The sequence below is a fragment of the Ciconia boyciana genome, chromosome 21, assembly GCF_034638445.1.
Source record: "Ciconia boyciana chromosome 21, ASM3463844v1, whole genome shotgun sequence".
Taxonomy (NCBI): domain Eukaryota; kingdom Metazoa; phylum Chordata; class Aves; order Ciconiiformes; family Ciconiidae; genus Ciconia; species Ciconia boyciana.
Window position 1 is genome coordinate 7,468,298 of NC_132954.1, and position 285,656 is coordinate 7,753,953.

The 285,656-nt window shown below is 50.2% G+C and overlaps 1 protein-coding gene across 1 annotated transcript; it reads right to left on the reverse strand.

Annotated features, from left to right (window-relative positions):
- Positions 1–41,913: 41,913 nt before the first annotated feature.
- GRIK3 (glutamate ionotropic receptor kainate type subunit 3) lies at positions 41,914–165,493 on the reverse strand. The gene is made up of 16 exons (XM_072884958.1): positions 165,379–165,493; positions 96,816–96,992; positions 95,151–95,408; positions 93,609–93,790; positions 89,232–89,285; positions 84,701–84,874; positions 81,978–82,121; positions 78,483–78,590; positions 74,553–74,666; positions 69,721–69,924; positions 60,398–60,621; positions 54,279–54,397; positions 51,278–51,495; positions 43,659–43,881; positions 43,182–43,432; positions 41,914–42,108 (listed from the first exon to the last, which is right to left on the reverse strand). Exons 1-16 carry the CDS (start codon positions 165,491–165,493, stop codon positions 41,914–41,916), a joined length of 2,760 nt encoding a protein of 919 aa, XP_072741059.1.
- Between the last annotated feature and the right edge of the window lie 120,163 nt (positions 165,494–285,656).

A 285,656-nucleotide genomic window follows, 5' to 3' on the forward strand; every position in this document is an offset into this window, starting at 1 on the left:
GCAAGAGCTGAGTTCAATGTGAACCCAGGAGGAAGGTCTTGAAGATTGTGCTTGCAGCAAAAATCTGATCAATCGAGAACAGAAAGCGAAACAATGGTAAAGCCTACCAGCTAAGTAGGTCACCAGTTAACAAGACAGTCACTCACGCAGAGAGGGAGAATTTAATTTTTAAACACTAAATCCTGAGTTTGCTTGAAGTAAAACGTATAGATAAATTGAGCGGCTGGTCAAATAAGATAAAAATGTTATGTATATTACTTTGTTCTAATGTTTGCAATTTTTATTTTATTTACTTATGCAATGGTTTAACAACTTTCAATATTTAAGTCTTGATTAGATGTGACTTCTTTGTGTTGCTGTTGTTCCTACATAGCCAGCTCAGGGCTCACATGAACCAGCAGCTACTTGAGCAATGGTAGTTGCTCCAGGTGGTGCAGCGATACACAGTCTTCCAATTTAAATCGGTTAGTAGGCGAGCAGATGTTTGGCTCTGAGAAGAGATGCATTGTTCTTCTGCTGGCATTGGTCTGGATCATTCTTTGGATGCTGGACTAAAACTTCTGTGAGAATGGACGGGGCTGTGTGGTCTGCAGCCACCGCCCTTCCCAGGTGTCAGGCGAGGTGAAAAAGCCTGTCCTCTGTCATGCAGCTCGGCTTTGTTTCCACCGGCTGAATGAATGCCACAACGCTCATTTCTCTGCTACGTGTAGTTATGTGAAGTTGATAGATTCAAGTTCCTTGTGTCCTATCTATTCATAGATGTAACATAAAAATATATGTGTGTCAGAAAAGCATGATATATAAAGCCATTGATGTATTGCCCTATCAATTTAATTGGTGTATCCTTTACGTAGCTTAAAGGACGTACAAAGTGTAACTAAGGTGACATAATTCAGATCGGTGCTTTCCTAACGTATTTGTTATACATGAGCAGTCGATGTTTTAATGCATTGCTTTTTCTCCAAGAACAGCTCTGAGTTCACTCGAAGCCCAGTTAAAATCTTTCTGTGGTTATAATTAGTATTTTATCTTATTGATTAATGGAGAAAGATCTATAAGGCATATCTTAAAATCATTTAGCAATAAAACATTGTGTAATAATAGTGTCTTTGTAATATTTTTAATAATGACACAAAGAACTTATTCTTCCTTCTCAGATGCCAGCACTGGGTTTATGTTAATGAGAGGGAAATTCATTGCGGATCTGTCTAGCCCCAGTCTGCACTTCTGGTGGTCTCCAACCTGAACAGCTGAGCTGTTTGCAGCTAAGGGTGCAGTCATGGAAGGAGGTGCTTAATAATGATGTTAAATCACTAATATGATATCTAGCCCCACTCTTTTCCTTCACCTGCTACACAGTTTTGTGTTAGTGGAAAAATATAATCCAATTTTCATGCCTGTAACTTTTTTCACAGAGCTAATTTTTTTCTATAGTATTATTTCTAATTGTTATATCTGCTAATTGGCAGAGGGTCTGAAACAGGCCCTCAGTCTGAAGACACGGGCAACAAATGGGCTGGAAACAGGCGGGGAAGGGAAGCTGTTGTCCACACAAGCCCAGAGGAGAACACCCCAGTGCCCATTTCTCAGGGTGCGCTGTTTTAAAACGAAGTGCACTAAATGGAGGATGCTCTTCCTTTGGTCTACAGAATGATGTATCTTGTTGTTTTTTGGTCCCAAGCTGTGCTGAGTTAAGCCTACATCATCCCCTCTTAAACAGAATATAAAATGTCCATGTGAAGCTGTGCACAGATTTAATCGGAATAGCTCTTCCAAGCTGTTGGATTCTAAATTGCAGCCAGTGACTAAAGGTGAAATTCTTGCTATTGTACTTAGTCTTCTGCATTATCCAGATCAACTCATTCTCATGAGGTTTTTAAAAGCATCCTTGAGAGATGAGCACAAATTCTAGACAGTGAAAGGAATTCAACTAGCAGTAAAATGTTTTATGTCTGGAAAACGTTTAAATAGAGAGATTTGAACCCTCACCAAGCTTTGTTAGTGGTTGGCAATAGAGGTATCTGAAGAAATCCTTCAGCAGGGAAGGAATGGAACAGGAATCAGGAGAATATTTTAAACAAAAGCAGAGTAATTTTTTGTGAAAAATTTCAAACAATTTTGCATGCAAGCCGCTTCTCATTTGCACCTTTCCAAGCAAAACCATCTGTCTTGTATTAGCCAGTCTGTGGACTGGCTCCATTTGTCTCCCGAGCACATGGCAATGCCAGACTTTCTCAAATCGCAGGTTTCTTTCAGCAGTGATCTCTTGATTGCTTTTTTTCCATTGCACCTACGCTACCTGATAGCGGCTAGTGCCTGATGCCACCATAGTGCTTTTTCAGCTTAGTCTGTCAGTTTTGCAGGGAGGGCAAGGCCCTGCCTCTCCTGTATGCATGGCATGGAGCTGGGGAGCGCTGCCTCCTGATCCGAGAGTCGTTCCCCCATGGAGCCGCACCTGCCTGGGTCTCCACTGTGAGGGGCGATGCTCCTTTGGACCATTGCAAAGGTTAAGAGAGGGACTAGGAAGAAGGAGGGGGGCTGTGTTTGCATTCCTTTCTGGTAGATGTTTTTGCAACTATATGCTTCTAGGCATTGGTCTAAAATAATGAAATGCATATGTATTTTTAGAGATGATGTGAATTTTGGATTAATTAAGAATGTAAGTTCCAGGCTCCTTCTTTAGATGTGAGCTCTTATTAATATTTATAAAAAACTATTACATATTAATACATTCATAATACATAAGATATGTGACACTATCAGTTTTAATAGATTTTTTTAGAACATCATTGTAACTGTGAGGATGTTCTCTGTCCTTCTTAGAGTTGAAAGAGTAATCATATGGATTTATTCTCCCAATGTTTACACAAGGTTTTTTTGAAAAGCCTCCTTTTTAATTACCTTGCCAGCCTATCAATAAAAGGCTGTAGGCAGTGTAATTTCAGCTGCAAGTAGTTGTATAAAATGCAATCAGAACACTCAAGGAGCAAAATGGCTGTAGGTATGAATCTGATTGAATCCAATATACGGTACTGCTGCTGAAGAATGTGAATGAATGTGGGGCTTGGGGGGCTCTGGAGATGACTGGTGGAGGTTTGGAAGCCTCCTTATAAGCATGGCACCATTCTGAGAACACTGTGGGTGCCCGTGCCGCACGGCACACCGTGCCAGGAGGGCTTGGCTGTGGCCTCGCCACCTCCACATCCTTGCCTGTTGACAGATCCGCGAAGGGTCTGCTCTGGTTCAGCTGTAAAAGTGGGCAGGCAGGGGCTAGTGCCAGGCTAGGGGATGTCTAGCGCACATCGCATGTCTTGCCACTGATTTCTAGCCATCGGTTGTAAATGGAGAGGGGGAAGGGATGAGAAATGCTCCCTGGTTAGAAATATCTGCAGTGAGGTTGTGTTAATCATTCTCCAGCCGGTGTATCACCCAGGCCCTTCAAAAGGGCTGCCTGGGCTTTAAAGGCAGAGCAGAGACCGTGGTACAGGAGGGGTGTCCAGCTTATAACTTAACTTTCCTGCATACCAGAAAAGAGTTTAGACTTGTTAGCTGGAAGTGAGTCGCTTTTTCATGGAAGAAAAAGAAGCTTCTATTTTTTTAGTCCTTCAGAAGGTGTCTGTTTTAAAAAATAAAGCAACTAAGGTCTTGGGCCTCTTGTGTCATGGTTTCCGTGCACGTTTGTACCGGTGTTTGGCTAAACTTTGCCAAACTCCTTCCTCTGCAGTAATTAGGATTCCATATTTTTTTGAAATCTTTTTAGCATTCCTCATTTCAAAGTTAATTTGCTTTCAGAACAACCCAATTAGAGGTGAATCACTCTATATATGTGCAATTCTGCACTAATTGCTTTATTTGATCATTTTATATTTATAAGGTAAATGCCTTATTTTCTTTAGAAGGGAGCTATCATTGCCTCCCACCCACTGCATCTCAAGGTCTTTTCCATTTTGCGGTTGGCTATTAGCAATAAAGAATAATGTTATTACACGCTTGTTCAGAGAATTATGTAATTTGCAAAAGAATCACACTAAGAAGCCATCATGTACTGTTTGAAGGGAGGCTGCATGAAGGGCTCGGGAGACCAGTGCGGGGGAGCTATGCTTGTCCTGTTCGACATCTCAGCTGCGGCTGTGGTACCTGCTGGGTCAAAACCCTGGTCCAGGAGATGAAAAAAATAATTCAGTAGTATGAGACCGATTGCCTGTGGCACTGCGGACAGATGAGATACCTCTTCCTGAGTGGATGAGGGAAAGGCTGTGGATGTTGTCTACCTAGACTTCAGTAAAGCCTTTGACACCATTTCCCACAGCATTCTCCTGGAGAAACTGGCTGCTTATGGCTTGGACGGGTGTGCTCTTGGCTGGGTAAAGAACTGGCTGGATGGCCGGGCCCAAAGAGTGGTGGTGAATGGAGTTTACTCCAGTTGGTGTCCGGTCACAAGTGGTGTTCCCCAGGGCTCTGTGCTGGGGCCAGTTCTGTTTACTATCTTTATCAATGGTCTGGACGAGGGGATCGAGTGCACCCTCAGTCAGTTTGCAGATGACACCAAGTTGTGCGGGAGTGTTGATCTGCTTGAGGGTAGGAAGGCTCTGCAGAGGGACTTGGACAGGCTGGATCGATGGGCCGAGGTCAATTGTATGGGGTTCAACAAGGCTCAGTGCAAGGTCCTGCACTTGGGCCACAGCAGCCCCATGCAACGCTACAGGCTTGGGGAAGAGCGGCTGGAAAGCTGCCCGGCAGAGAAGGACCTGGGGGTGTTGGTCGACAGCCGCCTGAATATGAGCCAGCAGTGTGCCCAGGTGGCCAAGAAGGCCAATGGCATCCTGGCTTGTATCAAAAATAGTGTGGCCAGCAGCGCTAGGGCAGTGATCGTGCCCCTGTACTGGGCACTGGTGAGGCCGCACCTCGAATGCTGTGTTCGGTTTTGGGCCCCTCCCTACAAGAGAGACATGGAGGGGCTGGAGCGTGTCCAGAGAAGGGCAACGGAGCTGGGGAAGGGTCTGGAGCACAAGGCTGATGGGGAGCGGCTGAGGGACCTGGGGTTGTTCAGCCTGGAGAAAAGGAGGCTGAGGGGAGACCTCATCGCTCTCTACAACTGCCTGAAAGGAGGGTGTAGAGAGGTGGGGTCGGTCTCTTCTCCCAGGTAACAAGTGATAGGATGAGAGGAAATGGCCTCAAGTTGCGCCAGGGGAGGTTTAGACTGGATATTAGGAAATTTTACTTCACTGAAAGGGTTGTCAAGCACTGGCACAGGCTGCCCAGGGAAGTGGTGGAGTCGCCATCCCTGGAGGTATTTAAAAGCCGTTTGGATGAGGTGCTCAGGGACATGGTATAGTGGGGGGCTTGGCAGTGTTAGGTTTATGGTTGGACTCAATGATCTTAAAGGTCTTTTCCAACCTATACGATTCTGTCATTCCTGGCCCCAGCTGATCATAGTGTTCATGCTAAACTTTGACTGCACACACGATCCCATGTCCTGGACTGAATTATTTTTCCAGATTGAAATATGTTGTATCTCCTAGTTTCACAGTAAAGATACATAAATAGTGAAGGGCAAGCCCCTTTTTTCTGTGTTTTGTTCCATGAGTTTAGGATTAATTCTGAATTGGTCCACAGTGGTCTTAAAAGAAAAATAACTTTAAAATATTTTGCTATTAGCATATGTTGGCAAGAATAAGCGTGAAACCAGGCCTGGTTTTCAGTCAGCCTCACAGTGTGAGAGCTCCAGCTCTAAATGTTCACAGCATGTTCTTTAGGCTGTGTTAACACACATCAATTCTCACAGACAAATTAACATTGAACACTTGCAGCCAGAATGTTTATTGTCTGGGTCAGCTGCAGTAATCTTATTGTAAGTGTGATTTTACCCAATCCTTTCCTCTGACTCCTGGTTTTCTCTTTGGTCTGGGTCACTGTGACCATGCACCCACACCTTTCTTCCACATCTGTCAAACCAGAGAAAGAGCGAGGACGCTTTAAGTCCAGACTTAGGAAGAGAGAAAATCTAAATCTAAAATTTTCAGCAGTGGGGGTAAAAGTGAAGCAGAGAGCGGGTAAACTGCCAGATTGACTAGCGGAAGCAGCTAATGAGCCAGCCCTGGCAGGAGTCAGAGGAATATGCTAAGCTGCATTCATGTGGCATTAAAAATACCTATTTCCTTAACACAATAAAAGATGATACCATGCTTTGAAGCCTGCAGCAAATTTTCATGGGAGAGAAAGTAAGTTTTATTTTTTAAAATTAAATGAATAAATCAATGTTAGGTGAGTTTTGGGGTGGTATTTACAACATTGACACTTGAACTTTTGGTTTACTTATAATTTCAAGGATACTGTAGCCAAACTTGTAATATAAAAATTGTTGTCTGTAACGTTTCAAAGTTGCAGGCAGCAGTGTCCCTCTCTAGCAGGATCCCATCTAACAAGCCAGCAACAAGAAAAGAAATTGGCACAAATTCAATTCATTCAGGCTGGAAATAAGATTCAGGAATACCATCACCTTAATTCATTATTATTTTCACTATGTGAATTGTAATCTTGTCATTATCCTTTATGCCATCCTTAAGATAATTCTGTTCTCCAGGGATTTTCAAATATTTCTTGCCAGGTAGCAATGCCAGAAATATATGTTACATATCAGCACACGGAGCACTGTATGATAATTACAGGGGACATACAATCTCATTTAAAAACCCGGGGAGCAGCTGTATAACCAGGGAAGGTGCTGTGCTTGTTATGCTGCATGGCAACTACTAATGTTGTTGTTATACAGGTGTGTATTAGATTAAACTGTTTGCTCATTCCATTATGCATTTCCCTGGTAATCATAACTACAGGCACAGAAAGCTCCTGGGATACTAGCAGGCCATAAGAAAGTATGGAAATGCACTTCCTTACCACCAGCTGTGTTTGAAATAAGAAGCTTTTGTGAGTAATTTCCAAACCCGCTGGACCAAACAGCTGAACAGTGAGACCCCTGAGCCTGCAGAACGGGGAAAGCTCGAGAAACGCATTGGAAACTTTTGTTCTTTTAGCCTTGATCCAGCAAAGCAGCGTGTATTTAACTGGAGAGGCTGGTTCAGAGTCCCTGCTGCAGGGGCTAAAAGCCAGGCCCGTTCCCTTCAGCGTTCAGAGACTGGGGATTGCGGGCCCTGTGCAAGGAGCGGTTTTTATGAAGCAGAGTGGGTTGTTGTGTTAAGAGATGACTGGAAAAAGAGATGCTTTGTAAAATGACCTTCTCTGCGCTGGAAACTCCTTGCAGGCAGGAGCACGGGTGTGGGGACCAGGTGGGCAGGGGAGGCAGGCCGGGAGGAGCTGACAAAGCCCTGTCCTAGGGCCCAGCCCGCAGATGCAAATAAAATCTTCCTTCTTTGGGGCCAAAACTATGTCAGAGGCCGAGTGCTTCTGCAGCCTGGGGCAGATGTTTCAGCAGGGTTGTGGAAGGGCAGCTGCTGCCCAGCACAGGGCCTGTGCTCTGGCTCTGCCGTGGCCCGTTGTCCAGCTCTGGTCCCCTTCCTACCCTCCCTCGTGACCACCAAAAAGCAAAGTCAGGGGAGCAGGAGCGTGGCTGGGCAGAGCTGTTTGCTCCTCTGGCGTGGTGGAAGCCACCTGCCCGGCAGGAGCCGGGGCAGCACTGGAGGCAGGTACCTGTCTGTCCGCCCCTGCCTTCATCATACCTGGCACTTTTGTCCCAGCTTAGTAATCGGAGGCGCTGGGCTGAGGCAAGGCTTGACAGCGTGATGAAGAACACATGCTGATGTGTAGGACAAATTGCTGTAGCAAAGCTGTGGTAATAGCTCGTAATGCAGAGGGAAAATAAAACAAACACCACCTGGAAGGTGCGGGGAGGGCGGGTGCCCCTGCAGCCCCGGGCTGAGACCCTGCGGGTGCCGCTCCTGTGGCTGCCCCGGGTCCCCACCAACTGCCAGATGCCTGGCGAGCAAGAAACTCCTGCATCTAGATGGCTATAAAAATACATGATGGGGAATATCTGTAAAAGCATCAATCTTCATGAGTGAGGAGAGGATGGAGTAGGGGAGTCACAAGTGAGTTATCCTGTCACTCCTGACAAATGAAGATAAATTGTGTGACGCTGGCTATTTATTTATACACTTTGCTGGGTATGCATATGGGTATGAGCGGGAGAAACAGCATTATGTCACATGTGTAACTGAGTGCTACAAAGGGCTTTTGTAAGGATGACTTTTGGGTGGTTATTGCTGCGCATGGTCAAAACGGTCAATGACTTGTCTCCACAGAAATCTTCAGATCGTGAATTTCTCATTAGTGGGTGAGGGAGGGCAGTGGCTGGAAACAAGGCCCGGAGCTGCAGTGATGGTTCTGGTCCCTCGGGGGAACCTCGTGCTGGGCACCAGGGCAGCACGGCAGCTCCGTGCCCTCCTGTGAGGATGGGCACAACAGTTAGGGCAAGTTACTAACTTCTTTTCTACAAGAAAACGTAAAAACAGGGGATGGATCAGTCCCCCCATCTTTGAAAAATGTGCAGTGGGTGAAAAAGGGGTGGCATATTGTAGAAATACTGCTTTTCCTTTGTCAGCCAGCTTGCATGCACATTTCTTTCTCTTGGTTTACAATTAACTGGCCGCTGGGCAGGGGAAAGGTAATATTTGCAAGCACTGCACTGACATACAGAATCTGACACCTTTGGCTCACAGCTACTCTGCCTGGTGGCCTAATACATCACTTGTACGTGGAAATGAGTGAGTGGGAGAAGCTCTTTTTGAATAGATACTGTACTTGCATGTGTCAGGAGGGCATATCTGAACACAGAACAAGCATGGGTTTCCGCTGGGGACAGACTCCAGGGAAGGGCAGTGTGTGTCTGATAGAGGAGCTGAGCATCCCCAGAAAGGCGGTGGAGGGCTGATGGCTGAGCTGTTTGGCTGTGCTCTGCCCGGGATTACACGTTCAGTCTCGTGCTGCACTGTGGTACGTGACACATAGAGGGGCTCTCTGCTGAGACCGGCTGGGATGCTTTATAAAAATATTTCTAAGCAGAGGGAGTTGATTAGGGAAAAAATCCTCATAGTTATGCTGGATCTGTGCTCTCATCAGAAATACACTGATAGAGTTAAACACCTGTTGTCTCGCATCTGAGCAAAAAGAGGCTCCTTTTCTGCAGATTGCTATCTCAGAAAGAATTGTAGATGCAAATAACAACACTTGTGTCTCATATCCTGATTGTTTTCAGCAGCTGACTAGCTAGAGTATAAGCACCCATTAAAAATGAATGTCTGCATTAGCTGGTGACAAGTTTTGAAACTGGGCCCACAGCATTATGAAACGTTTTATCTGCTACAATGGCTGTGCTAGAGCTTTGTCAGTCCTGTGGCAGTGTCCACTCTGCAGCCTCAGCTCTGCTAGGCTGGGGTTAGCCGTGCTCCTCAGCTGTGGCGTGTCCTTGTAGCCCACAAGCATGGCCGGACTCGGCGCTCCTCCCATGCTGGAATGGTGCAGGCGGCTTCGGAGAGCAGCACCCATAACAAATGTACTGTGGCCAGGCCATGTCAGAGGGGATGGGCCACGTCAGAAGGGACGTGCCCTGCAGAGCTGATGCTCACGTGTTCCTCGCCTTGTCTGGAGCATCTGGCACTTAAACTGCATCCTCCCCTAATCAGCACTTTCAAAGGCCAACTGGCCCCATGCACGCTGATCTGTCTGCTGGGCCCAGGTTCTGGTCTCTGTCATGCCAGGTGATTCCTGGAGCTGCCCTGTGGATGTCACGATGGACTCCTGCCCTTGCAGATGGAAGCAGCCATCAGTCACCCTGGGGCGCTCGACCCTTCCAGGGTTCTGATCAGAGTCTATCGATCGTGTCGACCTTGCGCATGGCCGCCTCATGAGCACTGAGGTGCTCCCGCACTTGCTTGGCTCGGCCAGCGCCCGAAGAGCCGGCAGCACGTGCTGCCTGTAGTGCTTGAAGCATTTTAACTGTTGGTGGCACTCTGTTTTCACTTGTAAGTCGTTGCTCTGTTAGTGGCAGTTGCTGTTGATAACCTGCTTCTCTGGCTGCCACGGGACCATGCACGACCCGCTGCCCACTGAGCACGCCGAGTCTGAGCAGTGGTATGGTGGCATCGCAGCTCTGGTGTCACTGCCAGTGCATCCAGAGGGACGCAATGCTCCCGGCTGAGCTCCCTTCAGCAAGCGCTGATTTGGGGGTTGGTTTTTGCTCCTGTTTGGTGAGGGAGTCCTGGACAAGTCCCACAGGCTGAGACCAGGTCTGTGCATGGCATTTCGGGATGGGCAGCCTGAATGCATCGGCACAGACCGGCAGCAGGAGAGAGCTCTGCGACTCTGGGGAGGGACTTAAAAACTGATGTAAAGTGCCAGTGCTGCCGCAGCCTGCCTGCGGGATGCTGGGCAGATCTTTAATTATTCCGACAAAAAATCACCTATCCATCAAACGAAATGAGACCAAGCAATAATAATCCTTATTTTGTTGAATTTGCTATTTTAAATAATTTTTCTTAAGTCACATTTGTTTGGATGGAAAACATCGTATTAGATGGTTTCGCATGAAAATTTGTATCTTATCTAAAATGTAATGAAAATACCCCCCCCCCCTTTGTCACTCAGTTAAATGTGTATGTATGGTCCCATGTGGTGTCTGAGAATTCTCAACTTCCTTGGTCAAGCAAAATACAAAACTTAGGGCTGATATCATCGCTGTCAATGAAGAAATTGAAATAAAATGGAAATAAAGCTATTTAAACTCCCAGATAATATTAATGCAGAACAAATGGGTGTAAACAGGCCAAGAATAAGTTTAGATGAAAAATGAGAAAGAAAAATCAGTCTGTCAGAGGAGACAGAACCTGAAACAGCCTTCCAAAAGAAACACAGGGGAGTAAAAAAAAGCGTCAGCAATTATCAAGTGTATCTTCACTTTATACGTTACATGTCAAGATTACATGGCAGGTCTGAAAGAGATCATAGGAGACTTTTTCTAGCTGATGCTTTCTGGGATGGACCTCTTTGTTTTCCTGAAGCCCACAGCACTGTGAAGATTGAAATCTGTAATTCTGAGAAATCTGTATTGTTGGAACAGAGCCCTGGTAGAGTGTAATCCCCGATGTTTTGCAGTGTTTGCAGCACATGTCTAATCGAGGGAGTCATGAAGATGCAGGATGTGTGGGCCTGGGCGAGCATCATGCACTTTGCATTATGCATCTTTATAGATGCAAATTTATTTTCAAATTAACCCTCAGCTCAGTGCAGTCCCGCTAATCCTTTTACAAAGGCATGATCTGCTAATCCAAGTCCTGCACTGGGCTTGCTGCTGTTTGAGCAGCTACCGAGATTAGTTTTCCTGTTTAAAATGAAATCTGTATGACTTGTATCAAGAGCGCAGTTTAAATTGGGGGTGACTTTTTGCTACTCTGGGGAGGTTTCCTGGGAGAGAGCTAGTATGAAATCTTAACTTCCAAGCTGCTTCCTAAAATAGAAAGCTGTAGCAGCTGAGGTAATGTGTCCTTCAGTTTCCTGGGATGTGGATTACAGATGGCTTCTGCTTACGGAACAGTAAAAAGGTGTTATGCTAATACAGTATCATGACTTTTGCCTGCGGCAGATAGTGCAAATGGGGATCAAAATATGGGAGAGACTGGCATGGTATGGGCCTGGAATAGCTAACAAGTGACACGCTGGAGGAGGCATGCACGTAGCCTGGGCTGTGTCTGATGGTTACCCATTATCTTCCATCAATATGTTGATAAACTGTTATCACTAAATTATCCTCAGTCTAATACAAGCTTCACATCAGTTGGGTATGAAATCCATTACTGTCTGTCATACTGCTTGGCTAATGGACAGAAACTCTGTTTTCTCCATTAGATTTTGGTTGGATCCCTTTATCTGCCCATCACTTCTCCTGTAACTCCTTCTAATGGAATCAGACTAATACAAAATGACAAAGAATCAGAAAAAATGACACCAAAATTGGGGGAGCTGTAAAAGCCTGTATTGCCCCTACTTGGCCTTGTTAAGGAACGTGAAGTCTGAATTAGTTTAAAGATTTGTTCGTTCAGTGACTGATCCCATGAGCTGGTTTCTTTTGCTTAAAAAAATAAAAAGTAATTTTTGTTTTGCAATAAATTCAGTATAGAACTGTCATGACACAGAAGAATGTTTACTGTGATTAGTGCAATAGCTTCCTTGACCCTTTTGTCTTTACAAAAAGTGCACGGCATGGCTGCCTTATAATTTACTATTGTTTTATTAATTTAATCTCACTGTTTTTCCAGCAATCGTTCCTATCAAAAGAAGGGATTTGTGATCCAAACCAGCTAGCCAAAACCAGTTTGCAAACAACCTAATAGAAACATTAATAAGCAAAAAATGTAATGCACGTATGCACAGTCTCAGCGTGTCTGCTCTCTTACCAGCCCTGCCAAACGGGGCGAGGTACCCAGGCGTGCTGCTAGGCGTCCTGCGGTGGCCGCACACCTGCCGAGTCACCCCACGGCGGGCGGCACTGCACGAATGTGATCCATCAGCCGAAGCCAGAGCTGTAATCTGTGCAGGGAGCTGAGCTCAGAAGCGCAGAGGCGAAGCGAGCCGGACCTCAGGGCTGTTTCGGCAGCAGGACAGCTCAGCTGCGCCTTGACCTTTCGCAGCCCAGCCGCCTGCCCGAGCAGGCAGCGTGGAGCGAAGCGGCTGCAAGCTGCTGCCAATAGCTAACAGAGGTTTGAAATCCTGTCTTGCTGCAGGAGTTTCATGCGGGATGCCATACCAGGCAGCGCTGATTACAGATGTTCACAGGCACTTAACATTAGCTGCAGGAGCTGGAGCTGCTGCCCGAAGGAGGCACTGATCTCTGAGCATTAAGGAAGGAGGCTCATCCTAGAGGGCTTGCTGCATGGCCCAGCCTTTGCTGACTGCTAGCTAATAGCACGGAGGAAGAAATGCACTGCAGGCAGCGTATGCCCTGCCGGCTTCTATCTCAGCAGCAGCAGAGCCTCTGATTTACTGTGAGTAATACATAAAGGGTCTCATGAAGAATGGTTAGGGAGTACTGCCTTGGGGGGAAGAGCAGGGGAAGGAGCCCTGCTGGCTGCTTAACAAAAGTACTTGCCTCTCCTGGCAATCCTTGCCTCTCTGAGTTGAGTATTTTTCTAACACTTCTGGCTGGGGATTGTAAAGATTTAGCACATTTATTTTTTTTTAATATTCCACGGACACATGAGATGAGACCAGGCTGTATAATTTTCTTCCCACTCCCTGTGTGCAGTCACTGAATTCATCTTAATTTCCTGCGCCAGTGCCCGTGGACTGGGAGTGGTTTCTACCACCCGTGAAGTCAATGGCACTGTTCACAAGCTCAGGTGATTAAAATGGTCAGACTCCAGCTAGGCACAGAAAAGTGCATTTTCTCATGTATGTTCTCAGTGTAATGCAGCAAAAAGATGTGGGATTGTGGATTGATGCAGAGGGCTGGAGAATGCCTTCAGATGCCATCACCATTTTGGTCTGTGACCGTGTGAAGACATGGTGAAGCAGAGCCCTGGAGAGCAGGTGTCAGAAGACAGAATGGCCAGTTAATGCCTGTCCGTGCCAGAGCTGCGGAGTGCTGCTGTGTGCCAGCGATGTGGTCTCCAAACTGCCTTGGGGTCTGCTCTGCTCAAATGTGTAAATGAAGCCTTTGAGTCCCAGTTTACTGCCGTGTTCATCGCTTCATTGCAGCGGATGAAAGCTGTGAAGCCTAAGGGTACTTGAATCCTCCCAAACCCCAGGCCATGAGTCGAGGCTTCCTTGTCCCCATCCTTCCCTGCTCCAGCTCCAGCACTGCTTTCTCTTCTCCAAGTGCCTGACTGCTGTCCTTGGACGTTCTTTGACCTCCAGCAATTCCTGCAGACTGCAGGTTTCTTGAAGATGGTAGTTTCGTTCTGTCTCTGGTTTTCACTCCTGGTCTGTTTAGTGTTTGCAGAAAAAACAGAGACAAAAGGACTTGGCCAAATCCCAAACAAATTCAGATGTGAGAAGAGCGTTTTGTTTCCAAGCTGCAGTGCTGACCCTAGGAGTTTTTCTTGTGCTCTCACTGATACTCACTTCTGACTTCAGTCTCTAAAGTTTGTCTACATGTGTGAGAGACTGAAAGAGTTAATGTCTCAAAAGATTGAGGCGAGGCAAGGCGCAATTTGCATGGCGACGGCAGGCGAGCACAGGACGCGGGAGAGCAAGACGTGGAGAGCGCGTTGGAGGATGCACAGTTCCGTCTTCCAATGGACCTTACCACCTATGGCCAGAGGTCACACAGGGTTTATCTGAGGAAGGGGCTTGCAACCACCTCCCTCCCCCAGCGCCTGTGCAGAAGGTTGAGAACTTTCTAGAACAAGAACCGTGTAAGTCCTCAAGGGGCGTAACTGGGGGTGGGGACTAGGGTATAAAAGACACGGCCCCAGGGAACCACGTGCGCACCCACCACCGGAGGATTGCCATACCTGTCATGGTCATTGTGGGATCCAAGGGTGGTGATGCTTTTCCTTTCTCTATCCTCCTCTCTTCTCCTTACCTTTTCTCACTTCTCTCTTTCTCTACTCTTCCACGATAGATAAGTTTTGGATAAATTGTGACGGGTTGCCTGGAAAATAGCTCTGTTGCCAAATCGCCTCTGTTGGTTCGTTGGACTTGCCAGTTTGTTAAGTTTGTCTGTTTGTTGAATTCGCCAGTTAATAAAATTGCTAGTCAGACTGTTCCTCTGAGTCACTGTCGTGACTCTACTGGCCCCGCGGCTCTGCCGAGCAGAGATCGGCCTTTGTCGGTGCACAAACCCTTGGGGAATCAAAAAGATTCACCCATCTCACAACCCACTGAGTGGGATGAGACAACATGCTGGCTCTGAACTGATTGCTTTTTCTGATGTGAATCCTGAACAAGCTCTTGTGTCCTTAGCAAAAACCTAATCCTGATCAAAGTTCCCTTCTTTCTTACTTGATTAGAGTAAAAAAAAAGCCCACCTGGACAAACCACAGTAGCCCGCTCTTCCTCCCTTTGTATGTACCTGAATTCTTCATTTTACAAACCCTTTTCTCATGCTCCGGTTGCATATTTGTGGGGACCTCCAGGGTGCTTTGCGTAGGAAGTCAGAACAAGGTTCATGCAACGCTTGCGTGCTGTTTAAATAGGTGTTGGCATATCACGGCTAACCGCAGTGACAGCAGGCTAGGGCCGGAGGGAGGAGGGACATTTCCCCTTCCCACTGAAGGAGGCTCTCGGCTTCCCTCTTCATCCTTGGGCTCCTCCTGTGCCCAGCAGAGTCCCTTGGTGTGCCTGGGCCCTTGGAGACTGAGGCACTGTCTCCTGAGGAGTGGTAGAATTTAATAGAAATAAATAAAGTAAATTAAGAATGTTTCATGGGCAATTGAAAGGTCAGCACAGATCATGCCATATCATTTGCTCTTCTTCAAACATCCTTTTCTGGCTTCTGGTTAATCCCCAGACAGACAAGCCACAAGTGCCTTAGTTCTCTCTCTCCCTCTTTTTCCCCCCTCTGGCCAGCATCTGCGAGGCCCTGGATTGTCGCTGCTGTAACCAGTTGTACACTCTCTCCTGCTGCAGATATTAATTTTTTGTTTATAGAAAAATCCATAAGGTTTGAGTTATCAAAAGCTGTATGCACTAGTGGGAAAGACACAAAATCAATGCTGAAATATTGCCTTATTTAATGGCTGCTGTAAATAGCTCTGTTATGACTCTTTAGTAGAGGTAAATTATGAAAGCGTAAGAGAGGTTAGTTGAACGTACTTGTTTGCAGCCTACACCCCTGCAAGCCCATCAAGTTTACCTTGCCCTGCTAGGTGTTAGCTGACAGAAGTTTGAGATATCTTAGTTCCTGGGTTTGCCATCGCTCACATGAGAAAACAAAGAGGAGTGTGGCCTGATTCTGATGGCTCTCGCAGTGCTTTGTGTTTATGAGTCCTTCCTTGCTGCTGGAAGAGCTAAGCCAGGTTCCCTCCTGCGGGGATGCTGCCGGTGCCACCCCTCTCATCACTGTGCTCTTCTCTCCGGACCCTGTGGGAGCAGAGGCACGGCCGGCACAGCCCGCTCCTGCCGTGCAGGGACCTGCTCCCCGCAGCTGCTTCGCAGGGTTTTCACTTTCCTAGGGGACAGCACAGCCCTGGGAAGGAATTTCATCTCGCATTTCTTCTCACTTTCTCCTTTTTTAAGGCATGTTTTTAGAAACATCATTGAGGCTTATAAATGAGGCTTTTAAAAGGTTTTAAATACCTATCATTTTTAATGGTTTATTTCTATGTCATTGAATGTAATTATCTCCAGTAGAAGGTCTTTCTAGAATATATTTAGGTACTTTGGAAAACACTGGCATTTTCCCCACGTTCCTAGACAGCCAAGTCCTGGGTTGGGGTGGTAAGCCAGCTGTGTTTTCACCAGCAACCATAACCACTACGGATGAGAAAAAAATAGCATTCTAGGATGCCTTGCTTGAAAGTCACAAGGAATTAGGAAATCCTGCTTTGCACAGCTCCTTGAAGGTCAGACAGGCTCACTCTGCGAGCGGCATTAGTCAGTCCAATCACACGTGCAAACTCCGGTGTCTGAAGGGCTCACAAAAGCTGATAAGAGTTTTCCCTGAAGTACTGCTGCAGCCAGTCGGGTAGCGCCTGCATCGCCTCCGTCAATATTTAACTCTGGGTCAATACAGCTTGATGTTTGGCTTAACAGAACTTAATATCTGCCTAATGTCAGCAAAGTTTTAGCAACTGTACCAGTACACTGCCTGAGTTCTGTGGGAAGGGGTTTCTCGGCTGAGGAGCCACAGACTGGGGGCCCTCCCTGCTTCTTAGATGGTGGGAAGGAGCTACAGCTCTTGTTGCTCGCAGGCGAGGGCTGTGTGAGTGATTCCATCTCCGATTCACCCTAACTGACTGGGATGCAAACCCAGATTGCCTTACTGGGGCTGTGCTGGTAAGAGCGAACTGAGTGTCGGGGCATGTGCCTGTCGCTGGCACACGGGACTGATTCACTAGGTAGGGCTGTGCCGTGCGTTAGCAGCAGCTTCTCGAGTCGGCCTCATCTGTCGCCTGTCTGTACAAGCTGCCGGGACTTGTGCAGCTCCAACGGGCACTAAAGAAGTACAGAATAGAGGTCCTCTGGTTCCCGTCAGCATCTACAGAGGGGTGGTGCTGCTGTTTCTGCTGTTTTGTTTTGTTCTCGTGAGGATTCCCCTTATCTCCAACCTGCAGTAATGCACTGAGGCTGATGCTAGCTGCTGGCAGCTGCAGGAAAGGCATGCATCTCTGCTGCTGGCTCCATCCTCCCCTCGAGCTCGATGTCTTTCCTTCCTCCCTGCAGGCTGTTTCTTTGGGCAGCAGTTAGCCAGTGAAAGTGTTTTCTTCTTATTATGGTTTTAATATTCATGACACATGCAAATTAGAAAAAAGGTAATTGTCCAATTAACACTAAATAGGTTTTTCTCACACATCTTGAATAATTTGATGCTTCTGCTTATCTCATAAAAAGTTTCCTAGTGGAACTGCCTTTGACTCAGTGTTCATACAAGAGCCTGCTGAGCTTCTGTAATTAAGCTGTGATTAGCCAGCTATAAATACATGGTTTTGAATACATCATTGCACTCTTAGGGCAACTGGAGATAATAAAGCGATCAGATCGGTGAACACCTAAGGTACATCAGTAGTGGTGAGATAAAGCTTTTGCTGCTAATGGCAGGTCAGTTGCAGTGGTTCAGTTCCCACCGGCTCTCCTGAGCCGTGGTCGAGTGCTGGCCCGAGGCCATTACCGCTAGAAACGACTGGTGTGCCTGCAGTCCTGATGCTCATGGCTCTCCGGGCAGGTGTCGAGGGAACCTGCCTGTGTGGTGCCGTATGGAATCTCCTCTCTGCTCAGCTCTCCTGACAGAGTGGTTAACTCAACCTAAAAATGGCCTTCCGTTCGGATGACTGGTTCCTTTAACAGCTGGGTGTCCCTGGCTGGGAGCTTCGGTGAGCTGTCAGGGGCAGCAGGGCTCAGATGGAGCTCTTGTAGAGGGGCAGCAGCAGGCAATGCAGAAACTCCCCATCCCTGGGAGCTCTGGGGGTATGTACCTGTGCCGGCAACATGAGTGCTCAGTCTAGATGCCTGCAGCTGGCTTCCATCACCAGATGTCTGGGAAGATCGTTTCCACCAAGCACTTGGCAGCCTGTCCCACCAGCATCCCTTTGTATTTGAGAGCAATGGGAGAGTGGTGGTAAATTTGCATTGTGAGGGGGGTGGGCCCCTCTGCTCCCCCTGCCCCCCGTGGCTGGGGCTCTGGAGGTGTGTGATGGCGGGGTCCAACAAGCCAGATCCTCCTTTCCACCCAGAACAGAGCATGTCTCCGAGGCTTGAAACCAAGGGCCATAAGGTTGTGTTCATTCAGCCAGAGACATGATGTATCTTGTGGCCTCTGGGCCCAACTGCAGCTGTTTGTAATGTCAGGGAACTGCTCTCAAATGAATTACAGCTGATATTTCATCACACACATTATTCGGCTAAAGAATAAACTGGAGGAAGCCAGGACAATTCAGTGAAGAAAGCAAGCTGACAGTTCTTGAATAAATGATTCATTATTCACTCAGCTCTGGCTGTTTAGTGCACTTGCCCTGACTCCCGAACAAAAGTTAGCTCATTTCAAACCCTGCTGCGTTTCCATTTCTCTGCTGTGACCCGACGTGACAGATGAAATGTTCATGAACACACTTATCTTTCGAATTAGAAGTTCTGTCAAATCTGATTCTGTGAACTGCTCGCAGAAAATTCGCATCAGCTGCTAATTTTCATCCCCTTACATCTCAAATACTGTTTGTGAGCTTTCTAATTCAATGTTATTTCAGTTTTAAAAGCACTTCAGGAAAAACAATGTTGGATTATTTGGCAAAAGAGGCAGTTGTCTGAAGTACTGTCAGAACAAGCACTTTCTTTTTAGCAGCCGCTTTCCGCCCTATTACCGCTCCTCCCCGGGGTTGTTACTGACTTGGCCCCTTTGGGCCAGGCACTGGAGAACAACGTGCACAAAATCCTGATGTCCCTGAGCTAAATGGGAGCTTGGTGGTTGCCTTTGGGTGCAGGTAGGTGACTCTGCTCAGGCCAGTTGTGAAAGCAGATGCCCCTTCAGTGTGCCAGAGGTTGAAATCCATGGGTGGAGGCAGGCGCTGACTTCCCGTGTGCAAGCCCCAGAGGGGAGCTGCAGCTCAGAGTCAGGCTGCCATGCTGGAAAATGTTTGCTTCCTACTGGAAGAAATGTCTACCTGCCTTTCTGTGACACATATGTACCAAGCCAAGTCCCTGCTGTTGAGCTGGAGGCAGTTTTTAAGGGATTTGGGATAGTGTCATGGATTTTGTAGAGCCAGACATCCTGTCGTGGAAATGTTACAGTGGATGTGAATGAGGAAGCAAATGGGGAAATTTGAAACTTCAGAAGCTTGTGCAAGAGCAAAGAGTTGCATGAAAAGAGGTGCAGCACCCGAGAGGGAATGGCAGAGCCCATGCCTAGGTGGAAGGGGAGAAATAGGTGGAAGAGAAAACAAGGTAAAGCTTTATGCAAGATCAGAACTGAACAAAATATCCCAGCAAAGAAGAAGATCCCAAACAAAATTCAGAGAAAAGAAAAGAAAGATTCAGAAGGGCGTCTGCACTCTGGACTCTGTGACGTGCCAGCAAACGTGGCATGTTCCACACCAGCCGCTGGATCTAATTGTTCACAGGTATCAGTGAAAATACCTGTGAACAATTTGATCCAAGCTGCCAGGAAGCAACTTCACCCAGAGGGTTGTGAACGCATCCCACGTCATTGTGACAACACTCCCTTGCTGTTCTAGCCTCAGGCAGTGTTAGAATAACCACAGAGAGCACTAGCAAGTGTTAGCTTCAGTTTGGGTTGTTTCGCACAAAGAAATGTGTCCATGTACGTGCTTATTCAGGCTGGGAGGAAACATACAGCATAGATGGAAAACTTTCCTTTCATTGCTAATTTCTCCGTCTGTTCTCTGTCTTTGCTTTATTCGCTTGCATTGCTGCGTGGGTGCTTGTTGGAAGAAGGGTGTTCCAGAGCCGCTGCACAGCTTTCCTTGGTAAACATGATTTGATAGTCACTTCAAGTGGCGCTTTTGCAGTAATTCTCGCATTTTATTCCTTTAAGCTCTGCCAATCCAGCTGAGTCCTGCTGCTGCTCTTTGTGCCTCTGCTTTTCCAGTCCAGTCCTGCCCCCCCATGTGAATGCACAGTGAAGTATTTTTTCTCATTTAAAGCTGAGCAATTTTTATTTGTAGCTGCAAGTGGGTCCATTAGTGCTGGTCAGAGGAAAGCTGAAGAACATTTGGCAGATAATTGGGCCTGCGTCCATCAGAAGGTCTTGATGCGGAGCCTGCTGCACTATGTGCTGGTAAAACATCTGCGTAAATAGCTCTGCAGCTGAGGTTTCATTAGAACTGCCCATCACGACACTCCTCTTAAAGCTCTAAATACACCAGGGACTTCTCTGTGTCTACCCAAAATAGCAAGCGCTCCACTTAGTGAGCCCTGTACTAAAACTGGGGTCGTCTCATTTAAATGTTCCCGGCTGTCGGCACGACCTGAGATTTTTTGTTGTAATGTGCTGAGCTATCAAAGCGTTCACTCTTCATAGTGTCTCGTTAGTCTTGGAAGAGGTGAGGCTGGGGATGGCATCCAGCTGTGTCCCTGAGCTGAGTATGTAATTTTCCAGCCACACCTGGAAAGGGGGAGATATGTAATTGGGTGCAAATGGTCATCTGTCACAGTGAAAAATGTCTTTTCCAGTAGGATTTTCTTTGAAAAAAAGAGTATACCTTTGGACGAGGGGAGATAATTCTGGTGTTTGTGGAACTGAGTGAGAAAGTCAGATATAATCTCAGACTCTTTTCCAACTCTGTTCAAATTCTGCTCATTTTTAGCCTAGCATACCCACACAGTTTTTCTGGGGCACCTCACTACTGCCTCATGTCTGACCCTGGCTTCCCCAAACGTTTGCCAGCTGCGTCTGTGCCCAGCTCTGCTGCTCACCCTGCTACTCTGAGCTCGTGCCTGCTGCTGGCTTGGGCTGCTTCTGCATCTTGACATTTGTTCATGGCCTAATGCTCACTTCAGCTTCCAGAAACTACATACTGTTTGGGTGACTGTCAGAGGATCACAACCTTCTTTGAACCAAGAAAATGAACCTTCCTGTGTAGTCTCTTAAAAACATTTAACGCTGAGAGAAGATGCAAACCAGAACGGAGCTGATTGAAACCCTTCTACATGATGCCTCTCTGCATCTCTTGCGTAGGGCAGAGTAAGTTCCCCCTGGGTCTCTGCCTGTTACAGCCTGGGCATACCATACGCAGACTGTCCTTTGATCTTCCAAAGGCATCAGCTCTTTGACAGTCACCCATGAGGCTGGGTTGCTGTGCTGGTATGGTCTGTACTCCTGTGCTCTCCATAAAGCACAGGAGAGCGCGCTGTGCAGACAGGATCCCACTTCATTGTCCATCACCAAATACTGCACGTAGCTGTGGTGTAAGCCTAGGCTGTGGAGAAGAGGTGTGGGGTTCCATCCCTGCTGGTTAATCTGTAGGGGACGTTATTTAAGATTGTTGTCGTATCACTAAGATCAAGTCAGAGGACTTGCTGTTTGCTCGCTGAGATGTGGGTTGATGCTGTACGGGATGACTACCAACCGAGTACTGAGTTTTCAGACATGCAGGTTTGTTTTGCAGATCATCGTGTTCCTTCTGTGTGCCACTTAAACTGCCTGTTGTTATGCAAATCCGGTAATGTATTTATGAGTGCTCTCCAGAGATTCCAAATGGCATCTAATCTGGTTAGTAGATCCATTCTGCAAGAGACCTGTGTAACGTATTCAGCTAAAGATGAGATACTGGTATTTTATGCATTTGACTAAAGACAGAAGCTGTTTTATGCCATTCACCAAGCATTACAATGCTCTTACTGACCTGAAACCCATGTAACTGCCAGGAAGAAGAATAAACACACAAATAAATATGAACAAGCATGTACGACATATTTACAGCTCCTGACAGTGTCTGCATCAGAGTCACTGCACACTGTGTACTCACCTGTTCTCGTGAATTAGGCAAGGCTGGGTTGAGTGTGTACCTGGGTGAGAAACTCATAGGAACAATCACTGGTGACTCTGGAGATGGCAGCGCTCCTCCCTTCCGAGCAAATCCATCCTGATGTCCAGAAGCCTCTGGAGCCCAGCCAACGGCACAACCCACTCGCTTCTGACCCTGATACTAGTTTCCAAAGTTTAGACTTGGGTTTCTCACCAGGGAGTCTGTGCGGAAGTGCTGTACACTACTGCTTGGCATCTTTAAGCTATTTCTCTCCATCTGCATAGCTGAATTTGTTCAGGTTTTCATTGCCTTGTGCCCAGATCCCTGAAGCTGCTTATCCACAGTTACTGGTCAAGGCAGTCTTGCCCTGCTATAGCCGCTGTTTTTTGGCTCATTGCACCCTTCCTCTGCTCCCCCATTGCCCCTTCCACTGAGTTCAATGTACTGGCTTTGGGTGCCTGCTCTTGTCCCCGCTCCACCTGCAGCTCTTCGTTCAGGGTTAGGCCAGCCCCTGCTTCCGTTTGGCTCAAGATGCTGGATTTTGTTGGTTACTTGTTTGATTTGCAAACAAACAGAGAGTTTTCCCTTGTTCTGTGCCGCAGGATTGACAAGAGCTCTGTGTAAACAGCTGTCAAGTCATTTCATTGTTTTCCTCTGAATTCTCTGTTCGAGCCTGCCCTGGGCAGGGCGATGCCCGTGATGCCTGCAGGAGTGCTGGGGCTGCTGGTGTCGTCCCCGCGTGCCGGGGCTGGTTCCTTTCTGGCATCCTGCTGTCTGTCTGCTGCCTTGTCCCTAGGTTGCGGGAAGTGATGCATTTTTGTTCTGTGTTTGACAATATAATTCTTTTCTTGCAAATAAGTGTTCCTGCTTTACTGGCTGAACTTAAAAACTACACTTATCTCCTTGGAATGTTCTGCTGCAAAAGCTTATTTCTAGCCAAAATGAAAAATTACAACACAGACTTTTTGATCAAATGGCACATTTAGTTTCTGGTAGTCGATACAAATGTTTCTGATTTTTTTTTAATGCTGCATTAGAATTAGATTGAGGGAAATTAACTCAGAACAATCTTATTGAAATAAAAAATGTTAATTTAAAAGTCTCTGTGTTTTGACTCTAAAAATAAATTTAAAAGGCAAATGTCTTGAACAGAGCAGCAACAGTGTTTGAATAATTTTGATGAAACACTTTATCAAATTAATCTTTAATTTGAAGACCATAAATATCGTAAAATTCATAATCGTATTTTCCCCCACTCATCGTGTATCCTCCAAAGGCAGAGTCTGGCGTAGTTCTGGTCTCCTGCTTCCACGTGGCTCCGCGCCGGCTCCCCTGCCTGCCGCGGCCACGGGAGCGCGTCGAGGCACGGCGTGGCTGGAAGAAAGCACGGAAGGGGCAGAAAGCCCCCTGCTTCCCGCAGCGTCCTTGTGCCCTTCCCTGTCGTCTGATCTGTGTCCCTCCTACCCCAGCATTGGCCCCCACGCCACTTCAGTGTTCCTTGTCAGATGACAGATTTCAGGAGAGCATTAGTAATTAGGAACTCCACTCTCATCAAGGAAAATAATTAGTGAGAATGCATGCAGTTTACAAAAGCAGTTCAATTAAAGAGAATAACAAGCTTTTTACAGCAACAAAGGAAGGACTAAGTAGACCTCAGTGAGTAAATAAAGCTGTAATCAGTGTGATTAATTTAAAATCTCGGGAAGGCATGAATTGGATTGATATTCCAAAAGTCTAATGTGTCTCATGGGATCTCAAAAAAAGTCATTCAACGTTTTAGGGAGAATATGAGGCCTCATTAATTGTGAACAACAAGAAAAAGTAAAAAACTGACAAATGTTATTTTGCTATAAATTTCTTTGGAGAAACAGATTTTGACTAGTGTTTTCTTCATGAGGCTCATAGAAAAATCTGTGTATGTTGCCTGGCTAAAATGAAATTAAAGAAAGGTTTAGAAATGGATTGTCTGGCAATTTAACCAAGATCGTTAAAACCTTCTTCATCTGAGGGCAGCTGGGAAGCAACTTTGATGAGGAGGGATTTTTATTGCAGGTAAGGCTGAGCAATGGTATTTTATGGCAGAAAATGGGCTCTACAAAATGGTCAGGTGTTATATTGCCACATGTGAGAACAGGCAGAAATTCATGGGCAGAAAGGAGCGTGCAGCCTGCGGAAAGGCATCCCTGGGAACCGAAGGAGCCGGGGCTCCCCGGCTGCATGGGTCCTGGAGCAGGGGCTCCTCCCGGCTTCGCCTCCAGCCCACCGTCGGAGGTGTTAGGAGAAGGAAGGGGAAGGTGCTGGTGACCCTCCTGCAGGAGACAGGGCTGACACCAACCTCGGGGACACCCCCCGCCACGACAGGAATTCAGTCACCTTCTCATGCTCTGCCCAGCTCACAGACTGAGACAAAAATGGAATAAAACTGGCACTTGCTTCACTGCTGCCTTTTTTTTTTTTTTTTTTTTTGTGTCCTGTCAGTATTGTGGGAACTCACTGGTGCTGTTTCTGTTGCTCAAGAAATCGGTGCTACTGGTGCTGCTGCCAGCAGTGTCGCTTCTCCGACATCTGAAATCTGGCTTTCCTCCATAGTTAATTTTGGGTTGCAACAAACTCTAAACAACTGGACAAGAGCTTGGACTGTAAATTGTAACTGACTTTAATTTAGTTCATTTCCCACAGGTGACTGATGGCTTTATGGTGCTTTACTACACTTCATAATACTTTAAAGCAGATATTTAGTACATCTATAAAACCTCTTTCACAATGTACTGGGGAGGAAAAGCAGTATAAATATTATTCTGGCGTTTGGTTGGGTTGCAAAATGTTGACCGGTCAACCTACAAAATAAGTCATTTCTGGGGGCAGAGGACAGGGCGCTGGGCTCCTGCAGGCACGGTCGTGTGCTGCTTCTGGGCAACGCAGAGCAGCAGAGGGGACGCAGCCCTTCGCGTACGTGGGGTCAGGGTGTATTTTCCCTAGTCCTGATAGACGTCTGTGCAGGGCATGTCCTGGTCTGTGTCCTGCAGACGCAGATTTCGATTTAACTGTGTGCTATGTACTAAGATGGCACCCTGAGCTGTGCATCGGAGGTATTTGCTGTGGGATTTCACTTCCGTCCTTGTTAAAATTGCCAAGTGTGCATTCAGTGCTGACAAGTATAAAGTCTCGCAGGGGAAGACCAGGCTGTTACACAACGGTCCCTCTGCCCCATTTCCCACTGCCAGGCAGGCACAAGTCTTCCTCTCAAACACCTTCTACAGAACGGGGCATTTCTGTAACCGTGGCTTTACGTGACAGAGTCCCAACTGCCTGTAGAGATAAGGCCATAAGAAATTACTGTGCTCAAAACAGCCATTCAGTTCTCGGGGATGCTGTTCTCTCTAAATTAATCCCAACCCCCGCCTCAGCCTTTATCACGTCATCCTTAAATTCCCTGTCTCTTCCTCTCCCTCTATTTCTTGCCATAAAAATGCCCCATTTCCTTCTAAACCCAGGTGTATTTGCTGCTTTGGGACCTTAAGAGGGGCCTTGCCCTGCAGGCTTGCTTTGTTTTAGTGCAAAGAAAAAGAATGACCAAATCTGAACGGCCTCTGTACCGGAGCGTTTCAAGGTCTCCACCTTCAGAGGGGCTTCACTGTGCTCCTCGTTACTGAACCCCTTTGCTTACAGGGCACCTTTGTTTATAGGGATTTCTAAATTGTGTCTGATTAAGGCCAGACCGGCTTAATGCTGAAATCTGTCTTTGAAGCCAGGAAACATCTTGATGATGTTTCAGTCTAGAAATGTCATATTCATTGTAAGACAGACAATTCTCAGGTCTGCTTTTGCTGCAGAACACAAGGATTTAATTTAATTTGATTAATATTTTTTTTTCTTTCTCATTTTAGTAGTGTTTCCAGTATGCTCAACTTTTCTACTCAGTATTTTTCAGTGGAAAAGGAAAAATCATTTGAGTGTCTTAAAACTGATTACTTACATGACAATTACCACTGTATAAGCACCTCTGATTACTGGATTTTTCACTTCAGACAAGGCAGCGCGTCGCAGAGAGGTTCTGAGCAGTTAAGTGTACAAATACAACAGCCCACTCCGTTCCCCTCATCTCGCAGAGCAGCGAAACCTTGGCGTGCATCCAGCGAGTTAGCTAGGCGAAACCTCCTTCTTGGAAATACAAGTTGGTTTCTTCTAATTCAGTTATGTTTCTCGAGGTCTCCTCTTGCTAAATGTGGTAAAATTGTGTCTCAGCTGAAGAAAACAAATACTCCAGCGCTGTATGCTGTGTATCAGTCTCCTGTGGCACCCCAGAGAGAGACGTGGTATTCAGAACAGACATCTGAACAGGTAGAAGCAAAACATACCCTAATTAAAAATACAACTGGATAAAGAGAGTTCTGATGTGGTCCTGGCAGCCACCGGAGACACGGCAAACTGCAATCTGGTGGGTAGGCGGCTGCACAAGTAGAGGGTAGACAGATGCAGGAGTGGTGGTACGTGACAGGGCTTGTGTCAGTGCCCGCTGGAGAGACTCCAGTCTTCCTCTGGTCAGACAAAAGTCAGCCTCCAGTTGGGAAACCTGATAAAAACTTGCAGGAGAAGCATAATTCTAAATTCTAATTTTAAAATTTATGAAGTTGTTACCTTGTTAGTGTTGCCTGGACTGGACGTGGCTCTTGAAAGCAGCCTGCCTATGCAATCCCAGATCATCCTCCGTTGGATACGAGTACATGGCAGCTACCAAAAAAATGTGTTAGGCATCCAGCAAGACTTGTTATGAGGACACCTCCAACGGCCCCGGGCCCTGCTGCGGGCAGCGTCTCCCCAGCTGGGCTCCTCAGTGAGCCGGTGTTAACGCGCGCTCACCCACGCTGCCCTGCGCGCACTCATCCGGTGCTCCTGAACACACGCCAAACCTCACACCTCGCCACGGCTAGCAAAGAGCTTCTGCTGCTCTTCCGCTCCTGGGATGGCCGGAGATGAAACGGGTTGTAACTGACTCCCATCAAATACTGAAGCAGCTTGAGAGGGAATTTCAGTTTGTACTTCTTCAGATTTTGGATTATTTTCCCCCCAACCCCCCATAGTATTATGAATGATTTTTTAAATTTAAGCTTACTGTTTATGTGAACCTTGTCTGTGAACTCTGCAGTAGCTTGTATCATAATGTGAAGGGTAGCATGAAATAACCTTTCCATAAATAAATGCTGAACACTGGGGAGCACCTGCAGCATGAATGAAAAATCAGAGGCGATAGGGCTATTTCAGCAAGTTCAAATTCCAGCCAACCTCTTTGCAGCAGAGGAAAATGCTATATCAATACCTCCCCATAGTGTTCATTTGCACTGGAGAAGGATCAGCGTTTGCGTTAAGTTCTCCAAAGTTTTGATAACCTTATTTCCCCCGAGGGAGTTTTCAGGCAGGATAATGTATAGCCCATTGTTGTATGTTCCGAATTCCATTTGCAAGAGATCAGTATTTTATTGCCAGACCAGCATTTAAAAATTGCTCTCTATTTTCTTAGCTTTGTGGGAATTTACAGCCCCCACAGTGGAAGGAAAAGGACTTTTTGATAAGATGTAGGCTTGATTTTTATTTATTAGTTTTGATGGGAATCTTTACCCCACAGATTAATCTTGCTAGTTACAAAAAGTACTTACGGAAAACGCCTGGCTCTTTCCTGCAGAGGTGACATAGCTGAAGCTCGTGGCGTGTGGCCTGGTTCCCCAGGCACAGAAAGGCTTTTCTCAAGTTGCAGGCACACGTCTTCAGAAACGCCTGGTGATTTGAGTGCCCAGCCACCGGCATCGCGAGGCAGGCGGTTCCAAAAGGCGAGTGCTCAGCTTTGCCTAAAAATAGGACTTCTTTGAGGCGTTTCAAGTTCCTTCCTTTATTCCTCTCTTTGTGCCATCCGTTAGCAGTCGCTGGGGCCAGCCAGGTATTATACTCTAATATCTCCCTACAGGTGGCCTTTTGATTGACGATACAGTGCCTTCAGATCCCTGCTGCACCTTTCTGCTCATTCATGCCATCCAGTCCGTCCCTGCAGAGCTGGCTGTTCGTAGAGAAGCAGCCGGATGATGCGCCCCAGAAGGTGGAATTACCTCCTCCTCCTCCTCACGTCCCTGACTGCCGCCTTTGCGCTGGCCGTGCTCCTTGCCCCGACGTGCTCTTGCGACTTAACTGCGAGCTGCTTTCTCTAACGCATGATTTCAAAGGGCCAGCAGTCTCTAGGAGTTTGCATCCGTGCCTCGGCGAGGGTGGGGGGCCCAAATGTGTGAGCAGATGCGGTCCTGCTGGGCTGGTCCAGCATGTGCTGGGGTCCTGGGTGCCTGCTCCGGGTCAGGGCTGTGCTGAGGAGCCGTCCGTGTGCTCCCTGCGGCCGCGGGCCGGCTCCCTGCTGGGCTCTGCCTTCCAGCTTGAGAAGGTGCGTCAACTTGCCCACTGAGTTTTCTGCTTGTTCTTTATTTACTGAAGCATCTATCAAAATGTCTTCTGTTCACTGGTCTCCTGAAGGATTGAGGCTTTGATGCAGATCATAGAAATTATTCTTGGGATAGTGGTTGGGGCTGTGTGCCACTCCAACACAGCTGTGGTCTGAGATCCTTTAAATGCATGGGTTCCTTTCCTGAAGCATTAACAGAGAAACTCACTAATTGTGAATTCCTGCTAATTAATCCTGTGTATGGTTTATCATGTTTATAAGCTGATGAAGTATAACTTTCTTCCCCTCCTCGACAACTTGAGAACATTTAAGCCTTTTGTGTGGCTTGTTATGTCATCACATTTCAAACCCCACAGTTACTGAAATACTTCGTAATTAGCTTATATCCCTGTGATACTTGATAAGTATATGGGTTTTTTCTAGTTCTGTATTACTCCATGTATTTGCATGCCATATGGCAAATTAATTCCATTTTAGTGTATAGATTTTTCTCTGAACACTTTCAGAGCCATGGTCCGTATAAGGCTGGTCTCTGTGGTCTCGCTACCCACCTGGGGTGATGTTGCCTTGCCTGCGCACACGTGCACGCTCGTGCGTGTTCCCGAGTGCCTTTCTGGTGAGCATGAAGCTGCCGCCACGACCTGCTCCACCGTACAGCGTGCAAGGAGGACTGGCGGGTGGTGGCCACTATGCCACACTGCACTGGAGGAGTTCCCGGGCTTTTAAGGTCCCTGAGACCACCCTGGCTTTTTCCGTGCTGAGAACCGGGTCTGTGCCCTTGCAGACTACAGCCATATCACGCCAGCCGGCAGTTGTAGGCTATGCTGTTTGCTACTGTTAATTGTACGTCTTTGCCTGGAGGTGTCTCTGCTCATCTTTGTAGCTAATTTCAAGCACATCTCTTTTACACTCTGAAAAGTCTGGATAAAACAAAGCTAACCAGAGTTTTGTGCCTGCTTGTGCACATTTCCAGCTGGTCCTGGAAATCTGGTGACTAAAAGCCTCCTCCGAGTCCAGAGGTCAGCATTGGTGGTACAGTTAGATTTTTGGAGCTCCTGAAACAAAGCTGAGTTCTGAGGTTTTCTTGTTGTTAGTAAATAGAGAGTTTGTACATTATTTTCTTCAGCATTTTATGACCTTAGCTTGCTGTCTGCTTGCAAGGAAAAAAAACTTTAAAGTGTTTTAGTCCAGCCCTTCTTCCCCAAAAGCTCTGTTCTTCTAAACCAGACATGGAATAGCAGCACTGGCTCTGCAAATGTCATCGTACTTGTTGCTTCTTGATAGCAACACTAGATAAATGGATCTTCTCTTCCCTCCAGGGGTGATGACAGTTTAAAAATGCCCTGTCCTGCCTCCGCTTCCTTCATTTGGCAGATTTTTGGTAGTTTATATAATTTGGCAGTGATCCTCTGTCTAAACCATGTCCAACATTTCATGCAATAAACTTAATGGACTTTTCCATCTTTGAACAGCTGAATTCTTTCTGAGCAGCTGCTCTGGGTTATTGATGGCCTAATTAGAGTGCTGCCTTAGGCCTGCCACCGGCCTAGGAAAGACTTTTTTACATATTCCAGTGTAAAACACAGAAGCAAAGTGTTTCCAAATGATCTTGCTTCAAGGAAGGGAGCACCTACGGTTTGGATTGCAACAGCGCAAACGTAGAGTCTGGGGAGAACGAAATGGCCATTGCCGGGAGAGCCATTGCAACAGCCGACAGGCAAGGTCTGGACTTTCGCAAGGGGCACGTGCCGAGACGTAGCTCGGCAGAAATACTTCTGAATGGCTGCAGCGGCTTCATGCAAAGTTTTTGTCTTTTTTTTGGGGTGGGGTGGTGTCTGCCCAGCGTGCCCACCGCCAGCCCGGGGACTGCGTGGAGAGGCTGAGCTGTCAGTCCGTGGGTCCCTGCAGCCCTGGCAGGGACAGTGGCATTTCTCTCACCTCTACATTTTGAGACAATCTAAACCAATCAACTTTAGATTTTTTTTCAATTTTTGTTGGAGGCTTCGTAATGAAAATTATTCCCCCCCCCCCCCCCGTGAAAAACAATAACATTGCCCTTTCCACCCAGCTTTGTTGTTTACTTCATCAATCATCCTTGCTTGGTAGCTCATTTCAAAGGAGTGCCATGACAGCTTTCTTGGGTGTGAAAATTGAAATTTCACTTCTTGTGCTAGCGTACAGAAGTCACCTGGCATGTGTCCATCGGTGAGTTAGTCCAGACTGTCTCATCAGATCTCGATTCTGAGGGGAATAAAAATTCCAGCTTTACTTTCTGGGACCATTCTGCAGCATCCACTGAAATTGCACTGTGCTAGAAAACATTTGGGATTGTAAATTTGTTTACCAGACCTTTCTAGCTATCTGCATCCACTGGAAAAAAAGCATAAAGGGAGTAAGAACAAATTCAAAAGGTTTCCAAATCTCATATTTAACATTCATGGATATGTAAATAGTTCTTTAGGTCCAAGTTGGAGCGCTCAGACGTCACCGGACAGGCCTGCCTTTTGCAGACGAGGCTAGAAGAGATGAGAGGGAGAGAAGAAGCCTCACTCAGTTAGTCTGGAAGGGCCAGGTCCTCCGAGAAGCCGTTCGGAGTGTAGTCTTTAAGATAATTACGGGTTTGTGTTTGTGTAAGCAGATGGCAGAGGGCTGCTATTTCCAAACTGCTTTTAAACCCAACGCGCCCATGGTGTGCACTGTAAATCCTGTTAGAAATAAATAAATAAAACCACCAACAAGCGATTCAGCCGTCAGAATCTCAGACGGTTTTGTTTGTGTTATTTTCATTTGCCTGGGTAATCGAATTTGTTGGAATTAGGAGTTTGTCTGGATAATAACATTTTCAAACCCTCTGGAACAGAAGAGGGCTGTGGTGAATACCGATGTACAGAGTGCTGTATTGATTGGAATAAACTGGCCCTCGATAGCATCAATTACCCACTTCTGATGGATGTTTGCTTGCTGGCTGCCAGGTTTGGATTGCACAGTATTAGCCGCCATTTCTGTCTGCTAGAAATGCTCTAAAGAAAAATGTACCTCTGCCTTTGCTGGGGATCTCGGGCACGTGGAGGAGACCCGCAGCGCTAGCGGGTGCTGGGGAACAGGGCACCCTGGCATCCGTTAAAGCAAGCGGTAAGCCTGTGCGTTGGCAGCCTGTCAAATCGCATATTGATTACAGCGTTCAGCCCGAATGTCTGTGGCCAGTCTACTTAGCTAATTGCCTCTTTTCTAATGTTCTTTGGTGATTACTCAAGTCAGATGCTGCTGGACGTTTGGTGACAGAAACAAGGGCACCAGTAATGGCTTGCAAAGCGCCTTAAAGGCTGTTCCCCCGCCTGGTTCTTCAGGGTGAGGCTGGGGAGACAGATGACAGGTAGTGGCCATAGTTTGTAAGTATGAGTGTAGGTGACAGCTAAGCCGTATCGTATCTGAGCCAAATCCTGTCCTGTTAATGGTTAAGGATCTATAATGTAGATCATTTGTGTTCTTGTATAGCTCTATGTGGAGGAAAAAATGCAGCAGCTACATTTAATTTTTCCAGTTTCCCTAGGGTTGTTCAGCCCCGAGACAATCTGGGTGATGATCCCTCGTGCTCAGGTGTCTGACGTATCCAGGCCAGAGCTGTTCGGCCCTGCCAGCCCCACACACGCAGGTGACCCTGCTCGTGTTCACGCTGAATTTCCAGCCAGGAGGGGAGCAGGGCCTCTCTGGTGGCCGCGGCCCCTCGCCCCAGCGGTCCAGCCATGGGGGCTCCCCACGGCCTCGCTCCATGTGCTGGGGAGTCTCTCCCCATCCAGGAGCAGCCAGGGACAGCTGATCTGGCAGGCTCAGCGCCTTCAGGGAGGTTTGGGATTAGAGACAAAGTGTGTTTTGTGCCATGGAAACACCAGGGCAGCAAGGCAAACTGGAAATCTAGACGTGTGTGTATGAACAAGCTATAAAGCTAGAAATGTGAGCCAGGGCTGTGGGGTGTGATTACGTCGCAGTGCATCAAGAGGACCAGAATTCATGCTAGAAGACAAACTATTCCAGTTGTATTACCTTTTGTAGCTGCATGATCATCTGCAAAATAGATTGGGGTTAGCACTGTAGTAACAACCTGCTGCTTAACACCCAGCTACTCAAGCCCCTCTAATGCTTCTGTGAACTAAAGGAGTCCTCCTGCACCATGCGCTGTTCCCGTCTGAGCAGACAAGAGTCGCAAAGCCATTAGCTTGGACCATCTTCGTTAATGTAGCATAAGCAGCTAAAGAAGATGTATTTATGCTCCTTCATTTGCAATTGATAATCTTAAGAGTGAGAGGCTGGTAATAAATTTTCTCACTGGGGCTTCTATCCCTCTGCAGCCCACGCTGCAGAAGGGAATAGACAGCTCATTTACATAAGATAATGAAACTGCAGCAAAATAGTAAAATTGCAAATCAACTTTGTTTTAATAATGACAGATGCTTCTTAAACACTTTAATTATGTCTCTCAGAGCAGTTTTAGCTAGGCCACAAAAAGGGAGAGCAATATTGCTGAAATACTTGGAATAAAACCCATTCCCTTTCCACAACTTGAAGTCTCCTCAAACCAAAACTTTCGTCCTTTGCTCAAATGCTTTTCTGGCTGAGGGGGTGCCTGTTTCGGGTCTTGAGAGAGGACAGATGAGTCCTCACAGGCAGATAAACCCCACAGAGGTGGGATGGCATGGTCTGCAGGCGGTGAGATCCCAGACACTGACCTGGCCATCGCTGGCTGGGGGGACGGCATTTCTTCCAGCTCTGAGCAGGAGCAGGAGGGAGAACGGCCCGGGCGGGTCTGCGTGCTGCAGACACAGGAGCGCTGGGGGACTGCGATTTCTTGTGCTGTCCCACTTGAATTTTTGGAGGCAGCTGGGAGCAGCAGGGCTCTCCCATGGGTTTGCTGCTTGCTGCAGTCCCAGAGGGGCGAGTATCCCGATCCTGCTCCCCAGCCCTGCAGGCTGTCACTGCAGGAGAGCGAACCGTGGCAATACCCCTGGGGGCTGGTTCCCCTCGGCACCCGCAGCCCCTCTGCTTCCCGGCGCTGAGGAGCGCAGGGGGCTGCCACCAACTAGGTAAAAATGGAAAATGGTGCAGATCTCCACGGTTAGTGATAGCCGCAATAACAACAGCGTAGGCAGCAGCCTAAACTTCCCTGAGCAAAATTCACAGTCAAAGTGTAGCAGACACTTTGCTATAAAGAAGCAGTGAATGGTGCATTCAACAAAGCATAGGGAGAAGGGGGAGAAGGATAAACACATTAATGGAGAAAAAGCCATAATGTGAGTAAACAGCATGCACGTAGAAAATGGAAAGAAATTCTGGGCAGCAGGGGAGGATGAAAATAAGCTAACTGGTGCTGAAGGGTAAAAAGCCCTAAAAGGATGGGATGGTCTGCGCCTGAAATCTTTCTGCAGCATGCTTTCAGTCTTTTCTGCAGTGATTCATCTAAGCCGGTGCTCTGCATGTGCCCTCATTCTTCCTGTAAAGATGCCCCTTTCCCTTCTGCTGGAAATGGTGTTCTGGTTCCGCCTGCTTCCCTTTAACGCCCACAAAAAGAAGCCACTCTAGACCTGGTCCTCCTTTCAGCCAATGCAGAGTATCTTTGGGGTTGTGAAGTATTAGCTCTATCACAGTCGCTTTGCTAATCTACAAAAACCATTTCAAGGCACGTTATATACAGAGCCCATATGTTACTTCAGTGCTGCCAAAAGAGTTCTTGTTTACTAAGGTCATGCTTTCAGTCGGTGTTCAGAGTGTACTAAATAGCACCATTGATACTACTTAAAATAAAAGGTGTCAGCACCCTGCCTGCCCCAGCAAATTGCTCAGCACTTTCAGCTCTGAAGATGTCCCTGTGCACTGATGCCTCCATCTGAGCTGCTCCTGCTCGCTCGGTCTGGCAGCCGGGCCCGATTCTGCTCCAGTCCTGACCCATCCTTGGTGCTCTGTTGCCGCATAAAGACCATCCTTGTGTGCTCCCCCATCTCCCTGTGTACCTGAGTTCTCAGGCACCACAGGGGATGCGCCAGGCAAGCGCAGCATTAGGAAAATTGTTCTTAGGTTGGGGTGGGGGGTTGTGCTTTTTTATTTCTTTAATGCTTTTAATGTCTGGAAATGCAGAGGAAAGCCAAAGCCAAAGTCCATGGGCGCTGATGCTATAAACGTCTGGCAGAAAAGCAGCTTGTGCTGGGGTGTGAAGAGCAGGCACAGAGCCTGTCCCTGTCAGCAGGCCCAGCGGGGCGTGCAGCCGCATCCCCGGGGCATCCCCAGTGCAGTCCTGTGCGGTCCTGGTCTGCTGTCCTGGGGCTGACGTGACCCTCAGCCCACCCTTCTGCTGACAGAGCCGGACTCCTGCTCTCCTCCCCTTCCTTGCCTCTCTGGGTAGGACATGTCTTTCAGTTCTCTGGCCTCTTCTGCTTTGTTTCTTTTCCTCTGTTTACCTGAGCTCCTGCGAGATGCACAGCTTTCTGAGCCAAATCCTCAGATTTTTCTAGTTGAAAGCAGAATGTTAATGTACAACACTGGCCCCATGGCTGGTTTGATATTTCAGTTCCTGGCTGGAAATATCAGAGATGGAAGTTGCACAGAAATTCTTGAAGGAGAACATCACCAAATTCTTCCAAATGTCACAAGCAAGTTTGGATTCAGGCTGGGTGTCCAGCAAAGGCTCTGGGTAGGTTTCATTTTGTGCCGGCTGCTTTGCCGTGAGCCGGCGAGCTCACTTTTCTGCTGGGTTTCACCTCTCGTTGACATTACACTCTGGTTGTGCAGGGCCCAGCCTGTCCCATTTCCAATTCATTCCTCCTGGAAGGGAGGATAACGGAGGGGGTCTCTGGAGGGGGCTCTGTAGCTGAGCCGACCACTACCCTGTGGTGCAAGTCACTCCAGTTTCTCATCTGTGGAGCAAGATATGGAGGTGGTGCGAGTCGTGCTCACCCCTGGCACGCTCAGCAAGCTCGCTCGGGATGACGATAATGCCACTTCTGAAAATCGCGTTGAGATCCTGAAAGGCAACGGCTTTTTCAAGTGGAAAGCTATCTTGTTATGTGTAGTTACAGCTCCCTGTTTCCATGGTTGTTATGGGCCTGTATGTTAAGGATGCATTCCCAATTCTTCTGGCACGTAATGACCGTCTCTCGGTCTGTTAAACCCACCATGTAGTGCATTAGAGGAGAAGCTGGATTTCCTGCTGCCCTCATTCTCTCTGTTCCATCCCCAAATTTTCATTAAGGAAATCAGGTGTATTTTGCTTATCAAAACATTTAGGTCCAAACTTGCCTGAGTCCTTCCTGAGTGACAAGGTTTTGGTTTGGTTTGGTTTGAGGGAGGAGGAGAGAGTTGGTGTAGCTGCCGGGTGGAGAGCAAGAGTGCAAGGGAGGAGTCGTGGTGGTTCATGTCGGCCGTCCTTCCCTGCGAGCAGGCACAGGGATGCGTCAGAGCTCTGACATCCAAGGTCAGGAAAACACCTGCTTGCAGATGTACAACTACGGCTTTAAAATGAGATTTTGCTGAAAGAAATACAGGTTAAAAATTGTTCTCTCTGTTGAGCCAAAAACCTAAAATGTCTAAAGGTGCCTGGATGGAACAGGGCGGTGGGAGATTGGGCAGAGACGCCTCTCTCGCCATTTCCTGATTTTCTCCCTCTTTTGCCCAGAGGGACTAATTGGTGCTCAAAGGGAACCGATCTCCTTTCTTGGGAGTGAAATCTGATGTCTGATTAATTATTCATGTGTAGCATGATTGGCAGCTTTGAGGTGGTGGGTTCACAGTCAGTAAAGGGTGATCCGTTGACTGACAAGGTTAATTGCTGCCTCGCGTTATTGGTGATAACGATTTATGTTGACAATTCCTCATATTTCTCGTGCAGACAGAGGTTTGCTGCGCAGGGTCAGCCAGCGCTGCCCTGTCCTGCCCCGTGCTTTCCTCGGCAGACGGGAGCAGCTGTTCCCTTGCTGCAACCCTTGCGCGTGGGAAGGGATTTCGTTCCCAGAAGCCGGTCTCACATGCTAAGCAATGTAGAAGAAGCTTTGCAAAGGCATCAGTTGCTTTTACCTTTTCCCCCGTTCTTCTTTTTGACGTGTTCTCTGCATATTGATCGGGGTTCAGAATATAAAAGTGAGACTCGGCTCTACTCTGAAAGTCCCTCTTTGGCAGGATTGTCAAAGCTGCAGTTTTCCAGGGGGCTCGAGTGAATAGAGATGAGAAAGATTTATGAGGGTGACCCTTAAAAATAATTTAAAAGGGAAGGAATTGTCTTTTAAATCTCAGTGTGCAGGAAATGGCAACTTCTGGGGATTATTTAAGACATGCACAACCACAGTGCCTAAAATGCCACCTTTGCACGCCAAACACATTTCCAGGGCGATGCCCATCTCTTGCAGAGAAGGAGAGCAGCGCTTTGGGGAGCGAGACTTGCTGCGCTGCAGGAGCCCAGAGCTGCGCTGGCTGTCCCCAGGGCTGTGCCTCGGCTTTACAGGTTGTTTTACTGTAGCCTCGAATGGCGCAGCTCCCATCGCTCTCATCGTTCCCATCCCAGAAACCGCAGACATTTTCTCCCTGCCTCAATATAATAAAGCAGAGTCATAAAGATTTCAGGCTAATAAACATTGGCCTTTAGGGTGCTTTCAGCTTTTATCAGGCTAATAAGATTTTTGACTTACATTGAGAGGGAAAGCAGGTAAACAGAGCTTTTATGAACCTTGAAGCCCGCTGGGGACCTGCGGTCTTGTCGGAGGGTCTCGGGCTCAGGCACCTTGCTGTAATGAAAAGCGCACGCAGCCTCCGGGCGAACCACGCTGGGAGAGCGTTTCTGCAGATGGCTTTTCATGGAGTACCTGGACTTAATTACTTCTCTGACACCAAACGTTCTGTCGCTATACGAGGACAGGGAGAGTTACGCCGTCTGAGCCTCGTCATCTGTCTTACCCCCCTCTGGCCGAAGGCGAAGCAAACGGGGATCTTCCCTTCCCCTCCGTGGGTTGCGGTCAAGCCCGTTACCACCGCTCCCAAAGGCACAGGGATCCCCTCTGGCGAGCAGCTCTAGCAGCTCTGCTCCTCAGGTGTTTGGGTTCAGTTGTGAATTGGTTTTGTTATCACTGACTTGTTATAGCTGATTATCGGGAGAGACAGGGGATGTCATTAAACAGCTTGGTTTTAGGTATAAAATTTCAACAAGGAAGAAGGAAGTTGTTCAGTATAAACAGGCATAAACTTCATTATTTTCTAGAAATTATTTTTTATTTAAAATTTAAAACCATATTACTTCATACAGCAAACTGTGCACTTTGATATATCACAGTGTCTTAAAAAGGAAAATAATCAGAATTTTTTCTTTTTTTTTTTTTTTGGAAATTTTATTTACATCAGCCTAGAATGATCAGCAAGTAACACAGTTACTATGAAACCAAAATTGTTACAAAATGTTTACAAAAAACTATATTCATAGAAATTCTGCATGTCCACAAAGGAAAATCCCCTGAATGTCACGGAGACCATTTTTTTCCTTTTTTTCCACTCTTTTCTGTTTTTTTTCTTTGTCTTTTTTTGTGTCTTTTTTTGAGAAACATGTCAAAGTAAGGTACAGACAGCAGAGGCCTTGCGACGCCGATGCCCAGGAACGGTCCTGCCCGGCCAGCCCGGAGCACCCCCGGTGACACCGGTGCGGGGACGTGCCATCGCACCCCACAGTCTCTGGGCGTCGGGGCTCGGGGTCTGCGCACAGTTTGGCCACGTGTGGCTCAGGTTAGTGAGCGCCGGGTGACAGCTGCCAGGATCTGCGGGGTCCCTTTGCGGTGACCTTCCCAGAGACCACCCATGCTTGCGCCCGGCCGAAGCTCACTCCGCAGAAGCACCCGCCGAGGGGGGAGCCGTGGTCGCCCGGAGCTGGAGCTGGTTCCCCTTCGCATATTCCGTCTCTTTGTGGATCTGTCCTCTCGACATCGTACCCAACACGCACTGTTGGTTAACTCCAAACAGAAAAGCAACCCCAAACAAAGCTACCTGCTGTGCCCCTGCTCTGCCTCACAGCAGAGCTGGAAGGAAAAAGCAAGTGATAAAGGGACAGCAAACTGAGGTGACAACAGTTTAGATACAGTTTAATAGCCCAAACCTGTTTTTTCTTTATTTCCTCCTCACTTTTGCAGTCCCTCTGCCCACCAAGCGAAGAAAGGAACTGATTTAAACAAAGTTGGAAGTCAGATGATTTCTAAGTCGTGAGTCGCCAGTAGTCACAAACAGGTCCCAAAATAGCTTGCAGAAGGCTTTGAGGCTTTGTCATCAGGTCTGCCCCTTCTGAAGTCTCCCAACACATCGCTGCTAAGCGTCAGGCTCGTTGCTCCTCTGCAGTTAAACACTGCATGGCTTACAGGCTCCCGCGCTCCCCAGGATGAAGGCAAGGAGTACACGGGGTAAATGGGAATATAACAGGAGAGGCTCCCGTCTCTGCTAAGCAGTGTAGCAATAGGCTGAGTTAACACTCGTTCGGGTGGAGCTGCCCCTGGTTCACAGAGGAAGGCGGAGGTCTGAAACCAGCTCCCCTCCCCTCAGTTCACAGTGAGCAGGAGCTAGCGGGGCAGGGGGGAGCGGGGGGTCCCACCGGGCTGGGGTCCCAGGCAGCTCCCCCAGCTCCTGCATTGTTTTGAGTGGTGCAGAACATTTCCTTGTTAAATGTGTCAAACGCTTTAATGATCAGGATTTAAAGATAAAACCGTAGTGTAGATGCATGAAGTTAGCTGCTATTTCATGGCTGATTTATGGTCAGTGCAGAGAGGGAAGGGAAAAGGTTAATCTGCAGGGTTTGGTCTCGCTGGCAGATAGCACCAGTAATTCCAGATTCTCACCTGTCACTCTGGGATGTTTGTGAGTAAAATCAAATCAAACTGGTGTCAAAGATGAATAAATGGGGTTTACGGAATTAGTAATATTTATTTATTTTAAAAAAATCTGCCAAGAAGCAAAATGAATGCTATTTTCTGTGGTATTTTACTCTCTCTGGACAATTAAAGCCAGTTTCAGGCTTTGTTTTTATCTCTGCCTTAATTGTAAAAATCTCTTAGTTTCTAAGAGTTTAGAAATCTGCAAAGGAAACATAAAATCTACTACTCTGACAAGCCTAAGGATTTGCAAAGAAATACAGAAAGAATGCCATTAGCTTTGGGAAACAGACCCATACTTCCAGTCTGTCCTCTGCTTGTATTTGGTCATTTGGTCAGCAAACTATTAAGAATATGATGCCCATTAAGTTGGCAGCTTTCACCCCTAATTTTTAATGGTGTCTATGAAAAGGTGAAAATTTAACGTAAATTCTTTGCATATCTTTACTTGAGTCAAAATATGACAAATTACCTTTTTTGTTTTGGGTCACTGTGTTGCTTTTTTACATCACGGAAAAACAAAATAAGGACAAATTATGTTCTGTGATGGGGAGGGGAAACAGCTATCTTCCCTTGAGCTAATTTGCTAATTCTGATCAGTTCCAAAGACAACCTTCCTAACGGAGCCTCAGAAAGAAACAGGTGGGGAAAAAACCTGAAATCAGCTACAAACAGGTTTGTTCCTTTGGGCGAGGATAAACTTTCCAGAAAGGCCTTGCAGCTAGGGGAGGGCAAACTGGGTCAGTTCAGCTGCTGGTTCCTGTGGTGGCCGTGGCACCTCGCTACGCTCACGACACAGAGGGCGAGGTTTCGGGATGCAGAGCTTGGGCACCATCGGCTGCTCCATCGCCGCACTGCCCTGCCTGCCCTCCAAACCAGGATTTAGGTGGTGGGTACAGGAGGGGTTTCCAGCAGCAGCGCGATCTGCGGCAGGTCACCGTCACCCTTACATGTGCAAGGGCAGGAGGTTGCTCTTTTCTTCAACACCAGTGTTTAAATCAGAGCTTTTAAGCACCTTTGCAGTAATCTCCGTGTGATGTTCTGGGTTACAATGGGCAGAGCCATTTCTGTTTGTTTCATTTTGCAAATTAATCCGCAGAGCGTCCCACTGGCCACCCGTGTGGTTCCCTGTGGGAGGGATGGAGCTGAGTGGTGTTACTCGACCATTGCTTTAGGTCAGCAGAGGGGTCTTTGGTAATTCTGACTAAATTCATCTGCAGGACCAGCCTTCTGGCTTAAACAACTTGAAAATAAGAACACAGTTCATGGAAGATTTCTTAAAAACATTTTAGCGTGTGTTTGCTTAAATCACGTGGAGATGCTGCCTGAGGGGCTGTGTTTCACCGGGCAGAGCAAGAGGGGTGTCAGGCTTGGCTCACACAGTGCTGCTTGTCCCAGGCTGAGACTTCATCTTTCAGGTCTCTGATGCCATGGAGAGCATTTAGTCCTAAACCAGACATACAGTCCTCTCCTGGTCTGAGTGCAAACGCAGCAGAGCTGCAGTTCAGCACTGCTGAATTTCATGGAAATTGATACCGTTCGGCTCTTGGAAACAGCTCTGCTCCTGCCGCTGCTGAAGCCTGTGGACTCGGCCGCTTTCTGCGCTTCTTTGCAGGAGAGACTGAGCTTTGCAGAAAGAGTGAAGGAGCTGAGGACCTGGAGATCACGGTGTCACCCTGGGCGCGGGCTGGAGTTTGGCACAGGGTGTGTGGGTGGTGTCACTTGGAGAGGCCAGTAGCTCCCGTGCACGCCGTGCTGTCCCATCCCTGGCCAGGAGTTCGGTTCCATTCAGGCTTAGTCGCCCCTTCGTAGTCAGCTGCCTTGGATCTACTGATGAACGTGTGTGTTGCCTTCTCCCACCACACCCCCATGTGGACTTCCAGCTGCGGATGGTCATGGCCAGCAGAGCCGTGAGGTGAAGGGCCACCGTGAGCTGCTTCGAGAGAAGGCACAGCCTTGACCATCACAGTACTTCACAGATACCTTTCCCTTTCCCAGACAACGTATCCTAAATGTGCTGTGTATGTCAGTGTGGAATAGATGCTCACACAGACGGCTGCTCACGCTGCACCTGACAGTGTTTCTTTTTATTGCCATGCTAAAGAAGCCTTGCTCGGGGGCTCCTCCTTACCCGCCGAGGGTCAGTTTGGCTCAATTCTGTTTCTCCTCCATGTGTTTTTAGTATGTAAACATCAGACTCCTGGATGGTAGTATGTTTGGACTTCATGAGGCCTGTAGGATCTAAGCATTAAAAAAAAAGGAATGAAAAATAACAAAAACAAAACAGAAAAGCCCCAAGACCCATGTTACAGTCCGTGCTTTGAAGTTCTTGCTTCTGTGCCGGTGATCGATGCAGCTGTGTTGTAAAGGCCTTGTTCTTGAAATGAACCAAACCAGGCTTTTTTTTTTCTGTTTTTTTCTTGTTTTTTAATCCTTTCTTCCCTAGTTAAGAGTGCATCCAGCCTAGTCTGCCGCCATTCCTTCCCTCCCGCCCCCCCATTCCCATTCCCTAAGGAAACACAGGTGTCAATCCAGTGTTGCAGGTCATGTTGTCCTTCCCTGGCAGCCGTCGGTCGTTGAACGTGTGCATGTTGATCACGGCGTCCGTCTTCACCATGACGGGTGGCTGGGGCTTGTGTTTGACCCGTCTCTGGCAGGTGAGCGACAGCCGGATCTCATCGGCCATGGCGCTGCAGAAGGAGCGCTGGGGAGAGCAGGGACAAAAAGCACCGTTACTCCTGGCAAAATGTTCTGCTAACCTCTCCAGGAGGATGAGCAGGAGGATGCTGAAACTAGGCTCTGCAGAGGGCAAGCACGAGGTTTAGGCTGCATTTAAGGCATCAGCTGCATTTAGTGGGGCTTGTGATGCACGGGCGTCTGGTTGACCCCTCTCTCCTTTGCCAAGAATTGTACCTTTGACACACTAAATCCTGCAAAAAGGCAGAGCTACAGGCGGCTGTAGGAGTGCTGGTGCTTTGTGTGATCCCTGCTGGGGGTCTGGTAGATTTATGTGCTGGGAAACAGAGGGCTATCGAATTCTGCTGGGCTTGCTAGTGGGCAGTTTTCCTTCATCTATCTAGTCCATCCCATGGGCAGCTTGCTTTGATTTCTGGTCATGCACGCAAATGCGCTTTCCACGTACTGTACCATGACACGCAATGAAGAGGGAAAAACATAAAAGCAGTCCTCTTGCTTCATGAGCACTAATCAGCCACTGTGGGTGGGACGGGCCATTTGTGTAAGTGTGCTGAAAAGTTGATAGAATAGTATGAGGCTTCCTGGTGGACCCTGACCAGTTCCTTGAGGCTCTTTGAACAGGACTGGGGAGAAGAGATGGAGACTTCATGCGTGTATACGTTACACCTGGAACAGGCAACACGATTGCATGTGATAGTGGTGAGTGGATAGAACAGCTCAGAAAGGTCCCTCCCAGGGGCCTCTCTCCGTGTTTTCATGACTTATGTGTTGGCTTGCTCAAAATTACCCTACAAATGTTTACTAGTGTAGTTACTGCAGCAGCAGATGACCCTGATCAGAGTAGACATGATTTGTCCCCTGACCTGAGGCTGTTGGAGCGGGACAGAAGCAATGAGCCGTAGGGAATGGCATTTCAGGGGTGCTGCATTTCAGCCCTTGGGCTGCGGGCACTTGGACCTCCAGGCAGCAGGGACAGGGCTGAATCCCTCTGCCCATCTCCCTGCCTGTCTCTGGGGTCAGTGTGCAAAATCTTTAACGGCTGGGCTAGTGGTGGTGCAGGGAGACTGAGGAAACCAGTACCTGCTCACGCTCCGCCGTTTTACGCAGCTTGTAGATGAACTCCACCATCGCCACGAAGACGGACAGCACCAAGCCTGCTGCCAAAACAATGAAAATCCCACCGATGTTTTGGATGCCCAGAGCACTAGCCTCCTTGTTCTCATCCTCAGGGCAGCCATTCCCTCGCCACCACTTCTCCTTCATTACGTGGAGCTTGTCCTCCTCCTGGAGCTGGAGGATGGCGATGGTGATCTTGTCCCTGTACGGTGACCCTGGGGAGGGAGAACACCATTAAACACAGAGGGAAAGTAGGACCAAAATCACACAAAGTAGGGAATGTGTCTGCACTAAGCAGGGCTCTTCAACAGGCAGACAGTGTAAGCTTTGGTATTTGGAAATTCGCTGTTGGGGGTGGACTATCTTAATCCTATCTGTTGTATTTGTGATAACTAGCACCCCTCCAGGGCTACCTACAGAAACCCCACCGCTGTCACTTACCCATGGGAGTCCCAATCCCGTAGCCTTTGGAATCGATGAGCCCCCCGATCTGAGTCAGGTTGCAGTTCCTCTGGGTGATGTATTCGATGGTGGTTGACTCCATCAGCAGCGCGTAATCGGCTGTGAGGGTTCGCTGGATTCCTTCCTCGTTGTTTTTAACAAGTGCTGTGGGTTTGCTGCTCATGAAAGCCCACATTTTTTCAAACGTGGAAATTTTGGATTTCTGGAAAAACGATACCCCCCCACCCCCAAAATAAGAATTAGTCTTCTATTTGCTGAAACCTTGTGTCTTTACAGTGAGTGATAATACCAGTTTGAGAACAGATCACATAATGGAACTATTACCAATTTGACCTTGTCTTAAATATCTCTCTGCTTTCACTGCCAACATTGTTTGGCTTCACCTTGCCATAACAAGAGACAAAGGTTCCAGCACACATTGTGCGGACACTCAGCAGAAAGAGCCACTGCTCCAGAGACCTTATCCTGTAGGTGGAACTGAACTCTTCGTTGGCTGCAGTAAGGTACAGCGAGACGCGGCCTTGATGCCCTGCAGAACTTGCTAGTGTGACAGGCTATCAGTATATCTGTTTAAATGTATTAGTTTCCTAACCAGAATTTGGTTTATCCTGTAATGTTTCTGCACAATGAGAGAAGACAGAGAACATTTCAGAGGGCATGTTTTTCTCTTTTGCACACACTCTATTATATTTTTGTCTTTCCTCAAGCATCACAAGGAAACATGTCTCCTCTGAGATATGTGCAACTGCCAAACAAATTTAATGTACCCACATAAACAGAGGCATAGAAATATTCAAGAAGATTGTCTTACAGCTAAAAATAAACATGGATATTTCACTATCAGCAGGCATTCTGTTAAAAAAGGAGGAATATGTTTTCTAGCTTACTATTAATGTTTTTTTCTTCTTCTAGAAAATGTGTTGGGTGAGAAGAAGTATGGTTGAGAAGAAGTATGGTTATTTTATGTCTTTCTATAACATTTGAAATATGCCATTTATCTACGACCACCTTCTGAGTCATCTCTATGTAGGTTGTTACAAAAGACATAACTGGCTTTAGTCTAGAAAGACTCCCCAGGAAAGGCACATCGGCTTTCTCTTGGAGTACCCCCTTCGCTGGTCACTGCATTCCCGTGGGTGAATGTAGCTCTCATCAAACCCGCTCTATACATCCAGTTGAGCTCTGGAAAAGCACTTGGATATTGAGGCTTGTGTTCATGCTGCTGCCTGCTCCTTTATGTGCCAGTCTTCTTTTCTGCCTAATTTCTTGTTTTTCCTAGGTCTCTTATTTTGTAAGAGGCAGCTTAGTCAGCCAAAACCTCCTCCTCCACAACACTACTTAGCAAGAGCCTGAAGCTGGCTGATAAGTTGGAGGGGCTGATAGGTCTTTGTGCTTTGCCTTGAATAAGGGTAACTGCTCACCTGCAGCTGCACGAGGAGTCGCTGCGGCAGAAGCTGCACTTTCTGATTTAACTGTCATTTATCTCCCTTTCAGGTCGCTCTCTTTCCGTAAGAAAGCAGGAGATGGAGCCCCAGTCCATCCCAACTGCTGCTATCACATCCCCCCCTCATTTTTCCATATCACCCACAACATGCCAGCATAGGTTCTTCTCATAAAACCACTATAAATAAGGGTAAATTAGCTGAGAAAAAGGTCCCTCATAATGCTTTATATTTCAAATGCTTTGCCTGTCCACCTCCTTTTTTTCAGCATATTTAACAAAAGTTGGCACGTGGCTTAACACCCCAAAGTATAGCACAGTGACAAAGGCTGTTCCTCTGTCTTTAACCCTGTGGGCTCATTCTCCTGACTGAAATAACTGCGGACTCATTTCTTCTCAGTTAAAGCTCACGCTTGTTATAATCCACTTGATGAACATGCAGTAGTGGATGTGCTGGAGTAAACTTCATTCAAGAGGCAGGATAATCTCCCTCACTTGAAAATCTGGGCCAGTGCCTGTAAGGTAGATTTGTGGCATCTATCAAACCTCAAAGAGCAGCAAGAAATGTAGCCTCCAAAAGGATTATTAAATATCTGTGCATTACAATGGGTAATTGAAATGAATAGCATACTCGGCTTGCTGATAACGACTTGTTTAACATTTATATAGTTCACATCAGAGGTCTCTGGGTTCCCTGGCCCTCCCTTTCTCTCCTTCTCTTCCTGCATTTAATGCTCCTTGGGTGTTGACACAGAGCTCTTAAACAACATCAGTGTTCTCCCAGTTTAAAGCATAGAGCAAAATAAACTGGCAAAAAATCAATAGGCTGCATTTAGTGAAGCTAATAGGACTTGCATGAGGCATTGTAGCTCTTCAGGCAACTTAAATTACATGAGACAGGGCTTGCTGGAAGAGAAAAAACACTTTTCTCTTCTCTTCTTAAATCACCGCTTCTGACCCGCTGAAAGGACTTAATTGTATTTTGAAATGCCAGGAGCAGCCCAGCTTTCTCAGCTCTGGCTGCGCCGCTTTGAGCCCCCTCCGGGCGTCCTGGGTGGGGGGCACCGGGCTGGGGGCACCCATGGCGGGGCGAGCACCCTCTCTGGCTGGAGCACGCTTAGGTGAGGGCTTGCCACGAGGCCAGAGCTACCTGTCGCTGCTTGCTCATGCCTAATGAAACAGCCGCAACAGAGACCCAGCCATGGAGGGCTGAGCCCCGCAGCAGAGAAGGGCTGTCTCCCCGCAGAAAAATGCTGCTGGTTGCAATGGCCTCGTCTTCCCCAAAGGTAAGGCTGTGCTCGCTCCTTCAGGGAGGGCAGGTCAAGCCCTCGGTGCAGGCAGGGCGGCTCGACACACGGCTCTGGTCAAGGCAATCTCAGGCTCTCCCCATAGTCTAAAACCTGCTGCCTCCTCACTGGGAATTTATTTCCTATTAGTTTCTATAACTTAGCGAACATGAGATAAGAACGCTCCTTTTCCAAGTGAAAATTCACCAACTGTAATTCTCAGCACAGCACTAGCAGTTTGATAGACCTGGCTATTTGTTAAAAGTCCAATTTAGAAGCAATTGTCAGTCATTGTGAGAGCAGTCATCAATCAAAAATTGCAGGAGCAGCCATGGTGAGGAGCGTACAGTGCTCCAGCTCACACCTAATTCTGGAGAGCTTCGACCACTATACATTTTTTCCTATTAGGGGAAAAGCTGTTCCTTCCTCCCTTTCCTTCTGTCAGAATACTTCAGCCATACTGCAAAGGTGGTTGCTTATTTATGGGGATTTGGGTGATGTCACCTGAGAACATACCATTCAATAAGCCAGAACATCTTAGTAGTAATTTAATAGTCAGTAAAGAATGCACATAAATTGTGTTTATTTTGCTGGACTGTTTTTTTGTGTGTGTACATTTTGTTTTGCTGGACCTCTGATTTTACAGCTTAAGTAATTTACCTTAAAAAATCCTTACTGGGGTTAATTACTGGTTTGAACTGATATTTGCTGTGCTGTGGCTAGGTGCAAATTTCTTCTCTATGCAATCACCATTTACTTTTATGGGCTGCATAAAAGAAATTCGAGTTGGTGGCCTGCAGAGACACCCTCCTACGCCCCTGCATCCTCTGTAGGGTCCCCAGGTCCCCTTCAATGACAGCTCTGCTTTGCTGTCAAAGGTAGATGAAGAGGAACTGCTTGGTTGCTCTGAACCATTAAGATAAATGGCCTAACACTGACTTCTTCCTGGCAGAGAAATTCCGGAGTCGGGAACTCCGGAACGTTAGGAATGATGAAGATTATTGCTACTGAACAAAGGTGGTAGTTCAACGCTGCTGATCAGTGCAGCCATGGTTCACGCCAGGGGGTCGTGTCTCTCTCCCGCTTCCACCTCTCCCACCGATTCATGTGAGTGGAGCTTCTCCTCGTTTTAGTCGGGATAAACGACATCAGAATCTGGTCTGCTGTCCTCTGCATCTTAATAAAACCCTGCGTTAGTGCTAAATGAGATGCACGTATGAAAAGCTGAGTACCAGCCCCTCTGAATGCCGCAATTGCAACGACACTGAGAACGCCTCCAAATTCATTCTTTCGAGTCACAGCTCAGAAGCTACCTTTAATAACCAATGCTTCAAGACCAGTCACTCAAATAAATTAATGGAATAGTTTAGAGGAGCCACTACAAAGGCATCTTGCCAAGACATATATGCTTTTTTATCAGTGAAATTGGCAAGAAAGTAACTTTCAGGCTTAAGATTTTCAATTCCAGCCTGTATGAAAAAATAAATTGATTTTCACCAACTGAAGATACTTACTCTGGAGGATTTAACATTTCTGTACAAGTGAATGTATATGTACACACATACACACGCTCTCACACTCGTACTCCAAACCGCACATTAAACCCGGCATTTGTTCAGAGAGAGGCAGCATCCTTTGCGAGAGATGAAGGATTTCTGGCATGATTTATAATGAACGCTAGATGCTGTTCCTAAATTAATTGATCTGTGTTTATTCCTGTAACTCAGTCTGCATTGCCAGGGACTAAATAGCTTCTCAAAAGTTCTTTTAAGTCGAACTCTGCCAGTATGGTTGGTAAAACTCTCTTTTCTGCTCCCCATTTGCTGTAGCTGGTTAGCTCAGCTGCACAGGCAGAAACCTGTGTGGGAGCAAGATCGCTTGCTGTGGGTCTGCCCCAGAGGTGTGTTGGCTTGGTTCAAGAGGGAATTTCTGGTGTGTTGGCTTGGTTCAAGAGGGAGTTTCTGCAATGACTTCAGTGAGCTCTGCATGAACCCTCGGTCAGCCTGACCACGGGCAGAAAACTGGTTAGCGCTTTGGGATCCATCTCAGGGAGCAGTGTGCGTGGCGTTTGCCTTCCTCTTCCTCCCATTTCCCATTGCCCCCTAAGCTCAGCTCTGGGATCATGCTCTCCTCCTGCAGCCCTAGGTCCTGCTTTGTCAGACCTCCCAGGTGCCAGGGGCCGCAGACCCAGACAAGGTTCAGCGAAGGACGACGACGGCCGCAGCCGCCAGTCACAGACGAAGGGGCCGCAGGGCCCAGGCTGCAGCTTGGAGGGGGCGGGGGGGTGTCAATGTATGTGGTTTGCAGCTTCTTTAGCGTGGAGAAGCGGAGGAATGAGTTCCTAATGTGAGGGGGATGACTTTGGGGAACAGTCCTACAAGGAGCAAGGTAGCAATTTGGGCCAGGTCCTAGTGGATAATCCAGACAATAGGTACAATGGGGGATCCCAGTCAGGATGCTGCCATCAGCGTTTTGTCCCAGCAGTGACCGCCTGTTCAGCAAACTGCAGGAGTGCTTGATCGCCAGATCTCCAGGAGCTTTTCAAGAGCAGCAGTCGCACAGCAGCCGTCTCTCTCCTGGTAACCCCCCTTTTAGCAGAGCTTTTAGCAGAAGGTGACATGAAGCCTCGTGCGGTTCACTGTTCCTTCAGTCCCACCCATCCGGAGGGAGCGCAGCTCCTCAGCAGACCCCGGCGGTGCCCGTTGCTCTGTCCTCCAGACCTTTGTGCTGTTTGGCAGATGTCCCCGTGAAGGCGGCGCTGGCAGAGCAGCCGTACTGAAACCACTGCAGGATTTGCCCAGTCATTTGACAAAGACCTCGGTGAGGGGTGGGAGAAGTTCTGGCTCTCCTGTATTTCTCTGTACTCGATGGACAAGTGAACATAGCATCCCGCACGAGCGCTCTCACTGCTCCAGTAATCGAAATGCTTGTCAGAAGGGACATGCCTGAGAATTCATCTCCAAACAATAATAATAAAAAAGATAAAGGAAAATACACTGCATCAATAAACCCTGCCCAATGCCCGTTAGAAGCCTGAAGAATGATTCTGATGGGTAATGATATGAAACAATAAATATACTGTGTCCTTGATGATTTTTAAAAAAGACAGTTTCCTTTTATTCCCTTATAAAACTCTTATTGGAAAGAGTAGTTAAAACACAACAGTAAAAGTCTGTCTTTTCCTAATAGCTGTTGAAGGTTTATATTGCTTTTGGAAGGTAACGCAACACGTCTGACCACGCCAAAGACAAACCTGCATGCACCAGCTCCACTGCAGAAAGCAAGCTCACCAGCAGCAACCTGCTATTCTATGCAACATTTTCATTTCCCAGAATTAATTAAAGATCAGACCAAACAAAATCTTCCATGTTTCTTTACCAATCTGTGTTCCTGCCTGGCAAAGTAAGCATAGAGATTCAGAAAGTACAGTGGCTCCTTAACCAAGTCCTAGCCAAGAAAAGTTGCAGAAGAATGCTGCTGTTTCTTGTTATTAAAATTCAGCACATTGGCTTCCTTTAATGGGTCTTGGCAATTAAACTGCTGACGGCCTAGTCTAGCTGCCTTTACACTGTGCCTATTCAAATCATTGCAGTATTCCAGGCACAGCCTGCTTTTTAAAGCATGGACTATGTCTGTCATGCTTTGGCCCACATATTTCCTTCTGAATTAGGGTGGCCAGAGGGGAAAGGAATATTCCCCAGCGCTGCTCGCAGCAGGGGTGCGGGAGGAGGCAGCCCCGTCCCTGCAGCCAAAGGTCTGACCGGCCGGTGCTCCTGTCGCCTTGCTGACCAAGTGCCCAGGGAGGCACCGGCATCAGCGCCGGTCGAGTGCTGCGGCGCTGGGCCCTGCGCACGCTGCAGCCAGGCCTGAGCTCTGACCGGTGCTCCCAGGGGAGCGTGGCCGGGGCTCTGCACTGCCTGCGTAGGTAACGCCAAACCTTTCCTTGAAAGATGGTTTTTTGAGTTCATCGTTGAAGTTAAATTCTTCTCTGAGCCAGGGTGATCATTCCTTAGATTAATCACCCCTCATTTCTATTCCTTTATTGCCTCGCTCTTTTTTTAAAAGTGTGTTTTTACAGGCCAGCTGTGGTTTTAAAGGTCTTTTGAAGTCTCTCAGTTTCTTTCCATTTTTGAGGCAATAGTGAAATATGAATGTTCTTAGCACCCTCCTCTGCAGTGTTGGCTAACTTCTGAAATTAATTATCCTTTAAAGAGAAGAAATTAATGTAATTTGATTCTGATGCATTGGTGGTGTTACCTTGCACAGGGTTTCGGAGGTTAATAAAACCTGACTACATTAATGTGAATACCGGAAGGACAAGAAAGATCTTTCTGCTGTAAAAAATACCGGTCAGGGAGGGCACTTTGCAACATCTGTCCAGCTTTAGGATTCATTTGTTCTCTCCTCTGTCCCTGAAGGCTGGCCGGGTCAGCCTCGAGGGCTCTGTGGAGCTGTTAGTGCAGAGACGAGGAAGGCGCCAGAAATAGGGAAGACGCTTTAGGGAATGTAGGATTTTTCTGTAGGGCTTTAATATAAGATACACCTGTCCTGTTGTGCCTAACGTGCTTCGTTTTTGGGTGTCTGAGCCAATGTTGGGTACAGTCTCTGAAGCTGTAAAATCAATATAATTTTGTAATTGTGACTTCAGTTAGCGATGGGGAGAGGGGAAAGTAGCCATGATGTGAATCTAGGTAAGCTAAACTGGCAGGGGTCAAAGTCTTGACAAGGATGCAAGACTGAAACAACCTGCTTGTAAGGAGAACCGGGGTGGCTTAGGAGGCTGTTTGTCTTTGGTTCTTTGTTCTCACTCCTGTTGGCCTGAGGGTGTTGCGTCTCTGCCTGGATGGTAGAAGGCCTTTGTCTGGTCTCACCTTGAAGAAGGTCATAGTAGCTCCATCCTTCACTGCTCCGTACTCTATTTTTGTCTGCTTCGCCAAGTCATCTGCCGAGTCGATGGGGGATTCCATCCTCTCCACCGTCAGGAAGGCGGCAAGGTTGGCCGTGTAGGACGAGATGATAATTAGGGTGAAGAACCACCATATGCCACCAATGATCCGTGTAGACAGTGCTTTGGGCATCAGCTCAGAGCCTGGAGTGGGAGACGGGGAAGGAGGAGGAGGGAAGAAGAAACAGAGAGAGGAAGGACCCGTTTTATACATACATATGTACATCATATACGTACGCGTGTGTGTATATATATATAAAGGGTTAGGTTTCACTGTCAAAACTGTAATAGCTACGCAATTAAAGCCAACTGTTTCTGAGGCAAATTATCCAGACATCTTGCATGCAAGGAAATCAGTGGGGTTTTTGTAGAATGTGCAGAAAACCCTTCTCCCTTTATTGCTGACCTTGGGTACAGCGCACAACTTACAGGAAGCATTCAAACTGAAGTAATTAACTAGGCTGCTTTTATGAGATTTAAATAGCAAGCCATTTATGAACTTTTATGAGTGTTTTGTTCTGCCATTTAAAAAGTGCTTTGTTTTGGTATGGAGTACTTTTCAAAGGACTCACTCTAGGGAGTGTGTTCAAATACACAAGGTTTAAAAAAAAAAATCAAGCAGCGAGAGAAAGGAACTATCAGGGTCCAGTACTTTGAATAATGGTTAGAAGTAGGGAAGCAGGAGATGTTACAGCATAAAAGGTGTAACAGGTCTGGAATGACTTTTATTGAGCAGACATGAAGGACTAAATGGGTTGTGCTATTTTTGTAATCGCCCAAGACACCTTTTAAAGCCAGGAGAGAGCTTTGGGTTTGAAACAACTGCGTTCAGAGGATATATCCAACCTGGAATTTGCAACAAAGATTGGGCTTTGCAAAGCAGTTTTAAGCAGTGTGGCATCAAAGCATAGCATGGAGTGTAGCTTTTCTCCTGTCTGAGTGCAGCAAGGAGGCACTAGGAAGCAGAGGAGCCTTGGATTTCGAGGGCTGCTTCGGTTCTTCTCAAGATCTTGCTTCTTTCCCATTCCATCTCTTGCCCTTTGATGCATCGGATGGTGTGACATCAGTCTAGCTTTGAAATATTTTTCTTCTCAGATGCAGAACAGAGTTAAAAAGAATACGGCTCTTTTCATTTACCAGCATCTGATAAGAGGATGATTCATCCTGCTAAGCCCTCTTGCTGGGAACTGTCACTGTCCATCAGGGCAGCCGACATCTGGGAAGAATCTCTATTACCCGCTGCAGCAGTGGCAGCAGGAGCACGGAGCAGTAGCACCGTGCATGCCACCAAGCTGATGCTGTGGTTCTTTTGTTCTCTGGGTATAACTACTGATACACTGTAAATTAAAGCGTGACAAATGTTTGACGTTTTCCACTTATTTCTATTCCTGGATTTTCTGCAATTAGATCACAGCTGAATTTTGTTCCTTATTCAGAGCTGCTCACAAGCTCCCCCTCTGCTGTCTTCCTAACAGATTTACTCTGTTCATTCCATCTCTATATATTCCATTTGCTCTATTCCATCCACATACGTGAATGTAATCCCATCCATATCCTGTTCCCAAGGTCCCTGTCATTGTGGTATCTTACACCAGTAACACTGAAAATGTTCAGTCTCGCGTGCAGTGGCTGCCAGGCAGAGCTGCCTGGAGGAGCTCCTCGCCATCCTCTTTGACCCAGCAGCCTTTGCCCTGGGCTAGAGGGAGTTTCAGGCCATTTCGCAATGTGCAGAATGACCAGATGAGGATAAAAATGGAGACAGACCAGAGGGTGGGATGTCCTGTCTTCTGTAAAAGTTGGTTTAAAACAGTGCGACCCAGGACAGAGATCCTGAAATTAAACATATTGCTTGAATTAACAGAAGTAGGAATTTACAGAATCTGTGGGATGCTGCTGAGTTTGGTAAATTAAACAGCTGAGGGAGATGAAGGCAGCGTTCCTCCTTGGGGCACGGTGGGTGGGTGCTCCTCTGTGCACACCAGCAGCAGGACACGTGCGAACACACCGCCACTCCATCATCTAGCTGTGTGCTTCCAGATGGCAGACTGGGGAGCTGCTCCTTCTGACACCTGCCAGAGCGTGCACGCTTCATTAATAGTAATTATTGTTATGCAGTGGCACGTGTGTGCCGGCAGCCAGCTGCAGCTCGCAGGGCTCTGCCTCGCGGGGTGAGCGATGAGTCTGTCCCCGGAGCTGTGGGGTGAGCTGTTGGGATGGAGGCTTTGACCCGCAGAAGGCGGAAAGTACAAATAGAAGCAGGTATCAAAAAAACCCCAAAAAAACAGACTGAAAAAGCTCCGGCCTGCTCTGGCACAGAAGAAATTGGATGGATTTCATGGCATAAAAACCCTGGACCTTTTCCTGGTGTCCCAGGCACGGCTTGGCCCTGGTACATGTGCCCCTCTGTTTCTCCATCCCTGCTGCGCAGGCGAACCGGCGCGGCTCAGGGCGCGTCTGCGTGGAGATGAAGTTCAAAGTGAGTGAGTAACAACAAACGCAGTCGCCAAGAGCTCCTGAACTGCAGATCACAGCCGGTTCCCCCCGATGAGATTATTGTCTCATTAGCCCTTTGCTGGCCTCAGCCCCAGCCAGAGGCCGCCTGCCGTGCACGCAGCTCCCCGGGGAGCGGCTCCCTTAGGCGCGGCGGTGCCGTACGCACATCTCCATCAGGAGCAGCAGGCACCGAGCGCTCCCAGCACAGCGGGTCCCAGGAGGTGCCGGAGGAGAGCTGCCTCCCCTCTCCCACACCTCACCGCCTTTCAGCGGGGAGCCGGGAGCTGGTGCTGACGAGCGCTTCTGTGCCTGTTCAGATGTTTTATCTTGTTCCTGTCGCAAACAAAATAAATCCTAAATTTAAAAAGCCACGACAAAAGGCCTGCGCTGGAGAACTGGTGGGAGGGTGTGTGGGTGGGGAGGCACCACTGTACCTTGCTGCATCAGTGCTCCCATCCCAAACCAGAAGCTGTTCAATAGGGTGAAGTTATTTTCCACGATGTCTGATCCTGGGTTGCAGGGGTGAGCATCGTACCACTCGTATGGGCTGAACCTACGGCGGCACATGGAAAGCGAGAGCTTGTTAGTCAGGATGTGGCATGACAAGACCCTAAAGGAACAGGAAAAAAAGAACCTTAATACATTTTGTGCTGCTGTGCAGGGCCTGCTGACTCCTTTGGTTGTGCGGCTTATTAAAGAAAAAGACACATTCAGCCAAGATTTTCAGAAGTGACCAGCATGGCTGTAAGCCCTGTGTCCTGCATTGCAGACCGCAAGGAAACCTGGGAAGCCAGGTCCTTCTGAGGTATCTCAGGTTGCTTCCCCAAAGCCTTTGGTCACTTCAGATCATCTCTGCAACACTACATCACACGACAGCAACTGGAGCTCATGACTATGGGATGGGATGCGGTGCAGACACACGACCTCTAGCCTGAATATGGAACAGTTGCAAAACGTGGGGAAAAATGGCATTTCTAGATTGACCAAAGAGAGATGCTGCAGGGGTTCTGCAGCAGTAGCTGGGACAAACTGCAGTATTTCAAGGGACTCTCCTGCTAGTGCATATGGGGACTGGGGGGGGATTTAGCTAGGTGAGAAGCAGAGCTTTGCACCATCCTGACAAGCAGGAATCCTGCATGGCCAGGCACCAGCACAACAGTGGAAATTGGTGTAGGTTCGCTATGGGCTGCTGCGATGCTTGGCCCCGTTGCAGGTGGTGGGAGAACACTTATTCCCTGTGGGTGCATATTTCCGTGGACAGCCCTGTAGTTCTCAGGCGAACCCGAGGGGATTTTTCTATGATCATCCCTCTGCAAATCCTGCCTAGGATTGGTAGGCAAGCACTGCTGTGAATGTGGCTCTTTTAGCCAGGATCTGGGGAGGGTGCTCAACAGGAGAGACATTAATATTTTTAGAGCTGTTTATTTACATTTTCTAAGAGTCCCAAATTTTGCAGAGATTAAATTAAAAACATAATTGGTATAATTGCTTTTGAACCAGGCATTAATTATCATCTCCGCTTCCTTCTGAAATCCCTGTAGCTTCACAACAGCCCTTCCTCAAAGCCCAGCCCACAGTTTGTATTAGGAGATACTTCTCTCTGTAATTCTCTGCCAGACGCGCTGCTACCCAAGGAGATGTCTTGTTGCTTAATTTCATGGGCGCCCTCAGTCAGACAGTTGGATGTATTTGGGAAAAAGAACTGCAGCTCTCTCCCAGGTGCCCCTCAGCACAAAACGCTCCCCCAGGCAAACACCTACCCCAGCCTCAGCTCTGCGCAGTCGTGCCACGGGACTCCCCTCGGAGCCCGGCATGTGGGGACGTTCCATGAACACGGAACCGCGGTCCCCGGGCACACGAACCGAGCAGGGCGAAGCAGAGGAGGGTGTCCGCAGGGAAGACCCCGTCACGGGGGATGGACTAGGTGCAACAGACAGGACTTGTGGTTTTAGAAAAGTTCATCCTGGGTACATCTGTCCCACTTTTTGCTTCTATTTTCCATTCACAAGATATAGGATAACAACCTCTCCTTTTCCCCCCTTTTATCTTGCCTTTCTGCAGCGGGGACCATTGCCCGCTCTGGGTTTGCAGAGTGCAGAAGCAGAGGCCTCGCCCAGGCTGCGCCCTGACAATCCTGCTTGTTCGTCTGGGTAATGGCTGGGCCGTTCTTACTGCCCACCTCCCTCTGCTTTTTTAAATAAGAGAAAGTCAGAAAGGAAAACAAGAATCAGGCTGAATTCAGACCTGGCTTTCCATGCTGCCTATTCCTTTAAACTTGCTGTAAATTTATGCCAGAGGTGTATAAAGGATGGTGCATAAGCCCTGTCAGCCGAATAAAGCCAGAGTTCAAGAATTAGATGAAAACTTTCTTGGGCTGCCAATGAAAGAATATGAAACAGAAAGGGAATTGGTAAGATCAAATGAGCCTGACAAGATGACACACTGAAGAACTTCAAGGTCTCTGAGTGAAAACCTACTGGTACTGCTCAAATTACAGAGAAATATTCAGAAAACTGCAAAGCAGTGACAGAGTCTTCAGTGCTTGAAAAGCGAGTGGGACCATTAGCGGAAACAGAGGGGTAATGAAGGAAGAAGTGAGCGGGGCTCGTTGACCCCATACAGCTGGAGCCATAATAAACGGGGGCTGCTCAGGATTCACCGTCCTCAGGTGCAGAACGGGGTCTGAGAAATATTTCATCAAAAACTATGATTATTTTCTTGTCTCATCTTGGCCTTTTTGGCAGAGAAACAGGGAAGCATTTCAAAGAAGGTTTAAAGATCTAACACAAAATACTTCAGAGTCTAAATTGCATCTCCGGAGAAATTCCTTATGGATGACCCAGTCCTCGTTGCAATTAAGATGAATATTAAACCCACCCGCCCCGTTGTGCACCCAAAGGTGATTAGCTGTAATTTGAAGGCTGTATGAGTCTGAGGGGGGGTGACAATTCAAATCAGCCAGCTGCACAGCCCACTTGCAACCGTGCACCAGAGTCACCAGACAAATTACCCCCACGAAGCCTTATAAATTGCTAGTGTTTATGGCTCTTTGGGGGCCGGGGTCGTTAGGAGCAGAGGCTCCATCAATAACTAAGAAAGACTGATTAAAAGGGGAGGTGGATCAAATACATCCTTTGCCTGCCTCTAAATAGTCCCTAAGTTGGTTTTAAGTGGCATTGACCTATGATTATAGCGTCAGCAGAGGACTCTGGTGCCTAGTTCAGGAGACTCATGTCTTTGAATTAAGGCTTTGCTATTTTGACTGTGGTTTTCTCCCGAGAATTGAATTTTAGAGGCCTTGCTGGGGTCAAAAGCAGATACTGTTTCCATTACTTCTGAATGCAGTAAATATTTTCCCCATGAAATCTCTTGCTCTTCATCTCTATATGTTAAAAGATCATTCCTGCAGAACCTTAATTACGCTGAATACTTGGTGTTCTTTAAAAGAACAGGAAGACAGAAGAAATGTCAGGAGCAAAACATGTGAAAAAGAAACTGTAATTGCAATATTTTATAGCTTAAATTTCAGCCAAAAAATAGCCTGATAGGGAAAAACTGTTGTATTACATCATAACTGCTACGATGTAGATGAGGCTCATTTCAGGTCATTTCAGAAGACAAACAGAGACTAAACCACAGTTCTTCAGGTTTTCATCCCTCAACGCCAGCCACAAAGCCTAGCACCGCAAGTGGTTCAGACCCCAGTGTTCACGGCGCCAGGGCAGTCACCAGAGGGGTGTCAAAACAGACACTCGGTTCCCGAGTGCGACTGCCGCCTGTTTGGGCACCCGCGGGGTCTGGGCAGCGAGTGCCCTCCAGCGCCGGGCACGGCAGGGGGAGATTATCGGGCCGGTACCCTGGTTGGGGTGCCTGGGCACCCGACTCGGTGGATCGGGGCAGGCGCTGCGAGCACATCGCTGCCGGCAGCGGGACGGGCTGCCCGAGGCTGGGCAGCCCCGCAGCTCTCTGAACAGAGCATCTAGATTTTCCTGTCTGTAAAAAGTAGCTTCTAAGGTGTTTTCATTTCAGGGCCTGTCCTAGCATTTCCTTCAACCTTTCCACAGTATTTACTACGGTGAGTTTCACGTGCGGATACAATTTGCACATTTAGTGTGCTTTGAAAGTGTGATCTGGACAATTTGGGCTGGATTTTGCCATTATATGCGTCGGGAAAAATAAACTCATAAATGTAAAATTGTATTTGAATTGTCATTCCGAGCCACGCAAGCAGTCTAATACTTTATGGTATCAGAGCCAAAGACGTTATGGCAGCAGAGCCCATCTAGCTATGTTCTGCATGGCTAACAGAGACATAAAGTGAAGGAGCTCTATCAGTCATCGCAATATTTTTCCTTTTCGTAATTACCTCGGGTTCATTTTCCCAGATGAGTGTCTTTTCCTGCTGAGAGCATCTGGTTCCCCTCTGACACCAAGCAAAACCACTGAGGACCTCATCCTGCCCTGCTGGGGTCCCCGACAGTCTTCCCAGGGCTTTCAGGTGGGCCAGGACAAAGCCGGCAGCAATGTTCTGCCAAACCATCCTGCATTTTGTGTGCCCCCCGGCCACTTGCCCAGCAGTGCTGCTTGCCTCCAGCCGGGGGGGTCTGCAGGGCAGAGCTGGCGGGAAGGTGGAGCCGTGCGTTAATGGCATCGCGACTCGCGGCCTCTTGTAGTACAGGAGTAACAAGCGCTACCCTTTCTGCGCGTTGCACCACCTGCTTGCTGAAATGAACTGTTCGCTTGTTTTTATGAGCTGCTGTTTGTACTGCAATGCCATGAGAGCCCAGGCCTGTGCTCTCAGCGGGCACTGTGCAAACAGCCTGCAAAGCCACCCGGGCTCAGACAGCTGCCGTGGGACCTCAGGAAAGCGCCTGGAAACCTGGTGTATCTCCATCTGATAGAGGTGCGTCGCAAAGGCTAGGGAGGAGAACGATTGCAGTTAAAATCTTGAACGTGGAAGGCCTTCTGTGTCCTCTAAGAGTGAAGTGCAACCTCTCTGGCTGTGCGCCTCTGCAGAGGAAGGATCAGGCGATGTAGCTGCTTCGCCATCCCAGGGGGTTTGGAGCACTAATACTGTCTGCTAAGCCGAGTTTACTTTGACAACTGCTGTTATGTGTAATTAGGATATTACATAGTAAACTCAGGAAATCATTTCTAAATGCCTCTGTGGACCTGAGGGATGTTGAAAATTGCAGATTTGTTGTAACATGAGGGTTAATGGATTCTGGTTGCTGCAGTTTAGTATTTAATCTTTACTTTGACTAACTGACTGATGTCAGTGGATTAGATAGAAGCTGGTTTCTGGAGGATGCTCGGAGGAAAACACAGCACAGCAGCCCTTGGAGGGAGAGGGTCTACGCACAGCCCCAGTCCAAGCTGTGGGGCCAGCAGGGAGGTTTCTGAAGGCAGCACTGGCATAACTTGCACTGGAAGAAATGAGAAATGAGTGTCTAACTGCAGATTGTGCTTAGGAAACTTCCCTGGACATGGTGTTTGCACAAAATATTTAAGCATCTAGCGAGGGCTGTGCATGGCCAGAGAGGGCGGCTGCCTGGCAGGAGGGAGGCAAGTGCTTTGTTTTGGTCTGAAAAGGTGGAATCACGTATTGAGAGCAGCCCTGGACTGTGCGTCTCATCAAAGACTCTGTGAAATGAATAACGCATGCAAATATATGCAAATTCTGCTACTTTTAAATATAGAGGTTTTAAACATGCTAATTAGATGCATATTAATTTTGTAAACAGACACATTGTCTGATCCGTAGCAATGGATTCTTCATTCTTTTGATATAGGGAAGGGTTTGTGGGAGCTTTGCTGGTGGAGGATTCAGAGACAGGAGCTGAAAATGGTGCCGGACACGGGAGCTTTGTGTCCAGGACACAGCAGAGAGGCTGGGCTTCTCCCTGGAGAAGGTGGGTGAGAAGCGACCTAACAAGAGCACGAATGATGAACGATACAGAGCAGGAAAATTACCCTTCATTATACCAGGGAGGTGTTAATGAGATGGAAAGGCAACAAAATTTCTAAAATCATAAAAGAAAGTGCAATTTAAAATTCTTTTGTACTGGAAGTCTACTAAATCTGTGGAACTGCCTGCCCTGATACAGCAAAAGAGGCTTACAGGTTTATGATAATAAAGCAAACAAACACAAGCATATTTAGCATGGTAAAGCAGTACAAAGGATATAACACAGGCTGGAGCTAGCGAAGAAGGAAACGAATTTCCCCTGTGGATAGCTCATCTTTAATTTTCACTGTGTGGTTTGTGTCACCTCTATAACCACACCGAGATACAGGTCCGAAAGGGAACAGAGCACGGGAGTCTGGCAGTTGTGAGCAACCCCACGCCAAGGGACCAGCCTGCCTTTGGGTAATGGACTAAAAGTCATTTCATTAATGACATGGGTTTAATGCTGCGGCTCCCGCTGGGTGGTTGGATCCCTGTGACACACCGGGCAGCAAAACGGATCTGAGCATGGGGAGGGCGTCTTGTCGCATGGCAGCAGATGCGGCGTGATGGCAGTCGGGTGGGGTGGCACTGGCATCCTCTTACCTGGCTATGACAAACAGCACGCAGCTGACCCCCAGGTAGGCGAGGAGGATGTACATCCAAATGTCAGGAGACAGGGGGTTGAGGAAGGAGAACACGCTGGGGTTGGTCCCGTTGGGCTTCCGGTACAAGATGCTGACCCCCAGGGTCATAAAGGGCTTGGAGAAGTCTATCGCTTTCTCCCGAACATGGGTGATGGTGAGAGGAGCAACGGCCAGATCAGCTTTCTGTGCACAACACAGAGGGAGAGAGAAAGAAGGCATTAGAAACCGAGGCGTTTCCATCCCCTTTGAAACACCCACAGCAGTCACACTGAAGTATTTGGTCAAAAAAACCCTGAAGCGCAGCCCTGGGCTTCCCACCTCCCTTTGCACATGGGGTGAGTCTGCCCTGTGCCTCTGCCAGAGCCAGGCTGGGCCTCCTGCCCCGCTTCCCGGCGCAGGCAGGGCCCTCTGTGCCTGGCACAGGATGGACTCCGTGTAACTGCTTCCCTTCAGACCTGCAACCTTGCTGTCCAGGCAAACACAAAGCTGTCATCAGAGCTGCACTGCGTTGCACACGAATGGTGTTTGGGCAGCTTTCTGTGAGCTCTGCTCCAAAGCCCTCCAGGTAAGGGAGCAAGGACTGGTCTATGTGCATTAGGCACGAGAACACCTGAGACAGGACAGGCGGAACGTGGAACTGCTGTAATATGGTCCAGTTATTACAAATACTTCTCATCACTTAAACAAAACCCCAACACAGATGCAGGGTCTCTAAAACACGCTGGGTGAGACTCTGGAGGTGGCAGTGTGGATGTGTTTACCATCTTCAAGAGATGTTCCTGATTTAAATCAGCGAGCTGGAGAGCGAAATGTGGTCTACTGTTTGCCAATTATACTCTATGACTTTTATCGTATAGATTTTCGGCTGTTGTTAGCTACCAAAATATAGCGCAGACAAGAGAGACATCTTCCAGTCTCCGCAGCTTTTGCCCAGGTGCAATGAGCTCATTTCGATAGGCTCTTCTGAGATGGTCAGAACAATTACATCTTAAAATGGTATAAAACGTCTGCGATCCTTGCTGTGCTTGCTTCTTGCTGCAGAAGTCTTTACGACAGTTCGCTGTGTGCAAATCTCACCATTTGCAGAGATGACCTGTTTTTGTTGGCCTTCCTTTCAACGTTGCTGTGAGAGGAGAAAGTTGCAGAGGGAGGCCATTCCAGAATGAAGTTGCAGGAAGTAGTATTGTAGCAGCATGAGGTAAAAGGTTCAATTTCTTTCCTCTCAGTTGACTTCATGATGCAACTTGAAAGGCTCATTCTAAGGAAGCCGTGGCGTAGGGTAGGAGCGCTGCTCTTCGGGAGTGCTCGCAAGCGTGCCTGGCTGGTGGGAGTGAGCAAAGCCTCAATCCGTTCCCGTTAGGTCTTTCTTCCGTGCGAAGGGCTGCAAGCCCCACCCAGGAAAGGCTTCTGCTAATTAATGGTGGACTTCACAGCCCATCATGCTGGAACTGTCTGAGCTGCACGAGGAATTTAAGCTGAGCGTATTATTCATCCTGACTTCTTGTATGAATTGTGTTTCTTTCTATTATTTCTGTTGTTTAATAATTTCTATGCTAGATTCAGTGAGCGACCACATACAATCTCTTTCTGTTGCCTAAGAGCCGAATTCATGTCCTCTCACTAAGTATTCATTCAGGTTCTTATAAAAACCTTCAGTAAATACATCCAAGGCTACCTCAATGTCGGCTGCCTTGCTTGGGGTTTGCAAAGCACTCTTGTGGTATCATTGACTTCAGAGGAAATGCAGGCATATAAATTAAGTATCTGAAGTTGAGCAGTACCTCCCCCCGTGCCAGATGCCTAGCATACCCGTGCAAGATTTATTTAACATCTGGTTCTGAAAATTAAAATTCTAAATTAACCATGAGTGATAATTACCTAGAGAGATAGTGGATTTGTCATTACTTGCAAACTTTAAATCAATATTAGCTGTCTTGCTAGAACATGCTTTATTCCAACAGAAACTATGGGTTCACTGTAGAAACTGGTGAAGATCTCTGGCCTGTGTTGTGGAGGAAGGTCAGACTAATGATCTTGTTTGACCTTGCAAATCTGTGATGAAAGTCAGTGGAATATTTTTAAATACAGGAATCTGGACCTTTTTCTATAAGAAGAGTTTCTACATGAGCTTTTATCCATCACATACATATATATGTGTGTGTATGAAAGGGTCTCCTCTCCAAAGAACGTACCTCTAGAGGTCCTGAACAGAAGAGTTTCAGGAATTCTCTAACAAGGGTAAAAATGTGTATTTTTTTCTAATGTGATTCTTTTGCCAAGCCCTGGTTGGTTCCCTTTCCTTGTTGCTTTCCAAATGGAAATATATTTTTAAATCAGCTTGGTACAGAAAGTGTCCGTTTCAGTCACTGGCATTTGTCAAAACTTAGAGAAAATGGAAACAATATGTTCCCAGTGACCCCTTTTGTGCCGGCTGTGGCTGTGGTGACACGGGTGAAAACTGAAGGACCGTGGTTTTCAGAAGCGGACAGGCAGTGCTGGCTGCCCAGCTGGAGATGGTGAAGTTCTGCATCTCGGGAGCAGTCTGCATCCGTGGTACCGTCCTGGCAGAGGATGCCCGGCAGGTTTGTAGCTCGGCAGCTCTCCCCACGTTACAGCACACTTGAGAATTTTGGCTTATCAGTCTCCAAAGCCACAAGGCAGAAGTGGCAAAAGAAATGCAGCATTTCAGCTCCTCCATCACTTCTGTGTGGGTGTCCTGACTCAACAGGGAAAACCGAAGGAGATATTGAAGGATTTGGCTACGGATTTTTCTGAAGGAGGAAACAAATGAGCAGTTCTGTGGTCAGTGCTCGCTAGCAACTGCCTTTCTGAAAGATCCTACGCCAAATTTGTCAAAATGATATAGCAAGCTAAATAACAGCTAGGAGTTTATGCTTTACCACAGAAAATGAAGAGAGAGAAATCTGCATGGATGCCCAAGAATCAAAATGCTTTTAGTGCAGAAATAAAATTTTACTGTGTCATTTCAGCAGCTCCCGTCATTTGATCACAGCCCTGTGTCCTTGGCAGTAAATGTCACACACAGGCAGAATGGAGCATGTATTAGGGAGCCCAGTCTGGTGTGGTGTCCTGAGCTATTAAAGGCAGTACGGGGCTGCACTTTGATGCCCTTTTTGTCAATGCAGATTTTTCTGAAGGTGGCCTCTAATTAAGGGTTTGCTGACTGAGAGGATCTAAATCAAAACCCACCAAGGGCGAAGCTTTCATTTGTCGTGCTCTGACATTACAAACCGGGAAGTCAATTATCAGGCCCTGACGCTTCCTTCCCTCAGCCCCAACTTTTATGCTGTTGCACAGTAAGATGGGTTTTATTAAAAATGAGGAGTTATAGCAAGTGCCAGTGGCTTAAAGGCCCTTATCCAGCAAAACCACTTAAGCACACACTTCTCTTTTACTGGAGCTTGCATGCCTTCCAAGTCTTATGTATGTTCTTAAGTGTTCTGCTGAATTGAGGCCAAAACGATGAATTTTGCCAAGGCAGCTACACACCAAATGCAGACACTTCTCTAACACACCTTGAAGGGTTTGGATCTCCTTATTCACCCAGTGTTACAGCATTTTCACTTGGGTGGAACTGATGCAAGTTCACTGGGCATTCAGTGGATGGAGGATTGTGTTCTCTGCAGAGATATTTGGCTTTTATCAGAAAATGCTAAGTCTTATCTTCAAGTTCTCAGTTATCACGGGAATGTGGCCTGTGGGTCAGAACAGCTCTTGCGCAGCCACGGTCACTGTGGAAATCCTGCACCATCCGACCTCCGCTGGAGGAAAGCTGCGTGTGACGGCCAGTCACAGCAGAGCCCACAAACAGCATAAGCACCAAGATAAATATTTATTCAAGAAAATAAGCTGCCTCTGTGCTTATTTTGCCAATCTGAGTTAGGTATTTACATAAACTAATTATGTGTGTGTTGCCTGAGAGACAGGTAAATAGTGCATATTTTACTTATTTAATTGTTATTCAGGTGTCTGTCTGGCAGCATCGACACTTTCATCCCTCAGTCTCTTTTGCCACCACCACTGCCAGTGCTGGGGCTGCAGCGCTTTTCTGCTCTTCTGCTCCCACCGCCCTGCTTCAGGTCCCATTTCTGCTCCCCTCCCTGCTTTGCTTGCTCGGCTGCTGTGCCGTGCTCCAGCACCCCGTCCCAGCACGGTCTGCTGCGTGCTGGCCTCACTCCTGCGTCTTTCTGCATCTTCCCCTGCAGCGGAGCCAGCACCCGGGCATCCTTGGGCACAGACATCCAGGAGCACTGGGGGACGACAAGGCCAGGCAGACCCGAGGCAGTGGGTCTGTCTTGCAGCCTGCGGCTTGGAGACAGAGGGGCTGCTGCTTTAGCAGGCGACTGAGCGCTCTGCCGAGAGCCCTGTGCCCGCAGCCCTCCCCTCTTGCTGGCCAGGGATAGGAAAACACTCAGCGTGAGAAGTGATGCTCGAGGGAGAGCGAGGTCGTACCCGGCAGCATCCCAGAGGTGCCTCGGCCTCCCACCACATGCACCGTGCGCAGGGGGTCAGCGTTAATTGTCTGACTGCAGCTCTTAATGGCTGCTCTTACAATTTCAGTCCTAATTTAGACATAATATTTGTCAATGAATTTACTTAATATCAGTGGTGAATTAAGAACAGATGTCGGCAGGGAAAACCTAGCTGTAAGCTGAAGAGGAGAAATGAGGACCATGAAGTCCTGTTGGGCCTCTTGTAATCTTTTCTTTAGGGAAGTTCCTCAGAGACAGAACTACCATTAATTGTACCGAAGAGATGTCAAAGGCTGTAGGATCCCAGTGAGAACGGCCGTATTTTGAGAGACAAGCCCTATCCTATGAAGCACTGGCAGGGGAGCAAGCCGGGGGAGGGAAAGGCAGGTCCAGAGAGACCTGCAGAAGCAAGCAGAGAACTCAGGGCTCCCAACATACCCTTCAGTATGCGTCCATCACCTGGATTGCTGAGTATGATAAATACGAATCCACCCAATTAACGATGCTGAGCACAAAAGGAGAAAGTGCAGCCAGCTGTTTTGGCTTATTTCTGTCTCCTCCCTAACGCTGAGTTCCTGCAGTGGATAAACCAGAGATGGAGGACACTTCATCCAACATAATTGGTTTTTTTCTGTTCCTGGCCCAGTGGCTTCCAAATGAATCCCCAGCTCACGGCACTTGAAATAAACATCCACCAGTGCAGGAACATTAATGGGAATGTGGCAATGTGGTGCAGTATGTATTCTGCCAGAATTTACTGTCAATAAATGCCCATTTATTGTGAAAGTGTTAAATCAACTGTCATAAATCGTCCCTAAGGATACATATTACATCTTCTCTATAGTTACCATTGGCAGGGATTTCCATTAGAAACCCTATTATTTTTCATACCTTTTTTATTCCCACATGAAGTTTCAGATTGAATGGAAATCTGATATGCACTGTCTCAGCAGAAGACAAGTTTTATTTGTGAACAAGTTTGTGCAAAATGTCCAGAACAACTCATTTTGCTGGTTTTATGTGATTCTGCCCACAAACAATAGGGAAGATTTGCAGGCATTATTTTGCCAGACAACTAGAATTTATAAATCAGAACGGATGGGCCACAATGCACAGTGTAGTTTTGCTTGTATCGATAGTAATTTCTATGAATAAACATCAATAACAGTTCACTACTGATGAAAGGGGGAGATCTGGCAGCTGCCAGGTTCCCCGTATATTATGGATGCAGGGCACAGGAGCTTCTCTGTGTCACCTGGGTGCCCCAGACCTCCCCAAATGCCAGTGTCGTGAGTTCAGCTTTCATGGCCCGTCTGATTGAGGCTCCTCCGCAGGAGTGGCCAGGGACAGTGACAATAAGCAAGCAGCTGCGGTGAGGAAAGAGTCTAGTTCTCCAGGGAATGGACTGGGCTCCCCCAAAACAGGGATTTTGTTTGTGATGAAGGACGAGCAGCAGATGAAAGGCAGCAGGGCAGGGCTTTTGTATCTAACCGCACGAGGCTGTCTTCTCCAGATCTGCTACCGGGGACCTGGAAGACGGGATCATGCTGTGAGCTGCTCTGACTGTTGTTGCTTTTCCTGTCTGTGCTTAAGGCCAAACTAGAAACAAAGCAATTTTACAGAGGATCATAGCCTAAGGCATTACTGCCTCTGGCCAGGCATGTCTGGATCAGAGAGGACGGGGGAAGCGGCTTGATGCGAAACTCCAAAACAAGCCATGAGAGCTCACTGTGTAAACAGCCCGTCCTCCGTCATGTGCTCTGTGATTTACACCTTTGTGTGGTAGGCACCATCATCCCTGAAACACTGTAATTATACGCCTACCTGGGCTGCCCTGCCTGCCACCTGCGCCCAGCTCCTCTCTGCTGTACTTCCCAGCCCAGCAGAAGGCCATCCTGAGTGATGGGCTGCCCCTCGTTTCGCCCATCTCCTTTTCGCTGAATTTCAGCCTCGGATTGGGCTATTCCTGGTACACAGCATGTGTCGCTCCCACGGCGCTCAGCCCTTCCGAGTGATAACAATCACCATTTTAGCCTCTTATTTCACCTCAGGAGCACCCTCCCCTACACAGGGCATTCAGCCAAGCCTGCACATCCGCTCAGCCCCCCGGCGCTGGTGCATCACAGCAGTCCTGGGCGGCTCAGTCTCAGATGCACATGAGTTAAGTGGGTCTTCAGCAATGCACAATTTCTGCATAGAGTTAATCCTGGCCCGGGGTGTTCGGACCTCACAAAATCCTACCTGCTTTACGCTCCCACCTGAACAATCCCAATTCTTTTATGAGAATGAGACACTGAACATGGAGGAAAGCCAGCCTAGATATCAAACTCACCGTGTGGGCAGCCCTGTTTTCATCACTACAACTTTGTTTGAATGCTGTCTCCAACACTTTTCCTACTAGGTGTGAAATAAGTTTGAACTTTCCCATTGCAAAGTGCCAATCAGTTGTTCCTTTCCCCACGCGATTTAAAGATGCTGTGCTGCTGAGGAAGGGCCCCATCTGGTTGCAGTTTCACTTTTTAATGCTTTACATAAACACTGCTATAAAAAGCAATGACATGCAGATAAAGAAAATAATGGCTTCATATGGGGTTTGCGCAACGGTTATAAATCACTCCAAGGCGTGCACCCAACCACACCTGTTAGAAAGCAGATTTCAAACTTGATGCTGCAGTAAAACATGCAAGAAGAGGGGATTTGGCCCTTTTCTGTTGCTGTATGTTAATTTGCTTTTTAAATAGTTAGCCAAGAAATACTTTAATGCAAGTTGACCATGAATTTTGTGTTACTTAATGAGGTGGTTCCCTGTACCTTCTTGTCGATCTGTCTCTTTTAGCTGACCACACACGGCTTTGGGAATGGCTGAAAGCCTCCCGAGAGCCCTGTAACATCTTGCAGGGCATTGGAAGTGCCATGGTTTGGATGAAATGACAGTCCGGTTTCTATTTCCTATACCTTATTTCCTGCTTTGGAGCGATTTACTTCTTCAGAGCCCTGCACTGCAGATGCTCTGCGGTGAGAGCCACAGGCTCTGCTCCCGGCAGCGGGTGCGGGACGCAGGAGGCTCTGTCCCGGAGCACGCTGCTGAGGTTCGCAGCCTGTGCTCCGCGTCTCTTCCTATCTATGTCACACACATCACTCAGAGCAGCAAAGCACCAGCCTCTTCCACTGGGACACTGACTGTCACTTGTCTAACTTAGCAAGGCTGTTGCGTAAGAGACTATGAAATCGGTATTTTGAGCTGTATGGAGTTTTCTGGAAGCAAAAATACAAAGGCAGGTTTGCACAGCCTGTGGCATGTTGCCCTGTGAGGCACAGCGTCCTGCTCCCCCAAGGGCTGTCCTTGCATGCCCTTGCCGCACTTCCCGCTTCTCCAAGGTGAGCCATCTAAGGACTAGAGTGCTCTTCGCAAACTGATTAAGCATCACTTTGTCCCTATAAGGGACATAATCATTATCATCTGCATTTTACAGATGGAGGAAGTATTGCACAGAAGCGACTTGTCCAATGTCATTTAGGGCAGACAAGCCAAATCTGGAAACACAACCTGGATCCCTGAGCCCCAGCTCCACAGTCTCACCGTCAGACAGTGCTCTGTTATCTGTTCACAAGGAAGCTCATTTACTGAAGTGACTCACCCAGCAAATACGTTCTTCTCACATGAACTGTAAGAGCATCACAGCTGCTACGTATGTGGGATTATTTTTGTCTCTTTTCTGCTTAGGCAATGTTTTCAAAATGTAGCCAGGAACATGAGAGGTGGCCCAAGGGCTGCGCCACTTGAGCAGGATATTCAGGAGGAGAGAGCTGTGTTATAGCTCTGGGACGGCTTATACTGCTGCCTGTGCTGTGGAGATCATAGATTAATTTTGTCCTGATCTTTTCTTGCAGAGACCTTTTCTGGGAATAAGAGATTCATAAAAACACCAGCTTTCCTCACCTCCCTAACTGGGCTTCTGGGATCACAGGATGTGCTGGAGGCAAAATATCTAATTAGGAAACTGAGCAACTTCTGGCTGTGAGTTGAGGTTTTGGACTAGGTGACTAGTCTGACGAGAGAAAAGCTGCCACGACAGTTTCACTAGTGTTTAATGGGCTTTTAGAAGTGGCCGCGGAAGGAAAAGCACAGCTGCGCTGCTGCAGGGGGAGCTCCACATCCCAGGAGATTTTAGAAAATAAGCTGCACTTATTAAAAAAAAAATATATTAAACTGTCCCCTGCACACCTGCTCTTGCAGTCTGGATACGTCATCTGGATTCAGCTGAGCTGTGTCTGGGACTTGTCTGGGGTCCCTGAGCCACCTCAGTGTTGTGCCCTGGCCCATGTTTGTCAGGGGCAGAGCAGCAGCGTCCTTGGGCGATAAGAGCAGGCGTGCACTGCTCCTGCCCGGGTGGCCGTGCTGCTGGCTCAGGAGAGCCAGCGTGCAGCCGGGCCGTGGAGAAGCCTCTTCCCTCCTCTCTGCGTGCCCAGCCTGCATCCCACTGCGGGGCAGCAGCCCAGCAGGGAGGGTCTGCGGCTGAAGCCACGGAGCCCTTTTCTGTACTGTGGGAATGTCCATTTTCAGAAACCCCAAGAGAATATTTGGAAGAGTCAGACAAAGAGATACTCTTCTGACAAACCGTGCAACGCAGGCAGAGCCCAGGCAGGGTTAGGATCTTGCTGCGGGTGTCCCGAGCCAGCGAGCAGCAGGCACCCGTCCCACCCCAGGCAGAAAGCCTCGGGGACAGCCCGGGCACAGCCGCCCCTCGGCAGCCGCCAGCTGCCCGCGCCACAGATGGGCCTCACTCACGTGGTCGATGAGCTCCTTGATCATGCCGTTCCACTGCCCCTTCTCATCCTGCGCCCCGTATTTCCCGTCCTCCACCAGGCGGATCTCATAGGTGAAGCCCAGGATGATGGCCAGCTCCTTCAGGAGGTCGATGCAGTAACCCTCAAAGCGGTCGTTCCCGAACAGGGCTGTGTCAGACTTACGGAACATGACAAAGGGCTCTTCCTGCACGGGAAGGCAAAAAGTCCCCGTTAAGGGTCAGCTGTGGTCCCAGCTCCCACCGGAGGCAGGGCTGCCACTGCGGGTCAGCCTGAGCCACGAGGCGCAGGCTCTTTGAGCAGGGCTGGCACCGTGACATGTTGGGAATAAATTAACTTTGCACAGCACATCAGCTAATTAGCAACCTTGTTTACCCCACAAAATTTAATTTTGTCTCTTCTGAGCAGCCAACTGTTTTCCATTTGGTAGGATTTCAGGGAGAAAAATAACTATTTCATGCTCTGAAAATGAAAAGTGTTGAGAAACAATAAAAAGGGAGAGGAAAAATTCAACCCCAAGTCCTGTACAACAGGACTTGGGGTTGAATGTGTCTGAACCGCACCGCAGTACCTGTCATTCGCTGCAGCTGCAGCAAGCAAGAGGCTGGTGGGTTAAATACAGGGTGAAGCCGTGTGTGGCTGGTGGCCAGCCCAAAACAGTTCCCAGTTTAGCTTGCTTTCCTCTTGACCGGCACTAGCTGATGGGATATGGGGCCCTACTGCTGCCCAGAGAGAGTTTTTGCCGTCTGCTCCAGTTATGCCTGCCGTGGGAAGGTTGGGGGTGTCTTCAATCATAGCAGTGCCAAGCACCAGCACAAGTGAAAAATACCTAATAAAGTGCTTTGCAGCAGGCTTTGCCCTGTGGATCCCTGCCTCTTTAGCAGAGGCTGGCAGGTGAAGTTAGCAAACTCACAGCAAACTGCACAGCCCTTTGGTGAATATCAGGCTTGGGCAGTCACTGAGGACGAGAGAGGGACACTGGGGAGCCCGAGGGAGAAAACGCGTAGAGGACAGATGGAAATGGCAAAAAATGGTGGGCAGCAGGCAAAGCTAGAAAGCAAGGGGAGGATGGGATATCAACAGCAGCTGATACATGGCTTGAAGCGAAGGTATCTGCAAGGCTACCGTCCTTGCCTGCAGGCTGGCCGGGGAGGGGAGGGCTCACGTTTTGCTCTGACGAGCGAGCCGTGTTGCTGGAGTCCCCGCGGTATTGCACCGGGACAGGGGGGCTTGAAGTCGCGGGAGGGAAGGTCTGGAGTCCCGGTTAGAGTATTACCGAGGTGCCCAGCCTCGGATGGGTACGCCGAGGAGGGGGTTTGGGACCCAGAGCTGGGCTGTGCCAGCCTGGAGGTTGGTGGCTCTTGTCTCCCAGGACGAGCTGTCAGCCCCCACCTCTGCCACGGGAGACCCCTGCCACCCCCGGGGGGTGGGCAGGCAGGCGGGCAGGAGCTGCCTGCTCGGCCTCAGAGCAGGGTAGGGAGGGGGCGAGAGAGCAAGTGAAGCTTGATTTGCAGAATTATAAGGCAAAACTGATAACGTCACGCATATAGAGTTTAGCTTGGCACGCGCAGCTCTGTAAAATCCTGCTCCCCCCGGCCTCCTCCTCAGCTTTCTTTTCTGGAATTAGTGCTTTGTTTGTGAATCAGCTGAATCTATGGATCTTGATATAAATATACCGGCTCCAGAGAAGCCATAAAGCACTATTAATTTTGGGAAGCGCTGTAGGGATTACATACATATTTAACAGCCGAAGCACTGAACATTAGGACGCCACTCGCTTCAGTAATGTATCTCCAGGTCTCAAACATTTCCTAGGGGGTAATTCTGAACTCTGTGAACCACTTATTCACGGACTATTTCACAATTTATTACTGAAAATGGCCAGACATCCAATTCGCAAGCTCTCTCGGTTTGCTAATCGATTTCTCAGTGAAGGTGCCCTCAATTTCATAACTTCACAGTTCCCATATTGCTTGGGGAGAGTGGCGCTGGCTGCTGGGGTAATATTTCTCTTCCAACAAGTCACTGCAATATGAGCAAAAGGGGAAAAAATAACCTTTCACGCTTTTCCTTTTAAAGGTTCCTCCTGTGGCTTTTCTACAATTGTATACACCAGTGCAAAAGTACAAAGGGGTGTTGCAAATGCAAATAAAATTTAGGGTTGTGATTTATATTTTAGAATCCAGTATATGAAAATGTAATTATTGCAGAACTTGGGTCTAAGCACATTTCCTCCTCCTGCATGCAAGGCAATTGCAGGAGAGTTGTGGTTTTGAGGTAGATACCCCGTGGCACGTGTGCAGGCCTACGGAATGGTGCAATTAATAGGAACTGATACCACCCTTGTACATTGCGTAATTTGTACATGCTCAAGGCGTACAAGATTAAAATGCTGCCCGAAAAAAGCACGTCAAAGGCAGATGGCTGACAGGTCTCCTCCTGGCTCCATCATTTTGTATTATGCCATGGCCTTTGAGGTACAGTGATTATTGCACCCTAGACCCAGACATTTCCACAACTCTGGCCATGCATCTTGCCCCTGACAAGATGCATCTCTTCTGGTTTCCCTCAGTCCTGTCCATACAACTTCCACTGATATTCCAGTCCTGAACTTATCTGCTGTCCCTTGGTTTCACCCTGCGGTCGGGTGCTCCTCCAGCTCTCGGTGCAGGCAGCTCTGCTGCCGTCCCTCCAGCCTTCTCCCCGGTGCTACCAGCCGTCCCACCCCGGGGATTTTCCCCAGTGTGCTGCACACAGTTCTGGTGAAAGAGAGTGGGGGGAAGAGGAGTCCTTACACAGCTTCTGGTGAGTTTTATCCAGCCACAGTAGGGGTTGAACAATTCCCCTAGAGCTGATCCTGAGCCTCCACCTGGGAGTGACGTGATGTGATGTGTTACTCATGTTGCCCTAAAAATTTGCATCTCCCATGTACGGGTACTGGCAGCACTTTAGGTTACCTTGCTAAAATGAACTAAACCTAGCGTGGCTGGTCTCTCCATTTGGTCTGTTAGAAAAACACTAACTTTCTGAAGACCTGCTTTCTGAAGATGCTGAGAATACTTAAATGCAAAGAAAAGAAAAAAAAAAAAGGCAAACTGTGTGTGTATCGTGCCTGAGTGCATGCACAGTGCTGCAAGGGTCTCAACAGAAGCAGTCTTACAATCTGATGCATGTTGAATTGTTAAAGTGCCTTTTGCTCTGTCATTTCTCTACTCTTTCCGCAGTAACTCCTGATGTGACGATTCATTTCAATAACCGTAGCCAGTGGGGAACCATTGCTGCCACCAATTCTGCTAATGTGGATGGCACAGGAACACCGCCCCGTGCAGACTCCCCCGAACACACAACCCATCACGGTCTCATGGGACTGGCACAGTAGAAAACTTTTGGACTGGGAAGGGAAGGAACTGTTCCAATCTCCCCTGCATGTTGAGACATGAAAGCAGTGTGTTACTGAGCGTAGTCGATGACCTAAGCCTGTACCTGACTCTTGGAGAGAGGGACTTTAACGAAAATGTTTCATTGGAACAAATATTGTGTGATGAATGGGAAGTTCGCTAGAAGGGGCAGCTAATTTGCAAGGAAAGCTGTAGCAGCGTCTGTATTTCGCTCACGTTCTGCCTGCTGCTGTTCTGCTAACCTCTTGCGGAGTGATACAAGACCTTTGGTTCCAGCCCTCCTTCTGCCCTGGACCTAGCGTTTGCTTTCTCCATTCTCCTCTGGGCACTTTCCTGGTCCCATTCTTTCTATAATACAAAACCCCACTCTGTCAGGTCACGTCCTTTTGGGAAGGCTAGGACATCCCGAGGGATCACACTGCTCTGGACTGGGGAATGCATCCCCAGCTGGCTCTTTACCATCTGTACCTTTATGCTCCCTGAAAATACGGAACACAAAAGGGCCAGAAATTTTCCCTAGGCAAAACTGTAATTCAGGCCCAGTTGTGGGTAGGCTGTCCAAGGGCTGATATTTTTTGTTGCTTCCTGGTGACATGCCATGAGCCTGCGCTGTGTAATACAGCCATATAGAAACCAATGCCACTAGTCATAATTCATTAGATAGTAAATAAAAATTCATTCTGATCTGATGCCTGCCGTCAAATCCAATAGTGAATGTGAGAACAAAATGCAGCGCGACAGTTGGAAGCGGAGGAGACCTGTTAAGCAACCGTGGTTTGCTGGATAACGGCATTACTCTTAGCTAGTTTGTCAAATATGTACTTAAGAGGGGGAAAGAAACACGATTGTCACAGCTAAGCCAGGGTCTCTGGTTGTTCTTAGTATTTTCTTCCGTACCAAGAACACTCCTAGCTGAGGGAGGCAGTGCCGGCCATCTGACAGCGCCCGCCACTGCCTGCCCGGGCGCTGGTGGTAAACGGGCGGCTTGGAGCTTTCCTGGAGCTCAGCAGGCACAAACCTCCCGTGCCCTCCAGCATGCAGGGAGCAAGGGGGGACAGGGGACCTGGCCGGGCAGCTGAAGCGGAGGAGCTCAGCCGGGACGAGCAGCAGCCTCGTGGGCACGGGGGACACGCGTGGTTCCAGCTGGCCCCTGCCAGCCTCACCATTCGCCACGTGTTGGCCGGCAGCTTGCTCGGGAGCGGTGGCATCGGAGGATGCCGCGGGTCACCTTGGTGCAGGCGCATGGGCATCGCGGTGCCCTGCTGAGCCCAGCCCGCATGCGAGGGCTCTCTGTGCCCTTGCTCGGCTTTCCAGAGGGACTAGCAGATCTGTACTGGGATGCTGTGAATTTTCAGAGATACCAGATATCCCTGAGATTTGTGGGTGGAGGAAAAAGACAGGCTTTGCAGTCTCCTACCAGGACAGTGGTGACAATGAGAGATCTGTTGCTCAGCGAGTCTGTGACATTAGGCCCTCGTCCTTTGGAAATTTCCGTGATGTTCAAACCGTCAGAAGGGCTCCACGCTCCAACCTGAAAGAAAGCAAACGAACGCATGAACAGCCAGCTTACGTTCCTCACTTGCTCTCAGCATTCTACTGGCCTGGAAAATGGAGCTTGCTTCTTTCATCCACAGTAAACAGAAGCAAAGCTGAAATTATCGTCCTGTATCACCTAAACAGAAGATTTGCATTAACCCTTCAGTTGCAGGTCACTCCAGCTGCACGTGTATAATAAGCAACCCTTACGCTGCCCTCTGATGCAGGTACATGAAAGAAGACCACGATGACTGGAATTTAGAGGCTGAATGAACAATTTGCAAAGGAACTGTGTAGAGCAAACAATCAGACCATGCTGAAGAGTCAACTCTGGGCAAGGATAAAGCAGAACAAAAGAAAACAAATCCAAGTATGAGGCCATTTTTTCTTTTTTATTTCCCCACCAATTTGCTTTGGTGGGGAAAATTAAAAACGACTTGTCCAGCTCTGCAAATCCCTGGTAGGGACCACTTCTCTCCTCTGCGCTGTGGCAAACTAGACGGACGTTTCTAACAGGTCCCCTTGGCAGGCCCTGGTCACCCCTTCAGGGAAGCCCACTGCAATGGGAGGTCTCGCTCCTGGCAGCAAACCTGGAGGAGGGAATGGCAGCAGACTTGCTCGGGTCTGGGCACAGGCACACACAGCTACATTCCTCATCAGTTTGAGGTGCTCTGTTTTTCTCAAGCTGTCAATTTTAATAAATTATTAGACTTTGAAGAAGTCTATTGACCCAGAAATAGCAAGACATGTCTCTATTTAAGAGAAGTCATCTAGGCAACTCTAAGCCTGTTAACCTGATCTCCGCGGTGCAGGGGAGGCTTTAGAACAAACTTTGAAGGCAGGGCTGGCTAAAGGACTGTGACGGTGAGATAAAATGTCAGGAAAGCTGGAGAAATATGGGATTGCTGCCAAGAAACGGAGCAGGGTGGCCATATAGTCAGCCTGATGGTGAGAAAAAACGAAACCCCACATGGAAATGGGAACAGAGCAATCCGTCTGTAGGGTCAAACTGTGAGATGGGACTCGGAGAGAAACTAAAGGCAGACAGCTCAAACCCACTGGGGAGCCAGGAACTTCCGATATTTTATTTATTGCTATTTTTAAGATTCTTCAACCTCTTCAGCAGTCCAAGGAGAGAACTTGGTTTTACTGCATCCCCAAAAAGAGACTTTGTAATGAGCAATGCTGCCTGGCAAAAAAATGTCATAAATTCTAGAAGAGTTTCCATGAACTTTGTGAAAGGCTCTAAATATTTCAGGTAAAACCTAAGCAATGCCCCGTATCTCCCTTTGATCACACAACAACTGCAATGTCAAAAGATTATTATTGTGCATGGGAAAAGAGAAGCAAGTCTGAGAGGCCCCTGCTAGCAGTGCTGCAGACTCGGTTAACCCTGCCTTGCTGAGTTTTCTTTAAGAAAATTAAATACGTGGTACTTAAGACTGAATTAATCAGTTTAAAATATTAAAAAAGGAAAGAAAAAGGAAAAAAGTGCATTAAGAGAATTGTGTAAGTCAGACAGTCAAACTACATGTGATTAGGTTTAGTTAATACTCTAATACTCCGTAGTCCCTGGAACATCCGGGAGGTATAAGGATCAGGAGTTCAATCCTAAAGCTCAACAAACATAAGCTATTATACATAATGCACAATCCGTATGGGATTTGTTTGTAGTTTGGCGTTTTGTTATTTCAGATTAACTATTGACAGAAACCTAGCTTCAACAGAGATTTGACATCGATACTTTAAAACCCCTCTAGAGCTGACAAGAAGCTTTCACAAAAATAATAGTGGGAACTGTGAAATCTGTGAATTGTTGGAGACGGAAGTTGAACGGCTGTACAGAATATGCATCAAGGCTTGGCGGCTTCCTATGGGCTTTATGTGACACACAACAGTAATAAATACAGCTGGTGCCAGCTATTCTCCAGTACACCTGAGGAGTATTAGTTTGACAGATAGATATTACGGTTGTACTTAAACATTTAGATTCACACGGTATCCGAATACTCGCACATTTTTCTATTATCCTGCCAACACAGCTCTCCAGCAGTCCATCGGTGCCACTGTACTCCAAAAAGACGTGTTGGTTTTTTTTGTTTAGACTCTATAAACAAAATATTTTGTAAAAAAAGAACTCAAGCTACAAAAGCTACATCTCCTGCTCAGTTCTTGTGAGAGGGTGGCATCTTCCCCTGCTCCTCTCCTGCCTCCTTCCTGCGCAGGCTCGGCTGATGGCAGCTGAGACTGAAGGTCATTGGGTTTATTTGAAATGTTTTCTTTATTCTGTATCTGACACCAAAAAATACCCACTAGGAGAGCGCTGTGGTGACCTTGAGAGTTTTTACATGAAGCAAGGAACTACTGCTGTGGTGTGAAAGCGTGGCAACAATTTATTTCAAAGCGAAGAAGAAACAAAGTGTAAGAAAGGGGGATGGGGAAGTCAAGCTGTTTGGTCCCAGGGAGCTTCACCGCGCAGGATCCGTCCCCTCCAAACGGGGGGGGGTTGATCAAACTGCTGCCTCCCGCCTCCGGGGGCTGCCTACCTGCACCGTTTGATTAATTCCCCAGCCTTAACTGGAAAAGTCATCTGTGCATGTTGGGCTGCTTGCTGCATGGTTAATTGAAAACTCTCTCTCTCTGCTCCCGGCTGGCATTTCCCGCGGTAGCAGAACCTGTCTGCATGCCCAAAGGTTACAGGACTCAGCGCTCATCCCTAGCTGCCAGTAGGCACCTTGTGTGTGTCGAAGAGCAGACTCTGCTCTAGAAAGGGCTTTGCTGCCCAGTAGCCAACTTTCTCCTGTAAATCTGCAAGACACCTTTAGCAGAGCGGGGACTCGGAATTACTCACAAAAGGGGTCAGGCTCTGGGAGCCCTGGGTGGCCTCGCATGCCATTATTTGGGGCCTGATTAGAGCACAGCCCCTGGGCATCGCTCCCTGTTGGGATCAGCTGTCCGCCCTTTCTTCACTTCAGGCCACTCGCTGCTCCCTTTTGCCTTAAACAACTGATCTCACCTTGAAACCCGTGTTCTGGGAGCTTTAGTGCGTTGCATATTGCCTTTTTTTTTTGTTAAGTAATTGAAGAAAAGGAAATGAAATCCCCATGAACACCTGAGAATCAGATTTGCACATCAGCATTTCTGTGCCCAGAGATTTGCACTAATGAGGAGGATCTGAGGCTGCAGCCTTTGTGCCGTGTCTCCTCTGGGTGGCCGGGCAAACACGGCCACCAAACGAGACCCCTCCACCCAGCCAGGCAAAAATGCCCTTCGCTTTTTTTCTTATTGTCCCTTAGATAACACAGAGAAGGAATAAACAAAAACACACACTGCATCCTCCTGCAAAATCCAGGCTGTAATAAGCTGGTGCCGTTTCCAAGCCTTAGGCAATTTTCATTGTGGGAAATCACACCGAGATGATGCTTTCTAGAGCTGTTGCCTCCTCAGGGAAAAATCAACGTTTGGTAAACAAGTCCAGCAAGGTGGGGGGTGGGACAGGCTTTACTCCTTCCACCTTTGGCCTGGGCAAGGAGAGGTTAATGGCTGCTCAGAAAGTTTCTTCTGCTTCCAGTATCCCAGGGAAGTGCCACAAGCACTTCTGCAGCTAGTAACTGTAATCCCACGCACGTTGCTTCGGGCTAGTGAGTCATGGACGAGGCATGGAAAAGGATCTGAGAAATCCCACAAAGTAAATCTCCTTTCATATAAAAACCAGAAAACATGGAAACAATGCAACCACCAACCATTTTCTCTGTTGCCTGAGTATCGGAGCTAGACTAAGCCATATGCAGATAAGACAAACTCTGCCTACCTTTTCGAGACCATCTTCTTTGAGGCTGATGATATCCAAATCAAAATCTGTCCGTAAACCACTAGTTTTATTAAAGACAATTCGTCCCGTTAATCCTTCCCATTGAGCCTGTGGAAGGAAGAAAAAGTAGCAGGGTTGTTACTTGGTATCATAAATAATCTTTTGCCCTCCACTGTGTGTTCGTTTAATTAGTCCTTATACTGGTTCTTTCTCCCCAAAGAGCATGATTAATTAATAATCACCTCCGTCACTGTTCAGACTGCAGACAGAGCTGTAGATTTTCTTAACTCTCTTGCAGTCTTTGCTACAAATTTTGTTCGCACCTTTTGTGTTCACCAGCTGTTGCAGGACATGATGACTCAGTAGAAAACTGCTTGCATTTATCATGGCATCCTTGTGTCCTGCATTTATCCTTGTGGGTACTGATAAATGCCGGGCTGCAGGGAGCCTGGGTTTGGGACAACTCCAGTCAAGCTCATAAATAATCCTGTTTTTGCACAAACCTGCTGATGCTTCCAAGGTGTGTGGAAGCTAAAATGTCCTGAACGCTTCCGTCCTTCCTTTCAGATGGAAAGTGGAGCAGAACAGGCTAAGGGCTTGTCCGTGCTAGCAGGCTCTGTCGTTTTGAAACAGGCATGGGAATGGGGTGAGCACGTGCTGCGTCGATACCTCTGGATCAGTTTTTAGCAGTATAAGCACGGGGCAGGTGCCCAAAGGGACCGGGAAAGCTCCGTTCCTGGAGATTTTCAGCCCTTGACTGGACGAGGTCCTGCACAGCCTGGTCTGACTGGGAGCGAGTCCTGCTCTGAGCAGGAGCTTGGGTTAAAGGTGTCCAGATCAGTTTCAACCAAAATTATGCTGTGATGCTGTTTCTTTTCCATTGTACACTTTGCAGCAGCACCACCAGAATTAATCTGTCTGATTTAGGAGATGAGAGAGCCCCGAATATCAGGCGCTAGCTGTGTTAGCAGAGCAGGTGCTAAGGGACAGCATGGTATATGATGCCTGCTCTGCCCGGGGACAGTGCTGGGGTGTGCTATAAGCATCCGTCCCGAGGAGGATGCTCCCGTAAGAGTGCTGGGCTGCTGACATGCTTTACTGCTTTGCAATTGCATCTCAGCAGTGGAGAGCTGGGGCTCGGGCTCTTTCCCCGAGCAGTTCAGTGTGCGCATCGTGCTGATGAATGTGTTTCCTTTATGGGCGGGGGAGCTTGAAATATCCCAGTGTGATGAAGGTGGCGTATTGTATTCTCAGGGGGGAAGGGCTGGCATATTTCTCAGTAAATATGCTCCTCTGGCTCTTCCTCATTAATTCCTGAGGAGTAATGGCAGCCTCCTCCCAGCCTCGCCACCCTTGAGTTTTGCGGAAGGCTGCGCTCAGTTTGCTCATTTTGGCGTGCAGGTGGTTTGCCTGTGGGACGCGCAGCCTGCGGAGCCCCCCGGGAGCCTGGGAAAACACGGCGTGTTTAACGTACCCAACTGGAGCAAACAGAGCTGTGTGCTGAGCCCTGCGCTTCCTGCGGGGCTGGAGCGAGAGCACCGATGGGCTGCACGGCTCCCGGGGCCGGGCTGGGGGTGCACGGCATTGCCACGGCCCCCGGCGGGCTCTGATCCCGCTGGTGTCGGCCCTGTCCCTGCAGGCAAACTCCAAGCGCTGCTGTCCGGGGCTCTAGGCAGGCGGCGGCTGCAGAGGAGCCTGTCCCCTCGCCTCCTGCCCCCGCGCTTGGCCCTGTCCCTCTGCTTCCTGGGGAGCCCTGATGGCACACAGGGTGAGGGTGGCCTCCCCGGGGCTGGCAGGGCCACCGTCCCAGCCCCTTTGCACCTCAGCAGGTATGAACAAACGGGGCTTCACCCCGGGAGTGACAGCTCTGCAGCGATCCGGTGCAGTCGGGGCCATGGCCTGTGGATGCACAAGGAGCGAGCGGTGCTGGTATCTGTGGGGAGCCCAGGGCCGAGGGAGCGGGTGTCTGCGGTGAGGCATCCCTCTGTGCACCGCTTTGTCTTTACAGGAGTTTAGAGAGAGCAATTACTGTGTGTTCTGATTGCAATGGGTAGGAAGCTTATCCCTGCAACGAGCTGACATGGTGCCAGAAAGGGAAACAACAGGCGGGCACTGGAGTGTGAGGCTCAGGGTAATTTGCAAAAGGAGCCAACCAAACAAATTATTTACACTCTCTTTTGGCAGCCAGCTGGAGTGGCTTTCTGCAGAAGGGAACAAAACACGAAAAAGGAGAGTGAGAGAGAGGCAGAGAGAGGAGAGATACCATCTTCAGTGCCTATTAAGAAAAAAGTTCATTCTCTCTTTGCAATGGGAATCATTCTTCTTTCCTCCTCCCCTATGTCTGTGCGCTCTGTGCAGCTCGCGGAGCAGCTGGGGTGGGCACGCTCTCACTGCACTTACGTGCCTGGGTTCAGGGTCCGCTGGGGTCTGTAGGTGATACTGCAGCACAAATCATAGTAACAATTAACAATGTACTTCTACTCTTTCCTGCCTAAAAACTTTAGGGGATTTTATACCCAGCCTTTTAAATGTGGCCTGGTCGTGTATCCTGTAGTCCAGCCAGTTTCATAACTTCCCACGTGAAGAGCCAAAGGCATAGAAGTTTAAGAAGGCCTTAGGGTAAATAAGGGGTTTTTATCACAAAGACATATCTGGTGGGGTTCGCAGTATCTCCCTGCAGCTCTGCCTTCATTTTTTTCTTATGTGAGGGCTCCTTTTTGCAGACAGAGCAAAACCCGGGCTGTGAGTGCAGGGGTGCGTGCTCAGAGGCTCTTTTGGGAGGGCTGGCCACCTCTCACTGCAGCTTCCCTGTGCTGCACTCCCTTGGTGAGCTTACTGCTCATAAACACTTGTGCTTTGTGTCTGCTTGCGTGCTTAAGCCAGATGCAAACAAACAATTACGTGGGCTGAACAGAAAGAAATCATAATGACTGAAAACAGAGAGGGAGCGAAGCTGCCTCCTCGCTCCCCTGGCTCCCTACTTGCTAAACCCACCACTCTGCCAAAGCTGTTCATCAGCACACAGGCAGAGAGGCACAGCGCTGCCAGCTTTGCCGCTGGGGTTTAGCTGCCCTGAATGCCCTTTGTGGACCCCAAGCAAATGTTCCTGTAAAAGGCAAATGGCTATTGCTCTGCTAAGAAACGGCCTCGGAGAGAGCGTGGTCCAGCTGCTCTTGACGCAAGAAGAGGCCAGGGCAAGTCTCAGTGACAGCACGGGAGATTTCAGCACATTTTGGATGTTTTGGCGTGGCTGCACGGATGTTATTTTGAAGGCAAAGACAGGTTTTTTCCTTTCTGGGTGCACTCAGCAGCCTGGTATATATCTGTGCTGCCATCCAGTTGTACCTGCCCAGGCGGGGTATTTTTTATAACCCTATACCTGCCAAGCCTCTCTGCCACGTGCCTCCGTACCTGCGCGCTGAGCAGCTGCGCTGCTCCTGCTGGGGAAGTTTTGTGTTAGCGGGAAGCAATTATGGTTGCAAATCATGCTTTTACCTCTTTTATAAAATTCATGAAGCGGCCACCGAACCTCCAGGCTTTGTGCCGATGGCACTGCAGGGAGTTCACGGTCATCTGAGGGGCGCGCTGGTAGCAGACGGAGACCACGTGCACCGCGTCGTACAAAAGGGCAGCGTCTGTCTAAAGTAAAGGGGAACAGCATTTGTGTTGATAGCGGTTCCAGAGCAAGGAAGCATTCGGACGGCAAAGCAGCAGGGGATCCGTAACGTGTCGCAGGAGAAGCTGCAAGAACCCCCTCTGAGTTACCTCCTGCCCAACACCCGGCGGACCCAAGGGTTTCTCTGTCCTGGTCCGCTGCCCACCATGCCAGCTCCTGGGTGTCTAACCCTGCAAACGGCGCTCCGAGGGCAGGGCTGGGCTCTCAAGAGACTCACTGGGATCTCAAGAGATTGCCATAAATGCGTGTGCTTTAACACAAGACTTGTATAAACCTCTAAGCTGACCTCTCATGCAAAACACGTCCTCAAAACGTGTAGCTCTGCACATGACAAAGCCTCACGGGTGTGTTTTCCTGTTACGTGGCTCTTTAGATTAAAAGATCACAGTTCTGTCTTAAAATCAGAGATTGTGAAAATGTTATTTGTCTGTGTGCATCTGTTCTGGTTATTTCTAGTGCATTTACTACTGTCTTGTCAAACAAGGAAGCTAGTTATTTCTAAATGTACAAGATAGTAACAGAATTTTCTTTAGACTGTTTCGTCTGAGTATAAAAAAACCCTATATGAGAACATATTATCCACACTATTTTATACATGGGGAAATAAGAAACAGAGAAGTTAAATGGCTTGTCCACGGGCACGGAATTTTCCAAAATGACCCAAATTGCCACTGAAATCAGGACCTCCCAGATTTGTAACATCTTCCTGCATTTCAGTGATTTGAACTAGGGAGAATTTTTTTTTTCTTCCATATAATGTGATGGTTTTAGATTCAATTTGAGATGCCCCATCTCACCTCCAAACACTGATCAAGAGAATTGGATTTATTTTTCTCTCCGATATGGTAAGACCTCCTAGTGAAAATACATTATTTGCTGGCTTCACAAAGCTACAAAACAGATGTGAGTGTAGCAGCAGCGTAATAAAACACAATAAAACGAAATAATACAGCAAACAGCTGGGCAAATATCTATCAGGACGTGGCCATGGAGAAAATCCTCCAACGTTAGCAGCCATCCCCATGACCTTCCCTCCCCGCAGCACCCGAGCATGAAGAGCAGGCACCCGACCTGCATCCCGTGGGCTTGTCTTTACAGCAGCAGGGACAGGCGGTGTAAGTTTGGGGCTGGGGATGAGGGGGTACAAGAATATGTCTAAGCAATTTCATGGTGAATTACATATTGTAATGCCCAGCTGAGATCAGGGCCCCACTGGGATCGACACCAGGCAAACAAAAACAAAAGGCAGGATCCCCTCTGAAGAAGCAAACAGCAGAGAACGGGAGAGGAGCCAGCGGCAGCGGGGGGAACCCAGCACCATTGCAGGCAATGCGATGCTGTGGTTGTGGGCAACGCTGCAGAAAAGTAGAAGGCTAAAGGAGAATGGTGGGGCTCTCCTCTAAGAAAAAAAAAAGAACAGGAGGGATACGAGGAGCCATTTCAAGGTGAAAGCCTGGGAGGCTTTGCCACTTCTGGGGGGGGTTCTGGCAGATCTAAAGGGAGAGGGAAGGAGGAAGCCAGTCAGCAATTACGGGGGTCAGAGACAGCCTCGCAGGGAAGACAGATGGGCGAGCAGGTGCTGTACCTTCCGAGCAGTAACTCAGCGGAGCAGAGCTGCCATCAGACCCTAAAAGGAGTCATCAAAGCTGCAGCAAAGCCCATCTCTGGGCATAGCTTTGGCTCTTTCTCCCTGCATCAGTCTCAGCGAATTGCCTGGCCCAGTCCAGCCGTGTGCTGTGCTCCCAGCCCTGGGGAGCGGGGCGTTCGGCTGCTCTCGGGGACTGCACGGGGAGGTGATGGCAGCTGGAGCCCTGCAAGCCCCTGTGGGACGGGCCCTGGCTACCTGGCTCGTCCGGTGAGACGAGAGCGTTTCTGCTCCCCAGCCCTGCTCCCAGGGCTGGGCAGAGGGACTTGCGAGGTGGTCATCCTGCCCTGAGCTGAAACAGGACTTGTGGAGGGCAACCAAAGAGAGAGGATGCCCTTTCCTGCGTGCTCCAGGGTTTGGGGCGCACGTAGCCCGTCCCTTTTCAGGTCAGCGAGCACTCGCTGCAGCTGCACATCAGGTGTGCACGGAGAAATCCTGCCGTGTCTGAACACGGGGTACAATACCCAGCCGATTGCAGCTCTCTGTCTTGTTGCTGGCATGAAGTCGCCAGGGCGCTTCCCCACTGTGCTCAGCCCTTTCTGGAACTGAAAGCTTTGAATTTTGCCAGTCCTGGGAACAGATTTTACTGGCAAGAAGGGAGCGGAGGGAAGGAGCACAGTCTTTCAAAACTGGCAAATCTGTGAGCAGCTGGGCCTGCAAAAGGACAGTGTTAACAGAGCAGTGGGCTGCAGGGGATTCACCAGCTGAACTCGCTGCATTCGAGGGACGGTTATTAAAGAATGCAAGTAGCTACCTTGGGGAAGATACCTGGGATGAGTTGTTGCTAGTACAAGAACCAATAATGATAACATTAGGCCTTAACGAATGTTCCTGCCTTCCCTACCGCTCTGCTCTGCTTCCCAGACTTCACCCGTGCTTTGTTTAAACTTCTCATACCATCATCACGCCATCGAGCAGTCCCAGCTCCGCCTTGGGCGCTGACTGCAGCCGCTCCATGGACCACTTCTCAATGATGGAGGACACGTGCGGGTTCTCCACGTTGAGGATCCGGAAGCCGGTCAGGTTCACTCCAGAGTAGCGGTATGGTTCTAGGTCTAATGCATAAAGATCCTTAAAAGAGAGAAACCGGTTTAAACATTTTGTTTAGCTTTGTTTTGTTTGTCTTTTCTGCATCGGTTCATGTCTGTGTTTGAAGTGAGAAGGCAGAGCCCACAGCAGGTGGGAGGTAGGATGATGCCCTCATGGATTTGGCGGATTGTACTGTCTGTTGCTATTAGTCACTGCTTGCAGAAAGACAGGACTCGTAGGTGTGAGTGGAATTAGGGCGTCGTATGTGCAGGTTCACCCACACAGAGCAGAGGGAAACTCCTGCCAAAGAGCTCACTCTCTGCATGAAAGAGGCAAGTGAATTGCGGGGAGAAAACCAGAATCGCTATCTGTAACCGTGAAAAGAGGCTTGCAACCAAGGGGGAGGGGACAAGGCAGAGTTCCTGTAGCTGAAGCTCCCTGGGGCCTTTCCATGGAGGATTTGCTGTGAGAGCTGAAGCCCACAGGGTGCTGCAGATGACAGAGTAACTCTGAATGCAGAACGCCAATTTGCAGACGGCTATCAAAGAGGAACTAAGACGCATTTCTTGACATTACGACCAGCCTACACAGTCTGCAAATGAATGAGAGTGCCCTTTATACGATCTAAAAAAGCCACAGCCAGGCAGTCCTCAGCTCTGCTGGCAGCCAGCCCACGAGCATCACTTGGCAGGCAGCGAGAGAGGGGCATTTGGAGGCCTCTGCAAGTGCACTGCTTCAATGCATCTCTTGGCTCTGCTGCACGTCTAAATATTAACTTCAGCTCGGGGATTAACTTCAGTGCTCAGTAACTGGTCTGGGTAGTTTGGGGTTAGACAACATGGCAAGAGTGTACCACAGCTGCTCTGCTCAGCAAAAGCTCAGGGCAGCTGACCTGTGGGAAGCGAGGGCTGCCTGGGTGATGGCACCGAGCGAGGGGGATCATGAATGAATGTCGTGGAGAATGGCAGTCTGGAGGGGGCTTCGTTAATGGGAATCATTTGTTGGATGGGACATACTTAATCAGAGTTTATCCTGAATAATTTCTGCAAGTGTTCAGTGGTAGTAAAAATGTGGGGAGGCGGAAAGGCAACACCACTGTCTTCTGTGATAGAGCGTGGGGGATGAATATGGGAACGATGTTCATTGCTCTCACAAGGGATTATAAAAAAGAGTTTAAATACAGCATGAGATTACGTGGCTGTTGCTGTTCTGCATAATGTGGCTATACCGGTAGGACATAGCCATGCTGTGGGTTCACCCAGACACGGCGTCCGTCAGCAGCGAGCTGTGTTCTGCCCATGGGGCAGCTGGAAAAGCACTGGTCCTAAACCGCACTGCCCTAAGCAAAGCATAACAAAATCAGCACTTGCCAGCAACCAAGATTTCATTCTCAGTGGGAGAGCAAGGAACTCTTTCAGCTGTTTTGCTTTAATAAGCTTTGGGGGTTTGATCTTTTCCTTAAGCACTGGCCTCTGACTTGGCACCCCCAAGGCATCCTGCTGATGGATGCCATGTTTTAATCTGCAGGTGCAGCCAGGGAGCGAGTCATTAATCACACCCACAACAGAGTTCAGGGTCTTTGTTATTTGGGGTTTTTTTTCCCCTGAAAAATTGCAAATACAAACCTCCACGTTTTATTAAAGGGCATCGTGAAAGCCAGGCCATAATGTTGACTTTTAAATGACTTACGGCAACTAAGGGCAAATACAGTTGTTTAACCTCAGACAGATGCTTATATCATCTGGATATGAGGCTGTGCAGCAGTCCTGTGCCTGACCCATTGGAACAGATTTATTTTTTCAGAATTCATAACTTTTTATCCAACACTTCAGTTTGTATTCTGGAAATTGCAGCAGGGAAATAATTTTTGGTTGCAAAAGCAGATCATTTCTCCCTCGGAATGTGACCGTATGTGACAAATCTGATCCACCGAGCTCCAGATCTCCTGGTCTCCATCGCACAGCTGTCAGACTGCCAGCCCTGGCCACCTTTCATCTACCAGGATTTTGGGTGCCCTCCCGTCCTGCTGCTCTCCACTGACCCTTCATTTCACCGAGTTCCTATAGAAGCCAACCTCCCATCAGGTCCCTTCCTGGTTCCAGTTTCAATCTCAGCTGCAACCTGATTTATCATCTCCTGGAATAAGAGGAAGATTAAGAATACAAGCTGAGTGTCAGAACATGGAGAGGTGTGGGGGGGGAATTGCCATATCAGTTTCTTCTGGATTTTCTGCTCCTGCACAGCCACAAATTGAAACATCTGGTTCTATTTTCCACCTCATCTACATTCCCTTTCACTCATTATTTTCTGTACTGCAGATTAATTCTCTCCTCCATCCTACTACCTTTAAGAAAGTTTTTTTCTCAGTGTTTCTGTGCGGCTCTTCCCATTTCTTACACACGCTCTCCCCCCTCCCCAGTTAAAATCCCCAGCTTTGGTTCGTCAGTCGTAGGCGGCAAAGCTGAGGTCTGATCCTCACCACATCTAGCATCCGCAGTAGGAAGCTGCAAAAGCAAGTGTCCAGGAAGAGCATCCTCCACCTGCTGTTGTGCAAAACAGCTCGTGGATAACGTGCCTGCCACAGATTGCCGAGGATCCCTGTCTGGGCACGGATTTGCTCGGGCAGCTGTCGCTGGGAGGAGCGGCCGTGGCCGTAATGGGAGGCATACGTGTACAGCGCCGTTTGAATAATAACCTCTGATGTACTCAGTCACGAGTACGCTCATCTTGTGTCATGAGCCTCAGGTACACTGAGTTTAACAAGAGTACCTGATTATCAACGCCAGTGGAAAACTGGACTGGTTTGGGTTAGTGCCTAACTGGGAGAAGGCAGGTTGGGGGTGTCATTTTTGTTTACGTCACCTCAAAGCATGGGAAGAGATTCCTGCTTCTGCCTGTCCGGGACTGCCGTAAGCAGCAGCAGTGACAGCAGGCAGTGGGGAGACTTCGGTATTTGCAAGGACTCATTTTTACAAGCTGCTGAGAAATTCCAAGAAGAGTTGAGTTTAAGGGCGTTGTCACTGCTTGGGACTTTGCAGGATGTAAAAGCTGTGCACACATTAGACAAAGGCTGGGAAGAGTTCCTCCTCCTCTGGTAGAAAAGGCTGATGGGGCTCTTCATGCTGAAGTCAGTGAACTGTGGTCTTGCTGCCTAGCAAAATGTTGAAGCATTTCACGCCAAGTGTTGATACGCTGTACTCAGTATTGACTAGGGACCTTTTAGAAACATTCAGTATAACATAATAGACTAATTCATTAGCACCCCATGGGTCTAGTACTGTAGAAGCTGAAGCACATGCATTGCAAGCTAGGAAAACATTGCCTTAAGGAATGACAGATTAAAATATCTTTCCCATGATATAACTGTTATTTCAGGAAAGTGGCATTAATTGTGATTGCTTATCTATTAATTTATTATAATTCTTCTTTTCCCACCTCCAGGCTGTACCTACACATGAAATGTACTCTAGGCTCAGCTGGGGCTGATTAATAGGAGGTTATCTGGGAAATGCTTAAAGCTGCCTGGAATAGATAATGGCAGCAGGGGTAATTAAAATGTCTTTTGCATTTGAAAAATAAATTTTGCAGTTTTTAAGGGTTAGTTTAGTCTGATTCTTTCCTAAAGGCAAAAGATAAATTGGATTTTCAAAATCACGCAGAATTCAACAGTATATTAGACAATAGCATCCTAAATGGAAACAAAAGTGGCACGCCAAAAAACCCAAACCAAAATGCCTCCTGGAGTCAGAGAAGAACTGGCCCGTGTTTAATGAGAGTGGAGTTAATTTCAAGCTGAGTTCTTCTCATGCAAAATAAACCTGCGGCACTGAACTATTGACCACAGCAGGGCTGCTCCTGGCTTTTAAGGGAGACCTAGGTGAACACACAGAAACACGTACCCAGCTCTTACTGACACTCAGTCCCTTCAAATCCTGTCTGTGGGACTACAACCTCGCAAATCCACACATATGCTCATCTTTCAGTGTGTGGGTAGCTGCACTGAAATCAAAATGACTGGGAGGGGAAATAAAACCAGAACCAACATCTGTGCAAAGCCAGAGCAGCTCGAAAGGAGTGAGCCAGTCCAAAAGCAACGAGAGAAAAGACTGACGCCTCTCAGAATGAGCACCCGGGCAATGCTGCAGTTGCAGAGATGTTACAACCAGATCATTGTGCTCTGATTCTAACCCAGTCTAGCCCTGCTCTCACCTTCTGTTAGGGTACCAGCCCTCCTTTCCCTTGCTTTTCCCACCCCACCGCTTTAGTGCCCTGCAGCTGTGCAATGCACGCCCAGGACAGGACACCCAGCCCACTCTCCTGCCACTTAGACCACCTCCTCACTTTCCATTCAGGCTCAGCAGTGAGTGTAAAAGGTGTTTGCACAGATTAGATACTTTACCAGAGTGGTGAAGATGAAGTGGTAGTATTCTGTCATCATTCCCATTGCCATGGCCTTGAGGAGAGTAGGGAAAGGAGGTTAGTAAGAGTGGATACAAGAATATAACAACAGTCATGCAACATAAACCTCTAAAGAGCTGATCTGGTAAATGCGGCAGGAGACAGACCCAGAAACACAGAAGCTGAATTCTGGATCAATCCCATGAAGCAGTTAAGCATGTACTTAGCCAGCAAGAGGCATGTGCTTAAGTGCTGAGCTGAACTGTGGTCCTCAAACCTTTCTGAAATGGCAGCAAAGCCTCAGTGTCCAGCTCCCGTGGAGGCCGGTGGCATGTCTGGGTGTTGCTGTGCCACAGAAAGCCAGGACACCGGCTGCGGTACACCGCAGTGCTCACGGGTCACACACGGTGCAAAATCTTCCAGGGATGGAGGCTTACTTGTGTCGGCACAACTGGGAGAAAGGGGGTTGCTTTTCCTTTTCAGATACCAACCAACCAGCAACCTTGCGTAAACCTGTGCAGAATGACCATAAAGCAGCCTATTCTTATGGTTACAAGTCTACATACTGGCTACAAAGCTAAGTAAAAGGCTTTTTATTTCTTACACGTGTATTTCTGGTGCTCTGCATCCCCTCCTCTTCAGTACCCGTTCATATAACATGTACCTATAGCTCTTGTCTGTGAGTCCCTCCTTCCTGCGTCCAACAGCCAGATTCTATCACGGTGCCTGGTTTAGAAATGGGTCGGTGAAAGTATAGGCACAGGGATGGGGAGCAGGAACATCTCCCATCCCTCGGCCCTTGGAGATCATGGCCCGGACCCAAGGGCTCTTGGCCAGCCCAGGCTCTAGGTGTGCCAGCCCTTGCGCGAAGGAAGGTTCGTGCAGATTGCTGGGATTTGCATAACTGAGCAGTGGAGAGAACATGCTGTTCTGTGAGGTTTGTCAGAGAACGGCTGCGGGCTGAAGGGACCTCGGCCGGATGACCTTGCCCGGGCCGTACACAACACAAGGGGAACGCGTTTCTGTCTATGAGAAGGGTCACCTTGAAGTTGGTGGCTGGCTAAAGGAAAGAGATACCCATGGTTTTGACTGCGATGCTGGCTCTGTGAGCACGTTTTCTGGAGACAACACATGCAAGAGCACTTTAAAATCTCCACCGATGGGAAAGCGACTTCAAGTCCCCCCAGGAAAAGTTTGCTTCTTTGGTTTTTGCTAAAATTACTAGGGCAGAATTTAGCTCCAAGGAAGGAAGTGACAGTCTGAAAAGAAGTGAGATGTCACAAAACAAGGGAAAAGGAAAGGATCTAGATTACAAGCCTAGATACTGTAACTCTAGGGTGTGACTTTATCCCACGTTTTCTGGCCTGGAAGTACCTTTCAGAAAGCCTGGCAGCTGTCTCTGGGCGGCAGCGTGCCGTCCCGTCCCCCTCCTCCCTGCCTGGCCTGCAGGGCTGCGTCCTGGCTCTCTCCTGACCTGCACACCGGGTGCAAAGAGCTGGAGCAGGGAACGATGCCTCAGTATGTGAAGCATCAGTTAGATGACGTGAAACCAATCGAGAGTAAATAATGAGATTCCAGTTCAGATTCTACAGCTGGATCAGTGGTAGATGGAGAGTCCAGACCTACTGCAAGAAGGAAGCCCCAGCTTCCCAGTACTTGCAGCCTGTCTGAAGGATGCATCTGGGTTTGTGGGGAAATGAATAAATGATAAACCTGGTGGATAAGCTACAGGCAATCACCAGGATGAGAATGGGAGCTCCATTAAAGTTAAGACAGGCACATCTGTGCGCTGCAGAGTGCAGCAACTGTTCAGAGACAGCTGCCAAGGAGAACAGAGAGCTGGGAAGCCAGAGAACAGATGTAAAGCATTAACAAGTGACCAAAAAGGAGCAAGGCCAGAGAAGCTGGGGTAGGATGGGAAGGCCTCACGAGCAGGCCTAGCTCTGTGGTAGGTTTCTACAATGATTTGTTTGTCCAAGAGGGTAAAATAATGAATGGTTTGATGTCTCGGTCGCTCCAAGGAACCCAGACTGGAGCAGTATGTGGCAATGGCATCTGTACATCTTTGTGCCAGCTCTTGTGTTGTTATTCATGGATTACTAATCCATGGGGGGTTTTTACTAATCCAGTTTAAAAATAATGCCCAGATTACCAGTGAAGTGCCTTGCTACTCGTGTGCTGTGGGAGCGCGTTACCTTAAATAACTGGGAGCAAGCTCTGGGCTGGCTTGATGCTGCATGCTTAGTCAGAGCTACTTCAGCGAATGTAGGCTATACTTGCTCAAACCATTCTATGTTACCTAAAGATGCACAGTTAAAATCAGTACCAAGTGGTGGAAATTTTAGCGCAAGTCTTGAGAGAACCTTTTCTGCATCCGTCAGTGCTGCGCTGGAGCGGGCAGTGCAGCCGAGAGGCTCCAGGGACCTTGCCTGGTCGGAGCAAACACCAGAGGCCCAACGTCTGCAAAGCTAACTGGTGTAGTTACCAAAATGTTACAGAAGGCAAACAGTAGCAATAATATATGCATGTTATTGTTTCCGGGACAAACAGAAAGCTGGGCCATTCTTCCCTGACTTTTTTTGCAGTCCATTTTTTTCCCTGCGTGGTGTTCTCCTCGCACTGCAAAGCGAAAGCAGACTCCCCTCTTCCAGGAGAAGGTTGTGGCTTTACCCAGCTCGTACTGTCAGTGAATGTGCAAAGCAGAGCGTGAGGAGGGCAGTGTGGGGCAGGGATTGGGAAGCCTGTTTTTCTATCCCATCCTATGGAAAAGAAAAATGCTGTTTCACAAGTGAAGGTGGCACCTCTAGACATGCATTTCTTGATACGGGTAGAAAAGTTAGGAGAAGATGAGGTTTCTGAGCTTCCTAATTCTTCAGCAAATGCGAGTGCCAACAGTGAGAGAGACACGAGGGTCGTGGTATGCACTGCTCAGAGCCTCCCCGGTGTCACACACTGGAGCGTACAAGTGTTCAGAGAGGTTTGGGTTTGTGTGCCTTCCCAAACTCTGAAAATATTTAACAGGTTTTTTCCTGAGTAAAAATATGCTATATAATATTGCTAAGTTGAAATCCACGGCTTTGGGGCCTGAAAAAAGCCAACACACACACAAAACCAGCCAGAAGGACTTAGAAAGACTTCTTTCCCCCTAGTCCCCCCTCTCCTCCATCTTCCTCACTCTGCACTCACAGTGATGAGCAGAGCAGATGGCACAATACGCTATAATAAACTGCATAATAAGTGAACAGCACCAAACACAGCCAGCATGTTAAAATAATAGGCAGGAGACAATAAGTCCCTTATATTGCTTTCTTTAATAATCCCTCCCAGGCTTTCTGATTTCTCTGAGCACTTCTCTTCATTTTGCATCAAGCAGGCTGCAAGAGAAGTCTCTTTCCATGTGCTTGCTTCCTCAGCCCTTCAGGGGATTTCTTTAATCTATGTGGTAGTGTCTTGCTGGGCTGATAGGAGCAACACTTCCCACCGGCTGGTTTTTAGCATTCTTTGTGAGAGCATTTTCCTCTGCCTCATACTGACCCTGAAACCTAAAGGCACTCGGAAATGAGGAGGAGCTGGGGTGAGCAGCAGACCTTGTGGTCTGCGAAGAATGCCAGTGGAGGAACTCGGGGAGAAAGGAGAGAGACCGAATGAATGGAAAATCACTGACATTGGGCTTAAAGTCCAAGAATTGCACATGGTGCTCATGAAAGGACAGAGGACGTCGTCCCTCCCCGGCTGGCGCAGCCCTGGCTGCTCGCAGTGAGACGCAGGACTGTGTGCACAACTTGGAAAATAGCTAACCAAAACCAAGCGTTTTATACCCTGCCCTGTATGGGCACGTATTCACAAACCTGGGGGCATGAAGCAGCACAGAAGGGAAAGAAGATATTTAAAATCGGCAAGCGTGAAAAGCTCCTACAGGGCTAAATGAACAGTGGCAGAAGTGGCCCAGCGCGCGGTCCTGCCTGACGCCCTGGCTGCGAGAGAGAAGCCGACGCTACCCCAGACGGCTGCGGGTGCAGGGCAGAGGGCTGGGGCTGCAGAGCCGCAGACAGAAGCGGGACCACAGCCTGGTCTCAGCGCTGCATTCGACACAGACGCTTGGCACTTGCTCCTCCTGTAACATTTGTTCGTTCTTACCGACAGTCGTTTTTTGATACTTCCAGTTTTTTCAGTGAAAACTACATTTTCTGTAGAAATCCAATAGTATCCTTGAGAAATGTACATGCTGTATCTTTTAGTGTAGCTGTGGATTGTGGACAGAAGGAAAGATGCAGGTCTGCACCCCTATCTGCGGGGCTCTCCCTGCAGTACGGCCACCCCGTACACGGGGGTCCCTCGGTGGCCACTTTTGCTTCGCCCCCCGTCACACCCCGCTCACCTGCTTGAGGATCTGAGCTGCCATCAGGTGGCTGCAGTCGAAGATGATGCGGAATTCCCTGCCCCGCTTCATCTCCTTCAGCAGCGGCCGGGCATCGTCGGTGTCCAGCGGGAGCTGGCGGATTTTCAGCCGGATATTGTACCTTGATGGGGCCATGATGAGCTCTTGCAGCCGTATAAGGCCTTCAGGCATTGCACAAAGACAAACCCACAGCGTTACAGGAAAGTCTGCCTTTGCCCTGCAGGCTGGGTATCACAGCAAATTATTTCTTCCTATATTTTATGGAATGCAATCAAGACTTTCCTCCCCCCCTGAAACGGCCATTGCTAAAGGCATATCAGAGCCAAGGCGTCATGTGTCCATCATTAAAACCCCAGATATTTCCAGAGCAGTTGTTCTAGGGCAGAATGGCTTTTCCTGGTGTTTTCCTGCTGCCCCTGCATCCAGCTATGGTAGAGCTGGGGTCCCTGCACTAGGTAGGAAGAGGAGAATAGCAGATTGGCCCTAAACTTTGACATCTCTGGGATCACGACATTTTTCCTTAAGCAAATATGCCCTTGAGAAAGGACAGAATGTGATAATCGGCTACGCAACAAATTAAAATCTGCACTATATACCATGCACAACAGCAAAAGAAAAAAAATGAATATGCCTTAGATTTATGAATAGCATAGTTCATACTGGTCACTTAATCACAACTCAAAACTTTCTTACTACTTTTAGTGTTAATTTCTTTTTTATGCAGAAGGTACAAAGCCATGCTGGATGCAGCTGAGCAGGAATTATTGGTGTCTAATGTTGCAAGAAGAAATTCAGCAGACGCCTACTGCAAGGAGGAAAAGAGAAGCGTGTCCCTCTGCATAGTGGAAGAAATACATTAGAATACGCCACGAAGGGAACATACTGTGACCCACATTTGCAAAACAGGAATGTCAAACTGTGTTCTCATCAGCCCTCCCCTAACGAAAGCATTCGGTTTAGTGGAATTAGGTTGGACAGGCTATCCAACGTGTCTTTTGTTTTGGGTTTTTTTTAATCTATAGTGCTGTGCAGTGCTTTGCTTTGTTTAACCATCAACAGCTTGCTTTATGTGAAAAACTTTGTCAGCTATGCTTTACAGAATTAGCCAGAAAACAAAAAACTTTCCAGAACTGCTTTTGCTTCTAGCTGGGAAACTGCACCCTCACTGGCAGCCACGGACCAAGGTCTTTGCTTGTGTAGATGGGCACCGCGGTGCCAAATACGGCTGAGCTGAGCCAGATCACACCAGCGGACAATTAATCCTCCCCTTGACCCTTTGTCAGCTGGGGTGGTGCTGAGGGTCACCCACTTTCTACGCGCTCTGTGAACGAAAGGCTTCAGAAAGGGTCCCAGGGCCTTCTACAGCGCTCGCCTGGATGCTTGGGAACCGGCGTGTCCCCGTGCAGTGATCCCTGCAGGGGATCATTTGCTCCTAAAAGGGTTCATTAGAAAAGTTCCTAAATGGGACCCACAACAAAAAAATCTCCTGGATTCCTCCTTTAAAGCCCCTCCTTTACCTACCTGTACTGTCATCGTAAACCACAGTGGCTGACCTCCATTTCAAATACTGCACAAGGTCCAGAATGGCATGGCTAAGGGAAGCATAGTCGGGATACAGGTTGACATAGAAAGTGTCCTTGTTATCCAAAGGGTGATGCTTCCATCGAAGCTGTATGTGGGGGACTTCCAGGGCATTGCAGATAGACTGGACGGCATTGGTACAGGAGCCTTGGGAAGGTCCAAATATTGCTACGACCCCCAGAGCGAGCTGGTCACAGGCTGGAAAAGGGAGGGAAGGGAAGGGAAGGGAAGGGAAGAACGCTGTCAGTGAAGTACGGGGCACCTCTGCGGGAGGGGTGAGCATCGGGGCAGGGCAGGGCAGCCGTGGGGCACAAACTTCTTCCTGACATGGACCGTGGGGCAGTGGACGGACAGACAAGCTTCTGGGCACGAACAGCAGCATAGGTACTAGGTAATTACAACAGTGAAGAGAGGCAGAGGAGGAATTATGGCAGGCAGGGGCCTGGACCAGTGGTTAGAGGGACAAGGATGTTTCAGGAGGAGCGGATAACGGCTGCGGTGTGTTAGAAATGGCTGAGCCTCCAGAGCTGTGAAAGAAATACCCGGAGATGATCAGAATTGCCCTGACAAATGTGTTTTTCCATTAATTTGAATAGAATTTTTTTTCTGCAAAATAATGCTTTTCATAGCTTTGTTCAAGCTTTCACTGAGAAATTAAAACAGACCAGCTGCATTTGGGGCTGCATTTTTAGGGGGGAAAAAAAGTATAAATGTTTCAGAGGAACAGGAACAGATTGTTTCTCAACTGCCTCTGCAGGTCCTTCCCAACTGAACGCTAACGCTTACCACTATCAGCGGGAGCTTTGTGACGGCTACATTTCATTAAAAGATTTTGGGAAAGCCGCTGCTCCCAGCCCGGGAGGGGCACGAACGCAGACAGCAGCCGAGGCACACGGGTCCCCCCAGACACGTACGTGTCCCTGGTGTGGGTCCTGCGCGTTCTGCTCCTCTCCCAACACTCGCTGCAGCCAACCTGGGTGCTCCCAGCAGCCCGGCACAGAGGAGAGCTGGGCAGAGGTCTGAGGAAACCTCCACAACAAAACAATCTTAAAAAGGCACAGGCAGGGTCAGTGAACGCGCCTGTGAGCAGATATCCCCTCTCTCCGGCGATGCCCCTCGTATAACTGCGAGCTCAGGCAGCAGCTTTCATTTCTCCCCAAACAGAAGCAAACTCAGTAAGCCCTCAGGTCATCAGCCCCACTGCCTTTGCTGTGTGCTCCCATTTCTTCCCTCCCCCTCAGTAATTCAAGTGGGCTGCTGTTACCCGATAATAAAAAATTACTGTCTGTTCGGAAGAGAAGAGAATTTCCACACTAGGGATGTTAAAACTGCCAGGGATACACTAAAATAAACAAAGGCATGGCCTACAGACCTTCGCTCAGGATTAGAAGCAAACACTGAAAGGAGTTTTGTGAGGTTTGCAGAGGAAAAAAATAATAGTTGTTCCCCTTATATTAAAATGCCTCCGAAGGTCAGCTCCTGGAGGACTTCTAATCTCAGTCACTGACTAGAGCAGGACAAAATGAGCTGCTGGGTCTCAAGCCAAACCATGCCTTTTTTAATGAATAAATGGCCACAAAGCTGCTAAGTGTGCTGTGCTCCTACCTTTCTTAGTTGCTTCAAAGCTGTCGTGGAAGTGTATCCTCTGAATGTCGTAGGTTAGTGTTGTGTTAGGCAACAAAGTTCTGTTTCTATTAATAATATTGGCAGAAAATCTGAAGGCTTGCTCCTCAGCACTCATAACCTGGGTATTGGGGCCATCTGCATACTCAAAGATTCCTCCTGCAAGACAAGACAAAACCAGCATTACGCCACATAAAGTTTGATTATTAATCTTATGTAGCAAGAGCGAGAAAACTCTTGGACAGAGCTGTGACATTTGCAGGCTGAACAAGGCTTGCTCCCGGGATGTTTCCTGGGCTGAAATAAAGACATGAAAACGTTTGGGTTTTTGTTACATCCTGGTCCATGGAAGTGGTCGGAGTGCCAGCTTTGCAGGGCAATAAGGGACAAATTTAAAGTCTTGGAATATTTTTATGAGGTAGGTGAGTGGCTTCCCGTAACACTTTAGGACCAGACCTTGGGAAGTGCGGACAGGCTTACTGCTCAGCTGCAGAGGTGCTCCAGGTTTGTGCTCTGAGGAGTTACTGCGGCACGAAGCTGGCACTGCCCTTCCCTCCGTGCCACGCTGGACCCCTCCCTGCCTTGTCCACCCATCTCCAAGTCCTCACACAGGAGGCAGGCAGTGCAGCACTGCTGCTTGCTATTTTTAGTGCCATTTTTAGTGCCCTTCTCATCTTTTGTTGTTCCTCATGTTTAGTTATCCAAGTTCTTAATTCAGACCAGCAGAGACTTCTGAATTTGCCTACCCTACAGCTTATCTGCTCAATAATGCACATCTTGAATGCATGCTTTCCCGTGTTCCAACGTTGTCAATGCCATTACACCTCCCCAAGGGCAGCAAGCTCATGTCACGGTATCGCTGGGTTTCTTGGCTCTGTATCTGAGAGTCCTGTCCTCAGTTCCCCACTGACAGCCGCTCCAAGTGAAGTGACTCAGTGCAGGCGTAAATTATGTAATTGCACGTCCTTGTCGCTGAGATGTAGGCACTGTCCTGTGCCCCTTACAGAACCACGGAAAGACACATAAACCTTGCTCTATGTTATTAAAAAGTATACCAAAATAATTAATGGATGAGTGAGATAAGCAAGTGCAATTGGTAACAGATGGTCTCTGGGTTCATTAGCAGAAGGAAAATCTTCCTCTTCAATTTAAGGTAGACCTAAAATGTTTTGTTATAGACAACAGATGTCTACTCAGCCCTCCTAGTTTTCAAGCAACTGCATGAATCCTCCTCCAGGAGCCAGAACACATTATCTATAGTTTTTGTGGCAATTTGGTGTAAGCCAAGAGTGCCACTTTGGCAAGAGCCAAGCTGACGTTTCTGTTGACAGCCGTGCTCTGTGCGTCTTCCCAGGAACGCGACAAAGCCATGGGCTGAGCAAACCGCAGCAGCAGTGCTTGGAGATTTTCACAGCAAGGGTGCAAAGGCAGTTGCAGAAGGCCTCTGACTTTTCTGCTCCCCGTGATCGTGGCAAGTCACTTCCCTCCTCCTGCAGACTTTGTGCATCTGTGTCCCCGGTTGTAAAGTGAGTGTGGTAATTAATTAATTTACATTCATAAACATCCAAAAACGTTTGAGCTGTTCACTGCATGTCTCTGGTAGAAAAAAGTATTACTGATTGCAGTACTAACTTGGGCAATAGGGGGAAGAATGAAGAAAAAGAGGCTGAATGCTCATTCTGGAGGCCCATTTCAGCCCCATGCGATCTTCAAGCAAGTCACTTATGACCAGGTTTTCAATCTAGAACGCCTAGCAGTGTAGGCAGGAGCCTAGCAAAATTGTCCAAGTGCCTCATTCTCACTGGATCATGCCAAAACATTTGGCTATTGACCGGCGCAAGGACAATTATTCATCCATATCAAAGTTTGCACATGCTGGTAGCTCAGTCTAAGTTTCTTAGGGCAGAGAAAGTTCATACACGATATTACAGCAGAAACAATAAACAAAACTAAAGTGAGCGTGAGATTAATCCCTGTTTTTCTGTTCAAAGCTTTACTGTCCAGAACATTTTAGCAAAGGATTTTTTGTTTTCTAGCATCATCCTGAAGTGATAACTGGGTTCATGTTACATTGATTATCAACTCGCTGACATTAGGCTTTCTCCTAGCCCAGAGCTTTCAGGGTTGCTTTGGAGCATGTCTTATTATGATAGAATATAGAAGGACTGGGTGTGTGGATTATTGGTGTTTGAACCCAAATAAATTCACATTCCAGACATCCAACTGGATATAATAGGCTTTTTGACACAAAAGAATTTTCTGTGCAGCCACCCAATACCTTGAATTTAGTGGCAGGCAGTGAGAAAGCAGACAGGCAGAAGTAATGCATTTCTGGTTATACTGCTGGGTGCTGAATATACTGGGACAGTGTGAAATCTACTGCAGTTGCTAAGGTGTTGAAGAGCGGCCACCACATGCAACAGCCTGCTCTTCCCTCGGAAGGCCGGGGGACGGAGAGCGTCTGACGGCAGCTCTGCGCTGCACCCGGGCGTGCTGAGCCCAGCCCCGTCCCTCCGGCAGCGCCTGTGCTCCTGGAGATCGCGCGCTGCCGTCCCTCTTGGCTTGCGCGCCTCTCCTTCAGAGATGTTCATTCCGATCATTATTTAAAGAGCCTAATAACTGGCTTGAAACAGCTGATTAATGCATAATCTTCATCATGATTACATAGCATAACTGGCATTAATTTGAAAAGCCAGCTAATTATGAAAATAATTGTTGCAGCTTTTTCATTTGAGCAAAATGGAGAATATCAGCTTGTGCTACTGAGAGAATGAGGGATGTGACATCAGCTGGCTGATCACTGGGCTGGGGGGGACCCACACGTCCCCCGCAACCCTCAGTGGGAAAGATGAAGCAACACAAAGCTGGGCAATCTGCTGCAAAGAGTTCGGACAAACAAACTTGGTCAGCTCTCCCTGTGCTCCCCAGAGAGAGGGAGCGCACGTGGGCCTTACGACAGTAACCTCACTGTGACTTCACTCTTACAGAAACACAGAAAGTCAATGGCTATGAAAAGTCAACAACAAAACAGTTTCCGCTTTTATGTACTACCTATAAACAAGTTTCATCTGAGATAGTAACACTAAAGGTCCTTTAGTGTTGCTGTCTGTCTCTAAACCATTTCTGCCTCTGCCTTGTTTTTTACGGTATTTCATGTCTTGAAGATTAATTGATGCTGCTCGCTTGACCTGGTGCTAATGACCTTTTCCCAGTATTGCCTCTGTCTGTTCAGGTCCCAGCTTCCCCTTCCTTCTTTCTTGACCTCCCGTAGCTTTGCAGACAGATCAAACGCGGCTGTGCTGAGGTCTGTCACGATTTGCAACGTCCTCCTGATGTTCATGAGAGTGTTCGCTGCCAAATGTATCCAGGAAGGGACCGTGCTGTTTCCTTGACCAGTCAGTACAGCCCACAGACTCCCTACTGCAAGGCCATGTGTTGCGCAACACGCACTGAGGTTTAACAACTTCAGGTTGCGTTTGTTTGCGTATATGTTTCTCCCTGAAAACCTTCTTTTTATGCCATGTTTGTACGGCCTTTAGTGCAATGGGATGCAGGTCTGGCAATCGGCCGTGTAGGAGATGCCTCAGCACCAACTGTCGATATCTTCTCAGGCGGGACAGGATCAAACGCTATCAACTGTTATCACTTACTTTTACGTATTTTTTGAGGGAGCCATCCATTTTACATCTGACTTCTTGGATTTTAAATATCAATCACCAGGCAGGTTAAATAATTATTCAGTTGTCTTTTACCTTTAAAGCAGGCTAATTGGTCTCCAGAGAACGTCAACCAGCAAATGAGAAAGTACACTAATTAGAATCAACTTCCCGTCTTATTATTTTATATTATTTTATGTCATGACCGCTGACGTTGCTGCTGAGGTGGGCAGGTTTAAAAACTCAAAATGAGAATCCAAAGCAAACGCCTGAAACTCTTATTTTAGATCTAGACCAGAACAGCAATAGTAGGGCCAGGCCACGGGAGGGAGGCTGGCACTGCACGTGAAGGGAGGTTTAGCTGCAAAACACAGAGGATCTCACTCTAACTGAGTAGCAGAAAATTAGCCTCTCTGTTCAGGGTAAAATCTGGATTCCACGAAACACCCGAAATCCCGCTGATGTCAATCAGAACAGGCCCGAGTCTGTCTGCATCAAGCAAAGACATGCTGCACTCCTCCCATCTCCAGGTGACGATGCTGGAAGACCTTTGGAATGGCGCCAGGAGGGAGCCAGAAAGAAGCCTGGTCAATGGGCTGGGGATCCTTTTCCAGTGCTTTAGCTTACCCTGAGCTCTGGGTGCGCCGGCTGAATGCAGTTGGAGTTATTTTTAGCTTTGTCAAAAGCTAAGTCAAGAAAGTCCAAGTATTTTAGGTTTTCACTTTCTCCCCTCTTCCCCTTTTTAAGAAAACAAACAGCTTCATTCTCAGAAAGAGAATTCCAACAGCCCTTAGTGTGTGGTGTGATCTCTTATCTTTTACTCCTTATAAAATCACTGAGTTACTTAGCTTTGAAGAACAACTATTTCTGATAACACTTTTCTCTCCCCCGCTGACAGTGTTGTTAACACATTTAGACAGCTTTCTGACAGTCTCTTTCCATGTGACATCCTGGAAGAAATACTTGTTTTGAAATAGCTCTTACTGAGGATGGAGCCAGCCTGAGCTCCTCCAGGGACGCAAGAGCTCCTGCCTCCATCTCACAGACCTCTCCTGCCCCAAGATCTCTATTTTATGTATTTTTTCTCTGATGTCACAAAATGTCTTTCTTGTCGAACAGCGGGGCTGGCTGTGGCAAGGCAATTTGTCCTCTTCTGATGGGCTCTGGTTTGGGGACAGTATTAGCAAACGGGCCGGTCAGGACCGGTGCGCATCATCTAGTGCCTCTTCCTCCAGGATGCCGCTCGGCGGGTCCCCGAGGCAGGAGGACGGGAGAGCCCTTCCTCACAAGACGTGATCTCCCCTGGGAAGGCTTTGAGAACTGACGCTTCTGCTTATCTGACCAGTCCAGTGGAGAGAATTTCACCATCGTGGCCAGGTCCCTCCAGGGCTGGCATTTATACTGATAAAGAGAAAGGAAATAACACTGGTGGGAAGTAAAAGAAATTTCTCAGGAGCACAAGGTTGTGCACTGGGAATGGAGCTAAAACTCCCAGAGGCTGCCATCAGCATGGGACTGTTCCAGCCTCAAATGCAGTAATACTGAATGCAGGGAAAGCAGCAAAATCCGGAAGGCAATAAATATCACCTAAAGAAAAGGAAAAGCAATGACAGATTTGTTCACAAGAAGTCTCTCCTTGCACTTTCCCCCAAGGAGCTGCTACTATAAAATGCTCCACAAGTAAATGCAGCTTCAGCTGGAGCTGGTCCCTCGTTCAGCCAGGCGTTGAGTGGAGCCCCTGCGTCTGCTGTCGATGCCAGCTGGTGTTCTCCAAACAGAAACAAAGTCATCCTGTAAACTGATGAGCGAGGAATGCCGTGCCGGGAAGATGTTGGGGGCTCCCACCCTTCAGCACCTATTTGGTCGAGAGCCCTTTTTCCCACCTGGGAGGTCCTCGCACCCCGGAGACGCGCAGTGGAGCCCTCTGCCCGATCCTCCCCGGGCTCCCATCGGACTGTACACGTCCGACTGCAGCAGCCCGGGATGTACTCCCTGCGACGGGACCGTGGACGGGCTCAATGCAAAGGCAGTAAACAGAACTTGCAAACTGATTGAAACAAACCTTCTGGGAAGGAGCTGAAAATAATTTCTTAGGTCCGTCAATGGGTTTCTGATTTTGACAGAACAACGGAGCAGCAGGATCTGGGCTCCTGTCCCCTTAAACTGCTGCTGATCATGCATCAGCCCTGTCACTTCAGTGTGGCACTGCTTAATGTGATGCAGCAGAGCCACGTATCCAAAGCAATTTCAGGCTTCATAAACATGCATCACGCAAGAGAGACCCTGTGCAGGAATCTGCTGCTGCTGCTGCTGCTCAGAGGCCCAAGCTGTCCCTGCCCAAGGAGGTTGCTCTCTCTCTGGATGCTAATTGCTAAAAACCTAGGAGGAGGATCTGACTCTGAATGCAGGAAGAGGATTAACCCCAGAGCCGGTGTGTCTGGATTGCTTACACTCACACGCTGCCTGTATTCATTACACATCTCTTGTAAGAATTAAAAAGGAATCGGGCCTGTCCCCGAGCAGACATACGTTACTCCCCTGGCAGTTTCTCTGGCTCTCAGGTCCAGGGTATTTCCAGCTGTATGTTCTGAGGGCCGCAGGGTTCACTCTGCCTCCACGGACCGGCGAAGGCCATGATGTACCTGCCCAGCTGGCAGCCTCCCCCGTGCCCACAGTACCCTGCAGCGAGATGGAGCCAAGCGGGTGCTCAGCGCAGCCGCTCCGCACTCTGTCTGCCCGCTCGAATAGCATGGCTGGGGGGGTTCATGAATGCCCCGGCTTATATTGCTGGATTTGCTCCCTAACAGCCTTCAGAAGAGGCCGGACGTGGGGCAGGAAAGACAGCTCTCGCTCTGCTTTGAACCCCCCAGTGAGCTCAGAGGAGGGACAGACACAGGAGAACCGCTGGTCCCCGAGGTGGCCGGGAGCTCCCCGTCCCCCCCACACAGTCAAAAGCAAACGTGAAAATTCAGATTTCTGACCGTAACGACAGCCCCAAGGCACCGGCAGCCTCCGCCGGCACTGCCGCCCAGCCGCCGCCGTGCCACTTCAGCACGGGGCCGACTGTCGGAGGGGGACGCTCCGCTCTCAGCTGCCGGCCCGCAGCCTGGCTCCCCAGCGCTGCTCGCCTTGCCGGGGCTGTCCGGGGACCCCACGGCGGCTGACGGGAGGAGCTGGCGAACCGAGTAACGCTCCCAGGACCTCAGATTCCACCACGTTTTGCAGCATAATGAACGGCCAGGTACTTGCTGAGTAATGCCAAGAAAATGAGTTCAAGCAGAAAATCAGATACGCAAAATGCGCGTGTCCCGTAAGGAGGGATTTTCCCGCCTGCTGGGACGGAAAGCCTGTCACAGCAGGTTGACCCATTCCCAGGAGACGGGGCCTCCCTCTTTCTTGTTTTGATATTGAATATGCAAAATCCTATTTCACTTGCACTGTATTAGGTACTTCATGTCACAGGGGGTGACATTCCTCTCCTATGTATAAGCCGTTTAACGGATGAGCAGTCAAGTGGCAAAGAAATACATTATTAATGTTTCTGGTTAAATTAACTGATTAAAAACACTGTAGCTAAAATGTATGTATCAGCACTTTACTCGCGCTAAATGAGAAATTAATGGAATATGGCGGCTTGTTTTTTGAATGAAAAGTAGATAGGCATGGTCTGGAAAGGTAAGCCACCTCTAATAGGAATTACCCGTTTGGTCCGTGGGCCACGCAGGTGTCGTTTGTTTAGCACACGCGTTTGCACCCTCGTCAGCGCGTGCGGGCGCAGGCACAGCTCATCCCCGCGGGGCTGGGGCAAGGCTGGGCGCGCGTGCACGGGCTGCAGCTTCTAGAAACAAACTTCTCGTTTGCAGCTCCTACTCGCTTGGCCTAATTGGCAATGTTTCCTCTGCCATTTCTTTGAACAAGCTGTTCTGGTGTTGCATGTTTTACATCTGAGAAAGAAAATTTACCACAGCAGCAGTGCGTAACCCCGACCAAGGGAGCGGATCAAAGCGCTAATCTGAGATCAAAGGCCTTCAGCAGTGCTCCAGCAGAAATAAATTAAGTTAGCAACAGATTTTTTAATGATATTTACATTTTTAATTTGCATAATACATGATTAAAATGAAATGGGCATTTTTATTTTTTAAGCAGGCTCAATTAATTAAAAAAAAAAAAGCAGCATCATAATCTCCTAGGAATAGATTCCCATCAAGATAAGGGCAATGAAAATGCCAAGAGACTTTTCATTTACCCAATATACAGCTCACGGCATAACGCAGATCTCCACAAGTGACGAGGGAGCTGCGGCCCGAGAAACGCCCGAGGGGCAGAGCTGCCAGAAGGAGCCCGGTGACACCGGTCACGCCAGCCTCCCTCGGGGTGGCTGGGAGCCGCTCCCGCCAGCTCTGCAGCTTTACTTTAGGCAGGCTTCTTTCTCTGGAAAAGGTAGACCTTGCAAGCTTTGGGCTACTCGCGTTCGAAGCGTTCTCACTATCAGATACCTCACCAAATACTTGGGCTCACTTTGATTAATTAGCAATTCAGATTTTTTGTGCGTGGGTTGCCACAAGTACGGAATTAAAGCACAGGATTTATCCTTGCCTCCGCTTTATGCCATCCCGCTGCTGGGGAGGAACAGCTGGGCTGGACCATGCCCACCCGCGCAGGTCGAGTCCGAGGCCCAGACCGGCCACGCAGGAGAAGCGCGCTGGAGGAGGCGATTCGGCCTGGGCTTCCACCTGCTCCGAGCGATGAGCAGCTCCCTCCCCAAAATCTCACTGAGACTGCGTAAACTCAGCAAACTTCTCCTGGAAATCACCAATGACCGAATAAATCAGGCGTGCTTGGATGTCATTTTTATGATTGTGCTTTGGGCTATAAGCACGTTTTAAACTGTAATATATGGGAGAAAAAAAAATGTTTGAAAGCTTAAAATTATTAAGGATCTATAATACAGGGTTTAGGCAACACAGCTGTTAAGTATGTTTTTCTATTGTGTTTTATTGGCCTGCAGTGTAATCTAGTGTTAGATGTGATGTCCATCTGGTGCACGGCTCAAGCGAAATATGAAGCAGAGAAGCAAGGCCACAACTGAAATAAATCCAGGCTCATGCCTGTGATTGACTGGGCTTGTAACAAAATCTGCAGGACGATAAAATACTTCAGATTTGTCTTTATTATGTGCCGCGGAGCTCAGCGCTGGCACCGGGTCTCCCTTCACACGCCCCCGGTTTCGGACTCCCCCTGCCACCGCCGTGCTCTGCACCCGCAGCGATTAATTACGGGTGCTACAGCAGAGCCTCCGCCCCAGCAGGCAAATGCTTTTCTCATCCCAGTGCAAACTGGGTCCAACTGGTTAATTTGTGAGTATTCACTGCAAACTGAATACGGGGTGTTGAAAATTGAAAACACTTTTTTTGGGAAAAAAAGTTGCCTTCTGAGTTAAACTGGAATGGGCAAATCTCTGGGAGCTGCTCCAAGGGAGCCCCGGCTCCGGGGCTCGTCGGACACGCACAAGACCACTGACCAAGGGGTGGGCTCTGCAGGTCCTGCAGGTACTGCCTTTGGGCCGCTCGCCGACTCCTGAACCGGTGGCCAGGCAGCAGACCGTGCCCCGTCTGCCGTGTCAGATGTGAGAATGAATCTAAGAATTCATTCGTAAGAATGAAAATTGTGCGTAGGAATGAACCTCGCAGAGGAGGAGCAGTAATACTGGCTGGGCAACAACTGCTCAACCTCGAGTGTAGCGCAGCTTGGCTGGCCGTGGGTTTTTATCGTTCTCTGTCCATTTTCCTTCCCTACTAGTTATTAGCTCCTGTTTTACCTGGAAATAGACATATACCTGGTATAAGTAGGAAATAGAAGGTGTCCTGCAGTGAAATGAAGTCTCACATAAAAATTCAGCCCAATTAAAATGACGAGTATTGCATGTTAATTAAATTCTTCTTAAATATTCATTGCTAAACAGCAGCTAATAAATGTTAATACCCACCTGGCACCTAGCATATAATATTAGACTTAAGAAATCTAAATTAAATCCTATACTTCATTTACAATGTAACCAAGTACCGGCAGTCAACTGATTGTTTCTCATTCTTGTGTTGATGCTTCCAAAAATCAGGGCTTTAAGTAAGATGATGCATTGAATAGCAAATGCAATTCTGCAAATATTATGACATATTGTTTGTCATCTGCCCTAAATATTTAACAGTTCAGTTTTACAAGATCTTTATGCCACATGCTGAGAATTTGCTCCTGATAGATGCTGAATTTGATTGACGAAATGGATTCCGTTCAGGAGCTGACAATCCCAAACCCTTGTCAGGGCCTTTGCTCTTAGCATCTTCTGGTTCTTTCCCCTCTTTTAAAAAGAAAGCAGAGAGAGGGGAAAAAATCCCACAGAGTTCTCTGGAAAAATTGTTTCTGCTTAATCCCATCTACTCTCTACAGGAAAACCTTTATGTAGGAAAAGATCAAAGGTCTGTAATAGATTTCAACAGGTCTCCAAGAGGTGCGCGGTGCAGAAGGGAGTGCAAGGCTCCGAGTGATTAAACTGCCCTGTGCTGCGGGTGCTCAGGGGCAGCCAAAGATGTAACTGGGAGATTTAGACATCTATTTTAGCCTTTTTATCTTCCTATTTTAATGTCGTTAAACAGAGAGAAAAAACAGACTTTGCCAGGATGTGGTGCTTGTGCGTGCTGGGAGCGGGAGGTGGTGGGGAGCTCGGGGGCTGCTCCCAGGCAGGGGCTTGGGGGACCCGTTGCTGCTCCAGGCCGTGCTCAGGAAAATAACTGCAGAGCCCATTTTTGGTGAGGCGGTGTTTTCCCTAACAATTCCTAGACGGTTACTCCTTACTGACCGAGCGGGGAGGGAGGAATGAGGAACGTTACTGGCGGGGCGGGCAGACCCTGCTCACAGCGCAGTGGGGGAGCCCCCAGCCCCGGAGCATCCCGGGGAGAGGGCGGCCGCTGCGTCTGCGTGATCCGGTATTTTGTGAGAAAAAAAAGCGCAGGATTTTTTAGATTTTTTCCCTACCTTGACTAACGTCTTTGACGGTGGGAAAGATCTGCCTAGGGTAGGCATTTTGCAAACGTATGTTGTTCAAAATTTTTTATGAATGGTTATTTTTCCTTCCTTTTTTTTTTTTTTTTTCCATTTCTTAATTGTCAGTTCTGAATGTCCAGGGTAATTACAGCTGAAAGACTTGCTGACTTAAAAGCAGCACTTTATTCCAGGGAATGAAAGAAAAAAAGGGAATGACAAAAGGGTCCGCTCTGAAAAATTCTTTCATTATTTTCCTGTCATCTGTACTCTCGATTTACAAACAGCTACGCACAGAGCAGGGGGTGCAAAGGGATGCGCTGGAACTGCCTGGCAGCACGACTGCAAAGGAATTTTAAATTCCCCTAAATGATCAAAATCAGCTATTAAAAGTCTTTTCCATCTCATAAAAGAAAATGATGCACATGAAAGGCAGCTTGCGTGGAGCTGTGATCGGTGCCTTTGGCTGAACGCATTGCTCGCTCTGGGTCTTGGTGAGCGTGGCCGTAGCGCAGGGTCCCCGTCAGGGTGGTGGGCACCCAGCCTGCGCCCCAGCCACGCTTCCAGGCTGCCCAGCACGTTCTTATATCGCTTCTGGCCCCTCTAGCCAAGGCCAGGGCTCGGCACGTGCTGCGTGCGGAGCTGGGTGTTCGCACCAGAGCAGGGTCCCGATCCCATCCACGCTGAACTCTGCTTCTGTGGGAAAAGGGGTTTGGATTGTGCCGCGAGAGGGGACCAGGCCCAAGCGCTGTCCTGGGCACCGGCTGCTCCGCGCCGAGCTCCGGGAAGGGCAGCACCCCACCGCAGGGCACCGAGCTCTGGGAACGGCAGCACCCCACCGCAGGGCACCGAGCTCCAGGAAGGGCAGCACCCCACCGCAGGGCACCGAGCTCCAGGAAGGGCAGCACCCCACCGCAGGGCACCGAGCTCTGGGAACGGCAGCACCCCACCGCAGGGCACCGAGCTCCGGGAACGGCAGCACCCCACCGCAGGGCACCGAGCTCTGGGAACGGCAGCACCCCACCGCAGGGCACCTGCGAGGCCGTTTTCACGCCTCCCCGCCAGCTCCCCTCCTGCTCCTGGAGAGGTGACAAGCAGCGAGTGCCACGTACGCCATGTCCCCACTCCGAGCTGGGAGCCGCTGCTCTGCAGAGTGATCCAACTGCCACACTCACAGAGCTGAATGCATTTCAGTATGAATTGAACCAAATATCTGCTAATGAAGCTGAATATTCATTATGATGACTAAACAAACTAAGTGAATCACAAATTAAAGTGGGTAAATTATTAGTTTGGTAGCTCAGAAAAGGGGAAATTTGAAGACCATTCCAATTATAGAGGAGGTGGAATAGGAAAGCTTCATTAATAGATTCAAATCTAATTAAAAATGCATGTTAGTCATCGTATAGTGCTTCACACCTTTGTCGTCAATGACAATGGATGTAAGTGTACCACTTCTCTGCTCAGCAGTGACCTAACCACTTAATTGTTCACACCAAACCCCAAAGCTTTGATGTTTTGCGATAATTCCAAGATTTATCATAGTGATCACTGTTTGTTTAATGCTAAGGACACTGTTTCCTCAACTACAGCATTATGAATTACCAAGGATTATGTGTTCAGTGGCTCCTATTGATTCATGCAGAGCTAATTAATGAGCTACACCCAATCATAAACATGAGCAATAACACATGCCTCGTTAGCACAAACGAGCAAACTGCTACAGGGAGCATGGAGGATGGGGGCAGGTCTCTGGAAGGGTTAATGGGATAATATCTACTGATTGAAGTAAAAATTCTTTTCTAAACCCTTAAGTAGACAGTGAAAAGCAGCACCTGCCTGCAGGCTACAGGCTGCAGCTGGGTTAGCGCTTCCTTCTCATTGCCCTGGCCTTGGGCTGGGTATTTCTGCTTCCCTGGGGCAGCCGGGGCTGCTTTCAGAGCAGTGGGAGAGGCTGAGGAGCTGGAGGAGTGATCGGAGCATAAAGCAGACCTGTAGATCCAAGGTATGTTTGTTGAACTTTATTTAGATAAAATTTTTTGTTACCTGGAGCTTCTCCTGTTGGCAATACAGGAATTAGCACCTTCTTCTGGTTCTGGAGCATGGCATAGCTAAAGAGGTCTTTGTAGGAATCAGGCTTTGGCCAGGCACTTGGTAACGAGTGGGAAGGCGACTCCACTCTGGGCGCTTCCTGTAGCGCCAGGAGCAGAGCCTTGCCGCTGTCGGAGCACAGCGGGGACTGCTCGGACCGAGCTCGCGTGCCTCCGTGCCGCTATCTCAGCCGTAGGTCTGGCGGGGTGGTACGCAGGGTAAGAAGTTGCAGATGAGGCTGTGAAAGGTAAACTGACTGTCTTCCTGTGAGATGTTAAATAACCCCTTACTTTCTTGCTTTCTTCTGGAATTGTTTTTTTCTGCCATTTTGTTCATTTTAGGTGTAATTGGTATCTCCTGTGTAATGACTGTATGGTGTAAAGTAAACTGGGAGCTATAAACTGAGAGTAGCATGAATTCAATGGAAAAAAATATTTGATATAAGTTAAGCAAGCTCAGGAGGAAGGGATACTTATGAGTGGGAGATGCAAAAGGAGCTTAAAATGCAGCTGAGCTGAATTTTGACTTCAATTAAAAAGTGTATTCAAGGAAGAGATTTCTGACAGGAAAGCTGAGGAGTGAAGGTTTCCTATTTCCCACCCTATTTATAAACCAGTGAACATGAGCTGGCGTCCCTCCTCTCCACGGTGGGTCTACAGTAAGCAGATTGTCTGTGGGGAAACCCTGTGAAGTCGGGCAAAACAATCCTCCCCCTCTTCCTCTTGCGCATGGGACAAGCAGCCGTGGAGCAGTCTGATGGTGGTTACTACTGCTGTGCCTGGGCCACTGAATCGGGGACAGTGTCCCTGACTTATCCTCTAATTTACAGATGACGGGTACAGAAGTCAAGTAATATCTTCAGTTTCAAAGAGCTAAGCGAGAAAAACCAAGATTATTAAGTAGAACAGTCCATCTGAAAGCAAATCTGGAGTGGATGCTGCAGACATATACCCTACTATAGTGCCAAGCATCTGGTTTATGCATCGCTTTCTTCTTGATGCGTGTCATATATTTAAAGGGTATTTGGGAAAGATGTTTCTAGTATGTTCTAGCCCAGCAGCAAGTGGGACTCTGCTGGGTAGCAGCATGTGAATCTGATGAACCAAAGCGTTGGGTCACTGGCACACGCCCTGTACAAAATCCTGAATTAAGCTATCACAGATGCGTTGGTCGCAGTAACGTCCCCAGGGTGGCTGGGGGAACCTGCAGGGTGCCGATCCAGCTCTAGAAATTATATATTGCTTGCAAATGTACCCTCTGCCCTGTGCCGCTTGGTACAGCTCGTGTGCGCAGCCGCTCGGTGCGGTTGTGGAGGTGAGCGCCGCGAGCACGGGGACAGCAGCGAGTCACGCAGGAGCTGCAGGGCTGGGGGTGACTCGCGAGCGTGCCGTCGCTGCGGGGCTGTGGAAGCACCACTGCCGCTTTACAAGCAAAGCTGGTGCCCAGCAAGCTGGGGGCCGGGGGTTTTGGCGTTGCGTGTGTCCTGCTCTGTGCTGTGCTCTTCTAAAGCTGGTATTGCAACTCGGCTGCTCTGCCAGGGTGAGTGTGTACAGTCCACGTGCTTCATGGGATTCCCTTAATTAAAATCAACTAGTAACATTTTGGGGCTATAACAATGAAAATACATGAGTTAGCATTGGAAATCAATGGCATTATTTCTGGTCATGCTGTGGACCTTGCTGCTGAAATGCAGAAACAGTGCAGAAAAGATCTGAAGTTAAAACATAGTGAGATACAAGGCTTCTTCATGCTGGTGTGCTCTTCCCTTTCTTTCCCTCATTCCTGTGCAAGTGAAGGGGTGGGTGCAGTCCTTGCCCCCCTCGCTGGTGCCCCAGTAGAGCCTTCAGCTTTGGAGCAGGAGAGGGGCGGCTGCTAGGATGTTCCCAGCCATGGAGATGACCTTGCCCTCTCCTGGGCAGGGAGCAGTGTAGATCTAGGCTTTGCTCAGGTCCCTCTTGGGCAACTACTTGCAAGAAATGCAGTATGTATTATTTTACTACTTAAATACTGTTTATGGAAATACTTCAAGGCCTGACCTCAGTCACATCTTGCCAGACAATGCGTTGGAATAACCCTACTGCTTAGTGTTTCACTCGGCTTTGTAGTGTAAAGAGAATACTATAGCTTTATACTGTAAAGAGAAAACCAGACACCAGCTAGAAGGCAAGGGGAAAAAAAGATGTGAGGTTCAGTTTGTGGTTTGTTGGTTTTTTTTTTTCCCCCCAGATGGTAGGATTGAGGCCCAGAAAGATGATTCTTTGCTCAAGATCAGCAGTGAGTTTGGTGCAGAGTCCTGAGTACCCTACCTGCTCTCCCTCCTGCCTTGCTGGCAGGTTTTGGTGCCTTGCTGGCAGGTTTTGGTGCCTTGCTGGCAGGAGCTCTGGGCCATGCAACACCTGCCTGTCCCCTCCTGCTAGACAAGAGCTATTTCAATGCCCGCAACGTGGTGTGAGACGCGTGCTCTAATTGCAGGGAGCGAACCAGCTCAACATAACAGCATGTGGCAGCTGCCTTGAGCTTTACCCCACAGGCCCTCCCAGCTCCCTGAGGAGGACAGGACTGAGCTCAGCTAGATAAGGACTATGGCGAGAGGTGATAAGTGTCTGTAAGTGTTTAGAAGGCATCAGATCTTATTCGCACAGGGCTTGGGAGGGTGAGCGGAGATAGCGAAGATCAGATGGAAATTTTAGGCTGGACTTCAGAAAGAGCTTCCTCACTGCAAAGCCAACAGACTGAAGGCACAGCCTCTTAGGATGGAAATCTTCCTGATGCTGCAGATAAACTGTCCCCTCACTTCTGCTTTCTCCTGGCCTGTGTCCTCAGGAATGTCCTGCCAGAGACCTTGCAGGATAAATCAGGCTCCTGGGAACCGCTACAGCCAGGAAAAACTGGTTTCAGTTGACAGACAACCCCAAATTGCAGTGGGTGTGCTGCAATACTTGTGACACGATCAGGAGCAATGCTTTAATTTAGATGCTCACTTGGCAGAGCTGCATAGGCAGGGCAATGGAACAAGAACCCTGCAGGGCAGCAGAGTCCTGCTTCTTCCCTGTAGACCAGGCAGCGTCCTGGGCTTCCGGAGAATTCATTTCAGATGCACCAGGTATTTCACAACTATTAAATAAACCAGCTCTCCCAGTTCCCTCTCTTTAAACTGACTGTGAGAGAGGATTAACCTAAGAGCCAAGCTGGCCACGCTGACAACTCAGTCACAAAGTAGGGGGATGCTTGTGAGCTCTAAGAATTGCTTCCTCTTCCTCAGCATCCTGTCCTCTGCAGAGATCCAGCTCAGATCTTTCCTCTTTCTCCCCTTGTGCTTTAGAGCCACATATGACAAGCATCACCTTCCCATTTGATGGCCTGCGCTTGCAGGCAGGAGGGGCAGCTCCTGCCAGAGCTGGCTGTGCAGCATCCCTCCAGCTCCGACACGCAGCCTGCTCCCCTCGCTCTTCATCTCCTGTATCACCCCTGGCCGAAAACTCCCTGGTAATTACGGAGGCTGCAGACAGAGCCTGCCAGACAGATGGCACAGGCAGACCAGCAGCTTGTCCTGCTGACCTCCGTCCTCGGCTTTTCTTCGGTGCCAGGCGGCCGGCTGCCTCCCCTCTCCCAACACCTCGTTCTCGTTCCTATGCCTGCAGCTTCTCAGCCCTTTGTGGGGGGACGGGGACCAAGAGGGCTGCTTGGGGAGGGGTACCTGTTTTAAAAAGTAATCTGTCACTTCACAGTGAAAGGAAACCCTCGTTTTTACATTTGAAAGGGAAGGAAACTCTGCTGTTAAATGCTCTCCTGGTACGTTGTAGAGCAAATGGAAGAAAGCATCTGGAAGCCATGCTGTAATGACTTGCGATGCTTTGCCACGCAGGAAAGCACTTGGAAAATCACTGGGAGGAAAAATCTTGGTTTACTCTGCAGGAACCCTGGATTTTATGCTGCTTTTGAGTTAGTGTGAGGAGCTTCAGGACACTGAAAGCTCCACTTGGCTGAAGAAAGGCCAAACGTTCCCAGGGTGGAAATTTGTTCCACTTATCGATATTAGTAAATTTATAGCTCCCTTCCTTGCATTCCTTGTGACCTGCCAACAGTGACTAAAAATTCAAGGTAGCGTCCATGTCCCCATCAGCCAGGTAGAGTCCTGTTTGCTGGAGGTGGGCTCTCTAGAGAGGGTTTTGCTCTCGTTTGGCTGGAGGTGAAGGACCCGTGTTAGCAGGTTGCAGCGGTGCAGCTGGGGGATAGAGGCAGTGAAAGCTTTCCCCAGGATGACAGGCACAACATGGCGATGTGGAGGCTTTCTGAGCTATAATTGCTGTTCTCGGATGAAACAGCAATGGGAACTGGGAATAAAGCTGGTGCCATGTTAGCACATTCGTGGCTGGGGGGGGTCCCTTCGTGCTCATGAAATGCAGCAGGAGACACTGCAAGGGGCTCTCCCGGGCTGCGTGGGAGAAGCGTTCAGTGGTGAGGTGTCCCCAGGGAGAGCGGTCACCGAGGGAGGCTCTGCCTGGCCTCCTGCTCGCTCGCAAACGCTTTTAGACAAGAGCTTTTGCCAGTGTCCTGGTGATCCATGGGTGTTTCTTACCCTTGAGGAGAGGCAAATGTGGAAGGAGCAGCTGTGCTTGATATTAAATGCCCCCACTTCAGGGGTATTTCCCGAGGAAAAATGACTAAAGGCATTGAGCAGATGATGCAAAGGGAAACTATAGACTGAACTAGCAAAATAGCACTCTTGCTCAGTACTGCAGGGCTCTGATACTGAGCTGGCTTGCAGCTTTTATCTTTCAGACAATGCTTTCAGGTGCTGGCGCAGTCCTTTTGGGTGTGCATGCTGTCTGACAGCGTCTGGTAATGATAGAGGCTTTGTACATATGGACAGGCAACTGGATGGCAGCATGACGAGCTGGAAAGGGACTGGTTTTGTAACTGAAAGCATTAGGAAATGCATTAGAACTTCTGGAATTTAATACAGACTGAAGTACTGAAATCTGGGGAAAATGCACAGAGGAGTAGAAATCAGATTTTTCTTGTCCCTTCTTGTCTGCTTCTTAGCAGGAGTTGCCTGTCTTTTGAGGACGTAGAAAACCAAAGCGAGGGCTTGCTGTTTGATGCTGTGTTTGTCCATCTCTACTTAGCCCAGGTGAGCCTCGCCCAGCCTGAGCTTGGTGGAGCAGTTCCCGGTCTCTGCCCGGCTGCCTGCGGGTCCGGAGGAGCGGTCTGCAGGCGGCGAGCCTCCCGGAGAGCTGCTGCCCTGCCTCACCCAGGCTTCAGCACAAACAGTGACTTGCAAATCCTCCTCTGCAAAACCTGTGCCATAGCCCTGATGGTACCCTACCATGCTCACTTCAGAGATTTTAATTGCCATAATCCTTTTCCATGTTGTAGCAATAAAGTGCTTGCTTCCCCAATAAACAGGAGTTAATTTGGGTGCATTCAAGCTCTGTGTTCAGGGTTTTTTTTGGATTTGGGAGGCTCTTCCTGAAGCATTCAAGTTGAACTAACAAATTTTTATTAATGCTTTCAAATGGAGATGAAAATGATGTGTTACCTCAGAGATGTCAGGCTTGATGAAACGAAAAATCCCACTGGTTCAACCTCTGCTCCTTCTGCTTTGTGTAGCTGAGCCTTAATGCAGTAATGATACCGCAATACCCTCTGAGATGAATATAGAAACCCTAACTGGATTAGCATGCTGAACTGTTTATTCCAGCTGGGCTTTCTTTGCTCACAAGAGCTCGTCTGAACTTCATTCATTAATGTGCCGCTAAAACAAGTGAATGGGTTTGAAATGTAAGTCTGGTCTTTCTATTTTCCCTCACCTAAGCAAGCGTACAACTATTTATTTCCTCCTGTAGAGTAATCCAAACACAAATCCTAGGAGCAGCCAGGTTAATCCCTTCGGCAATTGAAGCTGGTCAACAGAATCCAATGGAAGGGTGAACATATTGGATTGGGCAGCAGAGCTAACCCAGTCCGTATTTTCTTTATCCCTTAATGAAGGGATGGCTCACCAGCACTCTCACTTTGAGGATCTTGCTAGCGCAGTCGGCACAGCGGTTTGGGAGCTGCTGGGGCAGCCGAGAGCTTGGCCACCGAGAATGCAGCAGCTCCGGCTCCACGCATGTCCCTGGGCAGCTGCTCTGCTGGGGACCGTGAGGACGTGTCCCGTCGGCCAGTGGCCCAGCTCTGCCGCGTAGCGGTGGGGCCGCTATGGTGGTGGGGCAAGAGCTAAGAAAGTGCTACCGAGATGTGTGCAGCCATGTGTGCTTAGGTGTTGCTTTTTCCTTCTATGCAGATTTTACTGTTGTGAATGGTATCTTTAGCTTCCCCTTCCAGAACTCCTACAAGCAGGTGTCTTAGATCTCTCTCAAATATATCTTGCTAGCAAATCTGAAACATATTCTTACATAGTATATTGCATGAAGATAAGAAACTTATTTTTTTCCTTAAGAATTCTTCAAATAATCCTTGCTTGTCAAGTGCCAAAACAAAGATACATAAAGGTCTATTTCTGCAGGAGGAACATAAGTTAAAGGTCACAGGGAGAACATAGGAGGGTTGCCTGTGGAGCTAAAGGGATAAACACACATGCCTCTCTTCACTTCTCTCAGCCTCTTGATGCTTACCCACCCCCAGTGGAAATAATGCAGCCTTTTCTGCAGGAGAGGAAAGGGGGGAAAAAAGGCATCTTAGCCGTGCTGAAGAGCTACATGTGCTGAATCTTTTCTGCAAATTTTATTTTTTTAAAGTAGTGTCAGATACTAATAACTAAGCCTTTTCCCAGCTTAATAACAAAGAATCTTCCCAATGTCAAAGGCATTATTAGAAACAATGGGGCCAATTAACTCCCAGAGTTTTCCTGTGACCTTTGAAGTCTGCACTGAGGTACACTTTGTATAAATAGACTAAAATAATATTGAAGAATGACGGTTGTTTCTTCAGTTTAGTAGCAAAAAAGGCTTTCCTTAAACAAATACAGCAAGCGTGTGCAGAAAGGTCAGCAAGCTGAGTCCCATAGTTGATGCAGAGAGGCTGGTATTTAAAACCCAACTTGTTTCAAAGCTGAACACCGCTGTGATGGGTATAATCCCTTTGGCAGTGTCCCCACGTGCATCTGGGTGGAGTTTGTCCACGTTTCTGTGCCTGAAAAGCACCCAACTATCTCAGGGAAGTCAGGCGTCCGGAAGGGGAGCAGTGCTCGCAGGCTTTGTGGCTTCAGGCAGGACAAGTGCTTTGCTCTGGTGGTGCCTGTGGTTCTCTTCAGCCTGGTCTCGGAGATGCGGGTTCTGTCTCCGGATCCACCCGCAGTTGATCTGTCTGGTGCCTTGCAGAGCGGCTCCTGCAGACCAGCCCCTGCGTGTCCCCTGCTCCCCGGGTGCTCTGCCAGGCATGGCACATCGGGGGCGAATATAGTGGAAGGCCTGAAGATGCCCCATTCTCACCCAGGTTGTTCCTGTTGGTCTGTGTGCCTCTCTGAACAGCTCAGCCATGCTTTCTGGAGCCAGTTCTCCCCGAAGGATGAGAGGTTTCTGCAGGGAGAAGGTCTGTGGGGAAATAGCACTGGGAGCTCTGCTGAAGTCCACGTGACTCTGGGTGTCTCGGTTGGAGCCCTTTTTCCCCAACGACAGAGAAAGGATGCAAGTATTTATCTACAGTCAGGAGAGTCGGGATCTCCACTGGCCCTGAATTGCCCTCTTGAAGTTCTGCCATCAGACGGGGGCCAGCCCCAGTCTGTGTTACGACTGCAGCATGGACAACATGCGGCATCTCCCAGGCTTTGTCCTCTGGGAGAAGCTCCCTTAGGTTGTGTTTCGAGCCAGGCCTTTTGGACCAAGGCAAAGCTCCAGTCACGGCACTCGGGCAGTTCAGCTCACCAGGTGTACAGAGCAAATGCTCGAGGTCTCCACGAACGTCTGCTGGGCGCCTGCTCTGCAGCCTGGGGTGGGATTGACCAAGCCACGACACCCCTCCACCACAGCACAGCTTTGTCCTACTTGTGTCACCGCTGCCTGTGTGCTGCCTGCACCAATTAATGAGGAGGCATTTTAGGGCAGAGCACTAGGGAGTTGGTTTAATTACCATGTTACAAGGTATTTGTGCTTAAATTAACTTTGGCTCCATTTTCCTCCCATTACACAAACTTAGTTAAAGCACCACTTAATAGTGCAGACTTCTAACAGGTTCTCCACTAAGTGGCTGTGGCTTTATCTACTGATTAATAACCACAAGCTGGATTGAAGGTCGCGGTGTTATGTTCTCCATGGGTGTATAAAAATAAACACGTAAGATGTCCTTTCGGTATTTCTGTGCAGGCATTGTGCACAGGGGCCAGAGCATAAACATGGTCATAAAATCATTGTAACATCACACAGCTCAATGACAATATATTGTCTAATTATGGAAGGCTCAAAGACATCCTCAAGAAGATATAAAGTGGAAATGTAGGTCTATGGATGGATCCAGGATGAATCCTGAGGAGACTGGGTAAGAGAAGCGGGTATTAATGAGTAGTGCAGAAATAAGGACTTGAGGAAATCAACTATAAAAAGATGGGGAAAAGGGGTTGTCTGTATAACTAGGAAATGGCTAAAACAACAGACCAAAAGGGAAACATAAAGCTGGAAATTGGGTAATAAATCTCTGCCCTCATCAAAGAAGAGACAGTTCTATTGGAAAATAAAAATAACATTCCAGAACACAACAAAGTGGAATTTATAGTCCAATTAAAAATGCATGACTAAAAAAAGAAAACCTCAAATACTTTTCTTCCTACATTAGGTGGAGTATGGTGAGAGCACAGCACATCTAGGGGAGAAAGAAGACTATTGGCAACTGCAAGAAAATAATAGCTTGCACATACAATTGATTAAAGACTTCTCTCTGCCTCTGAGGTGGTCTGCAAAGTCACAAGCTGCTCCAGAGCTTCTGCTTCCCCTGAACTCTGATTCATTTGCTCTACACAGTTGAATGTCTGGCTCTGGTGCTCCAACCTGAGGTTGAGAAGACCATGAAAAACAGAGCCCAGGGAAGAGATGGTCTCCACTGTACCGTGCTTTGGCTCAGGGTTTACGGGGAATGGCTGTACTGTATGTGGCAGGACTACGGAAATCTTGTAGACATGATTTAAACCTAACACTTAAACTATTGGGACATGCAACTGGAGACTGGGGACAGGACGGAGGCTTGTACCAGTAGTGGCATCAGAAGAGGAAGCCGTAACAGGAGTCAGGGGCAGCCCTATGGCTCTCATCCCCCGGAGGAAATGCTATGTCATAGCATTAATGTGGCTACAAACTTAATGAAACAGCCCACAGCTCAATGACAACAGATTGTCTAATTATAGAGGCCACAAAGACATCTTTAAGCATCACATAAAATGGAAGTGCAGATCTGAGGATGAGCCTCTAACTCCCAAAGAACATGGAAAAGGGGGAGAAACACTGATGTGCTGCGCAGGGAGGACACTTCCCTCTCGACCGACCCTGGCGTCAGCACCGGGGAGGAGAGGGGTGCCCCGGTAGTGCTTCAGTGGGGAAAGAGAGCGTCCATGTGTCTGGGGAGGGAGGGAGAAAAGCAAACACTGTTATTATCACAAATGCTTCTGAAAACTCAGGGCAGCTTTTGCATGAGCAACAAAAGCTGCGCTAGCCATGCAAACCATCTGGAGCTCCCTGTGGGGATTCAATAAACTTCTTCAAATTGCTTTAGACATTTTCCACTCTCCACTCATTTTATGTGCAGAGTTCAGTGAGACACTGTTTCCTATTCGAACAGTACTTGTCACTTATATTTGGGTTGTTTTTCTTCTCTCTGTCAATACTTTGTTCTTCTGGCTCTTGAGTTGCTTGTGTCCGTCCCAATACCAGCTCTCGGCGCAGAGGGGCCATGCACCTCGGCCCAGGTCACACAGCTCGGAGCGAGGCGCAGCCAGCCCCGTCGTGCCGTGAGGGTACACCACCACCCTTGGAGCGTCCCAGCGATGAGGTGATCGCTAGTACCTTTGTGCACCAGGGACATGACTCAGCTGCCTGCCCTGTTCCTTCCTCTCTAACAGAATTGCTGTCTTTTTTTCTCTGCGCTCTTCCCCAGCTCCTGTCCTGCTCCGTCCTCCCTGGGCTCCAGCCCTGCTGCAGTGCAGGCAGCGGTGCCAGCAGCACCAGCTGGTGACCACATTTCTGTCTGCTGCTTATCAGGAGTCAAGCCACAGACACTCACACTCCAGCAGTGAATTATGATATAAAAATAAGCATAGGCCTGATTATTGGCTTTGTCTGCTTTTTGCAAACAGATGCTCCATTGTTTATTGAGCCCGTTCTCTAAATCCACTGACATGTACGTGGTACATGGTGTTTTAGATTTGCAGGCGCTCTCGTATCTTCATTTTTAAAGTGCACCCTTTAAAATGCCCAACAGATGCATTTTGCGTGTTGTCTGTTAGCATGACCTTCTCCCACAGGACAGTGTGTTTAGCAGTGACCCAAGGCCAGAAGAGCTTTGTTTCCCAGCCCTATCAGGAAAGTAGGTCCCACCACAACCTTGACCTAAAGAAAGCATGTATGTATATATCGCAGCCTTCCCTCACTGATGCTCAGTGGTTCATCTCAAGGAAGAAGAAACTTTGTTGTGATGGAGCTGACCCCTGGCTCAGAGTCTCATAGTTTTCTTCTAGACAATATGAAAATATGCTGAAGTCATGGTCGCTAATCGCTGATCATGCCATCTCACAAGCTATAGAAGGCTGAACTCTTAGGGAGTTGGTCAGTGCATGTTCTCTGCTCTGTTGGATGACCAAATAGGTACTTCTGGCACCTATATAGACTTAATTTGCTCAAACACAGGTCTTCTGTGACTATATGAGCTCACGTGATGATAAAATCAGGTTGCATCAAACATTCTATCCCTTGTCTACTTGCAGACACGGTGTACGCATGGCAAGCAGATGCATTACAAAAATCAGTTTTACATAGGGAATATTTTTAATATTATGCCTACCGTAGTTGTTATGTGCACGTTGGATAGAAAAGAACCCTGCTTGTTCATTGTGCTCTTTGTGACATTTTCAAATCTCAGCCCCGTCCTGTCTACCAATATTGCAAGAGTGTGTCCTGAACGAGGGGATTTGGTGAAGCTCTGCAATACTCAGTAATTTCAGCTCCCAGGGATACATCAGAGCAATTTTCCTCATGCTCGTTGTCATTTCAGGGTTCATTTCTGAAGAAACTTAAAGGAAAGCTCAGCCCAAATTACTCTGTATTTGCCTCCCGTCAGAGCAAAATTCTATGATAGCTTTTACTTGATTTCTGCATGAAACCCCGTGTCTTGGTCAAGTACTTTTTGTATGTATCCCGCTAAATAAGAAGGAAATGCAGGTGCTTGAAAGGTAAAACCCAGCCTTGAATCACTGAGTCTCAGCAAGCTTGGCTTGCTTCAGCTCTCCAGCCAGAGGAGATGCAGGAGGACATCTTTCTGAAGTCCTTTCAACTCCGGTCAGAGCTTATCCCGAACTGAGGCAGCTGTGCGGTGCCTCTCCCAAGTACCTGGAGGCTCTGGGCAGACGGCAGCGCCGCCCCGTGCCAGCTCTTCCTCGGCTGGTGCAGGCAGCCAGCGAGGCTGCAAATAACCAAGACCTTTCTGAGCACCTGCATTTCCAGTGGGGTTTAATGGAAAGACAATAATAATTGCAGCCTGAAAGTTTTGATGCTGTGGAGCAATGACCAATGTTTTTGCTGTGGTGCACGGTGCCAGGAGATGCATGTGCAGAAGAGTCTATCTGAATGGAAAAAGCCCATGCAAGAAATACTGACCTAGGCCAGACGCTCTCTGCTGCTGATGCTAAATCTAGGTTTGTTCTGCTTCTAAAATAATAATAGAGCAAGTGTTCTAAGCATCTTGGTGCCAGACATCTCCTCCCTGAGTTCTTCAAAGGAAAAAGCTCCTCTTTTCAGACCTCACTGAGGTCACTTAGGCTACGGCACAACAACACTACATGGCTTTCAACAGCATTTTCAATTAACACCAAAATCTAATGAGAGTACATAATCACAGGTATTCGACTGCTACGGGACTGGTAGGAGATGCAGACTTCAAATGCAGTGTCTTCAGAAACTCGGTGAAAAAAAGCTTTTTATGCATGTTAGTCTGATACGTGCTTTTTCACTTGTGCGTTTTGCCAAGGGGACGATATTTAGTTAATTCTGACAGAAGGAGAAACCACTTTGCCCCATAAGGACTAAGATTGGTCTCAAAAAGCAGAAGTCAAATGGGAAGCGTGGTGAGCACAGCAGGCACAGCTCAGCTCTGCCCAGCCATGAGCGTAATGCACATTCGAATGAAGAACCAGCGCAGAAGCCATTCTGCATCAGGAACCTGATAAGCAGACAGCAAAAGAGGATGATGTCCCCCGGTAGCTGAGACTTTGCTATTATTATTAATTTTAAATGTCTTGCTTTGTTCACGCATCACATACGCACAGCCTAAATCCAGCCTTCAATCAATAACCTGTCAGTCTTGCTCCCGTCTTTCATCTTGCAAATCTCTCAGCCTGTGTTACAGGCTGGTTTTGTCGGTGCCGAGAGAAAGGCCGGTGGCCACGGGGAAGCAGCTCGCTCACACCTCGGGTCAGCCTGGCCCTTACTTCTCAGCTGGGTTGTGTGTACTTGCTATTCTTTTTTCTGCATTAGTACATCTTTATGATTGCATTTATATTCATCATGTTAAAGTGTGCTTCAGACACGCAGCAGGGCACCTTGTTAGACAAGGTCATGCCCGGGATGCTTTGAATCCATTATGCAAGTAGGATGCAGTGAGCAAGGGGGAGGGAAGGGCAGGTGAGGTGGCCGTGAACAAAGGATCGCACAGATAAAACTCTGAGGTGCTTTGGAAACCTTGCTCGTGTCTCAACGTGTTCCGGGTGTTCCCGCTACCTGTGCCTGGGATTAGCTCTCCCAGTATCAGCCAGGCACAGTGAGAGCGCTCGTGCTGCCCGTGGCCGTGGCCGTGGCCTTGCCCATGCAGGAGTGCAGTCGGGAATTTTGCAGAGCCCCTTCGAGCCCCCAGTTGCTGTCTGATCGTTCCTGCATCCGAGCCGTGGCCCTCAGCCCCCGTGAGGTCTGGTGGCAATCATCCCCTTTGTTTCTTGCCCTGGGTCTGAAAGAGCTTGACTTTTATAAACCAAACTGAAGCCCTTTAAATGGTGCACGGAGCCGCAGTTCTCTCCGAGCGCAGGTGGTGGTTTCTTAGTGTCTGGGAACAACTGGCTCAGAGGGGGAAATCTTCGGCTCCTCCAAATAGCCGCAAATCACCTGAGTCTGGGGCCACTTTTATTGCTTTTGATAGCCAGGAAAAAAGTCAGTGCAAATTCAATAGGGACCACAGCTTGATAGTCATATAGTAGATTTGTGCCCTAGAAAAGCAAGTAAAGAAGAGGAACCTTTATTTTTAAGTGTCCCTATAGCACAGACTATCTGAGAGTGAATTCGTTGGGCTAATTCAATTGGAAATAATGTTTTCAAAAACAAGATGCATGTGTTCTCTCCTCCCCTAATGAAATTATTTAGCACCCTACTATTACACTGTTTCAAGAAATAAGATTCACTGGACAATAAAAATGACACAAAAAATTGATCCAGGCAGAGGAAGTAAGTATGGAGCAACAGTAGTAACCTGAGCAGCTGTGCCACACTGGTGCACTTCATATAAACTTATTTTTATAAATGTGCTGGCTTCCGTTTTATTTGCAGTTAGCTAAAGATGGCACATTGTTTAGAGTTCCTGGTTCAGGAACGTGTAGGATGTGTTACTTCCCAGTGATGGGAAGGGGGGTGGATGATTAAACCAAATAAAGTGAAGAAGAAACAGCCCTTGAGTCCCTTTTCTTCCAGAATCAAATTTCTGATTCTGGTGTCCAAAAGCAAGGCGGTGTTGACATTTTCAGATATCCATTGTGAAAAATAGAGACCTTCATCCTTTGCTCTTGGAATTGTGCGAACTCTCCACTCATAACACATAACCCTCCAAAGTGATGTTGTTTTTGCTTGTATCAAGAATAGCGTGGCCAGCAGGACTGGGGCAGTGATCGTGCCCCTGTACTGGGCACTGGTGAGGCTGCACCTCGAATGCTGTGTTCAGCGTTGGGCCCCTCACTCCAAGAGAGACATGGAGGGGCTGGAGCGTGTCCAGAGAAGGGCAACGGAGCTGGGGAAGGGTCTGGAGCACAAGGCTGATGGGGAGCGGCTGGGGGACCTGGGCTTGTTCAGCCTGGAGAAAAGGAGGCTGAGGGGAGACCTCATCGCTCTCTACAAGTGCCTGAAAGGAGGGTGTGGAGAGGTGGGGTCGGTCTCTTCTCCCAGGTAACAAGCGATAGGATGAGAGGAAATGGCCTCAAGTTGCGCCAGGGGAGGTTTAGACTGGATATGAGGAAATTTTACTTCAGTGAAAGGGTTGTCCAGCACTGGACCAGGCTGCCCAGGGCAGTGGTGGAGTCGCCTTCCCTGGAGGTATTTAAAAGCCATTTGGATGAGGTGCTTAGGGACATGGTGGTGGTCTTGGTAGTGTTAGGTTTATGGTTGGACTTGATGATCTTAAAGGTCTTTTCCAACCTATACGATTCTGTGATTTCTAGGGCGGCTTCAGAGTTAGTCTTATAGTGATATTTTTTTCCCGTAAATTTGACAGGAAAGCAAGAAATGTCAAACTCCACCTTAATACCCATGACCTGTGCCATGCAGGCCCCTCCAGATGCACCTCACCAGCTTCTGCGCCTTTTCACCATCCTCCCAAATGGCTTCTCGTGTTAATTTATGCCGGTCATCTCCTCTGGGCTCCACACAGCTCTGCCCCCATTCACACTAACGCTAAAATCCAACACTGAATAAGAGAGTGGGCTGTATCACCCGAATCCCAAACCTCATCAAAGAATGCAGTCAGATTTATTTGACAACTGTTTTCCATGAAAATGTGTTGAGAGGCATTACATTAGTACTACTTCTAAATGCTTCATTAATTGACTTTCCTGTCAGCTCTGCCAAGCTTACGTTAACCGGTGCATCCTGCTTTCCTCTCTGTGACATTGCTGTCTCCCCGACTTCTGGAACTTCCCGGCTCTGACACATTTTGCTCCAACCCGCCCGTGGTTACCCCGTGCCACCCTCAGCCGTCACCCGGGCCTGGGGAAGCTTTTCTGGGTTTCCAGTCTCTCCTTACAACCGCAGGGCTCCCCCTCCGTCACCAAGGGAGAGAAATACATGTCAGCATCCCTCAGTGATACTAGGTAGCACTTTGCTTTTCTTGTAAAGATCAGAAAATATGTATTAATCCTGTCTGTGTATTACTTTTGCACTGCTGGCATCAATTACATCATATTCATCTAATAATGTCCTATTGATTTATTAGCATTTTGTAGGATTTCACCTATTCTCTTCTACCTTGGTAACCATGGTTATTTTACCAGGATGTCTTTAGGTTTTCTTATAAATTTTCTACTTTGCATAACTTCTAATTTATCTTTATTGTTACCAATTTCATATCCTTCCTTTATGCTTTTTGTGTTTTGTTTCTGGCTTTTAGTTTTATTGCTGGCTTCAGTTCAGCAATAAACAGGGATGGGCTCCTAGCCAAAGCTATCTTCTTCGCTGATTTGCTGAAGAAAATGTATCTCTATTCTGGTAAATTCTCCGAAGCGGCCTGGTCGCAGTGCCCTCCTCCCGCCGGTGCGAGGGTCGGTGAGGGCTTCCCGGGAGCTGCCGGCCGGGACTCTGGTGCCAGTGCTGTGTAAGCCGGCGCCCAGAACCAGAAAGTTACTTAGAAAGAGGAAACAACTCGGTGTATTGCATCTCAAACACCTCGGAGCATCAGCTGTGACACAGCTGTATTTTCAGTTGACAGGATCCTAAATGCCGCACTGCAGTGAAGGGGGTTTTCAACTCCTTTTGGGCAAGCTCTTTTCCCGGTGTGCTTGTCCCAGATACAGCTCAGAGGAGCAGAAGGATGCTCCTCGGTTGACACAAAGAAGTAGCTGCTTCTGGGACTCTGAAGCACCTTATCCAGACACTTCCGAACAGGTTTTTCCTGGAGTCAGACAGGAGTTGAGCCAAGCCAGCCCGTGTCCACCCTCGCGGGTGTCTGACCAGCCTGTCTCCACCTTCTGCACGTGCCTGGGATGAAGCCTGCAGACCGCGTTTGCCCCGTCCCCCCGGAGCAGGCAGCCCTGCGGCGTGGGCTCTGCGGATGGGGAGGAGGAGGAGGCTGGCAGAGCTGCTGGCAGATCCTGACTTACGGTAACAAGGATGGTGCGCACAGCATCGGCTGGCAACCGCAGCACTCCCACCTCAGCATATGTCCTCCTGCCACTTAGCATAAGCCAGTTTTTGCTAATGGGAATTACCGGTGCTTTCATCTGCACTGCTGCTTGAGCTGCTGCGGGGTTCCCACTGCTCTGCAGCCCCGGAGGGGACGTGTACCCAGCGAGGAGCCGCCGGCACAGCCTGCAGCGAGACGCTTCCCCGCGCTGGCTCCAGTGGGATCCTGTTTCCCAGGTCTTCTCCGGACCCAGTCCTGGGTTAGTGGAGGGCTGCGAAGCACCCTCTGAGATCCTGCAAAAGCATCTGTTGGGGTCCAGTTTCTCCTCTTTTAAACCTCCTCCAGGATGCCTGCAGCGTTTCCTGCTGTTTAGTGGGAGCTGCAGAAAGCTTTTCAACAACCATGGTAAATTCAAAGTATTGGGATTTAAAACCAGCGGTCATGGGGGTCCCAATGTACCTGGCTAAGAGAAGGCTCCATTTTCTTTGCTCTCTGCAAGCCCACTCCAGCAGTGCTATTCTGAATAACACACCAGTTCCTAGAATCTCAGGCACAGGCTGAGATTGCAGTATTTTTAAGACATAATGAAAAAGGTAATTTTCCCAGCCTCCCTGCAATCTTCATCATCGGGGAGGTATTTTGTGCAATTTTCAGTACTAGCTATAATCATGCTCCCAGAGATGATAGCATGCTGCCGTGTTGCCAGGGGTTCTTTGAACTCTGCGATGCTTTGGGCCCCCCCAGTAAAGGAAAGAAAAAGTGAGTACAGCCATATAGGTGCCATCTCTGCTGGAGCTGCTCACGTATAAAGCTCCTGTGCTGAGAGCAGTGTGTCATCTAGGCGAAGGCTGGCCTAATACCCAGGTTTGAATCTCTGCTCATGAGATGAGAAGCTTAAAAAAACAGAGATAAAAGGCGAGTGAATCCCTCAAATGTGTTAGCACGCAGAACATATGTCCTGTGAAGGGGACACCAACGTGTCCCTGGCGACATACTGCGGTCTGTCATTTCTGCCATGCTGTCGCTTCAGGGGAGAAACCCACAGCACTGAAATTATGACGATCGTCGTCATAATTTTGGCAGGATTAGTTGCTATGCAATGAAAGGGACGCAAGGTTCATGGGATGTCCAGCGCACGAGCCTTTGAAAACCTGATGGGACTTGGAAGAGCTTCTAGATTGCTGGGGACTTTGTAGCTCTCGCTTTGTCTGTGATGGATTTGTTGAAACCAAGGGTGGAGGGGAGGGGGAAGCGGAACAGGCTTTATGGAGGAGATACAGACTGGAGTAAGAGGTGCAGCTCTGAAGGCAGCAAAGCTACGCGGGTGCTGTTTCTTCCCCCGCTCCTGGGAGTCCCTTTGGAGGCAGGTGTTGAACCTGGCTCAGCGCGGGTCGGGAAGGCACGGGAGCAGCGCTGCGGCCGGCGGCTGCGGGGTGGGTCTCCAGCTGCGTTCAGCAGAACCCATTGCAGCTGCACAGAGCAGCCGTGCTCTCACCCCGCCGCCTTCCCTTACCCCCCAGAGAGGGTCTGTTACATCAAGAGACCCGGGTTCGTGGAAGATGATGTTTCAGAGTTGTGGGACAAGGACTGCGAAGAGTTGTGAGGAGCAGGTTGCTAATGTCTGAATGTGTAGCTATATGGGGTATTAATAACAGGACAGTGCTCCCAACAGCAGCTCTTTAGTCAGAGCTCCCAGCAGTGAAGCTGGTTGGAATGAGCTCCATCTACTGTCGCAGCAGCACTGTCATAGTCAAGGGCAATGCTGACTTGAAGGAGGCTGCGTTTTGCTCCCCAGCTGCTTGTACCAGATGAGTGGGACGCTGAGGGGTAACGCTAAATAGCACAGAGCCTGTAATGCACTTGCAGCAGCAGCAGCTGATGGAAGGAAAGTGCAAAGTTGTGTTACTGGCAAAATGGAGCGCAGGAGTCTGGGCAGCAGCCTGCACGGTGCTCGTGAAATAAAAACATGCCTCTTGCGCTACATGCCAGAAGCCATTATCCAGAAAGCAAATCATCTACAGAAGGGACCGTGAGGAGAGCACAGCTCAAAGACGGGGGGGTCTGCAGCAGCTAATCTGCAATCATTCACTTAATCAGGACGTCTCTGTCACTGCCTCGCTGCCTTGTGTTTCTGGTGTTAGGGCTTGTGATGTATATTCGCAGGCAATAGGATGCAAACAGGCTGTAATGCTCAATCAGATGATGTTAGGGATTTCAAGGAAAACAGAAATGAAAATGTCAAACCTGTTAAGCATTGGAGTGCTTTCACCAGAACGTGGGCAGGAGGGACTCCAGGAGGTTGTTTAAAAATAGGAGCCAGAGGGAAATTGCTCTCACAATGGTGATGTTCTGGTGTTGATGCCCTGCTGGAGCACTGTTCACTCTGCTTTTTATAGATCACAAAAGAAAAAAAAAAAGAATCATGTGATGCTTAATTTATGAACCCACTCAAAAAGCAGGAGCTCAAAACTCGGCTCAGTCATCTTAAGTTCAGCCTTGATAGTGTCTGTGTCATAGCTCTGAGTGCCTGAACAAAGAGGCAGAAGAGGGTAGGAGAAACATAGTGTTTCTACCTAGGCTAGTGTTCCCAAGGCTTGGGGCCTCTTATCGTCGTTTTTACCTCTGCAAGGGCAGTGTAGGACACTTATACCTCGGAAAGGCAGTATCTTGCACCTTTTTTGCATCCCTTGAGTACAAATCTCTACTTCAGCGCACAGCAGAACAACAGCTCAGCTGCCCGTACTGCCCCTGCACGCTGCTCAGCTGTGCTGGGGCTTCTCCCTGCTAAAGCACAGCACAAGCTAGAAAGCTGCTGAAAGCTGAATTGCCTGAAAGTATGGGAGGAGTAATGAATACTAAGGGGAGTCTCAGGAACTTTAAGTATTAAGGTAATGTAGTTGTTTCTCCTCTATGAGGGCACTGCAGTTGAGATCAGGAAAGGGTTACTGATCGGGATTTTAGCCCGCTTGTTGCAGTTAAAGGCCATTTCATGCTGCATGTAACTCAGGCTTTTGCTCGACTAAAACGTGCATATGTGATAGTATAAGTCTCTTCTTGTGCTTATTTACATGTAATCCTTTGGTTTATACTATGTTGAATAGCAGACAGCATTACTAGAAAGCTTTTTGTTAGACTGAAACCAGTGCACTGGGAAAGGAAGCGTATAATGCACAGAGACTGATTTTCCTCCCTCTGCGGTCCCTCCTGCAGCCCCCGACCCTGGGCGGCTTTGCACCAGGGGCAGGGAGCGAAGGATCAGGCCCAAGGCGTCTGGTGCAGGAGTCCTGTCCCCCCTTCCCCGCACAGGGATGTCTTCACTTGCCACCACAATGGGATTACTCCCGTGTGCCAAGGAGGAGTTTGGCAGGGCTGTGTCTGACGGCTCTGCCAAGAGCTGTTTGGCAAACACGGTACTGATAGACTGGGAGAGCAGATATCAGATCTGCAATATGGCCCAGCTCAGACGGTAAGCAAACAAACTATTGTGCCGCCCCGTTTCTTGCTCAGCTTGTTGAATCTCCCCTTCATCTCCTGTACCAGAAGTGTTGGTGCCTGGCAGTCGCTTCGGCACCAACGGCACCACGGGCACCCGTGGCTGCGCAGGACGGCTTGTTAAAGGAGAAGCCGCTGCCTGAGCATTCACACAGCGTTCAGGGAGTCGCACGCACACCACCGGAGACTTGAACTGCTCGGACCCGAGTCCCTTCGCAGCGGCAGCTCCCCGGAGCTGACGGGTGCCCCTTTTCGACTCCTCGCTCACACGCACGCACACTCACTCTCGGGCGCTTCCTCTCCCCTCTGGCTCGACCCGAGGTTTCCCGAAGCAGAGTCTCCGATACGACGTACGCCAGACAAATTTATTGGTACAGCGGTGAAAACAGCTCGAGCTGGGTGCCTCCAGAGAGGGACCCCCAACAAAGGAATCCCTGGGCAATGATACCTTTACAATCCAAATTCCCCTCCCCTCAGGAGACAGTTTGGACCAACAGCAGTATTTAGGTCTGGGGTCTTCCCGTTCTTCACTGGGCCCTTTCCTTGTCTCTAGGCGGGCCAATTCTTCTCTTATCGCTAAGATTGCAGCTTCTGCTAAGGTTGAAGCCTCCTTATCTTTCTGCTTTGCACCGGTTTTGGGGCCTTCCTTCACGTAGCCAAGTACAAGTTCAGTGCACGGTCGGTGGATCTGGGTGACAGTTCTTGTGGCCTAAGACTTCAGCAAGCCCTGATACTAATGCTAAAGTGACGACTACGACAGGCTGCGGGTCTGCCGCTCCCCCAGCCAGCATCCCTGCTCCCCACAGCCTGCGGTCAGCAGCTCCCCGGAGGTTTCACATGAGCTCAGGGGAAGGTTTCTTTTTGCAGCTCTGTAAGGCTACCAGGATTCCTTAATGGTTACAGCTGCTCTGTTAACATAGAAGTGATTTGTTCTAAGCCTACAAATACAGAAATATTTTGCCTACCCCATTTTTCTTCTTGTCTGAGAGGAGGCCAGGCTAATACATCACAGGGTCTGCAAAGCAACATCACAACCATCAACTGATGTACGAAAATGCTATGAATCCTTCTGTCCGTATCTCCTACCACAGGCTGGGGACTCCTGTCACTGCCCTGCGTGTTCTGGGTAAGCCACCGTCCAAGGCTCATGCCACGCAGGACGGAGCAGAGGACCAAAGTGACGCCTTCTCAGTCCCTGCATCCGTCAGGAGTCGGTCTGCCCGGTTCCCTCTGTGCTGAACTGACAGCTGAAGTACTACGCTTCGGGAAGTCTGAAAGAAGGGGCGGATTCCTGCACCCCTTTTCCAGATCTGACTTTGTAATGTGCCATATGCTGTCTTCCCTGTAACCGTGCTCCAGCCACTCTGCTCCGTCTGCATCCTGCGGCTCCCACCCTCCCTCTCCTTCCCCTTCTTTTATCTTTCTCAGCTATTTCCATCAGAAGCTTTTCTCAGCCAAGACCGCCTTTTGCCCTGTGTTTGTAAAGCCCCTCTTGCGATAGGGCCCTATTGATGTTAGAGCCTCCTCGGTGTCTCTGTCCCCGCGCTGGCAGAGCACTGTGCTGTGGGTTGGGAGCGTCTCTGTTGTAGCGAGACGCAGCGAGCGCGGCTCTGCCACAGGTGGTCTCCGCTCTTTCATCTCGGCTGCTCTCGGAGCCATCCCTCCCTCTGCTCCGTGCTCCCGGCACAGGCGGCAGCGGGAGCGAGCTGCGCGCGTGGTGTAATCAAAGCAGCAAACAGACAGGGAGACTGCAAATACACCGAGCAGTACAAAGGGCAAGACAAAAATAAAGAGTCTGATCCAGACATTCAGGTATAAGATGACAAAAACATAAACAGCACGCTAGTGCCTGTAAATGAATTGCAATTCAGCAGCCAGGCGAGCAGAGCTGACGGGGAATGACAGCTCCTCTCATCATCTTTTCAATTACCTGCTGAACACTGGACCTCACAGGCGGCAGAAAAGTCACCGGCCCCTTATAGAAAGCGGCTGACGGATCAGCAGCTGTCCCTTCCCTGGGAAGAGGTGAGGAATAAAGACCAGCTTAGAAGGTTCCTAAGCGCTCGTTGGGTCCCCCCGGCAGTATCGATTGCTCTCCTGTTGCACGGGGGCGGGAGGGAGATGGCATCCGTGTCCCCCTGCCCCATCGGGTGCTGCTGGGGGGCTGCGTGCCCCCATGCCCTGGGGCCGTGTCCATCCCCAGGCAGCTGGAGCCCAGGATTTCCATCCTGCCAGCGGGGAAAGGGCTTTCCCGGTGGTGCGGGCGGCGGCTGCTTTACGCAAAATTAATATTAATACACATGCGTGCAAAGGCTGCTCCCCTGCCGCCTGTGTGCTGGAAGGGACCGCAGTGAACATCCGACTCTGGCTACCCAGAGGTAGCTGTGTGGCTTTGAGTCAGATAAAAAGCATCTCCTTTATGCAGAAATCCTAAAGGAGCAGAACTCCTCGGCCCCTCTCGACACACAGGAAAATGGAGGCAGTTGCAGAGCTGCAGCGGCTGCAAAACCACCGGGGACGGGCAGGGAGGGAGCGGAGGTGGACTCCGCAGGCTGGAAAAAGCGAAGCAGGGAAACAAAAACTTCGGTCACATAAAAAGTCGTAACGTTCACCTTATAAAGCACACAAACTCAGTGATTTAAAGGGGGGAAAACTACTATTTGTTTCCAAATTTACAGGCAATAATACTTGATTTAGATCCCTGTCTGCCTCCTGTATAGACTGCAGCATAATTTAAAGGACAATAAAGTCTGGGACCATAATACCATCACCACAATAAATCAGGCTAGCTACCACTACTCAGAACAGAAATTGTTAATCTGTGTTCCAAATGATATGCCTGCATATTGCTTATTTTAGCTGTTTATGCAGCAAGCTGAGATAGCACTTTCCCCCGTTATTATTTTTTACTTTTGCAGTGAAATACTGTCTCCTCCTACCAAAGGGGCATTTATTACCCAATATATATGGGGGCAGCCTAGTGTGTCGCGCACACAAAGCATCTAATATCAGGATACAACTTTACAACGTACCACCACACTATTCATTTCTAGGATGTTCTCCATGCGGAGGGCACTAATTCATCCCCAGCCGGCAGCGGCAGGAGCGTGGCGGTGGCATGCACCGGCAGGCTCGCCGGCATTGCGACGCGGTGGGGAATGGGACGGAGCCGTCCGGAGAGCCTGCCTGCAGCCCGGGACCGGGCAACGCTGTTAGTGCCGCTCCCAGCGCCAGCCGCTTCCCGCGGGAATACTGTGGACCCGTTCCCCTCTCCCAGCACCCCCAGGAGGGCTGGGGGTGCCCAGGGAGCGTTTGCACCCGTTGCAATTACCGACCATCAGTGGTTTTGACAAAGGATATTCACAACACTAAGACAGAATTTAACTTTGAAAAATGCAAATTTTTGGCGATTCTTAATAATACAAGGGAGGGAGGAAAGTCTGTTAAATTTTGAGGGGGAAAAGCATTTTCATGAAAAAGTAGACTAGAGGACTGATCAAACTTTGACTAATTTTTCAGGGGGTGTTTGAGGCCCGTGGTCGGTGTGCTGATGCGCTGCTGGGGTGGGCGAGTCTGTAGCAGGTCTCCAGCCGGGGCCGGCCGTGCCATCCGGTGCACTCGCGCTCTCCAGTGACAAAGGGAACCCGTGTCCAAACGGGAGCGAGAAGTTGTCAGCATTTGTCCCACAAACAGCTCTGCAGAGCTGCCGCCAGACAGGCACATTATCATTTTCTGATTACGATCTGACAGTGGACAATTTCAGCAAGAGAGTGATTCGTCCAAAGCAACAAAAGCAAGAATGAGACTTTTCAATTTTCTTCCCTTGGGACAGAAACTAATTAAGGGCAGTAATCTGTGGTCCTGTCTGAAGCCAGGCACAGCTCGCATGCCCCGCTGGCCTTGAAAAGGCGGCAGGAGGAGCAGCGCTGCAGACGTCTCCCTTGCTTTTTTGTAAAATCACAATTATCACTGGGAATTTCCTCATCGCTCCAGACTCAGTTAAACACAAAAAGCCATCCCAGGGAGCAGGCAGGAAGCTGAGCTGCCTTTTCATACCCTTTTCCAGTAACTCTGAAGCAATGGACTGAAAATCATGATATTTTATAAGTTCGGGGACTGTTCTTGCATCTTTACCGAGATTTGATCATGCAAGGTCTACCTTCCTCTAATAAAAATGACTAGAATTGTATTTTCTGTTAAGGAGTGATGAGAGTGGCCCTTGAGTAGAGACCACCCCCACCTGGGGTCTTACTCAGAATGCAAAACATTATGAGCTTCGTGTTTAAAATTAGCAGAATTGCGAACTCTTCCAAAATCCCTGGGATTTCATGAGAGGAGAAAGTACTGCTGTCATGGGCAAACCCACTCGCAGCCGTACTCAGGATTTTGTCTACATTATCAAGGGAGTAGCATCATTTTCACTTGCAGGAGTGATCTGTTTTCATCTGGAGTAAAACATTAAGATGTTAACATGAATTTTAACGTACTTCTCAGGACTACTTAAAAACCTGTGGTTTTAATGAAGTACAATTTATTTGTTAAACAAATAGCATATTTTTTAAAAAAATTGCAGCCTCCCACACTGTCTGCAAACCACATTCTGTCTGAAGCAAAGGGCTGAAAGTTACATTTGTACATAATAAAATATTCAGCACTGAAATTTTCCCCAGGAATGTCCCCATCTGCTGCTAGATTTCTCTTTCATGCTAATTATTAAACGTATCTGAACAGAAATAAATAATAGATTTCCTTTAAAGAAGTAGTAGTAAAATTTAATGAGTGTTTGGTGTTGGGGTGTGTTTTTCCCTTTGAAGTTGCAGTAGCCTTAATGCATCCTGAGCCACCGGCATCATCCTCCCCGCCGGCAAAACGGCAAACCTCTGAAGAGAGCAGCTCCGCTTGCTCCCAGCCCGGCTCCTCACGGCTCGCTCTGCCTCTGCCGTCGTTTGGCAGCCATGGGCTTTTGTCCCCTCTCATTAGCGATCAAGCTCTTCTCCAAACCCAGTCCTCAGCTAATAAATACAATTTTTTATAGCTATTCTCAAGCAAACTGCAAGACCTAGAGCTGCGCTGAGACAGCCTGTCCCTTGAGGAAGCCCCAGTCCCCCACAAAGCCTCAGCAAACCTAAACTGGGAGAGCTCCAGTTACCTTGATTGCTTCGCTTCCTCGTGAGCTAATTTCACGCCTTCACTGGAAGGTATATTCAGGAATAACGGCAGAGTTCAGTTCACAAAACATCTCAAAATATGATGCCCTTTCTTGGTGAGGACTATGCTCTTAAAATACAATGTGTAGCATTAAGTATACTTATTTATATTGCGTAGCCTTATGCACCAGCGAGAGCCGGTACTGAGGCAGTAATGCAGAAGAGCACTGTCGAGGTCCTGGCGCGGTTCCCATTGATGTTGTCTGAACAGCTCTGAACTCCTCGGAAATCTTTATTTAGCACAAGGAGCCTAAGGTTTCTCTGGTGCTGCTTGGGTAGAGCGCGACGGAGTGGGGTCTTGTGAGCTGTGGGGTGAGAGACGGGACACGGGACAAGCCTCCTCTAGAGAGTGTTTTGGGGAATGTGTTCTCTCTTCTTCCCTCATGTTAAAAAATGTAGTGAAATTATTAAGAAATATGAAGGAATGTCAGTTATACTATAGATATAGAAAACAGTTTGTGGAAGAAAGAAAGGGAAAAATTATATTTCCTCCTCAGCCTAATTATTGATGCACTTCTAGAAATGCTGCCTGTTTTCAGAAATAAACCTGTGCTGAGACGTTTGCCTGTAGGACCCGCCATCACCTCTCCCGTTGCACACCAGTTCTGGGTGCATGGAGCCCGCTCCTTTGTTCAACGGGGTTCTCGCCCTTTTTGGTGACTCCTAGTGACGACAGTGACACGAGTAAGAAGTACCGGTAAGAACATTTCTTACCAGAGGCCTCGCATCACGCCAGCTAATCAGGTCCCTGCTGGAAGCCCGCGTGTTGCAGGAGTGCTGCACCACGGCATGGTGACCCCCTCATTATACTCCATATTGTTAGATTTTCTCTCTTCTTACTGGAAGCAAATGTGTCCCTAATAGTGCAAATTGCTGTGGAAGTGTTAATGAAACACATCGCAACTGTAAAGCAGGAAGAAATCTGTTACTATAAATTGCGTTTCGATTTCCCTATTTCCAATTAGACTAAGAGAGTCATACAGGTCATATTTGTATGCAGCTTGTCAGGAACAAGCTTTCACAGTTAAAATAACAGGAGCAAGAGCTGTGCAATTGTTTACTCTGCCTTTCTCGAGGGACGGGTCGGTGCTCAGGCCGGCGAGTGGGAGAGGTCTGCGTGGGGATGGAGATTGCCGGGGTGTCTGTCTGTGGACTCCTCCTCAGCTGATTTCCTTTCCCACAGTCCTAAACATCCCTGTTCTTAAACAGGGAACTCTTCCAGTAATTAAATATTCTTACCTCTAGGACAGTTTTCTTATTCCATCATTTATGTCCCATGTGTTTCATGTTATAGGGTGGTTTTACAAATCTACAGAAAAGCATCTTGTTGATGACAAATGTTGAAGTTAAGTACAAATCCTGTTTGCACCTACCCTCCTTATGCCATAGGAACTTTCTGAGAAGGAAAAGTGAGAGCCACAAATGTCAGGAAGATTAGAAGATCTCTGTAAATGAGGTTTGATTCATCCTTCCATCATTCCTGGAAGAAATGCGTTGAACCATACTCCAGAGTTGGCTGTTCACGAGGCTTTCAGATGAAATCTTGAAACAATTAAAATCTGTACGTTTGGTAGAAGCTGCAGGTCAAATGGTTGTGCTGAACGAAAGTATTCTGGGTTTGTCGCCTGGGCAAAAAGCTCCTTTGATTTTTTTGAAAAAATCGTCTTCCTGATGTGGAGATGAATGGTAACCGTGTGGTAAAACAATTTGGGATCCCCTAGCAGGCAAAGGCTGTGCGTGTGTCTGATCTCCTTCCATGTGGTGACAGTGGAGATGAAAGCTTTGTCTTCTCGTATGCTGGAATATTTCATTCCTCCTCACATCTGTTTCCCCCAATTTATTCCAAATGACAATGGAATTAACATGTATAATGGCAAGCAAAAATCTGACTTAAAATGCTTTCTGAAAATTTTCTGTCCAAAAGATTCAGCGCTGTCCCTTTCAATTAGCTTGTCAGTTTTCTCTAAGTTAATTGCAAAGTTGTCATTCTGACAGTCTGCTGTAAAACAAGGGAAAGCAAAGACTGAGGCAGAAGCCAAAGGGTGTAAATTATTCAGAGATGTCATGGGTTTCTTGAGGGGATCCAGGTGACGTCTGTTCATGCCCAAGAACTCAGAAGACCCAGAGAAAACTTGGGAGCACCTTCAAGCCTTGCCAAGATACCCCAATCTGAGATGACATTTTGTCCATTAGCGGGTCTTTGTACCTGCGCCCTCACAGAAACGCCGCACAGACACGCGTGGCACCTCATGTATATTTAAAAGCTGCTTCTCTGCATCACTCATCTTCCCCTGAGCCTGAAGCCTCCTGGGTGCCGTCCCCCTCCACCCTCTCTGCTCAGTCCTGCACCTTCCCTGGCTGCAGGGCCCTACGGCTCGCGTCGGGAGAGCAAAGCGTGGGTGGCTCGGGGGACGCGGGCCAGGGAAAGCCACCGCTGGCAGGGAGCTGCCGGGGTGGGAGGAAGGCTCCGTCAGCCCAAGGGAGCTCGCTTACCCCGGTGACTTCAAACGGAGCCGCTATGGCTCTGGGCCGTCACTGAAGTACAGGAGGGGTTGGAGTTCCCCATGGGGTCATTCGTGATGAAAATGCCCAGGAGGAGACCATGTCTGCGCCCTGAAGGATTTAAAATGGAAGTGACTAGGAGAAGAAAGGGACGGAGAGGAGAGCCGTAGTGACTCGCCCCGGCAGAGCCTGCAGGCACGGGGACCGGGACCGCGGGCTGCCGGCTGAGCACCGAGCTCTGCCCAGCCCGGTGCCACGTACCGGTACAGGCCAAAAGGATCCAAACCGGTCAGCCGGTAAAGCGAAGCAGGCGAGAGGCCCGTACCGGTGAGGGAGGAGAAAGCGTGCAGGGCCAGGAGGGAGCCACGGCTGCAGCTTGAGATGAGTCTCTGCACGTTTCAGTAGCCAGGTATGGGAAGACTCCGAACCCCATCTTTTATGGGTCACCTGATGAAGCAACCGTAGGGCAGTGTTCCCTATTACAGCACAAACTAATGCATTATGTCTTTGTTATGCTAATGTCCCAGCACTGCACAATTTAAATAGCACTTCCAGAAAAATTAAGTATGTTCATTGACACAGTGAAATGTTTTCACCCTCCATGTAACCTTCACAGTTTCTGTACAAAATCTATCAGTCAGTAAACTATTCATCTGCGAATGCTTACCAATTATTATGCTAATGTATTACAATACATTACAGTGAATTCTTTTTAAATGCCAGGAAATGCAGCTGTCTGGCAACCTACCTCGCCTGTATTATGGAGCTATCAATAAACAGCATAGCATTTGCAACTGGATTTTGACTGCTTTGTCAGAACTATGCAAAAAATTTCTTATCATTTAATATTATGAAGAAATGCAGGAATTAAAGTGGTGTAAAGTATTCCCCATGCAGTGGACTCAAGAATGGCACATAAATACAAAGTAGACAGCTGTTGCCTTGAGCCAACTTGTGCCTGAACATTAGGGCATGCAGCACAGAAAGAGTACTGTATGTCCATAGGAGCCCATACGTAGATATGCACGCTATGATGTGTAACTGCTCCAGAAGTCATACCTCTTTTTTGGAACTGAGTGATATTAAAACTTAGACTAGCATATGTAGACTGCAAATGGAGGTTATACGTGGAGTATAGCATATTAATAGTTCACACTGAGATCATTCCTTCCACAGATCATAGGAACTGCTTCCAGGTACCAAAAGGGACTCTCTTTTTTGTTGCCTGATAGAGGAAATATTCAATATTAATATAAATTTGGCTGTACTCTAAATCACTGAGGAATGACATGATAAAAATCCTAATTTATTATCTCGAATTAATATCTCTTGTTGAAAAGATGAAATTGCTTAGTCTGTGTATTTTAAATTTCATTGCATTTTTAACACACTGCCTGTGCTGAGAGGTGTGTGCAGAATAGTGACCAGCACCTGAGTTTGCTTTCCCAGCAGTGCTTGGCATTCCCTTGCCTGAGAACACGTGCAGATCCACGTACCGGCAACTCGCAGTGCTTTGCTGTACAGTTATGTAGGCTTACATAAATGTACATACTTGGTATTTTTAAACATTTGCAATTGCGTAATACTTTAATGAATTCATTTATTCCTCTGTAGCACGACACAGAATATTGGAGAGAGACTGTGCATACATTAGCAGTGCAAAAAACTTCCGGGCTCCAAGGAGGCCCCTGACAACCAGGCTTACGAGCCCCGGCCCTTTGCTGCCGATCCCTAGAGGAGACTGGCTGTCCTGTAGGACAAGCCAAGCCTGGCTGCACACAGGGCTCTGTCAGCGAGGATAATCACGCCCTCGGAGGCAGTGAAATCTCCGTTTTCTCAGAGGAGGTAATGCCCGGGGCCACGAGATGCTGCCAGAGCCTGACGACCCGTGGAGCCAAGCTTGGCTGAGCTTGGACTTGGCCTCAAGCGGGACCTGCCAAGCGTTTCTTAGCTGGCAGGGAGGTGCTGTACGGGGGGAGCAGAGCAGGAGCACAGCGTTTGGCACACAAGCAAACCCTCTCCCTGTGTACCAGCTCCACCATCACAGCCAGCCCTGCCTCAGAGCATCTCCTCCTCCTCCTCCTCCTCCTCCTCCTCGCACCTCAAAACCTGCCCAGCAGGATGGCTGAGTGTGGCTTTTTGGTCCAGGGGTGATCTCTGGGTAGTGTGGTCTTCACTGCTGGCCGATGCCTAGACGCATGGCTTACTGCAGCAATGAGCAGTAGTGGCATGTTTCTGCAGCAGCCCGTTTCTCTGTCAGCCCCGTGGCTCGGTAGCTACGTAGCATTTTTAAATTAAGGTGAGTTCTCTCGGTGTGGCAGATGTTTGGAAATTTTTAATCAAAAATGCAAAGAAAAATAAATGCAGCTAGAGGCATCCATCAAAACTTCTCTGGTTCCCGTATTTGTCTTTGCTCAGAAGTTAATATCCATGAATTTGGTTATTAGAGTCATAATGTTATAATTATTTCATTTAATACTCTAATTATCCCTCGTGATTAATCCTGACCATAACAGAAATGTCTGTGAGTCTGGAAGGCATGTTCCAATAGGTTTTGCATTATGAATGTTAATTTGAGTTAACAAGTATGATAGCTAGAGGAAAAAAAACCAGAGAGCATGAGGACTTTTAGCTTCTGAGGAAGCACAGAGTCTTTTCCTGCCTGTTTTTGCTAGTAACTGGGCCGGCGAGCCCGAGTTTCTGCTGGCGTGGATTCTGTGACTTCAGTGCAGCATTGGAAAATCTGGGTCTGTACGTGGAGGCTGCGCAGGAGGCAGAGGTGGTGGGTGAGAGCTGGCACGGGCTTCGGGCAGACCCGTGTCTGAGCATGGTATTGGGAAGGAGAGCACTGCTGATCACGTGCGCTCACACTGTGATGTCCACGGGCATACCGTGAGCCCCGTGGCGGTACAGATGTTTCCTGCATTTCCCTGCTCCCATTGTCCAGTTTTAGATGGATACAGTGTAGGGCTTACCCTTTGGCCAGGCGGTATTTTGAGGGATATTTGAGAGCTGTCTGATCGCACCATACTACCCATTGCCAGTTATTTTCAGCTACAAAGTCACACTCAAAGAAGGTAAAAGTATTTTGAATTCTGAAGTACCTTCAGTGTCTTTGTCGGCAGACCCAGTGCGGCCACCGTGCTGTGAATAGAAGAGCAAAAGCTTTTTCGTAATATCTGGTCTTCAGGTCCAAGGACCTTGGTGAATGAGCTTTGCAGCTGTCAGATATGCATTGGCTGTTATATGCACAAATATCCATTTACAGACCTTTACACTGTAGTTGTACCGAGCTGAAAAATTGCTGTCTAGGTCAACGCCAAAACCAGCGCTAAGTCTGGCATTTTTGTTACTTCTTGCTGCAGAGGTAGCAGCAAGTGCAGCGCTCAGAGCCATGCGCATGCGCGGGCTCTTCCTCAAACAAGTGTGCATTCACATGCACACCCAGACGCACACGTGCCCTCACAAACTTTGCATGCCTGCCTCCAGGGATTGGCCATCTGTGCCTTTATGTGCAGAGGGAAGAAATGTATGGACAGAGGGGGCCCATGCTGCTGGCAGAGACCTACGGGGCCAGGCTTCTGTGATCTTTAGAGAAAGGCTCTTCCTATAAGACAGATCTTTAAACAGCATCATGTCAACAAGAGCCAATGGTACCTTCACTTCACGGGCTGAGAGAGTGGCTGCAAACAAACCTCAATTCAGTACGCAAAACTGAGGGAGTAGAGAAATTTCTGACCTCGCTGTCTACACACCGGAATCGGGCAGAGTCAGCTTGGCCCATTTCACCATGCTCTTTACCTAATGCCTGAATTAATTAGCAGGCCCTCTTGCTCCACCTCCATATGGTCAAAGAAAACACTACATGGATTTTTTCTTTATATACACAAACTATGAGGTTGCAGAAAATAGCCTTTCAAACTGAGGAATTACTGCTGGCTCCTAGCTTCTGTGTCCATCTGTCAAAACAACTGCTGACAAAGGGGGAAGTCTTTGGCCTTGCATGCACTGAAAGATGCCAAGCAAGAGAAATACATATGTGACGTGATGAGTACGTTTCACTGCATAGAGATATTTCTGTGGCCTTTACATTCCCATCACTGAAACACTCAGTCTTTGAGAAACCAGGAACCCTAAAGGTGATGCTTCTGCTCTCATCGTCGGAGGCTGTCTCAGAGCTCCAGCGCTTTGCCATCCCCACGGGGGTTTTTCTGCTCCTACTCCACCAGTCAGCACCGTAGGCTGGTGAAACTCGAGCGCTGCAGGACCAGGTTCTTTCTCCATCTGGGGCTGAGCTGTACACGGGATTCTCACTCCCTTACATGCTACTGCTTAGAAACCATCACTGCTTGGAAAAAAAATAATTAAAATAAAAATTGCTAGTGGTGACAACGATTTTGTCTGCAAGTACAGCCCTTATTTTATCAGCTGCACACAATTCTCTCGAATCCATGTGCTTCAGTTGTTTTCGACAGAGCTAAGAAGCTGGGTGCCTCCACCTTTCCTGGGTGCTGTCAGGACTGCCCCGGAGCTGCGGGGCTCCGGCCGAGGAGGCACCCGGCCCGGCTGCCGCCGGAGGAGCAGAGAGGGGAGAGCAGCACCCTGATCTCACGGGGACAGACGCAAAGCGGGCCGCCTCCTCTCACCCTCACAGGTGGTGAAGATGACTGGGGAAGAAAGAAAATATTAGGATGTGAGCGGCTGAATGATCTGCCTCTGGGTTTAGAGCCATGCTTGCTTACCCGCCGCTGCAAAGGGAGGAGTGGCTGGCCAAGATCTGCTTTGTTTTGCAATGCAAGTTACCAGTGATAGACAAATTACCAAAATGTACTAAATAGTATAAAATGCCTGCGTACACAAACTCACTTTTCCTTTAAACAAAGGAACACCTGGCAGTGCCTTCTTCCAGGGGTTTGCAAATGCTGTTCTTGAAATATTTCATCAGGTGTTCTCAAACATTTGCACGTTGGCCTCTCTGAAGCTAGGTACTTAAATTATACAGGGATGGAGCCAGCTGTCTAATTTTAGGTACTGAAATGTGAAAGATTGAGCCAAATGTGGCAAAGCCTCCTTTACAGCCTGGAGTGGAAAGCCAGGCTGCGGCAGAACCTCCTGAGGGTTTCTTGTGTCACCCGGACGGCTGAGGGCAAACAGGGCATCGCCCCAGGGCTGTGGTATAGATAGGGAAATTAATGTTACCTGGTTTCTTCCCTACTCGTCCATAGCCCACACATTTGTTCCCAATTTAGTTCACCTTGTAGTTAGTCCACAGCTACTGGATTTGCCACCCCTGCCCCGTCAGCTGCACTAAGCCTGGGTTTCTGGCAGGCTTGCTGCGACACGTCTGAGCACCGCGTGCTCCTGACCTTCCCCTGCCCACCTCCAGCAGCATTTAAGCTCTCTCAGACAGTTTCCAAATCCGCCCACCTCTCATCTCTCGGAGACAAATGTTTATCTGCAGGGCAGTGCTCTGAGCTAGCGTGGCCGTGTCCCTTCCCCGGCACTCTGCCGAGGCTGGCAGGCGATGGAGAAGGTGGTGCCTTTCTGGGTGAACGGGCTGCGGTGCGGTCTCCTTATTAGCACAGACAGAGCCCATTAGCGAGCCAGAAAGAGATCCAGATGTTGAGCAGCTGCAGAGGGCATGCACAGCCTCAGGGTGCAGAGGACAGGCTGGGTGGGAAGAGGGCTCTTCTGCAAGAACTAATGAGCAGTTTCTCTTCCCTCCCTATTTATGTTTTGCATACTCCAAAGGTGGCTGCCAAGGACTGCAGCCATGCAACGGAGCTGCAGCCTTCAGCTGCCAGAAAGATGATCTCAGTTCCGCTGAAAGTTCACATCTGACAAAATACTTCTGCTGGGCTGTCTCAGGTGTCCTTGGGCTTGTGGAAATGCTGCAGGAGCAGGGAAGGACGGGTGGAGGCACTTGCTGCGCCTTACGGTGAGGTTACGGACGTGCTGTGCAGCACCACCGAGGGATGTGCTGTTAGACACTCTTCAGGTGGAGCCACATTAAGTTTCCCAGAAGGAGCAAACCTTATCCTCTGTAAGCAGAACCATCCCGCAGATGGCCCATTAAAAGCTGTTTGTGTGCTTTATAGTAAGGAGCTACAGTGAGGAAGGCACAGCGAGCTGCAAGGACACAAGCACCGTACCCAGCGTAACCCTCATCCCCATCTCGGTCTCCCCCTGGAGACAACCTCCGCAGAGAAGGTTGCTCAAACCTCATTCAGAGCCAAGTGACGGAACTGCAGCCTGGAGCTGTCAGGAGGGACGTGCTCGCACAGCATCTGCTGCCCCATCCCGATGGGCAGGACGGGCAGGAGCGGGTGGGCAACGCAGCAGCAGGAGACGGAGGTGCCCCGGGAGCACGGCCGTGCCCCGTGCAGGAGCCGCCCGCACCGGCCGCTCGTGCCCTAATTTCATTAATAAGCACGGTCGACTTCACTCCAGCGTCAGCCCCATTTACAGAGCTATCAGTGACTATCAGGAAAGCCAAGTCCCCTTTCTCTGTGTCTCTGGCAGCCAACTCATTTCCAGTGCGACAGTCTGTTCTTAATTTGGCAGTTAGGGGATTGTTGAAGGAAATAATGCAGCAATGTCCTCTTAGTGGGAGTCTCAAAAACAATATTCTAAGAGACAGGAGAAAATGAATGCGAAAATGTGGTGTTTACAAGCCCCTGTCACTGCCCATGCTTGAAGGACTGACTATTAACACCTGGTCAATAACAAGATCTTTCTCTAAAGATTTTTTTAAAAGGCATCAAGGATGATATTGAAGAGCATGAAAATAACCTGATTAATATGATGTCTCCCTGAAACATTTCTGAAACGTGTGAAGTGCCACTTTTACTGCAGTGTACTTTTCCATCACAAAGTGAAAATCAAAGTGCAGAACACAAAATGCAGAGATCCTTGCTACATGGAATAATGAGGCCATAAAACCAAACAATAAAGTTAAATAATTTACCATAAATATCTAAAGCTCTCAAATTATTCTCTATATTAACTGCCTATGTTTAAAATGATCTTTGCATTCACCATGTCACAGATGGCAACATCAGACAAGAGAGTCCTTGACAAAATCTCGCTGTAATTATTCTTTCCACAGCTGCAGTTATTTTAATGCCTTTTCAGTTAAGCTGAAAGAGACGCACACATTTTATAAATAAGGGCTTTTAACCAGTTTGACAATGAAGCATTTGAAACGTACAGTGCAAAAAAAAAAAAAAACAACCCCAAAACTTTCACTGCATCTTGAAACCTGGGAGAGCAACTGTGCAGACTCGGAGCAGGAAGGCAACTGTTCTTTCTACAGCAATATTTAGCAATTAAAGCTAAAATTACGTTGATCGTAATGGCCTGAGATACTAGCAGCTTCGGAGGTGCTCAGACACAATCTGACGATGAGCTTTATTTTGGCTAGCAGCTCGCGAGAGTCCTGTCTCCCTTGAGAAGCTGCCCCTCAAGGACAGACAGGGAGCTCTGCCACTGACTTCCAGGAGAAAAATACAGCTTGAATGAGGTCAAGGTTACACACTGCTCACGGCTGAAGTGTTCAGGTGCAGTCCAAGTTTGGTTGGCTTTTCTTGTTTGTTTTGGTTTTTTCCAAAGTGCTTTAAATCACTGTGGCAAGTCCTCCTCCCTAAGGCACACCATGAAACGTTAGCCTCTCCCACCCCGAGGAAAACCGGCCAACTTGCTGACCAGCAGTGGCTCAGCTGCCTGCTGCATTTGCAACGCCCGTGCGCTGCACCCACGTCCCCGCTGAAGCTGCCCAAGAAACAAGGATGAAGCGCCCTGACAGAGGCTGCGTCCCTGGGGACGCAGTCCGGCTCTCCTCAAACCCAGTTTCTCAGCCTAGCGACTAAAGCGTCCTTCCCCGGGCACGGGGCTACACTCCCTCTTACCCACCGTTCCCATTTCTTTCGGCAGATGGTTGATACGCTCGCTCACCCTGCCAGAGGGGCGATGCCACTTGGGAAGCGACTCTGAAAGCCCTGACATACTTAGGCACCTAAATAAAAGCAGGCTCATTTTGGAGTGATCCTGTGTATAGTAATTTTCATCTGCTCAGAGGAGTTAGGGAGTTTGGAATATATCTAAAACTCCAGACAGCTATGAAAACTTGAGCTGAAGCACCAAGATTTCCGTTCCTGCAGGAGTCTGTGAAAGTGCTGCAGAGCATGCCAGCTAGCAGAGCTCTGTGCGACCTTCACTCATGCTTCTAAATCTCTTGAAAGCCTTCAAAACACCTCTCCCCTAAATCTATGTTTCAGGAGTCTGCATAAGTGGCCGTATTTTTTAAAGCTCTGAACACTCAACAGCTCTTGTGAAAAACAAAAGAAGCTGAATCCTCTTTAAGTGAAGTTCGCCCCGCTCCCAGCAAGTTGCAGCTGCTTTTCCCTCCCCCCCTTTAAGGCACTATTAGTTTAAAAGAAATGTGTGGAGACGCAACTCAAATGATGGTGGCTGTACTGGGAGGATATTTTCCCATTTAAACCAAGTAAAGAAAAACGAAAGAATGGAAGATCGGTGGGAGGTTTTTCAAAGTGTAATCCTAGCAAGCTTTGACGTACAAAGAAGACATCATGGTCTCCGATGCTTGCAGACTAGGGAAGCCTGATTAATGAAGGTTATTGTCGGGGAGGCCTGGCTTTTATGCTCAACACTGAAAGGCACCAACCCTCGAAGTATTCAGCATTATACAATAACAGATTGTGTGCAGTTAGCCTTAGAAAACAAATGTGCTCTCTCTTATATAAGAATACAGAGAGCATCTATCACTGGCTGGCATTAAATACCACACAACACAACACTAGTGTATGTAATTAGCAATACATGAAATCCAAACATTATTTTAAAGGAGTTGGAACAACAGAAAAAAAAAATGGAGTGGATGTTCGTATTTCCCTTTCACTTTGAAGCGTCTTTTCTCCCCTAACCGAGGTCCCCAGCGAACAGACTTCTCCAGCCCCGCGGAGCTGTGCCGCCCTGGGAGGGAAGGGCAGCTACCCTGGCTTTCCCTCCTGCATCCGCCCAGCCTCACGCTGCACTGCCGGGATGCGGCTGCTTCGGTCACCGCTCCCAGGACAGGGACGGTTCCCTGCCAAAACCTCCACTGATCCTTTTATTAGATTTAGACTGCAAATGAAATACAACTGTAGAGCTGAAATGGGGAAAATGGGATTTTTTATGAGACACAGTGTGCACTGTGTTAATGGGCTGCTCATAAACCATGGCTTGCCTCAAAATCCTCTGCAAAATCCAAAGAGCTGCCACATCGCAGACCTCTCTGTACTTATTTTATCTGCCTACAAAAGGAAACAAGGACATCAATTTTCTCTAGAAGTGACACCACAGCTGTAAATCCATGTGGTTTGCTCTGTGGTTCACTAGCCCTGAGCTGCTGCACCAAGCGACGCCGTGAGGGCCTGGACGGCGCCCGGGGAGCAGAGGTGTCTCGCTGCTGCCGGCGGAGCTGCTGGAGGCACCGTTTGTCCCCACCTCTCCCTCTCCTCTCTTACTCCAGCGCAACTTCACCGCAGCAGTCAGCGGCGGCGCAGGACGGGGCGAGGACCCTCCTGATGCAGCACACATGCTTTACAAACCTGCGAGCCCCCCGGTCTTTGGGGGCAGAGGGTAGTTACACGCTGAAGGGCAGCTCTTTACACAAAAATACAGGTGAAAGTGTCTTTTTTCTCCCGTGTCGTTCGTTGCTGTCACAGCGTTGCCGGGGGTCTCCATCAGGCACCGTGTGCCGGCAGGCCCAGCCAGCCCTTACCTCCGGCGGCTGCAAAGAAGGGACAGGCGTAAGAAGAAACGGGGACCATCGGCAGGTGACCCAAAGCCCGCTGAAGTCTTTCCATGCTTTCCATGGAATTCAGTAGCACTTACTTTCGCTTGCATCCTGCCCACCGTATGCAAAATGGGAACAGTATTTTCCTTAAGTATTTTGCCTAGGGCTACCCAGGGTCTCTGTCAGAGCTGGGACCTGCCCTGAGGCTCCTGGGTGCCAATCTCTTACCCTGCCCTTTTTTTTTTTTGCACTGTGCTGTTGTATCAGCCACACAATTAAGAGCTATATTTAAGCACTTGAATAAACAAACAAACTTTATCCTTGAAAGAGTCAAGCATGCCTCGTGGGGTCCCCGTATTCCTCAGTTTTGAGTCTCAGGCTGATAATTAAAAACAAAAAAATCACTTATACTAATTAACATCACATCATGCTGTGGAGCTAGCACAAAGCTATTGTCACTTCCTATTTCAAACATGCTTGAATTAAAGGGGGCTTGGATTAATTTTTTTTTAAAGAGAGGCAGAGAGAAGTCACTTGCCTGGACGGCAAGCAGCTGTCTGCAGATGGATGTCCTGAGGGCTCTTTCTGACGCAGCCTGCCCGTGAAAGCCTGGCACAGGACAGGATAACGATACAGGCGTGTCACTGTTTGCCAGTTTTGTGGTTCCCAACTGCAGAAGAGACCAGGGCAGAGCGCGGTTTGGACACCCAGCAGGGAGGCAGCAGCGCAGGATTTCCAAGGTTCCCATAAGCGTCACACAATATTTTGGCCTTGGGTGCACCTTCCAAGATTGCTCCTTCGCACCCGGACTTCTGGGCAAGAGGGGCCGCGACGCTGGCGGTGTCTCCTGCAGGGGAGCGGCCTGACGCTGCTTCCACGGCTGCGATAAAGCCAAAGCTGCTGTTATGGGCTGCTGCTTCTGAAGAGCATCCTTGACCTGAGTGGACCCCAGTGAGTACGCCAGTCCCTAGAGAGCTCTGGCACCCAGAAGCGTAAAGTATCCGTGGCCCGACCTCTCTCCCGCGGCACCTGGCTCTGCCGCACCCCGGGATCGAAGCCGTCCTGTACGGGGTAGGAGCTACGTCCAAGGCCTGAGAGCACCGCACGGTCACCGTCCTGCCAGGCAGCAGCACCCCACCCCTGCCTCCTCCCAGCCCCGAAGGACAGCCCCAGCGCGCGCCCAGCTGAAGCGCAGCCCTGCGCGACAGGCGCGTCTGCTCCGGGATGCGTTTGGCACCGACTAACACGCAGAATCCTTGATCGTATGGATCTGGCTGGGGAGCCAAATGATCGGGAGCTTATTATAGCCTCCTTTTTAATTAAGTGTCTCAAATAGGGATTTAATTGGGATGTAATAGCACACACTATTGTACATTAGTTAAATACCAAGGGATTATTAAGAGTATGTTTTTAAGGCTTTACAGTCCCATATTGAGTAAACAGTTGTTAAATTTCAATAAATAACTTTTTAAATCTACATTAAATAAGCAGTTAAGCATATTTAGGATACTCGTTTTTTTCAGAATGACTCCAGTTAGAGAGTCCCGGGTTGTAATCTCAGTATTTCAGTAGTTTAATAGGGTTGCGCCTGCTCATACCTATTTGCTCTGCCTCAAAGACCCTGCCTTGGTGCGGCAATCTCAGCTATTTACATCTGCGTGTCACAGTCTTTAAAACCCTCACCATTACAGCAGCCCAGAGAAGCAGGGAGTACGCTTAGCCCTATTTTACAAGTACAGAATTAAGGCACAGAAGAGCAAAGTCATTTGTTCAAAGCCACGCGGGGAGTCTGTAACAGAGCAGAACGGGAGCTAACGAAAGATCAAAAAGTACGTTTCTAAAAATAAGGCTTTGAAAATCTGTAAAGGAAATGTGGCTTTAACAAATTGCTATATTATGATCAAAAATGCAATTAGTCGTATGCTGGTTTTGCCACTGACATTGGTAATGAACATACAAATGTCCCACGATCCCCAAAACCTAACGAGCGTTTCCATCCACTTGCTGCTTGTGTCCAGGGATACCAGACCAGGGAAGGGGCTCCAGGAGGGACCATAGCAGATGGCTGCCACCAAGCTTTGATCCCTGGCAGGCAGCTCTCACCTGTGCTGCACCAGGAGGGTCTTGCTGAGACGGCACATCAGAAACAACAGGCGTAACCACCCTGGTAACCATGGCAGTGAATCGTTTAGGACTCACTTAACCTTCGTATTGAGGTTGATCTTGAGCTTCCTGCTGCTCTCTGCAGCCATGTTGTTCTTACAATGAATTATCAGCATATCCTGAGGAGTAATTGGGTAAACTGCTGCTGTTCTGTAAACCGGCACCCACGGCACAGAGCGAATGCCTCGGCGTTTGGAGGGGAGGACGTCAAGAGGAGGCACCTCCGAGCAGGGCGCTCCTGCACCGCTGGGGAGCAGGAGCAGCCATGGCTGCACCAGAGGCTCGGTGCACAGAGGCCCTTCGGTAACGCAGGGCTGGAGAATCCACCATGTGTTATGGACGGGGAGCAGCTCTGCTGTCAGGGTCGCATCCAGGACGCTTTAGCACCGGCCACCGGCCCGGGGCGACTGCAGCACAGGAGCAGGCGGTGCAGGTGGGACATGCAGAGCCGACTGCTCGCTGCTTGGGGCACTGCGTCCCCACAGACCTGTGCCGGCTGGCCCCGGTGGGGAGATTGAAAAGTCCCTAAAATCTTGCCCCTGCTCCCATCTTCTAATCGGACCTGCCCAGAGCTCCACACGCCTTTTCTCCTCCTGTAAAGGAATCTGAATTCAAATGCTCCTTTCTGAAGTAAGTCACTTCCATTACTCTGCACTGTTGAACAGGTAACACTAATGAAGAAGCTAAGAAATTGGGAATCTTCAACCAAGTGCACTGTAAAATTAATGAGAAGCTACTGAAGAACATAAATAATCTGTGCTCCCCATTAGAGGTAGTTAGCACCATTAAAGCAATCCAGAGAAAAACCTGCCCCGGCACCCCAGCCATTCTCCCTTTGAAATCCATCACTGTCATGTAGGTTTTGTCAGCTGAAATCAAAGGATGCTTAACCCTTTAACATCCAGGCTATTTAGAAATAATTATTGTTGTTATAAATCAAAAGTGATGGCTTAACTGGTCGCAAAAATGTATATATAAAAAACCAAAATGAAGTAGCATGGCCGCAAAGGAAAAATCATTAGCTCCCTAGTGGGTTTACAAGTAATTTGCTAGCAATAAAAATGCAAAAACACATTTTGGTGTGTAATGATCATAAATAATCCTTGGACAAGAATTCTTTCCAGGACTCACAAGTCCACTCCCTTAATGGCAAGTTTTATTACCCTGGTTTCTCTGTGTTTTCTTTCAAAATGCTGCTGTCATAACAATTTACGAATTACAGTCCTGTTGGCATAAACTTTCATAATTCATATGGAAATAGGTTTCCCCACAAACACTCACAAAGCACAACGAGTCATGTAACCACATAGAATGACCTTAATAATGCAGTCAAAAAACATAGATCAGACTCCTGGGCCAGTACTAAATATAGACGGTCACCAGGCTGGGGGAAGAACTTCCATGTAGACTCATCTGAGTGGGGTCCGGTGCGGAACCCTGCAGTCAGCGTGGCACGCTCGGAGGAGCAGCGCTGTCACCCAGGCTGGTGGCACCTTGCAGGATCTTTAGGAAACAAGGAACATATCGAGCGTTTTGTTTCCAAGCACTGGCAATAAGCAAAAATCCCAACCAGCTGCTGAGGAAGCCTGTGAGTGCAGTTTTTTCTTAAAATAGGAGAAAGTACAGCTTGTTCAAGATTTAAACCGTATTAATTTCTTCCCTCCAGTTTTGAGGCCAGAGGATGAAGAGTGGAGTTCAGCGTCCAAAAAGAAGCTGGCGTGGGGGGAGCTGCAATGCAAGGGGACTGAGGCTATTATTTAGGCAAGCCTAAGGGGCAGGTCACGTCTGCCAGGGTTAAATCCTGAACAAGGATCGAGGGGTTTTGTGGTGGCTCATCTGTGTGGTTGAGTTGTTGCTTCAGTCAAAGCGTATGGGGGGGATCCTTGGAGTGAGAGAGAGAGAAGGAAAGAGAGGGAAAGTTAATAAGGTTAGAATTGCCTCCAAAAAGTACTAAAACTAAATGCGAATTCATAACGTAAAGATAAGGATATGCAAATCAGGCTGGGTTTCAGATTTTAGTATGCCATTGCTCTCCCTCTAATTGGAGGAAATGGATCCAGCAACTGAAATTGCCACACTTAACATATAAAGTTACACTGCAGACAAGAAAATATTTCATGTTTTTCCTCAAATAACCACCACCACATTAATGTATAAGAAAATTAAGTAAATATGGATATAACTGTCTTTTTACTGATCCGTTTATAAGTAGATGGGTGCACATACAAAGTCAGTCTTGTCTATTGGAACACACCGCTGGGATTGAAGGTAGCTGTTAGAAGAACAAGAGGATTGTTTGTATTCGACGCTTTTATTTATAAGTTTAATCTTAGGTGAAGTTGACAATCTGCGCAAAGACAAGCTCTGCATTTTAAAAAATGTTATTGGCTTATCTAAGATCATGCGCCACACTTTCTGGATAACCCTTTCCCCATGATGTAGATGAATAGGAAAAGAAACTAAAGATCCTCTTTCCGTTCAGATATTATGAGCCAAGCCTAGATAGCACCCTGAAGCTAAACGTCCAAGGACTCATTTTGAATTTCTTCTAAGTAAAGATGACAAAAACTGATCTTCCAGAAATAAAAATTTGTAAGAAGAAAAGTGCATAAAATGAGGAAGAAAATGGTTTTCTTTCCCTATAAAGGAAGAATAGATCTTTAAGATTTTATAGACCAGAAATTTAAACCAAGAACCTCCTTTTTACAGGTCCCTGTTTCAGCTTAAAATGGTAATAGCATTACTGCAAAAAAAAAATAAATTGAACAGCAATGGCATCCCGAGCTGCAGAAGGTGCGGGTCTCTGCAGCGAGCTCTGATCAGGTTGCAGGCTCTGTAGAGCTGGGGTCCAGAGGAGAGGGACAAGGATTCGGAGGATTTTCCTGCGGCTTCTCCTCTCCCCTCCTCCCATCCCAGGTGCATGCCTGCCCCTGGGTTTGCAAACTGTGGTTTGAGCTGCCGAGGGCAGGCTTTAAAAGCGCCTTGCGGGAAAGCTGCCATTGGCGCGGATGGGAAACAAGGTGCCAGCCATCAGCCTGCTTCTGCACCTTGGGAGCTCCACGGGGCTTTGCCCCACCTCGAGATTTCCAGTCTCCAGTTAAGTTTTCAACTTCCGATGAGATGGTTCAAATCAGGAAAATCCTGTCTCTGTGCCAGACAGTTAAAACTGAAAGTAATTAAGGCAAAATCCTTTCCCGCAACAGGAAGTACTGAACATGTGGAGATAGCATAATAATCAGTGCTTCTGCCATCAAAAGCCCACAAAACAAATTGGATTTTGAATGAAGCACATGGAACAGTGACCTATGCGTAAAACTTATCTTGACCTCAAAAAGTAATGACATTTTGTCTCCAATTCTCCTGCTAATTACAAATGCTGAATCCTGAATATTCACATTTGAGAAGGATTCATTGCTTGATTAAGAAGTCTAACAGCAGCAAGATGCCGTGAAGTTTCTCTCTTCATATGGACGGTCACTTTGCTAAAATTCCCAGACCTGTTCTCAGAGGCAGTTTTCTGCCCAGCTCAAACTGAGCAGTCTCTGGCAGCAAACACCCGAACTGTGGGGAGACTTTGGACCCAGGCTCTTCTTCCTCACCTAAACTACCTATAAGCTTCAGGCTTGGTAATTTTGATTCCTCTTGCTTCCTCCCATGGTTAATTCTCTAGATCAACACTTTCCTAACTCACAGAGGACAGCCAAACGATCTTCCATTTACTCAAGTCCTTGAGCTGGACAAGACCAACGTACCACGTACGTGATGGGGAATTACATCGTCCTTCGCCAGGGGTGAGCCCACCTCCACTGGGCACGGGACGCAGGCAGCACACCAGGGCAGAGATCCCAGATTAGATTAAGAACAATTCAAGCAGCCTATAATGCAAAGCAGAGCCAGAGACCAGGGCAAAAGTGACCTGAAGCATGATTTGTACTGAATGTCTTTTTCGCTCATAAATAGGAGAGACACCGTGGGATGATTATCCGCCCAGATTTATCTCTGCAGCTCCGTGTGTATCCTTCTGTGCTTAAAAATGTCTCACTGCCCTTTGCATTATTGCATTGCCCTTTACATTCATACCGCATAAACCTCTCAAGTACCGTAAAACTTACAAGGTGTAATATAATGTCATGATTTTCTTTTACACACCATAAACAAAAGTCACTGAAAAAGGAGCACAGAAAGGGAGACGTCATTTGGCCTGACAAACATACAGGATGAAAATATATATACAAGTACACATACACTCTTACACACTTAAAATCCCAAGCTGGATGGATTATCTGGCACTGACCGATCACTTTAATGTATTACATAGATAAGGAAGTTGATTGTTCAATAAATCACCGTCTACACTCAAAATCCAGCATTAAAAAAGAAAGAGAAAATATTATAAATGTCTTGCACAGGCAAAGAAAAAGCTTATACTTTTGAGGTTAATCATTATGTACCTTTTGCTGCACATCCAATGAAGGAACAACACCTTGGATTTCTGCAGTGCTAAGTGACCGGTTTTCCTTCCGAAAGCTCTCTAGGAAGTGAACCTTCCTTGCGTGGCTGCTCGGCTGCTCCGGCCGTTCCTGCGGAGAGCAGCGTGCTGCCGGCGGGCAGGGTGACCCCGCAGAGGAACCCGGCAGAGCCCCGTGGGCCAGCGCTCGCACCCTGAGCCGCGATGCTGCCATACAGCCGAGTAGCCGAGCTGGGGGAGCCGCCGAAGATCACCGGAGAGGAGGGAAGTGCCCCAAAATGCTGCAGCAGGTAGGAGGCTGCACGGAGGCTCTGAGTCACAGCCTGCTGAATCAAGTGTGAGTACAGCCTGCCGTGAGACGGGCTGAGGAACGGGGAGCACCCGCACCGTCGGCGTACGGAGGGGAGGAACCTGCCCGTGCACCACGAGCCTCCAGCAGGCACCCGAGCTACGGGTGTGGAGTGAGAGCAGAGCAGAGGGAGCAGGAACGTCACAGGAATCGGGGCGAATATGGAGAACAAAGGAAAATGGAAATGAAAAATGGAATATCTAGGACTCAGAGAAACCATCCACCTCTGTGTCACTGGAGATCTGGCCAGCAGGTTTTCTGGGCCTGGTTTTGGCAGGTTTGTCTCGTGTTTCTTTCTCAGTAGCGAGCTTACTTCTGCTTCTGAAGGAGAGGAGCAGGAACGAGGTGAAGTCAGAGGGTTTTAAAAAACTCAGGCAAAGCATGTCATTGAAATGCCTTATAGCAGTATTAATAAATAACAGCAAAAGCTAAGCTAACAGACATGCTTTAGAAAGGAAATACCTAATGGCTGGATGCTTTCTCTGGGGAAAAGTGTTTGAAATGGTCTGTGATAAACCTCCTGTAACAGGAATCTGGAGGAAAGAATACAAATATTCCTGCAAGTTATGACTATGATATTGCCAAGCTGAGTTATTTCTAAAAATCTCCAGGTCACATCCTGGTGCCATAATGTTCCTGTGACTCTCAACACAGAAAACAGAGCAACTGCTCCAAGTCATGTGTTGGCAGTGATTGAAAACTGCTGCAAGATGTTATTTGCCGGGTGTCCTACAGGTCTGACACTGCCCCAGAAGGCTAATACACGCGTTCTCTGGAAACGGCCTTCTTGCCCAAGAAACTCTGCTGCCTGCACTGTAAAGTAGAAGGCAAAGACAGCAATGGGAGAGTAGCTGATGCTGTGCTCTTCAAGGATAGTTTGTCTTTCCTTCTCCAACGTGGAGGATCCAGACCCTGTCGCTGCCCGTGCTGTGGTCAGATGTCACCCAAACAGCAGCAGTCCTGGTACACTGCCAGAACTCTTTCCGTGTATATAAAAATGCAAATAGTTATAGAAACCATTAGGAAACGGTCTTGATCTGCTCTAATTTTTACTAGAAAATGTATACCAGCCACCTTTGTGCAGAATATGAGAGATTAATAATTCCCCTCCAGTGAGGCATGAATCAGAGCGATTCAGACTGAGCAGCGCCTGTTCAGTTAAAGAAAACCTTTATTTATACGGCAATGAAAACAGCCATCTTTTTTTCAAACTCCCAGACACCGTAGCGATACAGACACGCACATTATTCTTCACTGATGACTTAAAGGCCAACTTTCCAGCAGAGCAGCTCCCTTTTGGCAGACGCCGTTCCGCGTTCGCAGTGCAGCCCCGAGGAGCACCCGTGCAGGCAGAGCAGCGCTGCACCCAGAGAGCAAAGCTGGAGGCGCAGGCGTGGGGTGTGCAGCTCCCAGAGCAAAGCCCGGGTCCGACCTTCACGCGAAAATCTGTTCTCAGATCCTCTGCTAACCGTGTGCTGTAGCCATTTGCTTCATTCATAACAAAATCAGCCCTGTTTCTAACATACAACTTCTGCTGCAGCCAGGGAAAAATCCCCTCAGCCCGTGTACCCAGGCAGGCACGGAGTCTCGCAGGGGGTGGAATTTAAAATCACTGCTGTGACTTCCTTCTGAGTGCTTTGAATTCACTGCAAAACTAACCAACAAGTCTAACACTTCAGTCCCAATAGACAGCCGTAACTCAGCTAAATTTGTGGGTTATACCAGATTTTATTTACTGTTTCATCCTGGGAGATAAGTAAGAGATGACAGCCATCTATTCATTAAAGTGGGGGAAAGCCGCCCACAGCTAATGCTGTTTCTCTCACCATACACTTCCACATCTTTAATCAAATTTGGATTTTGCAGTACCAGCGCTGTTGTTTTAAGAACGGCTTATGTCCCTATTCACCTGGGTTCCGGTGAGTTCAAAGAGCTGGTCTGTTCACCTCTAAGTCCCCAGTTGGAACAAAGGACATGCTGTAGCAATCAAATGTCATTGCCAGCTAATGAGCATCCAGTGGCCTATGTAAGAGCAGTCAGTGGCCCCTTCCCATTCCCTACTGGACGTACGAACCACCGTTATAACCCGAACGGCTGCAGTGGCACTAATGAATGCTCCTGAAGCTACTGTTTGCAGATGTCAAGGATGGAAGGCTAATTTAAATCAGTCCGTCTCAAAAGCCTTTGCAATGCGCTCAGTGCGCTGGTACCTGGGAATCTGGATGCCCCTTAGTGGGGATCCCTGGGTGCCCAGTTTCCAGAGTGATGAGCAAAGTGCAAGTCCCAAATTCAAGAATCCATCTGAACATTTATGCAATTTTAAGTCTTTGTGTTATTCCCTTGATGTTAGCTGGTTTATATGTCTGCTTAAAAGCTTTCCTGCACAGGGGTGTTTTTCTGACTCAGTAACTACACAGACTAAACTCCTAATCCAAGGTGCAAATGCTCCTTATTTTGGCATTAGACTTGGCGTGACTTGAGCAAGAAGGTCAGGCTGTGCTTCAAAGAAGGAATGCAAACTGGGGGCTTTTTCTGCAGGTGGGTGGATCTTTGGTGCGTCAGTTCCCGGCAGGGCTGAGGGCTGAGCCAGGCACCACCCGGTGCCTCTCCAGACCTTCCCCAGCAGCGCTGGTGGCCAGCGCGAGGTGGAGGAGCACTTTCACACTGCCCTGGGCCGTGGGCTTGCCCGGGGAGGCTGGCAGGGAGCCTGGCAGGACTACTGCATTTGCTCCTGCTGCACGATACCCGAGTGAGCCGTCTGATACCGGAGTCGTGCTCTTGCCCAGGCAGCTGACAAAATGTGTTACGGCATCTTTCGGGCTGCCTGGGAGAGCCTTTACCTGCAAATCCAAAGGGCGCAGCCAGGAGCAAATTACAGCTGAAAACCAGAGCCCCGTTCCCAAAATCTCCTGTGCCCCGATCTTTACAGTTTATCTCCATGGTGCAGCACCCTGTGTCTCACTAGAGTGACTTTTCAAGGGAGTAGCTACTGTGCAGTCTCTCTCCTCCTCGTGCCAGACTGCGCATGAGGACTCCCCCTTTAGGGGACCCCTAATCGAGAAGCCAGAAATCTTGTCTTTCCTTTTTCCTCCTCTTTTCCTTTTGCACTATTAAGCATTGTGGCAGATTTATTCCGCCACTCCCACAGCATCCTTTTCATCTCATTATTTTAAACTCTGTGATCACCAAGGGAACCCTCTCTTCCCATGCTGCTGCCTCATTACCTGAGGCTACACAGCGTGCTCCTCTGCCCTGCTCGGCTGTCCGGCTTCCTGAGATCCCTCTGCCTTCCTCCTTTCTTGCATCCCCAGCGAGATGGGTTCCATGCTGGTGGAGTATTTACCAGCAGTGCATAGTGACAGAAAACAGCCTCATAAAGTGAAATAACTGGTGGGTCTTCTACATCAGACACGGTGGAGAAAAACTGTCCTAGGTGAATTAGCACAGCCCAGCTCGCTATTTAAAAAATGAAAGTATTGAGGTGTTTGCTATTCCCCCAAACTGCGTGCAACAAACAATCTGCATTGTGACAGCCAGAGAAGGGTGACCTGCGGTAATGCTGCACCGCAGCGCTGCTCTCAGACATCGTGCCGCTGTGGCAGTACCACTGACTGCGTTCTACAGCCCGAGCCCTTGGGCCATGGAGAGGTTCTGGGGCCATACCCACACAGTCCAAGGCTTTTGAAGCCCAGTCCTTCCGGCTATTTTCCAGATCACAATGCTTTCCCGAATGTCCCAAGCCCAAGGAGGTAATACTGAATGTGCCGGTTGCTCCCTTACTACTTCACAATTCTGATTTTTATTCTAGGCATTGGACCCCACACTGAGTGGTGCTGGTTGTTGGCTGGGGCACAGCAACAAAAACCAAAGACTGACCAGGTCCCTGGGCTAAAATATTAAATAATATGGATACAGCAAGGTGGCCTTTTGTCGCTGATGGCCAGCGTTTGCTTTCCTATCCAGCCTCAGCTGCAGAGGCTGAACAATTTGGTGTGTGGAGGGGGAAGTTCCGAGCAGCACTGGGGATTGCCTCTGACGCATGGGTACCCCACGGCTCTCCTGAGCGGTGTTTGCAACCGAACGGCCTTTTCCTGATTATCTTCCCTCCCAGAAATAATGGAGCAGTCGCATCCATATTTGTGTATTTATGCACAATGTCTTGCTGCAGATTTAAAACACCAGGAGTGATGCTGCTGAACACTCAGGTACCACCCGACATGGCGAGCGTCTCGTAGTGCAAACCTGAGAAATGAAGCTGTAATGTCAGAGGAAGGTTCCCTGCGGGGCAGCACAGCGGGGGGGGGGGAGGGGGGGGCAGCAGGAGGCGAGAGCAAAAGGGGTTAACAGAGGCGGCCACAAAGAAACCCGGGTGCTGGAGCAAAGACAAAGCCGTAACTGAGCCTTCCACCTGCTTTAAGAGCTCTTGCTTGTGGTAAGGACCTGCATCTATTTTAGGCTTTATTGTGAGTGAGAAATACCAGCACATTATCCCTGTTTTCACTGTCAATGAACAACAGCAGTAATGCACGAAGCCCCATCACATCTGAGTCCCCTCTACATCGGCCCAAACAGAGAGAATCCCTGCCTGAAAAAGCAGGCTTGAGTCTCTAAGGGGCACGGAAGCCCACAGGATTCACTGGCGGAGTGTCAGGATCCCCCGTGCAGTCCCTGCAAACGGCAACATCTGCAGTCGCAGCAACTTCGATGCTCATGGCTGTCAGACAACCAGCGCTCCTCATTCCACATCTATTCCCTTTGGCAGCATCACCATAGCGCAGTGTTTATCCTCGTGTTCAGCCCTCAGCTCCTCTCCAACGTTTGTCTCTCTCCCCCCTCGCCCATGGAGTTCTAGGGCTTTCAACTCGTTATCTGCCTTACCCAGAGACTTCCAGCAGCCTGTCTTCTAAGTATGCAAAGGAAAAAAGAAGTCTAGACGGCATCACATTAAACCTCTAGCCAAAATGAGGGAAAGGAGATTGCACAGCGTAACTGGTGGAGAAATGCAATACATTGGATTACGAGGCTTAATGCTTGCTACGACAGACTGTGCAGCGTCGGGTTTTATTTGATATTGTGCCTCCATGAGAGACTCCAGCATCATAGCTATTCTGGCAGAGCTACTCCGTGCAAATGCTTGAAATTAGTGATGATAGCTAATAGAAGAAAGCGGCATTCAGGAGCTGGAAGGAGGAAGGTGGCCAGAAAGACCCAGGCAGGGCGAGAGCCGGTGAGGCGCAGTGCCCTCTGCTGATGCTGGGCCCGCAGCTGAGCTGCCAGCCCCGGCTGCCTTCGGGCATCGCTTTGACAGCGGGCGAGGGACAAAGCTGGATTCCACTTAGGATTGCTAATTGGGTGAAACTGCTGGTCGGTACCAAAGGAGCACTTCATTTCCCAGGACAAGAGAGACCCAACTTTGCTGGAGATGGAATTACTTTTAGTAGCATTCTGTGCGTGACTGTGTCACGAAGGCTTTACAGGAACCTTTTCATGATATCAACCTCCATTTAGTTTCATCAATAAAAGCATCAGAGGCAAAGAAATTAAGTTGGAAGCGGTGGCAGTGGACTTGCACCTGCTGGTGATAAAACCCAAAGCGGCGATGCAGCACGAGCAGGCAGCTCTCACTGCGAGGGCGTGCGTCCCCGGCGCAGGGCAGAGCAACCACGTCCACCCGCGCACGCAGAGGCCACGCAAGGCTCCTTCGCCACTCACGTGCTGCATAAATCCGCTGCCTTTCAGCCCACGGGGGATGCCGATGTGCTGGTGCACGCGGTCGGGGGCACGTGCCCGCTCTGAGGAAGCAGCCCAGCACGAAGTAGGTCTGTTTATTTTGGCGGTACTCCTGCCCTATGATGAATGAGGGTCTATTTTTTTCTGGTTTGTGGTTTGATCTTAATTTCCTGTATGAAGGTCTCAAGAGGATGCCAAGATCAAATAATTAGACTATTCTGCGATAAAGAGGTAACATTGTTATTCAAATGTATTCAGAATTAATTTACCACCAAACAATTTACACTGCCACCCTTATATCCTGCTGAAATTACTAGAATACGTTATCTGACACACAAAGCATCTCATGACCTGAAATAACCTTATCAACCCTTAAATGCGTGAGCAATGGGTGCGTGGCCACAGAAAGGCACATGGAAATGCAGGAGAAGCCACAAAGGCAATAGAGTGATTTAAAAACAGGAAAAACAAACCAGAACAAAAATAGCACTTTACTTGCAACAGCGAACATGCAGAAAGCGGAATCCTGAGGCAGCCCATCAGCGTGCTTGGCCCCAGGAGGTTCGGGGGCCAGATCCTCATCTCAGGCGCCCGCGTGAGACGCCATCGGTGCCGCTGCAGCTCCACACCCGCAGCACACAGGGCTCCATCCCAGCCCGCTCCCGGCCCTTGGCTAGGTGCCCCTTGGCCAGGGGAACCCAGCTCTGCTTTCTGTGTGCTTACACTCCAAACTGGGGAGCAAGCGGCAGGGCTGTGGGCAGTCAGGTCGCCCGCAGGGAAGGTTCCCCCAGTTAACGCTTTCTGAGCCTGCGGGCTGGTCTCAGGTGCTGCGAGGCTGCTCCTCTGAAGCTGTTTGCTTCGGGGAGGGGGAAACGTATCGATCGTACTTCAATTTCTGCCTGCTCCTACCCTGCCACGTTTCATCGCCTCGCCAGCCACGGAGAGGAATTTCTCATTGCTTCGCACTCGTGAGCCCCAGGCCCCGGGCGGGGGCTCAGGCCGGCTCGGCTCTGTCCCGCACCCTCACCGGCCGGCAGTGCCCGGCGGGCGCAGCCAAGGCAGCGGCTGCCTGCGGGGCTCGGGCAGCCTGGGGGAGGCTTGGGCAGCGGGCAAGCGCGCACTGCAGGGGTTTGAGAGGAAAAGGTAAAAAGGCGAGTCTCGGGCAGCGTGCGCCCTGTTTGCTGGGTGAGAAACCCCCCACCCACAGGTCAGTGTGTGCCGGTGGGGCTCCGGCCCCTCTCACACCCCGGTGGCATCCAACACCGGAGCCCCGGCTGGAGAGCCGGGCTGGGCCATCCTGCCACCCCTCCCCGAAGGACACCGGCCAAAGCAGTCATCGAGCTTGAGCGGAACAGAAAAACACTCGAGCTGCCTTTCTGAGGATTACCCCTCCAGCACCCACATACCCCATAGCCGTGCGGCTCCCAGCCCTGTGGGCACTGCCTTTTTTAGCCTGCAAAAGCCTGCTTTTGCCTTTATTTTTAAAAATAAAACTTTGTTTGCAGAGTGTGGGAAGGTGATTTCAAAATAAAATTCCAGACAGGCATAATAAGCTTCAGAAAAGCCAGTCACACAGAGGAGGATCATTATCCACAGAATTTGTTTTCTATGTATTTATATAAAATAATCAATGATTTTTTTTCCACAGAGACTCCAATCCAATGTGATTGTCTTTTCTGTGTTACTTGCAAATCACACAAACAATCGATGCCCTGACCCCTTTTCTATGCAAACACAGATTAGAAAGAGACTCCAAGAAATAAAATCCAATGAATTCCTCCCTGCAGGACTGTTTGTTTAAAAGCTTAGCTGGAGCCCGATCCTGTTCACAAAGACCTCAGTGACACAAGACTGGGACTTTCAAACATGCTTGAGGTATAATTATTGCCACAAGCATCAGCAGGAATATAACCTTAGTTAAAAAACCAGAACAAGAGCGAGAACCCAGAGGTGAAGGTGATTCCTTTTAAAAATGTAGAGAGCAAAATGAAATCCCTCGCAGGCACAGCGCCCTTCTGCAGAGGAAGGGCAACGCGAGCGTGCAGCCGGCGTTTGGGGGGACCCAAGTGCAGGGCAGGCTGGGGACCCTGCCCCTCACCGCCCGCGCACCGACAGGGTGGCAGACACCGCTGCTGCTGCTCTCCTCGCGGGAGCAGGGCTGGCCAAGGGAAGCGATGGCAGCGGGGCTGCGCCGTGTTGGTGTCACCCCTCAGCAGCACTTGAATACAAACCAACCCACTAATCAACAAATGCAAGTGCTAAAATTGGATTGACGGCTCCTGTGGTCTATTTTTTACAATTACGTATTAATCTCAAACCGTTGGCATCCATCTGATCTGCACGTATATCTTGCTAACACATCATCCATCAAAATAATCACTCTGAGTAATTTCTGATGATGCTTCAGCAAAGCACGGCGATTGAAACCGGTCTGCTATGAAACGCCAGTCCTTCCGGCTCCACGTGCGACACCGTTTCCAGTCATCCCGCGTTGCTTTGTTAGGGCTGGTGCCATCAGGCTCTATAAAATGGCATCAAGCTCTTGCCTGTCACTTTGAAGGGGTGCTGCTACTGCTTTTTAATCTAAGAGAAAGGTTAGATAAATGGGCTATCTACGGTAGCTTAATCATCTTGCACTCACTGCTTTTACTATATGCGGGGCATGATATTGCAAATACTCGGCTGCTCGGTGCAGCACTTAATAACGGGTATAATCTCACCGATCTCATCCGCAGTCAGGGCTGGCAGCATCACAGACTACCTCTCAGTCACAGCGGTGTAAACACGGAGTAACTCCACTCACACCTTTACACTTATCTATCTTTATACCAGGATAACTCAGAGCTGAATCGAGCACCTTGAGCGTGCAGCAGATCTCGGTGGTGTTTTCTGATACAGTATTTTCAAATATTTAACAGGTTGCATAATAATTGAACAGCTGTTGAATAAGCTTCAGATACAAACTCCTACTTCATAAAAAAATTCCAGCAATGAGGCACAGATTTTCTTTGTACGTGTACATGTATAGATTATGTTTAGATGTGTAGATTAAATATTTATATTTTACTCGTGAGAGAAAAAGTGCTTTTGGCTTTTCCTTCCCTTTCTTAGACATCTCTCTCTGTATTTATTTTAATAGTCAGCTTCATAGGAAAACAAGAGAGCTTTGAAAAGTTACCTGTTTTCTCTCTGGTTTGATTTTCAGTTCTAAAACAATACTTATTTAAGTGTTCTCCACTTCTTGGCATAACCTAATAATTAAAAGAATTACTTGAAAGCCAGGGTTGCTTTGCACAAATTAATGCAGGGGGAAAAAGCTGCAATTTTCCAGTGGGCTGAAAAAGAGGTCAAAATTATGGCAGTTTTAGCTGAGAGCAAAGGTAAACAGAGATTTCCCTGCAGCCCCGTTTAAAGCCTTTTTCTGATCTTTAAGTTTCTTATTTTACTGATCAAGAAAAAGGCTAAACGAGGTGCTGAATGTTAGGGCATTTCTCAGCAATTAAAGCAAGGCCTCTCCTGCGGAAGGCATGGCGTGCTGGCAGAGGCGGTGCACAGCAGTGCTCCGGCGGCGGGCAGCCCTGCCTGCCTGTCTCCCTGCCTGTCTCCCTGCCTGTCTCCCTGCCTGCACACCTCCTCGCTGCGTTCACACCAGCCCAGCGCCAGTGTCCCCCCAGCCCTGCTCCTGGGGCGGCCTCCGAGCTGAGCCGGGGAGCGCCGGGTGAAGGGGAGCAGAGCTACAGCAGAACCGGGTGATTTCGGTGAGGGGCTGGCAGCAGCTTCTGGGCTGAAGGCTCCTCCAGCCTTTTGTGCAATTGCTTTGATCCCTGTCTGGAAAATCCATTTTCAGGACAACTGAGGCACCTGGACTGGAGGCTAAACATCTCCACAGAGCCACAGGGATACTCTGGGCCTCAACGTCTCCCACGAGCCACGCTGGTATTCCCAGAGGCCTTGGCACCCCCCCACCCTAGCGACTTCAGCCCGTTCCCCTGCGAGCGTCCGCTTGCACAGCAGCAGCCCCTCGCACGTCGCCTCCGGAGCGTCAGCCTGGCAGCGTGCCGGGTCTGGCCACCAAGAATCGGGCCTGCTGCTGCCAAGCTGAAAGGAGGACGAGCTGCAAGCCCAGTGCCGGCAGCTGCTTACGGTCCCGATGGGGATCTGCGCCCTGGGAGCCGTTGGGAAGAGAAACGCCGTGGCGGCACTGCGGTGCTCTGGGTGGGGACAGGCTGGTGACAGACGGGGGGGGGGCTCTGCTACGGCACAGCGGGACGCCTCCCCCCTGCTCGCGTGGTGGGACTGGCAAAGCCCGGCGTGCCTGTCGGCAGCCACGGGAGCTTTCCTGGGAGTGGGTTTCTGTCGCAAAAAACATTTCCAGCTGTTCCAGGCTGTGGCTGAGCATACCAGGCAGCTTGGCTCCAGTAAAAGTTCACCAGCCGCCAGGGCCCGGGCCCCAGAGGCAGGGCTGTTGACCTTTTCCACCAACATTTCTGGCACTACAACATGCACAGGACCACGTCTGCCTGGAGTGCCTTGTTCAGAGAAGTCCAGGGGAGAGCAGATGTTCACCCTGCAGGAATCAAGCCCTTGTCCGTGAGACGATCTGGGCCGTGCAGTCGCTCGAAGCTGTGCTGGAGGTGACAGTGTTTCACTTCAGAAAGCTCTGTCCCTCAGGACCAGCATTTTTCTCTCACTGGCTTTCACATTGTGGCTGTGCAGTTGCACTGGGATAAATAAGACCCATTTTTTCCACTGTAAAATATTGACAAATCTATTCAGTTTTCACTAGTTTCTCTGGGTTAGAATTTGGTCCCTGAAAAAACAGGTAAACCTGTCCTTATAATTTTTACTAGGCAGACAGCAAATCCCTGGGAATGTGTACCGATGGCAAAGTACATGGGATGTAACAGGAAATCAGCGCCGTTCTTTACATGACATGCTTAAAACAAGTATCTCATTTAATTAGAAAAAGAAAGATCGTAGACTCTTTCCCAGGCTGTTATCTGTGCAATTACTTTATGTAACATTATTAAAAATTAATTTTCCCCAGAACATCAGCAATTTAATGAAACACGCCTGGCCCTCAGCAGCGGCTGTGGCGTAGCCAGCCCACCGGCATCCTCTGGGCAGCGGGGCTCGGTGCCGCGGCCCCCCGCACTGCCTGTCCCTTGTGCTGGGCACCTCTGCCCGGGTCAAAGCACATCTGCACAGCACCCCTACTGCAGCAGGCTCAACGCCTCTCCTCGCACTGGCACAGCACCCCTGCTCGCACTGGCACAGCACCCCTGCTCGCACTGGCACAGCACCCCTCCTCGCACTGGCACAGCACCCCTCCTCGCACTGGCACAGCACCCCTCCTCGCACCGGGCACCGCAGCCCCCTCCCCGGGGGCAGAGCAGCCCCCTCTCCGGGGGCACGGCAGCCCTCCTTGTAGCAGGCACAGCATCCCCCCTCTCCGGGGGCAGAGCCTCTCCCCTCGCCGGGGGCTCAGCATCCTCCGCCCCGGCGGCAGAGCGTCCCTCCTCTCCTCTTTGCACCGTGCCCAGGGCGGCTGCTCGCACCGGGCGCGCTACCCCCTCGGCAGCGGCCCGGCCCGGCCCGGCCCGGCCCGGCGCGGCACCCCCCGTGCCGGGACGCAGCCCCTCGGCGCGCCGCGCCCGGGGGCAGCCCCCTTCCCGGCCCCGGGCTGCGCATCCCCCGCCCCGGCACCGCGCCCTGAACTTCGCCCCGCCGCTGCCGGCCCGTCCCCGCGGGGAGCGGCGGCCTTACCGATCCGGATGACATGCGGCATCCCGTGCGAGCACTGGCCCCAGAAGCCGCCGACCAGGAGCGCTGCCCAGTATTCCCAGAGCACGCCGCGGAGAGCCGGCCAGAGATGGGGCATCGTTGGGGAGGGCGCGGGCCGGGGCGGCCCTACGGCCCCAGGGGCAGCGGGGGAGCGGGCGGCTGCTGCCCGGGGCTCAGGCGGAGCGGCCGGTCGGCGCCGAGGCCGGACCGCTCATGGCACATCTTAGTGCGGCCGCGCCGGCCCGTCCCGCGGCAGCCGCTCCGTGCCGAGCCGAGCCGAGCCGAGCCGAGCCGAGCCGAGCCGAGCCGAGCCGCTCCAAGCCGAGCCGAGCCGAGCCGCTCCGAGCCGAGCCGAGCCGAGCCGAGCCGAGCCGGGCCGTGCGGTGCCGGTGCCGGTCGGGCGGCACCTGCGGAGCCGGGGCTGCCGGTGCGCCCGCAGGAGCGGCTCTGTCCCCTCCTACCACTGATGCGCGCGGCTCGCGCCAAGCCCCGGAGTGGAGCCGGCACACACGCACGCACACACACACACACACACACACCCCCCCACACCCCCGCACCCCCCCACACCCCCGCACACCGACACGCTGGCACCCGCCCGCTCCCCCGGGGCGAGGGCAGGGCCGGCTCCGCGGGTCCCGCCGGGCGGGCAGCGCCGTCGGCGGGCGCGGGGCAGGAGGCGGCCGGGGACCCTCGGCGGGGACCGCGGGGCGGGGGGCGGCGGGGGTAGCGGGGGGCCCGGCAGCCCCGGGGGGGCCCGGCGTCCCTCTGCCCCCGACGGCCCCCCGTCCGGCCGATCCCGGGGTGCCCGGTGTCCCCGGAGAGCCCGCTGCCCCGTACGTCCCCGGGGGTCCCGCTGTCCCCTACGTCCCCGGTGTCCCCGACAGCCCCGCGCCGGGCGAGGCGGGGCGGCATGGCTCGGGCCGGGGCCCGGCCGTTGCGGGGGCGGCGGAGGGGACGGGGGGGCCGGGGCCGGGGCCGCTGGAGCGGCGGCACCCGCGAGCGGGCGCCCAGCCCGGGCTCCGCAGCCGGGGGTTTAATGACCTCGGTGACAGAGACAAAGGGCCGCACATGCAGCAGCTAAGTAGGCTGCTTTGTCAGCTTGCTGGGCTAGGCTTGGGCGAATTTATTTTTTCTCATTTCAATAATTTGATCTATTCCATCCTTTCCAATGGCTCCCGTTTGCCAGCTGCCTGCTAACTGCATCGCCTGAACGGCTGCAGAGCAAATCTTTCGTTTTCTTACACACAGCCCGTTACTCTGTATCTGTTCATCCTTCTCATTTCCCCTGTCCGTCGCTTTCGCCAGCAGCAAGCTCGGCGTGCTCCGCGCCGTGAGAGAAGCCGATCGCTGTCCTGCGCTCAAGCGACCCGCCCCGGACCAGCCTCCGTTAGCCCGAATGCATGAACTGGAGGAGGCGACATGCGCAAACCCTAAAACTCAAAGAAAAGTTTCTTTGGGCGTCGCCTCTGACCGCAGACAGCGAGCACGCTGACTGCTGCAGGGGGCAGACCCGCCGGGGGATCCCCTGCGGGCCCATCGCAGGGGGGCTGATCCCCGGCTGCTGCTGTCCAGCAGGAGCAGTGGGGGGTTGGTCAGGGTATCCGGTAGCTGTCACCATCACAGAATCGTAAGGCAAAGCTGGAAGAGTCTCTGGGGGATCTGCACGCCCGCGGCCGGAGCAGCCCCTCCCGGAGAAGCTGGTGCAACTCTTCCTAAAGCCTCCCCGGGCACCCGGTGCCGTGGTTTAGCGCGTGCTTCATTTGGGGCGATGGGAAGGTACCCCTGAGCGTGACCTGGGCTCCCAGCATTATGTCATGGTGGAGGAGAGTGTTTCTTACTCCTGCCTAAGAGTCAAGCCAGAGAGGCAAAGGCACTACTCAGCATCTTCGAAGCACCGTGCGGAAGTCCGCTCTCCGAGGAGGTCTGTTGTCGCTGTTTACTGTGGGCAGGCTGAGGCCCCGATGTCCAGCAGGAAATCTTCTTACCAGTGTCAAAGACAGTTATAGAAAAGGGTGTCTCATGTTAAGGATATTTTTATCCCTCACGACACCAAAAAGGATAAGATTTAGCAAAAGGGCATGGAGGGAATTTTCTTTACTTACTGCTTAAATGAAGGACAGCTGTTCCTGTGAACTTGTTACAAAATTAAATGTCACAACCTGGTGAATCTTTGCACCTGGAGATAAAAAAGCCCCACAAAGCTATTGGGAGGGAGAGGGTAGAGAGGGCTCGCTCTTCTGTGGTTGTTCTTTACTCTTTGCAGACTCCAGCATGTAGAGAAGAGGGTTTGATTTTCAGTAACTTGGGACAAGAGGTTTAGATTTTGTGGACTGTTTAAATCAAAATATAGCTAGGATGATATATTCTGTTAGTTCATTAGTGTCCAGGTGCTGCTTCTTGCCTTTTTCCTGGCACCAGGCACTAATAAGGCTCTAACCTTTGCTTCAGCCTCTGGATCCTACTGCAGTACCAGCACAAATAGTTTATTTCTTATTATCTTATTTGATTAGTATCTGATGGGTGTATGGAGGTCGTGAATAGTCCTCATCGTGTACGTAGGTTAGAGAAGGAAGTCTGTGCTGCTCAGAAAGGCAGGACAGGAGCAATCATTTACCAGAAGTCGGATGGCAAACCACACCCAACGTGCCTGGACACCAGGCAGAGCTGCGCTCTGTAGCTGCAGGACTCCTTGCTCAGGGCTTGCATGGCCTTTCCTTCCCGAAGGCACGTGAGCGCGCGCAGCAGAACAGCAGATCATGGCTGTGCTTCCCTTCCTTCGTGTTCCTGAGCTCCCGCACCGTCCCCCAGCCCCGTCCCTCGTGCGTGGCTCGGCAGTGCTCCTCTCTCCTGGCAGCGTCCTGCTGCCTTCCAAGGGAATCCCAGGGCTGTTCTGTGTCGTGATTAAAAAGAGGGAGAATTTTCAAACCACTCTTAGATGTTGCACCATAGTTGCCGCAGGCTATTTTTTTCCCCACAAAGACTATTCGACTTTGCAGGTGCCCTGTGGCTGTGCTGCCCCAGGGTCCACACCTGCGAGCAATGCCCTTGAGCCCTTAGCCAAACCCTCATCAGCTGCGGTAGAGCTAGGTCGTTAGCCTATAATTATAGCAAAGACAAAATGGCTGGAAAAAAGAGAACGTGTCTGCAAGGCTCATGGAGCGCCTCGCGGGACCGGACCTCTATCTCCGTGCTGCTGCGCAGGTAAGCGCTGCCCAGCCCTGCGCCAGGTGGGGTGCGGGCCGAGCCTGGCCTCGGCGCGTGGGCGGCCAGCCTTCCCCGGGAGGGCCCCGGCTGCGACGGGGTGAGGTGGGACCTTGTTCAGGAGTCGGTGGCTGCTGCCTTGCTGAAGGACAGTCAAAGGTAGCAGAAGGGCTTTGGCGTTCTTCTACGATCTGTTACAGCGATGCTAAAAATACAAGGTGTTTGCCCAGTTCCCAACCGCTGTGAAAACAGCTTTAATTCATCATTTTATAGTATATCAAGTAGTGCAAATTCTCTGCTGTATTTATAGCTTATGAACATAGCGTACCATTTAGAAGAAGTCATTTGGTTATTCCTAGTTTGTTCCGAGGGTATTTGGATATGTTAGATTTTCATGCTGCCTTTTGTACAGTGAATACATGGAGTATTTAGAGCTCCATTCATTACACAGATAGGACTCTGATACTCGTGTACATTTTATGGGGTTTTTTATATAGATAAAAATCTCAGTTCTCTCACCTACAAATGAAGCTGTGTATTTATGGATGTTCTAAAGACTATGAATGTAAGACTTCTTATTTTCAAGTATGAAAAGGAACTGCTTGCAAAAGTGGAGGAAAATGTTGAAATTATTAATATCTAGGGAAAAATGCTGATTGACAAAGGACCTTTTCAAATAAGATTTGTGCTTCAGAGCGGCAGCAGAAGTAGGAACCTTGCAGAAAGAGACATGAGCATTTCTATAGCTATGGCATTTTTCCATGCTAATGAAGAAAAAGGCTTCTCTTTATTTTTTTTAATGGTATCTAAACTGGTTCATTTGAATTAGCTACATCCACATGCGTTTTGTTTAGATTTATGTGCATCAGGTGTAATATAACCACAATCAATGTGAGTTATGAGGCCCAGTGCTCCCATTACCGAGATTCATGTGCCGAAGTCGTCTCCTAAAATACCGGAGAGTAAATATACCGGGGCTGGCAAATGCAGATTCCTGGGACTTGAGTGCCCTCTACTGAAACAGTCCCCGCTAGCCCTTAACTTTGACACCCAGCAGCTTGATTGATGGGTTGCTAAATTAAATTTAAGCCTGGGGTTCAGAGGTTCACCCCTTATGAAGAATGCTGCCTTTCTTTCCTCTCCTGCTTGATCGTGCGCTCGTTTCTTCTCCCTTCTCTTAACGCTCTGGTTTTCGTTCTGACTCCTCCCGTAGCTCTGCGTACGCCACAGTAGATTTTCTTTTTTTAAATGGCAAGTTTAGATACAGGAAGGATTCCTTCTGAAATAATCATCTGGGGAGCTGCAATTGCACTGATGAGCGCCGAGGGCTGCGTTAGGCTGGGCGCGGCAGCACCCACAAAGAGCTTGGGTCTGTTTGGTGTTTTGTTCCTGGGAGAGGCATTAACTCCTTGCGAGCAGCTGGGATGAGGTGACGATGCCACCCACGCTCTAGGAGCTCTCGCAAAAGCAAACGGCAAGAAACTGTGTTTGTCCCCGCAAACTTCTTGTAATTTCGTGTTATATTTTGCTTGTTGTGGGGGGAAAGAGGAAAAATTTCCACTTCCTCGTCAGCATTTCATCTGTAATGGGAAAAGCGTTGTGTTTCCCTGCGCTTCGCCTGCAGCCCGAGCAGGGGTTTCTCTTGCTGCAGCGCAGCGATGCTCCGCTCTCGGCGAGGCTCGAGGCAGCGATGGAGGCACCAGCCGGTTCTGCTGTCCCCCGTGGGGTGAGGGAGTGAGGAACGTGCCAGAAACCACTTGCATGTTGTGCAACGTGTTGCTGGACAGATGATTTGAATGTCTGGAGATTTCCCACTTCTTAAATTTTTATCAGGTTTATTCTCTCTCAATATTTTTGTGCAAGCTTGCTAGGGAAGTGTGTTTTGGGATGCGGTCTGCTCTGCAAGTCCTCACACGGCGAGGGAGGTGGGGCGGGCATCGGAGCAAGTAGGGAAATGCATTTCTTCTGCAATCTGTGTTACAGAGTAATACTCCTAGAAGAATTGTTGCTGCACTACACTGCATATATTTGTGTTGGAACATACTGTGGTGTAATAGCTGGTTTGAAATGTATCCAGTTCTGCTGAATATATTACTGTGAAAGTCAGGCAAACACGCTGGGAGAATGCAAGCTCCTGTCAAACCAGAGAGCAGAAATGCTCTGCAGAAACTGTGAAAATGAGAAGGGAGTTGGTACCAACTGCTGCACTCCTGTTCTTGTACAGAGATGTTTGCAGGGGCCAATGCTACAGGGAAAACGCTGATCAGAGCTGCGTGCGGGGCCCGTGTGTCTGGACAGATCAAAAGGCTCCTCTGCTCCCGTCTGTGAAGCAGTTGGCATTGCCTGCCTTTGTGCAAACCCCCTCCTCGCAGCAAGCGGCCGGTGCAGGCGCAGGAGCCGAGCGTCCGGGCTGAGACCTGGCAGGTCCCTGCTGCCGGCTGGTCTCTGCCAGCAGAGCTGGTGGGAGCAGGCAGGAGGTTTTGTCCCCGGTGTCCCCTGGCTGGCAGGAGATGGAAACCGGCTCTTCCTTCACCCAGGTGGCATTTGCATCACCAGTTCCTTCCACCGGCCGCTTTCCAGCCAGGTCCTCAGCATCCCAGGGCAGACCCGGGGTGCGAGATGAGGGCTGTGCTGGGAGAGCCAGCACACAGCCCTTAATAAAACGATGATGACTAGAGGAGTTTGCCAGACTTTCCTGCCTGGAGCTGGTTTAACTAAGGCTAATGGAGACTCTTTGAATGAGAAAATAACGAGGAGGGGAATCTTGATTTTCTTGTTATCAGTTATGCCACAATTTGCCTCATCCGAGGGTCCCCTCCTGGCTCACAGCGGTGTCCCACACCTGGCAGGAGCCCAGCTGGGTCTCTGTGCCAGCAGCAGCACCCAACTGCTGTCATATGGGGATACCTGTCCCTTGGGGGTCTGGTTGCTTTTGCCCGGGAGGGGACAGCAGAAACACGGGACCCTCAGGTGGCGTTGGGTGGTGGGAGGTCGTGGGAGGTGGTTCAGCCACCTCGGCTCCGGCGCCGATGCTGGGGCAGCCGCATCCAGGGCAGCCATCGCATCGAACCCCGCACAGCAGGACCCTGGCTGGGCGCCTCCGCGGCAGGGACTCCTTTGATCAGCCACTTCTTTGAAGTGATCTTGGTTTTGAACCTGGAGATGGGCTGGTACTTACTGTGAGAGACCAGGCTGGGCGATTCCCGGCATCCACACCGGCAGAGTCACCTGAGGCAGCAGAGACTTGGGAGAATGCGAAGAGCTGCCTGGCCTTTTTGATGTGACGTAGTGGCCGTGAGCAGGGACCGAGCTGTCTCGGCACCCGGAGGGTGAAAGAACCCCGCTGGGCGTGCGGAGCAGAGCCGCGCGTGCCCCCAGCCGCTCATCAGCCTTATGCAGCAGCAGGCGAATTTGTACAATTGTAGCATGTCTTACAGGCTGAAAAGGGCAACAGGGAACAAATGAATAAGACCAGTTTAAATTATTATCTTTATCACACCACGTGTTTGTCCCCTGACAGGAGAAGCTGTTTTGACCAGTCAGCTCGGTCAAGTGCTCCGTTTCTGTACTGCAGAATGATCTTTTGAACCAGGCTGAGTGGAAATACGTATTTGTGTCAGCATTTGCGTGTATTTTTCATCCTCTTTCTGCAGAGATAGGAAATCTTTTTTTTTTTCTTTGGAAAAAAAAATTGTCTATCTTTAGGATTGGTGGGAGAAGCCATTTGCAACTGATGGGTGTAAATTATGCCTGCTTAGTCAGACAAGAAAATTAGAGACTGCTGAATTAGACTCTGCTTGCAATTATCTTTGTGTGTAGCCAGTTTACAGAAAAACTTGGTATGCTCCTTCGTGTTCTGATAAATTCTCATGCAATTTATTTTTGACCTGTCAGCTTCAAAGTGTGGTCTGTTGTATGAAACCCAGGAAGGGCATCTCCTTTTTTTTCTCCCATACGAGTATACCACCTGGCTGAGCAGAAGGCTGGTCACCTGCCAACCTGTGAGTGCACAGGGCACTTCGCTACCCACATGTCTAATTACCCATGCAAAGATTTGGAATGAGTTGTTAATACCTTTTTTTTTTTCCTCTACACATGCAAAGGGCAAGAAAAGAGCACATTATTTTGAATGCCTGTTAAAATCGGACTTCTGTGGAATTATGCTGGGAATTAATTTGGCCAGCTGCAGCCAGTCTTTTTTCCCAATCCCTTTGCAGACTCAGGCCTGTTTCCAATTCACAGCAAATTTCTCGGTTGTTCCAGCACATTCAGAGAAAGTTTAAATGTTGGGTGGGGAAGCTGTGACTGGGCCTCGCCGTTCCTATTCAGACCAAAATAAGGCATGACTAGGCATTGCTTCTCGGTGGAAGTCCCAAGGTACTGGGGGATAAGGAGGTTCCTGCCTTGGGAAGGGCATGGGATGTCCAGGAGAAAGCAGCTTTCCCATAGCAGCGGGCATTGGCCATGGGTGAGATGCTGTGAAAGACTGAGGTGTCTTAAATGTGGAGGAAAAGTATGTGCCTGGGGGGGAGAAATGTCCCGGCCCTGAGCTGCTGTGTGATTCCCACCTTTGGGAAGGGGCATACGAGAGCGGAGAGGAGGGGGTGGGAGAAGGCGTCGTGCTCTGAGGGCACTTGGGCTGGGATTATCCTTGTATTTATCTGGCATTTTCACGTCTAAACCCTACGTTGTTACTTGGGCCCCTCCAAACATTTCTGTACAATTCCAGCTTAAAACCACAGGCTTTGTAACATTTGCAAAACACGCTTTTCCTACTATCCTGCCTGGATAGTGAATTAGTAATTCATGTGCCTGTATGTGGTCCTGACCGTATCCTGCCTCCTGCGGCTGCGGCGAGCCCAGGGCCCGCATGTCGTGCAGGGCCAGGGGGCTAAGAGGAGATCTTGGCAGGGGCTGGGGTTGGGCAGCGGTGCCGGTGTCTGCAGCAGCCGAGAAACCACTCCGAAATGTTCCTGCTTGGTTTTTCAAAGCTTCTGCGTGTGACCAAACTGTGTTCTGGTGAAAACCACCCTGCCTGTCTCCAAACGTGACTGCACGGATGCAGGTGATCGGAGAGGGAAAACCTCTCCATCGGCCGCTGTCGACAGCGCTTGCCTCCGAACTTGGATCACGAGGTGCGAGGAGACCTGTCTGCACCAAGCCTCTGTAGCGCAGATTTCCAGTGGCCTTGTTTTAAGCTGAAGTGAGACTCCTTTTAAAACCAGTGCTAAACCAGGCCGTTGTGCCAGTTAAATACTTGTTATTTGTGGCTGTCGGTACCTGGGTACGAGGTTAATTTTGGTGCTTTTCAGCTTAGCAAGCAATGAACAGCTTCATGTTTTATCCTGTTGGAAGGGGATTGTGCAGCATGTAGTATTTATGGATTGAAAGGGGAGTGTGGGAGGCTTCCCGCATACATCGCAGTCCTATTCACAGGAAGAGAGAAATGCTGCTTTTTATTATCTTTTTTAAAATCTGATGTTTATTTGGTATTTTAAAGGTGTTAAGAAAACAGAGAAAATGAATTTCAAAAGATAGGAAACAAATTGGTTTTTGAAATGCAACTTGTAAGATGCTCTCTGATTTTTTCCCAGTTCTTCCAAGTTGCCCCAGTGACTGTGGCGACGGACACGCTGCCAGGGGCGGTGGTACCGGTGTCCGGCTGCTGCTGCCGGGACACCACCTTTCCTTCCAGCCGTGGCTGGTGCCACTGGGCAACTTCAGCAACTGCTGACCTCGCCATAGAGGAGAAGTTGAAAGCTGATGTGCCTCAGGCCGTGCTGAGTTTGCCTTTTTTGTAAACCATTTTCAGAGACCTCCTTTGGCCGTGCAGCAGATTCAGGGCTCAAAATTCACCCGTGGTTTCCAGATAACTCAGTTGTCTTCGTACTGTAAGAGCTGGAGGGATGAGAAAGATGCATCTGGGAACAAAAGCAGCGAGAGACCCGAAACCAGGCGGTCTTCCAGCTGGAGAGGGCTGCTCCTCCCTTTAGTCCTTCAGCACAAACCAAACACGAGGTGCGTGACTCTGAATTCGTTCGTGGTTTTATCTCCAAGTCTTTCTTGCACCTGGAAAGAACAGAAAATTCATCTCCTTTGTTTAACGGTAACTCTCGGATGTGTCCCGTTCGGCGCAGCAGAGAGGGACCAGCCTGCGCGGCGTCTTGTGGGCGACCGCTCGCTGGTTTGGTTTTTATCTCTGGTTCAGCCAACAGGGCTCCGAAATGCGGATGGGGAAGGAAGTTACGAACCCACCTGTGAATTTTTGGTTGACTTCATGCTGGGAACACCTCGTTCCCCGCTCTGATGCCCAGCGGCGGCTCAGGAGATGCCTCGTACGGGATTTAGTTATTTTCTTCTTGTGGCTCTAAATTTGAATTTGAAATAGCCTGTTTAAATTTCATCGCTGCTATTTCTATGTATCTTTTCTCTTTGGTGATGAGACAGAAGAATAATATTTTTAAGCAGGTCTTAGTACAAGTAAAACAGAGCTGATGTGGCTTTATTTTAGACTGTACGCAAAATCTTCACTAGATTGTATCTGTGCTCTGCACAGCCTTCCACTTCATGGCGGGAACATGACTTGCATATTGAAACCTGATGTGAAAAAACCCTAGGAAAAATAACGAGCCTCTCTTTATAGTTTATTTCCATAATTTTCTATGGGAAGCTTTTGCTTTTTTCAAAAGTAAAGGAGAAAAACAGAACTGTGTCCAGTAAACATTAGCTATTCAAAGTGCTTGTATATAGAGAAGTATTTTGTGTTGGCTTTTTTAAAATATAAAAGCAGAAAGTGAATAATTTTGCATAACTATTTTTGTTTTATAAGCATTCCCTGGGGGAAGGGAGAGCAAGGTCTTGCCAAAATTATGTGTTCTGTACAATTTTCTTTGGTCAAAATCTTGCCTTTTTTTTTTTTTTTTTAATCCCCGAGGCACTTCAGTGCGTATAAGACTCTGGCTGTGGCGAAGCCCACTTTGTCCCAGGGAGCGGGGAGGCTGACTGTATGCTGGCCTGGGTGCTGGCTGTTAACAAATGAAGGCCAAAATCACATGAAATCAATCAGTTAGCGCTTGTCTGCATGTCGTACCTTAGGGAACAGGGAAGTCAGATGCCTTTATGTTTTGATTGGAAGTGAATATATATCTTTCCCGGAAAGCAATCACAATTCTCATAATACTTTCACATATTTCAGTAAGATACAGCCTGAAAGTGGGCAAGAGCGAAGCGTTCCGGCTCTGCCCTCCCAGCGCCTGCTGGGCTCAGATGCTCGCTGCGGGAGGATGTGGCCCTGGAGAGATGCAATTACGTACCCTCGTGTTAACAGTTTAAAGATCAAGTAAGGAGTAGTTTGACTAGAGATTAAATATAAAGATACCCATTTATGAATTAGAAAAAAAGAAGAAAAAACCCTCCGAGTAGATTAAAGTCTTGCAGAACTGACTAATAAATCAACTGCTGGCAAAGCGTGGCAGCCTTGTCTGCCGCTCTGAAGTGGCTAAGGACAAGTTTAATAACGCTTTACAATTCAGAGGCTAAATGAAGAGCAAGCAACGAGAGAGCAGCACACCCACTAACTCTGTACAGGCGATGAAAGGGGACTCGGGAACGAGCGCAAGCCTTGGCTGCGGGGAGAGCCGGTGGCGGGAGAGGTGACCCCCGGGACCTCCGCTCAGCTGCCCCTGCTCCCCCTGACCCTTCCAGCTGGAAGGAGAGAGCGAGGGGAGCGCCCCATAAAATAGGGACTGAGTTTGGGCTGGGACCTCCTGGGTGAAAGAGAGAAATGCTGTCAGCGTCTAGGATTGCAGGGAAAAGCTTGGAGCTTTGCTTGTACGTGGGCGCTCGTTATTTGTATTGCAGCAACGAGCAGCCGTGCCATGGCACCATCCCAGACCAGCGCTCGCGCAGCCTGTACGCTGCCGGAGGAGCTGATAGCCATGCGCAAGGGAATGAGGCGATGGATACGTAGTTTTCCTTTATAACTTCAGTTTGTTAGCTTAGACTGAGAACTTTTCTGAGGCATAGGCTGCCTTTTAGTGCTGGGCTTTCAAAATGGGGATGAAGGGATGTTCCTCTCTAGGCAAAACCAGAGTGCAGTGGCAGGTCAGCTGTGGTCTGCAACGGGGACAAGCTTGAGAAGCAAATGCTCCCAGAGTTTATTGGGAAAACTTGCCCTTTACTGCAACCAGTAACGTAAATGTTTTGGGAATTGTGCTCTTCTGGAAAATGCACCTCATGGTATTTGCTGCAATTTGGTAGGTAGCTGAAGGTAACTAATAAGCCATCGAAGCCTTTGGGAGGTATCTGTGGAGAGAGAAGCTGCTGCGAAGGTGTGCTGCTTCCCGGACGGAAGGTTCTTGTACGTGTTTAGTGAAGTGTCTGTGGATGCTCCCTGCTTGCTCCTTAACTCACATCAAAGCGTAACTCGCCGCTTGTTTCAGTTTCATAGTGAAACAAAAATATCATAATACGATCCTAGCAGAGGATTACGATCTGGCCTTCAGGCACAGGATAACAGTGGGACCACGCTTCCCTTTTCAGAAGAAAAGGCCTTGGCGATCTTGACTTGTGTTCGGGTGCCACGGCAAGGCAGCTAGAAGGTGCTCAACAGAACAGGCTGGAGTTTTGATCTGGTCCTTCCTGGGCAATGAGCTGTATATGTGTCAGGGAGTCCTTGCAAATACACAGCAGAAGTGGGTTCTGTGGTTACTAAAACATCAGATCCTTGGGATTTTTACTGGTTCATTGCATTGCTCTGCATGACACTGGTGGGAAAAAGGACCTTACAGAACCAGGCGCAGCTACCGCTAGGTAAGCGATGTCGCTCCCTTCAGCGACCTATTGCTTTTTATCGGGCGCACGCTTTTAACAACCGAGTCTTAGGGGTGGGGAGACACTGGGATTAATTGCTGGTTCAGGGAGTAAACAGCTCTAGGTGAAGCCAAGGGTGATCAGCCTCAGCCAGACAGTCATTTCCCAGGAGATGCTGTCTGCCAAGGGTACCTCTTGCTATAAATTGCTTTGGATGTTTGAATATAGACCTCTTATAAACTCAAACACCGCACAGGACACTTGTGTCCTCGCCCTGCTGTCGTGCCCTCAATCACTGTGAATTCTTCAAGGTTGTAAGAAGAGCCTGTAGTAATCCAGAATTAAATCTAGTTTGCTCGACTACCACAATTTTGTCTTATCTCTGCACCCAGTTTTCCCAGTTTTCACAATGCTTTTTCTGTTCTGTCCTGCAGGGCGCTCCCGGGCCCAACACCATACCGATGCATCAGAAGCATCTTGAGCAATATGCAGGCGCAAATCGGTTATTTCTGCAGCATGCTCTTGGAACCTGCTGAAAGGCAAAGAGCACGGTGCTGAGAGCCCGCTGGCAAGCAATGCACTCAGGCCCCTATTAAAAACAGCAGAACAAGTTTAATCTCTGGATGGCGGGGAAGTTTGCATTGTCAGCATTGTTTGATCCAAGTTTTAAAGGCAAAATTGAAATCGTTCTTCACCAGGCTCAACACATTGATCTCTAGAAAAGAGCACTTGTAAATAACCTCCTTGAGCATGTGTCACCCTCTTTCTCCTCCAGTCCATACTCTTCTGTGAAAAGGGCAATCCCCAAGGATGCTCCAAAAGCAAGAAGGAGAACAAGCAGAAATGGCTTCAGGGAATTTCTCTCTCTCATTCCTCCTTCTCCAGTCCACCATCAAACACGCACATCACATGCTCCAGATCACAAGCCATTAATAAGGAAAAATACTGGCTCTCTCATTTCCCCTTTCCCAAAAAGGGTTGACTTGCTTTGCTAAATTGGTCATCTTCTCTGGTGTTCAAGAAGGTGCCGGGCAGGGCAGGCTGCAGCCCCACGGACGATGGACAGACAGGCTGTTCAGTGTGTGCCGAGGCTGGCTCAACCAAAAAGCGGAGGGTGGGTTGGATTCGGGTGCAGGGTCTGTCCCCGGGCTGCTGGCAGGGCGCCTTGTACCGCAGCATCCCTGCTCTCCCTCTCTTCGGAGTCAGGATTTTCCGTGTCCCGCTCCAGTGAGGTATCTTTCGTGTTTCCTGTAATGTGAAGTAATCTCCTCCTTGTTTATACTGTGTTTCTCGTTGATTTTATTTCTGGCAGTGTTAAGGTGTGCCTGCAGACAGCCGTGAGGGCTGGATTCTTTCTCCCTTATTCAGACCAAGAATTTTTCTTTTTTCCACCTGGTAAAACCAGGACAAGGCACAACCCCTGCACTCTTTGCCAATTATCTGAAATTACAAACCACTTAAGTAGAGTTTAATCGGTGTTTCCTCTCTATCTAGCAGCAGTCCCAGCTACCACCACCTCCTGTTTGCCAAATCCTTGTCCCTTTTTGCACGCCCTGAGGAAACCCAGCCTCGCGTGTGGTGCGTCCCTCCTCGCGCTACGCTGCACGTCGGCAGGAACAGGAGGGAACCGTCACCCTGGCTTTCGGCGCGGTGCTGCGGGGACGGCCATGGGCGCTGAGACCGGGCTGCAGGTTTACCTCTCCCTCCGTGCTGATCAAATGCCGTACGCTTTCCACTTACATCAGCGAGGTCGCTTCCGCGCAGCCTTTGGGGGGAAACAAATGATCCTCTTCTCTCGGGATCGATAGGACATTTTTAGGAATATCTTCAATTGGAAGGAAAAGCAGCTAACGTTAGACTTGCTCTAAGCCTAAGATTTCCCTGGCAGGGTTAGATATATTTAGGGCATCTAACTGCCAGAGAATTATAAAGCGGGGTTTTTCTTCCCTTCTTCACCAAATGAGACATAATGATCACTTTCAGCACTTGTAAATTACACTGAAAATGGCGAAGTTTGTAATTTGGAGATTTTTAAATTGTTATTTTTGATTTAGCCCCTGGTAAACTTTGAGATAGTTTGTCAAAATGGCTGGTGGGGGTGTGCGTCCTGCCTGCGCGGCGTGCTTGTGTCTGCGGGAGCTGCTGTGGCTGACGTGGCCTCTTGCGGGATTTGATCTTGCAAGATGCTGAGCACTTTAGATCTGATCTTCGAGTATCTTTTGACTTCAATAAGTTGATTCATTAGCTTCAAGTTAAGAATATGTTTAAATGATTTGCAGAATTGAACCCAGCCAGTGTGATTTTCAAATTAGATGTATTTCCATGAGGTTGGTTGTTTTTTTTTTCCTGAGGTTTGTTGGATTTTTAACAGGGTTGAAGCCATACTGTGGCAGTTGCTATGACCTACTTCAGAGCAGAGACTGGGTGAGCCTCGCCCGTGGCTCTGCACTGATTAACAGTGTCTTTGTAAATACATACACTTGAATGTTATTTTCCTGTAAGGGGAAAAAATAAATAAATCAGTTTTGTGTAACTGGGGCAAATTCACAGGAAAAGCATCTTTAATGGTCACAGGCATCTAATTCAGGCTCTCCTCTGAACGAGGAGGAGGAGGTTTCCTCTCTCACCCTCCTCATCGGATACAGCCAAATCTGTCTGACCAGGGACAGAACCAGGACTGTGCTCACTGAGGATTTTCAGTGGCGACGCATAGCACTTGATTACATGATGTTCCAAAACTAATATATTCTAGCTTTCCTATTATTGATCTGGAAGGATTGTCTGAGATGGATTGGGGGATGGAGGATGTTGGTATTGGGGGAAAACAAATCCAATTTTTTTTAAAACAAAGCTGTGTCTATATTTGAAAGTGAAAATGATCGTGATGCATTTTCAGAACAAATCTCACTACACCATGCGGAGATGCCGGCGTAGGAGAGGCTGTTCCTGCCAGGGCGGAGCGGCTCCTGCTGCGGTTGGGCTGGCTCCAGAGCTGCCGTGGCCGAGCCCGGGGCCCTGCGGAGCTGCCTGCGAGGCTGCTGGGCTCCCCGTGCAAGGCGAGGAAACGGGCTTGCTCCAAGCCTCGTCTCCCGAGGCTGCCGTCCGGGGGCTGGCGGGTGCGGTGAGCCCCCCCGGGTGCTGCCTCGCTGGTGGGGGGAGCCCATGGTTTGCAGCATCGAGGGCAGCTTGGGTGCACAGCCCGGGGCCGCTGGGGCACGGCCCAAAGCGGGGTCTGCTGAAGCCCAGCTTGCTTTCCCACGGCGTGCTCTGGTGCTCGCGCTTGTCCAGCACGCAGGAGGCCTCGCCGTGGCTGCTGGGACGCCCACGGGGAGCAAACCTCTTGCCTTTCTGGAAGCCTCTTGGAAACCAGCTAAGAAATGACCTGCGTTTGTGTGGCTCTGGATCCAAGCACCTAAAGATTGGAGCAAATAGATCTAGGAAAACGCAAGCAGGAGGTGAAAGAGGAGAATGCATGATTTGGAAATAAAATGAAGTCATCTTTAATGAAGCATTTCAAAAATAGCTTTGTCACTTTTACCCACAGAGGAAGTTATTGTGGTGAAATTACATTATCATCTCGTGCTGGCTTTAAAAACCAAGCTGTGCCTCCTGGGGAAAAGTGACTGTAAAAAGCTCTTCGTTTTTTCCTTGAAAAAACAATGCTGTGAATATGTGTGTTTTCAATCAGTGGGGGCTCATAACTAATGGATCAGAAAAGTTTAGAAGCCAGCAACAAACTGAAGGCATTAATAACCGTTGCTTTCAAGTCAATGGAATTGATCAGCAAATTCAGTTTATTTCTGAATGATCATTGTAGAAGAGTGGAAAGCAAACCAATATTTAAAGATGTACCTGCAAGCAATAATACATGATTGCAGCCTTTGGCAAGCTGGGTAGCAGAAAAAGGGCTGGATGACATAACAGATCATTCATAATTGTCAACCAAATTGCATAGCTGGTATTGAGCTTTAAAAAATGAACCATAAGAAGCATTTCTTATTGATTTTGTTTCGTTAGAAACAATATAAGGCTGCCTTAAAGAACTGGGAACAGGCTGCAATTGATTCTCTTTCCTTTTGAGCAAATTCCAGTCGAATTTGCAATTTGATTTTAATTTAGGATTTATTAATGCTTTTTCTTTCTCTTCCACTTCTTTGTTACTATAGGAGAGGTTGGAGGCATGGGAGCTGAACTAAAACCTGGGGAAGGTTTATGCCAAAGGGCACAAGCTCTACTGAAACTGGATATTTCCCAGATGCTCTAGAGAAGGGGGGGGAATCCAGAGTCCAATATGAATTTTACAGGCCAGAGAAGACTGATTTTTGGCAGGTTTGCAGGGTGTGCTACCACCAGCTTCCCAATTCATTTCTGCTCCTCTGCCAAATATTTAGCTTATCGCCAATTCCTCCTCACTGTCCTTCCTCTGCAGTGAAGATGCTGTCATTAAATGTTTTAATTGTGAAATATTAGGCCCGTATTTGCAAACAGTGCTGCCTAGCTCAAGATGTATAGTTCCTAAATGATCGTTAGGCTTTTCCTTGAAAATGCCCTTATTTTAACCAGAACTGTGTTGCTGTAGATGTTGACTTCAAGGGGATTTGTTAGTCACCAGCAGCCTGCAAACCAGGGCACCTTCCCTAGGAGCCCAACTGAAGGCTGCAGCCTGCAGCTCTCTGGACCGGTGCCCGTCCGCGCCGGCGCTCTCGGTCGCTGCTGCCGTCCCTACGTTCTCTTTGCTGGTATCATGCGAAGAGGAGAGTTAAACTTGTGGGGGCAGCTCCTTCTCCTGCCAGCTGATAAAATCCCCAGTAACCTGTCACTTGTCACCGTTGGGGACCAGTGGTGACCGCAGGTGCACGGGCTGAGAAGAGGATGACTTGTGCTGCCGCGTTGCCATGGCTCTGCGGAGAGCAGCCCCTCTGCAGGGCTCTGACTGCAGCCCCTCTGCAGCCCAGCGCCCTTCCCCGTAGCTGTGGGTGCTGGGGCTCTGGGTGGATAGCTTCAGGACCAGCCCCTCTGCAAGGCAAGGATCTCTCGGGTCTGCTTTCCAGTCCTGGGAAAAGCGGGGATGCCCTGTCTCAACAAGGGGATGAGAAGTTTAACGAAATAGGTATTTAGGCTTTGCTTTACCGGCATTCTGCAGCCTGGCAGGCTACTGAATAATGGTGTGTCTGAAAAGCTGTCCTGTTTTATGGCAGACTCACAAGATGCCTGAACCACTGCAGCTGCGGTGTGAAGCAGTAGTGCTTGGAGCCGCAGAGAGCGCTCCAGGGGTGTGATGTGCCGTCGGTAGGTCCTGGTCCCCGACACCCGGTTTGGGTGACCAGGGCAGGTAGTACGTTGTGAGATCTCATTTCTGTGTCACTTGAGCACTGTCCTGAACTGTAAAAGTGGTGGGGCTTCACGTGACCTGGGGTCCTTGCTCTGGCCCTCGGCGTGTGGGGCAGAGGGAGGCTTCTCCTGGGAAGACTCAAACTTTGCACAAACTCAGGAGAAGTGTTTGAGCTGGGGGGGTTTCCATGTGCCAAATAACGATGTTACTGCTTCCACTTGTGTGATTCATTTCCCATGCTTTCTTCTAAATGGATCTATTTGCTCTTCCATCCCTCCATTGCTAGATAATAAATATACAGCCCCTCATCCATGAAGGTTACACATCTATTCTTCCTCCTCAAAACCACAGGCGAAGCCTGCAAGACCTAATATTATTTAGGGTCCTTCTTAAATGAGAGAGAGATGTAATCACCCTTCACAGCTGAGATATTCTGAGGGGCTTCATTTCATGTTATTCTACATTAAACTGGTTCACTTTAAATTTTTAGTGCCTGCTGTTAGGAGGAGAAGGCTGGTGGGGTGAGGCAAGGCTTGGGGCTGGTCTGGGCACCTGCAGGCGTGCCTGTCACAGGCACTGATTCCCCGGACTGTGGAAGTGATTCCTCGCTCTTATCTGTACTGAAATTATTTCTTTGAGGAAACAGAAGAGAACTCTACAGAAACTAATAGTAATTTTCCTGAATTGATCTAACCAGTCATTTGTTATAATCTCTTTGCATGAGACAAATGGCTCGAGCAGAAGTTAGCAAGGGAGGGTAAAGACGCAAGGCTTTGCAGAGACATTTGAGGCCTCCTGTTAATGGGGAGACTCTGCTGAGTCGGTATGTTGAGCTGATGCTCCCTCTCTGAATCTGGGTGATGTGTGCTGAAGCTGGAGAGGCTGTGGCAGGATGAGCTGGTCCACCCACTGCCCTGCGGTGGAGGGAGCTGCAGGGTCCCGGAGATGCCGGCCGTGCTCCTGCTCTGCCTGCACGTGCTGCTGCTCCTGGGCTGGGGCTTGGCAGCGTTTGCTTAGTGCAGGACATGAGTTAACCTGGGTCTGTCCCCATTTCTCCTTTTTTGTAGCCTCCTGCAAATGCTCAATAAGGCTGGAGAGCAGCGCACAGCAACAGTGTTTGGGGTAAACCGAAACAAATAAACGCCAGCTCCAAAAATGTGAAACAAGTGCCAGTTATTTTAGACTAACTTTGAAAGTGTTTATATTTTTCCTTATAAAATACTTACCTGCTGCCAATAGAAATATGATGTGAAACCAGGTTGGTTTTTTTTGCTTTCCTGGCATCACCTGCAGGGCCATGTGGCCCTCGTTAAGGGGAGCTAATTGCATCTGCCAGCGTGCTGGTTATCAGAGATTTTACAGTGGGGCCAGGGTGGCTGTTACCAGGTGCCGTGTCCAGGGCCAGTCCTTGGGGTGGTCCAGCTGTGGGTCTCAAATTCCAAGTAATAAGGCAAATCTGGAATAACGTCTACATGTTTCTGTTTTCTCAGAATAGCAGATGTGTGTCAGCTCAGCCCTCCAGAGGAGAAGGCTTCTCTTAAAGCACCGATTTGTAGGGGTTTGTTGTTCAGAGCCTCCTGTTAAGTTAACAGTAAAGATTCAAAACTGCAAAATAATCACAGGATGAAAATTACAAACATGTCAAGGCCTGAAGCTGCTGCAAGTTGGTCAGATTTACATATATCATATGGCTAAATAATTTGAGCTAAACAGATTAGCATGTTATGCTCCTGATGAAACGATCCTTGAATATACCACAGCCTCGTGCCAGGGCTGTTATGAGAAGGGGAAAATCCTTGTTTGCTGCCAGTGACATTCAAGTGACAATGAAAGCAGAAAAACACTGGAGGTGTTGCTTTTATAGATATTTAAAAAAAAGAAAAGTATTCAAGATGTTAGTCTTACCGTGAGCCAAGGAAGGAAAAGCAGAGAGAGGTTCTTGTGGTTTTGATTTAACTTCTGACCTAAGGAGCCAGGCGAGGACAACTGTAACCGTGCAGCTCGTGCCGCAGCTGCTCTTCGCCTGGCGTTAGCAGATGGCTGGGGTCTGCTGGCGCGGGCTCTGCGCCTCTCTGGGGAGCGATGGATGTACAACAGCCCCTACGGGACTAAGTTCACCTGTCAGGCTTTATGCAAACAAAACCAAATCAGCTTTTGGTCCCTATGTGCCAATATCAAATGTAAAGAGCTGCTCATCTACAGGCTTTAAGGTCAAGCATGTGCTTCTGTGCTTGACTAATATAAATGATGATGCATGTGATTTGTGCCTGAAGCCTGCTCGTTTGTAATTTAAAAATACATAAATAACACTTTTGTTGATTTTTTTTTTTTCATGAATGTCATTTCATTGGCATTGCCTGTCACAGATGTTGCAGTTAAATACCTCTATATACGTGGATATTGGGTTTGGATGAGAAAGTGATTCGGATAAAGGGGGTCTGATGCAGACCTTCCAGCACCAGCAAAGGCAGTGGGGTTATTGCCTCCTCCCAGTAAATGGAGGCAACTGGGAAACTAAGGCCACTGGAACAGAGGAGGAGAGGAATAAATTCTGCAGTAAAGCTGGGAGCAAAGTGCCTTTGCTGGTCGCCGTCCTCGATACAGGCACAGAGTGAGGCTCTGTGATGTGCTCTGCTCCTGGCAGCTTTTGTGGCAGGAGACAGGGTCAGTAAAAGGAAACCTTGTTCCTCGGGAACAAGAGGTTGCACTCTGAAGAGAGATGGGCGTGCGGGTGGGATTTACGCCAAAATCAATGTTCACAGCACAGCATCTATAGGTGATTGGATGAAACTGTCTCTATTATTTAATCCAAAGGAATTACTCTTTTGAGTGATTGTTATCGCCTGGGTGGGACATAGCACGGGGTGGGGCAGTGTATTACCTGCCTGTGCAGGTGTGTGAATATTCCCCAGGCTGGGAACAGGCGACCTTGGCCTCAAATGGTCTTTCTTTTGGAGGAGACTAAATGTACAGATTTAAAATGTCTCTTAATTGCGTGATTCGGAGGGGGGGATGCGTTTTGCCCGCGGGAGCGCAGGAAGCGATGCTGCTGGTGAGCCGGCTCCAGCAGGTGAACTCTCGGGCACGAAGTGCAGCCTGTGCCGTAGCCGTGTAAGTACAGCTGGCTGGCGGCTTGCTCTTTCTTGCTACTTTATTTTACGCAGAGGTTTTTGCTGAAATGTTCTCCTTTCAACGCCATAACTTTAATATATTTTACAGGCAGCTCTTTTATGTGTCAGTAAAGAAAAAGCAGTGCTGGTGTTACATGAGGCTGTAAGCGTGATGCAGAGCATGGCAGCGGCTGCTCTAGGGCTGCCGGAGGTTTTGGCAGAGCAGACTTGGCTTGGCAAAGAATACCGGGGTCCCTCGGCTGGCGTGCGGCCGGTTCCCTTACACGTGCTCTCTGTATGGACGGGCGCAGTCCTGCAGACCTGTCAGGAAGAAAAAAAAAATCTCTAGGTTTTCCAAGCACTTATGCGATGTTTTTGGCTCTGGGAAGAACACGTGTGAACTTGAGCCAGCACGGGTGCGGATGGAAGGGTTTGGGGTACGTGCTGCAGGATACGGTCGCAGCCCTGCTCGGGCGCGGCAGAGCAGCAGTGCTCCGCTCGCCGTCCTGGGAGCTTATGGTAAATGTGCTGATATTCCTGTGGTTATCACGGCCCTGGCATCTAGGCAGATATGGAGATAGGCATACAGCATGAGCGCAGAAATCTATTAGCATAAATTACTGATGAATTCACCTAAAAAGCCAAGCCCCAGCTCCATGATTAAAAATAGTGACGGAACTTCAAAGGGGCAATAGGCATGATTTATTTTTAAGATAATGTGGATAATTTCAAGTACCGAAGGATCTTGCTTATGCTGCTTTCCTTGGTATTCTGCATAATCTGCTGTGTCCAGCTAAGATTAGATAAAAGCAAAAGCAGGATCATTTTGCCTTTCCAGTGTTAACTCTTTTGCTTCTTTTTACCCAGAGCTGGGGTCTCGGAGCTTCATGTGCAGAACACTTCTCTTGGCTCCAGGCTTCACTTCCAGATCAAACTTTTTGGGTTTTTTTTGCTGTGTTGTGCTGCTGATGGTTAGATCTGTGGGAGCACCGGGGGCATGGCCGTTTGGCGTGGCCCAGCTGCTGGGGGCTGGGAAGGGAGCGGTGGTGCAGGTGCCTCAGGAGAACCGTGTGCGTGGCAAATGGTGCCCGCGGTCGCTGTCCTGGTGCCCGCGGTCGCTGTCCTGGTGCCCGCGCCAACCCATTCCTTGGTTCAGAAGCAGAGCTGCTGATCAAGGGCCGTGCAGCTTCGTAGTCCTTGCTTGTTTTTATCTGAAACTTTTTATGTACTCACATTTAATGTAAATGAGCCTGCCACACAAACATTACCAAAGCGTATTTGCAGTATGCCACACATCTTTAAAAGTCCATTTGTTCCCTCAGGCTTCTAATTGTTTGCAAATTGTTATTACTCAGGCTCAAAGAGGAGTAACCACTTATATAAAACTGACGTGATCTTGGTGTCACTTTTCCTATGCTCCCATACTTAATTTATTTTTATTACTAATATCATGGCAATCTTTCTTGTGTCGGGAGCTCCTGGAAAGCGCTCGCAGCGCTGGTGGGTCTGTTCCCACACCAGTAACCCCCTCCGGGCTGTAGCGTAAGCAGCAGTAACTGTATATTTCCTGGCAGAACGTCAGGGGCAGCGATAATTCGTTGCCAAGTTTCTGCAGGATGGTCTCGAGTGACAATTAGCTGGGCTTTACTTGCACTCAAGCATTATGCAACTTTTTAAAAATCCCATTCATATGGTAGAAATCTTGTCCGTATAAATGAGCCTGTCTAATGAGTCTGTACCTTTGGCACTCTCCGCTGACCGCTCTGCCGGGCTCGGCGTGACGGGCAGCCTCCTGCAGCAGCAGGGCTTGGCGAAGAGGAGCTGCCTTTCACTCGTGAGCGTACAAGTGCAAAGCCAGCGTCCGGCAAAGGAGCGCGAGGTGTGGCTGTTAGTTTGGTTTTCCCCTAAAAAGAAACGGCTGATCCCTTCAAAGTTCAAAACCAAGCAAAAACAACTTTCAGGGATGATCAAACCTCAGCTAAGAGCATTCTCTTGCGGCCTTGCTGTGCACGAAACCCAGCCTCTCCCAGAGCGAGCGAGCTGCTCCAGTGCAGCCGCACCCTGCCCGCTTGTTTTCTGAGATGTTGCTGGAGGCAGCGGAGGGAGGGTCGATGCTTTCGGTGTCACGGCAGGACAATGTCTGTGCATTGTTGCTGTGATATTGACAGCTTGGCTGCTTTTCTTGTATCATCTATACTTCATTTGTGAAAAGTACTGTAATTATCCCCTAGAAGTAATCTCGGGAATGGTGCACAACTTGAAATCAACATGGGTACACCTGATTGCAAAGAAAACACTTTAAATATTGAACAATTTTCTAAAGGTCTGAATTTTCTATTTGCCTCGGCATTTGTGCAGCCATTTCGTATGAGCTTTAACAATGGACGTTTTACACTGAGGGCATTTATAGTAATAAAAATGAAGAAGCGTTCATCTCCCATATGCTTTCTTGCTATCTTGCATCTCTCCTTCAATGTACTCCCAGGCAATTAATAAAACCCTAAAATCTGTCTTTCCCCCCCACAATCGGTGCAGACTTTCCCAACCTAATTGTCAGTCTATCTTTCATTAAGCCAACTGCAGACTTTTGATCTACTTTTTTGGAAGAGCTTTTGTGTTCAGCATTTGAACAAACTAGTCCCCTGTTTACAAGATTTACATCAAAATAAGGTTTCTGGAAAAGAAAATGCAGCTTAGCAAAATAAAAAATTGTGCAAAGCCCCCAGAGAACTAATTCGTATGCATTTCAGCAATAATAATAAAAAAAGTAGCATGAGACGGGCTGGCTTAGCAGTGCAGAGATGCAGTAAGGATGGTGTTCGCCTCCTAGGAGCCTGTTTACTTCTGCACCAGGCTGGTAACAGCCCCAAATCTGCAGGGTCAGAGCCCTGCGCTTCTGTGCATCTTTCTTAGAGTAACTTTGTAGGAAATCTTTTGGGAAGTTCGTCAACCTGAAAGCAGCTCCTTAGGCTTTGTATTTAAATGGATTCAAACTCAAAGTACCAGCATAAGACTTAATGCTTAACACTGAGATGAGGATGGAGCACGGTGCCACAGCCCCGAGCCGAAGGACGATCCGTGGGCAGGTGGCTCCAGCGGCTCTCTTGTGATGAACACAAGACCATGGTGATGCTTTCAGCTTCGGGGTGAGGACTGCTACCTGTTTCCCCCAGCTGCCCTCTGGTGTTATACGCGCACCCTGTCGCTTAGAGAAAAATCAATTTAGGAGCTGGCAAAAGCTGAAGAAAACTGCAGCAGTTAATAGCCCTGTGTCTCGTGCAGTTGGCTCCAACAGCAGACTCCGGTATCGTAGCTAATTGGGAAGTCAGTCCAGATCGTAGCCTACAGAACGTGTTCATGTTAATAAGTGATTTCTTATTCAAGGGTAGTTTTTATTCAATTTCCAGTACTTTATTTTGACTAGCGAGTCAAATATTCTTGAAGTATCAAAACAATCTTTGTAGCTGTGTAACAGGAGCATAAGGATGTCATTAAAAATGAACCCAGCTTGATCTGGATGACAGCAAAACAACTTCAAAAGTATCCCAGTTATGCTGGGGGAAAGGAGCTGTGTTCTCTCAGGATGAAAGGATCCATTTGAGAACAGTTTAAAGGCAGGATTGGTCCCAGGCAAAGGGAAGGCTGCCTAGGGATCCTGCCCGAAATGAATCGGTAAAAATCTGGCTAGATTTTGGAGAGCCTGTGAATAAGTGCGGGGTGTAGCCCCTGAGCTCGCGCAGACCCGAGCGTTGCCCGCAGGAAGCAGAGAGCAGGAGCAGCGGTAGCCGGCGCAATGCTTTCCTGGTACAGGGAGCGTGGCTTTGGTCTTCCCACGAAGAGGAATCCAGTGACGGCGCTGGGCAGCTGGCGTGAAGGGAGACGCTTGTTCTCAGAGTACGGTGATCGTTGCGACTGGATGCTGTAGAGCTGGGAGCATGAACGGGTAGAGAAAGGGATGAAACAGATGGGGGATAGGTCCACGGGTGGCAGATAACATTGACAACCCAGTCGGCTGGGAAATTTCTGAATCTCTGCCGAAGCTAGGAGGGTAGAGAGTGGGAAGTGTCACTCTGTACCTGACAGCTTTTACTCTCTCTATGCATCCACTTCAGCTACTATTGCAAATAGGAGCGCTAGGACTCTGATTTAGCTCAATTTTTTAAGTAAAGTTGTGGAAATGGCACTAATGATTAGAGACAGGGAAATCCTGGTGGTATCTATGGAGAGTCCACATTACATCATTCAAAGCCATGTCTCTTTGGGCTTGAAAGAGCAGTGAACGAGTAGAACAAAAAAATTAACTTTTGTATTAGGTTACTGATACTTTGATTCTCTGCATTCCTTTGATGTTTTGGGGTTGGTTTGTTTGTTTTTCTTCCTGGAGTGTCCCTTGGATTTAAGCAAGAGCAAGGCTCTTTCTTAATGGTTTTTCTTGCCTCAGCAGTACCTTAGTAAAAGAGAAAAGGAATGTCAGGCAGGTTAATTCAACAGTCTTGTGGGATGAGACACTTCTCACTGGAAAACAGTTAAGGAATTTGGGCTTAAATTTCCTCCTTCTGAAATGTTTGTTTAGCAACGTTCCCAAATCCTTACCTGAGCAGGTACCTCTGGGATCCCTCTGCCCCACTGACCATAGACAAACACGTCTTTAATTTTAGGATTAAGGCAGTAAAAGTGGGTCAGAATGAAGTGCTTTATAGGTTAATACCACCTTCATTTATGAAGTAGTGGAGCAAAAACCCCAGAGGTCTGAAAAGGCAATGAAAAATCTTCATTTCCCCCAATATTTCTCTTGCCGCTGTAAAACCTAGTTTGCATCAATCATACACAGTTGTGCAGTTTTCCCAGAAGGTCACTGCGCAAGGAACATGCAACTGCACAAACTATTTCTGCATATTTAAAAAAAAAGAAAGAAAAGGAGATATTTTTCTCTTTGCATGCAATTTTTAAGAAGCGGAGAGCAAAGAGCCATAAAGTTTCCTTTTATAGATGTAGAAGACAGCAGCAGAGTGTGCTAAAGTGAGCGAGGAAAACCCAAGGTGACATTTAATTTTAGCGATAATAAGCTATGGCAAAACTCCTCTTCTTAAAGACCTAAGGCAAAAATGGTCGGCTGGTATATCCTGCAGCAGAGCCACCGCAAGGAGCAAAGGGAGACGGGGTAAGAAACCTTGAGCAAGGTTCAAAGAGCCAGGCATTAATTTTAGGGATGAAGAATTTGAGCGTCTCTGCTAAGCAATAAACGTATAATGCCCGTTACAGCGAGACGGAGCTGCTGTTCTTCTCAGGTTTGCACAACAGAAATTCTCGCCTCGATAAGGCAAGACTGCTGCTTGGGCACAGCTGGGGTTTGTGGGCTGGGATGGGGTAGGGTTGCAGGCCCTACAAGAATGTTCTCCAGCTCATGTACCCTAAGCATCCCTGCCTCTTACAGCGTGCATGGGCTGTCGGAGGCGATTTCCAATGCTGGGGAGCTGCAGGCTCTGCCACTGCAGCAAGGCAGGGCCGGAGTCCGGCTTGGGCGCTGCTGCCCCGGGTCCAAGCCACAGACAGGTCTGGAGGGGCCGGCCTGGCCAAATTACCTTCCATGCTTCTGGATACAGAATCTGCCACCTCTCATCTGAAAGCCTCGCAGCCTCTGGATTAGGGGCAAAGCTGAGTCAGAATTTGAGTTGACAGGTAGAAAGCATCCAGGGTGAAGCATTTTCTTTAGCAGATGACTGGCCAGCAGGCCCATATTCCACCTCAGCCTTGTTTTGCAGAAATGCCCGTTGAAACCCCAACTATAGAGTATGAAGAGATGGAATTTGTTTGCTTTTATAGGTTTAGGGGTGGAACGCTGTAATTCTCACCTTGCACTCTGCTGTAGTGCGCAGTGGTGCAATCGCTGGAGATGGGGGTCTGATGGAGGGGGCTTCACGTAACACCCTCCCTTACTCCAGATAATACCAGTTTGCTCTGAACACAGAGCCCTGGCTCTGCCCCTCTTGCTGCGGTCCTCTCACTGGTTTCCTTCTATTTGCTGTAAATTCTCATGACTGAATGTTTTCAAAGGGAAGAGGGCTGTTTCGATAGGTCTCTCTGCCACCAGGAATAAACATCTGCAGCTATGTCTGCAGATAATTGCCCAACACTTATTTTGGCAGCACTTTCTAGAAGAGAATTAATAAAATCTAATAAGGCACTTAGAAAGTCTTGCAGCTTCGCTAGCTGGCTGCACACCCGAGTGGGTAATACGGCAGGATATTGAGTCTCTGCTCCTCAAAGGACTCCCAGCAGCTGGGGCACAGCTATGAGTCTTGCGACGGCACTCCTGGAACTGCGCTGGGAACAGGCACGTTGCAGAGGAGGTCCACAGCAGTGGCTTGCTAGCAAGCTCCAGGTATATTTGTTACTGTAGATGTCTCCAATTACATGTAAAATGGATCTAAAAGGCCCGGTATGGCTGCTATTCAGAAAGAAATTTGCAGTTTCTGCCATCTCTCTGTGCACGTTCTCCTCTTGAGTGATCCTGCGACAGTGCCGAAAGCTGTGGTGAGGCTTTGGGTCACGATTTTAAATCTGGTTCCCTTCTGCTTTGTCTCTGTGGTACATTAGTGCTGTGGGATCTCTCGGTGCCCTTCAGTAAAGGCAGGAAGACATTGCTGGCACCTGTAATAAGTTACCTGCACAGTAATCGCGTTCGCCAATGGGCGAGACGGGTGCTTGAATACTGAACAGCTGCTCCCAGTCGCTGCCTACCGTGGTTTTGCAGAGGTCTGTGCCGCTGCTGCGCCGGAAGCACGGGGAGTGAAAAGTGCTGTGCAAAAGCATCAGTCCCATCGGAGCGATCCTCACTTGGCTCCGTGGCTGTAGAGAAACCAGGGACACACATGGGTACTTGCAGCAGAAGGCTCCAGCTGTGTCAGGTGTAATTCTCATATTGGCCTCGGCTAACGTGCTTCGGTGCCCAGGAGCGTGTTTCTGACCCACTAACGCAGCCCAGCAGGGCTGCATCTGCTGCTGGGGCCAGGAACCGGCCCCCTTCTGCGGGCTGGCGGAAATGGATGGGGCAGCAGGGCACAACCTAAAGTTTCCCAGCGCCTCCCGCTCTGGGGAAGCCTTTCCTTCCCTTCTCCAGCTGGTAGGAGGGAGGAGACGGGCTGCCAGGACCAGCAGCTCCTGCCTGGCTGCCCTTGGAGCTGGCACTGCAGGGGAGGAACAGGAGAGTAAGATCAAGGACTCCCAAATCCACTTCTGAATCTCTGTCTTACCCAGCTGGATCAAAGCAAGGGTGCCTAGCCCAGACCATGTCTCTGGATTTCTAACATTAAGGTGCTTTAGAGTAGGTCTGTGAAAATAAGTAGAAGGCAGCAATGGGCAGCCTGGGCACCAGCAGCTTCTGCGGTCTTGGCTGTCTGCAGAACCAGACCTTTCTCTGCCAGCGTGGATGTGGATATAAATAGATGCACCGAGTTGAGGCGATGAGTGGCTTATACAATGAACCTCAGCACTCACAAGAGCCAGAAATACCTACAGAAATGATGGGCAGTTTGAGTGACACTTGCAGAATGCTGCTAATGGCAAAAAATTGCTGCCATGTTTAACGGAGTCCCTGTCACAGAATGAATCATCCCGTCCTGCCAGCCCGGAGACTTGCACCCGCGAGTTCAGCTAATGGTGGCCTCTCCATCCCACTGTGTATTTGCTGCTTCTCCCTGGTGCTTTTCTGCCTGAGGAGGGATGGGGATTAGCAGACAAAAGGGTTCCAGCATTTCGTGGCATCCTCGGCCTTGCAGCTCAGATTTCAGGTCAACGTTATTTTCCCCTTCCATTTTGCAAAATGACAGGAGAACTGATCGCGCTCACCTTAGCGAGGAAGCGAATCCTTCCATTGTTGCAGTATAATAAGGGACAATAATTCTTGGAGAGAGAGCGAGAGACAGAGTTTTTGTGAAATGCTCCCATTTTGTATATAAACCTATCTCTATTTTTCAATCCTAAATGGCCCTTGTATTGAAAGCCTGGTGTATGAGCTGTCTCCATTCAGTGCAAAAGCTGCAAAGAAATAAAAGCTGTCCAGAATTGCTCAACCTCTGGGAGAGGGGATGTTTTTCTCTGTGGATGTTTTTAACTATGTCTTGCTGCAAAGCTGTGGTGATTTTATGGTTATGAGATTGGGACTAAGGGTATTGAGCTTCTTGTCTGGCTTGATCACAGACCCCGTGTGGCCTTGGGCAATCTATTTTACCGTGCTGTGTGTCAGGCCCCGACCCGTAAAACACGCGGGACCGGTGTCCGCTTGCCTCGCAGGGTCCTGGGCGCTGCCAGGGCGTGCGCAGCACGGTGCCTGCGGGCACCTGCTGAGCGTGGCTCTGTCCGTGGGTGGGTAAAGCGCGACCTCCGCAGCCGGCAGCGTTGGGCAGAAAACGGGTGGTTCTTCCCTGCTCTTCCATTGGATCATAGAGCCCTGTGGCCATTTCTTAAATACGGGAGCCTGAGAAGATTCAAGCACCACTTAGGAAATGAGTTGTTAAATTATTGCTGTCTTGAGGTGTGCATGTAGCATGTTCTCCTTATTCCGGCAGTGCCCACGGGGATGGAGATCTGCCAGGTGCTGCCGCAGGACTGAGCTGAGGACAGGCGCAGTTGGTACGCTGGTGGTGAAGGGCAGGATCAAAACCCCATGGAGACAGCCTGCTGCTCTCTGAGCAATACCCTGGGCCGAATCCTGCCACGCTCCGGTGAGAGGCCTTGGTACTTTAAAGAGCGTGCTGGAGGCAGGCGTGAGGCGCGGCTGCGGAGGTGCGGTGCTGCCGCTTGGGAACCGGGAGGGTTGTAGTCAGAGCTGAAAACTTGTCACTAGTGTTTGAATAATTCATTTTTTTAAAAAAAACAAACCCAAAAAACCACAACGCTGCCCCTGGGTCCAGCCTTGTGTGTGATCAGTTTGCAAACGGCTGCTCTCGTGAGCCCCGTTACCGACCCCACGCCGGCACTGCGGGCACGGGGAGCCCCGGCAGGCTGGGCTGGGAGGGGAACGGAATGGAATGGCAGCATCTTGCAGATGTCTTGTACAGGGTTTGCCTCGAGCCATTTTTGCTAACAGTAAGTGGCAAATGTTTCTGTGAATCCCGTATCCTGAGGCCCTTAACCGTTACAAATAAACCATGTTATTAAAATTGTCAGAGCAGAGTAAAGCAAACCCTTATTGCGGGTGTAGATGCTCTAGTCATCCTTCCAGGGGCTGTTGGAGAGGTTTGAGGTCGTTGGAGGCTGCGGAGAGCTCCGTAATGTCGCGCTGTGTATTAGTCACTAACTGACAGTTGCTTGGGATTAACCAGCAATAACGTATAGCAGTACTTGGTGCAGCCGACATGCAGAACAGCTCTGGGCATATACCGCAGCTTTCAGAAGCGTTGTCCCTCCGTCAGGCTGGTTTCCCTGCGCTGTCAGTTCTGTTAATGAGAAGCTGTCGGGGTGCCCGGGCAGCCCAGCTCTGATTCCCGACAGAGGCGAGGCTCCCCCTTCCTTCCACAAAGGGTTTGGTTTTCTCAGACGCTGTTTTTCGTGCTTGGGCCCTGCTGTATTAAAAATGAACGGTGAGGTCTGACGCTCCTTTCCGAAACACCAAGTTTGTGTGCTGGCTCGAATCGCCCTGTAGACAGAGGTACCTGAATTGCACGAGCTCACGCACAGACGCGTGGTGGGTTTTGATAATCCTGATGTGCTCAGAGCTGGCGATCACTCCCGTGGCGTTTGAGCCGAATGAGCAGCAGCTGGGGCCCGGGCGCGATGCGCTGGGTTGCAGTTCAGTGTTGAATTGCCGTTGTCTGCAGGTTCTAGAGGTGTGGGCTCTGCCGCTGCGTGTTTGCTCAGGATGAGGGGGAACAAATTACTTCATGCTCATCTCCTCAGGATGACATAAGCCTTCCGCAAGGGGATGCGTGGTGTGTCGGAGGAGGTGTATGCAGCACAAGGAGAAGGATAGGCAAGGTTGTATCGATATAGCTGGCCTTGGGCTATAAGGAGTCCCCAGACATATCTGGTGTTCAGCTGGCTCTGGGAATGCTCTCCAAAAATCCTAAAATAAAAGTAAGAATGGGAGTTGCCACCCACCTTGCAAGGAGGGAGTGCCCACAGAGAACTGCCTCCTTGAAACACAGCCCAGTGGAACTCCAATATCCTATGTATTTTCCTCTAATTTGGGGTGCTGAAATGCCAATGGACTCCCTTGTTTGTGCCCGTACCTTTGCCGGAGCTCCTTTAGAGTGCAAAACTAGCGACATGTTCCTGCCTTCTTCCAGCCCTAGGCTCCAGCAGACATATATTAGTAGTTGCATGCAACAATTGTATTAATTGTTGCATTAAGTTATATGGTATTACTGAAAAAGAATGTTAATTTAGTTTTCCTACAACTGTGTTCAACTTAATTTTTAATCAGATCTGACAGCAAAAATTTAAATCAAGTGCTGCATCTTGGCTCTAAGAGGACCGAGTACATAATGAATGTACTAAAGCGATCAGCACCGTTCGCAGCACTAATACACGTTAAACGTAGGCAGGCTGCTGAGCTGCAGACAGTGATTATTTCTTCTCTCCCACCAAGCTGAACTTCATGAAGAGCTGAACTGAGCTCTTGGGTCAGGGTCTGGAAGGCAGTACTAGGATTGTTTAATGCTGATGCTCCGTGAGCCGGACCTGGACGGACACAAACAGGTTTAACAGAGGGCTGATAATGAAGCCCCGGCAAACTCATGCTCCCAGTAGCAAACATAAAGTAAAAGCAGATTGGAAAACAGACTTCAATCTTTGTAATTTAGTAATGCAGGAAGGGTAGGGAGGGAACCAAAAGCAATTTGCAGCGGCAGAGTGAGCATGTAACTGCATTTTAAGTTGGAAGCGACAGTAAGAGTGTTTTCCAGGCGATTGCAATGTTACTGAACTTCACCAAATGAAAGAGCATCTTCCAAACTAGGCCAGGTAGCAGCATGGCTTCTATTCAGCGTTTCCTAGAACTGATCTGCATTCAGGAGATTGGGCCCTGGAGATAAAGGACTACTAATTAGGAGAGTTTGGCTAATTAAAGAAAAAATAAAACACTAAACCCCTAGCAAACCACTGGTCTGTTAATCACAGTAACATACTGGGGGGAGTTTAGGGAGCCATGCAAGTTCTTAAAAAAAACCTGATAGAAACGCTATGCTTCTCCTTTCTTGCTTAATTGAGAGCATGGGCTTAGAGTGCATTAATCTGCTGAAAATACCGATGGCCGCTCGTTCCACCGCGCGGGAAGGCACGTACGGGGGTTTGTGCTCGTGTGTTTCTCTCTTCAGCGTTCATTCCATCGGCGGGCATGGAAAGGTCTTTCCTTTTTTTGAAAGCAGCGTGCATCGCTGTATGTCTTCTAACAGGAAAAGCAAGATCTGTATAAATTCATAATGGCTGCAGTAATCTTTCTTTTCCGTGAGAAGCTGGTATTAATAAGGAGTGTCACAAACGATGAATTTTATTGTAGTGATATTCATTATATGTGATATACAGAGAGAAAACGCGATGCAGCAAGTGCAATGAATTGTATTTGTTGCAAAGGCTAGAGCTAAGTGGAAATAAATTAAGCGTGATGTGTTTTAGGAGGTTCTATATTCTGTAGCTGGTACAAAAAACTGTCTAAAAATGTTGATATAGAAAAGATTTCTAAGGTGCAAACAGAGATATAAACACAGAAAAAGAAAAATAAATTAATTTTGATGCACAGAGACACATCCTTTGCTGTGCATTTAGAAGAGGGCTGCAGAAAGCAAATATTCCTTCTGTTCCAGAAATTTGCAGAACCAGGATAATTGCTACCTGTGGTTGCTGTGGGAACCAGAATTTTTCAATTCCAGATTTTAAGAGCATAAAGTCTCAGCCAAATGTGCCATATTAATGTGACTGCTGTCATATTACAGGAAATCAGCCAATTTGTGGTTAATATAAACACGTTAGGAAGGGAGGATTTTGCGGAAGTAGAGAATGGTTGGTACATTTTTCCTCGGAGAGAGACTGGGATTTGGCAGTTGGGCTGGAGCCACAGGTTTTGTTCAAAGGCAGAGCTGTTTGAGCCCCAAATTGCCTTTTCACGTACCAGGAGCAGAGGGGTGGGCTCGGCTCTGGCCGCGGGTCCCCTCGCCACCCCTCCGTGCCCCCTCCGTGCCGGGGCAGTGGCAGCCCTGGCCTGGGTGGCAGGGCGCGGGCAGGAGCAGCCTGTGCTCGCAGCGTGCGGTGAGGCTCCCCAGCGCTTCCACGAGTCAAATACAAGAGTTCAACCTTGGTCCGTGACAGCCTTCACGGCTCCTCCTCAGGAAACCACCTCCCCGGCGACCCAGCTCGGGAGAGCCGTCCTGCCAGCGGCCTCCCAGGCAGGGCGCACGGCTGTCGGGTTTTGTCCCCCCGGGGGTAACGTGGGGCGTCTCCGCCCCAGGGACCTCCAGCCCTTCCGTCACAGCGGTCTTCGCGTCCAAGTGAGCTGCTCCCGTGTCCCACCCGAGGGCAGGCTCGGTGCCTCTTGGGCTGCAGCCGGGGTTGCCGGGCGGCCACCGGACGCCGGCGTGGCTGCAGCCCCCGGGAGGGGCCGTGTCCGCAGCACCCTCCGGTAGGAACCATCACCATCACGCCGGGTACCGCTCTTCCTCTCGCTTTTAGAACAAATGCACGCTTGTTTTATTTTTCTCTCAATTAACAACAGGAAGAGCAGCAGAGGTAGATTAGGGACTTGGCTGTTGCCAGCCTTACAAAAGAGCAATGACTGGTAATGGCTCCTCGGCAGGGGAGCGCGGGGAGGTTTTTGCAAGGGAGAGGAGCCAGTGGCAACGCAGTGGAGGAGCAGATCGATTTGGAAGAGCAGAGGCACCATCAGCCAAGCCCCGTGGCCCCTCGCTGGAGTGTTCGTGGAGACCCCCGGGGCAGCTCGGGCCTGCGGGTCCAAGGCAGGAGCGATGCTCCCAGGCTTCTAAAGTGCACGGGGGACCAAGGGCCAGAGAGCGTTTTATTATTTGACTGGAAGAAAGTAATCAGCATAAAAGGGCTCCCCAGTTAATAATTCAGTCTTGGCGTCTGGTGTTTTTTCATGCGTGCACTGATTGTTCATGCTCGTTGGGGCTTGTCGGCCTCCTTGCACAGCCGGCTTCGCACCTGCAGCAAGCGGAGGGATGCTCTCCGGGCTTCAGGTGCCTGGTTTCGAGCCAGGCAGCGTAATACGGAGCAATGCGTGTTGCCAAATCTGCACAGTTGTTTCTGACCCCCTCGGGACACGGCTTGGAACCATCACAAATATATCTACGTTGCCAGCGTCGCTGCCCTGGTAGCCTTTTATTTTTAAGGGACATTTAAAAGAGCTTGCGTAGGCTCAGGGGAAAAAAAACCACCAAGGCAGAGCAAGCGCAGGGAGGATCGCAGCAGCGTGATGCCGAGCACCGGCCAGAAATCCGCAGCAGCGGTGCGCTGGCTAGAGCACTTGTCAGGAAATATCACCTGAAATGCAAAGCAAAGGCGGCTCCAGCTCGGATACATCTGCAGTGCTATTTTATTGATTGCGTAGGACCCTTAAGGCAATTTTGTTAGAGTCTGTAAAGAAGGATTTTGTTTTTGTTCCCCTGGATGCCATTGTTTCCTGGCTGCCACGCTGCCTAGAAAAGCCCTTCTGATTTCTTTTGTGCAGTGCTACAAGCTGCTGGAATAATCGCTTTAAAACTTGGGTTTGGGTTTCTAGAAGATGCTAGAAGGCAGAGAGCGACATAGCTAAAACCAGTATTCCTTGCACCAACGTTGCATTTATGACTTTTGTAAGCGATGCTTAGGATTTGCTGTGTTGGCACGTTTAGGCTGTGTTTTAGCAACACTCTCTAACTGGCACTTCAGAAGATGAAAAGCAGACCCAAATATTCCTGTACAAAACCTTACTATGGCAAGTATGCTGCGGTTTGTGCTTCCTAATTCTCGCAGGGTATTGCTAAGCGTGGTGGGAATAGGGATTATTGTCATAAATGGGACAAATTAGAGGGAACGCTTAGCTGCGCCTGAAACTCTGACGCAGAAGATAAGGAAAATAAGCTACATTTAAAACAGATGTAAAGAGGGTCCCTAGGAAACCGCACTGCTGGGGCAGGGCGGCAGCGGTGCTGCGGGTGAGCAGCCCCAGCGGGTATCGGCGTCTGGAGCACCAGGGCTCGGACCCTGTGAAGGAGCTCTGGTTGAGCACCAAGCTGTATCAGCACAGAGGAGTTCCTGATGCTCAGGAGTAAATTTGGAAAGTACCGTGCATTATTTCATGTTCTTTATGTAAGCAAGGGTTAAAAAGCACAGCACACTTATTAAATCTTTTTTTTTCATTTGCAGAGCTTTGCTAGAGGTATTTTAGAGAATAAAACTAAAACTGATGGACTATTTGATATTTTTTCTATACTTCTCAAGACTCTCAAGCATACACACTTGCAAAACTGCTTCACTCCAGCCAGATGTTTCAAAGTGAACTTGGTGTTGCTGGACCGTGAGCGCGTGGCGCGTCCACGTCTGTGGTGCCAAAGGCTGCGCCCCGTCTTGGTGGAAGCCCGGTGCTGTCTGAGCTATGGAGTAACGCTTGCTGCCTAATGAAGGCTCTAATGAGCTCTCTGAGCTGCTGTTGTAGTAACTGGTTAAGAATCCAGTACATGCTCATGTGGCGATACTTCTTATTAGATTGAATGGGAAAGATTTTGGGTTTGTAAATTCATAAGCAGACAATGAAAATTCCCAGCATATTGGTAATACATAAGTGTTTGCATAAATAGCAGGAGTTATTCTAGTAAAAAAGCAATATTCTTGGCATCATGCTAGGCAAAGAGGGTGCTTTTACCTACTTTGAATGAATGTTCTCATTTTAAAAGGAAATAAGTCTGTGAATTCTTATGATTGCTTATGAAAGATCTTACAGTACAATTAAAATACTGGCTTTTACTTAACCTTACTGAGAAACGATGGACTGTTTCTTGAGAAAAGGAAATAACAGCGAAGCTCGATGGTACTGTCACTTGGGTATTCTCATTTTCCAGGGAAGGGGGTCTGATGTAGGGGCTGGCACACCCGCAAACCCGACCGTTGATGCTGGCAAAGGCGGCAGTGGGTGTGCGGGCATCGGGTGCTGGTGCAGGTCCGGGGCGACGCTGCCGGCACCACTCGTGCCGATGGGTGCCTGGCGGGTGAGCCTGGGCGCGGGCACTGACCCCTCGCTAGGGCTGGCTGGAAACCCTCGGCCTTCCACCAAAAACGTCAGGAGAAAAGTTTCCCCAGGCTGTTTCTTCTGGACAGAGACAATTCCTCAAAGCAGAAATGTTTCTGACGGGGCCGGGAAGGGTTTCGTGCTCTGTCCCCACGGCCACAGGAGGAGGAGTGACAAGCTTGCCCGTGCACTGACAATGGAAAATGAAACGTAAAGACTTATCCGGAGATCATCTAGGCTGGAAGTTAGATGTTGAATCAAAATGGCTTTTTCATTTCAAACATCTTTACTGCAGAATTTTAAGAAACTCCGACTTGATGTTTCCTTTAACACTTTCATTAAACACTTTTCTTAAAAACAGGTTTTGGGCCAAAGCAAATCTAACCAGCTTGGGTTTGGAAATCTGGTTTGGATTTTAAACCTGTGATAGTACAACTCTTTCCAAATTCCAATTAACTAGAATTTTTTCTTAGCATTTTTTTTCTACATAAGCCTCTATTCTCTATGCATTTTTAATAAGCTTTATCCTGGGAAAACATGAGAGAGCTAACTGCAAGTGAAAAGAATAAAGGCAGTTGCTGCGTAGCTCTAAAAATCTGTTAAGTACTGGAAAGCTCATAGTAAAACGCCAAGCAATGAAGGAATCTTAGCTCTGTTCTTATTAGAAACTGTGAATGAAGATAAAACCTTTTCACAAACCTTGTCTGTCTGAAAAGAATGCAGAGTAACAGCACTAGATAAACCTGTGACAGTGCTCATACGTGTTGCAGATAGTGGAATGAACAGCAGAAGACCTCTGCGGCCTTTTTGGCTTCCTCAATTGCAGAGCTTTGAGTTTCAGGACTGAGTGATCTGGCCCGGGGGCGGAGGAGGGGAGAGTGCGCTGGATCAGCGTGAAATGCTGAAAGCACAGAGGAGTAAAAAAACCCACATAAACCCAGACTGTTAAGGAGAAAGTAGTTCTACAGATGATCTTTCCAGAATGTATAATTTTTTTTCTCGAGAACAGATGGGCCCAGGGTACCCAGCAGACAGGTTTCTGTCTCCAGTCCGTGGTACCACGGCTGGTGGGAGCGCGGCAGTGAGTCACTCGCAGAGCAGAGGCGGCTGCCCGGGGGGCCGAGCCCGCGGGTCCCTGCACGTCCATGGCCATCACCGCCGGTCTGTGCGTCTGGGGCGATTGCAGGGCAGGAGGCCAGGAGCCACGGTGAGGGGCGAGACCCCACGGGTGACCCTCGCCGGGCCCTGGCACTCGCTGCGTTTGCTCACCAGCTGCTGCCATGGGGCAGGGGCCGTGGTCGGGACCTGCCGCAGCTGGGGCCAGCTCTGGGGCACGCGGCGCTCCGGTCCCCCAGGCAAGCTCTCCCCGGCCGCAGCTCGGCCCCTTGAGCCTTTTCGTGGCTCAAGCAGGAGAGTTGCCCTATAGCTGCCCCAGGGCTATAAAAGGGGCCCCATTCTCGCCCTTCATCCCCGCCAGGCAGCCGACGGCGTTGCCCGGCAGAACCCTCCCCAGGGACCCGATCCGGCAGCTGCCACCGCAGCGATGTCTGCCCTGGGGACCCAGGATGTGCTGGGTGTCCCTGCGGGGATGGGAGTGAAGAGCAGAGCCTCCCGTGAGGGGCACAGGGCAGTGGTGGGGTCTAAGCCAGCAGGCGCGTGCTGAGGCTGCCCAGCCTCCCACTGTCATGTTTTCCTTCCTACTGGTTTGTGTTTTGGAAATACTAAGAAATAACATTTAAGTGTTTAAATAAAACATGCTCTTGATTTGAGACTAAGCATTTGTAATATGTGGCTTGAGCCTCCAGAGCTGGTGCGCAGGGTGTTTGCTGTTTGCGTGCATTGGCACACGTGTTCGTTTACCTGCAATTACACGATTCCAGAAGTTTCCCTCAGATCTCATCTGCTGTTTGCTGCTGCTCCCTTTCAGTGCCTGCTGCCCTGAGAGCACCGCTGCCTCCACCTTGGGCCCCTCTTGCTAATGTGGGGTGCTGGAGCCGACGCCCCCAGGTCTCCCCAACCTGCTGGGGGGACACGGGGCAGGAGGGTGCCTGCGCTGCAGGGGGTTCCATGGCCGGGTGCAGCCGTCGCCCCGTGCAGAGGGCGTGGATGCCGCAGCGGGGAGCGGGTGGGTCCCGCGTGGCTCCTCGGCTGTCCCGGTGAGTGGCCGGTCCCGCGGCTGGGCGTGAGAGCAGCCTCGCCAGAAAAAGCTGCTGACCAGCCCTTTCCCTGTCAGAACTAATCAGCATCAGGCAAGCTAATGGGGAACGCAAAACCTATTTAAAAGCTACATTTACCACTTGGCTGATTCCATTACATCGTGTAATATCCAGGTGTCACATTTCCTCTCCAAATGCCGGTTTTAATGCTTTCGCAGCCTGCTCGGCTTAGCCATGTGACGGGGGGTCCTCCTCCTGTGCATCCTCGGCCCCGCAGGACCCAGGAGCTGCCAGGAGGAGAGGGGACCCGTGGGGCAGCGATGGGGTGTGGGGGCCCGAGGGGGAAAGCGGGTGCTCGGACAAGCGCTCCAGAGGCAGGGGTGGAAAGGTGTTAGCTGAGCTGGTCCTGACGCTGCCAGACCCGAGTCCCCGCAGTCCCGGGGACACCGAGCTGATCGGGGATGTGCTGAAGTCCCTCAGGTTTCCGAGGTTTTCCCTGGACCGGGTCCACGTGTGCTGGCCGGCCTTGGCTCCCCGTGGCCAGGGCTTCCCAGCTGACAGCTCCTGGATGGGAAGCAGCTGCTTGGTTATTTCTGAGACTTAAGGGCTGAGTGTTTTGGGTTTTTAACGTCTCTGCGTAGTCTCCATTATCACTGAAATATGCATGATCGTTTTCATTACAGGAATGGGTTTAAAACTATTTGTGTTTGTTTTGGTTTTTTAAGGGAGACACCTATCCCTGCCTTCTCTGCACTGTGAACAGACAAACTGTTGCTTTCTGCCACCCCTGTAAATCCAGCACGGGCAGGGGACGTGGCAGCCGAGGCTACGCAAAGGGCTGCGTTTTGTGACTCGCTGCCTCGACGCGGAGTGCTGCTCTTCACCTCTGAAAAAACGTGCGTTGCCTGGAGCCGTACCGCTCGCCCGTACCGATGCCGTTTCCCCCAGGAAAGCGCCCGGTGGCTGAGCCTCCCATCCGCTGTAGGTGATGTCTCCTTGTTGGTAGAGGCTGCTCCTGTTCCAGGGACTCTGGGTGTCTGGAATCACCTGGAACAATGAATTTCTGTTTTGCAGTAATTCTTGTTTCGGAGCAGATATTTTTGCAAGGATTCAGGTGCTTAGTGAAAAGGATCATCTGTGCTGCTCGCCCGGTTTCCCACACTGGGGCTCTATCGTGAGTGACTTTACACAAGCACAAAAAGCCAACGTGAGGTGTACGTGCCAACAAGTTCTGCTGGGGGACTGGAATAGGCTTTGTGGTGCTAAAATGAGATTTTAAAGTCGCAGCTAGTGCTTCCACTGTGCTGGATTTCACTCAAAGTGAAAAAAATATTTTTTCAGCAAAAGAAATGCTATGCATATAGCTCCTTGAGTTTCATCTCTTTCCCGTATTTGTAAAGCTGAAATTCCTTTCTTAGCTTTTTCTTTTCTTCTGTTTTGCTTCCCCTTTGGGCCCTTGAAATCTCACAGATCTGCAGTCATATCAGTAAATGTATCTAGAATTAGAAGGAAACCTTATCTTTAGGCCTTGCTGATATTTTTCTGTTCTTGGTACACAAGTGCCAGAAAAAAGCCTGTGAGTTTGCAACTTGCACTCAAGCTGTCTTTAGAGGGATCTGACATTTTAGGGAGTTCTGAAGCTCCTTTCTAGGTGTCTTAAGTCAGCATCAAAGATCACGTCGTATTTACTCTTTTGTTTCGTGTTTGTGCTATAGTATGTTACCTGTGATGGTTTTATCTGTAGCTACAGTTTTATAGAACAGGATTAAGGATGTAATTGCTTTCTTTGATTCTTAACAAGATCAAACAGAATGACAGAAATACCAGTAAAAGGTTTTGTAAAATGCTCACTTATTTGAACAGATGTATATATCTACCTCGCGCAGTTAAAAGGAGTGCTGGCTGCAGGGTGATGCTCTGTGGAGAAAGAATCGACTGCATCTCCAGAAATTAATGCTGATAAACAAAATTGGTCAGAACGTGGGGGTTTTTCTAAGTGCTTTTGCATGGGTCAGAGACTGCACCCGCACAAAAATGTTGGGACAACCGATGGCTCAGCACGGCCCAAGGAGCCGATACCCAGCCGATACACAGCAGCCTCTCCCAGCCCCGGACCGGGGCGGCTCGGGGACCCCCAGGCTGGGGCGGGCAAGGTGAGGAGGCCATCGGCACCGCGTGTGGTCCCACGGCCCTGCGCGCTGATGCTCCGTCACGGTGCCCTGGGTGCCCGGCTGGCCGAGGGCAGCCGCTCGGGTTGGTGCAATACGTCTGACGGAGGGAGAGCTGCACGCTCTTCTCCGAGCCTTTTCTGAGGTCGTGTTTTAGCTTGGCGTGCCAATGTAAGATAAAACAGGTCAAGTAAACGAACAGACATAAGTCTGCTCAGAATAAATGCAAGGATAACAGAGTAATGATGTTTAAGCACGACACAACTCATCGGCAGCATAACAGGGGTTGGCATCTGATCTCACGCTGTACAATTACTCAAGTGCTGCATGCACAAGTAGGAAGCTATCATGCCGCTGTATAATTTAGCCTTGTGTTATGTGTGATTCCCTGGCTCTAATGCTAAGTACATGAATGATTAAATATATGGAGCTCTCTATTAGTCTGCAAGGCAAGAAGAGTTTGCAGGGGAATTCAGCTCATGTGCAGACAGAGAAGCTGGGACCCAGAAGCAGAGCTATGAAAGTGTATTTCATGCCATGGCTATGCCCAGAATATGTGACTGCTGAGCACGGATCCTATTTGAGAGGGACATCAGGCAGGAGGATTAAAAGGTGCCATTAAGGACAAAGAATGAAGCTAAGCATTTGGGGTTTTAGAAAAAAATCTGTTAGGAGACTCTTAAGATTGCTTTGTGATGCATTCCCTGCTTCTGTCAGAGGAATAAACACGGTGCTGCCGCTGCAAAGAGGAGGCTGTTACTGCAAGGTTCCCCGCACAGGGCTTTGGGGGCTGGGGGGCTCCCCGGGAGGTGGCACCCTCAGGCTGGGCTTTGTGGAGCGGGCGCAGGCAGTCAGACTCCTCTGGCCTTCTCCTGGAGCCACGTCCCACGAAAAAAAGATCCCCTTTGTTTAAGCAGGAGAGTTTGTTAACCGGGGACCGGTAGATTTGTCCTTCATGGATGCCGCTGCCGTGGCCACCCAGGAGCTGCCAGGACGGGACACGAAGTGCCCTGGAGGTAACTGTTGGGGACGGGTCCTGTGCTCACAGCCGAGCGCTAACTTCTGACAGCTCCCGAAAGGGCTGCGGTGAGAAACGGCGCAGGAGGACGAGGCCGCGGGGGGATCGCGTGCCTCTGCCTTGGCTGGGCTGGAGGAGAAGAGCCCTGCAGAACGGCGCGGGGGTGCCCAGGCCCTGCCGGAGCAGGGGCTGCGTCTGCTCGCTCTGGGCTCGCACGCTTCGAACGCGCTCTTTGACATCCACGGCCGAGGGGGGGTGACCCACGGCTGTGTCGCCTTCCAGCCCTTTGGCTTCTGTTCTTGTTCGGAAAAGGAAGGAATGATGAGATTTTGAAATGTTTCTGAAATTTCCTGGGGGGGATAAAGTCTCCTTCTCGGCCAGCTCAGTGCTGTGTTTTCCACAGTACAGGATACAAAATGATGTTTTTATTAAGAAAGACGAAGTTCTCCGGCTCAGCTAGAACAGCTTCTGCAAGGCTGCATGGCAGGGTCACTGAAACAGCAGTTGTCGTGAACTTAACGTAAAGGTACTGAAAAATAGCATTAAAATATTGGAGGAATACAACAAAGGTATTTTCTTTGGTACACTGTAAACACAAATATTGAAATACACGGAAGAGCAGCATGACGAATGGATATTGAAGGGAGCGGTTCTGGGTGCAGGTGCAGAAATGAACAGAAGGGAACGCACAGGATTTTGTTTTCCTCTTCTCTGAAATATCCTCTGTTCCTCTGAGATATGGGAATGATAAGTCTCTGAGAAAGAAAAACGTTCCTCTTGGTGACCTTATGGATTTAAGATCTATTTCTAAACCAAATTTTCATAAAAAACCTGCCACACACAATCTCCAGATTAAACCTCATTTTATTTTCAGACAGACATGACCTTTCCTAGCTTTGGATATTAAATATCACAAAATCTGCTGCAATTTAAGCTAAGGATTTTACATTTAAATAAATGTAACTTAAAAGCAAAGCTGAGTTCTCTGCAGAACACAGGGGAACGTGGGGCTGGGCGGGAGGAAGCGCTCTGCTCTCCCCCCAGGACGTCCCTGCAGGGTCTGTGTCCCTGCGGTGGGCTCTGCTCCCCTCGCCCAGCCCGCGGGGATGCTGGTCTGCAGAGACGGCTGTTGGGGTGCGGGCAGTCTCCTTAGCTCTTAGCAGCTCTGCCCAGCAGTTTGGTCTCCTGTCAGTCACTGGGCGATGTACAGTGCTGGAAAGGGGAGAGGAATCATTCCCGGTGGACCATCAGCGCTGCTGGGATGGCCGGTGCCATCAAAGTGGCCGCAGGACAGGACCTGGGTGGACAGGCAGCTGCTGGTGACGATTTTTGCAAAGAGAGAAGAGAAAATCACACGTGGTGTGAGAATGCTGTTTTTCACATGCTCATGTTCACTGAAAGATGGGGTGTTATGGGGGGAGAAAGGCACTGACATCAGCAGATTTCGTCTCTGGCCCTCTCTGGTTTGTAAAACAAAGTTTGTCCAACTTGCAAGAACTTTAAACTTCAGCAGGGTTTTTCCATGCTTCCCTTTTCAGCTGGAAATGCCTTTTGGTTAACAAATGCTTTGCGACAACAAATCAATGTTCTTCATGTAACAGAATTAACTCAACTTGCAGAGCTACAGATTTGCTCTTTGATTATTGTCAATAGCCGATCTTTTTGTGGGTGGAATGAAGGCTTCCGCTCGTTAGCACGTGCTTTACTGAATGTCATTTATCAGCAGAAGGGAGTTAAGATCTCCAAAAGGGGTAGGGGGAGTTTAGGAAGGTGAATGTTAAACAAAGAAAAATAGTGCTGGACAAGACTGGGACATAATGAATAATCTTGGTTTGAACTGGGATGGCAATTTTGGATGCTTTCCCAGGGCTTTGCTCTGTTCTTTTTTTTTTTGTCTTGACTTGAAATTTCATGAGAATTAAATGGCTCATCTGATTTCCAGGATTCCTGCTTCAATAGCTGGATCCTAAATATCTCTCCAAAGAGGAGTAGTTGCACTCGTGCTATAAGCATATAGCTACAGCATTCTCAGAAAGACGTGGTCGAGAGAAATCGCTGCTGCAGACAAATCCAGGGATGGTGGGTTCAGCAGCAGAGGCTTCCCCGTGCGTGCGTGTGTGATGCCACGGTTGCTTTCTGGTGTGAGTTAAAGGCAGCTCAAAAGCGAGGGTCGCTGATGGCCAAAGGCCAAGTGAAGCGACTGGCCGGAGGAGTGCTGAGGGGGCCCGGGGGCTGCTCCAGCTGCCGGAACGGCAGGAGGAAGGGAGATGAAATGTTAAAAAGGGAATGCGGAGCATCAAACAGACTATTGCCACACAAATGGATCCACGCTGCACTGCGTGCAAGCGGAGAATAGTGGTCAGCCCGGCTCTGGTGGGATGTGGTGGCAGCTGAAGGCCAAGGGCTGGGGGGCGGCCGGTGCTCCCACCCGCTCTCCACGAGCCTTGCGGAGCTGCAGCCGGCTCCTCAGCAGGCTGGACGGGTGCTGCAGCAGAGCCTGGAGGGACTCTCTGTCTCCTTCAGACCGTGCTGCCTGGCTTATCCAGCCCTCAGTTGGAGTCTTCATCTCGGCTTTGTCGCGGTGCTGCTCGCCCCCGCCCCATCCCACCCACAAAGCCGGTCGTCTTCCCCGAGATACCTCCCTGCTCCAGAGCCTGCAATTCTGATTTAGTTGGGTAACTTCAGCAAAAATGAAGGCAGCCGGTCCTGCCTCTGCTCCCCGAGGCCACGCAGCCGGCTGCCCTGCCCACTTCTGTACTGCCACGGCCGCGGGTGCAAGGTCTGACCAGACTGAAACACCCCAGAAGTCCAGGCGAACCCCAAATTTCCCAACGCGTCTATTCAGGCCACATAAGCGAGTTGCCATGGAGATGTGCTGAGCACGGGCACGATGCTGGAGTGATGGAGTCTCACAGCCAGAGGCATCTGTTAATCTTATTTTTATCAATTTTTAAAGAGGGTATGATGGTGGCATCTCCCCCACCTTCCCCTCATCTCTTGTAAAAGCTTGGCATTTGCACTTTATTGAGAGCACGGGCTTCAGCGACTTTGAAAATGAACCTTAACGAACATGAAGCGCCAGCTTGGGGAACGTGTGCTGTGAGGGATGGAATTTAGTAGCAGGAGGCTGCCACCTTTGACATATTGCTCCAGCTTTAATGAGGGGGAGATTGACAGCCCAGGACAGAGGTAAAAGGAAGATGTGCCTTTGCCTTCACCTCGGGGGGTCACAGCTAAGCCAGGGCCCGGAGCCAGGTCAGGAGGAGGAAACGGAGCTTTTCTTTATGAAACCCTGACTCAGTGGCCATCTGCAAATGGGTCTCTTAATTGGCTTTTCCTTCCCCCTCTCTGGGTGTGCTGGCTCCTGCTGCCTGCCCGTGCTCTGGCAGCGCGTTCCGGGAGGAGGTGGGTTGGTGGGTGCCAGGTGAGCGCGAGGCGCAGGAGCGGCGAGGGCTGGCTCCGGGCTGGGGCACAGATACTTCTACTGAAGCGTGAGGGGACGTCCAGGCAGAAGCGCTTCTTTCATTTAACGTGGGCAACGTATACCTTGGCAGAGAGGTATCGAACGTGCAACAGCATTTTGGAGTCCTTGCGCAATAGCTGCTGTAGGAGCATATAAATGCGGAGTAGTAATAGTGTTCTGAGGAAGAAATAATTATTTAATACGAAGCAAATATCTGTGTGTTCCTCATTTTTTAGCTGATTTTATTTAGCTAAGTGCCATACAAGTCTCAACAATGGGAAAATTTCCGCTTCAGCTCCAAGCAGACAAAAGCAAGCCTGTCTCTCTCAGAAGTAAATCACGGCTAACTCTGCTGAGGCTATTATAAGTCACTATAAAAATGACACAAAGAACTACATAGGGTGTGAGCCAAAAACAGCATGGGGGAAAAAATAAAGCAAAGTTATGGCCCTTATCACTCACAAAGTACCCTTTCCACAGAGATTCCCAAGAAGAATAGCCCTGAATGCCTTGCTGCGCATCAGACAGCAGTGATACGGTGATGTTACTGCTCACATATTATCATGATTTTCAGCATCATGGTGGTGCTTGAAGACATTGATTAGGCTCTGGCCTCGTTAAACTGTGCAAATATGTAGTGAAAAGCTGGCCTCCCTGGAAAGTCTTGTACTCTGAGCTTCGAACAGAGCAGGTGGCAGAAGGCTTTAGAAGTGGAGATGAAGACAGCAATAAAGCAGATGTGGTTTTTAGGGAATCGGTTTCTGTCCAAATAGGACTGTGCTGGGCTGGGCACAGTCTATTTCATGGACGTAACAATGATCAGGGCAAGGAATTATTCTTCACTCTAGCAACCCAAGGGTCTGCAGCACCCAGGACTATCCTGTGAAGGGGCGTCGAGACCAGTACCCAGGCAGGGAGAGATCCTAACCAGCCGCGGCCTGCGGCTCTCCGCAGTGGCCATGCTGGGGAGGGACGTTGCTGGAGTTGCTGCTGGCTGCAGCCGTCTGCTCCGAGCCCGGGACGTGCCCAGTGAGGCGGCAGCCGTGGTGGGCAGTGCTGGGGCAGCCGAGCCTTGCCGTGATGTTACCAAACCGCAAGGCAATGCTTTGGTAATTAGCAGGTGCTGAGCCCTAATGACTCTTCTACAGGAATAAGACAACCTGGGCTGAGAGCATGGGTCTGGGAAGGGGGGCTCTGTGCTGTGCCCAGACCCCGTCCTGTGCCCGCTCCTGCCCACCCTGGGCACCCGCCAGCCCCCAGCCACCTGCGGGGACGCGGGGGTTTCTCTGCCTTCGCCTGCAGCTGCATGCAAAAGTGTTTCTGGAACCCAACAGGGTTCACTCTGGAACACATAATGCAGAATTATGAGAGTCGTTTGCCTGAGTATTATCTAATCGTGGAGCTAAACTGAGCTGTGCGATGATGTGGGTACATTTTTTATATGGGTAATCTGCAAAGAAGATGCTCTACGTAAATGTCACCTGATTTTGTTCTGATTTAATCCTCTTTATTTATTGCACTGTTGTACCTGTTTATTATTTTCAAGTTCTCTTCCTGGCATTTTACCTCGCTGCATCTGCCACTTCGGATCCTTCGGACCTCCGGCTGAGGACAGCAAAGCACCCTTGTGTCGTTCTCTGCTTTGATACGAAAGTAAGAGAGGGAATACAGAGAAAATAGATGCCAAAAAAGCCGCGCACACGTGTTCTAAAAATAGCGCTACGGCTCCTTGCAGCGCTGGCAGCAAAGCGGTCTGGAGGCCGTCGCCGTGCCCTCCCTCGGCTGGCGCATCTCGCTGCCCTCGTTCAGAGCAGAAAACCCCCACCAGACGCAGAGGCGCTGGGGGAGTCGGGTCCGTGTGAGCCCCGGTCTGCTCCCCCCGCCTGCTCGTGCGGGTCGTCCCAGGGCTGCGGAGCAGGCGAGCCGCTCCCCGGGCCGGGGCCGTGCCTGCAGCATCCCTCGCGCAGCCCTGGCTGGGAGAGAACTTGCTTCTCCCCAGGTTGTCCCGCTCTGGTCCGACACCGGTGTCGCAGTGCGACGGAGGGGCAGAGGCCTTGGCTGATGGCTGTGCAGCTGCCGGAGGCTCCCCGGGATGGCCCGTCGCAGCCCCCGGGCCAGGCCAGCCGGGAGCTCCCGCCTCGGAGAGACTGGGGGGCTCACCCCACTGCGGTCTCGTGGCACCGGCCACCGCTTCACCCCGGGACAAGGACGTTCCGCTGGCCCGCGGAGGTGGCTCCGCTCTGAGCAATGCTTGGTGTTGGCAATTTATCAGATGTAATTATGCCAATTAGCCCACACATGCAGCTCCGGCTCCAGGAAGGCTTTACGACCTGACGATATATCTCTGCTGGCAGAGAAGCACAAACCTTTTCCTCAGATTATTGCAAACTAATCAGCCTGGGTGATAAGTTTACAATTTAGCACACAGCTCGGTAGTTTGGTTATAAATGCTTTGGTCTGTTGCTGGTTTAGTTGCCCTGCTTTGCAGGACTGATATCAATCCTCATTCAAATCAAAGTCCTTTTCGCACATGCTCCAGTGAAGTGGAATTTTCTGCAAAATAAGGTGTTATTAACCTAGCTCCACTCTTCCCGGTGAGGAACGAGCCCTGCCACTGAAACCATTCCTCACCGATGAACCCTGCTTAAATAGCGATTAGCAGACCTTCCACCAGCAAGAAAAATGCAAAACCTGTGACCTTTCAAGCTCTTAACTGCAGTGACTTTTAAGATGTAAGAGTATTTTCTATTTCTCTTCCCAGAATTTCAGCAAACAGTGATTTTTATAGCTCTTCTCATCAGCATGTTGCTTTTTGACTTCTCTGTTTCTGTTTACTTTACTTCTCCTCTCCCTCTTGCGTGACGCCATTCTGGGACCAGCTCGGGACTCTCTCACAGCCCAAATTCCCACGCTGTGGAGCCGGTGCCGGGCGCTCCCCCCGCAGCCCGGATGACCCTCGTGTTGGCCGTGGATCAGCCAGTGCCGTACTGGCGGTGCCACGTCTTGAGATAGGGCAATAATATTTTTGCATCAAGCCTGAGTTTGAACGAGGATGGTGGGGAGAGAAGGCAGGAGGAGGGACACCCAGAAGCCCAGGGACGGTGTGCCGGTGCAGGGGTTTGTGGTGGCTGGGGCAGTGCTGGCCCAGCACCTCCACACCCATCGCCAGCCCTGGGAGAGATGCGCCGCCGCGTGTGGACGCATGGAAGCTCGGGAGAAGCGTAGACGGGAAGCACCGCGGCGTTCAGTGTCTACTGCCAGGTTTACCTCAAAATAGCAGGAGTCGCTGGAGGTTTGAATCCACTGACGTTTTGTGGGTTTATCTGCACGAGGAGCCTGCCGTGGGTCCGTAGCGCTATCTGAAAATTAGAAACATTACTGTATAGAAAAACATTGGTAATTTAAAAATTGTTCCCATTTCAGAAAGTTAAAAAAGAAACAGCAGGTTTATTTTAAGATTTGTCAGGATTTTGTTGATGATGACTTCCGTCTCTTGCCACAGTCTAACGTAAAACGCATAAATGCTTTCTCCTGCCTTTTTCTCCTACTCAGTAACTTCTAAATTTGTAGAGAAAAAGGAAAATGGGATGGGAACCCTCCTTTTTCTCCTGTTAACCCTTTTCATTGTGGTGTATTCTTTCAGTAATAAACAGAAGGGAAAATTGGGGAGAGCAATATCAAATTACAGAATATATATATATTTTTTTCCAAAAATCCAAAAGCAAAACAAAATGCTAATTTCCTTCAAAGCTCTCCGACTTTAATCCAAAGCAGTATTTTTTTTTGTGGAAGAGGTTGCTTTCAGCTGGGACCAGTTGGTTTTTTTTTTTGCAGGGAAAAATGTTAATTAGCTCTGTTTTAACCACCGAGGAAGAGGGGAAGCAGGCATTCTGCACGGGTGATGCTGCGGCCATGCGAGCGCAGGAGCAGCAGGTGCTTCTCCCTGCTGGCCTGCGCAGCATCGCCTCTGCCCGCTCCTCCTCCAGCCCTGAGCGCTGGGTGCAGGCAGCAAACCCTTATCAGCCGTAGAACCTAACGCCGTTGCCCATACGTGCAGCAATAACGCTTTGCAGAGGCAAACTGTGCTTTTGTGCGTGCAGTCGCTGACGCGAAGGATAGAAGGCAGAACGCGCGCTGCCTGCAGCGGGGGCTGCTGCCCTGCGGAGTCGGGCGCAGCATCTTTACCTGCTGCTGCCCCTCTTCTCTGAGAGCGTCCCCCAGTGTTGTTCTGCCAGAAGGGGGGACCTTCTGTTGTCGGAAGGGAGGGACCTTCTGACAGCACAGCTCTGCCCTACGCGGTGTTCGGCACCAAGGGCAGCCCTCGGGACCTGGGAGGGGTGACCTGGGGCTGGGGGATCCCGCTCCCCCTGGGCCGAGCTGCTTCGTCTCCCTCTGCTTCGTATCCTCATCTGCCAGAGGGAGCTTTAATTACTGCCAGCGTCGTGGTTTCTGCAGGGCACGGAGGGGTGGGTGCCTGACCGATGGATGCCTGGATGGCGTGGGGAGCAGGTCAGACAGACAGACGTGTAGATGTGCGAAACCAAGCAGCGTGCAGAAGCTGTTGAGATCTGTGATGGGAACAGCCAGACACCCATGTGCGTGCAAGTACTTGCACAAGCGTGTGAAAGAGCAGCCCCCAAAGCCCTCCCAGCACGGGCACGGGCTGTGTCACGTGTTTTTGATAATTTTGAGCTGATCTGAGCTTGTGGTTTTGATGTGGGTAAGTTACCAGCAGATCTGGCTGAGGAAAGCTGTGTCAGTTCAGGTATCTGAGCTGTTCTTGTGAAGAAGAGCTTACATCAGAGCAAAGAACTAACAGCTATAATTATTAGCTTTAAAAATCCTAAAACTTTTAAATGAAAAGAAAGTTTCAGCATAAACCAGAAATCTATGTTGTAGATACTGACACAGTCCTCGCCCTCATGCATTGTCATAAACAAGGACATGATAATTAGATATTTTTTAAGGGGCAAAATTATTTTATTTGCGTCCCTGCCAGTTTTCATGAGACCATCAGTCATTCCCTGCATAGATAAGATTTCTTATGTTCACTGACAGGATAAATTATAAGGTTCTCATCCAGCAAATCAGCATTACTGTGCAACATTATCTCTCGCAAAGCGATGTCTGAGAAAATCATAAATTCTGTCCAGGTTTATTAGATCTGTCTCTTATTCACATATTTATTTTATCCCAAGCTGAGGTGCATTTTTCCCTAATTATTAATCATATTAATAAGGATGGGGGGGATGTGGCTTTCTGTAAAACACAACCGCTCCAGCGATGCTTGGGTGTTCATGGACTTTTCATTAGAGGGTGCTGTGACGTCTGACGTGGCGATGTTGTGGCTATCGGTGTGGAGATAACGCGGTGACAGATCTGGCGTGAATGCTTATCAAGGGAGATGATGACGAGGCTAACGAGGAGCCGTTCTGCCTTGCTGCGTAGGGTTTGGGTGGCGAGGCGATGTAACCTCAGCCGGCAGCCTGGCCACCCCGGCCGGCCGGCGCAGGTGCCGTGGCCGAGCCCTGGCAGGGGGCTGGCCCGCGGCCGCGGGGCAGGAGCGGGTACCTGTCCGCCCTGTCTGAGCAGGTGCTGAGCATCCGCGGCATCACCGTGCCTTCGGCGCAGCCTGGGAGCCTTTCGAGACCTTCCAAAATCAGAGCTCACTGTTTCAGAAAAATCTCAGTTATTGGGATGACTTATTAGTTACTGGCTTCCGTGTTTTCCCCGGTGATCTCCTTGACAGATCTCCAAAGATGAGCTTTGCAGTGGGGAAAGAGGGGTTTCTCCCCGCCATTCCCTATGGGCCCTTTGTTATCAAGGAGAAAACCGGTGAATCCTACAGCTGATTACCCGAGACCACCGAAATAAATGTATGTGTAACGGAGACGTGGAGGGCTGTAAATGTCACTGCGAGTCAAGAGCCTGCCGTAAAGTGAAAGGCTTGAAAATGAGATTGAGAAGCGAAGCGGGAGCGACATTGGCATTTAGCGATGATGAGCCCCATCACCAGCCTGGCCGTGCCGAGGCCGTGCTCTTCTGACACCCCTGCGGAGCCGGTTTAAAGGCAGGTGTCAGAGTCAGAAATCGCCGTCCCACCGGGCTGAGGATTTCTGTTAAGCAAAGTTTTGCTTTAGGCCGAGCGCAGGGACTGCGACAGCTCCTAACGCAGCTCTAAATTGGGTGTGCTGAAATATTGCTGTCGCGGAGCACGAAGGGACGCTGCCCACAGCACCCCTGTGCCCCTTACCGTAACGGAGGAGCCGTTGCCTCCTGTTAGACATCTGCCCTAACAAAAGGAAACCGCGCTTTGCCAGGTGGATACGGCACTCGCATAAAGTGGAAACCGCTGAATTTATTGACTGAGCGAGCAGCTGGGTGCACGGGGGTTTGCAGCATTTTTCACATCGCTTGCATCTAGTATGGTTGGCGTAATTCAGCGTCCTTGTATTCTCCCAGACTCATCAAAAGCTCTGAGAAACGAGGCTGGGATACGTGGGCTGGGGTGAGAGAGGCTGAATTATTGTTGAAGTTATTGATTGAAGAGTGGGAGAAATAGCATTAGAGCTTGGATCTCCTTTTATTCTGTTAGAGAAAGGAAACAACATTTTCTTAAACTATGAGTCGATAAATAATTGTTTGTGACTTTTTATACCTTTTCTGATTATGGTATTATGTCGCTCTGAGGCATTTTTGGAAGGAGTGCAGCTTTCTTGGCCTGTGGAGGGCTAAAAGCTTTCAGATCATCAGCTTGGTTGATAGAAAAGGAGGCGCCTGGATGCCTTTAAAGAAAAGAAAAACACTGGACACAGAGGACAGAAGCGATGGGAGCCGCTTGTCAAACGCAGGCACAGGTTGGACCCCACGGCCGAGAGCCTTTCCGATTCTGGTGTCCTCACCCAGTTTCCGCAAGGGCTCCGCAACGGGGTGCGCTCCCCATCCTCGGAAACGCGGGAGGGGCCGAGCACCCCCGAGGTGCCGTGCGTCTGGTGGGGCTGCCAGCGGGTACCCTGGGGCTCCGTTTCCCCGACACCTCTGAGCTCCCCGGCTCGCGGCCCCCTCCCAAAGGACAGCCCGCTGCCGAGAGCGCGAGGGGTGCGCTGCGTCTGTCCCCTCTGCTCCCCTGGCCCAGCCGCCCAGGGCTCCTGCAACCCCTTCCCAGTCCATGCCTTTAATATGAAAAAACACGATTAATCATACAGTGCTCCCATCTCTTCGTAAGTTGAGAATGAAACTAATACTGTATTGCAAAGAAATGGTGCAGGGCAACAATTTGTAAGGTGTAGTTTATCCAGCAAATTAAAGTTTTCCTCTACAGAGATTTCTATGAAGGAGCAGCTTATTTATTCCTTTGTTCAGTCATATTAAACTGATGAGTAAGTAGCAGGAACAGACTTCAGGTTTATTGAATGGTTACAGATTTTCATTTTATTTGATGCTCGCCTTTCTAGGCTTGAGTTCTGGGACCGGCAGCCCAGGTACGGCAGGGCTGTTTCTTTTCCACGGCTGGTCTCCTGGCATTCTTAAGGAAGCCCTGCTTCTTCCGCTACAAGCGAGTTTAATTTTGTAATTAAATTAAACTTTCACTTTGTGCTAAAAATTTGCTTTTCAAGAACATAACTCAGAAAAGAACTGAATTCTCTTATTTTATCAACTCCTACAAAGCGAACAGTGGAACCATTTGCTGTGATTAAATTAATCACTGAGCAGAAATTTGCGTGTAACAGTCTGCCACCAAAGCAGTCCCTAATGATTTTAAGCATTTTACTCGAGGGGTCAGCAATTTCTCACCCCTTCGGGCTGGAACGCAGGGGCTGTCAGGCTCCTTGCAGCGAAGTCTCTCATTAAGTGAGAGAGGGGTATTTTAAGGATGCCTGGGTTATAACAGGTCAGAACATCTTTAACAGCAAAAAGCCGGGGGCGGCCCAGGAGATCGGTAACGCTCCCCCTCCGAGCATGCCGTGCCTGGCAGCGCAGCCTCGCCGGCTCTCTGCGCCCCAGCACGGGTGCCACGCACCGGCCGGGGCTGGACCACGCTGTTCTACGGGTCGGGTTTGCCTTATCTCTGTGCCGGCGACGCAGCCCTGCCAGCTGCGGTTTGCTGCTCTTTCCTTTGGTTTGCTCGAGCAGCGTTGGGCCAGGGATCCGGGCACGGAGGTGTGCGTGGCCGTGCTGCGGGGTGCGATGGAGGAGGGACGGGGCGTGCGGGGGCCGGCCAGCTTTGCTGCGGGCAGCAGGCTGCTTCGCAGCTCCCCAGCTGGGGGCTGGGACGGATTCTCCCAAGCAGTTTATCGCAGCTTCTTCTGTGGTTACAGCGAGTGCTGTTAACGTGAGCCAGGGAGAGACCTGTCATCTCGTTTTCAAGGAATAATGTTCTCCTGCTTCTTCTAACTGGCATAGTTGGAGATAAAATTGTTTATCAGAAACGGGCACGAGATTTGAACTGACGTTCCCTGAGAACATGCATTCTGCGGCTAATTTCCCAACGCACAGGTTGAGCTGAATAGCAAATGAATGATACTAAGAGGAGCGCCTGGGTTTTTGTTAAGTTCCAGCTTCAATTGCTTGACTCTATTCGTGCCGTGCACTGACTGCAGAAAGCACCAGCCTCGGTGCCACAGCGCGGGAGCCCGAGGGGGCTGGGGAGGGGTATTCAGGAACACTTTGAACTGCAGACTGGTTTTGGTAGGTGCTTTGTATTGTCTGGTCATTTACTAAAATACTGAACATTTTTAAAAGAAACCACAAGCATTGCACATGGAGAAGAGGGAGCAGACTTGGGGCTCTGCTCTTGGTTCTCCTCAGATCTGCCCAGCTCCCGTGCCTCGGCACGGCTGCGCAGCACTGAGCTTGCGAGTAGGTGCGGGAGAAGCGATCGCTTCACACGCAGCCTTTTGAGGTACAAAAATAATGTCATTGCATCTCTCATTATCCACTTCATCAATCTCAAACTGTCACCTAATGACACTCACCCACTCTTCCTCCTCCCCGGCAAAGTTAAATAACAAACAGCTGCTCTCACCCCCGAGGGTACCGGTTCTGCTGAGCTGCGTACCTTGGGGAGATGCCCACGATCAGGAACGGCCTTTGGAGCAGGCGCGACGTGATTCCTGGTCCTGCAGATAGGTCCTGGCTTGGCTTCTGGGGGTCTGGGCACTTTGGGGTGGTGGCTCTGCTCCCAGAGCAGGGCAGCGGGGAGGGGAGGAGGCTGGCGCGGGCAGATGGGCTGCGTTGGTGGGAGCAGGGGAAGGTGTGGAGCTGGTGCAGCTCCAGTTGCGAAGGGAGCAAGTCGCATCTTCTCGTTCCTGCACGAGGCCGACCTGGGAGTCGGGGTTTGAGGATCAAAGTGGTGCCTGACCTTGATCTGAGTCACCATCGTGAATTTTAGCAGCACAAAACCAAAGCGCAGTGGGTTTTCAGGCTCAGGAGAGACTCAAAACCGTGGAGTGACCCAGACAGGAGGAGGATGGGATCTGTGCTCTGACAGCATCTTCTGTCTGCCCTAAAGGCTCTGCGTGCTGATGGATCTGCTCATCCATTGCAGGGAGATCCACAGCAGCTTGTGTCCATCTTGGCAACAGTTTTTCTTCCTGGCACTTTGTCTACCTTGTCCGTAGAGACTCTGAGCTCCTGGGAGGGGTGACAGTCCCTGGCTGGGGGCTTATACAGCACTTAAAGGAGTATCGTCTCCATTGGCATCTCTAAGCTGGAAGCAGTTTGTCCCACACCCTGGTGAACCTTTCACAAACATTTAGGTATATGTACCCAAATTGTCGCTCACGTGGCTCAGTACGGGATCAAGAACTGCTGGTGCTGGCAGAGACAGGCATCGCTCTGGAATTGCTGCTTTCCTGTGCAGCATCTGGTACCCACAAGAGACCGAACTCAATGGACCGGTGGTCTGATACCAAGCAGAGCATCACCCACGCTGCAGACAGCAGTCCTGTCTGCGACTCCAGGACGGGAGGGTGATGCCAAGAGGAGCTGGTGCTTCCGTGAGAAGGCGGTAGGAATCACCCTCGTATTCTACTCGAGGCAACGTGTAGGCAGGTGGGACGTGACCATCCGTACCAGGCTTTGTTCGTGACTGTCGGTAGGAAGGATCATCGCCTCTCTAATACCTGGCAGTCCTAGGATGGAGCTCTCTGTGCCTCAGCAGCATGCTGTCTAAATCCAGGGTGTATGGGAGCACCGAATCTCAACGGGAAGGGAGAGTAAGGGGTGACAAAGACAGAAGAGAAGTCCCACAATACAACACATTTACTCAGTTGAAGGAAATAAGTCATTCTCTAACTCAGGAGAGAGTCATGAAGGTCATTGCGTTAAGTATAGAAATAAATTCTCACATATTATATTGTTTCCCATACCTTGTTTATATTATTATTACCTGCATGGTATGTTTTATTAGTACCAAGTGCCTAATCTCTTGATGCTTTGTTATTTTGCTAGATTTATATGACTGACAATAAAAATAATTATTTTAAAGTAAGTACCCAATCATGAAATCTCTGGATGCTAATAGTGAAGAATTAACTCAGCATTAATGTGAATGCAATATGCCGTTAGTGTGGGTAGAGAAGTACGCTGTAAGTCAATAAAGACCGGGGGATCAGTGTAGAGGATGTACACAGAGGAAGCAGCTGTATGTTAGCGCATCTGAAAAACAGAAAGACTTCAGAAGCAACTGAGAGTTGTTCCGTGTGAAGGATAGCGGGTATTTCCCATAGCCCCAAAAGCCAACATTTTGTGATTTCTGACACATTCCCGTGTAGGTCCTTTGTCCTGGCTGAACCCGGGAGCTGCCATGAAAGGGAGCTGTCTGGAGGAAAAATTGCTTCTGTGAATCGCCTGAACCTGGATATTTGCACCCTGGAAACTGCCCACGGCGCAGGAGCAGCTCTCTGCTTTTTGCAGGCAAAAAATCCTGTATTTTCATCGTAATGAAATGCTCACCTCTTGATTCTGTCCCTAATGTCGCCTCCCATCATCATGTACTCCTCATTGTACTGGAGCATAATCAAAATTTCAAAGGGCTTGGATGAAGCTGATCGAAGATGGATGGGGAATGTTTTTCTCCCCTGACAATAGGCGTCGTTAAGGCTTTTGTGTGCAGCTCCTCGGCTGCTGAGAAATGAGCATGTAATCTCCATCCTTACATGCAAAGGAAATAGAAAATCCATACAGGCCATTTTAAACCCTATAGATATCAAAAGCTTTATTCTCCTAAGGGTGCTGAGCAAAATGCTAGTCCCCTATTGAAAGCCAGGCACGCCGCTCCCCCCGTATTTCGGGGCGCGACGAGGGGTCCTGCGCGGCGCCCGCGGCGGGGAGGAGGAGGCTCGCCGACGTGCTTGCACCGGCAGAGGGGAGCAGGGAAGTTGTTGAAAGGATCTGCTCTTCCTCTGGAGCAGCCGGGGGACCCTGGAGCCGGCCTTGGAGAATCTGATGGGGTCTCCTGCCCTCAAGAATTTTGCAGGCTTTGAAGCTATTGGGGAGTAATCCAAAATCCTTTGAAACGATCCTTTGATTTCAGTGGCCTTTCCTGAGGCCCAACATTAAATCCTAAAAGGTGAATGCTGTGAGCTGGTAACTGCTGCTGCTCGCAGGCTGGGCGCGGGGCGGGAGCTGCTTTCGTACCTCTAGAGTCTGTCAAAAACTCCAATGTGCCTGTTCGTGGGAAGATTTAATTTTTAAAAGAAACTGGTAAGTGGCACGATCTCACTGGCCTGTTTAGGTAACGGGGAAATTGTTCTGGACAAGAATAGAGGTCTCTCTTTAAATAAAATACTTACAGCAAAATAATAAAAACTGAGGAATAGGAAGAAAATTGTCATCAATTTGGTCATTATGATAGAATTATTAAATAAAAATTAGAAAATAAAGTGCAAGGATCAATTCTTAAGACTTCGTAATGCTTTAGATAAGTAGCAAAGAGTTTTCTTTCCTTTCTGTTTATATTTAGATCAACCTCGTGCAAGCGAGGTAAAATCATTTTGGTTAATTTTAGAAGCCCCTTAATTTCTTCATTACTTTACTAGCGTTTCTCACCAGCTCCACGGCCTCCAAGCCCAAGACAGTTGACTAAAGACAAATTAGAGCCCATGCTCCCTTTGTCTGCTTTAATGAGTGGCTGCCATTACCCTTGAGATGCCTCCAGGACTGTGAGCTCTTAAATGCCTGTTTTCAATAAGAAGGATATAATTTTAGTTTTTAATGTTTAAAGATTAATTACATAGTAGCCCCTCTGCAGATCCTTGGCTTCCTTCCCCTCGTTTGCAATTTGATGCTTTAAAATAGTTCAGGCAGGGGCGAGGCTGGCTCTGGTCCCCCCCGACGCGTCCTCGGGGTCCCTCCTCGCAGCCGCGGCCCAGCCTCTGTGACCTGCGAAAGGCACGTGGGAACGTTTGGGGCGGGTTCGCCCCAGTGCGGCGGGCTCCCAGGCCCGTGGCTCTCGGGGCTTTGTTCTGTCTTGGGATTTTCGAATCGTCGGAACGCACAGTATTTTCCCTCCCCGCCTCTCCTCTGATCCGAACTGCGTGACAAAACCCTGGCAGTTTGAGCTCCGGGCTCATGCGGATTTCATAAGGCAAATAATCCATGTTAAAACACGTCAACAAGATGTGTATTAATAGAAGCAATTTTAATGCTTAAGATGGTGCATTTTTTAACAGTTATTTTAAAAATAATAATGCTTTGCGTTTGGCAACCTTCAGATCACTCCTGGATATGCGCATTTGCCACTGGTTGATTGATTTCAGCGATTTCACTCTTAGAGCAAACCCAGGACATTCACATCATATTCTTTGCATGTTTCTGGCATGAAAAAAGCAACTCCAATTTAAAAAATAATTTTAAGTGTTCCTTCATGACCGACCAGCTGCAAAGAAATATTTTAAATCAAAATAATGAGGTTTCTACAAGTGGGTTCCCTTTCCCATGCCTTCAGTGAGAAACGATCAAGACGTTTCCGCTGGCCTTGCTGCTCTTCCCCGGCAGCACCCAGGGTCCCTCTCTCCCCGTATTTACCACCAGACTTTTGGCTGAACAGAAACCGTAAAGCCGGTTGCCGGCTGCTCCCCCGTCAGCGCGGGCGGCTCTGGGGCTCCGGCTGGTGCGGGGACTGAGAGGGTTTTCTGGAGCAAACTGCGAGTCCTCCCACCTACGGTAATGAGTTGTTAGAAGGAACAGATCCTGGAAACCCTCAGTGCTGTGACCTTCCTCCTCCAGCTGCAAGAGCAATTAAGTGTCTGCTAGAAGTAGCAGATCCTTCAAAAGGACCATTTCGCTGGTCATAATAACAGTCATTGGGAAAGGAGAGAGGCAGAGACACCACCGGGTGCTGGTGAGTCACGCCAGATAATTGCTCTCGGCTCTGAAGCTAACTGAAAAGGACTCTGAATTTTCCACTGAGTCTCAAGGGATCAGATCCGTAAGCCCAGACAGCCCCCAAGGTCCCCAAAAGCTGCAGTTGCCACCACCAAGGGCCCTGCTGACCGCTCCATTGCACGTGGGTGGCACGTTATTGCTGGGACGAAGCCTGGAGGAGCCCTGGTCCATCGACGACCACGGGTTGCAGAGGACGAGAGGAGGTGCTCAGCCCGCACCGCCCCTCTGCTCTTTCCCAGGCTGCTGAAGGTCGTTTTGTACCAGCAGCGGGACAAAGAGGGAGGCAGCGATGCGGTACGATGCGCTACCAAAAGGATCCGTCTGGTTTCTCCCTGCAGACCATCGGGACTTCGCCAGCACGGGAGGACCCGGGGCAGGCGGGGCTGCAGCAGAGATGCCGCGGGGAGGCGTTGGATGCAGGCGCAGTCCCAGCAAGGGAGCGACGAGCTCTTGGGGAGCTGCAGCCCGAGGCTGAGCTTGGACTCGATGAAGAGAGTCGTCTTTTAATTTTGTCCAGGGGAAAAATGTTACTGTTCCTTCTGGGGAAAAACAGGCGCCTAGAAGGAAGTATTGCGGGTTTCTGTGGAAAGACTAGTCAGTCTTCAGTGGTTTCACACGTTGCCTTCTGCCTTTTCTTTCCCTACAGAAATAGCTCTTACTCCAGCACATGGGAATGGCATCACAAAAAATAAGCTGCCTGCAACCGGCGTACACTGGCCACTTTGCTGGCAGATGAATTTATCGTGGCAGTTGAACCTCCCCAGCAGAGCTGTCCCAGCAGGAGCTCTGCGTGCTTCTGGGTGTCCCTGGTGTGACCGCAGCCATGGCTGCCCAACCTGGCGCAGGGAGCAGTAGGTGTTGTGACAGCCTCATCCAAGGGAAAATACTACATACGATGTAAGAGGCTAAAAATAGGTAGCATTTCTCCATCTGTTCTGCTTGCATTAAGAGCACGGAAAGCAAGCGAGGTGTAAACCGCTCTGTCTGCGGCTGTGGGTGACGGGACAGGAGCAGGGAAGGGGAAGGAGCCGTGTCTCCTCCTGGGGCGGCCGGGGCTGCTCCTCGTGCACGGGCTGGAGAGGGGCCGAGGTGCTCACCAGGGTTTGTGGCCGGCCCGAGCTGGCCCGTCGAAACCATTTCAGGGCCGTCATTTCAACACGTTGGCCCTGAGGTCTCACGAATGAAACGGGCCAGTGGCCGAGCCCCTGGGCCAGCCACACTGAAGGCCCCTTTGGTGGCTGTGCCCTCTGGTCTTCTAAAGTCATCTTTGGAAGTGGGGGACGGGGTTAGACATGCAAATACCCGGAGCCGTGGGAGAAGCAGGGTAATAGATGTGATCGTTTTTATGAATGATAGGCAGGAGCCTTGATTTCCATGGGTGAAACTATATAATATGCCAATTCCTCGCAAACGCACCAAATAAATCTACATTCTGTATACAACTTAATTTCAACTTCATAGCTCAAATGTATGTGTTTATTCCTGGGAGTAAGCACTATTTGTAGTTTCCAGTACAATGCAGCTCATAATTTTTTCACACCTCTCAGAGCAGGTGACAGCTTGCTTGCAAAGTCTAATTCATTCTCACACTGTGCACAAAGCCGTGTTTTTAATGCATGCACAAATAACACATCAAAATGAGACTACAGACAGAAGGATCTGTCCCCGTCCCCAAAACACCCTCCTCTGTGTCCAGTAATAAGAAAGGACGCTGTGCAGCAGCAAGCCCTTCAGCCAGCCCAACGCTCGCAGGCGACAACGCGAGAAGACCTCACTCTATAATTTCCTCTTGGACAGAGCCCCTTTTTACTTAATTGCGGGAAGGATTGTTATGCTAATTGCTATTTTGCACCGAGTTAATTCTGCAGTGTTGGACGTCTAAATTAAGCTCCCCGCGCTGAGGGCTGGTGCCTGTGCTGGGCGGCGCTGCCGGATGCAGTGGGATGGTTCTTTGGCTCGTGGTGACCCCGTCCGCCCCCAGTCCCCCCGACGCTGTCACCAGGCATCACCGAGCATCTCGCTCCGTCCAGGTGCGGGGAGCCGAGGCCAGGGATTCAAGATCCTCGCTGAGCAGTCTTTGAAACCCCTTAAGCTGTACTATTCTTTGATGTGTCGTAATTGCATTTAGTCAAGTTTTAGGTGTATTTTAATGGTATTGATTGTTAATAACAAAGCTGTGGCTGCTTAATGCCGAAAGATGATTCATTGTCAGTGGGAGCAGAAAGTCCGGGGGCAAAGTATTATTTTTGACATACAGTAATTTCTTCTAGCAGGATTTTTTTAAAATTTTTTTACCAGCTCTGTGTTTTGGAGGCCGATGAGCGGGTGGGTTCCTGGGAGCATTGGGCTGTGTGTGCCCGCGGGAGCGGTGAGCGGCTGCGGAGCCCCGCTGCCACCCCGCTGGGCTCCAGCCCCGGCCCCAGCTCCTCCGGTGAGCCCGGGCTTTGCCTGGAGCTGGAGGGGCTTTAACGGGGAAACACAGTGCAAAAGGGAGCTGCCTTGGACCCGCTAGCCTGGGAGCTGTGGAAGGGGGGAAGGAGAGTGGGGCGGGTTGCTCAGACCTGGGAAAAGCCTTTGCAATTTTAGTGGAAAACCCGAGGAAGCGGAGGCAGGGCAGCGGGCAGCAGCCGGGGCTGTGAAGCGGGCAAGGTCCTGACATCGGGTGCTGGGGAAATTGTTGGGCTGCTGAGCAGCTTTCAGCTCTGGCGTGAACTTGGGACCGCTCCGATAACGTAGGCGTATGTACCTTCTATGTCTGCAGTGAGGTGCGATACTAGTGAAACGATAACTAGTGAAAAAAAGGTAGTTCCCACATTCTACGTTTCCCTATATGTGTTCCCTTTATTGGTTAATCCCCACAGTTAACAAAATAAATACTTCTGATCAGGTTTTAGCTTGCAGATTACTTCCATGCAATGCAAAGTGTATTAAAATGTAGTATACTTTTTAAAATTAGATTTTTGTTTGTGATACCATTCAGCTGTAAATGCATTTCAGTCACAGTGGGAAGATGAAAGAGCCTGAGCCGCTGTATTACTTTAAGTAATCAGGCTTGAGGCTAAAGGTAGCTTTCTTTTTAGCTGAGAAATAGAAGGAATAAATAACCTGGACACTAGAAGTTGCATTAGGCAAATAAACATTTCCACAAGAATTATGTGTGACATTCAGGGGAAGGCAAATAAACCTTGACTTATGGAAAGCTATCAAACCTCTTGGAGAATTAAATAACGGAAAATCATTATGTAGCATTTGCAGCAGCTATTAAAGACGGTCCGTTCTTTTAGGCGCTACTGTAAATAAGGTGTGTTTGTAACCCGGCGTACACCGTGTTCAGCCGGTGTCTGGTTCTGAGCGTAACGAGCAATTCGGTTTCATTTGAAACAACTTTTAATTGCGAGAAAGGAGGTTTCCCATACTTCTGCCTCCCCTGCGATCGCCTGCGCGCCGGGGGGGACCTGTCCCCGTGGGACCGTTCACCCAAGCCACCGCCCAGGCCAGGTCTCGGCCAGGGTCCCCCGTGCCGTGTTCCAGCACCTTGCAGTGCTGCCACGGAGCATCGCGGCTCCGCCACGACGGCTGCGCCGGCGTCCCCACAGGGCTCCTTGCCTGTGCAGGGTCCCTGGGGGACGGACTGACCCCTCCACCCTCGAAACTGGGGTGTCAGGGGGGTAAAACCAACAAGTTCACGTATGGGCTGTCAGAGGGGAAGAGGCGGTGGCGTTAAGCTCCGTGTGACAGAAGCTGCCCCTCTGGTTTTGATTGAACTCTTGAAGGACGAGGTGTGATGACAGCTCTGCGCTGTCGAGACAGGGTCTGCGGCCGCGCGCTGGGGGTGCCGAACCGCAGTTCCCCCGGGAGAGAGGCCGGTATTTCATTTATAGCTCTGGGATACCTGGGTACAACAGAGATTTCACTCCAGGACTTGGCACACAAGCACGTCTGAGGGTAATAATAACCTCCAATCGCGCAGCCCTGCTCTGGAGCAGAAATAGTCTCGCTGGGAGCCTGTTGCTCTCTGCTGCGGCAGCAGATTGCACGGGCAAAGCGGGGTACACAGAGAAAACAATTTCAGCTCAAAACTAAAACACGGTTTCTGAAACCAGCAAATGTAGCTCTGCAGAAAATGCAACAGTCAACATGACATAAATAGCACCCAGCGCTGCAGTCAGGCAGCTACCGTGACTCTGAAGGCAAAAAGCCTCTTTTCAACTATGCTCAAACTTTTCTGCAAGTGATTTACGTGCTGGTTTTTTACTTGGCAGAGGCAGCAGCCGCCACACAGTAGGTTTGCCACGCTGCGGGTTCACGGGTGCTCGTGGAGAGCACCCTCCGTAACTGTTCACGCTCGTCCCTGGAGCCTGGGCAGCGAGGGCGGTCGGTGCTTTTAGCCAGTCCCTTTCAGTGCTGTTCTGCAGCATCCGAGTCCTCGCTGGTTAAGCAGCGAAACCCCCAGTTCTTTGCGATTTGAATGCACTTGCTTTATCCTGTTGGAAGAGTGGAGGGGAAATGTGCTGCTGGGGGTGAGGGTGTGTGTTGCACGCCAGCTCCAGCGCTCCCCCCGCCCCTGCTCCCGGCAGGGGATCCCCCCAGGATCCAGCTGATCCAGCTGGAACGCCTTGCCAGGGTCTCCTCAGCGGCAAAGACTTGTTTGGGGGTCTGGGTTTGTTGCTTTCATCTTTCCTGTGGCTTCACTTTTTAGTAAAACAATTCATTTCTTAATTCCAGTTATAAGAAGTTAATCAAATAACTTAAAGATGATGGCAACATCCAGCTAAGTGAGCACCCCTGGGGGCACGGCCGCGGCAGAACGCCACGTTAATGTTTGGTTCTAGCAGCAAACATTACAGTTTTCAATTTAGCAGATGATACTTGTGGTTAGTTATGTATCGTATGTGCTATACCGTGCTCTCTGGGTGGTTTCTGTCATCAGCAGCAATAGCGTTTTGCTAGTTATAAAAAAGGCCATTTTTCTCCGAGAGCACTTTCTATTTACCGATCCAGTGAAGCAGCATTGGGATCAAAATCATGTTCTGAAAAGTAATTGATGTAATCAGCTATACAGAGCTCTGTGTTCATGATAAAAGTTTTCTCTAGCAAGCTGTAGGAAGCGGAGCAAGCTGGCATTCGATTAACGGGAGTTCAGCCCTGGAGCAGAGGAGTGTCAGGAGGAATTCCCTCTTCGCTGGCTTCTGTGGGTGATGTTTCCCCTGTCATCTCCAGGTACCGTTAGTGCCCTCCCGCCTGCGCTTCTGCCACCTGCCAGAGCGATGAAAGAAGTCATCCTCTCCTGGGAAGAAGACAGCCCTTCGGGTTTCTGACATCCTCCCACAGTGCCTGGGCTCCAGCCCTCGGCACGCCGGAACCGAGGTGTCTGCACGCAGCCCCTTTCCCCCCTGCCCCCCGCCCCGGCGGCAGCCCCAGCCCCGGCGGCGTGGGCACGAAGCCCACCGTGCCCCAGCACGGCAGCAGCTGTTGCGGCGGCCCTGCGCACGCTGTGAATGCACGGGAGAGCCAGGACCCGCAGGCAGAGGCGTCCTGCAGAGCCAACAGTGCTCAGGTGGGACGGCGGTGCTGCTTCGGGGTCACTCATCTCTCTCTGCTGGCATCCCCCTGCAGTAGGATACCCTGGAAAACCTGCCGCCTGATGTGCTTCGCTCATCGCACCCTTGGCAAACGGTCAGATCAAGGGAGCGCTGAGTTCACTGATACGAAACCCAAGCAGAAAATGAGAGCAACCGCTGACCGCGCAGCAGAAATCCCTGCAGCACCCCTGCAGCGTGCAGCATCCCTGCGGTACCCGGGCCCCGGGGAATGGGTCCCCCGGGGAAGCTGCAGGCTGTCAAGTGTGCCAGCACCTTCTGTGACTTGGCAGTGGGGAAAGAACAAGATGCTCGTTGAAAATGTCACGAAGGGAGATACAAAGGAGCAAACGTTGCAGGAAGGTGCTGCAGAGAGTGAACACAAGCTAGAGCTGTCACCTTCGCCTTCTCCTTGCCGCAGCCCAGGCTCAGCATCTGGCTGCGTCGTGTCTGCAAGCAAAGAGCTGTTACTCTCCAAAACGTGCTTGTGAAAGGGCGAAGGTTGGCAGCAAGGGTATTTCAAATGCTCTTTGTGCTTTGAAACACTGCTGGAGAATGCCAGGGGATGGAGCAGAGCCGCAGAATGAAAGGAGGCAGCTGCTGCTCTGAATTGTCCCCGTGCGCTGCCGGCTCCAGCACGGGTGAGGGCTCCTGAAAGCCTTTCCTTGACTCCATGCACGCTGTGCTCGTGCTCTGCTTTGCCAGGGCTCGAGGAACGTGGTGTAGTTGCTGGCTGATAGCTATTTATTTTCCCCGTGTGTGGGGTGAAAAGGTTCTGTGCCACAAAACTCGGCTCTAGAGATCACTTTAAATTAATCAATTAGGAAAAATGAGCTGTGTGATGTAAAATGTCCTTGCTCCATATAAGTCTTTTGAACTATTAGTTCTCTTGAGGAGATTAATTATGAGCGTACAGAGCTAATGCCCTTTTAATGGAATCAGTTATTCAGTTTGAAGGAGTCCCGGGTACTGAGCACACTGGCATTAGATACTCAGCGCGTGAGTTCCAGATCAAACAAGAGAGGATAAAGCTGATCAAGGAAGGGCTCTTTATTCTCGGAGAGCTGTGCTACACGTGCCGATCTGATGCGAGTCACAGGCTGGGAGTTGCTTTAATTGTCTCCTCTGTATGTGATTCCAGAAACTGGCTTTTAACCTGCAGTAAAAAGGGTTGTTTACAAAGTGCATACATTTGCATCTCAGCGAACTCTCCTTGGCTTAATGAAACTTGGAGATGAGCACTTGGCTTCTCGTTGCTGCTGGGTTGCAGAGAAATTCCTCCCTGGATCCTGCACTGCTTTCTCTTTCTCTGCCTTCTCATTCTCGCTCGGAGTCATCCATTTTTAGTGGCCGTGTTTTTAGGTGCCAATTTTAAGGTAGCAAAGGCCTGAGATCACGCAGCTCCCACCAGCCTCATTAGCAATTGGGACAATTAAGGATGCGATGTGCAGATGCTCCAAAATTGAAGTACCAAGAGCAAATCCACTTATTCAGCCACAAATTGCAAATGGAAAGTTGAAGGAAACGATCTCTGAAATAATTCTGATAGGGAATAAGAGGATCTTTCCAGAATATCTGAAGTCCCTCTAGGACACTTTCAGAAAGGCATCCTTTGGGCAACAAGACTTTGTTAGCTGGGGTGGCGATGGGAGAAGGAAAGAAGGGCCATTAGCTTGGAATCTGATAAAAGCACCACCTTTCTTGAATGGATTCAGCCGAGAAAGCTAGTTTGCAGTCTGGCCCAAAACCCAGGCTTCCTAGTGAGTCAATACATATTTTTTTGCAGGCCAGTGTACTCAGACTTATCAATTATGGATCTAACTGGCAGCACAGCTTTCTCTATACGGCAGCCAGATCTATCTCCAATGTTATTCTTTTTCCATGGTAGAAACAAAACATTTGCTAAACTGAAGAACATTCATTAGCACGCGATGGAAATGACCCAGTATTTTGGTTTCCCACTTGCCTAATTAGTTTTTGCAGATTAGCAAGTAGAACAGCTGAACAATCAATTGGACATATTAATCAGTCCTATTTTGGAAGCTTTAAATAGAGAATATGTTTCGTCTCTTCTTTCATTTAGGATATAATGGCTCGTAAATGGACACACACAACATAAATTACATCCTTTAACAAGATGAGAGGAGAAAATGGTGAAGTCTAAATAAGGAAAGCTGGAGCATTTATTGGCAACTCGTTGGGCTCCAGCCTCTCAGGCTCGTGAGCGAGGGATGCGGAGCCCCAGCCTCATCGCTCGACTCTGCACCAGCATCGCCCCGACTCCATCCTCTCTCTTTCCCCCTTGGACCCTCCAGTGAGGGCCGTACAGACGGACCATCCAAGAGCTTCATCTCCCTCTCAGGGAATGCGACAAGCGGTAGGGAGAAGACCCAGCAGGGGAACAAGAGAGACCCACTGGGATGGGATGGGAGGCCTGGATACCCGTACTGCGAACAGATGCTGGCAGAAACATCCAGGTCTGCGCCTCTAGCATGAAATACCTCCAGCTCTGCACAGGAATGAATTTCCATGGGGGGATCCCAGCTTGATCTGCTCCCACCTGCTTTCATGGATGCTGGGCAGGCACGGCTTATATTTCTCTCACACATTTCTTAGAAAAACCAATAGTATCCTAGCCAGGTTCGTTGACAGCTCCAAGCGGGGAGGAGGTTTGGGATACTTTGTTCTGTGCATGGCCATGGCACCAGCAGTCTTCTTTAAACGGCAGAATGGATGAGCAGGGTGGCCTGATGCTCATTGTGCAACTCAAAGTTAAACTTAAGAGTGAGGTTCCCAACTTAGGCGGGAGGGAGGAGAAGCAGACCGTGACTGCGTGCCTGCAGCTGCCAGGAGAGCTCTGGCAATCAAAGCAGCAAGGTCAGATGAGAGAGAGATCTTTTGTAGCTGAAAATCCCTTATATCTGATCCTGAACGCTGCAGCTTACTAATATCTGAGCAGTGGTGCTATATGTAGGTGTGAGGCAGACATATAGGTACATTTGATACATTATTCCCATTTGCAAAGGTTCAATAAAAAATGTGTGGGTTGTTGCAAATTATTTCTACCATTCTTCTTGCAATGAAGTTAACAGCTGACTGCGTTCAAATGCATCAGTTGTATAAATTCATAGGGCATTTTCATGTTTCAATCTAGTTATGTATTTCTAGTTGACCAAACTTGTTCAAATTACCATTAACTGCAATCCTATCACTTGGTTCACTGAGCAGAAAGGCAATATCTGTGTTTTAACCATTGCAGAACTGGAGCTGGAGGCAGAGGGAGAGGAGTCGGTGCAGGGGAAGGCGGTGGGAGGGAAGGAGGGAGGGGGAGCACAGATCTGAGCTCTCTCCTGGCACAGCGAATGTGCCATTGCGTTTTGAGAGCCGGGCTCACCGGGGCCGTGCCGCCTCGTCTTGTGCTAATGGTGACCTGCGTCCTTGTGACGCTCGGCCCACGGCTCATCCCCTCTCCTGGCCCCGCAAGGACTTTGCTCCCACCCTGCCTGGCTTGCAGCAGGTTTCATCCCTCCCCTGGCCAGGCAGGGAGATCCTGGGCATCCTGTACCGCACGGGCTGCGCCCCTGCCCCATCACCCACGGGACTCCCGGTGCCGGCCATCGCACCCCTCTGCACCCGCAGGAGCTGCAGCACCGAGCGGGGTCACGGCAGCCTCTCGGATCCGCCCGCTTTGTTGCGAGGACTGAGACCGCTCGCTTCCCTTCCAGCCTTCGCTGCTGGAAACGACCATCTCCTTCCACAAGCTGAAGCCCCGAGCTCTCAGGCCGCGGCGGTGGAGGGCTCTGGCAGCTTTCCCCGCGGCAGGGCCCGGCCGTGCCGCTTTCTCTCTCCCCTTTCTCAGCCAGAAAACTCCTCTCAAGCTGTATGCGAGGACACACCACGTTTTCCCCCGGGTGCTGTGACACTTTTAACAGATCTTGCTTTGCCAAATGCTGCTTGGGTGTAAATGTACAAATGGGCTAGAAAACAGCTTTTCCTGAAGAGATTAACATAATCAGGAATAAGCCCTAAAAGCCAATTAGGAAGAGAACAAGGGTCTGTAAGCCAAGGTCTATTAAGTAGGAGGCAATACAAAAGGCACCAAAGGCAGCTCCCCCCATGACGCGGTCCCTGCGGTGGCGAGGGGCGGCAGGGTGCTCTGCCTCGCGCCGCTGGCCCCAGCCAGGGCCGACCTTCGGCAGGTTCAGTGCCGTATCCGGCCCCAGGCGATGTGGGGACGCGTCTCCCTCTATTCCTTTCCTGGCTGCAGCTGCTGTGTTGATCCGTGCCTGGCTGGCGAAGGGCTCTAAATGCTTTTATGAACTGCCCCTTTTCCCAACGTCCTTCTGAGGGGGTCCCACCACGCTGCCGGGCACTCGGTGAATTATTTAATATGCCACTTAGGTTTTTAAAGCTGCTGCATCTCGCACCAGCAGAGCTTAAACGAGCCTCTCCTGTGGATAGATGCCTCTGCAAAGCCAGGTCTGACCGTCAGATCTGCCTGTGCTTTCCAGAAAGTCGTTTTGTTTCTTTACACTTGCAGGAGCTTATTTAACCCTCGCCCTTCGCCATCCTGCCAGCTTCACGTTCTTCATCAGGCCGATGACTCTCTTATTGATGCCAAATGTTTAATCTACTTGTACGTATGTGCCCTCACGTCAGCAGCGCAGGCTCCTCGCTGAGAACGCGCCTCGCCGGGGTGACCCTGTGGCAGTACCATACAGGCAGGGCCTCAATTTGGGGACGGATTACGTGCAAGAGCAGCAGCATTGCCTCCTCCTGGGCTCACAGCGGCCCCAGCACCGACCCAGGCGCGCCGTTCACGGGGGGCTGCCGCACATTTTGCAGAGGTGGGAATCGGTATTTATGCAGGTGGAGCAGCCACGGCAAACTGCAGCCCTTGCTGCAGCGAGCCCAGCCTGTAACACAGACAAGACGTTCCTGGCTCTTTCTAAGCCCCACAAGGCAAAAGAAAAGGAAGGAGAAATGGATGGAAATGAATGTTAAAAATCTCAGCATGTAGCGCATTTGAGATATATCTGAATACTGTTTCAAGGAAAAAGAGATATGGTCTGAAGTCAACATGAGTGACATAGAAATTACCTTAAAAATTCACCTTGTTTTAATGAATGTGATGTGGGAGAGGCTTTTTTTTACCTGCAGTTTTGCATTTCTTTCCTAGCTCTGCAGGAGAAGCTCGCTGCTGCTGCTGGCAGTGCATAGGGTGTTTTTCATTCCAGAGAGCAATTTTTTGGCAAATTATTAGTCAAAACTCTCTTTTCATCGATAACGCAACTTGATGCTAACCAGAAGTGTTCCGCTCCAGCTCGGCTGAGTGTGCAGAATGTGTTTCAAACCGATGGCAGTGTCTCGGGGCAGAGGAGCACGTCCCGAGACACAGACCTGGCACCTGCAGAAGAGGCGGGAGGGAGCCGGGATGGGGACGGGAGGGAGATAGCCGGGGTGCTGGGGGAGATGCAGGGAGGTGTGGATGCGGATGTTGATGACAGCGAAGACGACAGCGAAGGCGAGCCACGGCGTATCAGACCGACTCGTGTGTTTCTGATTCCCCCGTAAAGGCTTGTGGTATAGAAAACATAAGCAGCCAGGAAACAGGCAGCAGTAACCAGCCCCGGTAACAGCCCTGACTATCGTACGTGTCAGCCAGGACTCTCAAAAAGCTGGAGTAATAAAAAATAAATAAAGGAAACATTCCAGACTGCTGCAAACTCCCCAAATTGCGCTCCTGACTTTTAACACCCCATCTGCCGGCTGGTGCTAAAAAATTAATTTAGTGGGGCTGATGACAAAGCGCGTGCCTGGAGCAGAGCGTCAGCTGGCTGTGCCCAGCAGCTCGCCCCGTCTGCAGCCTGTCCCCGCCAGGCAGTCGAGGGCCGGGGCGGGCAGGGCACTGCCAGCACTGGGAGGGCACGGTGGGAGGGCACGGCAGAGCGGTCCAGATGGGGCAAGTTAGAGCTGAGGTCTGTGGAGCCAGGCGAGCCCCACGGCTTGTTCCAGGTAGTTTGGAAGAGCAGGAGCAAGTTGATGAGCTCTGGAACAAAAGCACGCGGTTTGATGCAAGATTTAACTTCAGGTCAGCTGGAAGGCTTTCTAGCACCTGGCTGAGGCTCCGCAGCATAAAAGACGTTCATCAGAAAGTATTTCACCTTGATAGTATTCTCTTGTATCTTTTCTGGCAACTGGCTAAGATGCACCATTATAGTTATTTTGGGAAATCGGTTTAATACCAGCTTTTCTCTCGTTTGATGGCAAGTGGTATATCCCTCCCAAGAGACTGCTGCCTTTCATTGCAGGGACCATAATCAGATTCTTCATGTATTAGTAATTACCTAGGAAGAAGCTATAAATATAATGAAAATGCCAACGCTTCCTAAAGGCACCAGTAGTACTTTCTGAGAAATTAATTATCTGTGAAAATCAGATCAAATAAATAATGTTCTCCTGGAATATCTGATATAATTCATGATTTCAGAGAGTTTAAGACTAGGGACGACCACTAGATCATCTACCCTCACCTCATTTATGACATGGACATCAGACTTCACCCAGCTGTGCGCCTGCGGAGCTGCGTCTCTTGTGCAGTTGACTAAAGCCTAACGGGTGTTTGGGTTGGGCTCCTCTTCCAGCCATGGAGAGCATACCCCTTCCCTGGGCAGAGCATTCGTGTGCGTAAGGACGTCCCTCTCTTTTCTGCCTAATATGAACATTTGCCCTAATCCTCCTTCCATCTGTCACCTTGTTTTGCAGACACTGCCCAGGAGTGCAGCGCAGCGGAGCAGAGCCGCCCGGCCGCGTCTGCAGGTGAACGTCAAAGCCCAGAGAACCGCTGGGAAAAGCCACTTGGTGGATGGGGTTCGCTGTGGTTCTTGCTGCTGAGTCTCACCTTTCGTGAAAGGGAAAAAAGGACCTAGCTGCTTTCATTTTAATTAGCGTCTAGTCTCTGTTGCAACTTGAATCTTCATTTAATTTTGTTTGCAATATACACGTAGAGGAGAATGATAATGTAATATAGTAATGATCGTTCCTGAGACAGTCACTTATTCAAAATATTACTCCTGTTTAATCAGTGTAGTCGAGTGATTTATTCACTTGCATAACCGATCTTGCCTGGCGTTTCACTGTAATTAAAACAACTACATTCCCAGAGTCCATCTGCATATAATAAATTGTAAAAAACATGTCAGGGCAACATTAATACTGACATTTTGCAGGCATGACAGTCGAGCCCCCCCGAGCTGGGGCTCATCCTCTTCCTGCTGGTGAGGGCGGACGGTCCGGGGGGAGCTGGAGCTCGGGGACCAGGGAGTCCTGGGAGGCTGCAGGAGCAAACCCGGACACTTTGGTCGTGTCCAGCTGGACCAGAGAAGGTGCATTTAGGGCTTTTCCCGTGAGTGCTCTGGAGGGATAAGGCTACGGTTTTCTCGAACGGAGTTGCCTGATTCCTTCTCGATTTACAGAGGGAGGGCAGTGCGAGGAGGAACTTGGTGATGCTCAGTCTAGACTGGAACAGACCCCAAAACCGGAGCAGCGGCTGAGAAACGCGAGTCAGCCGCTCGCTTTGTTCCAGGCCTTGGCAGGAGTCAGTGAATTCGCAGCCTCAGAGGCAGAAGGCAATGGCGACGCAAGTGTTTGGAATACGATGAGTAAATCTGATTCTCCTGGCTGAGCCGTACGGAACGTGAAGGCGAAGGTCGTGCTCTGTCCCCCATTCCTCTTCCCCGTCGATGCCTGCCCGAGCTCTCCCAATGGCTCCCTGCGACCCACCGCGTCGGGTTGTCCTGGACCCACTGATAATTTCACTTCTGTTATCGGAGGGTTTGTGAAAATCAGTTTCTTTTTCTTGAATCAAATTCCAACAACCAAAACTCAGAAGTATTCTAAAAAAAAAACATAGTGGAAGATGTCAGCTTGTCGTTGAGAAAAGAACAACTGTCAAAACCCAAAGATTTTCTGCCAAAACCCAGTGAAAAATGTTGGCTGAAAACTGCAGAGAGAGAGAAGCCAGTCCAAAAGAGTCAGTTTGGGTGTTGTCAGCCTTTTTTTTGACAAAAATTCTAAATATTTTGAAGAAAGGGGACAGCTTCCAGGAATTTTTGTTTTCAGCAGCTCCGTTTTCTGTGAGTTCTGACCCAGAATTCCCTGCTGGGAGCCGTGCCAGTGCCCCCGACCTGCTGCAGCACCGGCACCGGGACCTGCGAGAGCCGCGCCGGAGAAGATCCGTTCTGGTTTCAATGAAGCTTGGCTGCTCCTCACCCCGGGACGCTGCCCCAGGGCCCTCCCTGAGAAAGGGCAGGTTAGCTGCGTGATTAGAGGAGAGGGTCTTCAGTTCTGCTTCTATTTCTGGTTTTTTATTGGTATGATATTTTTTCCTCTAATTTACCTAGCGCTGAATTTCAAGCGTTGTGCAAAAATGAAGACCTGAATCTGGCTTCGGCCTGAGTCACTCTTAGCTTAGCATCGATAATGCCAAGTGCTGTACAGAGCCCGCCCGCATTGATTAGCATAAGCTCAGACACGAGCGAACACACCACCGTGTCAGCGCGGAAGGGAGCAACCTGGGCAGCTCACGGCTTCGGCTCGGCCCACGCTCGGCACCGCTGCCTCCGGCTGCTGAGCCCTGCCGGGCGCTGCGCCTGCCCCAGAAGGGTGCTCGGAGCCGCTACCCGGTGTCGGCCATGGCCGGCACCTCGCTCCCGGCCAGGGAGGAGAGGTATGGGGGAGGTAAACCGGTTTCTGCTGGGGAAACGGAAAGCAAAAAGCAGCTGCCTGCAGCGAAATCAGCAGCCCGAGGCAGTCGGCTCGGAGAGGGCTGGGAGCGAGGCAGGAAAAGGGCACGAGGTGCTGCAGGGCAGAGAAAATCAGCTGGATGACACTTGACTCTTACCCGAGGCTCTTATCCATGCGTTGAAGTGTTGTGATGCTATTAAAATACTAGGAAAGGGCTTAACACCCTCCCCCGCCTTTGCTGCTTCATACCGGGCTTGTTGAGCTGTAGCGGTGCGAGACCAGCACGTTGCGTGGTAAGATCATCGTATCGAGCATAAACCAACCCGAACGATTGCACAGCCCCGACGGAGGGGTGTCCCACGGCCGAAACGGCGATGCTGCCCTTGGGAGGCAGCTGCCACTGACCGGCAGGCATCCCTGTGGCCTGCTTTCAACTCTTTGCTGTTCACCAGTACGTTAAAAAGCTGCCACACGACACAGATTTTTGTTGCCCAAACGCTTCCGTGGTTTCAGGCCGCTCTGGCCGGGATGTTCCCATGGCTGCTGTCAGCGCTCCGCTCCTTCCAGCATTTGTGTCTCTTCCCTTGCACATGAGCACCGCGCTGCTGTCGCTCACAGAAGATTTTCCCTTGGCACTTTTTCAACCCAATATTTTCCTTAGCAACTTCCTCAGGCTCAGAGATACAAAGGCTCGGGCGTTTGCTTTTCCCTTTACGTTCGATGTTAGTTGTTCTTCAAGATAAGGGAAGGGGGATGGAGAATTCAGGGTCTTTGGCCACCCGCTCCAAATAATTTCAGAAGAAATTATTTTATTTCTCCTGTCACACATGGGAACGGGATCAGAACCAAAGCATTTGGCTGCTTACCCACGGGCTAACGGCATGGCCGGCGGCAGAGCTGTGATCCTCGTGGGAAGGGGTGACGCCAGCGCGGCGATGGGTATCCTGCCCGGAGGGGTACGTGGCAGGGCCAGGTCTGGCTGGAGACCGGAGGCGCAGGTTGGCTGCCCGTGCAGGCAGAGCCGCGTCCCGCTGCGCGGGGTCTGGCAGCCCTTGGAGCCACTGCGAGACTATTTCATGCTTGGGGAGCTTGACAAACAGGAGTGATTTATAGCTCCTGGGTCTGATTTTCATTGCTACCGAGGGCTGTGTGTGCCACTCCAGCAGTGGGATGGCCCAGTGTAAGCCACACTCAGAAACATCTGGGGTTTCCATTTTTAAATTAAAGCTGTAGCTGATGAACTGTGCTGTGAGGAGAAGGGACAGGAGCTTGAAGGGGAGTAAGAGGTGTAAAACCCCGACGGTTCCCCTGCAGTGTGTGCCTGTGACGGGAGCAGCGCACGCGTGTCCGTGCCAGAGCGAGAAGCAGCACAAATGCCACGTGTGCACGTGAGAGAAAGCACAAAGGCGTGAGAGCAGGAAGAAATCGTAACCAGTTGCCCTAATTGCCTTGCTGTACCTCCATCAGCCAGCCAAGCGTGCCACTGCTGTGGCTGCTGGCGGGTGGGATCCATCCCAGGGAGAAGGCGCTGGGGACACACGGAGCCATCGCAGCCCCCCGGGCGCGTGGGGTCAGCGGAAAGTGTCGCTAAAAGCCTGTCACCAGCCTGCCTGCTCTTACGGCTGCTCTCGTCGCTCCCGAAGCTGTCACGGTGAGGGCACCATGTCAAGACAGGACGTCGGGTTGCAGCCGCGGGTCACGGCCACAGGAGCACTTACGCGGGAAGCGGCCACGTGGCCAGCCTGGGCGCGTGCAACCGGGTCGGGGGGCAGAGCCGGTGCCACCGCGGCTGTGCCGGACCCCGTGCCACGCGCTGCCCCAGCTCAGGCACCGACCCGCGCGGTCCTGCCCCGCGTGTGCTGTGCGGAGGCTTCCTGGCCGTCCCCAGCCCCTCTCCAGGCAGGGCACTGAGGTGGCAGCTGCTGGCAGGTGGCAGCGAGAGATGGCTTCCAGCAGCGCTTGGTAACCGATAACTGCTAAACGGTCTATCCTCTCTTTTCTATGCTCCCCTCCCCAGTTTTCATGTTTTGCATATGCTGAACACGTGTGATCGTCTCAGCAGACCCTATCAAAGCACCTTCAGCAGAGAAGAGTGATGGTCCAACCACGGGTCACTCGAGGATTGCCACGTCCCAGCCGGGAGCCACCAGCCCGTGCCAGCTCCAGCTCCACACCCGCTCCTGGGAATGTCCCAGTTCTTGGCAGTTTGACGTGTTTGGTGATCAGCTGCAGAGCAGGAGCCGGGAAGCAAAGTTCAGCTCCTTCCAGGCGTGTGCCCGCCTTGCACACACGGCTTCGGCACGCTGCCTGCGCACAAGGACGGAGCAGGAGATACTCTAAGCCAGCTGCTCTGTGGCTAAAACACCTCTTCCTTCTTGAAAGCACTGAATAAGGTTATATGATTTAGCAGTCAGGTGGGTGAATAATATTTATTTATTTATCTCTGCCATGCAGCACGACTGCGTTGGTGCTGTGAACATCAGCACGGGCTGCCGTGAGCAGGGCTGCGCGGCATGCGGCGGGTCAGCCTGCACAAGTGCACCGATCCAGTTTGTAGAGCAGCCCTTGGCCTGGGCAGGGGGCTCCTGTCCGGGACCTGGCCTGCGGCTGGAAAACAGAGCTTGCAAGGGCTCAGCATCCAGAAGGGACAGTTACTCCTGTCTAGAAATTATTCCCTGCTGAGAAAATAGCATTGGCTCTTTGTTAGAGCGCAGTAAGCGCGTAAGAGCCGGCCCGAGGAGAGCCGCTCCCTGCGGCGCGGTGCGAGCGAGCGGGTGGGCTCGGGGGGCTCCCTGGCAGCGGAGCCCCTTCCCCAGCTCGCTGCCCTCGGGCAGAGCCAGCGGCCGGAGCACCCCCCTCCCTCCCGCTCGCAAGATGCGATTGCCACCTACAGTCCCTGCTCCTGCATTTCTGCTCAGCAGCGGGAAGCTCCCTGCAGCTCGCCAGCTGCGCCTGGACGTGGCTCGCTTGCGCTCTCGGCTGCACGCTTGCAGCCCTGCGCTGGGCCGGGGCAGGCAGACAAAGCCGCAGTATTGCAGCAATTTTGGTAATATTGTCTCCCCGTGGAGGAACCCCCTGCTGCTGCCCGGGGATGCGATGGGCTGGGATGAGCTGGTAAATCCAGCAAGAGCAAGCAAAGCCCGGTGGGTTCATTGTTCCTAGGCTGGGAAGAGAGCCAGGGCCGGTGGGAGAGAGGAGCTGGGGAGCGCAGGTGCCCGCGCTGCGTCCCCGTCTGTCTGCGGGACCCCGGGATCCCTCGGCATCCCAGCGCCCCGTTCCGACCGCAGCGCCCGGCAGCAGGGGCTGCGCCTGCCCGGGGTGTGAGCCCCATCCCGCAGCCTCAGATTCCGGGACCGGGGATTGCCTCTGCTTTGTTATTATTTATTATTTGCATTGACTTTGATTACGACACGTCGCTTCTCTGATGCTGGTGATTACAGTGGAAAGGACTCATCTGACACGTCAGCTGAGCGCATTTTCTCCGGATGCCGCAGGTACACAAGCACCAGCACCGAGCCCCTTGGCATCTTACACGGACGGGCGGCCGCTCTGCTCTCACCGCAGCGGTACCGGCTGGCCGGAAAAGCCCCAGCTGGGACCCTGTGCCGGACCCCGCGGCTGCGGTGAGATAAACTGCCCCACCAGCCTGGGACTGCTGGTGCCTGGAGAGGCGTAAACCAGGAGAGTTAGAGACAATTTGTTTAATCTGCCCTGACCCCGATCAATTCACAAATATTCCAGAGTATTTGAGGCACAGATCAGCAGAAAATTTCCGATTAGGTCATAAAAAAACAAATGAAGTCTGTGCTGAAGTGGAAATTACCTTCGCATAGGGGAAGAGAAGCTGTGTGGATCTCTGCTGCTCCCAAGTATTTACGTTGCCTTCAGCCCCACAGCCAGGCCCTCGGCACACTGCAGAGTTTGGCTTAACTAGTATTTAATCTTTCATTCTAGGCTGTAAAAGAAACTAAGGTTCATGTGTTGGGTTTTATTTTTGTGAGCAACACCATGCTGCGGTGTGGGGGGTAATTTGCCCCATGTGAGATGGGGCTGCTGGGGTCCGGGCAGCACTGAGCCCCGGGGTGACCCCCGCCCTTTGCACAGTCCCCGCAGACGCAGGTATTTTCCTCCTGGTGCATTCCCCCACTCCTGCCTCCTGCCTGCGACGTATTCAGTGCCTGGTGCTCCTCCTACAGCCTATTTACACTGCCTAGACAACACAGCCCTATCCCCATCTGTGATTACAAATTAGCAGCCTAATCCTAAGTATCTTTTTGGCCTGAAGATGCTTGTCTAAATCTGAGTTTTAATCTGTCTTTACCAGCTGCTCCTGCTGCTGCCCTTTGCAATTTATTTTGCATGTGACTTACACAGGATAAAAAAAAAATCTGTCTAATTTTCTCCAATGTCAAACATCCTTTTAGCTGGAGACAGTGTTTTATGTGTTCTACAATATGAGGGGAGCTCTGCCAGCGTAGCAATCTCTTCTTTTCCTTGGGATTTATTGACTACAGTGAGGTCCTGCTCTGATCTTCTCCTCTCACACCCTGTTTCTTTCCCTAAGAAGCTCTAAGCTCCTTGAGTCTCCTGTATCATCTCCGTTACGGGCAGAGCTCTTCACTGGCTTATACCCTGTTCAATCCTACTGAAGTGCAGGGCAGTGCTGTGCATCCGAATCAGCACAGATTTTTTGCCTTGAATAGCCTATTTTATGCGTGCTCTGGGGAAGAGAACCAGCCTCGCTAAAGACTAAAATCCTTCCAAAAGGGATTTTAAACATTTCAGATAAATCTTCCTAATGGTAAATCTAGCTATTCACTCCCAGCTCTTCATACGTAGGATTTGACCCTTTATTATGTTAATGCGAGCGTTCAGCGATGCTGTTCACGGTCCCCTTTGGCTTCTCCATTTCCCCTATCGGCTGCCACCAGCGATCCCCAGCCCCTGCGCTGCGGGTCCCCGGGCTGCCCCCAGCCCCAGCCGCAGCCGGAGGGCTCGCCCCTCGTCTTGGGGAGGGGCGGCGGGGGGCTTCGCCTCCGGAGCTCCTGGGGGTGGCGAGTGCCAGCCCGGGCAGGTGGCACCGGCAGCACCCGCTCCCTGGGGCCCAGGGCTTTGTTTGAACTGCTGTGGGTCTCGCCTAGCTAGGGGAGAGGAGGGGGAAATGAGCCCATTTGTTAGGGGGGTCGCAAATGGTCCCTGGTTTCCTTGTTCTGCACTTCTCTCCTCCAGCTGCGGGTAGGTTTCTGGGCTCACCGGGTGCCCCAGGGCAGCTGACACTGCGATTTCTCGTGCGCTTGTGCGCTCCTCCACAGCTCTGTTTGCACGCACAAGGCCGTACCCGGAGCACGTGTGTAGACGCAAGCCCCAGCCTCTACAGCAAGAGCAAATCGCTCTGGGTACGCCTGTTTCCGCTCTGCATTTCAAGTCAGTGCTGTTGTGCAGACGGAGTGATATCCCTGGGATCCAAGCTCGGAGATGAGCAAAAAATTACATCAGGGTCTTACTAAAGAAAGAAAAGCAAGAATATAAGAAGCCTCAGAAAATATTCCGGAGAAATTTATGTTTTGGCATTCCTACCTCCTGCCTGTCTGGGGCTCGTCAGCGGCTGACAAGCAGTCAATGAAATGGGCAGACGTTGTCAGCTGCTAGTGGGAGCGCTGGTCTAGTTCCTCCTCTGTCACTCAGCTCTGCCAGCCCGAAAGGATGGTGCAAAGCAAAAATCTCCGAGCCGCTCCCTTCCCTTCCCTTCCCTTCCCTTCCCTTCCCTTCCCTTCCCTTCCCTTCCCTTCCCTTCCCTTCCCTTCCCTTCCCTTCCCTTCCCTTCCCTTCCCTTCCCTTCCCTTCCCTTCCCTTCCCTTCCCTTCCCTTCCCTTCCCTTCCCTTCCCTTCCCTTCCCTTCCCTTCCCTTTCCCTTTCCCTTTCCCTTTCCCTTTCCCTTTCTCTTTCCCTTTCCCCTTCCCTTCCCTTCCCCTCCCCTCCCCTCCCCTCCCCTCCCTTCCCCCTGCTGCGGTGGGAAGCCCAGGGGAGCGCCGGGCCAGCGGTGACCCCATCAGCCACCTCTGTGTCTTGCTTCCTCTGGAGGCAGCTATCAGCAGTGCGTGCTCTCGCCCTGGGGATGGCCCCAGAGCCGTGCATCCTCCCGCGACTTTATCCTCCAGCTTAGCAAAGCCCACGGGGCTTTACGTTGCTCACAGGTTTCTCAGGGGGACTTTGGGGTACCAAAAAGTTGAGGTTTCTGAGGACGTTTCTGCCTCTCTCTGTAGGAAGCACATTCCCACTCTTGCTGGAGCCGTGCATGCTGTGTGCAGATGCTGCCCTGGGAGCACGGATGCAGGCACCAGCGGGAGCAGATCTGAACCCCGAACGGCTCCCGTGAAAAGCAGCCGTATGAGGCTCACCGGTGAGCAACGTGTTTGCAGGTAAGCCCCTCGGAGCTGGAGTGAGGCCTTGCGATCCCAGCCCCAGCCATCCACCCGGGCTGTTAGCAGCTTGCTCTGGAGCAGGGTTGCCTTCCCTGATTGCTAATTTAGATTTTCCTGCCATCCCACACGCTGGAATCAGGGGAAATAAAATTACAGACTTATTCGCTCTTTTTGTACAACTGATGTGCTGATTACCTGTCAATCAAGGAATTGCATTAACATCTGACAGTGTGTGCATAACAATTACCCCCATCAAATTAAGGAAACCTTTCACACTCAGAGACAGAAAGAGGGAGGAAATTCAATCAGCGTAATTAGTCCAATCAGAAAAGAACTTCTTTTCATCAAGAAGGGGAAAAAGGTACAGCAAAAGCAGGGTAGGAGACAGGTATCTGTCAGGGCTGGGAGGGCGGCTCACGCACACAGCGGTGCCTGGCATGGTGTGGCCCAGGGCTGGATTCCCAGCCGCGGGCACCGAGGGCTCGCCAGGCTCTGTGCTTCCTCCCCACCCAAGTTCCTCCTCTCCTGGCTCCTGAAACCTTTTCTGTAGTTCCTGGGCGAGCTCCTTCCCGGCGGCTCTGCCGCCCTGGCTTTCCCTGCCCACCGCCGGGGAGGCGAAGCGGGAGGAGGTGGGTTCCTACCGCCCCTCCAGCGGTTCCTCCCCTCCACACCCCAAAGCAGCAGCCGGAGGAGGCGGGTGCGTGGGGATGCAGAGGCTGCCTCGGCTTTGTGGGACTCGAGCAGGGCCGAGCGGCGCGGAGGCGGCGCGCTCTCGCAGGAGGATTTGTTTCATATTCCCTGTGGAGGGGAGGGGGATTATTAATGCTAATTGCTAACAGCAAAAACAAGAGAGAGGAAGAAAAGCTCAATTAGCAACAATGCAACGAAGCTGGACTAGTGCTGCTGAGCGATGGCGAGCACGCTCCCGGCCCTTCCCTGCTGAGTAAGCTGAGGCGGGGACGTACGTGGTGCCAGGGCTGGGCAGGGCAGGGCATCGCCGCCTTCCTCCCTGACGTTCGAAGCAAAACCCGCTGGCATCGCCCGTGGGCTCCGGGAGGGACAGGGAGAGGGGCCAGGGAAGCCTGGGGCGCTGGATCTATCCCTTCTGCCATCTCCCTCCGTTAAAGACAGTGACTAAAGGCATCGGGTAGATGGTCGCGGAGGCTGCAGATGGCTGAACCTGAGATCAGACTTGAGGTGGTTTTATCCAGTGAGCTGAGAAACGTAATGCAGCTGGAACGAGAAGGGGAAGGGATGTGGAGCTTCATGACTTAGCACAGCTAGCAAAAGCCAGCGGAGTGACAAAAGGAGGATCTTGCAGTAGAGTACGAGGCAGGCACACGTGCCAAATAACTCCTGAATTTTTGCTGAGTTAATTATTTTGTAATTAAATTCAAGTTGAAAGGCAAAAGTGTTCCTGCCACTGAGACAGCAGCTCTGTGGGAGTGAGCTGTAGTGAGGTCAGGTACCCACGGTGGTTTTCCTCTAGCATCAGCTCTGTGTGCCATGAAGGTTTTACCCAAAAGAGGCTCTTCTTTTTGAACATCAGCTGCGAGCCGTTTCAGTGCGCTGTCGGGGTCAATTGCCCTGAGAGCATCTGGGTTGCTCCAGGGTTTGTATGGGATTTATTGTGTCTGGGATCACTGTGCTCTCCTGCTGTTTTAGGAAGACCCCAGTGTGGGAGGTGAAATTTAAAGCAGTTGGGGGTGGGACAGGGTTTCCCACATTGGGGACGTTTTTGAGGCATAGAGGAGTTATTGCAGAATGAGGCCGAAGGGTCTCGCATGCTGGCACAAGCAGAGTGGGGCTCAAAGCTGGGAGAGGAGAGGATCCTAGCAAGTCCTCACTGCGAACGCTTGTAACAAAAGAGATTTTCAACTTTAAGGACAATTAGCGTGAGAACAGGTTGCTGGAGATGATGTGGGATTCTTGATTTCTACGATTAGGGTAAATAAGCATTTCTAGGAACGGCGTAGCAGAGCCGCTCTTGCCTCAGGCAGGCAAGTGGCCCCTTGCAGTGTGTTTTTCTGTAGTTCTGTGATGTCCTCGTTATTAGTTTTCCCATCCCAGCCCCACTCTAGGATCAGGCCCAGCTTTGCAGAGCTGTGCAGAAGGCTGGAAGGACCCGATCCCCCTCCACCAGCCTTCGTAAGCAGCAGATAAATACGAGAGGGCAGGAGGGACGGGGAGGGGCGCAGGTAGCCGTGGCCCATGCCCGTGCCTGTTCTCTCTGAGTGCAGGTGGGTGGTACAAAGTCAGGTTAATTTTCTTTTCCCAAAATATGGTCTATAAATGAATAAGTAAGTAAATAAACCGGTCCTCTCTCAGCAGTCTTCTGCCATCTGCTTACCATTACCAGCTGGCATCCACCCATTAGTTTATCTCCTTTCGTTCCAGAGGATCCAAAGCATCCTGCAAACTTCGGGCAATGTTTGCCTCTCGCTTGCACCTGCGTACGTCCAGAATAACTCGGAGCTGACTTTGTCCTTTAAAAAGCTGATATCAAGGGCTAGTTAGCTGTCCACTGAAATGCAGACATCCCTGGCAAGCCACGCAGCAGCTGCCCGGTGGTCCAGGGTAGGTGGTGAGTGTCAGGCTGCCGTGGGGACCTGCTCTCACCCCCCATCCCACCACCCTGGCCCTGCGCGGGGCCGTGCTGCAGAGATTCACCTGCCGAGAAAAACAACTTCTCCCACGCTGGGCACGGGGCGGATGGAGTGGAAGTTTTTTCCCAGCAAGCCGCACGTGCCTGAGGTCTGCGCAAGAAGTTTATCTCAGCTCTACGGCCAGAGTCAGACAAGGAGGAGCAGAGTGAGGAATTAGAAACAAATTGTGAACAGATGTCAGGCAGAATAATAAGAAATGTATGGAAGGCCCACCAGGATAGATTGATGAGGCAAAAAAAGCACTGGGCTCCCTCAAGCAACAGCTGCTGTCCTGGAGGGAAAGGCACGGGGAGGAGGAACAAGCCTGCACCGGATCGGTGCTGTCAGCAGACTTCTGTTATGCAAGTTGTCCTCCCGCGGGGACGCCCGCTCGCAGGCACGCCTGCTGCTCTGCTGTGGTTGCGCAGCAACATCGCATTAGGATGCGTGATTTAAACATCTTGGCTCCGGTGCTTCCACTTACTTATCCTGCAAACTGGGGAGATGGAGACAGGTTTCCCCCTCCTTCCACCGCGCCTGTGGCTGCAGACAGAGAGGGAGGAGGGCAACGGCTCTGAACAGGACAGCTCGTAAAACAGGCAAAAATTCCTTGCGTAGTGATAAAAGCAGTAATGTGGTTCTCCTGCTTTGGCTTGCTCTCCTAACCTTGGTCGGAGTGAAAACTTTATTGCGTGAACAGCTTGGGTGAGTCTTGCTTGTCGCCGTGTAGAAACTTAGAGCCCTTTTGCAGAGTAGAGCTGTGTGGGTCCCACCCCGCTGACTCCCTTGCCAGGAAAGGTGATTCATTAAAACAGCCACTTCTGCAAGGGGACAGAGCTTCCCTGCTCTGCCCGGCGGGCTGGGGACTGACCCGCTCTCGCCCACCTGAAGCTTTACCCTCCCACGTTTTGTGAGACGAGCGAGCACAGGAGCTGGGAGCCAGCGTGTCCCCGGCAGCGCCCTTGGCCCGGCATCGTAGCTGCTCGCTCAGCCTCAAGCGCAGCCACCCAGGAGAAGCAGCTGAGGTGTCCTACATGGCAGTGAGGTTTCCTGCACGGACAGAGCCCCAGCGCCCTGCGCAGCGACCAGGGCATCACGTCCCAGCTCTGGCTCAGTGGGGGGGGGTACATGGACGTGGGGTGGGAAGAGGCAAAAATTGCTTTAAATACCCCAAAGGGGAGTTTATTTACTCATAAGAGTAAAGATCAAAACATATTTTTTGTCATTAGCACCTTTTAAAATCGCTTCTAATGAGTGAGTCAGAGAGGAAATGCTGGGGGAGGGGGCTGAGTCTGTCATTCAGCACATGAAAGGCTGAAAAATCTTTGTCTTACTTACAAATTAAAGTATAAAGATTGGAGATTATTACGGGCCACAGATAGCGATGGAGCAGATACAAACCTGGAGCAGTGACAGGATGCGCTCTTGACTGCTTCCCTCTGGGCCTGAAACAATAAAGCTTGTGCTTTCCAAGCCTTTCACATTAACGAATGTGCAAGCTGGAGAGTTGCATTCAAGCCCTTTCCCGGGGTTCTGCTCTGCGCTGCAGGCAGGCAGGCAGGGTGTGTGCCCTGGCAGGCAGGGATGTTTGGTCAGGGTGGCCGGAGGAGCAGAAAACCGGTGCTTGTGACGTAGACGGAGATGTGCCCCAGGCAGCAGGTCAGCGCTTCCCTGCGCTTCCCCGGGGCTTGTTCTGGAGCCGCTCCGTTCCCTGCCGCGCGCTGCAGGGACGTCACCGTGCCACCGCTCTTGCCGTCGGTGGTGGGACCTGGGTCCCTGCTGCAGCGGGCAAATGGATGATCCCTTCTTCCGTCTTCCCTCCTCGCCGGGAAGGGGCCAGGAGTGCTGACTCCCGGTGCTGCGGTGGAGGGGTGCTGCTCCTGAGGTAACCGACTCACGCTTCTCATGGAAAGCGTCTGCAAAAGTCGTTTGGACAGAAGTGTCGTGGCTGACTGGCAGAACCGGACCCCCAAACCCGTCTGATTTCATTAATATCAGTTTTTGCACGTGCAGATTATTGCATATGGGAGTAGACCAGTATGCACGAGGGCAGAGATGCACACTTAACATTGCACATGCAATTCCAGGGCAGGTTTTGGAAACTTGGCATCCATAGGAAAACAAATACTTTTAAGGAGAGCCATGCCAACCAGGCAAAGAGAAAATGATCCCAGCGTGAAAAATCCTCCAAGAGCTGTCACAGGAGGTAAATGTTCACCAACCTTGATCATTGTCTTCGGACTTGAACTCGTTACTTTTCTGGCTTGTAAACGGACAAGTTGCCGATATTTTCACCAGTGATATTAAAGCCTGCGTAGCTCTGCAGCATAACGGGTTGTGACGCTGGCCAGGGGAAAGGAGAGGGAAGACAAAGCTTCCTGTCGCTGTTGGAAGCGAGTGGGGCATGCGCATGCGTGAGCGTGAGCAGAGCTGGCTGGTGGTGCAAAACTGTCAGGAGAGAGACGGGATTGGGTTTGACTGACTGCTAGAGAGCCGGTTAAAAGGCTAATCTGCCTGCGAAGAGCTGGTGTCTCTCCTGATCAGGAAAAGCACTCCTTCCCTTATTCTGCTCTGATTTCTGCTCCACACACTGAGCTGTTGTAAGACTTTCCCCAATTACGCCTCCTGCCTTGCCCTTAAGCCGAATGCAGCCCTGGGAAAAGCTGGACGGCAGCTGCGGGGCTGGATCCAGCGCAGGGGGACGCGAGCACCGGGCGCTCCCGGAGCCCGGCAGGGCAGCCCTGGCAGCGGCTCTGTGCCGCCTGGGAGCACTGGGCAGCCCTGAAAGATGCCGTTTGTTTGTGGGTTGCTTAACCGTACCCACGTTCCTTAACGCGTTGCGCTGATATTTGCTCGGCACAAAGAGGCAGTAAGATCCTGGAGGCACGTTTTCTAGCGTCCTGGCAAGGCGCAGCGATGCTGCGGCTGGGGTCACCAACCTCCACCCTGATGCTGCCCTGGGCGCAGGGACTCTCCCTTGGTGGGCGAGGAGCAGGCTCTGTGCGCGCTGGCTTTGTCCCGTGTGCGATGAGGCGCAATGGAAATGGAGCAGTCCCTCGGGCGGCTTTGGGGTGGCGAGCGGTACGGTGCCAGCCTGGTGCTGCGCCCCAGTAGCGGTGCAGAGCGGTGCGGCACCGCTCGACACGTCACCACGGCAGAGCGCAGCGTCCCGGGGTGAGCGTGGGGGGTGACGTGTAAACTGCCTGAACTTTGGGCAAGTCACCCCACCCTTGTGTCCTCCTCCTCGAAAGCCCGGGTGGCACTGGCAGGAAGGGCACCGCTTCCCCAGAGCATCCCTTCCCATGGGTCGTTGCTGGGAGGAGCGGGCTGGTCCATGGAATAAGCCAATTCCAGAGCAAACATCCCATGCCATCGCGTAAGGGATGCCGGCGGCCGAGGGCTCAGCGCAGATAACGAGCCCGGCTTTAGCCCATCAGACAACAAATCTCTGTATTCCTGCTGTTGCCACTCATCAAGCAAATGGGCCTGAAAACGCTCCCTAGAAATTATTCCATTTTATGTAAGAAAATCGCCTCCAGGAGTTGGCGGGGGACAGGTTCTTGTCAGAAAGGGGGGGCGTGGGTGCGGGCAGAGGGGCCTCAGCCTGGGGCAGGGTCCCTGTGGCCGCATGCGTGACCTAAGCGGGAGCCCTGGCCGCCGTCTGTCTGTCCTGGCGTGCCATCCCTGCTTTAAACGTGTATTATTTTTTCTAGGAAATACTTCTTGTAAGTGATAATGTTGATATTTAAGAGTGTTTCTTTTTAAAGGTATCTTTAAGCAAAATCAAGCTTCAGCTGTGATTCATTCCCACTTGACAATCAAGCAGACACACATAGGCGCAGATATTTCTGCATATATATATATATGCACACATAGACACATACATATCTATTCAAAATTGGAAAGCAATCAATTCTGAGATTTATTTAATGCTGCATTGCACAAGTTCGATAGCCGGGTTGGTTAATTGCCGCACTAATAACACCCTTCGTCAAAGAGACTTGCAGGCAAAAATAAAAAAAGCTTAAAAAATTAAAATGACAATAAATACAAACTCCTGCTAACATTTTTTAAAACCAGCATCTAAATAGCAAATTAGCTGACACCGAGAGGAACTGTATTTTTTCCAATTCTATTCCCTATTCTAGCAGTTCTAAAACCTCAATTTTTTTATCATTAAGAAACTTTCCCAGTTAAGCAATAAGTGCCTCACACACACGCTCGCGCGCTCGCCTCCTCGCCCTCCGACAGCAGCTCGGGGCCCCTTTTCAGCACAAAACAGGGCTTCGTTTTTGCTGCTGCGGGGCATGGGCGGGAGGGGCCCTGCCCAGGGACCTTCCCCAGGGTGGTGGCCAGGCAGGGGGACGCTGGGGGGCACAGGGCCCTGGAAACACTGGGCAGGACCCCTCGCTTTTAAGCTGATAAGCCCAGATCCCACGGGCAAGCGCTGTTGTTCAGCTTATTAAAAATACTTGTACTTGCTCAGAAGCGATGGGAGGCGAGGGGCACGGCCGCAGCCGTGCCGGGTTCAGATGGCAGGAGGGGAGGCGAGCGGCTCCTCGCCAAGGCAGACGCGGGCAGGTCTGAGCCAGCGGAAGGGACTGAGATCCCAGCGCCGTTTACAGTAAGGGCTGGGGCTGCACGATTTTAGGGCTGAGCTTTTGCAGCAGGTGGGGGGGGGGGGGCTCCTCTGCCCCCTCACCACCGCTAATGGGTTAATTAACGTGTCCTCGCCAAGCGGAGCAGGCATCGCTCCCGTCTGCCGCCGGCGAGGTCGTGGGCTGCAGACCTGGGACTGCAATTCATGGCGCTGCCGAGAGCGCAGGCGAAACCTATCAGAATGTAGGTAATTTGATGAGAAATTAACTGGCCTACATCAGAGCCTTAAAAATCTAACAGATTTGCTGCTGATAAAATTAAAATTAGAAACTGAATTGATTAGCCTGTGCCAGCAAAGGAACCAAAATGTCAAAGGCACCAGCTGCACATTTGCATTTGGTACTTAACAAAGTTCTTACCAAAGCGAGTGAGAGATGTTTGACATTTCCATGATTTCTGCAATTCTAATGTATCTTTTATTGATATTAATTAAAAAATGCAAGGGAATAATGAAGTGAGAAATGACAGAGGGAGTTTGGCCATCCAGCTCGGCAGCTGGTACAGAGCACGGCGTGCGGTTCCCGCTCTGCCGTCGTTGGGAGCGTTGGGCTGCTCCTCCTTCACCTTCCTCTGGGACGGGGCTGGTGCGAGTGCCGGGTGCTGCCCCGTCGTTGCTGGGGCCGACGCTGTGCAGCCATTCTCCAGGTCCTCTCCCGCTTCCCCGCAGGGCTGAGCTACGGCACGGGCGGGGGGAGCCCGTCCCTCTCCCCGGTGGGCCCTGCCGTGCCAGCCCCCGGCGACGCCGTGCCAGGCCGGCTGCGCCGCGGCGGCAGGCGGATGGGGCGATGCCGCGGGGCGGCGGGCAGCAGCCTGGGTGGGTTGTGCCGCGTCCTTCTCGGCTCAGAGGTGTAATCGGGATCGGAGCAGCCGCCCTCGCCTTTCTCCCGGGCAGCCCGCCTGCGTTACGCCGGGGCACGGGGAGAAGTTACAACCTTCATGTGAAAATCGCAGGGTGATGTTCCCTGACCTTGCCGGGTGGGGGTTCAACGGGGTGGCTGCTTGTCCTGGTTTTGGCTGGGATAGAGTTAATTTTCTTCCCAGTAGCTGGTACAGTGCTGTGTTTTGGATTTAGGATGAGAATAATGCTGATACCACACTGATGTTTTAGTTGTTGCTAAGTTGTTTACACTGGTCAAGGACTTTTCAGCTTCCCATGCTCTGCCGGAGGCACAAGCAGCTGGGAGGGGGCACGGCCAAACTGCCCAAAGGGCTATTCCATACCCTATGGCGTCATGCCCGGTATAGAAACGGGGGGGGAAGCTGGCCGGGGAGCAGCGATCGCTGCTTGGGGACGGGCTGGGCTTCGGCCGGTGCGTGGTGAGTGGTTGCATCACTTGTTTTTTTGTTTTTCCCTGCGTTTTGTTCCTCTTTCTCTCTTGTTGTTTTCCTTTTCACTAAATTTTTATTACATTTTTATATTATTATTAAATTTTTTTTTTCTTCTTTTTTTTCCTCCCTCTTTTTCCCAATTATTGAACTGTTCTTATCTCAGCCCACGAGTTTTCTTACTTTTACGCTTCCGATTCTCTCCCCCCTCCCACCGGGGGAGGGTGAGCGAGCGGCTGGTGCTCAGTTGCCGACCGAGGCTGAACCATGGCCCGCTGTAAAGGGCTCTTTCTGGCCTGGTTGCCGTAGACCTCTGTGTGCCCGGCAAGGGAGGCAGGTCCGACTGCTCCACGTAAAACAAGCTGGTGAAGGCTGGGCTTTGTGAGTGCTCAGAGAAGGAAAAGCATTGCGTTATCCATCCCTAAATCCAGAGGGCACAGGAAAGGTGATTTAACATCTCTCTTCACATTTCCTTCCTTCCTGTTTGCTTTCCCTGCACAAGCCCGCGGGAAGCACGGACATTTGACGTCGTTGTTCAGTCTGGCTCTTGCCTGAGGGAGGAGGACTTTGCAGGTAAAGCCTTGTCCCGTAACGGCAGCGGGGACGGGTTCCTGGTGTTTGTGCGTCCCTGTGTGTGCCCGGGTGGCGTGCGTGGTGCCGTGTCACCGTACGCGCGTCTCTGCTTGCGTGCGCCCTGCGCACACACGTACGTATGAGCCTTCTTGCGCGCAGGCGAGTGTGCCGGTAAGAGCACGCGTGTGCATTAGCGCGAATCGTGCAGGCGAGGGGCAGAGGGGCCCGTGTGCCTGGGGCCCCTGTTTTAAACAGGCAGAGTGAATAAATCACTTGATTTACCGGCTCATTTTCATTGGCTGGGTATGTGTCATTTTTATGCTTATTGTGTTGAAAAAAAGAGTAGTTGTGGAGTGTAAACCCTGGGTGAAGTTTTAATTGGGAACAGTTATTTTGAAACATTTTCTTCTGTAATTTATTTTACCTTGGGGACTTATTACTGTGGGAAAATTGTATCAGGTTTATGCGAACCTTTCTGCCATAGTCTATTGGGATATTTTAATTTTAGTTTCACAATGAGATATTCAGGAATATTGTGAATAAATAATTGTAAAGATTCCACAGAGAACAACGGGAAATCATTAAAACTTTTGCCAAAGGGTGAAAGTTTTGGGTTTTTTTTTACAAGTGCTCCAAAAGTTATCTTTCCATCCTCAAATCCAGGGGCATTTCCAGTGCCCTCTGTGAAACCGAGCCCACGATCAGGCACTGGTGCCATGTTGCACAGCAGAGCTGCAGCGCGCGCTGCCGGTCGCTGTCGCTGTCGGTCGCTGCCGGTGCCGGTCACTGCCGGTGCCGGTCGCTGCCGCTGTCGGTCGCTGCCGGTGCCGGTCGCTGCCGCACGGCCAGGTCCTGGGTCAGCAGCGCCTTGGCCCGGGTGCTCCACAGCCTCTCTGGGGAAGAGCCCCACACCACCACCAGTTTCCAAGCTCTCTGCCTGCTCGCCGGCAAGGCGTCTGTGCTGCGGGACAGGGGTGACAGCGTCCCTTGGGGAGCCGAGCCCTCCAACCTGGGGCCGGGGCCGCTGGCTTCTCCCCTCTCCTCCCCTCTCCTCCCCAGCTCTCTGCAATCGCTAGCTGTGGTTCACTTCACATCTGTCCCTACAGGCTAAAATTCTAAATATGTCAGATGAAAAGCTTAGTTCTTTTAGAGTGAAGGTGGAGGAGAGCCTATAAATTTTGCAGCCTGCGTCTGAAAATATGAACGACAACTTAAAATTCCCTTTTAAAAAAAAAAATCCCTCCTGCTTTATAAATATTAATTGCAAGTATGTGGTAACAAGAGAGATGAGGAGTCTCTGGCTCTTACCTGTGATTGTTTGACTAATATTAGCAACAGTTTAAACACGACAGTTATTATTTGATACGACACTAAATTAGAAGGTTCACACTTCATATTGAAGATTGGCTTATTGAGGGTAGGGGAAATGTGATTCTGCAGGTCAGAATCATTCTCAACAGATCTGTTGATTAAATTACACACTGCCACGCGGTTCATTAAGATGCTGCCTGGGTGAGGTCCCTGGGCTGTCCCTGAGGACGGCGTGGGAAGAGCCTCTGTGCCCCGCAGCGAGGCTGCAGCCGGGGCACCCGCCTACTCGAGGAACTGAATTGTCTCTAAATCTTCAAATTAGGCACTGAAAATGTGAAAACAATGGAATATTCCCTCAAGCCAGGGTTGTTTCACTGGGGACCAGGGGATCTGTGCAGCGAAGCCTCTGGCAGCATCGCAGGAGGGGGCGGATGAGCTGCAGCCCCCGCGCTGAGGGAAGGAGAGGGGTCCTGGTCCCGTGCTCCCCCAGCGGGGTCCCTGGCCAGGCAAAGCGCTCCTGTGGCAGCGAGAGCCAAAACCACGGGTCGGGTGTCTGTGTAGGCGCCCGGTCAGCAGCTGACGTGGGAGCCACGCGCGGCGCTGGGGCAGCCGGGAGCGGAGCATAGAAATCAATAGTCATTTTTATGATCCAGGCAGAGCTGGATTTCATCCTACAGTACATTAATTGGATATCACTTTCACACAGTTGTATTACAGGCTTTGGGAAATATGAGGCATTATTTCTTTTTAATGCTAATAAGTAAATCAGCTGCTGGTTGCAAGGCTTGTTTAGGTGACAAGTGAGCTGACGGCCTCCTGCAGGGTTACGCCAGCCGCTGCGAAAGGCACGGGTCCCAAAACGTGCCCGAGACCAAGCAAAGTCAAGTGGATCGCTTCTGGGGCTTTAGCCCTTGGGAACAGGCTTACTAGGAATAAGCTCACGATAACCAGAGAAACCTCAGCCCGGCACCCTCCCCTGGACTCCGAGGACCTGCTTGCATCCACCCACAAGTAAAAGCCCGAGCCAGAACAACCCTGTGCAGCATCAACCATTTGAAGTCTGTGCTCTAATGCTTCTAAAATTACCAAACCTCGCTATACTTCGGAAATAGCCATTATCAGAAGCTACTTTTATTACCATGGAAACGGAAAGATAACAGAGAAAAGTCCGGTCACATCTCTCTGCTGAAGGAGGCAGCTATGTATTATGTATGTATTATGTTTATGCATGAGGCGGCAGCGATCACCGCTGGCCCTGGGTAAGACTGCAAGAGGCCAGGAGGTTGAGGGGTTCGTGTATACATATATGTATGTATGTGTATGAATGTGAATACATATATACAAACGTATATGGGAACCTCAGAAAAAATACAATCTTGTATAAAACCACCAGAACTAGCTATTTGTGGCCAAACACTAAATTCCATTTTTCCAGACTTGTAGATGGTGTAAGACTGCATAATGCAAAAAACCAGAGCAGAAAAGCCAGCAGGGCACAAAGGAAAGCCAGGCTGTCCTGAGAGGAGAAAGGGCTGTTTTCCTGAAGGAATGTGGGAAATCTGTGGGTCCGGCTCTCCCGGGACCAGGGCACGTGTCCGGCACCGCTGCGGGGCGCGGGCACCCTCGGGGGGAGGCGGCAGCTCGGAGGCGGCCGGACGGCTCGGGGCGCAGAGGGGCGTGGGACGGAGGGGGTTAATGCCCCCGCAGCGCTGGGGTCTGCGCTCGGCGGGGCTGCGGCCGGGGGTCACTCAGCCGCTTCAGGCAGAGGGAAGCAACGGCATCGGGATATCAAATGTGACTCATTTTCTCCTGCGTGTTCCCCGTAAATCTTGTGCTCTGACGAATGTTTTTATTCCAGCCGGTTGTTCCTCCTCGCTCGACATTAAATCTTCATCTCATCAGCACTCGACTGAATTTGTAGAAACAAAACAGAAGAGGGGAACCCGGGCATGAATTAGCAGTTTAAGATCAGAGAAGAGTTCATATAAATCCCTGATCTGCCTATCCATCAAAATGTAATAATGCAAAGGTCCCAGCGTGACCCGTTGCTCGCTGGCTGTCCCGGCCATCCGTCCCGGGCCGCTCCTCCTGCAGGCTCGTCCCCCCAGCACTGGAGCCCCCGCTTTCCACCGCCCCGGGCACAGAGCGCGCTCAGGACAGGAAGGACAAAGAACAGATATCTTCATTCTGGTTCCAGAGCTGCGGATTTGAGAAATTAAATTGTGTCAGTTGTGCTCTCCTTTTTTCTTCTTCTTTTTTTTCCCAAACAGCATAATTTATGGCCGTGGCCATGGGAGAGCAATTGCCTCTTGCTCAGGCAGAGGCCGAACGCGCGTGTTTTCTGTCGTGGTCCAGATTTTGGTCCTGGGCAGAGCGAGGCTCGGTGACCCTGAGCCAGGACAGGGTGGCAGGGGTCTGCAAGCACGAAGGATGTTCCAGCCCTGCCACGACCCGCTCTCCCGCCGACGGAGGAGCACTTTGCAGCCCTCACCACCGGGACAGCTGGGCGGTTCGGTGCTTTAATCGCACAGAAGTACACGTTCCTCCTCCCTGACACAGCTGGGAAGAGCTTTGTCAGAAATAGTTGCTCCCCGGTGAAGCCTTTGCAGGAATCCCAGGCACTGAAAAATCTTGCGGCTCCCCCAGCACATATGCCAAAACGCACCTTCTCCGTCTTGGGTTTGAGTTCAGGGAACCGTCGCCAAAGCAAAGGAGCAATCGGCTCTGTCTCCCGTGTGCCCTGCTGCCCTTCCCCCGAGTAGGAATGAGATCGTTAAATCAAGGGACTTTCCCAGCTGATCCGGGATTTAATCCACGGCCGCAGCCGTACAGAGGGTCGCTGCCCCGGGCTGGGGCTGTGCGGCGCCCGGCACAGCGCGCTGAAGGGCTGCTCCTGCGGTTTTCAGTCAGTTTGAAAGGACTCTGATTTACAAATTTCCTGTGATGTCAATCAATATTTACACGTACTGTAAAAAAAAATAAAAGGGCAGCCATGCGTAGGCTTGCGTTAGTACGTCTGAGCAGTACCGGCCTTAAAATATCCATTAAGCTTTCACAATGTTGAAATAGGAGCAATAAATAATGACACAGCTTTTAAAAAGTAAGAAATAAAGCAGAAGTAAAGAAATGTGCCAGTGATGGATTTGCACCCCTCAGAATATACAAGATTTTATTGTGCAGAATTATTTCCGTGCAGTTTGACACACGCTGGTAATGTTAAGTATTGCACAGCTGAGAAATCCTTGCAGGCGCTCATTGCTCGGGTGTGAGGTCCTTTCTGTGTGAACTCGTGTCTGCAAATACATTAACAACTGAAATCAATGCGATTATTACTGGGGAGGCACTCCTAACCTGGGTCTTTCTAGTGATCTCGGTAGATCGCTGCTGACGTTTTCCTTCCGACCGGGAGCGGAGGAGCAGCAGTGGCCGGGCTCAGGTTAGAGGGTACTTTGGGGGCTGACCCCAAAGCTGACCCCGCAGATCCCCGTCGGCACGGGGGAGCGTTTGGAGCTGCGCGTGTCCCCCATCAGCACCGCGCTCCCGTTTGTGCCCGGCGTTGTCATCGGGACTCGGGTGCGTGCGGGAAGCGTGGTGCAGAGCTCGGGAAAGAACAAAGGGGGAGAACAAAGCCGTGTGAATGAATCCCTGCTATGTCACTACAGCAGCAAACTAGAGAAATAATTTAAAAATAATTTAGGGTTAATGCGAAATGAAACCTTTTGATGTTCTTTGCATTCAAGGTTTCCTTTCTGCAGTAAATACAGGAAGTAAAGTCCCCAATCATTTCATTTCAAAATGAAAAATTGCAATGCTCCCTTTAGAAAATTTGGGTATCTTTAACATTTAACAAAATTATATTCTTTTTTTTTGTCTGAAATTATTTTCTAAATTCGTCACAAAATAATGAATAATCTCAATCAACCTGAAGCTGCATTTTGTTGAGTACTTCATTCATCAGATAAATATCACTCAGCTCTACGCAGGCATTTTAGCTTTTCTACTAGCTGTTAGAAAACCTCCTGTTATTGCAGGCACGAGCAAACCGAGTCCCCTCCTGTCCTATCCCAGAGGCAGTGCTGGGTTCCGAAGTTCTTTTATTAAATTAACACAGTGGCATGGCAATCAAAAGAGCTTTACAGGGTTTACACTGAACAAACGTGGACCATGTATCTCAGGCCTGTTGCCTTCTGAAAACAAACTCGCCCTGTCAGCAAGGCGACTGTGTGGTCCAGAGCTATTGGAACATATCCAACTCCATCCAAGAGGAAAGACCGGATCATCAAAATAATGGGAAAACAAAAGTAACCCTGCAGCACTCTGAACGAAAGTAGATGGGGACGTCTGCGTTGTTCACCCTCCGCGCAAGGCCACCGCCACGTGCCCAGTTTAATTAAGTAAAAGGCTGTTGGAAGAGATTCTGACATTTAGGCTCTGCTTCACGAAAAGAGCTCCCACATGGTCATTTTCCAGATTCAAACAAAACTCCCCGTACTTCTGAAAATGAAAGCAAAATAGAGATCTGTCTGGTCTGCAGAGGCACTGAAGACTTGCAGCTCCGAACAGGCTGTGAAGGGCAGGCTGCTGGTGTTTTCTAAATAATTTGTTAATCCTGGAAGATGGGAAGAGGGATCAGGGTAAAGGTGCAGAAAGCACGTCCAGGTGCCAAAGGCGCTGGCTGTGGAGCAGCTGCATTAGGAAGCTCAAGGATCCTAGGGTCTTTTCCAACCCAAATGATTCTATGATTCTAAGCCATCCAGTCTTAAATGTGCCATTTTTTTTCCACCGAGAAAGCAGGACCAGGAGCTATGAGAGAAGCCAGGGTCTCCAGAGATGATCAGGCTAACTCATCCCCTGTGTTGCCTGTTGAAATGGATTACATTTTGTTGATGAGGTGAAATTAAAGCAAGAAGATTTCACATGTAGTTAAAGCAACAAACCCCTATAGGATGCTGAAACCACGTCAGAATAAACCTTTATTCCAGGTTTATCCCCGCAGCCTGCCTCCGACACGTACCGCTGCAGGACATCTGCACTGCTGTTGCCCCGTTAGCCCCAGCCCTCCTGCCCCGCCTGCACCTTGGGTTGCTCCTTGTCCCTCGGATTCGGGCTGCAAAACTCAAAGGCAAGGACGTGGAGCAGAGCTCAGAGGGGATACGAGGCCCGGGGACGCGGGAGCAGCTGCTCCTCAAAGGCTCTGGAGGCAGGGAGCTGTGCCATCCAGCGGAGCACCCTGCAGAGCCCTTCTCTGCAAAAGAAAGAGGTAATGAAATTTTAATCAGAACTTCCACAAAGTGTACAGGGCTGTAAATAAGGGCCTCAGCGTGCTGCTCCACCTACACCTTCATCCTCTTCTCATCTCACACGCGATCGTCTGCAGACCCATCTCGGAGCGTTTCATGGTCTGACTTTCCCCAGGATTTCGAGCTGCCCAATTTACGCTCCTTTGAAGCAAGAGACCTGCTCAGTCTCTAATTTATATTTTTTAATCAGGGCACCAAAGTGTGAGAGAGCTCAAGGGAAACATGTCCCTTTTAAAAACAAAGTTATTGCTTTAATAAACATGGGAGGAAGGCAGTAATGGACTAGGGAGCTTCCCCTGGTTAAAAATTTAGTAATCGAGCCCTGCTCGTAATGAAACTGAAGATTAGTCCTATGGAACAGAAACTTGTTTCTTGGCAAGGCAGTAACGACCGGTGATGTGAACGTGGGGAGATGCAAACGGCACGGCGAAGTCCCGCTGGCGTGGAGGTTTCTCGCCTATCGGAAGCTGCCCGGGTCTCTCGAGAAGACAATTCCCTTGGCCGCAGGGAACCCTGCGCTCCTGCCCCGGCTGGCTCTGAGCCTGGTGACGGATCTGCAGTGGCGGCACAGTGCGTGGCTGGTCAGAGCACTTTGTCATCATTAACTAATTAATTAGCTGTTATGCAAAGTGTAACTGCAAGCACCATAATTAAGGCAGGCACTCTAAGCTATCATAGAGCACGGGTTCTTAGAGGTGCTGCTTTCTGCCTGCCTTTGGGTATGTGCTAACGCTGCTCTCTGGGCTTTTAGACAGTGGTATTTCGGTAAAAGTTTGCCAGAGGCTGGAACGGTGCCCCTTGCAGAAAGGCAGCGAAACCGTCAGCGACAGGACGCGGAGCCAGGCTGCCTCCCCCACCCGCACCCTGCCGCGTTCCAGCCACGGCTCCGGGGAGAGGCCGATGGAGCGGGTTTGCCATCCGGAGCACAGCGCAGCTGAGGACATCCGTCCGTTACCAGGGTCCTGGGAACGCTCCCGGCGTCCTCTATGAATTCAGAGTTGCCTCATATCAATCTGGCCGTCCCCACCCCGAACCCGGGGTGCTCTCTTACAGGAGCAATTAGTAGTCTCCCCTCCTTCCTCCTCTTTCGAACAGAAGTCTGCTCATTAAACATTAAGGAGCGAGCCAACCGTAGTGAGCAATAAGAGTACAAGCTAGAGGGCTTTGCCCGAAAGGAAGAAGACCAGTCCTTTGTGTTTAACTCGGGCATGTGGTAAAGCTTTTCCCACTGAGAGATTTCACATAGTGTCCCTCGATTGCTTTCATTATTTATGAAAGGTAAAACGTATCGTCATCATCATCTGCCTCCCGCTCCTGTCCCTGCTTGCTGGAGCTTGCTTTATCAGCGGGCCAGCGACCCACCTCGGGTCCTGGACAAACGGGACGGCTCTGGGGTTCACTTCAGAGCCCGCTCTGCCAGCTCCCGGCCAGCAAAGCGATGCTCGGTGCCTGGCAGTGCGTCCTCCGCCCTGCACCAGTGCTCCTCGGGGGGGGCTTCACCCCCCTGCGAGCGCCACTGGCCCCGGGCTCCAGAAACCCCCTGCCAGGGGCCAGGAGGGCAGGGGGCCACGAGCTGCCAGAGGCAATGGCACGAGGGTAGGAAAGAGGAGCCGTGACCCAGGGCCTGGGCTTATTCCAGACTTACCGGGGCTCTGGTGGGAGAAACAGTTCCCAGGTCGGGTCAAGCAAAACCAGGACTAACTTTCTCCTCCAGCCCCACGAGTGCTCGGTCTGCGGGGCCGTGTCTGCGTTGGTAACTGGACTGATCGACCCGCCACACGGGCGCGTGCAGCCCCACAAGCATTGCTGCACGGTTCGGGGGCTTACAGAGGGTCAGAAGCAGCTGAAGCAAAGCCACGTCTTGAACTGTTTCCGATGTTTAGGCTGACCCTGAATGTGACTTCCCTGCAGCTCCCCATCGAGAGGGAGAATAGCTTCCTGCACAGCCGGGTTTTGAAGTGGGACTGGCATTAAATTATTCATTATGTTCTCTCACTGGGTTTCTAGCTTTGCAGCAATGTGGTAATTCCATTTTGGCTTCAGGCGGATGGCCCGAGCACCGTGCTGGGGGCGGGGGGGCAAGCTGGAGACACTCGGGTTATCAGAGGTTGCCGGGGAGGTATTTCAAACCCACCAAACACCCACTTTGGAAGGACGATTGACAGAGAAGGCCCTGCCGGTCCTGCAGTCAGAGCCTCGTAAAAGAGGAGGTTTGACAAAGCTCACCCATTTTCTTAAGAATAATATAAAGTTATAGCGCAAAGACGGTTCTTGAAAGTAATAGAGGCATTTGCTTAATCCTGTTCTATTCACTGTAATTTAATTTGAAAATAACTTGAAAGCTTCATTTACCCTGTGTTTTCCTTCGGTTCTTGGTTGGAGCAAGGTGTCTTGCACGGAGGCAGCCGGCCGCTGCAACAGGGCAGCGTGTGGAAGGACGAGGCTGTTGCCCCGGCCAGGACGCTCCGGCCCTTTTCCTGCTGCTGGCGGCTCCCCCCGGCCCTGGGTGCTCTGCCCGAGCTGCCTGGGCGGCTGAGGCACAGCGGTGCCCGCAGGCTGGCCGGCCTGCTTCACCCGCCGCCCCCGCAGAGCAAACCGAGCGGGTGGGTGCTGCGGCGAGCGCTGGGCGGGCGGGCGAGCGGGGCACGGGGCCACGGTGCCGTTTGCAGGTGCTGCCTGGGTGCTGGCCGGCATCCCGCCCGGGGCACAGCCCTCGTCTCCTCCGGTGCGGTTGCATCCTTACCGAGGAAGAATTCTTCTCCTCTTCCTCCTCATCAGCAGTAATGATTTTAAGAGTTGATTTGTGGGAGCAGTGGGATTAGCGAGCTGCTGGCAGCCTGGTGCATCCGCAGGCAGTGCCACCGAGGTCATGGCAGCCCCGGCAGCGTGCGTCCCCTGCGGACGGGGCATTTCAGGGTGCTTGCGGGAGAGGGCGGCGATCCCTCGGTGCACCGGGCACCACGGGTCCTGCCTCTCTCGAGCTGCGTTTCTGAGCTGCCGGCTCTTTCAGAAGGGCGTTACGGCACTGGGGGCCCCATCGCTCCTGGCAATGCCGAGGACTCACCCTCGGGCTGCTGGCGGCCGTGGCAGCACTCGGCCCCTCCCCACCGCAGCGCCGGCTGCGGGCAGTGGGAGAGGTCGGAGCAGTGGTGCCAGTGCGTGCGGTGGGCAGCGAGCGGCTGGCTGCGGTCCAGCCGGGCCTGGAGACCGGCAGGCTCACAGAGAGGACTTCAATCGCTGCCATTTGCCTTTCGGGCGTGATTTATTGCTCCCTGTCTTTTCCCAGTTGGAACAGGCACCCGGGCTTTGGGCAGGGTTTTCAGTGGAGTCTGAGCGTAACCTTGGGGGATTTTAAAGTTGCGTTTTTATTTTCCTTTCTCTTGTTATTGGAATAAGTTCCAGAGTAAAATATAAAACATGGTGGGAAGCCTTTCATAGCTTGGCTTTCTCGAATGATGCCCTGTAACTTGGAGAAACAATAGGGACTTGCAAAATGCAGCAATTTCCATCGTGACTTTGAAGGGCGAGATGCACCGAGATCCTGGTTTCTGGGGTTTAAATTGATTTACAGCGTATTCATAGCAGCTGTCCTGCTCCTTCCCTGTCCTTCTTTCTCTTTTGTGCTCACAGAAGTATGCGCTGGAGATCCCTGCTGTTATTTCTTTATGTTTAATTGCAGTGTAATTTGCTCCCAGAACACACAGACCTGCCTTTTCACACCCTGGCCGTGCAGCCCAGCTTCTCCCGTCCCTCCGAGCCACTTGTGCGTCCTGTGAAAGTCCTCGGGGCCAGGGCATGCGGCCAGGCTGGGGCGGGGGGATCAAAGGGGCTTCTCAGCCACCCTCCCTTCCCCTCCCTTCCCCGCTCTGGCTGGGACCATACGGGACCTGGACTTTGGTGGCTTTAGTGGCCCACAGGGGATGCAGGCGGGTCCCTGCCTTGTCTCCCCGCGCCCATCGCACGGCACTGCCGCACTTGGCACCGGGTCAAACACGACACGAGCCTCGCTGCACCTTTCTGCTTGCACCTTTCCCTGCAGACGCGTGCCCCCGCTCCTGCACCCTTTGCTGGATCAGTTCAGCCACCCCGAATTTTTCAAAGCAGCTCCCCACCCCTTGCACCCATCTCTGACCTTGCTTTTTGGGCTGCACATGAGTGCAGAAAGCCCTGCCTGCCCGGGGCCAGCCCCTCCGGCCCCTCCACAGCCGCCACGTCCCCAGCCCCGAGTCCAGCCGCGATGCGGGTGGGCGAGGGCGGTTAGTCGGGGCCCGGCGTCCCCAGCCGACAGAGCCGGGGCGGGTGGCACGCAGCTCTGCTCGCCCTCACCGGCAGGCGCAGCGGCACGGCGAGCTCTGCTCTTCGCTCTCAGCACTTATGGCCGATTTCTGAATATGCCTGTGTCCCGTCTAACTTTGATCTAGGTAATGACTCTGAACTCTCGTTAAATCTCATTTCGTGTTGTGCCTTTCATGTTTCCTTGTCATCTTGTTTATTCTGCTGCACGCTTTGAAGTAACTCAGCCGTACGTGCTGCACGTTGTACCTCGCTGCATAGTGGGCTGCAGCGCTGTGGATGAGCATCATTATTTTTTAAGAGCACATTTGCAGAACTACAGTAAGTCTGTCCTAGAACAAAGGAGCCCCGAAACACCCTGGGAAGTGCAAGGGCAGCGGTGGGAGCTGGGGGTGGCAGCGGGAGCCTCAGCACTGGCCGGGGACCCATGCAGCCCCACCGGTGACAGCGCATGCTTAGGGGACACTCGCAGCCCGCGATGCTCGATGCAGCTCTGGTGACTCAGCTATGGGAATGCTAGTGCTCGGCATCTGGGCTCTTAAAAACCAGTCATAATACCTTTTTGGAAACAGAACCAGTGATACCAGCATCCTTCATTTCTCCTGTTTCTCTTTGTGCTCGGGTTACTAATTAAGCCATCGGGTCACTAGGAACAGCCTCGTTTCAGGCAATAGGAGTGTGACTGCCCCTTTATTCTGCTTTTCAGCTTCTCACTCCTCTGTTCATATTTAAAGGCAGAACTCTGTCATATCGTGCTTGGCAGCATGTCAGGAGCCTGTGCCAGGCAAAGTGGGAAGTGAGACTAAAGGATTTCCTTTACACATTCACTTCTATTTAAAATATTCTTGGTATTCACCAGATGGTTTTGCATTTGCCCTTGAAAATGCTCCTCGTGCAGAAATCCCTCACCCATCTCTGCCCGCCTGGCCTGACTCTCCCCAAAACCAGACACGAGGTCTGGCTGTGCTCTGAGCGGCTCCAGCTCTGCGGTCAAGTAGCAAATGAAAACCCGAGGGCAGCATCCCATTGAGTGCACACAACAATGAGAGAAATGGAGTAGGAAGGGGGTTTTTGCAAGAGAAGTTAGTATAAAAGGCATTTATTCATTCTTTATAGTTCATTACAGGTGAAACAAAGCTTTTCTGCTCAGAGATCAGATGCTTGGGATCCTTTCTAAAAGTGCTACGAGCTCTTCCATCTAATTTTGGAAAGGAGATATATTCATATTGCTCCTGCTGCACTTTGCTGTGTCCCAAAAGGCTGACAATCTGCTTTCAGAAATTGCAGGCAAAATGCGAGTGAACCCAAATAAAATGAGTCATTGTGAGGCAGGCAGCACTCGCTGTAGACCCGACGTAGGTGAGCAGTCGCTAAGCCATGCTGCGGTACCGAATGATGCCGGCACACGCCGCGAGCCGGATCAGCCTCAGGGATGGAGGGTGCCATAGCCATCGAAGTGGCTGCGCTGCACTCCGCGCGCTGCCTTGCCAGCGCGGGCTGCCGGGGGGATCGCTGCCCGACCGGGGGGCAGAGGACGGCGCTGGCAGCCCCCGCCGCTCGTCCCCAGCGGCCCCGAGCAGCGAGTCCCTGCGAGGCTGGCACACCCTCTCCTGCTGCAATCTCTCCCCCTTATTTAGGAGGGATTTCTGCCGGGTCGCCCTCTTCTCCGACTGCAGCACGGCGTGCGTGTGATACTGCACTACCCTGCCAGGAAGCCTGAGTTGCCTGATGCCGTCATTTGGGTCAGCTCTGCTGGGCAACTGCACGCCCATTTGGCATCTGTGTTGTAAAATGTCCCACCGATATCTTGTGCTTACTGCTATGGCGTTCTGCTTTAATGCCTTTGCACAATACATATATATACTAGTCCTGCTTTAAGCAGTTTAATGAATCCAGGCCTTTAGGGAGAATTAACAGTGTATTAACACTGCATCTGAAAAATTAAAGGAATAGTCAAGCAAATTTCTTTTTATTGACTTTTAGTGAGCCATTTAATCCAAACATCTCGTTAACTGCAATATAACTATACTATATAATGGGTTTTGCAATAAGAACAATTAGCTTTGCAATTAGCATAAGAGTGAGCGCTCTGCAACTGCCTGCAATTGGCAATGGGCCTATTAAAAACATGTCCTGTGGAGAAAAAAATAATAGCGTTTCAGATGGGTAGATTGAAACCGTTTGACTTTAAGCACCAATAATATTTCTTCTATTGATCTGGTGTCCTGGATGATCTAGGGGTGGGGAGGGAAGGTTAGCTGCTCACGGCGAACTTATTTCCCCTCTGTCATCGGCATGGCATCGATCAGCTTGATTTGTGGGGCGAATCATGGAGTCCTGCAGTAATTAGCCCATCCCGTTAACGCTCGGCCTGTCTGACTTCCCGCGGCGGTTACAAGACGGAGTTGTGGGGTGGCTGGGCTGGCAAGCGGCGGCGGCTCCGGCGCGGGGATGGAGCCCCCGCTGCTGGTACCCTGCTCGCCCCGGGGGGTGCTCCTGGGGGGGTCCAGCCGGCGCGGCCCCCAGCGGGTGCGTGGCCAGGCGAGCTGCACGTCTGAGGGCACGGGCAGACATTTCTGCTATGGGATTTCTGTGTCAAAAGGGAGAATGTCCCCGTGGCTGCCCTCGAGTCCGTTTCTGGGAGAATATTCCCCTGGGATTGTGCTGAAGCGCAGGATGAAATGGCGATCCATCCCCCGTGTGAGGCTCACCTGCCTCTGCCTGGAGCTTCTCCTGCTTAGAGAACTGAAGACAACAAGGTTTGACATCTCAGGCTATTGAATAAATAATAACCATAAAAAATGTCAGCATTTAGGTTTTATTTAAATCTCCTAGCCAACAACACTAACTTAAACTTTATGATGCACCATTACAGCCTGTGAGAGGATTCTGTCTGCCAAACAGTATGTTCCGTGAAAACTGATATAATCTGCTTGTTATCTGCAGCACCACCTTGTAGTGGTGCTTTATTGATTTTCTGCACAATCACAGTAAAAAGTCTTTTTTTTCCCCTCTGGTATCTTTTTATGATTCTGGAGGATTTGTTTCCGCTCATCTGTCATTTTTCACCCACTCATATCTTGGCTGTTTTATAATGGTAAAAAAAAACCAACCCACTATTGATTTGCTCAACCACATTAACAAACATAAAGCTGACAAGGAGTAGAGACGGTGATAACCACCAGGAGCTACGTGGACAGACAGCCAGCCGGACAGACAGCCTCACAGCAGGGTCCCCGGAGCTGGAGCTGGGTGCTCGCAGCAGCTCTGCCGGGCAATCCCGGGCGGCGCGGGGCGGGCGGCACCAGCTCGGCCCCTCGCTGCCGAAGGAAGGAAGCCCAAACGTTTTCTCAATTACCAGGAACCACAAAAAGCAATGCTTCCCAGCAATTCTTGGAAAGATATTGTCCAGTCAAACATTTCCTACAGTTTCATCCACAAGCACTTTTTTCCTTCTGCTTCCTTCCTTTTCTTCTGCCCCATAGCCCGTCCTGAACCAATTTACTGAAACACACGGTAGGTGTTGAGAACCTGTGTGCTGATGACTGCGTCCGCGGCCCGCAGCGAGGCCGTGCTCCACCGACGGGGACGGGCACACCGGGACACGAGCTGCAGATGGTGTCCCGACCGAGCGCCTGAGCGGCTCTGCAGTTTGGAGCTGAAGGACGTCCTGGTCCTGCCTGGAGGACGGGGCAGTGATGAACCTGGGGACCGGAGCATTTCCCGGGGGGGAGGAAAGGGGCTGGGGGGTTCATGCGCTGAGGAGCGGGGCTGGGGGCTGCAGTGCGCCTCCTGAACGGCCGTTAATAGCTTCAAGAGTGAAAATGGAAGAGCAGAAACCAGTTTCGACATTTTTACTGCCTGTGTAATTAAAAACTAAGTGTTCTAGGTGGCAATATAAATAATTCCTCCCTGGCAATCGATTTACGTTGGAGCAACACAGTGGTGACTAAGAGCCAGAGGGGGGGTGGAAGGCAAGGGGGCGCAGATGCCCTCCCCACACCTTGCTCCATCCCGAATTAGCCGCACGGACGGGGCAATGCCAGAGACCCATCTGGCTCTGCAGAGCCCTTCCTAACGCCTCGGGAACAGCAACAGCCCCAGAAACTACAGGGCTGAGTCAGAGGAGAAATGAAAGCAAAGCAGCGATGCTGGCGTCCTCCAGGAGTCCAGAACTGCCCCCGCTCCTCTCGCAGGCCGGCAGCTCGGTGGTCCCTTGGCCCCTCGGTCCCTCGCGGGTGTCTCCACAGCAGTTGGTCAGTGCCTGCCCGCGGCTCCTCCACGCAGGCAGGCAGCTTTCTGCAACGGACACGGAGATGAGGCTTGGAACGAGACAGAAATTGCCAATTAATCAGGGAAAGTCAAGGAACAGGAAAAATGAATAGCTTGAATGTGGGGTTGGTTTCCCCTGTGCTTGGAAATCCATTCAAATATTTAATTCTGTGGGCTCGTTGGAGAGAGCGGCCGGTCGTTCCCCCAGCGAAGAGCAGGCGTGCGGGTGGCCAGGGCAGCAGAGGGGCTGCGCCGCTGCCGGGCACCTCCTCGGCACAAAGCTGGTGCCTGCGAACAGGGGCTCACTGCCAGCCGCTGCCCCTGGCACGTGCCGCGCTGGTGGTAACGCTCCCTGCTAGCCCAGCAGCAGGAACGCGTCAGCTCTCGCAGCCCGGATGCAATATCCCCGAGCTCAGACTTTGGGAGAGGGTTGTTAACTGAGGGGGGCTGTTTGCCTCGTGTGCCTGTTAGCTTTGTTTGCTGCCACTGAACCTTCAAATAATTACCTAAAGATTGTTTCATTTCTATGCTTCAGGGGCAATTTTTGTTGTTTTTTCCCTCAATAACTGATGTTTTTACTTTAATTAAGCAGCTCGCATGAGATTGTGGTGAAACAACATAGACGGGGCGAAGTGCCCTGCCAGACACAGAGCAGCCAGCTCCTCTCCCGCGTCCCCTCTCCCTGGGAGGCGTTGGACGGACCCTGCCCGTGGCAGGACGTTACGTGCCGGAGGACGGAGCGGCGAGGAGGAGCGCGGTGGGGAGGCACTGGCGCTTGAAGGAGGAATCGGCTCTCTGCTGAGGCAGGTCTGTCGCCACTGGCTGGGTCTCTGCCTCCTCTGAACTGCCACGCGTGCCAGGACAGGGCACGGCGCTTTCGGAGCCGCCACGCTGGGGGACCAGGGGAGGGTCGCAGTTCTCCCAGGGAGGAAACAGGGGTGCGAGGGGAGCTGGTGAGTGACACGGGGGTGTCACAGTGGTGGCTCCGATTCGGCCATCGGGTGTTCTAACGCGCCCCTCCCGCGCGGGTGAGCGTCCTCCCTGCTCGTGCGCACGCTCTGCTTGGGGAGCTGGAGCCCAGGGCCCCGTGCCGCTGCCCCCCTTCCTCATGACACGCTCAATCTCCAGCAATAATCTAAAGCCAATTTGCTATAACAATTGAGAACATTCCCTTTTGATGAAGGCCTGTTTGCCTTTAATTTGTTACAAGATGATGAGACTTAAAGGAAATGTTCAGCTGTCGGGAAAGCGTGCTCCTAAGACACTTAAATGTGAACTTTGGTATCACTTACTGAGTCATTTTCCAGGGACTCTCTTCTAACTCCCAGCATTGTCAGTGCTGGATTTTCTGTCTCGCTCACATTTTCTAATGCAGCAAGGTGAATATTTTACATTTAGGAAGCCTACCTGTGCCTTGGTGAGATTTAGGTGCTTTGAAATGTCACTTGCCATATGTTGCCATTATTATTATGAACTGCATTCAAATGAAGAGCTTTTTCTCCCAGATCTGCAGTGCCAGACCTTTGCACTTCACAGGATGCCAAAAGAGCCCCTTGTTTAAATGCCAGTGATAATCCCATCGCTGCCCGGCGAGGCACCTGCTTCATTTTAAGCATCGGAGTTGGTCCCTTTGAGATCAGGTCGTGGGCTCGGCTGGGGCCGGTAGCGCCTCTTCAGCAGCGCCCGCTGCGTCAGGGTCCCAGCGTGGCCGTTGGTCCCTGATGGCATCGGGGGGTCCCGGGCCGGAAGGCCGGATAACGGCAGCAGCGTCATTAATCTCATCTTAATCCTTGCACTCCGGCAAACCCATCCAGTTCCCAGCTTTCTCTTTCATAGCGGAGGGGCTCCCTCGGGGACAATTCAGTCTTCATAACCCAGAAAGAGGGTATTTTTCTCTGTGATATCATGTGTTTGTCGGTCTGAGTTACTGTCTTCCCTGCCCTGTCCCCCGGGATCTGCACTGCGCCTGGCCCAGCTAACGGCATCGGCTGAGGAAACCTGGCGATGCCAGGCTGAAAAGGGGCTGGGCTGGGACCTGTTGGAGTTTGAGACCCTTTCGTCCACCTCTGCCTACCAGAAGCTTTGAACCATCACAGTAAAAGAGCGTCACGGGGGGAGGAGGCTGAACTACGGTACGGAGGAGCGAGTAGAAGAAAACGCTCCGGGAGAAGGGCAGGGAGAGCTGCCGGCACCCTGCCTGCGCGGAGCTGAGCGGGGGTTCCCTCCCCCGGCTGAAGTCTCTACATCTCGGGGAACAGCAGAGATTCCGACAGGCTGTTCCTTCACAGGAGAGGACAGTAAAGATTGAGCTGTCCTGTAGACAGCAAGACCCTTGGCTTGGTCATCACCTGGCACAAGGGTGTCCCGGCGCTGGGGCACTGAGGCAGCACCAACGTGCAGCTAAGTAAGTGTGGCGCGGCAGGAGAGCATCAGCAAGGTGCAGCACTGTCTGCTTTTGCAGGGGAAGCTGGAGCACAGTGCCAGGTCCCAAAACTGGGATGGTGTTGTGGTTTAACCCCAGCCAGCAACTCAGCCCCCCCAGCCGCTCGCTCACTCCCCCCGGTGGGATGGGGGAGAGAATCGGAAGAGTAAAAGTGAGAAAACTCGTGGGTTGAGATAAAGACAGTTTAATAATAAAGCAAAAGCCGCGTGCGTAAGCAAAGCAAACCAAGGCATTCCTGCACTCCTTCCCATGGGCAGGCAGGCATTCAGCCATCGCCAGGACAGCAGGGCTCCAGCACGCGTAACGGTGACTTGGGCAGACAAACGCCATCGCTCCCAACGTCCCCCCCTTCCCTCTCCTTCCCCAGCTTTACATGCTGAGCATGACGCCATATGGGGTGGAATGTCCCTTTGGGCAGCTGGGGTCAGCTGTCCCAGCCCTGTCCCCTCCCAACCCCTTGTGCCCCCCCAGCCCCCTCGCTGCTGGGGGGGTGAGAGGCAGAACAGGCCTTGACTGGGTGTCAGCACTGCTCAGCAGTGACGAAAACATCCCTGGGTTATCAACGCTGTTTCCAGCACAAATCCAAAACACAGCCCCATACCAGCTACTATGAAGAAAATTAACTGTACCCCAGCCAAAACCAGCACAGATGGTTTTTCTGCTCTTCCCTCACAACTTTGCTTTTACTTTCCTTTAAAGAAGGCAAGGATACAGAGGGGAAAAAAATCTCTTTGCATTTCTGAGAGTTATGAAATAATCATGCGGTGTTTCCCTTCATCACTACTAATCACAAGAGCAAGCTCTCACAAAGAATTAGTGTGCACCAAACCTTTCATAAATCTCTGAAGCCACAGACGAGAGATCGCAGAACTGGAGATTACGACTTTTAAGTTCAATTCATTACCTCAAATTAGCATCAAACTACACAGCCTTGTAAGCAGAGCTCTCCCGTACAGAGCAGCCCCTGACCTGAGCAGCTAGCTGCTCAAACCGAGCGGCTCAGATCGGATTAGTCAGAGCAGGTCTGGAGGAGAGCAAGGCTAGAGAGGAGCAGTTCATACTGGATCGCATTCAAAATAGTGTCTTCTCTCCTGCTAGAACGTATCATTGCGTTATTAGGCAAGATAGATTTTAGCGTTGACTTATCATCCCCTTTGGAAAGACATTTTGCTGTGCATTTAAACTGAGCTCAACAGCCCGTGCATGGGAGCTGTGTCACTCCCGCACGGCCGTGCGTTGTGAGCCGGGTGGCGAGGGAGCAAGGAAACCTGCTGTTAAAGCTTCAGTGGTACGTGTTCTTGTCTCCCTGACAGGAGCAGAAAAGGGGCGGGCAGGTTTTGGATAGTGTTATTATTATTTGCACCTATCAAGAAAAAAAGTCTGTTGCAACCTGAAGACATCAGAGGAAGGAGCTGCTGACGGGGATGCTGGCTCCCGCTCCCCTGCTCCTGAGGGAAAATGTATGAATAAATTATTACAACTCCCAAGAGCAGTGGAAACTTCAGAAATAATTTCTGAAACTGATGACTGTGAAATTTCAATAATGTCACTGCGGGGTGCTGGAAGGAATCAGGGCAGTGGGAAACCCAAAGCTGGGCCACCGGGTTTCCTGCAGGAGGGCTGCAAGGGGACGTGCTTATGAGAGCTGGGGGGGAAGAGGGAGATCTAAGCCCTGGCATTAGAGAAGAAGCACGTGGCCTGGAATCGGTCCGGACGAGGCAGCGAAATGCAGGTTCCCAGGTACCCAGAGTCTCCGTCTGGTTTGGGAAAACTCAGGGCAGAATTTACATAAGGATCCCAAGGCCAGGTTGTTTCCATGTCGCTTGTTCACTTGGCTTCACAATATTGACTCCTGGAGAAATTCTCCTGGTGATGCTCCCCAGCGGAAGAACATCCCCAGTGCAGCACCTTCACCCCCGCCGCGGAGCAGCTGGAATAAGAGTGCTTAGGAGGGCTCAGCGCACCAGGGAGACAGAGTCTCTAATTACCTTTGCTCATTTATGCATGAATCAGACGTGAACTATCGGGTCTCTTTTCAAAAGCCCTTTCTTAAACTGCAGCAGCCCTGAAGGCACCTTCTCCCAGCCCTCGCCTGTCGGGGGCTGAGGCTTTGCGTGGGTGCCGGGGCTGCACGCTGGCGATCCTTCGGGCCCGGTCCAGCACCACGGGTTGCAAAAAGAGCCGGAGAGAGGCCCAGGCTGGCGCCCGCTGGAGAAACACTTGGTGCCGCAGAGCCTGCCAGGACGACCGTGGCCCTGCCAGGAGCACCGCGGTCCCTCCAGCCCTTCTCGAGGGCGAGAGAGGAGCACGCTGAGGACACAGCAGCCCGGGGACGTGCCGCAGAGCGCGCTCTGCCCACCTCCCTGTGCCAAGAGCCCATCTGTGGAGGCAGCTCATCACTCGACACACAATCCAGATTTATTTATATGTGCACAACACAGGGAAATGGCTTTGCTGCCGGGATCAATCCTTCAATCTAATGCCTCTCACTCCATTGTAACTGTATTTCATGACCTTCTCAGGGATTTTCAGGTTTTTCACTTGAAGGAACAAGAGCTGTGGAGAGAAGGACATAAGAATAAAGGAAAGAGCACTCTGGTTTCCATTCAATGCAGAATGACCCGGGCAGGAAAGGAAAACTCATGAGTTATGATGATGTGCAGTTTAGATCTTTGTTGCACCCAGTAATGCTCTGTTATGGCTTTGTGGTTCTTGGATGCAGGGGTCACCTACTTGAGCATCTTCTGCTGCTCATGAAATCCCCCCGCCGACACGCTGCTGTCGCTTCAGCCTCTGCACGGCAGGAGCAGGGCGGACGCCTCTGCCGGGCACAGCCAGAGCTCCTTCGCCGCAATTTCACGGGGATTTGTCAATGGCAGATGGAGACCATCAGGGTGCAGGAGGGCTGGGCGCAGGATCCTGGCTCCTCCAGACCACGTTCACCAAAAGGCCTTTCTGGAGGAGCCTGCCCAGGCAGCCACTGCAGGCAGGGAGCCGCTGCAGCTCCGTGCTGCTCGCTCAGCCTGAACTGAAGGCCAAGACGGTTCGGGGATTGCCCAGCCCTTCCTCTGTGCATTCAATCAAGTGATGCTCCAGTGAGCCAGAAACTGAACTGCAAAAGCCATTAGATCTCAGCAACGACGCAACCAGACTCATTGCTCTCAGCCCACAGGCAGTGCTGTCGACCCGGACAGACCCATGCCTTCCTCTCCCACTCTTGTTTTCATCCATTTTTCATCACCCTGGCAGTGCTGGGATGCAGCCGTGTCGCAGCCACCCCAGGAGCATGGCTGGTGGGGGTTTTTCCATCTTGGTTTTTGAGCAGACTGACATGGGAAGGGTGCACGTGGCCTCCTGCCCTGGGCACAAGCCAGCCTCCAGGCAGGGAGTATTTCCAGGCAGGCTCCTGGTCCGTGCCCTGGGCGGGGGTACCAAGGGCCGGGCTAGATGGCTCCCAGGGCTGGTCCCTGAGCGTCGCCTCCTCCCTCAGAGCTCGCACCCACCGCAGCGGGGCCGAGCCCAGGCACGTCCAGCAGCACCGACCCTGCGCCGAGCGGCCGGGAGGGCAGCGAGGGGTTGGGAGCCAAATCCCCCGCTCCCCCCGCCTGCTTGCACAAGGGCCCTGCTTGCACGAGGGCACGCGTCCCCACAGCAGCGGTACAGTAACAGTCCATTAATTATGCCATTTAATTAGATAACAAATATTCATATTTCAGTAATGACTCTGCTGCTCATTCTGCATTTAGCTCCTCGTGCTGCAGTGACGCAGCCTTTACCCGTTCGTTCGCTCCTAATGAACAACCACTTAGAATTTTAGAAAGTGGAGGATATCTTTCTGAGTTAATTAGCTTGAAATTAGCTTAATCACAGCTCATTTAAACTTATCTAAACAACAGCACGAGGAACTCTAGGAAAACTTGGGCTCAGCCTTACTCAGCTTTCCACCCAGAGATCCCGGCTGGCCAGGGATGCCGAGCACTGCGCCGGGGTCCAGCCCCACGCCAGCCCCACTGCTGCTGCCCTGACCCGGCCACGTGCAGCCCCAGACCTCGGTCTCCCCATCCGGGCCCTGTGCCTGTGCTCCCAGGTTGCTCGGCACCGTCACAGCCCCATCGCCCCTCGCTCCTCAGCCAGGGCTGGGGACCGCAGCACCTTCAGCGGCTCCTCTTACCACCCTCGCAGTGCGGGGAAGGGGGGTCCCTACGCTGGCACCGCTCAGCCTGGCCAAAACAGCAGCACCCCGAGCGCTGCCAAGCGCTGCAGCCCCCCAGGGCCAGGACACGGAAACCATCAGCGCTGCCCTGGCGAGCCGGTCCACTTAGCAGGTGGCAAATGGAGCGGCTTGGTCCCTCTGCCTGCCCCTTCGCTTGAGCCAGGCGACGGGCGCTTTGGAGGTCAGCCCTGACTGCTGCCTGTCTCGGCACCTCGCCAGTGCTGCCTGGCAATTAGAAAAGCTGGCATAACCAGTAAGACATGATATAATTCAGACTGTCACTGCTGCCACAATTAAGCGTGCTATTCCTCATCCTGCTATCTCCAAATGCAGGCGTAAGGAGCAATGAACGCCCCTGCGAGGGCAGGCTCCCGCAGACTGCTGCCAGTCTCCAGCAGAGCCACAGAGCTGCCCTGCGCTGCGAGCTGGGATATTTCATTTCAGTTCTCTAATCACTGTAATCACTGGGATGGCACCAGAGTGAGGCAGTGCCTTGCACGGCACAGGGCCACGAGCTAAGGAAAGCGCAGAGCAAGGTCCCTGCCGCCAACAGCTGAGGTCGAACGAAGACACCTCCTTGCTCTTCAAAAGTGACAGAGCAGCAACTGGCAGCTGCCTTCCCATGCACCCCGGCCCCGGCCACTTCGTGCTCCAGGCGACCACAGCACGTGTGAGCTGGAGAAAGGTCCCTCCATCTCCCGTGTCCCCCTCTGGGACCCTGGCACCCAGACACGGGGCTGCAACACCCAAATCCTGACCCTGGACAGGATATCTGAACACTTAAATAAACAACAGGAAGGCTCCTTCCAGAGCATACACAGACCTGCTGCCAGTATCGATGCCAGCGCAGGGCAGAAAAGGCAGGGGAAAGCTGGGGACTGCAGCAGGGTGGGGAGAATTATTCTCATTGCACAGGACTGAGTGGCTGGGAGAGTCTGGGGAGGGGCAGGGACCCCCCAGGGCGTGGGGGAGGACACGGGCTGGGAAGAGCCCCCAGGGAAAGGCCCTGGGGCTGGGAGGGGGCAGCCGCCTGCACTGGGTTGCCTGCGCCAAGGGAGAGGCCCCGCTTGAGTGTAAACCCGAGATGGCTTCCATTAATAAATTGTTTTCTTTGTAACTCAGTTCCCAGTTCTGGAATCGCTCGTGATCTGCCACAGATCTCTTTGCTGCACGTGCTGCAGCTGCGGACAAGTAATTTCACTGCCTGTCTGACTGTGATGAGCCTGAAGACAGCCATCCCTGGCTGGGCTTTACAAAAAATGACTGTAACTCTTAACACTTAATTTTTTCCACTTCCCTCTGTCTTAGGACCCCTCCCTCGTCGGAAGAGCTAACCCTACCGGGACTCAAACCCCTCTGCTCCCCATCAGGGTAGGAGACAGCTTTTGCTACTGTCCTTTAACAAGCATTGCGGGTGTTGGGGGGGAAGAACATCATTCTCCTAACACCAAAAATGATTAATTGTCTCTTCTAGAGATAAAAACAAAGCTGGATTCCCTGCCTTTGAAATATAAGCCGGGCTTATGCATAAGGGTACTTGGAGCGAGCTCCGCCTGTCTCGGCCTGCAGAAGTGCCGGTGTTCTGCAGAATGTCTTGTTGGCTGGGAAGGGATGCACGTGCACCACGGCTGCAGTTAGGTGTCACCTCAGCTTCCCTGCTCAAGGACTTTCCAGTCCTCAAGTCCTCCCGGTTCCTTCTGTGAGATGTTTCAGTCCTTCTCTCTCACTGGTTGCACACAGTCCACAGACACGAGAAGCCTATTACTCCTTTCTGTGTCTGATTTGAATATTAATTGTATGTGACCTGTTGACTTCAGCTCATGCAGAATCCACCCTGCAATTAGTTTACTTAACTGCTCTGTCTCCTGCAATAGCTGTCAAGAATAATGAATTAACCCTGAATTTGATCCTGAACAGAGAAACTTCACACTGGAACAAGTTTATTATTTCATGTGCTTTTCAGAGTTCTTGAACTCGATGTTAAGATCTAATCAATTGAACATCTGGGTTTCCTGGAGGCTGAGGCAGGATCATACAATATTTACATCAATATTCTGAGATCAAAGGCGGCTACGCGTCTGGGAAAAAACCTCCATGCAGAGGGATAAAACGGAGCGGAGGAAATCAGAGCTGAAGTCCGAGTCCTGTCCTGCCCTGTCCAGACAGAGCCCGGCTAGGGGACGGCACGAAGAGGTGCCTCAGCGCCGCGGGGGACGGCTGCGACGTGGGTCAAAAGGGCCGTCAAAAGGGCACAAGGGAGGCAGCAGTATTTTCTTTCTTCAAAAAGAGCATATAACATTGCCAGCACAGCTCCTGAAGAAAAGTTCCTATTTCTGTAACCGTTTGGTGGTGGCAGCGCTATGGCTAAAGGCCTTCTCTCACCTACAGCCCAGCAAATGTCCCTGCCGCGAGGGCTGGGCAGCGCTGCCTTCCCGGGACCGAGGGGCAGGCAGCCTTTAAATGCCCAGTCTGTTGTTTGGTAAGGAACATTTGTGGCAGGTTCTGATGCTGCTTCCACAGAGCTCTGCAGCCCTGGTGGGTTGGGGAGGTCCGGGCTCACCTGCCAGGGTTTCTGCGTTTTACACAAGTTCAGGACGTCGCAGCCTGGACACGCTGGGGAGCGCTCGGGAGAGCGCAGGGCCAGGGCGGTGCGGGAAGGGATCCTCTTGATCCTGGGATCTGCTTGGCCCCGTGTGGGGAGCGACAGCACACCTCGGGAGTTTGTTCACTCCTGTGCTCCCTCCCCGAAACTGCCACGTTTCTAATCTGCTCTTAACTTCAAAGAGGAAAGGAGAGCCTTTAACGACAAATTTCAGCTTGCAGAGCAAGTTCCGCAGCAGATTCCCCTTGCGAGCGCCTGAGAGCTGCGTGGTAGCAGGAGATGCTGATGGCAGTGCCAGCCCGGCTGCCGTTATAAATACAGCGGAGAGCGGAGAAAGGTGAAAGCAGAAGCCCTCAGGAGAGCTCATTAGCAGGAAGCATCCTCCAGCTGATGCCTTATGGTTGTTGAACCCAGGTCTACTCAAGCATTCAGCCCAAAGCCTAGAGAAACGTGTACCCTGCATGCAAAGGGGAGCACTGCGGACGGGCTGGGCCAGGGAGATGCAATTACCTCCGACGAGAGGTCTGGGCTGTAGATTTTGCCTGAGCACACTGAGCTGCGCCAGCGGCCTGCTGCCTGTCTCCTCGCTGCAGAGTTGGAAAACTGCCTGTCTGTACCCGCCGCAGAGCAGGGGCTGGGGATCTTCCTGCCTTTCATCACAAAAGCATTTCTGCCTCCTTCCTGCCCCCCCCCCGAACGGCACCCAGGGAAGGGAAACAGAAATTTGGGCACAGCCGTCTTGGTGCACGGGTCACAGACCTGCGTGCACACGGGTTATTTGGGTTTGCTGGCTCAGAAAAGAGCTCTCCCAGCCCCTCGCACGTCTCTCCTGCGTGGTGCTGGGGAAGCGGGTGGGAGTTGGGGACCAGCCCTCGCCGTGCTGCAGCTCTGGCAGCGGTGGGGTGCCCGCGCCTGGGACGGGGCACGTGCTCCCCCGTGGCAGAGGCTGAACGGGGACCCCGGCTCCCAGGGAAAGGGCTGTGCCCGAAGACAGCAGCAGCGCAGAGCCTGGACGTGTTTTATTCTGCCGTGCACATTTGTTACTGATGGACGCAGAGGTGGAGGCCGGGAGGTCCCTGTTTGCAGCCTCGTTACGCAGGGCTGAGGCACGGGCAGCTGGAGGACGACGGGCAGCTCACCCCGGTAGCTATCTAATTGCAGGTTTGCTGCGTGAACGGATCATTTCCACCATGCTGGTCCTTAACACAGCAGCTCCCTTTGGGGACGCTCCTATTTCCCATATAATGAAAAATGTAAGTACTATTTAGGGCCTATTCTACCACTCTCATATTTGTGCAGCTCTCATTAGCAACAGGAGGAAGCGTTGTGCTGCACTTGGAGTGGAAGTGACTCCTGCGTTTTTAAATTAGACACAATATAGAAATACTTCTGGGCTCCTTCAGAAGAGACATAGACACCACGCTAACCACTGCAATGAGATACCCAGTCCCTCTGGCTTAGTCATTTAGTCTGCAGTTAGCAACAAGGTGAATTTTAATTCCAGACCATTTTTTTTCAGTCCTGCTGCTCTTTGCGTGTGTGCTGCTTTTCTAATAACAATGCAAGCCATATGGTGCCTCCAGCACTGGGAATGCAGCCATGGGGTAACAGATGCAAAATGGCCCAAGACAATAGATTTAAAAGTTTGCCTTCTCACTTTTGAAGAGTTAGAAGAGATACCAAACACAACAACATGAAATATGCAGCAAATTAAACATGGCTGGAGTACATAAAGGCCAGCCCTTCTGGAAATGCTTTCTCTGGGGACCCTTTCTAGGACACTTTGGAGGCACAGCTCCAGAAACCATGTCTGCAGGATGCTAAGCAATGGGGGCTGCCCAAGAGCAGCTAAAAGCTCCTTCATGGATCCTTTTAGGAACTGCCCTAAAAGCGTCTGTCAGACCCGGGGCGACAGGGCCTGGAGCAGGGAGAGGGGTGAGCTGGTGCCCTGGCGTCCTTCCCTCCCTGATTTTGAAATTCCCGGACTCTCTCTTGCATTTTCCCACCCAGAAGCTGGCCTTGCCTGCAACACGCGACTGGCCTCTGCAGAGTCCTGCCTTATCCAGGCAGGCAAGTCCCATTTTCCAAGAACCTCCACTGCCTCCAAATAATAGAAACAAAATGAAAATAAGGCTTTAGGGGTAACTCTTCCAGCTCCTGCAAAAAGCAGAGAGTTGGTAGAGAACAAGTCAAAACTGTTCCCACCCCATGTCAACACTCGCTGCGACCTCACCGGAGCTTGGCTTCGCCTCCCGCTCCTGCTGGCAGCTGCTGCCCAGCCCTCTTGGCTTGCTCCTGCCCAAGGAAAGGAGAGAACTTGGACAGCAAAGTGGACGTGCTCCCGGGCTGGCATGCCGAGGGAAGCTCTTGAGGACGGCCTGCTCAGGTTCATTGCTTTCGGTGCACGGCCTGAGCTGTGCAGAGCTAATACAGCTCATTAGAAAAGACATTAAAACATGAGTTACAAATGACTGCGGAGTTCCACAAATGTCACTTCCATCGAACTGTTATTCATTTATTGATTTGTATTAAACAAGTAGATAAATACTTAATCTGAACAGCAACAGCGCTCTCATCATAAAGTGAATTAGTGTTTAAAGTGTGTCTGGCTCATTAGCAGACCTACTGCACTTTGTCACTGTTTCCAGGACTGCCAGCCAAACCTTTTAATTACACGCATCCTCAGCAAAGCTGAGCAGCTGAGCTCCCGCAGCGCGGCAGCGGAGCCGGCACCCGCCTTGCCCGGCACCTCCAGCGCGGGGTTTCCCCAGGGAGCACCAGAGGCCGGGGGACGCAGCCCCTCTGCCCCCAGCCACCTCCGGCCCCTGAGCCAGCTCTGCGGGCAGGGGAGCGCCGGGTCTTGGCCGTGATTTTGGGCAGTTGTGCTCTTGGGGCCGGAGCGGGGGGGGCCCGGGGGCCAGGGCGAGCTCTGCCTGCCCCTCCGCTGCCTGCGCTCAGGCTGCTGTGGGGCTGCTCGCTCGGGGAGGGCTGGGCACCCTCAGCCCCACGCGGGTTTCTTCCAGCTCGGCCGCCACAGGCACTGTTCGTCGGCAGCTGCCGCAGGGCTGGCGGCTTTGACCCCTCCAGCCTGTGCTCCGTGCAGACAATCATGGCTGATTGCCACTCGTGCCTGAAACCGTGCAGCCGCAATTACTCCCGAGAGCCAGAAAATGAGAACGGGAGCAGCCTGACTGGCCGCGGCAGTGCTGGTGCTTCACACCAGCGAGAAATGGCCAGACCTACAACTTTTTATATTTTAATGACTCAAGAGTGGAGGCGAGTTCAGGAGATGAAGCTGAAGCTCCCTCACATCCCCAAACCCTCTTCTGTTGCTCGTCTTTCCCTCAACTCCCTGCAGCAAGGCGGCAAAAGCTCCTTGCCACCCGCCACAGACCTGGGGAATTCTGGGTGCACGTGACCCTCACGGGGTTCTCTGCCCCCCCATTTTACATTTGGCATACTGGAAAATTACTGATCTTACAGTCAGATCATATTTAGCCCAAAATTGCTGGTTTACATATAAACAAACTTATTTTTAAAAGCCCTGAGGCCAAGGCACACATCCTTTCAACATTTTTCCTTAAAGAGATAAAATCTTTTTTCCAGTGTTTTTCAAGCACCATGAAATTCAAATCAATAACTTGAAAATGAAATTGCCCTCAAACTGATTATAAACAAAAATTAACCCCATCAGACTGCTTCCACTGAAGGTGGGATTAGGGCCCCTCATAGCTTGCCTTCAAAACATTGCCCGGGCCCTTTGCCGGTGATTAGCTGTAACGAAGTGCGAGATGCCAATATAAGGAAGCGGCCGGGGAGCAGCCTTCTTGCTTTGGTTTGGTTTGCAGCTTCTCCTTTCCAGAAGTCCCTGGATGGGTTGATGGCCTCGCACCAAAGCGGGGCGTCTCCAGCCAGGGCTGCGCAGGGACGGGACACCGAGGCAGCGGCACCGGCTTCCCCGCGTCACCTCTCTGCTCGTGCCCTCCCGCCCCACCACTGCGGCACGTCCTGCACCCTGTGTCACCCAGGTGTGTCACCCACCTGCACCCTGTGTCACCCAGGGGCCTGCCGGCGCCCGCACACCCCATCCCCGGGGCAAACGCAGGGTGCGGGGAGCAGGGCTGGGCTGCACCGGGGCCCGTCCGCCTCCCGCGCCCAGGCAATGCTGCCGGGGGCTGCGTTCACTCACCCCAGGCCGCGGGCATCACCTCAGCAGCGGTTCGCCTAGGAACGAGACCCCGGATGCTCCTTTCTGTGGGCTCTTTGGACACGGAGCGGAGGCACCCCGGGGAGGCGAGAGCAGGGGGAGCCGCAGGGACAGGGCTCCCACCCCTCTGCCTGCACGAACCCGCTCCTGCGCCCGGGGCACAGCGGGCACAGGGCCCCGCGGTTTGGGCCGGGCAGGGCGTCAGTCCCCCACGTGCAACGGAAGCCCCGGGGCGAGAGCAGGTGTCCCGGGGTGCCAGGGCACAGGTGCCGTCCGGCTCCCCGCCAGCGGCCGTGCGGAGGGACGCCCCGAGCACGCCGAGCCGCTCCCCTGCTGCCCTTCCACTCCCGTGGATCAAACCCCGCTGTGGCAGCGGGGGCTGGCACCGGGGGCTGGCACCGGGCTGCTGGCAGCGGCAGTGTGGGCACGGCTCAGGGCTGGCAGAAGGGCCACGGTAAGGAGACAGGAGAATTGTAAGTAACTCAAAAAGGTAATTAAGACTTTGGACAACTTTCTTATTACAAGTGGGAACTGATATTGATAACGTTCTTCCTGGGCTATTCTCATGTGAAAGGAATTGCTGCAGAAAAGCAACTGAACAGCATATTAAAAAAAATCCATTCTCATCATCCCCTTTCACATCCCATCTCCCTTCCCAGGGCACCTCCTCTCCTGCCTTCACCTATCAACAAACAAACAGTTTGGCTCTAATCACGTAGGACAAGCATTAAAGTCAGGAGCTGCGAGACCAGCGAGATGGATGGGCGGGATGTTCCCCGCACCCCGCGTTGTGTCCCGCCGCACGGGGCGGGGAACAGTCTGGGCTGATTTACTTTAGATTTGAGCTGGGAGTAAATTGGAAGACATGAATCATCTTGACGCCTACGCTCCTGAGATGGATTACCTGGCTTGGCAGCTTGTTCCTCGCATTCCACAGGCTTGCTTTCTTGTTCCTTTCAGTGAAAAGTTTCATTTCCCAGACACAGGAGGGTTCCCATTCTGTGCCCACACCCTGGCATGCCTGGGAGCCCTGTGCCGCTCTCCAGCTGCTCCCATGGCCAGGGTGGACCGGCGGCTGCCAGTGCCCTCGGGCGATTCCCCGGCTGCCTGCAGCTCTGCGAGGGACTTGCCCTGCCAGGCCGGCCAGCAAGCAGGCTGGCTGGGAGCTGCTGTCCCCCTCCAAACCCAGGCCTAGCACCCCCCTTTCCCCTGGCACCGCCAGACTGTCAGTCATAACTGGCTGTGGGCTGAAGTAGTGCTACGTTAGCTCTGGCTCCCACGTTAGTGGGTGCAAAGCGCTCATGACCTCTTTCTGCCCAGGCTGCTGTGGGTTCACCAAACAGCTCTTCAGCACATCCCTTCCCGAACTCTTCCTCCTAGGAATTGCCTCTTCTTTCAAGACATAGAGCCGAGAGCTGCTATGTGCAATGAGCAAGCTCCTGCCTGAGGCTGGGCTGCTGCTACCCCTCATTAACAGGCGACTTTTGCCTCTTCCATTGGTCTCTCTGTGGAAACCAGAGCTGGAAGCACAGTAAATAACGCTGCTCCATATTTTATTCACCAGGCAGAGGGACTCTCTCCCACTGCGATCCCTGCTGCTCCGGCAAAGGGCAGCACGCCTGAGAGAACGCTTGACTGGCTCACTTGGGTGATGTGGCAAGGCAGGACTCACAGCCCCTGCTCTGGCCCAGCAGGGCTAAATCGCTGGTTAAATACGTCCAGACACCTTGCCACCTTAAAGGATTCAGCACTTCACCCCACAAATTACTTGCGAAGCCAGCAAATAAGCCCCATCCCCATTTTGCCCTGATTGCAGCAATCAGAGTCCAACTCTGACTTGCTCCCAGGGACTGTAAATCTTGAACTCTGCAGGCACAGCCCCCAGGTTGATAACAAGTGATTAGCCTTAATTCCACCTCTTCCTCTCTTTTAAGACGGTTCATCTGGAGCCCCCCACGGCGTTACTACCGCACCGCTGATCACGGCCCCGCGCAGGAGCAGCGCAGTTGCCCAGGCACTGCAGGGGCGGCTGGCAGCATCGCTGCCCTTCTGCTCCTGCTCAGCCGCCGCCTTCCTCTCCACCTTTGTCTCCTTTTTGTCTCCAGCTTAACTTCTGCTGGAACTGATTTTTTTCTCGGTGGGAGGGGATTTGGAAGCAGATGGAAATCTGGGGAAGGAAGCAGCATCTTCCTGAAGGGTGTCCGGAGCAGCCCTGCACTCTGCGCGAGCTGCCAGCCTGGGGCAGGTACATTTTGGGAGCCAACCTCTCCTGCCGCTGGCAGCATCCGAGCCCTGACTTAGGACTTTCCCAGCTCTCCCCTGAAGCTGACGTTCGCAGACATTATCCTTGCCATTCCCCAGTGTTTCCACCTGGTCTGTGGGGCTCTGGAGCCCATCTGAGGAATGTGAGGTAGGATGCAGATTTGTTTGCATTTATTTTTTTAAGAGGTGGTGAATTTTCGAGAGCAGTCTTGCTTCCTCTCCACCTCTCTGTCCCTTTCTCCGGCTCCCTTTGAACAAATCATTCCTTTTGCAGAATCCCGTTGTTTAATTTTGCCGAGTGCTGAGTCTCAACCTCCTGTTAATTGGTTTTGCCCGTCTTTGTGCATTCCGTTAAATGAGAAAATGCCACACATAAAATTTTAATTTTGAAAGCCGCCTTGTTTGTTTTATATTGAAATTACCCGTGCCGCTCCGGCCTGCAGAAACAGACGCTTTCTCATTTCATTAAAAACTCTTTGTGATGATAAAAAGCAGCAGAAATGAGATAAAAAGTGGTGTTTCCTTAAAGGCACATGAAAGTGAGAGAGATAAATCCCATGTATTGTGGGGGATCAAATCCAACGCGAGGCTGCAAAGCGCCGATACTGGCGAGGAGGCTGGGCTGGCGACTGGCAGCGCTGTGCTGCGATAGCTCCTCTCCCAGGAGGACGCAGGCTCTGCCTGGCCTGGCCCTCGCCACCCACCCGCTGCTTCGGTCGGGGACCTGCTGCAAAGCACCCAGGGGCCCACGTGTGTCTCCGGCCGTGCGTGTCTCCAGCTGCGCGTGTCTCCGGCCGTGTCCCTGGCCATGCCGTCCCCTCCTGGCAAGCGGGAGTGCTGACGAAGGGAGACCGGTCCCTTTGCCCGGGTGTGAGGGCACTCGGTGAGCACTGCTGAGGGCCGGCACCGTGAAACCATCGCCACAGCCTCAGGTCAATGCCAAAGCTGCTCTGGCATTGCACAGGCGAGGGCGAAATCGGTGCCCAAAGTGAGAAGAGCAGAGGGGACGTTTGCTGCTTGGCAAGCGGATACGGGGCAGAGGGACCAGCACCTTCCTCTCCAGCCCTGGCTTTTCAGACCTGGTCTGTGAGCACCCACAGACGATTTAACCAGCTTCTCAGGAAGGACCTTCAGAAGGACCTAAGCCCTCGGCCGTCCCAGCCCGGCCACTCTCTAACAGCTGCTGGTGATGGCAAAGCTCCCTGTCATCGCCCGCTTTGTTGTGACCGTTGTTGTGACCATCAGGTATGGGGAACCGGACAAAGAGGGCTTGGGCCACTCAAGGTTCCCGAGCACTGGGGATTGTTCACTGATCTGTTGGGCTTTTAATGCTGCCATATTTATTCTGCCCAACAGGACCTGGAAATCAGTGCAAATGAAGAACAAACTGCCAGCTTCACGCTTGATTGATTCAGTTCTTTTTTTTTCCCCCATCCCTTAACATCAAAGTGAGTTTTCTTCTTCTTGCATTTCAATATTCTTTAGCAGTTGCTGAATTGCTATTCAGCTTTACTGAATTTTTTCCACCCACTGCCATTTTAAAGGT

Coding starts and splice junctions, on each gene's coding strand:
- GRIK3 (XM_072884958.1), bottom strand. CDS start 165,493: ATGCCCCATCTCTGGCCGGCTCTCCGCGGCGTGCTCTGGGAATACTGG. Junction 82,122..84,700: donor TGCTCGATGGCGTGATGATG/GTATGAGAAGTT, acceptor CCTTTACTTTAG/ACAGACGCTGCCCTTTTGTA. Junction 42,109..43,181: donor AAACGGCGGAGCGTGAGCAG/GTACTGGTTTCC, acceptor TGCTCTCCCCAG/CGCTCCTTCTGCAGCGCCAT.